Source organism: Lissotriton vulgaris, chromosome 6, assembly GCF_964263255.1.
Source record: "Lissotriton vulgaris chromosome 6, aLisVul1.2, whole genome shotgun sequence".
NCBI lineage: Eukaryota > Metazoa > Chordata > Amphibia > Caudata > Salamandridae > Lissotriton > Lissotriton vulgaris.
In genome coordinates, this window is record NC_141694.1 from 1884258144 (window position 1) to 1884546501 (window position 288358).

The 288358-nt window shown below is 47.0% G+C and overlaps 1 long non-coding RNA gene, 1 other non-coding gene and 1 pseudogene across 2 annotated transcripts; 2 read left to right on the forward strand and 1 right to left on the reverse strand.

Annotated features, from left to right (window-relative positions):
- Positions 1–15849: 15849 nt before the first annotated feature.
- Positions 15850–115116, reverse strand: LOC147709774 (uncharacterized). Its single transcript, XR_015296569.1, has 2 exons — positions 114967–115116; positions 15850–16584 (listed from the first exon to the last, which is right to left on the reverse strand). It is a non-coding gene; the product is annotated as an uncharacterized LOC147709774 (long non-coding RNA).
- A 169645-nt stretch (positions 115117–284761) lies between these two features.
- Positions 284762–284915, forward strand: LOC147709775 (5.8S ribosomal RNA). Its single transcript, XR_015296981.1, has one exon. It is a non-coding gene; the product is annotated as a 5.8S ribosomal RNA (ribosomal RNA).
- Positions 284916–285262: 347 nt separating this feature from the next.
- Positions 285263–288358, forward strand: part of LOC147709776 (28S ribosomal RNA) — an 8755-nt pseudogene continuing 5659 nt past the window's right edge.

Sequence of the window (288358 nt, forward strand, 5' to 3'; positions counted from 1 at the left end):
ACCTAGTAAATCAACCTCGTGTTACAATCAACTCACATCGACTTATAGGTAGTAATAGTTATTGAAAGGCACAAGACAGTTGAGCACTGTAAGTAGTGCAGTGTAGTGCTGGAGCCCTCTCATACATGGAGCAGATCAGTAGACTTACATCTTATAACTAGGAGAAAGACAGACTAAGTGAGGTGAAGCCTTGACACAGGGCTGTCTCAACCCAAATTACAGTTTTCGATCACTGAGACAAAGTTCAGACTATGAAAGACACTGAGAGGCTAGGACTGGTTGTTAAGGCTGGAGTAGCAGACCATCTGAATTCATCTTTCATATCACAGTGTTTAGACATAACTGTATCTATATGACTATATGTAGACAATATATTGTATGTCGCTTGTTTAGTCCCACAGCAGATTATCAACAGGCTATCTGTAGTAGCTGATGGTCATAAGAACTCTAGACACTTATAGCTAGTGATAGTTAATGATAGCTAATGTGGGGCACAAGTCAGTTAAGCACTGCACGTAGTGAAGACCATATTTACAGATTACAGAGTTCAATCAGTGAGGCTAAGTCTCGTCTATTGAAGACAATGAGAGTCTAGGACATGCCATTAAAGGCCGTTAAAGCTGGAGTGGCAGACCGCCTGTATTCACCTTTCATATTTCAACATTTGGACATACCTGTCAATAAGATCATTGAAGACAAGGGCTAGAGATAGTCCTAACTGCCTTTTTCTTGGGCATCTGTTTTTCTTTTATTGGATTTACCCCCAGACGTGTTCATTTCTTGTTGAGGTTTGACGCTTAGCTAGCATGCTAAGTCATGCGGGTTGGTGAATAGATTATTATTATTATTATTTAACGACTTGTAAAGCGCCTGGTGACCCGAGGGCATCCCCGCGCTATAAAGATTTGTTATCCAGATGAGAGGGAGGAAAAGAGGGGGATGACGTTATTTAGGGAATAGAAGTGTTTTCAATTTTTTTTCTGAAAATCAAATAATTGGGTTCCAGTCTAAGGGTACGTGGGAGGGAGTTCCATCCAGTGGAAGCTTTCACGGAGAAGCGTCGGCCTCCAGTGCGTGTCTTTTTAAATTTGGGGATGTTGGCTAGGTGCTCATTCTCGGACCGCAGGGATCTGGGTGCTTTATAAGGAGTAACCAGGTCGCTGAGGATCGAAGGCCCAACTCCATTGATCAGTTTGTATGCCGTGTACATGGCTTTGAATTCCACACTTTGGCGCACAGGGAGCCAGTGCAGGGCCTTGATGGCAGGTTTCGCTGACACTCTGGAGGGAAGGTTCATGAGTAGACGGGCTGCTGCATTCTGTGTTCGTTGCAGTTTCGCCAGGGTGGCCTCAGGGGCTCCCAGGTAGACAATGTTACTGTAGTCCAATCGTGACAGTATGAGCCCTTGGACTAGTAGTTTCCTGGATGCGGGGGGGAGTAAGGGAAGAATCCTGCGGGTGGTACGCATAAGCCCAAAACAGGTTCCTGCAGTGTTGGCCGCTTGCGTTTTCATTGAAAGCTCGGGTTCTAGCCAGACTCCTAGGGTCTTAATTTCATGTTTCGGGGTGGGAATTTCCCCGAACACGTCTGGCCAGACCGCTGGGGGGATGGTCACCCATTGCTTTCTCATGAGCATCACTTTGGTCTTTGACCCGTTTAGTTTTAGTGATGATTCACACTTCCAACCGTGGATTTCCGTAAGGCAGTTTGCCAGGTTGTCTGGGTGGTCGTCTAGTTGGGATAGGGAGACGACCAGCTGTGTGTCATCGGCGTTGCTCACTATTTTTATACCGAATGGTGTCACCACGTCTTCAAGGGGGGCCATGTAAGCATTAAAAAGCGTTGGGCTCAAGGACGATCCCTGAGGGACCCCGCTCGTGAGGGGGAGGATGGACGAGCGGTGATTGCCGTCCCATACCTGGAACGTGCGCCCGGCAAGGAAGGACTCTATCCATCTGAGTGCCGTCCCGGTGAGCCCTGCTGCCGCCAGCCGATGGAGAAGGACACAATAGTTGACTGTGTCGAAGGCTGCACTAAGATCCAGGAGGATCACTGCCACTGATCCTCCTGAATCTAAAATGCGCCTTGCCTCCTCGATGACGGCAAGAAGGGCGGTATCTGTGCCATGGCCCGGGCGGAACCCAGTTTGGGACTGCCGTAAGATGTTATTTGCCTCGAGAAACTGAGACAATTGTCCGTTGACCAATTTCTCGGCTACCTTGCTAATGCCAGGGAGGAGTGAGATTGGCCGGTAGTTTGCCATATCTGCTGGGTCCAGCTGGGGTTTTTTAAGGAGTGCCTTCACCACTGCACTCTTCCAGCTAGCAGGAACAGATCCCTGGGCAAGTGAGCTGTTAATAAGCTCCGTGATCGTGGGAATGATGACGGGGGCTACGGTTTTGAGGAATCTAATGGGTGCAGGGTCCAAAGGTGATCCGCTTTTCATTTTGGCCATGGTTACTTCTAGCTCGTTACAGGTTACTGGCCTAAATGTCGCAAGTTGGGGGCATATGCTGCTTGCAATCTGGCTGGGGGTTGAATCATTGTCCATGTGGCTAGAGGGACAGGGAGGGGCAAGGGATGCTAAGATGCGGGCAATTTTGTCATTGAAATAGGTGGCTAATTCGTTGCTTCGGTCCACAGGGGGGGTGTTGGAGGAAGGAGTGGTTGGTACTTTCAGAAGCTCTTTTACGATTAGGAAAGATTCCCTGGCTGAGTTGGTGGATTCTTTTATCCGAGTATCGTAATGGGAAGCTTTAGAGCGCCTAATGGCAGTTTTGTATAATCTAACTGAGTTTTGGTAGGCTTCCTTGCTGGCGTGCTGCCAGTCTTTCCTCCATAGTCGTTCGGCTCTCTTACAATTTTTGCGTAGTAATCGAAGTTCCGGGGTGTACCACGGGGCGGAACCTGGTTTCCCATTTTTGTCCTCCCGAGATCTAAATGGGAGTACGGAGTCCAGGGAGGTAGTAATCCACTCTCTAAATTTACTATCGGCGATAGCCGGGTCTTCTGCGTAGGCAGGGGTAGTTGACTTTAGGGTCCTGGCCCATTCTTCGGTGGGGAGCTTGGACCAGGCCCTGTCCCTGGTGTAAGTGGGCAGTTTTTGAGGTTTCCTAAAAGTTCCTGGTAGTTGGAAGGAGACTAAAAAGTGGTCCGTCCAGGGGAGGGGAAGGGACTCACTAACTTGCATAGTGGGGGTGCTCGTGAACACAGGGTCCAGCAAGTGACCTTTGTTGTGAGTAGCTCCAGAGTTTAGGAGGCGGATGTCGAGAGCCGCCAGATCGGTGATCAGGTCGGCTGCCCCAGAATCTAAAGGGTCATCGAAATGAATATTCAGGTCTCCTAGTATCATGAAATTGGTGATGGAGTGGGCCTGTGTAGCTACTGTGTCCAGGAGAGTACTAGCAAAAGGACCTGGATGACCGGGGGGGCGGTACACTAGGATCCCTGTGAGTGAGTTAGTCGGGTCTAACTTAATTGTGAACTGCAGGCTTTCAGAGTCGGGAATCTGCGCATCATTGGATTTGCAGGGGAGATAATCCCTGTGGATAATGGCGACACCACCACCCCTACCTGAGGGACGAGGTAGGGACTGAATGAGGAAGCCCGGTGGGGTTGCTAGCACCATATCTGACTCCGAGTGTGGGGAGAGCCACGTTTCCGTCAGGAAGAGGACGTCTATGTCTTGGTCTTCTATGAGGTGTTTAATCAGCATCGCGTGTTTGGGGAGAGAGCGAAAATTCAGCGAAGCGAGTTTAAGGGCTGAGGTCTTGTGGGGTCGAGTAGGGAGTTTGAGCTGGACTGGATGGCAGTAAGTACAGCTGATGAATGGTCCATTCAGATCATGAGCATACTCACAGGAGGAGGCGATGGGGGGTCTGAGACTTAGGAGGTCCCGACGAGAGTAGCTTACCTTAGGGGCAGCTTTATCCAACAGGCGTTCTGGCACGGCCGGGCGCAGACGGGCTTGCCTTAGGCGCTCCCGCTGCGCTCGTCCGCTGCGCTGGTATGGTCGGCACATTTGTAGTAAGTGTTATGGGAGTGGCCTCGCAGTGGGCGTGGCTTCCGCCTTGGGACCGCGCTGGCGGTGTGGGCGTTTCCCCTGTGTCAGTGCTGGAAGTCGCTGTGTCAGGGGTGGTCTGGGAGGGCTGCTTTAGCGCGTGAAAGCCGGCGCTTCAGTGCAGGTATGCTCAGTGCTTTTTTTTAAATCAAAAACAGAGAAAGTGACAATTTTTAAAATCAATTTGTAAGGTGCAGTCCTCTGGCTTCCGCCTCAGAGGATAAACAAAATAATAATGCGACGCGCTTTCTTACAGCGTTTTGTAGTAGTCTTGGTGGGCGTGGCCTCGCAGTGGGCGTGGCTTCCACCTTGGGACCGCGCTGGCGGTGTGGGCGTTTCCCCTGTATCAGCGCTGGAAGTCGCTGTGTCAGGGGTGGTCTGGGAGGGCTGCTTTAGCGCTTGAAAGCCGGCGCTTCAGTGCAGGTATGCTCAGTGCTTTTTTTAAAATCAAAAACAGAGAAAGTGACAATTTTTAAAATCAATTTGTAAGGTGCAGTCCTCCGGCTTCCGCCTCATAGGATAAACAAAATAATAATGCGATGCGCTTTCTTACAGCGTTTTGTAGTAGTCTTGGTGGGCGTGGCCTCGCAGTGGGCGTGGCTTCCGCCTTGGGACCGCGCTGGCGGTGTGGGCGTTTCCCCTGTGTCAGCGCTGGAAGTCGCTGTGTCAGGGGTGGTCTGGGAGGGCTGCTTTAGCGCGTGAAAGCCGGCGCTTCAGTGCAGGTATGCTCAGTGCTTTTTTTAAAATCAAAAACAGAGAAAGTGACAATTTTTAAAATCAATTTGTAAGGTGCAGTCCTCCGGCTTCCGCCTCAGAGGATAAACAAAATAATAATGCGACGCGCTTTCTTACAGCGTTTTGTAGTAGTCTTGGTGGGCGTGGCCTCGCAGTGGGCGTGGCTTCCACCTTGGGACCGCGCTGGCGGTGTGGGCGTTTCCTCTGTGTCAGCGCTGGAAGTCGCTGTGTCAGGGGTGGCCTGGGAGGGCTGCTTTAGCGCGTGAAAGCCGGCGCTTCAGTGCAGGTATGCTCAGTGCTTTTTTTAAAATCAAAAACAGAGAAAGTGACAATTTTTAAAATCATTTTGTAAGGTGCAGTCCTCCGGCTTCCGCCTCAGAGGATAAACAAAATAATAATAATAATAATGCGATGCGCTTTCTTACAGCGTTTTGTAGTAGTCTTGGTGGGCGTGGCCTCGCAGTGGGCGTGGCTTCCGCCTTGGGACCGCGCTGGCGGTGTGGGCGTTTCCCCTGTGTCAGTGCTGGAAGTCGCTGTGTCAGGGGTGGTCTGGGAGGGCTGCTTTAGCGCGTGAAAGCCGGCTCTTCAGTGCAGGTATGCTCAGTGCTTTTTTTAAAATCAAAAACAGAGAAAGTGACAATTTTTAAAATCAATTTGTAAGGTGCAGTCCTTCGGCTTCCGCCTCAGAGGATAAACAAAATAAGGAGAGATGAGAGCGACCGTGGTCTGACATCTTGAAATTCGCCGGGCCTGCAAAAGAGAACTGAATATCTTTCGCCCGTAATTTCTCTCGGAGTGAAAGGAAACCTTTCCGTATTTCCACCTTTCCCTTGAATAATCCTGGGTAAATGTGATTCTGTTACCTTCCCAGCTCATGTTGTGGTTTGTTCTTGCATACCTTAGGATGGCTTCCGCGTGCTGGAACCTCAGTGGTTTGCATATGAGAGGTCGAGGGCCTCTCAATGTGCAATGTGGGAAGATCGGCACTCTGTGGGCTCTGTCCAGCTCCAATCCGTGCTGGAACTGTATCCCCATAACAGAAGGAATCCACGCTTCCAGAAAGGATATGCAAGAGTCAGCGTCCTTTTCTGCATTTTCTGGGACCCTGAAGATTCGCACATTTCCTCTTCTGTTGCGATCTTCCAATTCTGAGGTTTGGCGTCTGAGATCGTTGGTGGTTGTTTGGAGATGCTGCGTAATTTTAGCGCTGTTCGTGGACTTGTCTTCGATGTCGCTAATTCTTTGCTCTGTTTCGTCTTGGCGTAGAGATAAGGAGCAAATAAACATAAGGAGAGTGTCCAATGCTTTGGATTAAGCAAGACCACAAAAAGGAGCAAGCAAATGGCTTCAATTGAGACGTTTTTAGAAATTTTTAGAAAGCCCTCACTCACCACCTAGTGATGACATGCTTCATCATCGGGCCCCACCAAAGAGACCGAATGTCTCTTTGGTGTGCTACAACGCCAGATTTACTGCGGAGCGGGTTGGTGAGTTCAGGCAGTGTTGTGCAAAGGAAAAGTAACTAGTGAGTGGTGAGTGGTTAAAAACAGTCTGTAGTGTATCAAAATAACTTTATTAGGATGATCACTAAGGAATGGTTTAAAATTATGTGTTTGGAAATTATGTCCACAATTATTTGAGTGAAAGTTTCCTAAGTATCAGTCGACATGTTTCAGCCACGAAACGGTGTAATTTTACCTGGCATTCATCAGGACTTATGTGAGCTAAACCCTGGTGGAATGGGCGCGCTAAGGCCCACCCTTACCTAGTGGCGTGAAAGTGAGATGAGTCAGATTTATGTATTCAGCGGCTGGGAGTTCACTTCTGGCAGTTTTGCTTTTCCTAGCCCACAATATTCATGAGATCCTATTTTGTAGTGGGGCACTAGTAACACTGCTTAGTGCCAGGGGGACAGGGACGCTGAGCTGTGGGTCGGGTCGCAGGTGACAGCAAAGACCTTCCTTACCTTTCCGAATCGATGCGTTTGTTGCAGGACACCCCGGAAAATCAGGATAGGCTGGCTGCAGTTGTTATAGTGTGGGCTCAGTGTGCCCTCCTCTCAGTTGCTGGACGGCGTTGACTGGTGTCGCCTGTATCTACTGCTGGGCATTATTAGGGCTGAAGAGCAATTATGGGCTAAGGCTGGCCGTTTTTTATGATGGCTGATCGCTGTTATAATGGTGCTGGAGCGATGCTCCTCTCATTTGTTGGACGGCGTTGACTGGTGTCGCCTGTACCTACTCCTGGGTGTTATTAGGCTGACGAGCAGTTATGGGCTAAAGCTGGCCGTTTTTTATGATGGCTGATCTCTGATAAAATGGTCCTGGAGCGATGCTCCTCTCAGTTGCTGGACGGCTGGCTGCAGTTGGTATAGTGTGGGCTCAGTGTGCCTTCTTCTCAGTTGCTGGACGGTGTACCTACTGCTGGCGATGTTAGGGCTGAAGAGCAGTTATGGGCTAAAGCTGGACGTTTTTTGTGATGGCTGATCGCTGAAGTGATTTGCCCAAAATAAAATCGTCGTCTCAAAAAGTGTGTAGGTCCGCCATCTTGAGGTCAGGAGCGACGTGCTGGGCGATGGTCTGGGAACCCCTTTTAACATGTGTGTTGGGGGATTTTAGAAGGAGCGGGAGACATAATTTAGTATGGGGTTATTTAGACAGTCCCGAGAAGCCCAGCGCAGGATAGCATGGCAAGGAGGCAGGCTGCGCTCGTTGCAGGGTCTGATCAGGACGCCATTTTGTAGTCAGGCAATAGTGGCGCGAGTCAGGTTATTTTGCCTTCCGCTGCTGTGGCATATCATCGGGATCATCCGTGCACCGCCCTGAGTGTGGGTAAATCAAGCGCTCACCTCCGGTGTAGAAACCACACTCTATCTGGGACTTGCAAGCATCGGAGCACCTCCGAGTCAGGAGCGGAGATCGCGATCACAAGATGGCGGCTGGTTATCGGGTCCCCGGACTGTCAGCCTGATCGGCTATAAAACTCCTTTCATCGTCCGTAACGGAGTCGCAAATCACTTTTCCCCACGCACCAAATCAAGCGGTTGCAGATGTCACCGATCTGAGTGACGCTCGGGCTCTGGGCCGCACTGCATCAGGATCTGATTCCGTCCCTGTACGGAGCGGAGACAGATTAGGCTGCCATTCTCACCGCCGTCCAAGCCACGCCCCTATGTGAAATAATTTCTAATTGAGACATTGGTCTTTGTACGCACACTTTACCAGAGTCTCGACTGGTTTAACGGGTATACTCCTATCTCTTTGTTTCTATTTCTATACCACTAGGATCTGGCTTTTATGGACTTTTCAGGAGGCCTTTGATCTTGATCAGAGATCAAACCTGTGGGAGGTGCCTGCAAAACATGGAGCCCCTCTACATTTATTTTATATATTAATCCAATTGCATTCAGAGAATTCTGCTCAAGTTTGGCGGGGTGTACACGGAGAGCTTACAAAGAAAATAAAAATAAAGAAGGGAGTTCACAAGGGCTGCGGCCTGGCTCCAACTCTTTATGAATTGTTGTTTTGATATCTTCTCAAATTGTTCTAATGACTCCACTAGAATCCGGGTCAGAAAGTCCCAGGTTTTCTCTTTGCAGAGGACAATTTATTATTATCCAGGACTCCAATGGGCATTAAAATTTTCTTAGAGAGCTTTTCTAAGTTGTGCGTAAATCATGGACTAGAAATGGATGCCACAAAGTAAAATTTCATGGTACTCAGTCTCCAAAAATCATTTCATAGGTTGAGTGCTACAGAGGTTTTTTCCTTGGATAACGTCCATAGGTTCAAGCATATGGTCGCTCTAGTTAACAGTGATTTAGTTCTCCAATCATCCCAACAGGCTTCCTGTCCATGGGGCTGCATGGGAGGCGGATGTTGAGGTTCTTAGTTATGAGGATTGGAGAGAGGCACTTGAGGCGCCTTGATTGACTGCAGTAGCGGCTCGACTCAGGCTGATCCAGCTTAAGTATCTCCACAAGGTATATTTTACATGCCAATTGACTCTAGTGCATGGGTATGAACGACTCCCCAAACTGTCTTAAGTGTGGCACTGGGGAAGGCACATTTATTCATACAGTGTGGAGGTGCACTTATTTGCAGAAATTCTGCCTGTTTTAGCGGGGTTTTCTCTTGGTTATTTCTCAATGGATGCCAAACGTGCCCAACTACATCTCACTGACGATTTGGGTGGCAATAGGTACTGATTATCTCTCTTGTGTTTGGGTCTCACTTTAGCAAAGCCGACATGGGGTGGGAATGGAAGGCTGCGACTCCCCTGTCCTGGCTGTTTGGAAGATAGCAATGAACCATTCTATGGGTCTGGAAGTGACAGAATTTAAAGCAAGGAGTTGCCCCCAGAAGCAACGCATGATATGGCAGAGGTGGGCGGTTTACCGGGACATAGAGTTGGAACCCGTTCATCTCAAGTATCAATCGATTGATGATGACATCCGGCCATTTATGAGCTGAGGGCGGATGGGGAGGGTGGGTGGATGATACTGATTGTCACATATGGCTTTGTGTTGCATTTTGTCGATGGATATCGGTTGGGGGAGGCATGTGTGTGCAGGCAGTTGAATTTTCCTTTGTAATTTTATTTGTCATTTATCTGGTGTGTTGGTCAGTGTGTTTTCTGTTCAAATTGCAAAAGCAATAAAATGTGATTAAAATTAAAAGAGCAATTGAGTTTTGGATCACAGGATGACCGCGTTACCTACATTTGCCAACTGCTTGTCCACTTTTTCTATATCTCCTGTTCTAGAAATATGTAGGGCTAAGGCTGTCAGAACAGTGCTCTATGGTTTGGACCTCTGGGGCCATCACAGGTTTGAAGTGTTGGATAAAAGAAAGAATAAACATATTAGGCCTTTATTGAAGGTCCTGAGAAGCACTCAGACTCTTCCACTGAGAATTGATTGAGCCTGAAACCCCATTTCCCTTATTTCCAAAGACAAAACCTCTCTTGTGCTGGATATGCTTGTGGACTGTAGACGAGATACAGATAGAGAAGCAGTACTAGATGTCATATCCAGACCAGGCGCCTTAGAGATTATCTGGGCTGCCTATGTGAAATTCACCTTAAAAACCTTCAGCCAGGACTGCTCTGGTTTGAACCCTGGCTGATTCCTAGACACGGTTCAGTAATATTGAGAAATATTGACATGAAAATGCTTGGCATCGCCTGTGAGTTTTTTATAGCTTGTTTTTTACATTCAAATGAGATCTACTAATTGAGGATTTGCTAAATTAGATCACTTCTCAGCAGAAGAAGGCCCTGTCCATCAGATTTAGGCTTGGTACACTTTCACTGCCCACTTTACCTTTAAATAGATATGTAATTGGTCCAGCTCTCATCCTTGGCGTGTAATAGCTCGCCTGAAAATGTCGAACATCTCTTGTTCTTTTGTAGATTTTACCATAACATAAGATCTAAATGGATTGCTCCCTTTGGCCACCCTATGGGAATGTCAAGGCAGATGGAGGCATTGAAGAATATATGAAAAACAGGGGGAGAATTAGCTATCTTTTTGCAATTGTTAGAAATTACCGCATTTCGACACATTTCTAGATGTTATTTCACCAACCATGGCCCAGAGTTTAATGTGTCAAATGGTTTGGAATTCTACCCCAACAGGGTTCTCCAGCAGTTGGTGTGCTGTCCGCTCCTCTAAGTCCTTTGATGTTTGCCCTGGGAGTTCCTCTATGTCTATCTCTACCCACCATGTGTGGCCCATTGAAAGAAGTGGATATTACCCACACACCAGCTGTTAGACGTCACACGGCACACAGAGGCTTTGCAAGTTTAAAATTCACACACCAGATATTTTAGTCTTTGCTGTGGCTCGTTTTGTCCTATTAAACTCGTATGTGAGAATCAAAATGTTATATTTAGTCTAAAGAGTATTAACTGTGTGCCCTATAAAGCCAATGAACTCGCACCAAAGTGTATCTGGATCGTCTGTTACCCCTTCGCTGGCCCCAGTTGCCCCCCCACCCCGCTCTTGGACTCATGGACATTGAGGTTAATTTTGCCCGGTTCTTTGTCAAACTGTACTGGGGCCTGGATTGAGCAGTCGTGTATCGCCCTTGTGGTTTCTTTTAGGAATCTCGGTTTTCCACTTAATTCCCTTATTTGGACAATTTCGGGTGTACATTCCGAACTACATAATGATGAGTGGGTTACTTTTATTAAGGGATACAATGTTGTTTTTCCTCAGGAGACAAGGTCACAAGAGGATGTTGCCCTCAATGGGTATATCGCATATACCATTGCTGCCTCTCCATCTGATGGGGCGCAGTACATGGTGGCTTGGATGCAAGGGTTAAAAATATCCCCATTACGGTTGGGCGATGTGTTTATGCAAGCCTTCGAGTCAAGGTGGGGTTCCAGACACGTTAGCTTTATAATACATTTTTAGGTTGAGCATTCGAGACCTCTTTAATTTAGTATATTCTTATTATATATTTATATGTCTATGTACTTTGTGGGCTCTGGAGATCAGCCCTAGGACTTGTCTGTTTCCGCGTAGGGACTTTTTTCTGTTTAACTGCCTCTATTTAACTGTCTTGATAGAAAACGATCAGCAGAGGTCAGTAAAACACCAGAATTACTTTCTGCTGAGGGATTTTTTAAATTTTTCTGGCAACTACTTCTATTTAACTTTCTTGATAGAAAATGACCAGCAGAGGTCAGTAAAATACCAGAATCACTTTAGCATTCTCTAGATTCCAGTCCATAGAAATTGTCTTCCACAAGTACCCGTAGACCAACATAATTTTTTTTAAATCTTGTATTTTCAGTGATATGACTACAAAGACCCTGATTTTATACTAAAAACAGAGCCATTTCCAGCTGAAAGGCAATCTTTTGCTCCATGTGTTTCCATACCTGGCATGACACGCACTTTGGTGCTTACTTTCCCTCCATGTTAAAGAACAGTAGAAGTTTCAGCAACCAGGCCAATGTGCTGCATGGCTAAATACATATAAAGCCCCAAAGGCGAAACCGATTGCCTTGGACCGGGATGTCCCAGTTCATGTCTCTGCCATTAGTCGCACCTAATTTGGAAGAGGGGGGGTCAGTAATAGATTATATCTTCACCACTCAGAGTCTCCACCCACTGTTAGCTGATGGAAGGGTGATTTCCACACTTTGAATGACCATAACCCCCTAGCCCTCTCTATTGTCATTGGAAACAAGAAGACTAGTGCGAGAGGAGCTAATCAGTTACTTGTCACTAAAGATGCAGGTCGAAGAATAGTTTGGCGCTCTGCTGACATGAATAAAGTGACGGCCCAACTGGTTAGTGACTGTACTTGTCTAATATTGGACTGTCTGTTCGAAGTCCTGGAGCCCTCTATTGTCCTCACCCACTTCAGTGCCCTGGCCACTCATATATGAAGTCCTTGTCTAAGCCACCTCAAAACACCCTTGGGAAGGAGAAATCATGGTTTGATAGGTCTAGTAGGGTTACAAGGGATAAGTTGCACCTTGCAATAAAGTCCATCCCGAGGGACCAGGGATTTATTAGTGCTTGTGGGAAGGACTACAAAGTTGCCCTAAAATCAAGAAAGGCTGATATGCGGGTTGAAAAGTGGGAAACCTTAGAGGTTGCTTTTCATGCTAGAGGAACCCAACTAAATTGGAAGACAGTTAGGGCAGTCTTTACCCCGGGGGCGCCCCCCCTGACTTAGCAACTTCTCATATCAGCCCGATATATGGAACAAGATTTTAGTGACATCTATTTGTCCAATGCCAGCTGTGAGGTAGATGGGCTGGTTGATGTACCCTTGCCATTGAGCATTATCTTGACTAATAAAGAAGTTCTTTAATCTATTCAAAATAGCCATGCCAAAAGACCCCTGGACCAGATGGGGTCCCTATGGACCTATAAGACAAATATTGAATTTTGGTCACCATCACATGCCTATGTCTTTAACTCTGTGTCTAAGGCAGGTATTCCTGATCTTGGCACACATCAGTTATTGTTCCAGTTTTCAAGCAGGGCAGCTTGGTGGACCCTGCATGCTATCAACCCATCACCCGCCTTGATTGAGTCACAAAAATAATTGAGCGCATAGTACTGAATCGCTTGTTAGACTGGACACCATGAAATAACTTAATTTCCCCAGTGCAGTATGGGTTCAGGACAGGCCTTGGAACTACTGTGCACTCCCTTAATCTTCAGCTGCTAGTAGCTAAATATAAGGATGCCATGGGTTCTTCCCTTCAACTGGCCTTCTTGGATTTATCAAGCGCGTTTTTAGTTTGTTAACCAGTCAAAACTGTGGGTCATTTTAACATCTTCATGCCTGGAGGCGGATCTTGTTGCATTTTTATGATATCTCTATTGGGACTTGAAATCATCAGTTAGATATGGCAACAATGGTGAGCGCACACAAACCTTCTCAGGTAATTGTGGGGTCAGGCAGGGGTGTTTGCTTTCCCTGATCCTATACCTGCTCTACATTAATTAGTTTGAATCTATTGTAGTAAATGTGAGGGTTCATGAGAAGTAGTAAGAAGTAAGCCCATGGCGGCTCTCCTTTACGCGGATGGCGCTGTGCTACTGGCCAGGACTGCAAATGGTTTGAAGCAGTTGATTACGTTCCTTGTTGTTTTTTTGGAGAAGCTAGGTCTGAAGACTAATCTGTCAAAGACACACATAATGATATGTGGACCCCATAACATCAAAAAATGTTTGTTTGTCCGAATTCCATCGCTAGAGTGAGCCAGTTCCCTTATTTGGGGGTGATGTTTGTTAAGGTTGTTCATGGTCCCCGTGTGTCTTGAGTAGAGTAAGCCGGCATTCTTGTGCGGTTGGGTCTGTCTTCTCTCTTGTTACTGCCCTGGGGGGCAAACCTATTTTAGACATTTTCAGGATGAAGTGTCTTCCTTCCCTCATGTATGGATCAGGGATATGAGGACACAGGGACATCAAGTGGAAGAGCACAGAGTCTGTTGACGGCACGTGGGGATTCCGCCGTCTACCTCCCATTTTATAGTCCATCAGGAGTTTGGACTAGAATATGTCAAAGATCATATACATCTTGCTCCCTTTTTACTATGGTGCTCCTTTTGGCTATATTAAGAGGCTGACGTTAGCCATCTTTTTATCTCTGACTGCCTCTCTTGTCGCCATGGTCCTAGCATCCCTGGAGCTCAGATGTTAGAGAGACCACCTTTGCTCTAGGCTTCCCCATGTCTTTGACAATCCTAGAAGCATCACCAAGGAGGGTAAAGGGTGGATAGAGAATTGCTTCCTCTCCCCTAGAAAGGCCTGTGTAGAGAGGGAGGAAGTAGTGAAACCATCTGTCCGAGATTTCTGCCATGTCCCAACAGTGGACGCTGTTGCTCCCTTCATTCGTCTTGTACAGAATTCCTTGGAAAAGGGTGCTATTAACGCTCTTTTGAACCTGCTCTATCAGATGATTTCTGTGCTTCTCTCAGGGGCAATTTAACATAACATAACATAACATGTGTATTTGTAAAGCGCGCGTTCACCCAGAGGTCTCTTGGCGGTGAATAGCAGGTGTTCATTGTTACCCACCTCAATGGTACTCATTTTATCGACCTCAGATGGATGAAAGGCTGAGTGGACCCGCCGGGATTTGAACCTGTGACCATGAGGTCGAGCACAGGCCCCTGCAATGGATTTGCATCTGCTGACGTTTTACAATGCCCTCGTGATGAGACCTCACCGTAGTCGCTGTTGCACCTAGTATTGTTTTGTACGTTTTATGGCCCCTTGTTCAAAAGGTGATTCCACTATTATGAAATCCAAACATCAGGAGGTGGAGAGCTGTGCTACTTTTTCTTCAGCAACTCAAATGACAATTGGTATGCAAAGCAGTTGGTTCTTTTTAAAGAACGCTCTACGGTTGCGAAAGTCAATGTTGTTTTAATAATGGTATTTATTTGCTACTCTTATTCATTTTAATATGTTGATGGTACATATACACTTGGTACTTGATGTATTTACTGTTTTATGGGTCTTAGCATTTTTACATTGATATCAGATGCACTTTATTTTATTGCCACAATTGTATATTGTGCCCTTTGATGTCTTTGTTTATGATCCATTTCTATGTGATCAAATGAAGAGATATTGAATTGTGTTACCCAGTTAGTTTTGGACATATCAGCCTTGGAAAGCCGGAACTCATTGTTATCCATCGCCCTATGTATATCTCTTGGCTCCTCGGAGGCTTTTTCAACCCACAGGCCGAATACTCCCCAGATCGAAAACTGAGGTTTAGTAGACTGTGATTTATTTAACAAACCAGAACAGTCAACTTGGTTTCGTTTGCAAGCTGTCTGACTACTGAGGGCCTGATTCAGATTTCAGTGGATGTCGAAATCTAAATGCCATAAGGTATTATGGGATTCATATTTCGGCAGAAGGCATGTCCGTCACCTATGTGATGGAGTATCCCATCTGCCAAGATCCAAATTTACTTTTTCCCACCCTATTTTTGTCATTTCTAATATCCAACTGAGGTTTTAAATGAATCATTTTACGATGTTTTGTCTAGAATTGCATTTTTATTGAGATATTGTTTAATGTTGTTAATATACTTTCATGGTGTGAACTCAGCAAAATAAGGCTGATGTTGATGACATGCAAAACAGATACTAATACTTGCATACTGTTTGCTGTATCCAGCTTTTTGCAGAAGGCATGATGTATAAGCTTACAATTAATCAAGTCCTGGTGTTATATTGAATGCAAAGGGTGTAGATATTTTTATGGAGTTTATTTTTAATGTCGTGAATGATATGATTTCTGTGATTCTAATGTATTTTTTTAGCATTTATGAAGCAAAATAATTTTTTTAGCTGAAGTATATTTTCAAGATTTTATACCTTTAAATTGTGGCATACATTTTGTATTTACTTACATTAATGGGTTAATGAACCAGAGCAAACAATAAAGTAAAGGTTTTTGGCTCCCACAGGGTTTGCCCATTAAAACCTCACTGTTTACTTTAGTGCGATGTACAGTAATAAAAGCTCTGTGCAGTGCAAACAAGAATGACACCCGACTATGGTAAAGCATTAAGATTTTATTGCGTATTTGAAGTTTCAACATTGGTTTAATCAATTACAGAACTACAAGCAAGGCATTCTTCCTTTTCTCTGAAACAGTAACACAGTGTACAAGACAAGGATATAGATGGAAGACAGACAGAAGGGAAAGTAACACAACACCTGGATCAAAATCTACCCATAGCCCCTGCCCTCATCCAAGGGACTGTGTCAAGGGGATCGTCTGCCCTCATCCAAGGGACAGTGTCAAGGGGGTCGCTGGTATTGTTAAAAGTAAATCAGGCTTTGTGTCTGGCTCAACAAATACTCTTATCAGACACTCATGATTTGCATCGGTCTCCGTATGGTCCCTAAACAGCGCCAACCGCTGAGCAAGCTAGATGGTATTGTCAGAGCTGGGCTTTGCAAATCTATCTCCAGAAGACCAGGGGTAGATCTTATCCAGACACGTGTCTGTCTGTCACAAGTAATCTTCAATGTACAGGGAGTTCCTGAATGCTTTGGGTTCACACAGGGCTGTCTAATATTCAGTCTAAAGGGGTATGATCAGCAAGATGCAGAGGTGTCAGCGAAGCGCATCCTTCCCTCATCGAAGGGTCCTTCATGCAGTGGACTCTGGAAAGGATTCTTGATGTCGGTCACAGGAGAGCGAGATCTGTCCGGCGCCTCCAGTGACAAGCGCAGGCGGAGTCGGCGCTTGTCTTTGAGAGGGGGTGGTGGAGGAGCAGATTAACCAACTGAGGAAAAAATGAAGAATAAAATCAATACAATTATGAAGCTGTAAAGATATAGACAAGCTAACAACCCAACCCTCCAGTGCACACCGCCATGGTCTCCGGTCCTGACGAAAGCCTGGCCATTACCATTCAAAGGCTGAAACATGTAAACCTGACCTTCTAAACCTTGGATGCACTTGAACAATTTACTCAATCACAGCATCCACCTTAACCTTTTAACCTGGCCTTACTATCCACCTAATAAAAAATTTCTTGGTCAGCAGTAAGCCCATTTTAATCTCACCTCATGCACCAGCACTTGTCACCCAAAAAACCCTGCTCCGCTGCAATCAGGCATCATAACAAACCGGAGAGGCACTCGGCCTCTCTGCTGGGGGCCCAATGATGAAGTATGTCACCAAGTAGGTTGGTGAGTGAGGGCCCTTTTAACAAACATGAGTGATTCCATTTAATAAGCTCCTCTGTTTTTATAGCTTCACTCTTTCATTATATATGTATATATATATTCACTGAAAAAACCATAGGTTATAGACCATATATAGTTAGGAATTAGCATTTAAAAAACCTTATTTTACTCACACAAAACCATTGAAATTCCATATATAGTTAGTTGCACTAACTATATATCGCGCACCCGCAATCCACTGCTGATGATGTCACATATTACATCATTCATGACATGGTCAGTGACATCACTGATGACATCACTGATGAAATCTCAAATGACATCACTGATGACATCACTGATAACAACATCCAGTGAGTTTTTGTTTCTGTAAAGTTTAAATATGTCTTACATATTGAAGAATGAGTGGATGTATAAGTGTCTGGACGAAGGATTTAGTAGGTGCATGACTGACTGTATGAGTGAGTGATTAAATGTGTCTCACTGAGTGCACGGGTTAGTGACTAAACTGTCTTAATTTGTGCATCATTATGTTTGTTGTTCTGTAAACTGCTGCATGTGTTGATCAGTAGCTATATGAGTAAGTATATGGGTTATTGATTGGTTGCTCAAGTATTTGTATGGGAGACTGAGTGTGTGTGTGGGTGGCTGGGAGGTGTATGACTCTGTGCATAGATGTGTGAGCAGTTGATTCACTAGATGTATGGGTTCAAAAGTGCATGTGGAAACAGCTGTATGGGTGGTTGACTGTGTGCATGAGTGCATTGGTGAGTGAATGGATATCTCAGTGCTACATGTCAAAGTAAGTACATATGTAAAACACAGTACATGTGAGAGTTGGCATATATAAATAACTGTGCATGAGAGCCACTGAATGTGTGAGTAGCTGTATGGATCATTGTGAACTTGTATCAGGGATTGTATAAGAGAGTAAATATGTGTTAGTATATGCTTGAATAAGTAAGGTGTGTATAACTGTATAGTTGAGGAAATGGAGGTGAGATTGTTTCTTTGCATGACTGACTAGGTGTGTGAGTAACTCCATGGATGAGTGACAGTGTGTGAGTTTCTGTATACACTGAGTGTATCTAAGGTTATATTAGAGTCTGAAGAGGTTTATCGTATTAGCACACGAATGATGTCAAATGAGATGTCATCAGTGATGTCATCAGTGATGTCATTTGAGATGTCATCAGTGATGTCATCAGTGATGTCACTGACCATGTCATGAATGATGTAATATGTGACATCATCAGCAGTGGATTGCGGGTGCGCGATATATAGTTAGTGCACCTAACTATATATGGAATTTCAATGGTTTTGTGTGAGTAAAATAAGGTTTTTTAAATGCTAATTCCTAACTATATATGGTCTATAACCTATGGTTTTTTCAGTGAATTTTCAAGGTTTTGTAAATGCTAATTCCTAACTATATATGGTCTATAACCTATGGTTTTTTCAGTGAATTTCAATGGTTTTTTAATAGCAAATATCATAAGCTGTCGAATGTCAAGTACGTGGTAAGTAAAAACATTTTCGTGTTTATGCACACTGATCTGCTTTGAATGCTGCCCCCCACCCCTCATTTCTATTAGGAGTACTCTCTCTTTGCAGATAGTGAAGGGTAGTTAACGCAGCCCTTTGCCCCCTTTGTAATCCGTCGTGCCCGCTTCTCTCTCCATTTGATTGATTGTTCTCTTTGGTTCATTCTCTATTTACAAACAAGCACAGAGTCGCAATACTCTGTTTAGTCTTTGCAGATAGCGAAAAACCGTGTAAAAAAACAAAAGGAATCGAGCAAAATCAGTAGGCCACTAATGGGATCTCTTTTTGACCTCGCTAAAATAGAAACATTAGGAACAACCTGTTGAAAATAGCAATGCGTATGTACATAAGCGGCGTTCATTTGTGTTCACAGTACCCCTTGTTGATTGTTTGAATCGAGCATTGAATTGTTCGAAGTTGGTTCTCTTAAGGATCTTCTCTGCCTGCAAACGAGGAAGAATAGGAATATTCTCTCTCCCTTTGCAGATAGTGAAGGGTAGGTAACGCAAGCCTTTAACACGTCGTACCTATTTCATTCCTCATTGATTGATTGATTGTCCGAACATTGACTGTTTGGGAATTAGTTCTTTTTGAAGGTATTCCCTGTTTGCAAATAAACGTAGGAAAATCTTTGCAAGTAGTGAAAGGGTACGTAATGCGGACCTTTCTCCCCCGTTGTAATCTGTCATGCCTATCTACTCCCCACTGATTGATGCACCTGTTTCACCCGGACCATTTACTAGACATACGTCATCTGGCCCGACCAGAGAGCACCCCTAGTGAAAAGGACATATGCAATAATAACGAAGTGATCACTGTATCCTGTTAACAGAAACTTTAGCATGAAACAACCTGGAAAGAAAAGAATAGGAAAACGAAAATCAGTAGGCCACTGATGAACATGAACTTTTATTAAACAACGAACAAAGAAACGATAACATAACGTAATGATAAAACCTATTAATGTCCTAGAAACAAGAAAACGTTAAAATATGCCATTGGTGAGAGACCAGAAAAACAGTAAGAGAAACCAAATCACCCCTCGCTGTCCCACCGCCTGCCACGCCAAAAAAATCGATAGACTAGGGAAAATGCAAGTCAGTAGAACATCCGCCCCCACTCTGGAAACTTCCAAGGTGGGGCAGGGTTCCGGCTACGCCCAGCCGGGAGCAGCCCATATAAGGCAGGTCCTGCTGCCACGCCTCGGCCAGGAGATCCTAACGTAGGGTGTAGCCGGAGGAGAGGCCGAGACCAGCGGGACCCGGCAAGGGGATTGCCTTTACAACGCTGAACAGTTGCAGGGGGGGGGAATGTCTCCTCGACCCTCCCCTCTCTCTCCCAGTCCGGCCGCGGTGGCCCTTGAGAGTTGCAGGTAGTCCCGCCACATGCTCTTCCGGTCCGGCCACCAACGGTCGGGGGGCCGAGGCCGACGGGATCCGGCTGCAGCCGATAAACCAAGAAACCCGTTCATGGGGCCAGAGCCAGGGGCGTCGGGCCGACATCTACCGGAAGCCCGGCCCGAAGACGGACGGGACACTTCTTCTTTCTTGTATAATTGCTGCAACAACCCTGGGGGGGGATGTCTTGCACATGCCTCCGACCCCCCCCCCTCGTCCTCATCGCCTGGTCCGGCCATAACAAATATCAAGCGAGATGCCGTGGGGTGCACTGGGAGGGAGAGACGGTGCGAACAGGCCTCTCCCGCCTCCCCAGTGGAGGCTTCCCAGCTGCACCCTCAGCGCTCCAGGCGCCCGGAAAAGAGTTCTTCCACTGTGGCCATGCTGCAATGTCTCGCCCGGCAGGGTGGAGCCCGTCCGCTCATTTGACCCCGCGATCGCCAGTAGCTACCGAACTCTCAAAATGGCGGTCGACCTGGCAAGAGCGGGCCCAGCATAAAGAAATGGCCCGGTCACTGGTTGACTCCACCACCGTAGTCCTCCACGACCTTGAAGATTCTAGAGGAGCCGCGGGAGTCTCCGACCCCCGATGGGGAATGACTGCCATGATCACCCGTGGAGTGACGAAACTGTATCCGCGGGACGTCGGCGCCAGCCTCACTTTGAATTACTAGAATCCTGCAGACCTCACTTCCGGTGAAAGCACAGTGTGACCCGGTAGGAAAAATTGTTGCACCCCCTCCCCTTTTTGACTGATAGTTCAAACCACCGATCCTTTCCTTTGCCCTTTTAACGGAACTTTGGACTGCCTCCCCCTCTTTTACATTTTCTAGAGAAAACAAAACATTAACCACTACATTAGCATAGCAGTTGACACCAGAACTGTTTTCAAATTGAAAACCAACAACATCTTCAACAGAATCCTTTTTGTTTCTGCTGTGACCCTGCTACAGCACAGGCATTGTCCCCAGCAGTAATTCTGCAATGCCGGTAAGAATAGCTGTGGTGCCTACTGGACTCACTCACCCCCGCGGCGCCCCACGCCGTTATGTGCTGGGCGGCAACTTGCTAGACATCACTTTTGTGCCATCTAGATTTCAGCGCGTTCTGCTGCCTTGGAACTATTCGCACAACAGACCGCTACTGACAAGAATATTTCATTATTGGTGCTGTCAATTTCAATAAATCTATTGGATAATTCAAAAGAAATTGCCACGGTCTCTTCGTTGTTTAAATCTTTTTACTGTTTTTGTTTTGTTGTATATATTTATATGTTATTAAAGTTTTATATTCCTACTACTTTGTTGGAGTGCTATATATTTTTAATGTGACACATAATTGTAAAATCTTTGATGTACAAAGAGTCATTCCTGGAATCTTCCGCTTCAGGCTCGGTCCCCTCCCCAATCACAATACAGGATAGTTTTCAGATAGTAGGAACACGTGTGGTGTGACGGATCTCATCGGGTGTGGGCCTTGATCTACTATAACTCCTTTGAAGAGGGGTGATTCTTTACAGCTGGGGCCATAAACTACATCTGCAGGGCTAGCTGATACCCTAGGACCAGCCTGGACAATCGGACACAGAGGAAGAGGAGTGTCAGAGGGTGCGGTAGTGAATAGGGCGAAAGGGAGGTGTCGGGCGGGCACAGAGTGTGATTCTCAGGGAAGAGCAGCGCAGATGGGGGAAGGTTTATTGCCCATGCATAAGACAGAGAGCGGGGGTGACCAGTGCCTGGGGAAGATGCTTGCAAGGGTGAGGAGCCATGCTACGAATCGACAGCGTGCAGAGAGTGGGTCTGCTCAAGGCATCTAAAATGGCTGCCGTGCACGACAAAAGTGTGGCATTTCAAAAAAGGCAAGATGGCGCAGACAATGTTTTTCAACACTTCCTCATTTCCTTCGAATCGAACGTTAACAGACGTTGGGGCATATTACCAAAGTTAAGCGATATTTATCGCTAACGATGCTTACCAACGAATTTTTTACCGCTAAGCATCGTCAGAAATTATCGAAGATAAACCTTGCTATTATCAAGGTTTATCACAAATGCGATAATAAACGGCCGCAATGCATGAATATCGCTAAAAACTCAGCGATATTCATACATTACCGAGCTAATGCTCTTAGCCATGTTATCCACCTCCCATTGGATAACATGGCTAAGAACTGCTCAGGGCAGGTGTTACTTTTTGGAGATATTCGCGCTTAGCGCGAATATCTCCAAAAGTTGGTAATAGGAGATAGATATCTTGCATGTTGTAATGCAAGTTATTGTGGTATATGGAACTCATACCATAATCTCTCAGGAAAGCAGAAACTGATCCTTTTGGGACCGCCTAAAAAGGCCTAGGGGGTGAGGAGTACTCTACTTTGCCCCCTTTTCACGTTCCGAACTATTTTATTTTACTCTCTTCTGTAATTACACAAAATACCAGCGATAAGATGCATCGGAGACACACAGTGAGAGAAAGGAGGCCGGAGATGAAGAAGAGATGTCAAATACACATTGGAGATAATATAGTGGCAGAAGGGAAGTAAATATGAGTAAACTTACCATGTAACATAAAAATGTCTCTACTATAAGTCTCATTTTATACTACAATCACTTCGCTACAACCTCATAAATTAAAAATAAAAATGAATAATGTCTCAAACAATTTTTGATTTCTAAATATAAATTTATTCTTCAGAATTTTCTAAATTTGAAAGAACTAGTAACATGTCCTCATCAGCAATGTCCTCATGAAAAGTCTGCAATAATGATTCTTGTAACTCTATGGTCTCCAAACACTCGATAAATTCGCAATCAAGAGATTGATCAAAAAAATCATTCAAGTCATCTCCTCTTTCTGACAATATTTCATTATTGGTGCTGTCAATTTCAATCAATGTAGTGGAATCATTCAAGTCATCTCCTCGTGACAATATTTCATTATTGGTGCTCTCAATTTCAATCAATGTAGTGGAATAATTCAAGTCATCTCCTCCTTGTGACAATATTTCATTATTGGTGCTGTCCATTTCAATCAATCTAATGGAATCATACAAGTCATCTCCTCCTTGTGACAATATTTCATTATTGCTGCTCTCAATTTCAATCAACATAGTGGAATCATTCAAGTCATCTCCTTGTGACAATATTTCATTCTTGGTGCTGTCCATTTCAATCAATCTAATGGAATCATACAAGTCATGTCCTCCTTGTGACAATGTTTCATTATTGGTGCTCTCAATTTCAATCAATGTAGTGGACAATTCAAAAGAAATTGCCACGGTCTCTTCATTGTGAGCCATTTTATTTTGAAATTGCTTGCTGTAAATTGCAGAAAAAAATAATCACTTTCATTTATCGTTTTTAGTAATACATAATATAAAACTAACTTTATCAAGTATTTAGTATAACAGAAGGACTGCAAATAAATAACAGAAAACATTTTTCAAATTATCTTCAAGTGTACAACATAGTTCCCCTTACAAATTAACAACTCACCTTTTTAAAAGTAGGAAAAGTGTTAGTACCTTGTAAATCAAACACCAGAAATTCACCACCAAAAATTCCTCACAAATGTACCTCAGACAGTAGTATCACAAAATGGCTGTGGTTTCCTCTCATTTGACATATATACATAACCAATTAACTTTCATCACACACAAATACAAAACCAAAGTAACATTTTATTTGGTTCTAAATTTCAACACTTTCAAATGTGTTTTCCCCATGCAATTTTCCATAGGACATTTACATACGTCTACAGCCCGAATGGCTGAGCGGAATTACACCAAACTTGGCAAAATGGTACATCAAACCTAAGAGGTCAGGAAGGATCTACTATGCCCCCTTATGGTCATTTCCCCCTTCGCTTTGGCCTCCTCTTGTCTCTCAATCCTACCGAGAGACAAGATGGCGGCCGCTACGGACTGTTTGGAATGTTGACAGACGCCGGAGAACCAATCAGCTTCGCAAAGCTCCGTAACGCGAAAAGTACGCGAAGCGGAGCGCTGTTACAGATATATATCTTTTTTTGAACGTTAATTTCTCAAAATCCACTGGAGCACATATATTGAGACCTAGCAAAGGCACATCGGGCTACCAGTCCCTAATATTTTACCAAGTTTCGTGCAAATCCATTCAGCCGTTCGATTTTTATTATTATTTTTTTTTTTGCCCCGCGGGGCCCTTTTAAAACCTCCACATCAAACCTAGGGGGTCAGCGAGGATCTACTATTCCCCCTTATGGTCATTTGCCCCTTCGCTTTCGCCTCCTCTTGTCTCTCGATCCTACCGAGAGACAAGATGCCGGCCGCTACGGACTGTTTGGAATGTTGACAGACGCCGGAGAACCAATCAGCTTCGCTTCACAAAGCTCCGTTGCGCGAAAAGTACGCGTCCTGGGCCGCTGCCCAGTCCGCTGTTACAGATATATATCTTTTTTTAAACGTTAATTTCTCAAAATCCACTGGAGCACATATATTGAGACCTACAAAAGGCACATCGGGCTACCAGTCCCTACAATTTTGCCAAGTTTCGTGCAAATCCATTCAGCCGTTCGCGCTAAAAGTGAGGCCAACCGCCCTATGGAAATTAACATGGGAAAAACGCGTTTTGGGACCCCCCTTTTTTCTCGGCCCCCCCTTGACGAACCCCCCCAAAATTTTCAGGGGCTGCTCAGAAACAAAATGTGCCATTTTCCTGAAAATTTCAGCCAATTCCGTCCACAAACGCCAAAGTTATTAGACATAGAATTTTCAAAAATCCCATAGGGAAAAAATCCTAACTATATATACCTACTGGCGACCGCCAGTAGGTAATATATATGTATATATATATATATATATATATATATATATATATATATATATATATATATATATATATATATATATATATATATATATATATATATATATATATATATATTCCACGTTATAGTTAGTTGGACTCACTATAACTTGCGCGTGCAATGCACTGCTGATGACGTCACATATTACATCACTCATGACATGGTCAGTGACATCACTCATGACATCACTGATGACACCATCCAGTGAATATGTGTCTTTCTGAAAAATAAATATTAGTGAGTAATGTTTAAATATTTAAATATATATATTATTGTTTCACTTTGTTTATAAGTGGCTACATGTGTTGGTAAGTAGCTACATGCGTATGTATATGGGTTATTAGATGTTTCTCTTAGTATCAGTATGAGTGTCTATATGGTTTGGTGGGGGTATTACTTAGCACATAGATGCATGAGTGACTGACTCGCTGTTTGTATGTGTTTTGAAGACAGCATATGTGCAGGACTGTATGGATGGATGAGTGTGTATATGTGTTTGTTAGTGAGTGAATGACTGTCTCACTAGTGTCTTTATCAGTAACTACATATGTTTTAATCTAGTATATGTGAATATTGATGTATATAAGTGAGTATATGTGAGAGTAAGAGATTGTAAGAGTTCCTGTTTAAATAAGTATGTGTTTCTATAAGTGATTGTTTAAGAGAATAAATATGTGTAATTTTCAATACAAGTAAGGTTGTAGTGTGTGTATAACTCTATATTCAAATAAATGGATGTTCAATAGTTTATTTGCACGTGTGAGTATGTGTGTGAGTAACTTTTGGATGACTGTCGGTGTGTAACAGGATGTATAGGTGTATCACTTCATATGATAAGTGAGTATATGTATGAGTGACTATATAGAACTGTTGGTGAATGACTGGATGTGCATATAGATGGTGGAATTACTGAATTGCTTGTTGTAACTGATATGGGTATCTCCATTTTTTTTTAAATTTCAGTTTCTATTTTTGAATATGTGTTTCAAGGGTTACATTACACTGAAAGGAGGTCTGTCACTATGTCACAAGGATGGTGTCATCAGTGATGTCATGAGTGATGTCACTGACCATGTCATGAGTGATGTAATATGTGACGTCATCAGCAGTGCATTGCACGCGCAAGTTATAGTGAGTCCAACTAACTATAACGTGGAATTTCATTGGTTTTATATCAGTAAAATTTCCTGCTAACTATAACTGGTTTTGTCAGTGAATTTAATAGGTTTTTTAAATGCTAATTCCTAACTATAACTGGTGTGAAACCTATGGTTTTTTCAGTGAATTTCAAAGGTTTTTTAAATGCTAATTCCTAACTATAACTGGTGTGAAACCTGTGGTTTTTTCAGTGAATTTCAAAGGTTTTTTTAATGCTAATTCCTAACTATATAAGACCTGAAAGCCCACCAGGAATCTCCAGTATGCGCCAGGGGACTGCATTGCAGAGAGGTGTAATGAAGCCACAACCCTTTTTACACCTCTCTGCAACGCAGCCCCCGTGCATGTTTGAAGAGGGGAAACTAATTCCCCTTGCATACTGGGGGCCCCTGGGGGCCTATTAGCCCACCTGGAACCTCCAGTATGCGCCTGGGGCTGCATTGCAGAGGTGTAATGAGACTATGCCCCTTGTTACACCTCTCTGCAACGCAGCCCACTGCCGCGTTTGCAGAGGGGGAACTAATTCCCCTTGCATACTGGGGGTCCCTGGGGTCAACTAGTCCACCAGGAGCCTCCAGTATGCACGAGGGAGCTGCATTGCAGAGAAGTGTAATGAGGCCACACCCTTGTTACACCTCTCTGCAATGCAGGCCACTGGCGCCTTTGCAGAGGGGGGACTAATTCCCCTTGCATACTGGGGGTCCCTGGATCATATCTGCCCAAACACCGATATTCCGAACGATTGTAAATGACTTTTCTTGAGAAACATTTGGATTTGGATTATCATGTCCTATACTTTGGAATTTTTGAAAGACTGACTTTGAGGATGCTATAAATTACTCAAGTCTGCCCGAATTGTGTGGGTAAAATTGATACCTAGTCACTTTTAATAAGAATATACTTATGTCTCGTCTAACATTTGGAAGAAATATCTAGTTATATGACAACGGGATACCGACATAACTTGAAGGAAATAAGAACGCCCTGAAGAAGTTCTGTTGTACAGAACGAAACGTTTCGGCTGGCTGTGGTACATAAACTTAAGGAAAATAAAAGCATTTGAATATACACCAAGATTCAGCGCTTCAATAAGTACTCTAAGTGATATGATTTGATTGGACTCATTGTGAAAGTGGTGCTGTGCCAAACTTTGGAATATTCTCCACTACTCTCTACTACTTACTCTCTCCCACTCTCTACTACTCACTCTCTACTGCTCTCTACTACTCACTCTACTACTTACTCTCTACTACTCTCTACTACTCAGTCTCTACTACTCACTCTCTACTACTCTCTACTACCACTCTACTATTCACTCTACTACTCTCTACTACTCACTCTGCTACTCTCTCTACTGCTCTCTACTACTCTCTACTACTCACTCTCTACTCTCTATTACTCACTCTCTACTCTCTACCTCTCTACCTCTCTACCTCTACACCTCTACCTCTCTACCTCTCTCTACACGCACACATATAGACATATATGCATATATATATGTGCATATGCATTTATATATATGTATGTGTATATATAAAAAAAACATTTTTTTTTCTAATCAGCTACTTTTAAAACTGTCATTCTTTTTCCCCATGGTACACTCCCCGGTACGCTTACCGGTGCGCGTACCGGGCGCTCACCCCGCGAAAATCAAAAATTTTTTTTTTTTTGCCCCGTGGGGCCCTTTTATGGCCCCCACATCAAACCTAGGGGGTCAAGGGGGGTCTACTCTGCCCCCTTATGGTCATTTCCCCCTTTGTTTTGGCCACCTCTTGTGTCTCGATCCTACCGAGACACAAGATGGCGGCCGCTCCGGACTGTTTAGAATGTTTACAGACACCCCAGAGCCAATCAGCTTTCTCCGCGCAAGTCGCGTGACGCGCCCGGTGCGCGTACCGGTGCGCTTACCGGAGCGCTGCTATAGATATATATATTTTTTTGAACCTTAATTACTCAAAATCCACTGGAGCACATATCTTGAGACATAGCAAAGGCACATCGGGCTACCAGTCCCTACAATTTTGCCAAGTTTGGTGGAAATCCATTCAGCCGTTCGGGCTAAAAGTGAAATCGACCGCCCTATGGAAATTAACATGGGGAAAACGCGTTTTGGGACCCCCCTTTTATCTCGGCCCCCGCTTGACGAATCCCCCCCAAATTTTCAGGGAAGGACCGGACCGCCATGAGACCATTTTCCTGAAAATTTCAGGCAGATTCGTCAACCGGCGCCAAAGTTATTCAAAATAGAATGTTGAGATTTAACATTGAAAATTATCCTAACTATAACTACCTACTGGCGACCGCCAGTAGGTAATATATATATATATATATATATATATATATATATATATTACCTAATGGCAATAGCCAGTAGGTATATATAGTTAGGATTGGCTACCATAGGAAATCCGCATCATTCCATTGGGAATAACTTTGGCGCTAGTTGAGGAATTTGCATGTAATTTTCCAAAATTTTGGCCAGCTCCGCTGCTCTCCTTCGCTGCTCTCCTTCACGGAAAGTTTCAGGGGGATTCATGAAGTGGGGGCTGAGAAAAAAGTGGGGTCCCAAAACGTGTTTTCCCCATGTTAATTTCCATATGACGTTCTGACATTACCCCAACTATTATCAAGTTATCATTAGTTCATCTTTGAGTCTTCGTTCATTAATTGATGCACAATTGCCCATTTGGGCAAGAAAGGGTTTTGTTCAATGTATATAGTGATCAATTGCCCACTTGGGCACGAAGTAATTACTTTGCACTGGCACAAATATTGATTGTCACAGTACTTGTATAATTTACACGATCAGAACGATACGTTCGATTTCTTAGAATACAATGATCAAATGCCAACAGAAAAGCACACATGTGCATTTATTCGCATTTCCCTTTAACATGCTAGCATCTGTTTAATTTAATTTAGTTATTTCTTTATTTAATACATTTCTTGATTATTACTTTAATCTATTGAATTTAACATTCTGTTGGGTAAAACACGACAGTCTGTCACGAAAGTCTGCTTTCACTTACACTTATGTCACATGTTGTGTATATTATCCAATGAAACGTATGGTCAAACACTCGTGACCAAGGGAGAAAATCCCGAAACGCGTCGAGTGTTTCTCTTGCCAGAGACTATTTTCGGAATAATAAATCCACGATTGCTGCACTCTAAACCGACTGGTGTCCGTGATTGCCGTGCTGAGGTACGTTGTGGTGAAGCACGGCTGTGGTGTATTTACGTAGAGGCTGCCTGCCTCATGACGGACCGCCTTCTCTAAGAGGCTGGGAGAGGCGCTGCAAACATTTTGTTTGCGATTGGGATTTGTTTTACATTATAATCCCAGCCCGCTGGATTCTAATGACGGCAATGACAGCAATGTCGGGAAACTGAATCACGTCTGCAACGCACAGAGGTGTGCATATTTTACTGCATTCGGATTAAAATTTCTCGGCTAGAGCCGAACATCACATGCAATTATCCAGCTGAAGGTTGACCCGCTGAAACTCAGAGGTGGAGTAACGCGGGTTGGAAGAGTGCAAGCTGTCAATAGGATTAATGGGAGTTTAATTTAACTCTGTTTATTGAAGATGGCAACGGCGAGAAAAGAAAAACGCTCTGAAGCGGCAAATAAATTGTTTGATGAGTGTCAGATGGAAGACACCACAATTAAAACAAAAGGAGGGGGCATGAATATAATCCCACCCAACAACAAGAAAATTGTTTTGGACAAATTGTGGAAGGCTTGTAAAAAGGAACAAAACAAATGGTGGGAAGGAACTACTTTAAGTAAATACATCGAGGTTGGAAGAATACCAAGAGGCCTCCGTATTTTTATCACGCCCACATTTGAAGACCCAGACCCTGAATTAGTGGAGCAGTGGATCGACAACAATCACAATTGCTCTATGAATATGCTAAGAATGTTGGTGAAATTTGCCCATAAGGATTGTGATAAATTAAGTGAAATTATAGAAAGCTTATCAGCTGAACTAAAGGAACTGTGCACCGAGGATGAATTTCAAAGTGAAATGGAAAAAATCGACAAAGGGCTTGACAAAATTGAAGGAGAAATAAAAATAAAGAAACAACGCAAGTTCCAGCGTGATTTGGTTGATTACCAAAAGGGCCAAATTCTCACATTTTCAAAAAAATATGATCATCTAAGGAAGAAAACACCAGTGAATCAAACACAGAGTACAACCACGACTGCCAACGCAGAACATCAAAGTAATGATAACGAGTCTGAAGAGAGCGGTACCAGTCGTGCCAGTGGCAGTGGCATCACGAGTGGCAGTGATTTTTCAATCGTACAAGAATTCACTGGAGTAAAAACCAGCATTTTAGCGGAATTCGATCTTGTGGCCAAGAGCAGATATTCAAACAACAGATCGGACGGATTTCCAAAACGAGGAAGAGGAGGCAAAGGAAAAAGAGGAAACAACAAGCCATCCGGAAATGCAAGCAGCCCAGTGGGAAGTCGAACAAGAGGGCGAGCAAAGAAAACATAATGGATGAGAAGACGGTGATCAACCTATCGACAAGGACATTAAGTAAGATTGAAATTGATTTACTTTCTAGAGGCTTGTCATTTTGTCCAACGAACACATTTGACTACACACAAAGTCGAATAGATTTATTCTTTTTCACTCGCAAATTGCGTTTAAAGAAATGGCACGCCACGAAGGTTAAGTCAAGTAACACCATCCCACAGCAGGCTTTAAGTGACTTGCGAATAGCAGACATTGAATTACTTCACACAATGAATGTATTAGCAGACGTCAGCCCAAGCAGTAATGATCCCATCTCTAGTCTTGAGCTTGAAGACATTCCCTTTAACCTTAGTGCAAACAGTGGGTTTAGACCAAAATCAGTGTTTTTACCTCAAATCAGAAATGACGCGATTGAGGTGTTTGAAAAAGGAGTAAATAATGAACTGTGGAAAATATCGAAACGTAAAAAGAATGATGTTTGGAGCAACATTACTAAAGCTCAACGATTAGCTCTGGACAACTTGAGAAAAGACAATACCATTGTGATAAAAAAGTCTGATAAAGGCGGCAATGTTGTTGTTATGTCTAAAACAGATTACACTAGTGAGGGTCTTAGACAGTTAGCTGAGACGGACAAGTACGAGAGAAGCAACAGAATGGAGTACGAACATGCCATCAGACAATTCAACACCAGGTTATTAGAATGGAAGAAACAGGGATTGATCGTAGATAGCGAGTACAAATTTCTAGACTGTAAATTTCCAAAGCTTCCTGCCCTATATCTGCTGCCCAAGATTCATAAAGATCCACTTAGACCACCAGGGAGACCTATTGTGTCATCAAGGGGGAGCTTTTTGGAGAATGTGTCCAGATATGTGGACTTTTTCCTTCAAAGCTTTGTACAAAAACTTCCCTCTTACGTGCAAGATACTAGTGATTTTTTGCGTAAACTAGATAAAACAGAGTGGAAAGAAGAGTACTCACTATTGACCATGGATGTGTCAGGTCTGTACACTTGCATCCCGCAAGACAAAGGAGTGGAGGCGTGTAAACATTACTTGAGTAGCAGGTCGGTTTCGCATATCGCGCATACCGAAATGCTATTAGAGATGATCACCATCTGTCTCAAAAGTAATTACTTCCTTTTCGACAACAAAATTTACCACCAAACCCTAGGTACATCTATGGGGACTTGCTTTGCTCCATCTTTTGCAGGTCTCTATATGGGGTATTGGGAAGAGGAGGTACTTAACGGTTTAACAATGTTCAAAGACAAAGTTCCCATGTACACTAGATACATAGATGATATCTTTTGTATATGGAAGGGGACAGAAGAAGAGGCTAAAGAATTCGTTGATATAGTCAATGACAATAGTTTTAATCTCCATCTTACATTTAATTGGTCTAAAACTATGGTTGAATTTCTTGACCTTAAAGTGTTCATTGATAATCAGCGTATTGAGAGCTGCCTTTACCGTAAGAGTACAGCGGGAAATAGCCTGCTTCATGCTGACAGTTGCCACTCTACTGCACTCATACAGAGTATACCACTTGGTGAGTTCCTTAGAGCGAAGCGCAACTGCAGCACTGAAACCACTTTTGAAGCGGAATGTAATGTCATGACAGAACGTTTTTTGCAACGAGGGTACAACAAAAGAACTGTTAATAAGGCACTGAAAGAGGTCCGTCTACGTTCTAGAGAATCATTGTTGAGCAAGGAGAGCCGGGAGGTGGAAAGATTGAGCAAAGATAACAATCAAACCTTAAGATTTGTCACCACATATAGTAAACAAACACAAGCAGTACGCAAATGTCTTAAAACATTCTGGCCGGTATTGAGCACTGACAAAGACCTGACAGAGTGTATTGGGCCTAGTCCACAGATTACATTTAAACGAGCAAGATCACTTAGGGACACTCTTTGCAAAGCAGTGGAAACCTCTAAAAAGGGAATAGAGGGAATAGAAGGATTCTTTACATGCAGAAGCTGTAAAGCTTGTAAAAACAGCAAAAATAGAAAGAACTGCATTCTATCTGTAGAGAGTAAGCCCTACGTGATAAAGAAGCATACGTCATGTAATACTGAGTATGCCATTTATGCATTATTCTGTCCCTGTGGCCTAGCCTATATAGGCAGTACCATTCATAAAGCCAAAATACGGATTCTTGAGCACTTACGTGCAATCAAAAATCTAGACAAAGCGTACCCCATAGCCCGCCACTTTCATACACATCACGAGCAGAACACAAATTTGTTGAGTTTTGTAGTATTGGATTTTGTGAAGGCAGACATGAGAGGAGGGAACAGATTGAAAGAAATGCGCAGATTGGAATCTAAGCTCATCATCCAGTACAGGACACTTACCCCTTTAGGCCATAACCATGATGAAGAGCTAGCCCTTCATTTGGGGTGAAGCCTGTTCTAATTGCAAGTCCTAAATAAGATGTCCATAACTATGAATTGCCGCTGAGCTGTATGTGATTTTAACTGTTTTTGACTATATTTCATTTTTATCATTTCTTGTAGGTGACACATATTTTGTTTTGTTTATTGTTTTTCAGATGACGCATGACAAATTGAAGAAGGGACATGGTTCAGATTAAGATTGGCACAATGATTTGTATTTGATAAGTCACAAGACTGAGATAGCCCACTTGGGCATTACCCCAACTATTATCAAGTTATCATTAGTTCATCTTTGAGTCTTCGTTCATTAATTGATGCACAATTGCCCATTTGGGCAAGAAAGGGTTTTGTTCAATGTATATAGTGATCAATTGCCCACTTGGGCACAAAGTAATTACTTTGCACTGGCACAAATATTGATTGTCACAGTACTTGTATAATTTACACGATCAGAACGATACGTTCGATTTCTTAGAATACAATGATCAAATGCCAACAGAAAAGCACACATGTGCATTTATTCGCATTTCCCGTTTAACCTGCTAGCATCTGTTTAATTTAATTTAGTTATTTCTTTATTTAATACATTTCTTGATTATTACTTTAATCTATTGAATTTAACATTCTGTTGGGTAAAACACGACAGTCTGTCACGAAAGTCTGCTTTCACTTACACTTATGTCACATGTTGTGTATATTATCCAATGAAACGTATGGTCAAACACTCGTGACCAAGGGAGAAAATCCCGAAACGCGTCGAGTGTTTCTCTTGCCAGAGACTATTTTCGGAATAATAAATCCACGATTGCTGCACTCTAAACCGACTGGTGTCCGTGATTGCCGTTCTGAGGTACGTTGTGGTGAAGCACGGCTGTGGTGTATATATATATATATATATATATATATATATATATATATATATATATATATATATATATATATATATATATTACCTAATGGCAATAGCCAGTAGGTATATATAGTTAGGATTGGCTACCATAGGAAATCCGCATCATTCTATTGGGAATAACTTTGGCGCTAGTTGAGGAATTTGCATGTAATTTTCCAAAATTTTGGCCAGCTCCGCTGCTCTCCTTCACGGAAAGTTTCAGGGGGATTCATGAAGTGGGGGCTGAGAAAAAAGTGGGGTCCCAAAACGTGTTTTCCCCATGTTAATTTCCATATGACGTTCTGACAAGTCTACAGCCCGAACCGCTGAACGGAATTACACCCAACTTGGCAAAATTGTAGGGGCTGTTACACAGAAGTGCCTTTGCCATATTTGGTGAAAATCCCTCCAGTAGTTCCTGAGAAAATCAAAAGAGAAAATATATATATATATCTATAGCAGCTTACGTGTAAGCTTACTGTAAGCTTACCTTTCCGAGCACGAGCTGCATTCTGATTGGCTGCCAATGTCTGTCAACACTCCAAACCAGAAAGTGTTGGCAGCTATCTTGTGCCTCGGTAGACTGAGGCACAGGAAAGCAGAAAAACAAACGTGTAGAACTCAAAAAGGGGGCAGGGTAGAATCACCCTGACCCCCTGGGCCTGCTCAGGGGGTCCCACAAGGACCCCCCAGGCCCAGAAGTGTTGACAGCCATCTTGGGACCAATATACATTATAGCACCTCATTAAAAAGCATTGCAGTTAATAGAAGGTTTTAGGACTTTAGTTACATTATAAATCATTTGTTGATGGTACCATACTCATTTTAGGAATTGTGGTGTGTTCTAAGGTGATTTTACCATGTGAAAAAGCCTTCTGCTGGGATATCATGAATCATGTTTGAAAGAAAACTATTATCTCATGCTTTTCCCACAGTGGTTTTGAAGGGGATCTGTAAGCTAAACTGAAAGCATATTTAATTCTGTAAATTCACATTATCTTTCTCAGTCATGTGAGAATGAAGTCTGACATTCTCAGTAAAACATGTACACCCAACAAGGACAGAGACTGTCAGTTGATTCCTTTGTGTTCTACTGCAGCTTCCCAGAGTGTTCTAATGAAAAACTAGAGTGCTAACAGTCTTACTTATGACAAAAGTATGGCACACCAGAAGCCATCTTGATTGGAATGAAGTGGTAACTCTTAAAATATTTAATTTAAAAAGGAACAATATGAGGATATATTTTGCCATAGAAAGTATGATTAGTGCTGCAGAAAGAAAAATTAGGGCACATTTTGAGTGAGCTCTCAAATCCTATTCTATTTCATTAAAAATTTCGACATGCAGTCTCCCAAGATGGCCACCAGAGACAAAAGAGCCCAAATGTAGCCCAAATATCACCCAGATGTAGCCCAAGTATAGCCCAATGACAGAATGTCCCAGAGTATTCTAAAGAACAACTAGAGCGCTAATAATCTTACTTATGACAAAAGTATGGCACACCAGAAGCCTTCTTGATTGGAATGAAGTGGTAAGTCTGAAAACATTTAATTTAAAAAGGAACAAAATGAGGGGGTTCATTTTGCCATAGAAAGTATGATTAGTGCTTCAGAAAGAAAAATTAGGGCACATTTTGAGTGACTTCTCAAATCCTCTTCGATTTCATTAAAAAAATTCTGACATGCAGACTGAAACATGCACTTTGAATACCAGCAGCAGACTTCCCTGGTGAGCAGTAGCTTTACTACAGTGATATAATGAGCAACTTGAGTGCTAACATTCAGAATTGATGGCAAATGTGTGACACATCTGAATGCCTTCTTGATGGAACCAAAGTAAGCAAGCATTGAAAATGCAATAGATCTCGCCCTCGTTTAAGTTAAAGCCATTCTGTTTGTAATGAGGTGGCTTTTTAGCTTTGCATTTAATAGTGTTTTTCAAACTTTCATGTAAATAACATGCATATGTATGTATATATGTATATGTATGCATGCATTTATATTTATATAGATATGCAGAATATATATGTTTATATATGTATGTATATATATATTCACTGAAAAAACCATGGGTTATAGACCATATATAGTTAGGAATTAGCATTTACAAAACCTTATTTTACTCACACAAAACCATTGAAATTCCATATATAGTTAGTTGCACTAACTATATATCGCGCACCCGCAATCCACTGCTGATGATGTCACATATTACATCATTCATGACATGGTCAGTGACGTCACTGATGACATCACTGATGACATCTCAAATGACATCACTGATGACATCACTGATGACATCATCCAGTGACTGTGTGTTTCTGTAAAGTTTAAATATGTTTTACATATTGAAGAATGAGTAGATGTAGAAGTGTCTGGATGAAGGATTTAGTAGGTGCGTGACTGACTGTATGAGTGAATGATTAAATGTGTCTCACTGAGTGCATGGGTTAGGGACTAAACTGTCTTAATTTGTGCATCATTATGTCTGTTGTTCTGTAAACTGCTGCATGTGTTGATCAGTAGCTATATGAGTAACTATATGGGTTATTGATTGATTGTCCAAGTATTTGTATGGGAGACTGAGTGTGTGTGGCTGGCTGGGAGATGTGTGACTCTGTGCAGATCAATGTGTTCTTGTATCAATTATTGTATAAGAGAGTAAGAATGTGTTAGTATATGTTTGAAAATGTAAGGTACTCTATGTTTAACTGTATAGATTAGAAAATGGAAGTGTGATTGATTCTTTACAAGACTGACTAGGTGTGTGAGTAACTCCATGGATGAGTGGCAGAGTGTGAGTGTCTGTATAGGTGTATGAGTGCATATGATAGTGTTGTAAAGATGAGTGATTGTATGTATGAATGATTGTATGGGTGAATGAGTGAATGTGTGTGTAGACGTAGGAATCAGTGAGTGCGTATGTAGTAACTAGTATTGGTGTGACAAGTGGTTTAAAAAATTATATTCTGTATTTAACACTGGGTGTAACAGAGGTTACATTAAAGTGTGAGGAGATGCATTGTATTGTCACATGAATGATATCATCAGTGATGTGACCATTGATGTCAAATGAGATGTCATCAGTGATGTCATCAGTGATGTCATTTGAGATGTCATCAGTGATGTCATCAGTGATGTCATTTGAGATGTTATCAGTTATGTCATTTGAGATGTCACCAGTGATGTCATCAATGATGTCATTTGAGATGTCATCAGTGATGTCATTTGAGATGTCATCAGTGATGTCACTGACCATGTCATGAATGATGTAATATGTGACATCATCAGCAGTGGATTGCGGGTGCGCGATATATAGTTAGTGCAACTAACTATATATGGAATTTCAATGGTTTTGTGTGAGTAAAATAAGGTTTTGTAAATGCTAATTCCTAACTATATATGGTCTATAACCCATGGTTTTTTCAGTGAATTTTCAAGGTTTTGTAAATGCTAATTCCTAACTATATATGGTCTATAACCTATGGTTTTTTCAGTGAATTTCAATGGTTTTTTATTAGCAAATATCAAAAGCTTTAAAATGTCAAGTACGTGGTAGGTAAAAACATTTTCGTGTTTATGCACGCTGATGTGCTTTGAACGCTGCCCCCCCACCCTCCCCCCCTCTTTTCTTTTAGGAGTATTCTCTCTTTGCAGATAGTGAAGGGTAGGTAACGCAGGCCTTTGCCCCCGTTGTAATCCGTCGTGCCTGCTTCCCTCTCCATTTGATTGATTGTTATCCAAGCATTTACTGTTTTGGAATTGGTTCTCTTTGGTTCATTCTCTATTTACAAACAAGCACAGAGTCGCAATACTCTGTTTAGTCTTTGCAGATAGTGAAAAATTGTTAGAAAAAACAAAAGGAATCAAGCAAAATCAGTAGGCCACTAATGGGATCTCTTTTTGACCTCGCTAAAATAGAAACATTAGGAACAACCCCTCATAAGAAATATGAAACTAGTGAGAGGAACCGAGCTCGACGCCATGATGGCTGCAAGACAGCTCGGCTCCGCCGCCCACCCCGCCCAAAATAACGACAAACCCTATGCAAATATTATAAATATATACAACACACCAGCAAAGTAACAGGGTAAAACGTTTTATTAAATAACTATTTACATGACAGCCTGCTGCAACATCGATCCAAATGCATGCCGCCGTTCCCGGGATTTCTCCCCGACTACTCTGCGGCCTACGAGATGGAGAGGCCGGGGCGTTGACTAGGCGGGGCCTCCGGCCGCAACCACAGCGCCAACGATCGCTGCTGACGGAGGGGAGCTTTGCCGGTGAGACCACTGATCTGAAGAACCGCTGCCTGCGGTGCCTCCCTGAGCCGCTTGACGGAGGGCCCGAGGGGCGGTGTGGTGGCGCGGACTCGGAGGGGGCGCTTGGCTCCTGCCCCCTCCCCAAGTCTTGTTGCCCTGGTGTGGCCTGAGATCGCCCCCGACATAGGCGGCCGGCTCCCGGGGTCAGGCGGAACTTTTTGCCTTTTGGTGACTCTTCCATTCTGGACCTTGTCCCACAATCCGTTTGACCTGAAGACACGTCCTGCGGTGCCCTGGTCCGACCATCACATATACCTGCGCCAGGAGACGGCGTGGGGTGCACTGGAAGGGAGAGGCGGCGCGAACGAGCCTCCCCCACCTCCCCCACCTCCCCAGGTGGAGGTTTCTCAGCTGCACCCCAGCGCTTCACTCGGCCAGCTGAATTGCGCCCGCTCTTGCGGCACAGTGCCTCGCTCGGCCAGCTGAGTTGCGCCTGCTCTTGCTATTACAGCGTCTCACCCGCCATCCGGCTGAATTGCACCCACTCTTGCGGTACAGCGACAGGCGGCTGCCACGGAGCACACGAAATGGCGGTCGGCTCCACAGACTTGGGCCTGGCCTGCAAGGATGGCTCTGGGCAACCCTGTAACTCGGACGCTTGACTGCTAGGGCATGGGCCCCATTCCCAAAAGCGTCCCCTCAGCCTTGAAGATACTACAAGAGTCACCGGGGCCCCCGACTCCCGCAGACTTCCGGTGGGGAGCGACTGCCATGATTGCTCGCGGAATGGCCACGACGTAGCCACGGGGTGCTCTCATGCTGACGCCAGCTTCAGTCTGAAACATCCAGAAACACTGTAGACTACCAATTCGATCAGTTCCGGTGGAGCCCCAACGTGACCCGGTAGAGAAGAACTTGCCCTCCCCTCTTTGACTGATGGTTCTTGTTGCCTGTCCCTTCTGTTGTCATTTAACTGAACTTTTTGGACTGCTGAAAGGGGTTCTGTTCCGACCGCTGGTTGGTGGAGACATTTTGACTATATGTTAATGTTAATGTTAATGTTATGGTGATTTATATAGCGCACGGCTGCCCCAGCCAAGGGGCGTCCCGGCGCTGCGAACAGACAGTTTACAGGGAGATAGAGGCGCAGAAAGAAACAGTTATTGAAAGAGAGGGGTTTTGACAGCCTTTCTGAAGGCTAAAAGGTCCTGTATACCACGGATAGCTTCGGGCAGACTATTCCATAACTTGGCAGCCAGGAAGCTAAAGGATCGGCCGCCTACTCTGGCCAGTCTAGTGCGGGGAATGATCGCAAGATGTTGTCCCTCTGAGCGGAGCGATCTCCTAGGAATAAACTCTGACAGGAGCGGGCGCAGCATTGGGGGAGAGGCGGTTTTAAGGATTTTAAAGGCTAAGCACAGTGCCTTAAACTGGATCCTTCTGCCCACCGGGAGCCAGTGCAGTTTTTTCAAGGCTCCAGATACCGAAGAATGGCGAGGGAGACCTACCAGAGCCCTGGCTGCCGCATTCTGAACTCTCTGCAATCTGGCGGTTTCCGCCAGGTTTGCCCCCAAAAAAAGAGAGCTGGCATCGTCCAGTCTAGAAAGGATGGTCGCCTGGACAATTAGCTGGCGAGTACGGCAGTCAAAGAACTTCAAAATGGGTCTGATGTTACGTAAAATGCCAAAGCACGTGGCAGCTACTTTTTTAGTGTTGTGAGTGAACTTTAGAGCAGAGTCCACCCAGACTCCCAGATTTTTGACGCATTCCTTTGGCATTGGAGGAGGGCCTAAGACATCAGGCCACCAGTTGTCTCCCCAGGACGAGGTGTTTTTCCCCAGGAGCAGTATCTCTGTTTTCCCAGCGTTTAATTGAAGGAAGTTCGCCGTCATCCAGTTGGTGATGTCAGTGAGTGTCTGTTTAAAGTGATGAGCCTCCAGACCACTGTTGTTATTAAGAGCCACCACCAACTGGGTATCATCTGCGTAGGACACCAGTGCAAGTCCGTTTCTTCTAGCCACCTCCGCCAAAGGGCGGACATAAACATTGAACAGGGTGGGGCTTAGGGAAGAGCCCTGCGGCACTCCCTGTCCAATGCTATGCTCCTTAGAGATGTAAAGGGGGGTAGAGACTTTGAAAGACCTGTTGGAAAGAAAGTCTCTAAACCATCCCAAGGCTATCCCTGTAACTCCAATTTCCTCCAATCTCGTCAAGAGGACCTCATGTGACACCGTATCGAAGGCAGCACTGAGGTCCAACAGGACTAGTGCTGCCGTTCCGCCGGTGTCAAGAATGGTACGGAGGTCCTCTGAAACACTGAGCAAGGCTGTCTCGGTGCTGTGACCAGCTCTAAACCCGTGTTGGGAGTCATCCAGAATGTTATTGGTACGGAGGAAATCGGACAGAATGTTGTTAACATATGCCTCGATGATTTTGGCAGGCCAGGGAAGCAAGGAGATGGGCCTGAAGTTCTCAGGAAGCGAAGGGTCTAAGGTGGGTTTTTTTAAGATGGGGGAAACCCAAGCCTGCTTCCATTTGGAGGGAACTCTGGCGGTGGAAAGAGACAGATTGATGATGTCTCGGATGTGTTCTGTGATAAATTCATGGGCTTCACAGAAGGTATCCGGTTTTAGGGGATCTGCCGGGGAGCCAGATTTAATCTTTCTGCAGATTTTAAGGAAGCTCTCTCGCTCAAGTGTAGGAAGGGAGGAGAGAGAGGGCCTAGTAGGGTCAAAGATGGCCGATGACTGCGGGCGTTTTGGGAAGGTGTCATAGATTTTCTTGATCTTATTGGTGAAAAAATTAGCCATATTATTACAGAGGTCAGGAGAAATGGTAGTAGTATTAATGGGTTTTTTTGCAGAGAGGTCTTTCAAAATTTTAAATACAGCTTTCGAAGTATTGGAGCTGTTGCTGATTTCGTTGGCATAATATGCCGCTCTTGTTCTGCAAACCTTACGGTGATAAGTTTTTTGAAGCAGGACATAATCCTGTTTGAGATTAGCATCGAAATTTTTTCTCCAACCCCTCTCCGCCTTTTTACATTCCTTTTTCAGAGTTGCTAGTTCGGAATTATACCAGGGGCTAGCTGTATGGGTACGGGCCTGCCCGGCCCATACATATTCTGGACCTGCCCGGCCTCGCCCAAAATGGCGTCGGTATAAATGAGACTCGCAACTCCTTGATGTGTACTGGTTGCTCAGCCTTGATATCACGAGATATGTATGCAGTTTTGGAGCACATGGCGGGCGGGGACGGGTACTGATTGAACATTTGCACATCCCTATTGATATTAAGTTCTGATGTATTATTCATTACTGTACTATTGAAGGTTCGAATTAACGTTACTCATGGTACTTGCCCGCAAATGTATATCTAGATAATTTCATTGTAACTGGTCCTGTCGTACTTTCATTATAAAATTAACGTCCACCGATTCCGCAACTGTTAGACACCTTAATTCCTGCAACCTAATGGCCCGCCCGTTACGTTTTTCTACAGTGTAAAGGTCCCCTCATCATATACGATTCCAGTTTGCTCCGTGGCCGGCCCACGTGGTTGTAGGCCCGTATTTGTATAGTGACATTTTTGCAAAAAAGAGTTTTCGAAGGAAGTATGGAATCAGCGTCATAACAATCGTCTAGGTTGGTAGGATTTTAGAATAATGGCTGTTATTCCCAAACAATAGAAGACAGATAATGCAGACCCTTTGCCTGAATTTTGGATTGATTGAAATTTGTATCCGTCACACCTGCCCTTTTTCCAGAATTGTTAGAAAATGGTCGACCGTAGCTTAAGGTATCTGCCGAATGTAAGGTGTGGTATTTTGTCCCATACAATAAGACTAATTGAGAAACAAATACACGAAGAGGGAACTCGAATTTAGAGACAAACAAAATGAAACATTTTTTGGCATCATAAGAAGGGGAGGATATGTTACACAGAAAAATAATGCGAAAGGGATAGCCAAGATCTGTTGTATCACACGTTCCTGCAGCTAGTCTGATACATGGTAAGTAGAAGCTTTTTCGTGTTTGCGCGCGCTGACATCCTCTGAATGCTGTATCCCCCCCTTTCTTTTCTCCTCTGTAGGTTACATCGGAGTTCCGACTGAAGAATGGAGTGGACATGGACCGCACCGTGCTCCATGTAGGGAAAGACATAGACAAGCGCTGTGAGATATTGCATGGAGTGCAGACCATCACTGTGAACGTGAAAAATTGTATGGTGTGACTGTGCGTACATGCCTGATTGTATGGTATGAATGTGTATGTATTCCATATGCCCGGCCGATAAACGTTCTGTTTGCGCAACTGCCGCGTTAGAAAACAACATTGTGACGCGTCGCGTAACCGCGACGTATCGCGTTGTTGCGTAATGCGTCATATGACGCGCCGCGTTAGCGCACCCCGAAGTGCTCCGGTGCGCGAGGTGCGAAGCGCAGCTTCCCGGAAGCGATCCGGGGCGCGGAGCGCGTAACGTAAGCATAACAGGTCATGTGACTTGTTAATAAAACTTTTCATTGGTTCATTTCACTTTTGGGTTCCTAATGATGTAAGGCTAGGTCATGTGACCTAAAAATAACACTTTTCATTGGTTTAGAACTATTTTTTGTCCCAAATGATGAAAACCCCTCCTTGTTTCCTCACTCTGACTTTCATCTTTGTGAGAGGAAGACCTTTTTTCATCACTTAGCAATGGCACGTGTTGTAGCTTCAGCTGGTGCATCCCCACCACCACCACCTCCTCCTAGGAAGAGAGTACCACCTCCTCAGGTGGTGGTTGAGCAAGAGGTGCACCCCCCCCACCTTCTTGTTGCCTGATTCGGCCAGCTCAATCGATCGAGCATGAGACTCTGTTGTGATCTGAAGAACCGCTGCCTGCGGTGCCTCCCAGAACCGCTTGACGGAGGCGCCCGAGGGGCGGTGTGGTGGCGCGGACTGGGAGGGGGCGCTTGGCTCCTGCCCCCTCCCCAAGTCTCGCTCGGCCAGCTGAGTTGCGCCCACTCTTGCGGCCTACGACATGGAGAGGCCGGGGCGTTGACTAGGCGGGGCCTCCGGCCGCAACCACAGTGCCAACGATCGCTGCTGACGGAGGGGAGCCTTGCCGGTGAGAGCCACTGATCTGAAGAACCGCTGCCTGCGGTGCCTCCCTGAACCGCTTGACGGAGGCCCCCGAGGGGCGGTGTGGTGGCGCGGACTGGGAGGGGGCGCTTGGCTCCTGCCCCCTCCCCAAGTCTTGCTCGGCCAGCTGAGTTGCACCCACTCTTGCGGCCTACGACATGGAGGGGCCGGGGCGTTGACTAGGCGGGGCCTCCGGCCGCAACCACAGCGCCAACGATCGCTGCTGACGGAGGGGAGCCTTGCCAGTGAGAGCCTATGATCTGAAGAACCGCTGCCTGCGGTGCCTCCCTGAACCGCTTGACGGAGGCCCCCGAGGGGCGGTGTGGTGGCGCGGACTGGGAGGGGGCACTTGGCTCCTGCCCCCTCCCCAAGTCTTGTTGCCCTGGTGTGGCCTGAGATCACCCCCGACATAGGCGGCCCGCTCCCGGGGTCCGGCGGAACTTTTTGCCTTTTGGTGACTCTTCCTGGTTGAGAGTTTGTAGAACGATGGCTTCAGATTTTCAACATACTACTCTTCAACATTCTTCATAAATGTAACAATGTGAGACTCACTAGGAGAACGGCCGTTTATATTTCCTTTCAAAATGCTGCCAACAATATTTTCTGAATGGAAGACACCATCTTGTAGCATAAAGGGCTGCGTCAAGGGTGGTATTGCCCAGAATGTCTTGTTTTCTAGTCCTCGTAATGCCGAAGCCAGAACTGCCGAAAGGGATTCTGGTCCTGCCGCTACTTATTGGAGACATTGAACTATACTCTGGACCTGCCTGGCCTCGACCAAAATGGCGCCAGTATGGGAGCGACTTGCAACTCCTTATGACGTTCTAGTTACTTAGCCTTGACATTATGGGGTATGTATGCGGTCTTTGTGCACATTGCGGGCGGGGAAGGGTACTGACTGGGAATACGGACAACCCTATTGATGTCGATTTTTCATTATTGATTATTGTATTAATAAAGCTTCGAAGTAATGTTACCAATGATACTCGCCCATGGTATGCGTATGGACGATTTTATTGTAACTGATCCTGTTATACTTTCAATTAAAAAATCAACCTTCACTGATCCTGCAACCGTTTGTCACGTTTAGTTTTTTCAATTAAATGGCTCGCTTGTTGCATACTCCTATACCCCTGGCTTTTGAAAGACACCATCTTGTAGAATAAAGGGCTGCGTCAAGGGTGGTATTGCCCAGAATGTCTTGTTTTCTAGTGCTCGTAATGACGAAGCCAGAACTGCCGAAAGGGATTCTGGTCCTGCCGCTACTTATTGGAGACATTGAACTATACTCTGGACCTGCCTGGCCTCGACCAAAATGGCGCCAGTATGGGAGCGACTTGCAACTCCTTATGACGTTCTAGTTACTTAGCCTTGACGTTATGGGGGATGTATGCGGTCTTTGTGCACATGGCGGGCGGGGAAGGGTACTGACTGGGAATACGGACAACCCTATTGATGTCGATTTTTCATTATTGATTATTGTATTAATAAAGCTTCGAAGTAATGTTACCCATGATACTCGCCCATGGTGTGCGTATGGACGATTTTATTGTAACTGATCCTGTTATACTTTCAATTAAAAAATAAACCTTCACTGATCCTGCAACCGTTTGTCACGTTTAGTTTTTTCAATTAAATGGCTCACTTGTTACATACTCCTATACCCCTGGCTTTTGAAAGACACCATCTTGTAGAATAAAGGGCTGCGTCAAGGGTGGTATTTCCCAGAATGTCTTGTTTTCTAGTGCTCGTAATGACGAAGCCAGAACTGCCGAAAGGGATTCTGGTCCTGCCGCTTCTTATTGGAGACATTGAACTATACTCTGGACCTGCCTGGCCTCGACCAAAATGGCGCCAGTATGGGAGCAACTTGCAACTCCTTATGACGTTCTAGTTACTTAGCCTTGACGTTATGGGGGATGTATGCGGTCTTTGTGCACATGGCGGGCGGGGAAGGGTACTGACTAGGAATACGGACAACCCTGTTGATGTCGATTTTTCATTATTGATTATTGTATTAATAAAGCTTCGAAATAATGTTACCCATGATACTCGCCCATGGTGTGCGTATGGACGATTTTATTGTAACAGATCCTGTTATACTTTCAATTATAAAATCAACCTTCACTGATCCAGCAACCGTTTGTCACGTTTAGTTTTTTCAATTAAATGGCTCGCTTGTTACATACTCCTATACCCCTGGCTTTTGACCCTTTCCTACGCGCGGTCTGTACTACCGCCCTCGGGCGATCTATGTAATGAACAGACTACCATTGCCGAAACACAAGGGAATGCATCTCAGAGAGATAAGTCAAGTACGTGGTAGATAAAAACATTTTCGTGTTTATGCACGCTGATGTGCTTTGAACGCTGTCGATCCCCCCCCCCTCATCATTTAGATTACCACCGCCCATTGCACAAAACCGTACCGGGCGCTCCCCACGCGAGGCCCTTTTAAAGCCTCCACATCAAACCTAGGGGGTCAGGGAGGATCTACTATGCCCCCTTATGGTCATTTCCCCCTTTGTTTTGGCCTCCTCTTGTCACTCGATCCTACCGAGAGACAAGATGGTGGCCGCTCCGGACTGTTTAGAATGTTGACAGACACCGGAGAGCCAATCAGCTTCGCTTCGCGAAGTTCCGTTACGCGTCAAGTACGCGAACTGGAGCGCTACCCTGAACGCTGTTACAGATATATATATTTTTTTGAACGTTAATTTATCAAAATCCACTGGAGCACATATATTGAGACCTAGCAAAGGCACATCGGGCTAACAGTCCCTACAATTTTGCCAAGTTTCGTGCAAATCCATTCAGCCGTTCGGGCTAAAAGTGAGGCCAACCGCCCTATGGAAAAATGAATGGGAAAAATGCGTTTTGGGACCCCCCTTTTTTCTCGGCCCCCCCTTGACGAAACCCCCCCAAATTTTCAGGGGCTGCTCAGAAACAAAATGTTCCATTTTCCTGAAAATTTCAGCCAATTCCGTCCACAAACGCCAAAGTTATTAGACATAGAATTTTCAAAAATCCCATAGAGAAAAAATCCTAACTAATCCTGGTCTGTTTTTTTAAAAATTACCCCCCGGGGGGACCAAATCACGGCGGCATAGTGATAAAGAAGTGTGGGGGGTCCACAATCACCCCCACACTGTCCCGGGGGCCGACTCCCCGGGGCAGAGCAACGCAGCCCCTTGGCGCATACTGGAGGCTCCTGGTGGGCTACTTGGCCCCCAGGGACCCCCAGTATACAAGGGGAATTAGTTCTTATTCTGCAAACACGCCAGGGGTTGCGCTGCAGAGAGGTGTAAAAAAGGGTTTGGCCTCATTCGCCTCTCTGCAATGCAGCCCCCTGGCGCATACTGCAGGTTCCAGGTGGGCTAGTTGGCCCCCAGGGACCCGCAGTATGCAAGGGGAATTAGTTCCCCCTCTGCAAACACGCCCGGGGGCTGCGTTGCAGAGAGGTGTAAAAAAGGGTGTGGCCTCATTACACCTCTCTGTAATGCAGCTCCCTGGCTTATACTGGAGGTTCCTGGTGGGCTAGTTGCCCCCCAGGGACCCCCAGTATGCAATGGGAATTGGTTCCTCCTCTGCAAATGCGCCAGGGGTTGCGCTGCAGAACGTTGTAAAAAGGGGGCGTGCCCTCTGAACACCTGCCTGCAAAAATGTAGTAAATCAGTATATAAAAAATAACAATTAATACATTTAAAAATTGTCATTTAAAAAACCTTCGATATTCAATGAAATAACCATACGTTTCAGGCCTTATCTAGTTAGGAATTAGCATTTGAAAAACCTTGCAAATTCACTGAAAAAAACATAGGTTTCAGGCCTTATGTAGTTAGGAATTAGCATTTTAAAAAACCTTGCATATTCACTGAAAAAACCATAGGTTTCAGGCCTTATATAGTTAGGAATTAGCATTTAAAAAACCTTTGAAATTCACTGAAAAAACCATAGGTTTCAGGCCTTATATAGTTAGGAATTAGCTTTTAAAAAACCTTTCAAATTCACTCAAAAAACTGTTTTAGGGGTGTTATAGTTAGCTGGACATTTCACTAATACAAAACCATTGCAATTGCTCCTATATAGTTAGTTGTACTAACTATATTTCGCGCACCCGCAATCCACTGCTGATGATGTCACATATTAGATCATTCATGACATGGTCAGTGACATCACTGATGACATCTCAAATGACATCACTGATGACATCATCCACGTGACAATCACATACACCTTTTCATACACTAATACAATTTTTCATCACTCTTTGTAAAATACAGAGTATCATATTTGAATCCATTGTCACAGCAATACAAGTATCTAAAAATCCACTCAGTGATTCATAGATGTATACACACATCTAATCACTTACCTGTAGATTCACTCATACATGCTGTCAATGAACAATAGAACACTATCAAAAATACTTATACACCTATATCGACATTAAACAACAGCATACATCCTATTCACATATGAAGTCATCCTACTCACTTATGCAAACAATGGATCATACTTACATATTTACTTAGCAAAACACTTATACAAACACCACTTCATCTATTCATTTAGATAGCAAGTCATACTTAGTGAATTATAAAATCATTATTACAAGTATACAGTTATCCATACAGTCACTCACACAATCATTGAGTCTTATGTATACTTATTTATATACAACAACTGACACATTCACTCCCTTTTATTGTTCTAGTTTGTTGGACGTGTACCATTGAGAAATATATTTGCTCATCACCACACCCTTAAAGAGATTCACTCACCCAAACTGTTAGAACATGTAGTTTTAACTTCATATATCTACTGAATCAACTATTCACACATCTTTGGACAGTCACACCCCCCCCCACCAAACCACAAACACTTTCACACTCCCATACAAATACTCAGTTAACTAATCAATAACTAATATAGACTTTCACATAGCTAGTAACCAACTGTAGAATCAGTTTACACAACAACTGACAAAGTGATACAGATATTCACACAGTTTAGTCACTATCCACTATATTTAGTGAGACATTATAAATTGGTCAAGTAAACAGTCAATTACACTGCTACTAAATCCTCCATCCAAATATTTATTTATATATATCCACTCATTCTGCAATGCAAATTGCTACATATATAATGCATATTTAAATAACGAAGCAAACCACATTCACTGGATGATGTCGTCAGTGATGTCATCAGTGATGTCATTTGAGATGTCATCAGTGATGTCACTGACCATGTCATGAATGATCTAATATGTGACATCATCAGCAGTGGATTGCGGGTGCGCGAAATATAGTTAGTACAACTAACTATATAGGAGCAATTTCAATGGTTTTGTAGGAGTGAAATGTCCAGCTAACTAGAACACCCCTAAAACTTAGTTTTTTGAGTGAATTTCAAAGGTTTTTTAAAAGCTAATTCCTAACTATATAAGGCCTGAAACCTATGTTTTTTCAGTGAATATATATATATATATATATATATATATATATATATATATATATATATATATATATATATATATATATATATATTACCTACTGGCTATCGCCAGTAGGTATATATAGTTAGAATTTTTTCCCTATGGGACTTTTGAAAATTCTATGTCTAATAACTTTGGCGTTTGTGGACGGAATCGGCTGAAATTTTCAGGAAAATGGCACATTTTGTTTCTGAGCAGCCCCTGAAAATTTGGTGGGGTTTCGTCAAGGGGGGGCTGAGAAAAAAGGGGGGTCCCAAAACGCGTTTTTCCCATTCATTTTTCCATAGGGCGGTTGGACTCACTTTTAGCTCGAACGGCTGAATGGATTTGCACGAAACTTGGCAAAATTGTAGGGACTGTTAGCCCGATGTGCCTTTGCTAGGTCTCAATATATGTGCTCCAGTAGTTTTTGAGAAATTAACGTTCAAACCAAGATATATATCTGTAACAGCGCTCTGGGCAGCGATCCGGTCCGCTTACTTTTCGCTTATCGGAACTTTGCGCGCAGAAAGCTGATTGGCTCTCCGGTGTCTGTCAACATTCTAAACAGTCCGGAGCGGACGCCATCTTGTCTCTCGGTAGGATCGAGAGAGAAGAAGAGGTGGAAAACGAAGGGGGAATTTAATGAAAGGGGGCAAGGTATCCCCCTCTTGACCCCCTAGGAATGTTGTTGGGGTTATTAAAGGGTCCCGTGGGGAAAATAAAAAAAAAATGATTTTTCACGGTAGAAGCGCGGCCGCGAACTGGTAGCGAAACGGGAATTCGCCATTTTGTGCTTCGTAAATTAAATTACTAGTTATAAGTGGGTGCGGGAGACGTATCCTAATCCCCTATGTTTCCTGAGGGTGGGTGAGGAGGCTGATATATGTTGATACATCTCTTCCAGCGGCTGTGCGTGAGCTTTTTTTTTTTTTTTGCTGCGTGACAGTCCGGAGCGGCCGCCATCTTGTCTCTCGGTAGGATCGAGAGAGAAGAAAAGGTGAAAAACTAAGGGGGAATTTAATGAAAGGGGGCAAGGTATCCCCCTCTTGACCCCCTAGGAATGTTGTTGGGGTTATTAAAGGGTCCCGTGGGGAAAATAAAAAAAAAATGATTTTTCACGGTAGAAGCGCTTCACGGGCCGCGAACTGGGCCGCAAACTGGTAGCGAAACGGGAATTCGCCATTTTGTGCTTCGTTAATTAAAGTACTAGGTATAAGGGGGTGCGGGAGACATATCCTAATCCCCTATGTTTCCTGAGGGTGGCTGAGGAGGCTGATATATGTTGATATATCTCTTCCAGCGGCTGCGCCATCTTGCCTTTTTTCGAATGCCACAATTTTGTCGTGCACGGCAGCCATTTTAGATGCCAGGCTGGTCCCAGGCTATCACCTACCCCTGCGGATGTAGTTTATGGCCCCAGCTGTAGAGAATTCAGACATGCCAATCCTCCTGATTCAGGCGTGTGAGTACTGATTTCAGTGCTAGTCTCCCGCCTCCCGATTTCTGCAAGCAAAAACCCGGGGGCATATTACGAACAACTAGCGATAATTTTTGTCTATAACTTGTTTAGAGACAAAAATTATCGCCGCACATCGGCGATTTTTATCGCAGATAAACCTTGCTATTATCGCAGAAAAGTCAGCGATATTCATGTATTATCGACCTAATGCTCTTAGCCATGTTATCCACCTCCCATTGGATAACATGGCTAAGAACTGCTCAGGGCAGGTGTTAGATTTTGGAGATATTCGCGCTTAGCGCGAATATCTCCAAAAGTTGGTAATAGAAGGTAGCGATGTTAGGGACTGTTTCCAGTCGCTAACATCTTGGCACGCCACTTTGCATGTCATTAGTGATAAGTATCACTGACATGCAAAGCCGGGCCCAAGATGGTCGCTATCTCCTTTTAGGTGTCACTAACTGGTGTTAGCGACAGCTTGATAATAGGGAAATAATTTTATCTCCGCTTTCATGGTTTTTAAAGCCAAAAAAGCGGAGATAAACCCCCTTGATAATATGCCCCACGATTCCTTGGGGGTTTCAGCTGACAGGGCTTGGTATTGTGTTACATGGTAATTTTTCCATGAAACGTCAGAGGGTCGATGTAGGGGTTCTAGAAGAGGTGATAAACCATTTAAGCCTCATGAACAAGCGCATGGTCTTTTAAAGATTTGTGAAGTACTCGGGGCGGCGGTGTGTGTGTGCCCTCTTTCAGGAGCGGGCGGGGGGGCACTGCCAGCAACTTGCCAGGTCAGGTAGTGTTCAACACGTGCATCACCCTTTCTCTGCCTGCTATTGCGCTCCATGCTTCGGAAAGGTAAGAAAAAGAACGTGCATTTGAGTTTGAAATGTCCGATCCTGCAGCAGCACACTTCCAAAGCCCACACATGACAATAACCCGATTCAAGGCCCCATTCACCCGTTTTTCAAAAAATAGATAACACTCCAACAAATTAAGGTTATAAAACTTTATTAACTTTTAACGATAATGAACAGAACAAAAACTAAAAACATTTAAACATTTATTAACACAAAAAGCAACAATGGTTAGAAGCTGTCTTTTGTGCGAATAGTCCCAAGGCAGCACAACGTGCAGAGTTCTGGACGGCACCCAGGTGATGTCGCCTGGGTGCCGCACTGGTTTAGGGATCCTACAATGCTGCTCCGAAAATTGGCGTGGGGCGTCCCGGGTGGGGCGGGGGGAGGCCTCGTCAGTAGCGGTCTGTTGTGCGAATAGTCCCAAGGCAGCACAACGTGCAGAGTTCTGGACGGCACCCAGGTGATGTCGCCTGGGTGCCGCACTGGTTTAGGGATCCTACAATGCAGCACAGAAAAACAGCGTGGGGCGTCCCGGGTGGTGCGGGGGGAGGCCTCGTCAGTAGCGGTCTGTGTCCAGTGTCACATGGCTGACACAACATGTACGACAGGCACCCAGGTGATGTCCAGTAAACTGCCGCACTGGTTTTGGTATCCTACAATGCTGCTCCGAAAATTGGCGTGCGGCGGCCCGGGGGGGAGGGGGGGAGGCGGCGTGAACGGGCCTCCCCAGGTGGCGGCCATCTAGCTGAGTTGCGCTCGCTCTTGCGGCCACAGCGTCTCGCTCACCATGTTGTGGAGTTGCTCCCACTCTTGCAGTGCAGCGATAGGCGGCTGCCACATGGCTGTCAAAATGGCGGACGGCTCTTCGGTTTTGGGCCCGGTCCACTGAAATGGCCCTGGGACACCTTGGAAGTCGGACGCTTGCCTGCTAGGGCTTGGGCTCCATTCTCGAAAAGCGTCCCCTCAGCCGTGAAGATTGTATAAAAGTCTTGGGGGCCCCCGACTCCCGCAGGCTTCCGGTGGGGAGCGGCTGACATGATTGCTCGCGGAATGACCACGACGGAGCCAAGAGATGGTGGTGCTCTCATGCTGACGCCAGCTTCAGTCTGAATGATCCAGAAACAAGGTGGGGCTTTCATCGTTTGGGAAAAAAAAATGTTCTAAACCAATGAAAAGTGTTATTTTTAGGTCATATGACCAAGCCTTCCATCTTTAGGAAACCAAAAGTAAAATGAACCAATGAAAAGTTTTATAAACAAGTCACATGGCCTGTTATGCGACATAGGGCTACAAAAAGCGTAGAAAATCCGTTGGCACGTGAGGCGGCGTCAGTAGCGGACCGATGTGCGAATAGGCCGAAGGCAGCACAACGCGCCGAGATCCGGATGGCACCGAGGTGGTGTCCAGCAAATTGCCGCACTGGTGTGGCCATCCTACAATGCTGCGCCGAAAGACGGCGTGTCCAGCTGAATTGCGGTCACTGTTGCGGTACAGTGACTCGAACGCGCCGAGATCCGGATGGCGCCGAGGTGGTGTCCAGCAAATTGCCGTACTGGTGTGGCCATCCTACAATGCTGCGCCGAAAGACGGCGTGTTCAGCTGAGTTCCGGTCACTCTTCCGGCACAGTGACTCGAACGCGCTGAGATCCGGATGGCACCGAGGTGGTGTCCAGCAAGTGGCTGCACTGGTGTGGCCATCCTACAATGCTGCGCCGGAAGTCGGCGTGGGGTGCCCCGTTGGCTTATGAGGTGATGTCAGTAGTGGACTGATGTGTGAATAGGTCGGAACCAGCACAAGGCGCCAAGATCCGAATGGCAAGTCCTGGATGTTGAGTGCCTCAGTTGAGATTTCTGAGCAGTGCTTGTAGAACTGTCTGAAGCTTATTTGCACCTGCTGCAGCTTCACTAGGTCCGGCGGAACTTGTTGCCTTTTCCTTTCTGCTTCTTTTCCTACAATGCGTTTCTTCTGAAGACACGACCAGGTCCCTGAATGTGTGCAGGGGGACGCTATTGAATGAATGAACGCGCCGAGATCTGGATGGCACCGAGGTGGTGTCCAGCAAATTGCCGCACTGGTGTGGCCATCCTACAATGCTGCGCCGAAAGTCGGCGTGGGGTGCCCCGTTGGTTTATGAGGTGATGTCAGTAGCGGACCGATGTGTGAATAGGTCGGAACCAGCACAAGGCGCCCTGCACTGTTGAGCCTTTTTCAATGTCTGTTTTTTGTTCTTTCCCCTCCATCAAAAACAAAACAAAAATACAAGGCGCCAAGATCCGAATGGCAAGTCCTGGATGTTGAGTGCCTCAGTTGAGAGTTCTGAGCAGTGCTTGTAAGACTGTCTGAAGCTTATTTGCACCTGCTGCAGCTTCACTAGGTCCGGCGGAACTTTTTTCCTTTTCCTTTCTGCTTCTTTTCCTACAATGCGTTTCATCAGAAGACACGACCAGGTCCCTGAATGTGTGCAGGGGGACGCTATTGATTGAATGAAAATGGCGGCTTGACACAAAGCTGACTCAAGCGTTACTGTTGGTGCTATACAGACAAAAATTGGTTTTCAGTTTGTACATTCTTCAGGTTTTTTTTTCCATCCAAGTCTGATTGAGAGTTTGTAGAAAAATGGCTTCAGATTTTCCACATACTACTCTTCAACATTCTTCCTAAATGTAACAATGTGAAACTCACTAGGAGAACGGCTGTTTCTGTTTCCTTTCAAAATGCTGCCACCAATATTTTCTGAATGGAAGACACCATCTTGTAACATAAAGGGCCGAAAGGGGTTCTGGTCTGGCCGATGGTTGGTGGAGACATTTTGACTATATCTTGGACCTGCCCGGCCTCGCCCAAAATGGCGCCGGTATAAATGGGACTCGTAACTCTTTGCCCGCAAATGTATATCTAGAAAATGTTATTGTAAGTGGCCCTGTCGTATTTTAATTACAAAATGTACGTCCACCGATTCCGCAACTGTTAGACACCTTTGTTCTTGTCACCTAATGGCCCGCTCGTTACGTTCTTCTACAGTGTAAATGTCTCCTCATCATATACGATTTGAGTTTGCTCCGTGGCCGGCCCACGTGGTTATAGGCCCGTATTTGTATACTGACATTTTCACAATAAAGGTTTTTAAAACAAAACACGGTAGTAGTATTTTCATTTGTAAAGTTTTTACTTTTAGTGACTGTTTTCGAATCAGTAAAAGGCAAGTGAAATAAAGCAGTCCAATTACATGACGGATAAAAGGTATAATATGTAGGAACGCAGTAAAGATAAATGGTCAAGGGCAGTTGTGTTTTTCATGTCTGCAACATAAAGTGATCGATAAGAATCTGATAATCAGGCGTATCGGCGACTAAGACAGCAGGCCGAATCTCTTTTACTCAACGGCTCCGTCATGGAAGGAAGAAACGCCCTTTTTCTCGAAAAAGGAATATATTTTACTTGCAAGACAGTTGTAAATTTTCCGGGAAAGTACATTAGCCTGGAATATTATAACATATGTTTGAAAAAAAAATATTGTTCGAAAATAATAAAAAGCGTAATTTTTAGGTCATATGACCAAGCTTTTCATCATTAAATTAACAAAAGTAAAATGAACCAATGAAAAGTTTTATTAACAAGTCACATGACCTGTTATGCTTACGTTACGCGCTGCGCGCCGCGCCTCGGATCACTTCCGGGTGCGCTAACGCGGCGTGTCATAAAACGCATTACGCGACAACGTAGGTCAAGAATATAGTCTAAATGTCTCCACCAACCAGCGTTCAGAACACAACCCCTTTCAGCAGTCCAAAAAGTTCTGTTAAATGACAACAGAGGGGACAGGCAACAAGAACCATCAGTCAAAGAGGGGAGGGCAAGTTCTTCTCTTCCGGGTCATGTTGGGGCGCTACCGGAACTGATCGAATTGGTAGTCTACAGTGTTTCTGGATGTTTCAGACTAAAGCTGGCGTCAGCATGAGACCACTACCATCTCGTAGCTCCGTCGTGGCCATTCCACGAGCAATCATGGCAGCCGCTCCCCACCAGAAGCCTGCGGGAGTCGGAGGCCCCCAAGACTTTTGTAGAATCTTCACGGCTGAGGGGACGCTTTTCGAGAATGGGACCCAAGCCCTAGCAGACAAGCGTCCGAGTTCCAAGGTGTCCCAGGGCCATTTTAGTGGACCAGGCCCAAAACCGAAGAGCCGGCCGCCATTTTGAGAGTCCTGTGGCAGCCGCCTATCGCTGCACCGCAAGAGCGGGCGCATCTCAACTACATGGTGAGCGAGACGCTGTAGTCGCAAGAGCGGGCGGAAAACAGCTGAATGGCGGAAGAGGCACAGTGTAGCAAAAGCGGGCGGAATGGCAACTAAAACGATAAAGGGGCGCCTCACTACAGCTTGTCTTCAGGTCAAACGGATTGTGGGACAAGGTCCAGAATTGAAGAGTCATCAAAAGGCAAAAAGTACCGCCGGACCCCGGGAGCCGGCCGCCTATGTCGGGGGCGATCTCAGGCTACACCAGTGCTATAAGACTTGGGGAGGGTGTCGGAGCCAAGCGTCTTCTCCGAGTCCATGGCCATCACAGCGCCCCTCAGGGGCCTCCGTCAAGCTGTTTAGGAAGGTAACATATCACATTGTTTTCTAATGCAGTCAGGTCCACAAACGACACTCACTTACTTTGAGAATAGTGAAGCTGCAGTAGGTGGAAATAAGCTTCAGACAGTGTTACAAGCGCTGCTCAGAACTCTTAACTATGGCACCCAACATCTAGAACTTATGCTATTTGAGAATGGTAGTGACATCGAAGCATCTCAGGGACCAAAACCATTAACGTACTTTCACGTATGAAAATCTTACTTGGGGAGGGGGCAGGAGCGAAGCGCCCCCTCCCAGTCAGCGCCACCACACCGTATGTTGAAAATCTGAAGCCATCGTTCTACAAAGTCAACCAAACTTGGATTGAAAAATCTAGAAAAATGTACAAACTGAAAACCAGTTTTGGTCTGCATAGCATCAGTAACAACGCTTGAGTCAGCTTTGTGTCAAGCCGCCATTTTGATTCAACAAAGCACAGGCATTGAAAAAGGCTGAAATTCAGAACTCTAAACTATGGCACCCAACATCCAGGAGCTTGCTATCCGGATCTTGGAGCCTTGTGCTGTTTTCGATCTATTCACACATCGGTCCACTACTGACATCATCTTATAAACCAACGTTATGTAAATAGTTTTTTAATAAAATGTTTTACCCTGTTTCTTTGCTGGTGTGTTGTCTATATTTTTAATATTTGCATAGGGTTTGTCATTATTTTGTGCGGGATGGGTGATGGAGCCGAGCTGTCTTGCAGCCCTCATGGTGTGGAGCTCAGTTCATCTCACTATTTTCGTATTTCTCAAGAAGGGTTGTTCCTAATATTTCTATTTTAGCGAGGTCAAAAAGAGATCCAATTAGTGGCCTACTGATTTTGCTCGATTACTTTTATTTTTTTACACGATTTTTCACTATCTGCAAAGACTAAACAGAGTATTGCGACTTTGTGCTTGTTTGTAAATAGAGAATGATCCAAAGAGAACCAATTCTAAAACAGTAAATGCTTGGACAACAATCAATCAAATGGAGAGACAAGGAGGTACGACGGATTACAACGGGGGTAAAGGCCTGCGTTAACTACCCTTCTGTATCTGCAAAGAGAGAGTACTACTAAGGCAAAAGAGGGGAGGGGGGGGGCAGCGTTCAAAGCACATCAGCGTGCATAAATACGAAAATGTTTTTATCTATCACGTACTTGACATTTTAAAGCTTTTCATATTTGCTATTAAAAAACCAATGAAATTCACAGAAAAAACCATAGGTTATAGTGGATATATAGTTAGGAATTTGCATTTACAAAACCTTGAAAATTCAATGAAAAAACCATAGGTTATAGGCCATATATAGTTAGGAATTAGCATTTACAAAACCTTATTTTACTCGCATAAAACCATTGAAATTCCATATATAGTTAGCTAACTATAAGCGCTAACTATATATCGCGCACCCGCAATCCACTGCTGATGATGTCACATATTACATCATTCATGACATGGTCAGTGACATCACTGATGACATCACTGATGACATCTCAAATGACATCACTGATGACAACTCAAATGATATCAATGATGACATCTCAAATGACATCACTGATGACATCACTGATGACAACTCAAATGACATCACTGATGACATCTCATTTGTCATCACTGATCACATCACTCATGTGATAATACAATGAACCTCTTCAGACTCTAATATAACCTTACATACACTCAGTATAAACAGACACTCACAGACTGTCACTCATCCATGGAGTTACTCACACACCTAGTCAGTCATGCAAAGAATCAATCACACCTCCATTTCCTCAACTATACAGTTATACACATCTTACTTATTCAAACATATAATAACACATATTTACTCTCTTATATAATCCCTGATACAAGCTCACAGTGATCGATACAGCCACTCACACATTCACTGGGTCTTATGTTCAGTTATTTATATATCTCAACTCTCACATGTATTGTGTTTTACATACGTACTTACTTGCACATGTAGCAATGAGAAATCCATTCACTCACCAACACACCCATGCACAGTCAACCGCCCATATAGCTGTTTCCACATGCACTCTTGAACTCATACTCCTAGTGAATCAACTGCTTACACATCTATGCACAGAGTCACGCACCTCCCAGCCACCCACACACACACTCAGCCTCCCATTCAAATATTTGGGCAACCAATCAATAACCCATATGGCCACTCTTATAGCTACTGATCAACACATGCAGCAGCTTACACAACAACAAACATACTGATGCACGAATTAAGACAGTTTAGTCACTAACCCATGTACTCAGTGAGACACATTTAATCACTCACTCATACAGTCAGTCATGCACCTACTAAATTCTTCATCCAGACACTTATACATCCACTCATTCTTCAATATGTGAAACATATTTAAACTTTACAGACACATACAATCACTGGTTGTTTTGATCAGTGATGTCATCAGTGATGTCACTGACCATGTCATGAATGATGTAATATGTGACATCATCAGCAGTGGATTGCGGGTGCGCGATATATAGTTAGCGCTTATAGTTAGCTAACTATATATGGAATTTCAATGGTTTTATGCGAGTAAAATAAGGTTTTGTAAATGCTAATTCCTAACTATATATGGCCTATAACCTATGGTTTTTTCATTGAATATATATATATATATATATATATATATATATATATATATATATATATATATATATGGAAATAAAGCTCCTCCTCAGCACGCTCTGCGCTCACAGACACCGCTTCCCCGCCAGCAAGTAGAGGGCCGGACCAGCAAAGTCAGCAAGATGTTATTTATTCAACAAAACCCACAGAACCAGCGGCGCGTTTCGGGCAAAGGTGCCCTTGTTCACGCTGCAACATAGTCAAAATGTGAATGCTTTTTTATATACTTTTGTTGAATATCACCACCCCCTGGTGGTGACCTCCAGTGTCATGTGTGCAACAAACAGTGTAAACATACTATCGCTGCTAGTCTTTCTTTAACATTGCATATGAAAAGATTATTACTGGTTAAATCCATGTAATTTAAAAGAAGCCCCGAATTACAATCAATAGTAAAACATGTTCAGAGGCTAATGTTTGCCAGTCATCGATATATATATTTATATATATATATTACCTACTGGCGGTCGCCAGTAGGTATATATAGTTAGGATTTTTTCTCTATGGGTTTTTTGAAAATTCTATGTCTAATAACTTTGGCGTTTGTGGACGGAATTGGCTGAAATTTTCAGGAAAATGGCACATTTTGTTTCTGAGCAGCCCCTGAAAATTTTGGGGGGGTTCGTCAAGGGGGGGCCGAGAAAAAAGGGGGGTCCCAAAACGCGTTTTTCCCATGTTAATTTCCATAGGGCGGTTGGCCTCACTTTTAGCCCGAACGGCTGAATGGATTTGCACGAAACTTGGCAAAATTGTAGGGACTGGTAGCCCGATGTGCCTTTTGTAGGTCTCAATATATGTGCTGCAGTGGATTTTGAGAAATTAACGTTTAAAAAAAGATATATATCTGTAACAGCGGACTGGGCAGCGGCCCAGGACGCGGACTTTTCGCGCAACGGAGCTTTGTGAAGCGAAGCTGATTGGTTCTCCGGCGTCTGTCAACATTCCAAACAGTCCGTAGCGGCCGCCATCTTGTCTCTCGGTAGGATCGAGAGACAAGAGGAGGTCAAAACAAAGGGGGAAATAACTATAAGGGGGCATAGTAGATCCTCGCTGACCCCCTAGGTTTGATGTGGAGGTTTTAAAAGGGCCCCGCGGGGCAAAAAAAAATAATAATAATAATAATCGAACGGCTGAATGGATTTGCACGAAACTTGGCAAAATATTAGGGACTGGTAGCCCGATGTGCCTTTGCTAGGTCTCAATATATGTGCTCCAGTGGATTTTGAGAAATTAACGTTAAAAAAAAGATATATATCTGTAACAGCGCTCCGCTTCGCGTAACGGAGGTTTGCGAAGCTGATTGGTCATTCTGTCACTGGGCTATAGTTGGGCTACATCTGGCTGATATTTGGGCTACATTTGTTTTTTTGTGTGTCTGGCGGCCATCTTTGGGCTACATTGGGCTACATTGGGCTTCATTGGGCTACATTCGGCTAATTAGCAAATAGCTCATCGCAAACTAGGAATGGTAAAGAATCGCTATTTATTCCTTAAAGTTCGCTATTTAGGAAATGCAAAAAACTTTGATGATACATATGGCGGTTCATCTCTAACAAGATAAGAAGCATAGGGATACATTTCTGATGACTGGCGCATCACCAGGGATGTGTTAGTCATTCTGTGCCGCTGTTCCGTCACCTATGGTGTGCTGCATTTACAATGCGGCGCATCATGGGGCAAAAACAGCACAGATGCGTGATGTATCTGTGCCGTAAAGGTGGCGCATTGCTGGAGTTGTATCGCAAGTGTGATGAAGCTCCAGCAAGGGTCGGGGGTGCCCCTGTCGCAGGGTTTCTGTTCTCACACAGAACTGTGGGCAGAGGATTGGAACCTCGGCGAATGCATTGCTGGAGTTGTATCGCAAGTGTGATGAAGCTCCAGCAAGGGTCGGGGGTGCCCCTGTCGCAGGGTTTCTGTTCTCACACAGAACTGTGGACAGAGGATTGGAACCTCGGCGAATTAGGGTGTCCCAAAACTCACGTTAGTAATCAAAAACTCCTTAGCAAGCTAGGTACAGTGTCACATTGGATATAACAAACTCTCAATGTTTAGACAATCCAGAATATGAACTTATAGTACCTCAGGATACGTGGAACTCATGAACAGTCGGTCGTTATAGATTTCTTAGAAACCAGAACATGGAGTTAAGAAGAACAGATGTGTATTTGGAATGTTTATTTACTAATGCCGTCTTCTCAGGCGTAGTACCTTAGATAATAAAAGTACACATATTATCAGTAGCAAAATTACCAGCATAGTTACTAGTACATAAAAAGTGAATGGTGATAGTATGGTAACATGCTGTAAATGAATAAGAGTTAGCAACACTTATAAGCAGCCGCGGGCCGTGGAGGGAGTTACGGTGAGGCAGGGAGGCGGGGAGGGGGAGAAGCAGGGTGGAGAATACAAGTACACATATTATCAGTAGCAAAATTACCAGCATAGTTACTAGTACATAAAAAGCGAATGGTGACAGTATGTTAACATGCTGTAAATGAATAAGAGTTAGCAACACTTATAAGCAGCCGCGGGCCGTGGAGGGAGTTACGGTGGGGCAGGGAGGCGGGGAGGGGGAGGGGCAAGGTAGAGAGGGCTCCACCCTGCTTCTCCCCCTCCCCGCCTCCCTGCCCCATCGTAACTCCCTCCACGGCCCGCGGCTGCTTATATCTCACCCTCCCTAATACACATATTATATTATTTGCTAAGAAGGTCTCTTTGTGTTGGTTTAGGGCGTGCCCATACTTTAGTGTCTTAGATTTGAAGGAATCACATCAGCATACACCAGCTCTCTCTTCATGTGAACCGCATCAACTGTTGTGTATGTGTGTTCGGCAAAGCAATATAAAACCCGCCTCATGCCCAGAATTGGCAGAAGTTGCACTTATGTTATGAGTATGAAGTCGTGGAGATCAGACCTCATAACAATTCTGTATCGTGTTGTTCTTGAAACTTTAGCACTCGCTGTACAGATATAGTTTAACAAGTAAAGCAGATAGTAGACCAATAACATATTATTCTCATGTAAACCACGATGAACTACTAGGTGGAAAGCTAAAGCAACAACTAAGTGTCTTGTGCAGAAGTTGCAAAAAAGGAAAAATGGCGTTTAAACCGGTAATGAGCCCATGCTAACTTAACACGGTGTAAAGATATCCAGGACCTAGATGACACCTCCCCATGATCCGGAAACGAACTGAATAAGATAATAGAAGTGCCATCTCATGAGAGCAGATTGCAAGTTTATATGTGGACGGTCCGCAAGGTAAAGCATTAAAAACTAGGAAAATTTAATGCTAAAGAAAAATAAAACAGCCAAGTACTTTATCGAGTCTTAAGCCAATAGGCAAGGTAAATAATAAAAACTTGACAAATAAGTCAATGAATTGTCAATAAAATGCTAGTACTCAGCATATCAAACATGAAAAAGGTCTATGACATAACTGTGTATGCAAAATAAGCTGCAACAGCCTCCAATAGGAAGTCACCGTCTTCATCCGAAAACAGTTCAGCCATCCAATTTAAAAGCGGAAAAGAACATACGTGCTCTCCCAGCACCGGATCCTCTATCACCATCAGAGGACAGCTCGGTGGGTTTTCAAGAAAGCTCTGTTCCAAGAAAGACTGTGCTGCCGCCAGTAAATTCCAGGGACCAAGTAGTCCATGCATCAATGCCACAGCCATAATCCTTTCGCCAGGACAAACCAACTCGTGAGTAATGATAGGAGTCATCAGCTGATTAAAGTCGACGTCAGGAGAAACCGGTCCGCAGAGACACAAATCAATGGCCCAATCGAAATCACAGGTCAGGCAGTGAAATACAGGCTGGACACAGGTGAAGTAGGAGAATCGAAAAGATAATCCATATGCCGTGCTTAATATCGCCAACGGCATTGTGCCATAATATTCTAGCATGCGATTGCGGAACAGTGTCAGCAGCTGCAGGGTGTGAGGTTGCATAGGAGGGACATCCATATTTAAAAATGTAAAAAAGCACAAGAGCGTCCGCTGGTAATGCAAGTAAAAATGCCAATCCACGAACCAGAGTGGAGAAAATGGAATGAAAGGAAGCAGGGATGACTCCAAAGATTTTCTCAAATGAAGTCACAAGACCACTGGTAACAACTTTAAAAAAGTGCGCCAGGGACTTTGTGGAGGATGCGTTAAAGATAGTCGGAAACATGTTGCTGAAATTGAAAGGCAAATCTTAATTGAAAAGGGTGTGCACCTCTGTACGGGTGTTCGCTATGTGAAGTACGAAAGTTTCACGGGCCGAACTCAAGGCCACCTCTCTCTGAGACAAAAGAGCTCTTATTCTTGCCATGCCGTTGAAACGTGTCCCAAGGTTGGTATTTGTGGCCAGATTGAAAACTCCCTATGTTCATGTGTGGGAGGAAATAGAACATTTCTGCAGCAAATAACCCGTTCACTTACTGTTACGATAAAAGGAATACTTTTAATTAACTCAGAACAATCTTCATTATTGAGCATCAAATAACTACCATTTTCCAACAACTTGACGTGGGGATGATAGCAGGAACTGGCGTGCCTTGCAACACGCAAGCCATATTTGGTCGGTGTTTGTTGCATGAACCGTGTAACTGTATGTGCCTACACATTAGTGAATGATCTGGCGTCTTAGTGCATTCCTCTCTATTCAGATAAACTTCTTGATCATCTTTGAAACATCTGTATGTGTATGGAAGCGACCAGACCTCATGAAGAAAAGCACTACCTAAAGGTTCATAACGACCTATTGGTATATATTTTATACAATTTGAAAACTTATATAAAGCAAAAGGCAGCGTTATTAAACCGTGGATAAGGCATGTTGCCAAAAAACCCGCAATCCTCTGCTGATGATGTCACTGAGCATGTCATGAATGATGTAATATGTGACATCATCAGCAGTGGATTACGGGTAATAGTATCTCTAGTTTACTCCCCTATAGCTGTCTTTCTTTTAACATAAGTGTCTGTTTCCTTCCCTTATACTTACTGTTTTTGGTTCGCTTCCGGTTCGCGTACCGGCGAGCGAACTGGGAAGCGAACTAAGAGAAATAGAGGTTGGCACAGTTCCAAATATTGTACCAATTTTTTAATAACGGGGAGGTAGTTCTGAAAAGAACTTTTTTTTTATTTTTCTGAACATTTTTTTACTGTTTTTGAATTTTTCGGAACAGTTTTATATTTTTTGGGGTTTTTCTTGGAGGGGGCAATGAAAACGATTCATTGTAAAGGGCTCAACAGGAGCAACAAAACAAAAAAAAGAAGTATTTATTATTTTGGGCGTTTCGGACAAACATGAGCATGATTGTCAATAGCTCTGTTGATCAGAGTGATGCTTTTTTCTCCGTAGGAAATGAATCCATCGCAAAATACGCAGATGTGTTTTACATCACCAAATCTCATTTGTATATTTGGCACCATCTCCCTGCCCTCTGGTCCCGTTACTTCCGGTACAACAGATCTTCTGGCCATAATAGGGAGATTATCTAGGTCGTTCCGAAACTGTGCAGCACTGTAGTTGTTAGGATGCCACCTAGTCATATGGCGATGCATTGTGTAGTTTCCGAAACTGTATTTCTTGTCGGTCCCTCTGGACAGTCTATCTTGACATATAAGGCAAGTTACGTATCTTGCATTTACTTTTTTCTGACCTTTGGGAATTTAAAAAAATTGCCAAATGAAGTTTTCTTTCCGGTGAGACGTCCTGGGCTGCTCAGGCAAAAACTGCCTCTCTTCGTGCTCGTCCTCCTGTTCCTCTTCTTCTTCTTCTTGTTGAATTATAACTTGAGCAGGTGGTCCTCTCTTCCTTGGATGTGGTGGAGGTGGTGGGGAAGCACCAGCTGAAGCTACTAAAGAAGCCATTGCTCAGTGATCACAAAGGGTCTTTCTCTCACAATGATGAAAGTCAGAGTGAGGAAAGAAGGAGGGATTTTCATCATTTGGGAAAAACAAGAGTTCTCAACCAATCAAAAGTGTTCATTTTAGATTATATGACCTAGTCTTACATCATTAGGAAACCAAAAGTGAAATGAACCAATGAAAAGTGTTATTACCAAGTCACATGACTTGCTGTGTTTACGTTAAGCGCTTTGCAGGGCCTCCCGGTTTGCTTCCAGAAACCTGCGCTTTGCGACTCGCTTCGCGTACCAGTTCGCTAACGTAGTACGTCATATGACGTATCACGCGACAACGTGAAACGTCATGCGGACGGGAGGCGTCACAATGTTGTTTTGTAACGCGGCACTTGCGGTAAAGAAACGTTTACCGGCTCGCGGTCTATTTCGCGGCATCAAGGTCAGCTAACGGGAAGCTTCCCGATTTGCGAAGCGGGAACGAAGAAAAAAAAATATTTTAAAAAAAAATTATTCATAAACATATAAAATATATTTTGGGATTTAAAGAAGAATACATTTTACAGCTACAGATATTAGCTGTTAAAAAACCAATGAAATTCACAGAAAAAACCATAGGTTATGGACCATATATAGTTAGGAATTAGCATTTACAAAACCTTGAAAATTCACTGAAAAAACCATAGGTTATAGACCATATATAGTTAGGAATTAGCATTTACAAACCTTGAAAATTCACTGAAAAAACCATAGGTTATAGACCATATATAGTTAGGAATTAGCATTTAAAAAACCTTATTTTACTCACACAAAACCATTGAAATTCCATATATAGTTAGTTGCACTAACTATATATCGCGCACCCGCAATCCACTGCTGATCATGTCACATATTACATCATTCATGACATGGTCAGTGACATCACTGATGACATCACTGATGACATCTCAAATGACATCACTGATGACATCACTGATGACGTCATCCAGTGACTGTATAATTCTGTAAAGTTAAAATATGTCTTACATATTGAAGAATGAATGGATGTATAAGTGTCTTGATGAAGGATTTAGTAGGGGCATGGCTGACTGTATGAGTGACTGATTAAATGTGTCTCACTGAGTGCATGGGTTAGTGACTAAACTGTCTTAATTTGTGCATCATTATGTCTGTTGTTCTGTAAACTGCTGCATGTGTTGATCATTAGCTATATGATTAACTGTATGGGTTATTGATTGGTTGCCCAAGCATTTGTATGGGAGACTGAGTGTGTGTGTGGGTGGCTGGGAGGTGTATGACTCTCTGCATAGATGTGTGAGCAGTTGATTGACTGGATGTATGGGTTCAAAAGTGCATGTGGAAACAGCTGTATGGGCGGTTGACTGTGTGCATGAGTGTATTGGTGAGTGAATGGATATCTCAGTGCTACATGTCAAAGTAAGTACATATGTAAAACACAGTACATGTGAGAGTTACCATATATAAATAACTGTGCATAAGAGCCAGTGAATGTGTGAGTGGCTGTATGGATCATTGTGAACTTGTATCCAGGATTGTATAAGTGAGTAAATATGTTTTAGTATATGTTTGAATAAGTAAGGTGTGTATAACTGTATAGTTGAGGAAATGGAGGTGTGATTGATTCTTTGCATGACTGACTAAGTGTCTGAGTAACTCCATGGATGAGTGACAGTCTATGAGTGTCTGTTTACACTGAGTGTATCTAAGGTTATATTAGAGTCTGAAGAGGTTTATCGTATTATCACATGAATGATGTCATCAGTGATGTGATCAGTAATGTCAAATGAGATGTCATCAGTGATGTCATCAGTGATGTCATTTGAGATGTCATCAGTGATGTCATCAGTGATGTCACTGACCATGTCATGAATGATGTAATATGTGACATGATCAGCAGTGGATTGCGGGTGCGCGATATATAGTTAGTGCAACTAACTATATATGGAATTTCAATGGTTTTGTGTGAGTAAAATAAGGTTTTTTAAATGCTAATTCCTAACTATATATGGTCTATAACCTATGGTTTTTTCAGTGAATTTTCAAGGTTTTGTAAATGCTAATTCCTAACTATATATGGTCTATAACCTATGGTTTTTTCAGTGAATATATATATATATATATATATATATATTTATACACACCAAGGTGTATGGAAGAATGAGTGGGTGTATGAGTGTCGGAATGGATGATTTAGTAGGTGCGTGGCTGACTGTATAAGTGATTGATTAAACGTGTTTTACTGAATATATGGTTTAGTGACTAATCTGTGTGAATATCTGTATTAGTCTGTCAGTTGGTGTGTAAGCGGCTGCATGGGTTGGTGAGGAGCTACACGAGTGTCTATATGAGTTATTGATTGGTTGTCTGAGTACCTGTATGGGTGCCTGAGTGTCTGTGTGGGTGGATGGGGTGTGTATGACTCCCTGAATGGATGTGTGAGTGGGTGAGTTACTGGGTTTATGGGTTTAAGAGTGCAACTGCAAGGGGCTATATGGATAGGTGAGTGTGTGTATGGATGTGTTGGTGAGTGAATAGATGTCTCAGTTGTACATATGTGAGTAATTACATATGTGAAACGCAGTATATGTTAGTGTTGGAATACATAAGCTACTATATGTGAGAGTGAGTGATTGTGAGAGTGGCTGTATGGATGAGTGTGTGCTTGTGTCAGTGATTGTATAAGAGAGTAAGGGCCATAAGTATCAAAAACGCGTTTTGCGATTCTCAAATTGCAATTTTTAGGGAATCACAATTAGAGAATTGCAAAATGCAATATACGTAGGATTTGCTAAAAATTTTGCGAATCCAACATATTCCTTATTTGCAAATCACAAATTGAGATTCGTAAATAAGGAATTTCTTCCCATTCATTCCTGTGGGCTAGGAGCCCCATAGGAATGAATGGGAAGACATTCTCAATGTGCGATTCGCAATGAGAGAATCGCAAATTGAGAATGCAATTTCAAGGGTGACAGGCTGTCAAAAGGACACCCTGTTGCACCCCTGAAATATGTGTGTGCGCACATGTGGCGCACATACATACCCTAAGGGCATGTAGGTGTGGCACTTTAAAAAAAACAAATTTCTTATTCCAAATTCGCACAACGTAGGTGCTTTCGCAATTTGTGATTCCTTAAATGTAATTGCAAAATAGAGAATCGCAAATTTTGTGAATCTCTAATTTGCTATGCCCTTTTGGGATCGTACATCCCAAAAGGCCTTTTTCCCGTTCGCAAACGGGCCTAATCTGAGAATCGTCCCGTTTGCGAATGGGAAAAGGGCTTGATACAATAGCCCCTAAGTATGTTTTGGTATCTGTATAAATAAGTGAGGTGGTGTTTGTATAACTGTATAGGTGAGTAAATGGGAGTGTGATTGATTGTTTGCATGCATGCCTAGGTGTGTGAGTAATTCAATGGGTGAGTGGCGGTGTGTGAGTGTCTGTATGGGTGTATGAGTGCATATGATGGTCACATACTTTTGGCATGCCCTAGGTACCACCATTTGAGATCTAGGCAGATAGCTCCTATCTGCAAACAGCTAGGTACCCGCTGTCACAGTGATGTATTGCATGTCTTAAAATCTGACTCCAGCCTGGTAATTCTCTGTGACGTTGCAAAATTTCTAGGTAAAATGTGGACTAGTAGATGACACGCATTGACCATGTAACTGACGTAATCCTTTTGTATTTTAATATTTCTTAAATGATTTTATATAAGTAGCTATCGATTAATTTTGTTTTGTACTAAACATGGAATAGTACTGCATGATGGGTCATGCCGTTAACTCTTACAGCATAGACTTTTGCTGCTACACTTCCTGGTCTTGATTATAAATGTTTTTATTGCTCTTATTATTGTCTTAGATAGTTTGAAACAAACCAGATTTTGGATCTTTGTAATCAGTCTTCAGATCCTTTTGCACTTTAGGGACAGGCACTTTTAAAGTCCTTATTCGTCAATTGGGGGTCAGGCAGACTTTACTAACTCTAGGCTCCTGCTTTTGTATGATGGTTATTAATTCATTATATCGAATGCACATGCACCCAGGAACAATACTAGTCAAGTGATAGTGGGGAAAGGGGGCGATAAAGCGGAAAAGCAGTGGGCAGATGGCTCTGTATTTAGATCACAGCAGGCAGCCTAGCCGATAGAGCATCTTGTGAATGAGTGACGCCACCCAACCTCCAGGATGTGGGCTGAATGGCTGTGTACAATGCATCCGGGATGGGATAAGAGAGCAATGAGTCTGCACAAGGAGATCCCGAAGATAACTAATGTATACTGTATCTGATTCTGATTTTGGAACAGGGGGGTGGTGATGGACAGAGTTTCTGAATGATGCAGAATACTCTTACCAAGTCAAGAGATCATGGTTTTAATCCATCACCGTTTTTTTAGCTCACTGCACCATCCCAGCTCAGAATCTGGCTATATGCAAATTAGTTTGTTCCTGTCCCAGTGCATGATGGGAACAGGGCAAACCAAACTACCAAGCCAATTCTTATACTGGGAAGGAAACAAGCTTCTGGGGACCGGTTTCTGGCATCACAGCCTTCTTCGGCCCGGCTTGCTTGAATCCTGATGGTTGCAATGAGGAAGGGACTCACTGTATCTGATTGTGCAATAAAAAATGTTAAAAAAAAAAAAATCGAATGCACATGCACTTTTGTGGACCCTTTCTCTCCCTCAGAGCTTTAGGAATTCTTCACTCCAAGGAAAATCCACGTTATTACGGACTGTTTTAAAAAAAAAATTGATTGTTTACTATGCCTGTACTGTCAGTCAGCCAGTCAGTGAAATCACTTTATTTGATTAAATAAAATCATAAAAGTACAGTACACGATATACAATATAATAAAATCATATGATCAATAAGATGTATGGGCGATGTTAAAAGAAGAATTAATACAACAGGATCAATTATAAAATACATCAAAACTTTAAAACTCATTTAAGAGAAATTTCATAGAAAAATAAAACACACATTTTCGTGTAATGTTTAGCATTGGATACCTTTTTTTCCTAAGACAAACCGCTACAACTAGAAAACTGGCAATATTAAAAATGTCCATGTATCATTTAGCAGTTGGAGATAAAGTAATGCCAGTCTAACCTGTAAAAAGGCCTTTCCCCTCAATAGAGAAACTACAAATCTCCTGAGAATTTCATTGTAATAGTCACAGAACATTATCAAGTGCAGTGTATCCTGTGATGAGAAATTATCACAGGGACATGGACCTATGTCCTCTGGTTTACACCAGCCCTGCAGATTACCCAGCGAGTCGTGAATTAGATTAAAGTGAAACCTGATTAAAAGCCAGTGATGGAAAGGCTTAGTAACTAATCTCAGGTATGGCTCAATTAGTGGGGTAGTTTTTAACAAGAAAAGAGCCCTGACTGAACTTCCACAGATAAGAGTGAATTCCAGGCCTCCTCTTTGATCACATTTTTCCACATAGGTCTTATACTGTTTCCTTAGCAGGCCTACCTGCTCCTTATCTCGAGGTATATTTTTCAGGGCTTGAGCCAGATTGCGATGGGCCCGTGAGCAGTTGTTGTCAAACCACCTTTCACCCTAAGTTTGTCTGGGTTTGGATGTCATATTCAGATCAGAGGCTCCCTAACCACAAATGCCTTCAAAGGCTCTAAGGACCTCATCCCCTGGAGTGCTATTATCAACAAATATTGCAATGTTATCTTTGGCCTTTTCATAGAGATTCGATAAAAAAAGTTCCAGAGTTTCCTTGGCCCATTTAAGCCTCCTCCCCTGATCGGTTGTTACCACGGAACTAACTCCCACTTTCTCACCCGTTTTTCCCAAAAGTCCACAATCTTTATCTAGCACTAGAATTACTGGATTGTGGTCACTGAAAGGCGACCTCCTGGCATTGTAAAACACTACCAGAGCTAACATGGTGGGGGGAGGGGGGATTAATATGTAGTCAATAACGGTGTCCCTCTCCCTAGCTTTAAAAGTGGGGATCCGATCAATTGAATCATTAAAACTAGGTTAAAAAGATCTGCATCAGCCAGAAGGTCCTCCAAGGCTTCCCCCTGTTGTGTGTGCTCAAAGTGGGGTGTCGCAGAATGAGCTGGCCCTAAATGTTCATCAACATAACAGTTCAATTCACAAATATGAATGTTAAAATTGCCCATAAGTACAATGTGGTAAAAATGTGTTTGCTTCAGCCTATATCCTTCCAGGAAACATTTCACGTAACATAAATGTTGATGTATAAAATTACTTTCCCCAGAGTTATAAAAATTAACAACAGAGTTATAAAAATTAACAAATAATACTTTGGGGGAGTTAAGGGTTAACAGTTCTACTATCAAGCAATTATGGGAACCCGCCTCCAGCCTCCTAAGGGACCCTTTCAGATTTAGCGAAAAAAGCATTAGAAGGACCCCCTTAGCTCTGCCTGCTGGAGCAGAGCATGTGGGGGAACAATACGATTTATACCAATCCAGCCAAATGATCCGCCTAATGCCACATCTCCTGAAGACTGATTATGTTGTGTTGTTTTAAGAAACCCAGCCAGCTTGAATCATCTCTTTTATTTCTAAGGCCCGCTGTATTCCAGCTGATGATCTTGCATTTAGGGGCTGTGTCTACATCTGTAACCTGGCCATTTTAGCTGTCTCCGTGGGAACTCTCATGGGACGCCTCCAGTCAGTCATTCACATCTACCTGGGACAGTGGGAGAAATCTATTTCTTAAAACTAAACCATCTCCTTCATACGCGGTCAGCAAGGATAATGACTATGGTGGGACTGTTACCTATCTCCAGCTCGGCCTATCAGAATGGGTCGCTAGTTCTTCATTTCGAGAAAGACAATCTCCTGATATTACATCATTGGGCATGCCTCACTAAGGGATCTAGAGGTCTACCAAATACTTTTATTCCTCTTATTGGTGGGTAAAAGAAATCCAGGGGCACAGCCCTGATGACCCCCCTCCCCATCACAGAACTGTCCCAAAATAACCGGCCAGCAATATCCTGTTTATCGAAATTAAAAATAATACAATCACCTTCAGCCTGTTTGGGGCAGTTTCCCACCCATCCCACACGTCTAACCATTATAATGTAAGATGAAACCTCGGAATTGCCTTTACACTGTTGGTCAAACCAATATTTAGTTTTCCGTAGCAATTTTTCCGGGTGGATTCATTATCACGGTCTCCAAGTGGAGGTACCGCTACAAGAACAGCTACCAGAGGAGTGGCTTCTGGGGGGAGGTTACGCCTGCAGCTATTCAGTCTAGTGTTCTTCTCTTGTATACCTTGGTTCTGACCGTCCTGATTAGAGCTCCTCTCCCTGCTTGGATCCCCTGGACTGCTCCTTTCCTATTCAAGGGGCTAGGTTTTGTCCTATCCAAAGATTGCAATTGAGATTGAGTACCAGGACGTTCCTCATCCATATGAAACCTAGACTCACTTTGGACCTGGGGTATTGTAGACTCTCTTTGGACCTGGGGTATTGTAGTTAAATTAGGGGTATCTAATGAGATTTTCAAGTCCCTCAAAAAAGAATCAATACGCTAACATTTTTTCACAATACCCACCACACAAGTAGTCAATGAGTCAATTATACCTTTAGCAATGCTTGTAAGTATAGATTCCATCCGCGAGCTGAATATGTCCTCCACCAGTTTCCGTAATGTTAGTTGAGTGTTCTTATCCACGACATCCTCATGTGTAGAATTGCTCTTTTTTGGACCTCTTTAACGTGTATTTACTGTTTTGGTGATCCTCTTTTTCCCCAGAGGCCCCATAATCGCCCCTTTTGTTGCCCTGTTCAAGTTTGTCAAATTTTCTTCGATCACACCATCAGTACCCCTAGACAGAGCAACATCATGTGTTGATTCTCCTCTCGCTACATCCAGACTTTTTATCAGCACGGTTGGCTCCAGGGTTACAGGTATTCTGGGGGAGACCTCATTTAAATATTCCCCTCCCCAGGATCTTGACTCATACCCAGTCCCAGTTCTTTTTCTGCATTAGCTATTTCCCTATTTAAGGCTCCTACCGCCGAAGTTAGATATGAAATAATAGACACAGACTTCCTAGGGAGTTTTGCTTTTAGCCCCACCTGCTCCTGGCTGCAGAGTTGCTTCCGCTTACCCATAGCTGTCGTTGAAAATATTGAAGTTAGCGGGGTGGCCCAGTTCAGCCTCTGCTTGTCTCTGAGGAGAGTCCTGCGAAGCGGGTGCCGCGAGTTGTTTTAAACGCTCCCTGGGTGCACAGCAGCAGCGTCGGCGCCTCCTGGCGCAAAGTCGGGGCCTTCTGGGGGTTGGAGTCCCCTTTCAGTGGCAGCGGTAGAGAGCAATTTGCGGTGAAGCAGCTCTAGCAAAGCGGGTGCTGTGAGTTGTTTTAAACGCCCCCTGGGTGCACAGCAGCAGCGCCGGCGCCTCCTGGTGCGAAGTCAGGGCCTTCTGGGTGTTGGAGTCCCCTTCCAGTGGCAGCGGTAGAGTGCAATTTGCGGCGACTTACTGAGTTCATTCCACATATTTGTAGGTCACTTGGGCATGTTCCAGAACTCACACCTGCTGGTAGCCGTCACGGAATGAAGAAGTATCCAATGCGTGGGTTGTGATCTACGAATTTGGTAGGTCTTGAACGCGTGTGCTAGGTGTTGCCGGGGAATTCTGTTGCTGCTGGGGTATTCTATGCATGTGATACTTTTATAGTCTCAACAACTGAAATAAAGTTATTGACGAGGCAGCATCTGTGAGGAACCTGCACAAATAACATGACTACATTTGTCCTTCACTGGGAACCAAACACCTAATTGTGGCGCCTGACTCTCAGAGAGTAGCGTTGCAGAGTAGTCTGAGGCTTCCTCAAGGGAGGTGGTGTGGGCTAGTAATCGCCATTTGTAGGTGCGCAGAAATAACACTCAATAATTGATTGTCCAGTCCGTACTTTGCTTTATAAAAGTAAGAGTACATTTATTAAACACACACACTACTCAATACTACGCACCAATTTACAAATATACACACGCTATTGGAATTACTTTTTGACATTGCGTAACATCTCCACCCCTCCCACAGGTGGGGTGGGGTCTAGTACCACCACTCCCATGTATGCACATCATCTTGCCCCCAATGCCATTAGTTGATGTTGGACCCGGCCTCGTGGCGTGGTCCGACCCCTCCCGCATGGCGGACCCTGGACGACATCGGCCCTCCACCGACCCGCTGTCGCCCCTCCGGACACTACCCTCAACGAACTCTCGACGAGAGCTGCCCCCTGGCAACCCACGGCTCTCCCCCCTGGAAACCGGCGAACCTTGCTCGCCCCAACTCTGCAGGTCCGACTACCACGCCGGGCCACCATTTCAGGCCTGACTCCATCTTGGGCCCATCACGTCCTGAGCACGTGGCCTCGGCCCGACCCTGGCCGCGGCCCCAGCGAAGCCCCGACATCGTGGCACCAAAATCAACCCAGGTGGTAAAGTGGCCACTTGACGGATCCCGGAGGAGAAGAGTTTCGATGGCCCTCCAGCCGTCCCCGGACGCCTGGTATCGATCGCCCTCCAGCTTCCCTGGGCGGTGGCTCCACCCCCCTGCTGGGTGTCTGGACACCTTCATCCCGGCACCTCTGACCCCCAGGCGTGAGGGTCCGGACATCAAAGGACTCCAGTCCTATATCTGGGCCAGCCCTGGATCAGGAGATCAGTTGTATCTGGGATCGAAGCCCTGCTGACCTCGTCGCGGCTGACCCTGCTAAGAACTCTGGAACTTCGAACCTCTGAGCCCTGCTGACGCTGTCGCGGCTCTACCAAGCTGAACCATCTTCGGAGGCCCTGCTGACGCTGTTGCGGCCAAGACCACGCTGAACCATCCGCGAGCCCTGCTGACGCTGTCGCGGCTCTACCAAGCTGAACCATCTTCGGAGGCCCTGCTGACGCTGTCGCGGCCTGACCACGCTGAACCATCCGCCGAGCCCTGCTGACGCTGTCGCGGCTCTACCAAGCTGAACCATCTTCGAAGGCCCTGCTGACGCTGTCGCGGCCTGACCACGCTGAACCAGCCGCCGAGCCCTGCTGACGCTGTCGCGGCTCTACCAAGCTGAACCATCTTCAGAGGCCCTGCTGACGCTGTCGCGGCCTGACTACGCTGAACCATCCGTCGAGCCCTGCTGACGCTGTCGCGGCTCCCGGCACCCCCCAGCTCGAGGATTGAGAGCTGTGCGCAGGGTTTCCTAGTACCAGCTGGTACCAAGACTGTCCCGCTACCCCCTTCCCCGGACATTGAGACACTGTTGGGATCCCTCGATCCCCCTGTACATATTGCTGCGGAACCTTGCCTTTATTCTTTTATATAAAGACTCTTAAACCTACTCTTGTGTGGTGTCTCTCTGTGGTAGTGTGGTTGCTCGGCTGTTACGATCCTAGGAGAGGAGCCTCGCCAAGGAGGCCTCTCGACGGCGCTCGGCCAATTCCATACGGAAAGGTGGGTTCCGGGGCGGCAGTCAGGTATCTTCTGCCTCCCCTGGGATCGCCTTTCTAACATTGGTGGCAGGCGACGGGATCCGAGCCGACGCATATCGTACAGCGAGCAACTCGCCCACTACTAACAGAGACCACAGCAACCATGAGCGATAAAGAAGCCGGAACAACCGCAGAGTTCCAGAAGGAACTATTGGAGGAGTACACCCATAAAGAACTCAAACAGTTCTGCAGAAACTTAGGTATCGCTACCACCGGACTAAGTACAAAAGAAGATTTTAAAGAAGCGCTGCAAACCTGGGTGGAGGCCCGAGAGACCCCACCCCCGACCGGAGGTGAACCGGTCCCAGACGGGAACCTGGGGTCCTCAGCAGCCCCCGTAGAAGAACGAAACCCCGACAAAGATCCGGGCCTCTCCCACGAAGAGGCCCGAGAACGAGAGAGAAGCCGGCTCCACGAGTTGGAGCTCGCCCGACTCTGGCTAGACGGAGAACTCCAGCTAGCGGAAAAGAAAATCGCCCTTGAGCAACTATGGCTGCAAGGAGACCTGGAGGAAAGACGGAGACAGAGCGAACTAGAAGAAAAGAAACTTACGTTCGAGCACGAGCGTGGCCTCAAAGAGCTGGAGATCAAGGCCAAGAGCGAAGAAGCGGGCGACGTGGTGCTCCGAAACCCCCCGCCTCCTGCCGACACGAAGGTCCACATTCCCAAGGATGTCATCAAAGAGTACTACAAAAATGACGACATCCAGCAGTGGTTTAAGGCCTACGAAGTAGCCATGGCCGCGCACCGCATACCCCGAAAAAATTGGGGTGCCGGCCTATGGGGGAGATTCGTCAGTGAAGGAAGAGACACTCTGGACCTGGCCGACGACGTGATGTCCTCCTATGATCACATGAAGGACGCTCTGCTCACCCGGTATGGACTCACCCCTGAGATGTACCGACAAAGATTCCGAGACTGTAAAAAGATCCCCGGTACCACCTGGGTGGAGTACGTGAACTTTTATAGCAGAGCGCTAGAAGGGTGGATAAAGGGCAGCAAAGTAACCACCTACGAGCAGCTGTTCGACCTCATCGTATGGGAGCACCTCTCCAACAACTGCTTTGTCGAGCGCAGACAGCATCTACTCGACAGCAAGCTGACCGAGCCACGGAAACTCGCCGTCGAGGCCGATCGATAGGTGAGCACCCGGGTCCCACGGACCCCGATAGGAGAATCCGGACGGAACACGCAAGGGCACCCCCGCCAGCGAGGCGGCGGAGGAGGCCAGAACCGGAGCCGAGACTTCCCGCCGGCGCCGCCCCGGAGTCCACCCCGGGGGTCGCCCCAGAACAACACTTCACCGTCCCTGACCCGGAGAGGGCCCCCCTCAGCACGACCAGGGCCCCGCCCGAACATTACCTGCCACAGATGCCAAAGGCCAGGTCACTACGCCAGTGACCCCCAGTGCCCAATGAACCAGCGCACCGGCGTTCCCGGACCTCCGACCCGCCTGATCACTGCCGCAGCCCTGGGGGAAGGAGGCGAGGAAGAAGAAGAGGCCTACAACGAGGACCAGACCGAGTGGGAGCCAGCCGCCATGGCCCTAGCCTGTCTGGGCGAGAGAGACATGATTCCCCGGGCTCCACTCCCGAGCAACACCCAAAAGTACCGTCAGTGGGTCAACATTAATGGCCGACGGAGCGAAGCACTCCGTGACACTGGAGCCAGTGTGAAAGCCGTCCGCTGCCACCTGGTGACCCCCAAACAGGTCCTACCGAATGTATTGTGCCCCGTGCGGGCCGCTGACAATTCCGAAACCCTGTGCCAGATGGCCCGCATCCCCTTCGAGTGGGGAGGGGTGTCGGGCCTGTTAAAGGTAACCGTCTGGGACGACGCCCCCGTGGACTGCCTCCTTGGAAACGATCTCGAGAGTTCTCCCTGGGCCCATGTCGAGCGGAGAGAGCATCTGGGAATGCTGAGACTACCCGAGTGGGTTTGTGTGACAACCCGATCCATGGCAGCTCGGGCCCTGGCACCGGCGGAGGCCGCCCGACTGAAGAACAGGGATGGCCCGCGCCAGCGCCACCCGCCATCGATGAAGAAACCGGCCTTGAGCCCGGGCCACCAGGGCCCAACCGTGAAGACCCCACCAAGCTCAGCGACATCCCTGAACTAAGCCAATGGCGCCAGGAGGGTGGTCCCTCCAGAGAACAATTCCGGCAGGAACAAAAGACCTGTCCCTCCCTCGAGGGGACCCGGCAGCAAGCCGCGACCCAAGCCGCCGGGGACACATCGGGGTCCCACTGGGTCTAGTGGGACCACGACCTCCTATACAGCGAACAGAAAATTGCTGAGCTGGGGGCCAGCCGAGTGTTGGTGGTCCCCCTACGATTCAGAGACTTCCTCTTAAACTTGGCACACGACGTACCCCTCGCCGGGCACCTGGGGCAGGACAAAACTTACAGCCGCCTGGTGACCCACTTTTTCTGGCCCAAGATGCGCAGCGATGTGAGCAACCACTGCAGGACCTGTCCAACCTGTCAAGCTAGCGGGAAGAGCGGGGGAAAAGCCAAGGCCCCGCTCAAACCCTTTCCCTTAGTGACCACCCCCTTCGAGCGAGTGGGGATCGATATCGTGGGGCCCCTGGACCCCCGCACCTCACAAGGACACCGCTTCATCCTCTTCCTGGTGGACCACGCCACCCGCTACCCAGAAGCCATCCCTCTCCGGACCATAACGGCCCCCGTGGTGGGCCGAGCACTAATGGGAATCTTCTCCCGGGTAGGATTCCCCCGAGAGGTTGTGAGTGATCGGGGCACAAACTTTATATCAAAATATATGCGGTCCCTGTGGCAACAATGCGGGGTCACATATAAGTTCACCACCCCGTATCACCCCCAAGGGAATGGACTTGTGGAGAGGTTTAACCGAACACTCAAGGGGATGATCAAGGGCCTAGAAGAACCCCTCCGCCGCAAATGGGACGTCCTACTCCCATGCCTCCTGTTTGCCTATCGGGAGGTACCTCAGAAGTCCCTGGGGTTCAGCCCATTTGAACTATTATACGGACACCCTGTCCGAGGTCCCCTCAGCCTGGTCAAAGAAGGCTGGGAGACTACAGTCCGAGATGCTCCACCAGATGTCTACCGGTACCTCCTGACCCTCCGCAACCAGACTAGAAAGTTCCGGGAACTTGCAGAGGCCAATCTGGAGGCCAGTCAGGAGGAGATGAAACGCTGGTATGACCAGAACGCCTCGTCCATCGAGTTCGAGCTGGGCCAACAAGTCTGGGTCATGTCCCGGTCGAACCCTGTGCCCTCCAGGACAAGTGGATGGGGCCCTTCAAAGTGGTGGAGCGCAAGAGCCCCGTCACCTATCTGGTGGACATGGAGACCCCCAGGAACCCCCTCCGGGTCCTGCACGCCAACCGGCTCAAGCCTCACTTTGCCCGCACGGAGCTGAGCCTGCTGCTAGCTACGGATGATGGGGCCGAAGACGACTCCGAGCCCCTGCCCGACCTCTTGAAGTACTCTGAGAAAGACGGCTCCGTCGAGGGAGTTCCCCTCTCCACCGCCCTGACCCCCGAACAGCGCCAGGATTGCCAAGAGCTGTTGGGGCAGTTTGTGGACCTGTTTTCGCTCACTCCTGGGGTCACCCAGTGGTGTGTCCACGATGTCGACACCAGGGACAGCCCGCCCGTACGACACAGGGCCCACCGAGTGCCCGACCGAGTCCGGGCCTGCATCCAGTCCGAAGTAGCCAAGATGTTAGCCCTGGGAGTGGTCGAGCCTTCAGACAGTCCCTGGGCCAGTCCAGTTGTCCTAGTCCCTAAAACCGCCGCCCCCGGCGCCCCTCCAGAGCTCCGGTTTTGTGTCGACTACCGGGGGCTGAACGCCGTCACCAGGACCGACGCCCATCCCATCCCCCGGGTCGATGAACTGATCGACCGCCTGGGGGCCGCCAGGTACCTCAGCACCTTCGACCTCACGGCCGGATATTGGCAGATCGGCCTCACCCCTGGCGCCCAAGAACGATCTGCCTTCTCGACCCCTGATGGCCACTTCCAGTTTAAGGTGATGCCCTTCGGCATGAAAAACGCCCCCGCTACCTTCCAGAGACTAGTGAACAGAGTGCTGGCGGGGCTAGAAGAGTTCAGTGCCGCATATCTGGACGATATTGCGGTGTACAGCCTCCACTGGAATGAACACTTGAGACACCTCTGGGAGGTCCTGACGGCCCTCCAGCGGGCCGGACTCACAGTGAAAGCAAGCAAGTGCCAGATAGGCCAAGGGTCCGTGACCTATCTGGGGCACCAGGTGGGGAGCGGCCAGGTGGCTCCCCTCCAACCCAAATTGACGCCATCGTGGCCTGGGAGCCGCCGGTCACCCAGACAGCCGTCCGAGCCTTCCTGGGACTCACTGGATATTACCGGTGCTTCATAAAGGACTACGGGAGCATTGTGGGGCCCCTCACGGAACTAACCTCCAAAAAACTCCCACAGAAGGTGCACTGGACACCCGAGCGCCAAGCAGCCTTCGAGACTCTAAAGACGGACATGTGCACCACCCCCGTGCTCCAGGCCCCAGACTACAGCCGAGAGTTTGTGGTTCAAACCGACGCCTCGGAGCACGGCATCAGGGCGGTCCTGTCGCAAGTCAACCCCGAAGGGGGTTGACCAACCTGTGGCCTTCATCAGCCGGCGGCTGCTGGCTCGAGAACAACGATGGAGCACCATAGAAAGAGAAGCCTTCGCCGTCGTGTGGGCCCTAAAGAAACTCCGGCCCTACCTCTTCGGCACCCACTTCCGGGTCCAGACCGACCAACGGCCCCTGCGGTGGCTGATGCAGATGCGTGGCGAGAACCCGAAGCTGCTGCGATGGTCCATCTCCCTGCAAGGGATGGACTTAACTGTGGAACATCGCCCTGGCAACGACCACGCCAACGCTGACGGCCTGTCCCGCTTCTTCCGCCTCGACGAGGAGAATCCCCAAGAAGATGGGTGACTCTCCCCGCCTTCAGCTGGAGGGGACGTGTGTTGGACCCGGCCTCGTGGCGGGGTCCGACCCCTTTCGCATGGCGGACCCTGGACGACATCGGCCCTCCACCGACCCGCTCTCGCCCCTCCGGACACTACCCTCAACGAACTCTCGACGAGAGCTGCCCCCCCCTGGCAACCCACGGCTCTCCCCCCTGGAAACCGGCGAACCTTGCTCGCCCCAACTCTGCAGGTCCGACTACCACGCCGGGCCACCATTTCAGGCCCGACTCCATCTTGGGCCCATCACGTCCCGAGCACGTGGCCTCGGCCCAACCCCGGCCGCGGCCCCAGCGAAGCCCCGACATCGTGGCACCAAGATCAACCCAGGTGGTAAAGTGGCCACTTGACGGATCCCGGAGGAGAAGAGTTTCGATGGCCTTCCAGCCGTCCGCGGACGCCTGGTATCGATCGCCCTCCGGCTTCCCTGGGTGCTGTGTCTGGACACCTTCATCCCGGCCCCTCTGACCCCCAGGCGCGAGGGTCCGGACATCAAAGGACTCCAGTCCTATATCTGGGCCAGCCCTGGATCAGGAGATCAGTTGTATCTGGGATCGAAACCCTGCTGACCTCGTCGCGGCTGACCCTGCTAAGAACTCTGGAACCTGGAACCTCTGAGCCCTGCTGACGCTGTTGCGGCTCTACCAAGCTGAACCATCTTCGGAGGCCCTGCTGACGCTGTCGCGGCCTGACCACGCTGAACCATCCGCCGAGCCCTGCTGACGCTGTCGCGGCTCTACCAAGCTGAACCATCTTCGGAGGCCCTGCTGACGCTGTCGCGGCCTGACCACGCTGAACCATCCGCAGAGCCCTGCTGACGCTGTCGCGGCTCTACCAAGCTGAACCATCTTCGAAGGCCCTGCTGACGCTGTCGCGGCCTGACCACGCTGAACCATCCGCCGAGCCCTGCTGACGCTGTCGCGGCTCTACCAAGCGGAACCATCTTCGGAGGCCCTGCTGACGCTGTCGTGGCCTGACTACGCTGAACCATCCGTCGAGCCCTGCTGACGCTGTCGCGGCTCCCGGCACCCCCCAGCTCGAGGATTGAGAGCTGTGCGCAGGGTTTCCTAGTACCAGCTGGTACCAAGACCGTCCCGCTACCCCCTTCCCCGGACATTGAGACACTGTTGGGATCCCTCGATCCCCCTGTACATATTGCTGCGGAACCTTGCCTTTATTCTTTTATATAAAGACTCTTAAACCTACTCTTGTGTGGTGTCTCTCTGTGGTAGTGTGGTTGCTCGGCTGTTACGATCCTAGGAGAGGAGCCTCGCCAAGGAGGCCTCTCGACGGCGCTCGGCCAATTACATACGGAAAGGTGGGTTCCGGGGCGGCAGTCAGACATCTTCTGCCTCCCCTGGGATCGCCTTTCTAACAGTTGACATAAGCTGGAGCGAGGGCCCTGCACACTGACACCATCCCAGTGGCGACCCACCCCTTTATCTCAACAAGCATTTAAAATAGGTAACCCTGCCTTGGTGACACACAACCCTGACTGAGCATTTCCTACTGACCATGAGGTATGCACCTCTACATCTTAAGGGCAAGCCATCTGGGTTCTTCATCTAAGTGTAGCAGCAGGAATACATGTTTAAGCATCACTTTAGAATGAGGGTACTCATCACATTTGTGTATCATTAGACTACATTGCAATTCCAGCCCCTAAAGGCATCACAGATGAAATCACAGGATTACTTATATACAGCTAGACACCCTAGCAGGAATGTCTGGCAACATAACCCCACTTTGCTTATGACATCACCTTTATCATGTACTTCACATTAGACACTTGAACTTCAGTCCCTCTAAAAGAAATAACATTAGTAAAAGCATTTCTGATGCAATTAAACCTCTTCACCTCTAGGGGATGCCCTTCTGCAGACATCCCCAACTCAGCCCTTCACTCCTTAATGCACTTCTCAATACACCCTCAGCTGTAGAACAAAGGTTCCAGCCTAGAAGGTGTTAAATGTTGGCTGAGCCCTTGAGGGGTTATTCCTTTCAAGTCCCCATGTGACTTAGGGAGGGACTTCTCTTCGTGCTGGGGGGAGACTGCTCTCCTCCAGCAGCTCCCCCAGCACGCTATTCATAATTGAGGGTAACCCCCCTCTTCTGGGGGCCACCACACACCAAAAACGCTGATTTCCCCATTCCTTGCAAGGCATTATCGGGAGCTTATTTATTTATTTATTTATTTTATTTATTTTGCGATTTCTAAAGCGCCTGGTGACCCGTAGGCATCCCCGCGCTGTAAATCTGAAAAGACCAGGAGAGGGGCAGAGGGAGGGAATTATTTGGGAAACAGAAGAGTTTTGAGTTTCTTACGGAACAGAGTGTGCGAGGGTTCCAGACGTAGACTGCGAGGGAGTGAGTTCCAACCTATGGAGGCTTTGACCGCAAAGCGACGACCGCCGGTGCGAGCCTTCCTGAATTTTGGTACAGTAGCCAGATGTTCGGCGTCAGAGCGGAGGGATCTGGGGGCTTTATAAGGGGTGACCATGTGTCTCAGAGTGGCAGGGCCACCTCCATTGATAAGCTTGTGGGTGGTGCACAGGGCTTTGAACTCTACTCTATGGCGGACAGGGAGCCAGTGTAGGGCTTTGAGGGCAGGCTTGGCTGAAACTCTGGGGGGGAGGTTCATAATGAGCCTGGCCGCCGCATTCTTGATACGTTGGAGTTTGGCCAGGGTGTATTCCGGAGCCCCAAGGTAGATGGCGTTACTGTAGTCGAGCCGGGCTAAGACAAGTCCCTGGACCAGTAGTTTCCTGGATAGCGGGGGGAGAAGGGAAAGGATCTTACGCACGGATCGCAGGAGACCAAAGCAGGTACCTGCAGTCTTGGCCGCCTGCGTCTTCATGGTTAAGTTGGGTTCCAGCCATACTCCTAATGTTTTGATCTCCTTTTTTGGGGAGGGGATTTCACCAAAGGTGTCAGGCGAAACAGTTGGTGGGATGGATGTCCATTTGTTGCCCAGGAACATGATCTCGGTCTTTGCACCATTCAGCTTCAAGGCCGAGTCACACATCCAGGAATGGATGTCCTGGAGACAGTTAAGCAGGCTGTCAGGATGGTTATCCAGGTGGGACAGGGAGACGACTAGTTGAGTGTCGTCTGCGTAGTTTATTATTTTTATACCATAGGGGGCCACTACGTCTTCTTGGGGGGCCATATAAACATTAAACAAGGTGGGGCTGAGTGACGACCCCTGGGGAACTCCGTTCTTGAGGGGAAGTGGTTCTGACCGTGAGTTGCAGTCCCACACCTGAAAGGAACGGTTGGAAAGAAAAGATTCAATCCATGCTCGCGCCGTACCCACAATTCCTGCCTTGGCCAGGCGATGTAATAGGACACGGTGATCCACCGTATCAAAGGCGGCACTGAGGTCCAGGAGGATCACTGCCACTGATCCTCCTGAGTCCAGAATGCACCTTGCCTCCTCGATGACAGAGAGGAGGGCAGTGTCCGTGCCATGGCCGGGTCGGAAACCAGTTTGGGATTGGCGCAAGAGATGGTTAGTCTCGAGGAATTGGGACAGTTGCGAGTTGACTAGCTTTTCCGCCATCTTACTGATACAAGGGAGCAGCGAGATAGGTCTGTAGTTAGCCATGTCGTCCGGGTTGAGTAGGGGCTTTTTCAGCAGGGCCTTAACGACTGCATTCTTCCAGTTGGGGGGCACCGTACCTTCCAAGAGGGAGGTGTTGATAAGGTCCTTGATGATAGGGGCTATGTTGTGGGAGACCTTCTTTAGGAATCTAGCCGGGGCTGGGTCAAGGGGAGAACCACTTTTCATTTTCTCCAGCGTGGCAGATACCTCAGTGAGCTTCAGGCTCCTTCTAATGAATATTATAGCAGCGTCTCTCCCGCTGTGTTGAGTAGAGCCGCGATGTGAGCCTCCGGCTGTGGCATCCCTCGTTGCCCTAGGTGAGTGTAACGGCTCGGGGAGCCCAATCCCTGCAGCCTTTTCCAACTTTCGGGGGCCCGGTCCCACCCGGGCCCATTGCTGCACTTCCTTGCTGTATTGGGGGTCCCGGTCCCACCCGGGACCCCCAAATGCCCGTTCAGTGGAGGGCAGCTCAGGGAGCCTACCCCCGGCTGCCCCTGCCGGCTCCCCGCTTGCCTAGCACCCTCGCGTGCTGCCACGGGAGTGTTATTCCTCTTCTGGTCTGCCTGCTCCGGCGGGCAGACGCTTGGGTCTTCACCAGCTCCTCCGGCTTCCTGGGGGAGTGCAATGGCACTCCCCCTCTCGCCAGCCAGCACTCGTGGCCCGGGGATGGGATCCCGGGCCCCCGAACATCTTTGGGGCGGTGCGACGGTGCTTCCCCATCCAGCGTTGGCGGGGGCCAGGGTGGGCTCCAGGCGCTGCACTGGGGGGGCATCTTCACGGGGAGCGCGAAAGCGCTCTCCTACTTTGCTTCGGGGCTCGGGATGGGGTCCCGAGCTCCTCTAGACCTCCTTGCATGGGGCGTGACGGCGCTCCCCACCCCCAGCTCCTCTGCATCTTCCGGGCCCAGGGTTGGGGTCCTGGGCCCCTTGCGCACATTTCCACAGAGGGACACGACGGCGTTCCCTCTCCTCTTCATCTTCGGGGCCTGGTGATGGGGTCCATGGCCCCCTTGCGCACATTTTCGCGTGGGGGCGTGACATGCTCCCCCTCCTCCCACATCATCGGGAGCAAGGGTGGGCTCCTGGCTCCCTTCTTGGGCAACTTCACAGGGGGCGTGATGGCGCCTCCGACTTTGTTTCCTCCTGGGGCAGCCCACGGGACCTGACCCATCCCGTGGGGAATAATTGCGACCGGAGGTGGAGCACCACGTGCTTCGTCGTTGGTCCTAGGCGGGGTCAAAGGTTGCCTACCTTCTGGGGGGCATATCTCAGCCCCCAGGCTGCCAATTTTCTCCATTTTCACATCTTCTTGCTCCTGGTGGCGCCCCCAGCCACTGGGAGCACTCTCCTTCACCCTCGGGCCTCTCAGAGGGGGTGTTCAGCAGGGAGATGCCTCCTCTGGCTCCCTGCACCAGCCTTTCACCTGTCTCTTCCCCACGCCTCTCTTCTACTTGTCAGAGGCCCAGGCTGCTGCTCACTGGTCCTGGACTCTTCTTCTAGCACTATTCTGCCTTCTGGGGCAATCAGGGGGTTCCTCTTTCCAACTGCCCATAGCGCCAGGTTCAAGCACCCTCTGCCACAGCAGCCAACAACCCAGAAAGAGCTACTCTTCCTGTGCAAGCACTTTTTTAAAGTTGAGTAGTGGGCTGGCAGGAAGTATCTTTTTGTACTATCAAACAGCGACACATCACTTCCCTGCCCCTGATCCCTCCTTCTTGTCCAGCCTCTTGGTTTGTTCAAAATTGCGTCGTCCAGGGTCTCTGGCCACATGGTCTCTGAAAAAGCCCCTTCCCCCCTCGCTGCCTTCCCTCCTCGGTGCAGCCTGGTGCCTGGCACCCAGTGATAGCTGCAGATGGATGAGCCTGTAGCCCCACCCATCTTCTCTTCATGGAGAGGAGGAGGCCTTAGCTTGTGGAAGAAAGGTTATCAATCCATCCTGCTGAGGTCAGCCCTCAGCCAGGGTCTGGTTATTGCTAGCTCAGAGAAATATGACCGTTCTGAATGACCCAAAAGCAGTACAAATATGACTTTGGACTCTGCAGAATACTCTTTCTCACATCTGTTACAGTGGACTTTGGTGCGTGTCTGGAATCTGTAGGCCTTATGAAAGTTACTCTAGCCCATTGGCTTCACATCCCCATAGGAGAATAATGAAGTAAAAAACAGTAAAACACACTGACTTTCCCTTGGCATGTTTCTTCCCAGTATATAAAGCCTGATCCATGCCACCAACCCATTCTGCATAAGTCCTGCCACAACAATCTATCTGCACCTGCTCTTTGGCTGCACACGCTAGGAATCTCCCCTGCGCAGCCCCTACACGTGTGCGCACGCATGTACACATGTGTCTGCATGGAACCAGCCCGTTGTCCCTTACTCCAGCTGCTACGCAGTGGCCTGGTCAAGACAGGGGGACACCAGTAAAATCCCCATGGAATCGCCTTCATCCTGAGTTCACTGTGGGTGACTCCCAACTTATGAGGTTCCCTCACAGTAAATGCTCAAAAAACGAAAAATCCGGGCGGCCCATAGTGCCAGAACCACCTTCTAACATTGATTGACTGGCATATGATAGTGGATGTATTGATGAGTGACTCCATGTATGAGTGACTATATGTGTGAGTGAATAGATGTGTGTGTGGCCTAGGAATCCATGAGTGGGTATGAACTAACTGGGTTTGGAGTGTCTATGGTTTAGAGAATAGTAGTCTGAATTTTAGAACGGGTGTATCAAAGGTTATATTAGGGTGTGAGGAGGTGCATCAGATGATCACGTGGATGATGTCATCAGTAATGACATTCTCACTCTGACTCACTCTATCTCACTCATTCTCACTCTGACTCACTCTTTCTCACTCATGCTCACTCTGACTCACTCTATCTCACTCATTCTCACTCTGACTCACTCTATCTCACTCATTCTCACTCTGACTCACTCTATCTCACTCATTCTCTGACTATGACTCATTCAGATAGTGGCTCATCCAGTCCTTCTCTCTCACTCTCATTCATCCTCACTTGTGCTCACTCTTCCTGTCTCTTATTCTCACTCACTCTGACTCACTCCTTCACTGACACTCACACAGTCACACATAGACACACAGACATTTCGCTCATACATGCACTCACTCACAAGAACACACTCTCATGCATACATACAAAGCGTTCAAAGGTTGTTTTGTACTCTCCCTGTTGCCTGCTTGGTTCCTGTTTGGAGTCCTTCTTTCTGCTATCAGGGCAGGAGCATGAACCTTAAACCTCGGACTCGCAGTCACAGATCTGAGGTTTCAGTCATCACTTTCACCCCACCGTTTGCCAACTATGGCCCACATGCATCAAAGCAAAAACCGGTCGCAAAGAGGCAGATTCTCAGAATGTGCCCCTTTGCGACCGGTATTTTAGCATTTGGGATGCATCATCCCAAATGCAAAAATCGCAATTTAAGTAATCTCTAAATTGCGATTATTTCAATAGCCATTGCATTTTAGGAATCGGAAATTGAGTTTCCTTAAATGCAATGCATTAAAGTAAAAAAACTAGCGATTTCGCTAATAAGGGGAGCAAATTACCATGTAGTTGAACTTCATGGTAATTAGCAAAAACTTTGAAAAATGCACTTAAGTGCATTTTTCAAAGTTCCATTTTACCCACACACATGCCCTTAGGGCATGTGTGTGTGGAAGATGTTCTTGTATGCAGATTTCAGGGGTGCAACGCGGTGTCCTTTTGACACCCTGGCACCCTTGAAATTGCATTCTCAATTTGCGATTCTCTAATTGAGAATCGCAAATTGAGAATGTCTTTCCATTCATTCCTATAGGCCTCTAGGCTCATCGGAATGAATGGGGAGGTATTCCTTAATTGCGACTCGCAATTTGCAAGTCGCAATTAAGGAATGTTTAGAAATCGCAAATTTTTAAGCGATTTCTACATGCTTTGCCTTTAGCTATTCCTTATTAGCGAATCTTTATTTTTCGCTAAGAAGGAATCGCAGATGGCATTGTTGATGCATGTGCCAGTATGTGACGAGTTGGGAATGGGTGGGTTGACTGGCTGATTGGTGTGTAGCCATGGTCACTGCAGGGCTTCCGCCTGCAACGCCCATGGCTACATTTAGATATGGCTCTTTAGCACATCAGAGGTGGGGAGGCATTGAGTTGTGCCAGGGTCCTGCCGGCAGGCCTGGGGGTTTCACCAGCCCTGGATAATCGCTCTAATGTCTGTTGCTGGTGCCTTACTCTGCCTGCGCCAGCCGCCAGACACTGTAACTAGCTGCCTCAGTCTGCTGCTTGATGCCATATTTTTGTACACTCAGAGTGAATAATATGCTATTATTCACTCTTCTTATATTAAAAATGGGCCAGAAAACATGAAGGGTGTGACCCTGGAGTTGTAAAGTGAGAGCCACCACGGTGACCCATGACATACCAGTAGAAAAGCATTCTTGTTGGCATCTGCCAGATTGTCTGCAGATGGGACATGCAGTAGCAAGTTTACTAGATAATCAGCACTTGTTACCACCCCTTTATTTTTAGCCTGCCAGTCCCCCCTTGGTGGATCTGCACAAAGTTGAAAATACAAGTGTAATCGCCACATTCTAAGGGCTTAATTACGAGTCTGGCAGTCCATTGACCTCCAGACTCTTTGTAGTACTCAAAATCCGAACTCGTGTAACCATTCGGACTCGAGAATAAAACTTCGTCGTATCACGGCAAATTTAGTATCAAAAGACCGAGAATGGCGAGTACATTATGCACAAGCATTTTCGTAGCATTCGAAGGTTGCTTTCACCTCGATATCGTCATTTGTACCCTGAACCCTTGGCTTCCATTTTGTATACGGCAGCCATTTTGTATGTTGCCCTTCACATAGGCTTAATCCAATATCATAAGGACAAGCACTCCTTGATTGACTTTCTCGTGACCTGGGCCGGTTGAATCCATCGCCCCAGGCCAACCCGTTTGGTCAGTTCCTCTCCCAGTGGCCGGTCAAGATAGCATCTAGGCGCACCCGGCCATAAAACACTTTCATCACACACACCCTGCCGAATCTTGCCCACACCTGGCCCCGCTCCTTTTTTTTCCTACTTGTTTTATGATGAGGACGTGCTCGTTTTATTGGGGAAACACCAATATCTGATTGAAATGCCGGACCTGGCCGAGTAATTTATTATGTATTGGACAAACGAAATGTGAGCCTGTCATCATAACTCTGTTACTTATTTGTGGTCGAAATATGTGAATAGTATCCTAGAAATCTAGGAATGTTTGCCTGAAGCCGAATATTTCGTATAAGAAGAGAAGCCTGACTTTGTGATTTGAAGCAGTCTCCTGAGAACATACTTCCTGTGTGTTGTACTTCTAGGACACTTGTTACCTTGGTTGCAGCCAATAAAACGATCTTTGACTTCACCTAGAAGACTCTGAGTTTCTGTGGTCTGAATCAGGAGAACTCGAGGTCTTTGGGTGTACCCTGGCACCGTTGGGTTACCGGATCAGTACCGGTTCTGAAAAACCCAGTACCTCAGTTGGCGCCCAACGTGGGTGGATTCCAGCGGTACCGGTCCAGCCAGAGGTTCGTGAGGAGCTTTGTGTGAAAATTCCGGAGGACGGCCAGCCACTTCAACGACCCCTGCATGTCGACGTGGTCCGAAGGTCTTTGCTGCGAGGTTCCCCGCTTCTCGACGGCTACGAAGGACTGCTGCCCTGGCTATCGCCCTGATTTGGACCCTTGAAGTTTGGTAGAGCGAAACACTAAGACGAGTCTCCTAGTGACGTCATCGACATTTCAGTTAAGTATAAGTGGAGCGTCTCCCAGTCCTTAGTGGTTCTTAGTTTTGGGCATCCTTTGGGGAAAGTTTTGTGTTGGTACTTGCAAGCACCAAAACCGAGGGACTCGTGTATTCACGAGAAATATCGTAATCGATAAACCTTCGAAGTTTGGAACTAGACCAAAGAGCGAAAATGCCTGTTCTTAGACTTAGAAACTTGTTTTGTCTTGGTTGTAATAATAGGGACTCCCAATTGGAGGACTCGTGTCCGGTTCCTCCGGTTGGGACTCCAACATATGAGTTATATGTCAAACACAGAGTAGGTCCCATCACATATAATGAGGTATGGATTAAATATACCAGAAACGATGGTGTTCTAAAATGGCCCCAATACGGTAGCTTTGACGCCGAGATTCTAGATAATCTCGAGGTCAAGTTTTTCAAAAGGAAAGCCCGGCCGGCAATGTTTGACTCCTTCCGCCTATGGCGTAAAGAGGCCAAACAGAAGGAAATTAAATTAGAGAAGAAAAATAAGAGAGAAGGGAATATTTCAGTAATGCAAGCTGCTATGCGGTTTAAAGACAAAGAAGAGATACAGATGAGTGAGCAGTTGCACAGGCAACGTAAAACGGCAACAGATAAATGCTATCCAGTTTTGCCGTCTCTTCAGCAAGAAACAGGAAAAGAGCGTGAAAAAGATCCATTAATGTCGCATTTACTAAGTTCACCACCCCCCTATGCGAAAAGTGCCAAGGCACCTCCGCAACCTTTAGTTGTGCAACATGTGCCTAATGTTCCTCTACAGCAACACCCAGCTACTCTTCAGCTGGATCCTACTACTATGGTGCAACCTCCTCAAGGTTCACCGAGCATACCTGTTTCGCTTATGCTTTCTACGACTTTGCCTAGCGCCCCTTCTACTTCTCCTAATGATCCCTCTGCTATTGCTTCTGCCCTTGCCTTATCTCACACTGTTTCTCCACCAGCTCTTCCTTCACTTTCACCTTCCGTTTGGCATAAAATGGCCAGCATTGTTACTAACATTCCTTCACCCCTTTTTCGGTCACCTAAAATGACCCCTAATATGGGACGAAGACAGTTGCGAAGTCAACTGCCTGACTATCAGGAGAGAGATTCATTGAATCGTTTAGAGCGTAAATGGGCTATGGATACAGTAAAGTATGATGTGGAATGCGTTATGGAAGTCTTCCGTCAATGGGAAGCACCGACGCAAAGATATGTTTTTGAACAAATGTGTGTTTTCCTTTGTGGGGATTTGGAAGACAACGGTCAGGAATGCAACGCGCAAGACTTATGTCAGGTACGGTTTAAGTTTGGGGAGGGCATGATTGTAGGTCCTGATGTCGAAAAAGCAGTTGAGACATTGTTATCATATCGGAGTAAAGGGAGCAGTTCTGGGTCATCATCTGAGCTTGGTACATCTAGTAGGAAAAAGGCGCGACAATACCCAATGAGAGAAGTTCCCCCGCAGTGGAGGGAGGGTGACACATCTGTTGAACCCCCTATTCCGCCACACTTTCAGCGTGTATGGGTACATGTCCCATGGAAACGAGCTGAAGTTTTAGCACTTAAACAGACATTACCAGATCCGCGTAAAAATCCTGCAGGGTATTATAAAGAACTGCTTTGATCAAGAGGGAGAGAGAGGACTAGATAAGCTAAGCCGAATCCCCTGGATTATATGCATATATCAATAAGGACTAGCTAGATTTAGAAGGATATAGAAGACTCAGGTAGGTACGTCATGTAGCAACAAAGGATAAGGAGAAACGTTGTTTTCCTCATAAAGCCCTCACCCACCGACCTAGTCGGTGGCATGCTTCATCATCGGGCCCACCACAGTGGCACCGAATGTGCCCCGGATGTGCTTCAACGCCAGGAGACTGCGGAGCTGGTATGTTGCTGAGTGTGCGGTGAAAAAGGGTGTGAGAAGTGAAGTTGATTAAAAGCTATGCAGGCGGTCCCAGCACCCGAGGGTTGCTTATCTTTAATGAACTGGGCCTCTGCTAGCGGATAAAAAGGCAAGCAGACGTGTTGGAGTGCTTATTATGACCTCCAGCGTCTAGTGCGGTCTACATGTTTCAGCCAGTGCCTTGTTAGTTTTAAGCTGGCTTTCCTCAAGACCTTTTTGTATGTGAAAAGTGCAAAATAAACTTAATTTTAAGTGGTTATGTGGTCTTTTGGCTATGTGTGGCGCACGCTAAGGCGCTATAGCTGTTGGAGGGGATTCCCTCAAGCTTGACTACATATAACACATAGGACAAAGACAGGACGTACAGGGTAGAGTCATTTCAGTATGGTATAATGTTGTACCACAAGATGCCGGCTTATACGGTGGTGTTCGACCTATAATCGGCTATGGTGAGCTCATGGCACGTGCATAAGGCTGGTGAAAGTTTTAACGAAACCGATAGTGTTTTGGTGGTGGGCTAAAAAAGCGTATTTACAAGGTGAGGTACAGGTAAGTATAATGCTGGGTCCTCACTCTGTTTTGTCTTGTAAAAAGCTTCATGGGTCGCCTGGCAGAGAAAGAGACCCTAGTGGAATAAAAGATGGTTCAACATATCTCCAACCTGTTGGGAAGAAAGGTGGTGGCTAACCCTGTTTGTAGCTGTAGTGGATCAAATTTACTCACGAGTATTTCGGTCTGGTTCCTCCTTGGACCTATTCGTCCTTCCGCGGCGCCCGTTGTGAGGAGAGTGGGGCGTCCGGTTTCGTTTTTGTACTCCCTAGTGGAGGTGAAACTAATCCACTAGGGAGTACAAAAACGAAACCGGACGCCCCACTCTCCTCACAACGAGCGCTGCGGAAGGACGAAAAGGTCCAAGGAGGAACCAGACCGAAATACTCGTGAGTAAATTTGATCCACTACAGCTACAAACAGGGTAAGCCACCACCTTTCTTCACAACAGGTTGGAGATATGTTGAACCATCTTTTATTCCACTAGGGTCTCTTTCTCTGCCAGGCGACCCATGAAGCTTTTTACAAGACAAAACAGAGTGAGGACCCAGCATTATACTTACTTGTACCTCACCTTGTAAATACGCTTTTTTAGCCCACCACCAAAACACTATCGGTTTCGTTAAAACTTTCACCAGCCTTATGCACGTGCCATGAGCTCACCATAGCCGATTATAGGTCGAACACCACCGTATAAGCCGGCATCTTGTGGTACAACATTATACCATACTGAAATGACTCTACCCTGTACGTCCTGTCTTTGTCCTATGTGTTATATGTAGTCAAGCTTTAGGGAATCCCCTCCAACAGCTATAGCGCCTTAGCGTGCGCCACACATAGCCAAAAGACCACATAACCACTTAAAATTAAGTTTATTTTGCACTTTTCACATACAAAAAGGTCCTGAGGAAAGCCAGCTCAAAACTAACAAGGCACTGGCTGAAACATGTAGACCGCACTAGACGCTGGAGGTCATAATAAGCACTCCAACACGTCTGCTTGCCTTTTTATCCGCTAGCAGAGGCCCAGTTCATTAAAGATAAGCAACCCTCGGGTGCTGGGACCGCCTGCATAGCTTTTAATCAACTTCACTTCTCACACCCTTTTTCACCGCACACTCAGCAACATACCAGCTCCGCAGTCTCCTGGCGTTGAAGCACACCCGGGGCACATTCGGTGCCACTGTGGTGGGCCCGATGATGAAGCATGCCACCGACTAGGTCGGTGGGTGAGGGCTTTATGAGGAAAACAACGTTTCTCCTTATCCTTTGTTGCTACATGACGTACCTACCTGAGTCTTCTATATCCTTCTAAATCTAACTAGTCCTTATTGATATATGCATATTATAAAGAACTGTCACAGACTGCTGGGTCATGTATAATGAATTTAGCGGATATCGATATGTTATTTGGGAACGTTGTTCCACAGCCTTTATGGAGTAAGATTCGTCATTCAGATCATGATCAGGAATTAGGTGACTCATGGGCTAATATCGCTGCTGTAGATGCCCGACAAGTTGGTGGTGCTAAACCCGAACCTTTAATAGCCGAACTTCCTGGTAAAATAGTCGATTACATGAAAACGATAATGCCTGCAATACGTGTGAATTGGGATAAGTTATCTGCATGTAAGCAGAAGAAAGATGAGACGGTCTCAGATTTCTTCACCAGGTTTGCAGAAACGTTTGTCGATCACAGTGGTCAAGACATGGCCACAGAAGGTGGCCAGCGATTATTTGTCGATAAATTCGTGCACAATCTGCTTCCAGAATTGTGTAAAAAGTTAAAGGATTCAGACAGCTCTTGGGCTGTTTCCTCTTCAGCACAGATATTGGCTACTGCCCAATACTACGAAAATAGAGACAAAGACGAGAAAGATAGAGCAGACAAGAAAACGAAAGAATTAAAAACGAAGGTTCTATTGCAGCAAGCCTATCCGCCACGTGGTGGTGGTAATGGCCAGAATAACGGTGGTCAGAACAACTATCAGAATCATTTTCAGCAGCCTCAACAATGTCAAAGGAACTCACAAAGAGTTGAGTATAATCAGCCACGTGTCAATGTAGGTCCCAACCAGTGTTCATATTGCAAGGAGGAAGGTCATTTTAAGTGTAGTTGCCCTATCTTGTTACAACGTGCGAATGGCGTTCCGAACGCAAGAGGTAGAGGCGTTCAGCAAGCACCTAGAGGTAGAGGACGTGGAAACGTCCCCCAGAATGCGCAGTCTTTTCCACCACAGAATTCTATGAATAAGTTCGATCAGCAGAATAACGCATCCGGTAGGACAGCTCAGTACTATTCCGATGATTACTATACAGAGGGCGAGCAATGGAACAGTAACGATTGCTAGGACAGCCATGGACAAAGAGAGGGACTTGTTTCAGTTCCAGTAGATCAGAGTGGACCATACGTTGAGGTGATTACATCAGGTGTGTCAGAACCTTTTCTCTTGGATACTGGTGCTACTAAGAGTTCTATCATGCACTCCAAACTCCCTGGCGCACCTTTGTCTGGCGAAACGAATGTTTCTGTAGGTTTTTCTGGCGCCCCGGTTAGGAACCCGATTTCTGACCCTCTGTCTCTTTCTGTTGGTCCTTGCGAATCCGAAGCACCCCTTATTCTGACAACAGGTTGTGGCGAAAACTTGCTAGGATTAGATTTGCTAAAAAGATTGTATGCGACTTTGTACTGTTCTCCTTCGGGAGTACAACTTACTCTGGGTAAGAAAGTGGTTTATCCAATGTATTTATCGAGGGATAAACTTCCAACAGAATTGTCGTTTCTTCCAGATATACTTTGGGCAGCTGGTCCCAATGATGTGGGACTCTTAGAAATTCCACCATATGTTGTAACATTGAAAGCCAATGTTAAAATGCCACGAATTCCCCAATACCGAATTTCCAGTGAGGGTGAAAAAGCTTTGCTAGCGATCGTTTACGAGCTAGTTGCCAAAGATGTGATTGAAGAAACGAGAGGAAATGTTTGCAATAGTCCTGTTCTACCTGTTTTAAAACGAACTGACCCTACTCAGCCACCCGTGTACAGATTCGTGATTGATCTTAGAGACGTTAACAAAATAGTCGTGCCACAATTTCCAGTTGTCCCTGACATTACTACATTACTGACTATGATTCCAGCTTCTGCCACTTGGTTTTCGGTGATTGACCTGAAGAATGCTTTCTTCAGCATCCCGATTGCTGAGGAGAGCAGGGATATTTTTTCCTTCAGTTTAGGAGGCCGCAGTTTCCGCTTTAAACGCGCTCCTCAGGGCTACTGTGAAAGTCCATCAATATATAGTCAAGCTCTAAAAACACAGCTGGATACGATTGTTTTACCTGAAGGTGCCACTCTTGTACAGTACGTTGACGATTTACTCATAGCTGCAGATACTGAGAAAATATGTAAGAATGCCACTTTGTCTTTATTGCGTCATCTGTGTGCTTTGCACCACAAGGTGTCACTTTCCAAACTACAATACTGCCGACAAGAAGTGACCTACTTAGGTCACCTCTTATCGAAGGAGGGTAGGAAACTGACCCCAGAAAGAATTCAGGCAATAGCGAAATTAAGTGTGCCAAAAACGCAGAGAGAAGTGCGTGCTTTCTTGGGCATTACATCGTACTGTAGACAGTGGATCCCAAATTTTTCGTTATTGGCCAAACCTCTGCTGGCATTAACGTGTAAAGGTACACCTAACCCTATTCCTTGGTCGGAAGAGTGTCAGAACTGTTTTTCTGAATTACGCACAGCATTATGTTCGGCTCCTGTGTTGGGTACCCCCAACTACAGTAAGCCCTTTACATTGTATGTCCATGAGAAGGATGGTTGTGCATTGTCAGTCCTGACTCAGTTATTTGGGGACAAACAGCGTCCATGTGCTTACTTTTCCTCGACTTTGGATCCAGTGGCTAGAGCATTGCCTAGTTGTTTAAGAGCCACAGCGGCAGCAGCTGTTTCTATTCGACAGTCTGCTGGCCTAGTCATGAATAATACACTAGTCGTGATGGTCCCACATGCAGTAGACACGTTGTTAAATAGAACCAAGACACAGCACTTAACCAGTGCTCGACTATCAAGTTACGAAATAACGCTCTTGGCAAGTCATGTGCACATCAAAAGGTGCAGTACTTTAAACCTAGCCACATTATTGCCAATCGTAGAAAATTCAGACACTTCGGAACAACATGATTGCTTTCTTAGAACAGAAGAAGAGACTAAAGGAAGAGTCGATCTTTACGACACTCCTCTTGCTGAATGTGATGGTACATTATGGGTAGATGGTTCATGCTTCAGGCTTCCGAATGGTGATACGATTACAGCATATGCTGTCACGACTTTGCAAACCATTGTTGAAACTGCACGTATCCCACATAATTCAGCTCCATCAGCGGAATTATTTGCGCTGACGAGAGCATGTGTGTTGTCAAAAGGAATGAAAGTGACTGTCTACACCGACAGCCAGTATGCGTTCGGTGTGGCTCATAGTTTTGGACGATTGTGGAAAGAACGTGGATTTCTGACTTCGCATGGAGCTAAGATTCAGCATGGTCAGTTGGTGAATGAACTCCTTGAGTCACTGACCCTGCCCCTACAAGTAGCGATTGTGAAATGTAGTGCTCACAAGAAGGTGACTGATGATGTTGGTCGTGGAAATGCATTCGCTGATGAAATCGCTAAAGACACTGCACAGAACGTGATGAGCCGAATGTATGTTGCAGGACCTGCAAGATGGGTTGGTGATGTGGGCATGTGTGAAGACACGATAGAGAGTGTGAAATCTATCCAAGCTGAGGCTACAGAGAAAGAGTTGAGCATATGGAGAGAAAGTACGGGTAGGATGGATGCAGATGGTTGTTGGGTTGAATTGTCTGAACATCAGAGATGGTTGTTACCCGATGCGTACGTGCTTGCAGTGGTTACAATGGCTCATGGTATGGCTCATATCAGCGCAAAAGGGATTTGCAAGTTGTTGGCCCCAGTATGGCAGAATTCAGGGATCCCCAAGTGTGCAGAGACTGTTGTCAAGAATTGCATGGTGTGTCTGCAACACAACCCTGGTAGGGGAACCCCAACTCCAGCTGGTCATTTTGCACGTCCTACGTATCCGTTTGAGGTTTTGCAGCTAGATTTAATTCACATGGAGAGGTGCAACAATTTAAAATATGTGCTCGTTGTTGTTTGTGCCTTCTCGAGATGGATAGAAGCATACCCCCTAAAAGACAATACTGCCTTGTCCACAGCGAAGGCCCTTGTGAAAGAGTACTTCCCTAGATTCGGAATGCCTAGAATGATCTGGTCTGACAACGGGAGTGAATTTATAGGCCGTGTGATGACGAATGTATGTGAAGGGCCAGGCATTCGGCAGAAGTTCCACGCTGCAAATCACCCCCAATCAGCTGGATTAGTAGAATGTTATAACGGCACTCTTAAGTTAAAATTGGCCAAAATCCAAGCGAGCACAGGTCTTAAATGGCCTGACGCTCTACCCTTAGCACTCCTATCCACCAGAATGACTGTGCATTCGCGAGTGAAACTCAGCCCCTATAAAATAATTTTTGGCCGCCCGGCCAACATAGGGGGAGTGCCTAGGCCGAAAAGTTTAGCGAGCTTGAGCACCCTGTTCTACTTGACTATCTGTATGAATTGACGGCTAAATTGCGTGTTTTGCATCAACAGGTCAACGACACCCTGCCTCCGGTCTCTGAGACTCCAGGACACAGCATTGACCCTGGATCCTGGGTGCTGGTGCGGAACTTCCAGAGGACAAAGAACGACCAGCCCAGGTGGACAGGGCCACACCTCGTCCTTCTCTCTACAAGATCGGCAGTGCGAGTGGAAGGGAAAAAGGCCTGGATCCACGGGGTCCATTGTAAGAAGATCCCTTTTCCCTTACCGTATGACCAGTGGGTCCAGGAGGGTGTCGGCGACTCGGAAACGGACACGGTACCTCGGTTCATAACTTTCAGTGATGCACAAGTGAAAGGAACTAACTCTGAACGAGAAAACAAGAACATTCTGCAAGAAGGTGTGCCACCGTCAAAACGATTGAACAATTCAGAGCCCGAACTGTTGTTTCAGGACAACACAGTACCGGGAAGACAAAGATACGATTTGAGACCAAGAAATACGAACTAATAAAGTAATTCTTTTTCCACTTTAAGGCAGAAACCTATGGACCAATAAAATATTTTTTTCCCTCCAAGTACTATTTTTGAAAAGGCAGCTCTTCCATCAGAAGAAAACTTGCTCATTTTTGTTTTTCGAACCGCCATCCGGGTTCCGCTGCTAGGGCCGCGGTAGCCTAAAAAGTCTTTTGGGTGCAGCTGACGACGTTAGGTCGGTATTTCTGGTTGGTCTAAGGGAGTTGCCCTGGACTGACGGAAGCATCCTTTAGCAGAATCAACCTACCACCGCGGGCAGCACTCTAGAGAGGATGGAGTTTTCTGAAATGGAGAGGCCTGCCAAGCAAACGAACTCTAGACACAAAATATGTACAGCAATGACAAGAAAAAGTTTTTTAATAATGTGCGTTCTCATGATATTCAGTGTGACGATATTTTTGGTTGGGTATGTCCTATTCTCTTTTCATGTAACATTTGCACCACCTGCGTCCCCTACACCTCCTCCTACTACTGTTTCCCCTCATTCTTTCCACTCCCTTCCTGGCCATGAATTCAGTAGAAGATTAGAGTTCATTAATAACGCCTTCATTCAGCTCCTACACCAACACCAGCTAGTAATGAACACAACTAACTGTTGGGTTTGTGGACTTATGCCTCACACTACGGATAAAGGCATCCCTTATATAGTTCTGCCTTTCAGTCACAATGGCTCTGTGTGGGCATACCAAACAATGTTCATATATGCACGAGAAGTCCAACCCCTACGTTCTGTAAAAGACAACCTCAAGACTAGCGCCCTAGTAAAAGGCATAGTTGACATGATTAAGGAAGTAGCTTCTCATGAACACACTCCCAATGATGAGATACTTGCATATATAGGTTGGAACCTGACCGGATATGGAGCTACCTTAAGTGAGAAACAGCAAGCGAAGAGGTCTCCCCCGATCTGGATTGTACCCCATCAGGGCAACCTGTGTCTGCAAGGTATTGGCAGGAATCCCAAAGCTCAGTTAGGGAAAAGCGTCTGTACAGAAACATATGTTTTTGGGTCTCAGACTTCCCCTGCGTTTCTAGCAGCTAAGGGTACTTATTTCATCTGTCATGATAGAGCCTATACATGGTTGCCCCCTGACTTCTCGGGCTCATGTTTTGTTTCGTTCCTGTTACCTCCCACCTACACAGCAGCGGCGGATTACCACAGGACAAGGGTAGTTAGAGGTGTCTTGAGTAAAGAAGACACTGCAGGGTAAAGAATTTGGGGACTTTGCAAGAGGTTTTCTGCCGTTCTGGGGACCCATGGTAAACCGCAGGAACATAAGGCAACTGACAAGGGTAGTTGAGTCTACCGTGATCGAAACTGCTGGTGCCCTTAGTAACTTGACTGCTGAGCTCCAGTCGGATCGTCTTATGACCCTTCAGAATAGGGTTGCTTTAGACGTCATACTTGCAGACCGAGGTGGGGTATGCAAATTGATCCAATCTAGCTGCTGCGTTTTCATCCCAGATAACGCTCCAACAGTGTACCAGGCCATCTCCAAACTACACAAGATTTCCAAATCTATTCATGTGGATAAAGGAGATTGGTCATTAATGGGGTGGTTCTGGGAACTGATAACCGGTTGGGGATGGAAAATTCTGATGGTCATTGGGATGGTCTTAGCCATCCTTTTCCTGTTCTGTCTGTGTGTGCAGTGTGCTCCTGCAATATGTGGCCCTTGCGTCACATCATGTGTAAGGAAACCTGTGTCAAGAGACGAGCTAAGTACTAGGATGATGTTACAGCAACATCTCAATGACTTTAGGAATATCGACCTAGACTCAGATTAGCATGAGATTAGGTTAAATTGCCTATGTAAGGGCAAAAGGAGGGTTTGTAGTACTCAAAATCCGAACTCGTGTAACCATTCGGACTCGAGAATAAAACTTCGTCGTATCACGGCAAATTTAGTATCCAAAGACCGAGAATGGCGAGTACATTATGCACAAGCATTTTCGTAGCATTTGAAGGTTGCTTTCACCTCGATATCGTCATTTGTACCCTGAACCCTTGGCGTCCATTTTGTATACGGCAGCCATTTTGTATGTTGCCCTTCACATAGGCTTAATCCAATATCATAAGGACAAGCACTCCTTGATTGACTTTCTCGTGACCTGGGCCGGTTGAAACCATCGCCCCAGGCCAACCCGTTTGGTCAGTTCCTCTCCCAGTGGCCGGTCAAGATAGCATCTAGGCACACCCGGCCATAAAACCCTTTCATCACACACACACCCTGCCGAAACTTGCCCACACCTGGCCCGCTCCTTTTTTTTCCTACTTGTTTTATGATGAGGACGTGCTCGTTTTATTGGGGAAACACCGATATCTTATGGAAATGCCGGACCTTGCCGAGTAATTTATTATGTATTGGACAAACGAAATGTGAGCCTGTCATCATAACTCTGTTACTTATTTGTGGTCGAAATATGTGAATAGTATCCTAGAAATCTAGGAATGTTTGTCTGAAGCCGATTATTTCGTATAAGAAGAGAAGCCTGACTTTGTGATTTGAAGCAGTCTCCTGAGAACATACTTCCTGTGTGTTGTACTTCTAGGACACTTGTTACCTTGGTTGCAGCCAATAAAACGATCTTTGACTTCACCTAGAAGACTCTGAGTTTCTGTGGTCTGAATCAGGAGAACTCGAGGTCTTTGGGTGTACCCTGGCACCGCTGGGTTACCGGATCAGTACCGGTTCTGAAAAACCCAGTACCTCCGTATGGGGCGCAGCGGTGGCGGTCTCCCGACCGCCCTATTACAATAAGGCGGTCAGACCACCATTGCCCCGTAGCTGCCAGGGATCAGCCATTCCCTGGTGGTGGTGTGGCAGTGTAGAGGCGGTAAAATGCTTGGCAGGACCGCCGCAGTGCTGCCAAGCATATTAATAGCTTCTTCTCCACCACGGTTTTCATGGCGGTTCCACCATGAAAACTGTGGCAGAGAGGAAACAAAAGGAGCAATCCAGGGCCTCCGTGTGCATCACACCATGTGGATGCATCACACCCTGTGGATGCATCACACCCTGTGGATGCATCACACCCTGTGGATGCATCACACCCTGCGGATTCATCACACCCTCTGGATGCATCACACCCTGTGGATGCATCACACCCTGTGGATGCATCACACCCTCTGGATGCATCACACCCTCTGGATGCATCACACCATCTGGATGCATCACACCCTGTGGATGCATCACACCCTGCGGATTCATCACACCCTGCGGATTCATCACACCCTCTGGATGCATCACACCCTGTGGATGCATCACACCCTGTGGATGCATCACACCCTCTGGCTGCATCACACCCACTGGATGCATCACACCCTGCGGATGCATCACACCCTGCGGATGCACACACCCTGCGAATGAACACACCCTGAGGATGCATCACACCCTGTGGATGCATCACACCCTGTGGATGCATCACACCCTCTGGATGCATCACACCCTGTGGATGCATCACACCGTGTGGATGCAGCACACCGTGTGGATGCATCACACCCTGCGGATGCACACACCCTGTGGATGCATCACACCCTGCGGATGCACACACCCTGCGGATGCACACACCCTGTCGATGCATCACACCCTGTGGATGCATCGCACCCTGTGGATGCATCGCACCCTGTGGATGCATCACACCCTCTGAATGCATCACACCCTGTGGATTCATCGCACCCTGTGGATGCATCGCACCCTGTGGATGCATCACACCCTGTGGATTCATCGCACCCTGTGGATGCATCGCACCCTGTGGATGCATCACACCCTGTGGATGCACCAGACCCTGTGGATGCACCACACCCTGTGGATGCATCACACCCTGTGGATGCATCGCACCCTGTGGATGCATCACACCCTCTGAATGCATCACACCCTGTGGATGCATCACACCCTGTGGATGCATCACACCCTGTGGATTCATCGCACCCTGTGGATGCATCACACCCTGTGGATGCACCAGACCCTGTGGATGCATCACACCCTGTGGATGCATCACATCCTGTGGATGCACCACACCCTGTGGATGCATCACACCCTGTGGATGCACACACCCTGTGGATGCATCACACCCTGTGGATGCACACACCCTGTGGATGCATCACACCCTGTGGATGCACACACCCTGTGGATGCATCACACCCTGTGGATGCATCACACCCTGTGGATGCATCACACCCTGTGGATGCATCACACCTTGTGGATGCACACACCCTCTGGATGCACACACCCTGTGGATGCATCACACCCTGCGGATGCACACACCCTGCGGATGCACACACCCTGTGGATGCATCACACCCTGTGGATGCATCACACCCTCTGGATGCACACACCCTCTGGATGCATCACACCCTGTGGATGCATCACACCCTGTGGATGCATCACACCCTGTGGAAGCATCACACCCTGAGGATGCATCACACCCTGCGGATGCATCACACCCTGTGGATGCATCACACCCTGTGGATGCATCACACCCTGTGGATGCACACACCCTGTGGATGCACACACCCTGTGGATGCATCACACCCTGTGGATGCATCACACCCTGCGGATGCATCACACCCTGAGGATGCATCACACCCTGTGGATGCATCACACTCTTTGGATGCATCACACCCTGTGGATGCATACATGGGGCACAACATGTGCCCCCCCGTGTGCATGAACACCAGCTCCTGATTGACTTTATGGTCCATGCCATGCAGGAACTGTTTTCAGCGTTCCCATTGCGGTGTCCATTTTCAGGGCAGCGCTGTGGGAACATTAGAAAAAAGCCCGTCATATAGGAGGAGACTGGACGTTTGCATGACGTTTCGCAAACACATAGGGCCTGACCTCGGGTTTGGCGGTGCGGCTGCGGTGCTGACCTTGCATCGCACCGCCAAACTAGTAATCAGGCCCTATGTGTTTGTGAAACGTCATGCATGTCAAACAGAGCCAAAGCAAAAAGCAAATCAATAAATGACTTTTCAACTAACAAGATATAAAGAAGAAAATACTTTGTATGTGTGTCTGTGATGTTTGTCTGCTCTAACTTGATATGAGAGTAGATTTGTCCAGGTGATCTAGTGTCATTTATGGATTTATATCTCTTTGTTTAGTGGGTTTGGGGGATGGGTCAAGTTACTGAAGAATAATGTTATTTTGTACTTAAAATGAATAAAATAACCCCCCAAAAATGTAAAGAAGATATACAAAGTGTTAACCCTTTCAGGCCTATTCTGCACCTTTTTCAAACGCTAATATCTCTAAAGTTATTGAGGGAATTTGGATCGAATCAACGAAAACACACTTTGAGTGAAGTTTGAAATTTCTGCCAAGTTGTTGTAAATATGTTCATTGGGTTTGGCTGTAGGTGAGAGCAAAATTTCCCATAGGAGCTAAAACGGGAATTTGTGTACTGCTTTTTTGACTCTTTTTTTTCTCTCTGTATGGAACTGCATGAATCTTATTTCACTCGTCTAAGAGTAGCAGATTTGGCGCAGATCAATTAAAGCAACAGAACGTTAAAGGTGAATGTTAGAAGGCGACCTCAGGGGAGGGCAGGTCGTGTACCTGAGCACCCTGAGACCCACCTCCCTAGTTACAAAGAAGAGCCCTGGCGGGAGACTTCTCAAGGGGGAGAGTCTCGAATCTAGGATCGTACACACCCCACAAGCACCACACGACAAAGAGACACCACACCGTAGCTTCTTGAGAACGTTTCTTTATCTCGTGTTTCAAAGGATCTTTATGATCGACAAACTCAGGTAGTTACAAATAGAGCAAGGGCTCAAAGAGTCTCGGTCAGGGTAGGGGTAGCGGGACAGTCTTAGGGCATCAGTGTCAATATCGGTGCGTATCCGGCGCACAGCTCTCAATCCTCGAGCCGGGGGATATGATGCGATCTTTGGGTCCAGCCGGACCAGGAGAGTCAGGGAGCCGCGAGTCACTCAGCAGGGCTCAAGCACAATGTTGGAGGTCTTACGATCTTCAGGGGAGCCGCGAGTCACTCAGCAGGGCTCAGGTGTTCCAAAGTTGCAAGGGAGCCGCGAGTCACTCAGCAGGGCTCAAGCACGATGTCGGAGGTCGTACGATCTTCAGGGGAGCCGCGAGTCACTCAGCAGGGCTCAGGTTTTCCAAAGTTGCAAGGGAGGCGCGAGTCACTCAGCAGGGCTCAAGCACGATGTCGGAGGTCGTACGATCTTCAGGGGAGCCCGAGTCACTCAGCAGGGCTCAGGTGTTCCAAAGTTGCAAGGGAGCCGCGAGTCACTCAGCGGGGCTCAGGTGGTTCCAGCAGAAGTCCTTCTCTGCCAAGCGATCTGCGATCACGTCAGCAGGGCTCTCGTCATTCCAGAATCGAATCTCCTGATAGTCATGGAGCATCCCCAGTTATAGGACGACTCCTCTCTGATCTCCGGAGTTCTGGTATCCTGGGGTCTTAGCACCTTAGGGCCGCTTGTTGGGGTTTCCTGCCACGCGGCCCTTTGATCCATTCATGGCAGGTTCGGGAGGGGTCCCAGACACACAGCAGGTGTGGAGCCAGCCCTCAGGGTGGCCGGAGGGCGATTGAAACCCATCTCCCGAGGGGAGGTTGGAGGTGTGAGAGAAACTGCTCCTCCCTCTCTCACTCAAGTAGAGCGTGCTGTCCTCCAGCCAAGGTGGCGCCTCTCGGCCTGGGCCGTGCTGGATCGGGCGGCCGTCTTAGGGGCCGGGAAGTGGGCACAGACGGGGAAGTCCGGGGACGTGTGTGTGTAACATGGAGGGAAGGGTCGGCTAGGCTGGGGGACTCAGGGGTCTGTTGTGGTGTAAAGCTCGGAAGGGTGTTGCTTCAGGTCAGGGAGGACCACACCATGAGGCCGGGTTTAACATGAGTCCCCCCCCAGCTGAAAGTCGGGGAGAACTACCCATCCTCTTGGGGGTTCTCTTCGCTGAGGCGGAAGAACCTGGAGAGGTCGTCAGCGTTGGCGTGGTTGGTACCAGGGCGATGCTCTACAGTGAAATCCATCCCCTGGAGGGAGATCGCCCATCGCAGTAGTTTGGGGTTCTCGCCCCTCATCTGCATCAACCACCGCAATGGTCGATGATCCGTCTGGACTCGGAAATGGGTTCCGAACAAGTAGGGCCGTAATTTCTTTAGGGCCCAGACTACTGCGAACGCTTCTCGTTCGATGGTGCTCCACCTCTGCTCTCTGGAGAGTAGCCTCCGGCTAAGGAAGACTACCGGCTGGTCTAGACCTTTCTCATTCAGTTGGGATAGTACGGCCCCAATGCCGTGTTCCGAAGCATCGGTCTGTACCACAAACTCTTTTGAGTAGTCAGGGGCCCGTAGCACAGGGACAGTACACATGGCTTTCTTGAGGGCGTCCACTGCACCTTTTTGAGCTGCTTTTTGGACGTTAGTTCTGTGAGGGGGACCTACGAGGCTGCCGTAACTCCTGATGAACCTCCTGTAGTAGCTGGTGAGGCCCAGGAAGGCTCGGACCTCTGTTTGGGTGGTTGGTGGTTCCCAGGTAAAGATGGCGTCAATCTTAGGCTGTAAAGGGGCGATTCGCCCGCTTCCTACCTGGTGTCCCAGGTAGACCACCGACCCTAGCCCAATCTGGCATTTGCTAGCTTTCACTGTGAGGCCTGCCTGGCGCAGAGCCATCAGCACCCTCCGGAGGTGCTGGAGGTGCTCACTGCATTACGAACTGAAAACTGCGATATCGTCCAGATATGCGGCACTGAACTCTTCCAACCCGGCCAGGACTCTGTTTACCAGTCTCTGAAAAGTGGCCGGGGCATTTTTCATCCTGAAGGGCATCACGCGAAAGCGATAGTGCCCATCCGGGGTTGGGAAGGCGGACCGCTCCTTGGCTCCCTCTGTGAGCGCAATTTTCCAGTATCCGCAGGTCAAGTCAAAGGTGCTGAGAAAATGAGCAGACCCGAGATGGTCAATGAGCTCATCGGCGCGGGGGATAGGGTGAGCGTCGGCTCGGGTGATGGCAGTCCACGCAGAATCTCAGTTCAGGGGTGACACCAGGGGCAGCGACTTTCGGGACCAGCACCACTGGGCTGGCCCTGGGGCTGTCTGAGGGTTCGACCACTCCCATGGACAACATCTTCGAGACCTCGGCATGGATGCAGGACCGGACTTGATCGGGTACTCGGTAGGATCGGTGGCGCACCGGCTGGCTGTCTCCGGTGTCCACGTCGTGGACACACCAGTCGGTGACCTTGGGGATGAGGGAAAACAGGTCAGAGAACTGCCCCAAGAGCTGGCGGCAGTCTTCGCGTTGCTGGAGAGTGAGGGAGGAGAGTTTCACTCCGTCCACTGAGCCATCTTTCTCTTTGGTGCACAGGAGGTCAGGGAGAGGCTCCGTTTCCTCTTCCGCCCCATCATCTGTGGCCAACAGTAGACTCAGCTCCGTCCGCACGAAGTGAGGCTTGAGGCGGTTCACGTGCAGGACCCGCAGGGGGTTCCGGGGGGACTGGACGTCCATCAAGTACGTGACTTGGCTTTTCCGCTCGATCACCTTGAAGGGCCCCATCTACTTATCTTGGAGGGCGCAAGGTTTTCCTGGGGCCATGACCCATACCTGCTGGCCCGGCTGGAACTTGACCAGAGTGGCATTCTGGTCGTACCAGCGCTTCATTTCTTCGTGGCTCGCCTCCAGGTTGGCCTCGGCCAGCTCCCGGAACTTCCGAGTCTGTTTTCGGAGGGTCAGAATGTACCGGAACACCTCCTGAGGAGGGTCTCGGGGTGCCGTCTCCCAGCCTTCTCTGACAAGGCTGAGAGGCCCCCGGACAGGGTGTCCGTACAGTAATTCAAACGGGCTGAACCCCAAGGATTTCTGTGGGACTTCCCGGTAGGCGAACAAGAGGCTGGGGAGTAGGACGTCCCACTTACGCCGGAGGGGCTCCTCTAGGCCCATGATCATCCCCTTTAGAGTCCGGTTAAACCGCTCTACTAGGCCATTTCCTTGGGGGTGGTACGGAGTGGTGAACCGATAGGACACTCCACATTGCTGCCAAAGGGACGTCATGTACCGGGAGATAAAGTTCGTCCCGCGGTCCCTCACGTACTCTCGGGGAAATCCTACATGGGAAAAGATTCCCATCAGCGCCCGGCCCACCACGGGGGCCATGACGGTGCGTAGGGGGATGGCTTCAGGGTATCGAGTGGCATGGTCCACTAGGACGAGGATGAAGCGGTGACCTGGAGAGGTCTTGGGGTCCAGCGGCTCCAGAATGTCAATTCCAACCCGCTCAAAGGGGGTACTGACGACGGGGAATGGTTGGAGGGGAGCCTTGCGGTTCCTTTGCTTTTTCCACTGGCCTGGCACGTGGGACAGGACTTGCAGTGGGCCTCTACGTTTGCTTTCATTTTGGGCCAATAGAAGTGCGTGACCAGGCGGCTATACGTCTTGTCTTGGCCCAAGTGGCCTGCTAGGTGTACATCGTGGGCCAAGCCCAGGAGGAAGTCTCGGAAGCGTAAGGGTACCACCAGCACCCGGGCTGACCCTAGCTCCGCTGACTTCTGTTCGCGGTAAAGGAGGTCATTCTCCCAGTACAGCCAATGTGTTCCGGATTGGTCGCCCGCGGTCTGGGCTTCGGCCTGTCGCCGGGGTCTGACCAGGGACGGACAGGTAGCTTGCTCCCGGCAGAACTCCTCTCGGGAGGGGCCCCCCTCATGGCGCCACTGCGCCAATTTGGGCAGATCACCCAGCTCGGTGATCTGTGCGGGGTCGGGGTCAATGGGTTCGTTGTCAGCGACATCTTCTCCTCGTGGGGAGAGGTCGGAGGTCTCGGCTGGATCGGCCCTGTCGCCTCCACCGGGGGGAGGCTGGCAGTGTCATCCTCGACTTCCCCGTCGGGGGCAGTCGGGCTGCCATAGATCGGGTGGTGGCGCACACCCACTCGGGAAGACCCATCATCCCGCGGTGGGTTCGGCGCTCGACCTGCTTCCATGGAGAACTTTCCAGGTCATTCCCCAGGAGGCAGTCAACAGGCTGGGAGGTCCGTACTGCTACTTTTATTTTACCTGCTACTCCTTCCCACTCGAATGGTATCAGGGCTACCTTACACAAGCTCTCAGTGTTATCTGCTGAAATTACAGGGCACAGGATATTGGGGAGGATCTGGTCTTCTCGCACTAAATGGCTAAGGACACCTGTGATGCTGGCTCCGGTGTCACGGAGGGCCTCCACTCGGTGGCCATTTACTGTTACTAACTGGCGGTACTTCTTGGTGTTGGTAGACAGGGCTTTCCCGGGGACCATCTCCCTATCTCCCAGGGATACTAGGGTCATGGCAGTAGGTTCCCATTCCTCGGTGTCCTCAAACTCCTCCCCGAGAGCTACATTCGCTATCTTCCTAGCCGGGGGAGTTGTGGTAGGGATACGTGGGGCCATGGGACACTGGGGATCACTGGCGTAGTGCCCGGGCTTTTGACATCTAAAACATGTGATGGTCACTCTGGGCTGTCTACCTGGGGGACCGGCAGTAGCTGGTGGAGGTGCGGGGAAATTCGGTGGTGGGTTTCTCGGGGCTATGCTGGGGACCGGACTGGGCTTCCCTGGGTCCTCCTTGGTTCCCCCCCCCCCTCTCTGGCGGGGTGGTCCTTGACTGGTGCGGGAGTAGTCTCCTACGGGCCCCCGGGAGACCCGGCTGTTCACCCAGCGATCCGCTTCGACGGCCAGCTTCCTCGGATCTGCGAGCTTGCTGTCGAGCAGATGCTGGCGTAGTTCCACAAAACAATTCGCGGACAAATGTTCCCACAGCATGAGGTCAGTTAGTTCTTCCACGGTGGTCACTTTGCTGCCCTTGACCCATCCTTCGAATGCTCTGCTAAAAAAGTTTACATATTCTACCCAGGTGGTGCCAGGAATATTTTTGCAGTCCCGGAACCGCTGGCGGTACATTTCTGGGGTGAGGCCGTATCTCGTCAGGAGGGCCTCCTTCATGTGGCTGTAGGAAGTCTGCACGGAGGTCGGTAGATCGAGCAGAGTGTCTCTCCCCTCGGTCAGGAATCGACCCCACAATCCGGCCCCCCAATCTTTCTGTGGGACTCGGTGGGAGTTCATGGCAACTTCGTAGGCCTTGAACCATTGCTGGATGTCGTCATTTTTGTAATATTCTTTTACCACCTCTTTGGGGATGTGGACTTTCGGCTCTGCCGGGGTCCGATCTCTCGGTTCCCCGGGTGGCGGTTATCTTCGCTCCTCGCCTTGAGTTCAAGCTCCAGCAAGCTTCGCTCGTGCTCCAGCTGAAGTCTCTTCCCTTCCTGGTCCCGCTGGAGTTTCTTCTCTTCTAATTCTCCTTGTACTTTCATTTGTTCGACCGCAAGTTTCTTTTATGCCAATTTTATTTCGCCTTCGATCTTCAGTTTTGCCATCTCGAGCTCGTGGTGGCGACTTCTTTCTCGATCCGCGAGCGTTTCCAGGGATAGGCCCCCGTCTGGTGCGATGCTTAGTACCTGGCTGCTGCTGCTTTCTGTCTGGGGTGTCCCGGTTCGTCTGGCTGTGCTGCCGCTCCTTCTGTGCGGGGGACTCCCGACTCCACCCAAGCTTTCAATGCTTTCTGCATGTCTTCCTTTGTTTTGAGGCCAGTGGTAGCGATTCCCAGTTCTTTGCAGAATTCCTTTAGTTCTTTGTGCGTGTACTCCTCCAGTTGTTCTTTCCAGAATGCCGTACTCGCGTCGACTTCCATGGTACTCATGGTGGTTTCTTCTGTCGTCTTTGCTCGGTAGTGTGTTAGTCTTGTACTGTACGATCTCTAGATTGCGGCTCGTATCCCGTCGCTTGCCACCAATGTTAGAAGGCGACCTCAGGGGAGGGCAGGTCGTGTACCTGAACACCCTGGGACCCACCTCCCTAGTTACAAAGACGAGCCCTGGCGGGAGACTTCTCAAGGGGGAGAGTCTCGAATCTAGGATCGTACACACCCCACAAGCACCACACGACAAAGAGACACCACACCGTAGCTTCTTGAGAACGTTTCTTTATCTCGTGTTTCAAAGGATCTTTATGATCGGCAAAGGCAGGTAGTTACAAATAGAGCGAGGGCTCAAAGAGTCTCGGTCAGGGTAGGGGTAGCGGGACAGTCTTACGGGATCAGTGTCAATATCGGTGCGTATCCGGTGCACAGCTCTCATTCCTCGAGCCGGGGGATATGATGCGATCTTTGGGTCCAGCCGGACCAGGAGAGTCAGGGAGCCGCGAGTCACTCAGCAGGGCTCAAGCACGATGTCGGAGGTCTTACGATCTTCAGGGGAGCCGCGAGTCACTCAGCAAGGCTCCGGTGTTCCAAAGTTGCAAGGGAGCCGCGAGTCACTCAGCAGGGCTCAAGCACGATGTCGGAGGTCGTACGATCTTCAGGGGAGCCGCGAGTCACTCAGCAGGGCTCAGGTGTTCCAAAGTTGCAAAGGAGCCGCGAGTCACTCAGCAGGGCTCAAGCAGGATGTCGGAGGTCATACGATCTTTAGGGGAGCCGGAGTCACTCAGCAGGGCTCAGGTGTACCAAAGTTGCAAGAGAGCCGCAAGTCACTCAGCGGGGCTCAGGTGGTTCCAGCAGAAGTCCTTCTCTGCCAAGTGAGCCGCGACCACGTCAGCAGGGCTCTCGTTGTTCCAGAATCAAATCTCCTGATCGTCCTGGAGCATCCCCAGTTATAGGATGACGCCTCTCTGATCTCCAGAGTTCTGGTATCCTGGGGTCTTAGCACCTGAGGGCCGCTTGTTGGGGTTTCCTGCCACGCGGCCCTTTGATCCATTCATATCAGGTTCGGGAGGGGTCCCAGACACACAGCAGGCGTGGAGCCAGCCCTCAGGGTGGCCGGAGGGCGATTGAAACCCATCTCCCGAGGGGAGGTTGGAGGTGTGAGAGAAACTGCTCCTCCCTCACTCACTCAAGGGGAGCGCGCTGTCCTCCAGCCAAGCCGCGCTGGATCGGGCGGCCATCTTAGGGGCCGGGAAGTGGGCACGGACGGGGAAGTCCAGGGACGTGTGTGTGTAACATGGAGGGAAGGGTCGGCTAGGCTGGGGGACTCAGGGGTCTGTTGTGGTGTAAAGCTCGGAAGGGTGTTGCTACAGGTCAGGGAGGACCACGCCACGAGGCCGGGTCTAACAGTGAAGGAATCAATGCCAAGGGTGACTAAATCATAAATAAAGATTATTGATTGTCACAAAACATCAGAATGGGCATCAGAAAGTTTGCACCGTTTACCCCTGAGGGTGGAATGTGGGTTTGTGTGATGTATGTGCTTTGTGTGTATGTATAATGTGTTGCATTGTGCTGTTTATGTGCAATCCTGCATGAGGTCCATGTGCGGAGGAAGCTTGCAATGCTGCAGCCAGTGCAGCCCCTGTTCTGTGTGTGGCGGAAACTTGCACTGCTGCAGCCAGAGCTACGCCTGTTCTTTGCGTGAAGGAAGCATGCACTGCTGCAGCCAATGCTACACCTGTTCTGTGTGTGAAGGAAGCTTGCACTGCTGCAGCCAGTGCTGCCCCTGTTCTGTGTGTGGAGGAAGCTTGCACTGCTGCAGCCAGTGCTGTACCTGTTCTGTGTGTGTAGGAAGCTTGCACTGCTGCAGCCAGAGCTACGCCTGTTCTGTGCGTGAAGGAAGCTTGCACTGCCGCAGCCTGTGCTGCCCCTGTTCTGTGCATAAAGGAAGCTTGCACTGCTGCAGCCAGTGCTGCCCCTGTTCTATGCGTCAAGGAAGCTTGCACTGCTGCAGCCAGTGCTGCCCCTGTTCTGTGTGTGAAGGAAGCTTGCACTGCTGCAGCCAGTGCTGTCCCTGTTCTGTGCCTGAAGGAAGCTTGCACTGCTGCAGCCAGTGCTGCCCCTGTTCTGTGCCTGAAGGAAGCCTGCACTTCTGCATCCAGTGCTGGCCCTGTTCTGTGAGTGGAGGAAGCTTGCACTGTGGCAGCCAGTGCTGCCCCTGTTCCGTGTGTGGAGGAAGCTTGCACTGCTGCAGCCAGTGCTGCCCCTGTTCTGTGTGTAAAGGAAGCTTGCACTGCTGCAGCCAGTGCTGCCCCTGTTCCATGTGTGATGGATGCTTGCACTGCTGCAGCCAGTGCAGCCCCTGTTCTGTGTGTGGAGGAAGCTTGCACTGCTGCAGCCAGAGCTATGCCTGTTCTTTGCGTGAAGGAAGAACGCACTGCTGCAGCCAATGCTGCCCCTGTTCTGTGCATGAAGGAAGCTTGCATGCTGCAGCCAGTGCTGTACCTGTTCTGTGTGTGAAGGAAGCTTGCACTGCTGCAGCCAGTGCTGCCCCTGTCCTGTGCATGAAGGAAGCTTGCACTGCTGCAGCCAGTGCTGCCCCTGTTCTGTGTGTGATGGAAGCTTGCACTGCTGCAGCCAGTGCTGCCCCTGTTCTGTGCCTGAAGGAAGCTTGCACTGCTGCAGCCAGTGCTGCCCCTGTTCTGTGCCTGAAGGAAGCTTGCACTGCTGCAGCCAGTGCTGCCCCTGTTCCGTGTGTGGAGGAAGCTTGCACTGCTGCAGCCAGTGCTGCCCCGGTTCTGTGTGTGGAGGAAGCTTGCACTGCTGCAGCCAGTGCTGTACCTGTTCTGTGTGTGAAGGAAGCTTGCACTGCTGCAGCCAGAGCTGCGCCTGTTCTGTGCATGAAGGAAGCTTGCACTGCTGCAGCCAGTGCTGCCCCTGTTCTGTGCATGAAGGAAGCTTGCACTGCTGCAGCCAGTGCTGCCCCTGTTCTGTGTGTGATGGAAGCTTGCACTGCTGCAGCCAGTGCTGCCCCTGTTCTGTGCCTGAAGGAAGCTTGCACTGCTGCAGCCAGTGCTGCCCCTGTTCTGTGCCTGAAGGAAGCTTGCACTGCTGCAGCCAGTGCTGCCCCTGTTCCGTGTGTGGAGGAAGCTTGCACTGCTGCAGCCAGTGCTGCCCCTGTTCTGTGCGTAAAGGAAGCTTGCACTGCTGCAGCCAGAGCTACGCCTGTTCTGTATGTGAAGGAAGCTTGCACTGCTGCAGCCAGTGCTGTGCGTGTTCTAAATATGAAGGAAGCTTGCACTGCTGCAGCCAGAGCTACGCCTGTTCTGTGCGTGAAGGAAGCTTGCACTGCTGCAGCCAGCGCTGTGCGTGTTCTGTGTATGAAGGAAGCTTGCACTGCTGCAGCCAGTGCGTCGCCTGTTCTATGCGTGAAGGAAGCTTGCACTGCTTCAGCCAGTGCTGCCCCTGTTCTAAGCGTGAGGGAAGCTTGCACTGCTGCAGCCAGTGCTGCGCGTGTTCTATGCGTGAAGGAAGCTTACACTGCTGCAGCCAGTGCAGACCCTGTTCTAAGCGTGAAGGAAGCTTGCACTGCTGCAGCCAGTGCTGCGTGTGTTTTGTGTATGAAGGAAGCATGCACTGCTGCAGCCAGTGCATCGCCTGTCCTATGCGTGAAGGAAGCTTGCACTGCTGAAGCCAGTGCGTCGCCTGTTCTATGCGTGAAGGAAGCTTGCACTGCTGCAGCCTTTGTGAAGGAAGTTTGCACTGCTGCAGCCAGTGCTGCCCCTGTTCTGTGTGTGGAGGAAGCTTGCACTGCTAAAGCCAGTGCTGCTCCTGTCCGAGTGTGGAGGAAGCTTGCACTGCTGCAGCCAGTGCTGCCCCTGTTTTGTGTGTGAAGGAAGCTTGCACTGCTGCAGCCAGTGCTGCCCCTGTTCTGTGTGTGAAGGAAGCTTGCACTGCTGCAGCCAGTGCTGTACCTGTTCTGTGTGTGAAGGACGTTTGCACTGCTGCAGCCAGTGCTGCCCCTGTTCTGTGTGTGAAGGAAGCTTGCACTGCTGCAGCCAGTGCTACCACTGTTCTGTGTGTGGAGGAAGCTTGCACTGCTGCAGCCAGTGCTGCCCCTGTTCTGTGTGTGAAGGAAGCTTGCACTGCTGCAGCCAGTGCTGGCCCTGTTCTGTGTGTGAAGGAAGCTTGCACTGCTGCAGCCAGTGCTGCCCCTGTTCTGTGTGTGAAGGAAGCTTGCACTGCTGCAGCCAGTGCGTCGCCTGTTCTATGCGTGAAGGAAGCTTGCACTGCTGAAGCCAGTGCGTCGCCTGTTCTATGCGTGAAGGAAGCTTGCACTGCTGCAGCCAGTGCTGCGCGTGTTCTGTGTGTAGAAGAAGCTTGCACTGCTGCAGCCAGTGCTACCCCTGTTCTGTGAGTGGAGGAAGCTTGCACTGCTAAAGCCAGTGCTGCCGCTGTTCTGTGTGTGAAGGAAGCTTGCACTGCTGCAGCCAGTGCGTCGCCTGTTGTATGTGTGGAGGAAGCTTGCACTGCTGCAGCCAGTGCTGCCCCTGTTCTGTGAGAGGAGGAAGCTTGCACTGCTAAAGCCAGTGCTGCCCCTGTTCCGTGTGTGGAGGAAGCTTGCACTGTTGGAGCCAGTGCTGCCCCTGTTCTGTGAGTGAAGGAAGCTTGCACTGCTGCAGCCAGTGCGTCGCCTGTTCTATGCGTGAAGGAAGCTTGTACTGCTGAAGCCAGTACTGCCAATGTTCCGTGTGTGAAGGAAGCTTGCAGTGCTGCAGCCAGTGCTGCCCCATTCTGTGATTGGAGGAAGCTTGCACTGTGGTAGCCAGTGCTGCCCCTGTTCCATGTATGGAGGAAGCTTGCAGTGCTGCAGCCAGTGCTGCCCCTTGTTCCGTGTGTGGAGGAAGCTTGCACTGTTGGAGCCAGTGCTGCCCCTGTTCTGTGAGTGAAGGAAGCTTGCACTGCTGCAGCCAGTGCTGCCCCTGTTCTGTGTGTGAAGGAAGCTTGCACTGCTGCAGCCAGTGCTGCCCCTGTTCTGTGTGTGAAGGAAGCTTGCACTGCTGCAGCCAGTGCGTCGCCTGTTCTATGCGTGAAGGAAGCTTGCACTGCTGCAGCCAGTCTTGCGCGTGTTCCGTGTGTAGAGGAAGCTTGCACTGCTGCTGCCAGTGCTGCCCCTGTTCCGTGTGTGGAGGAAGCTTGCACTGCTGCAGCCAGTGCTGCCCCTGTTCCGTGAGTGGAGGAAGCTTGCACTGCTGCAGCCAGTGCTGCCCCTGTTCCGTGTGTGGAGGAAGCTTGCACTTCTTTTCTGCATCTTAATGAAGTTCGAAGGAACCTTTTTTGGCACCGGGGCCCCTAACCGTGGCTATGCCATGTATTGAGGTTCATTATTATTCTACATATATAGATATTTCTCCCGAACCTTAGCATCAGGGATGACGTCTGTCTGTCAGGTGCGCCTGGGCCTGCTCTGGGCCACCTGTGAAGTGTGAAGTTGTGATGGGTTTATTCTCAGAGAGGCACAGGTTGGACTCTGACAGTGCCATGGAATGTGCCCTCTGCCTGCAGCCCTACCCGTCTGAATGTATGTTCAGTTTACACTTATGGTAAAGGTCAGGCCCCGCCCCCTGCTTCGTGCCAGTTCCTTTGGGCTGCCGGACCCAAAGCAGCCGGTAGTGTGTGAGACCCCTCTCCCCAGGCGTTGCTATGGAGACCCCTGCATTGCCCCTTACCTGATGACATGCAACGCAAGACGCAGCCGTCTTTGAGGCAGCATATCCCCTCATCGCACACTTCATTCACGCCGCAGTCATTGCGGATACCACCTAGTTCCTCGCAGATCTGCCGCATATGCTCTGTCGGAGGACAGCCGTCGCCTCCCTCTGTAATAAACAAAATGAAAGAATGGGTGAGTCTGCGGCCTCTTCATTCGCATCCAGCCCCTGAAGAGTTTCCATGATCATCGGAGCCAGCAGGGGCGCAACTAGATCTTAATTTCGGGGGGGGGGGGCTAACATGGCAAATGAATGGGCGTGGCTAATGTTAATTAATGGGCCGGAGCTAAAATGGCAGATAATCAGGATCGATTAATGCTCAGGTCAAGCTGAGAAACAATGTGGTGAATTCTGCATTTGAAACTGGACAACAATTAGAGCACACATGTTTGTTAATTTGATGCATTTATATGCTATTGTCTTATGAAAAAGGAACAGAATATACTGAATTAAAAGGCCAATTTAATATATTTTTACTACAAAGCACTTTAGGAACACAATATAACCAATTTTCACAATACCATTTCAAGGCGACGACCCTTTTTTGCCAGTTCATTAACAATTGCTTTTATAGGAGGACAATGTGCTCGTAAAATCCATAGACAGGTGTGTGGGAATGCCCTAGCTCCACCCATGGAACGACTTCCCAACGCAAGGTCACTCAAGGCAGCTCAATACTCTGCCTCTCATTACTCTGGAGTTCCTAATCCACGCAAAACCACACAAAGTGGCCTTTGTGTGGGTTAGGTAAATCCCAATTAAATGGGTAAAATGATGGCAGCGTAAAAGAAAATCAGAATGGATGGATACAAGGGTGAAAGTATAGTAAATGTAAATGTGAGAGGATGGGTGCGTTGGTGAAGGGATGGTAGAGTAAATAAATATCTGAAATGATGGCTAAAAGGATGGGTGTAAGGTTGGCAGAGTAAATTGAAATCAGAAAGGATGGATGGTTGGATTGATGGATGAAAGGATAGCAGCTTCAGCATCGCACACATGTATGACATTACAACACATGCCTTCACAACGCATGCCTTTACAACGCGGTTGTAACAACTCAAGTGCTGTTACAACACGTTACCATTACAATGCAAACGTTTACCATGCAAATGCCTTTATAACAAAGGCATACGTGTCGTAAAAGTTTTGTTTTAAAATATAACTATTTTACAGGTAAGTATAAACGCTATATATAATCTGAAATAAGAGCATCCCAATTGGTTTCATGTGGGATACATCACAAATAGTGAAATATTTAAATAAAAAAACCTTAAATAAGAGTACATGAGAAAATGAGAGCTATTTATAGTCAATCAGGACACGCCTCTGGGCGTAAACCAGGCGTTCTATAAATCTCCCTAATAATAATAATAATAATAATGATAATATATACCTGTAACAGGCTTATTTTTTTTAGTAAAGTGTGTATATATATACATACCCACCCTGAACCTTCAAATTAACCCAAAACCCATACCCACACTGAACCCCAAAATTACTCCAGGCACCCAAAAACCCATTACCAGCCTAAACTCTGAAATTAACCCCTTGGCACCCCAAAACCCATATCCGCCCTGAACTCTAAAATCACACCTAGCATCCCAAAACCCATACCTGCACTGATCCCTAAAATTACACCCTTGCCCCCCAAAACCGACTCCCACCCTGAATTTTAAAATGACCCCTGGCACCCCAAAATCTATACCCATGCTGAACCATAAATTCCTCCCGGCATCCCATAACCCATACCCAATCGGAACCATAAATTCCCCCCTGGCACCCCATAACCCATAGCCACCCTGAACACAAATTCCCCCCTGTCACCCCATAACCCACACCTGCCCTGAACCCTAAAATTACCCCTGGCTCACCAAAACACATACCCACATTGAACCTTAAAATTAACCGCCTCACACCCTAAAACCCATACCCGCCCTGAACCCTAAAATTAACCCCATGGCACCCCGAAACCCATTATTTCCCTGAACCCTAAAGTTACCCCCTGTCACCCCAAATCCCATACCCACCCTGAACCCTAAAATTACCCCTGGAACCCCGAAATCCATGCCCTCCTTGAACCCTAAAATTACCACTGGCACCCCAAAATCCATACCCATCCTGATCCCTAAAATTATCCCCCCCTGGCATCCCAAAACTCATACCCACCCCTAACCCTAAAATTACCCCCTGGCATCCCAAAACCCATTACCACCCTGAACCCTAAATTCACCCCCCTGGAGCCCCAAAACCCATACCCGGGCTGATCCCTAAAATTACACCCTTGCCCCCCAAAACCCGTACCCACCCTGAACCTTAAAATTACCCTTGGCACCCCAAAACCCATAACCATGCTCAACCATAAATCCCCCCCTGGCACCCCATAACCCATACCCACCCTGAACCCTAAAATAGCCCCCTGACACTCCAAAACCCACACCTGCCCTGAACCCTAAAATTCCCCCTGGCACACCAAACACATACCCACGCTGAACACTAAAATTAACCCTGTGGCACCCCAAAACCCATACCCATGCTGAACCATAATTTCCCCTCTGGCACCCCATAACCCATACCCACCCTGAACCATAAATTCCCCCTGGCATCCCATAACCCATACCCACCCTGAACCATAAATTCCCCCTGGCATCCCATAACCCATACCCACCCTGAACCCTAAAATTGCCCCCTGACATCCCAAAACCCACACCTGCCCTGAACCCTAAAATTACCCCTGGCACACCAAAACCCATACCCACCCAGAACCCTAAAATTGCCCCCCTGACACCCCAAACCCCACACCCACTCTGAACCCTTAAATGCATTAAAGTTACTGGAACTTACATAAAAAAACTGCTGCCTGCTCTTCTGATGCTATACTGTGGATTCTGGCTGATCAGCAGCACTGCGTCCTGGCATCCAGCCCCTCCCGAAGGTCTCACAGAGTAGATAGGTGTGGGTCTAAAGTTTCCTGGTTTCTCCTTGCCTGGGCCTCCTCTGTTTCTTTGTGGGGGCCCTTGGATGCAAAAATAGAAAGATCCATGGCCCTGTTCACCATTCATCTCGTGAGCAGTGCAGTGGATGTGAATTCCATCCAAGTGCACAGGCAGCAGGAGCAAAGGGATGGCAGTGTAGGTGACGCTTTTCCATTGTAAATTAATTTCTGCTGGTGTCATAGCCCAGGGTTTGCTGTCTGTGCACTTGTATGGAATACACATCTATACAAGTGCACAGACAGCACACCCTGGGCTATGACGCCAGCAGAAATTCCTTTACAAAGGAAAAGTGTCACCTGCACTGGCCAGCCCTTTCCCTTTGCTGTGCACTTCACACCCCATGCTCACAATACATCAAGTGCTTAGGTGAAATCCCTGCCTTCAGGCAAGGATTTCACCTCAGTGCCACTCTAAAGGAAAACAAGGGGTTTCACTCGTTGAAACTGTTCAGAGGCTGTCTGGCTCGGGCTGCTGGGCCTCTCAGCTCAGAACGCATAAAAAAAATCACAATCTCGGATCGGATGCGCAGCGTTAGTGCATCATTTCAGTGCATGTCCTCTTAGCCCGGGCAGAGGAGGCGACGGGGGGGGGCTGAAGCACGGTGAGTACAGTGCAGACGATGGCTGGGCACAGAGACGGGCTTTACAGAGCAGCCCGGGTCTAGCGGGTGGGCAGGTGGGCCAGGCCCACCCAAACAGGAGCCTTGGGCCTCGCAGTGAGGGCTCGAAGGCAGCTGCGCACCGCACAGGTCGTGTGTGTCAGCCCGGGCCGAGATAGCTACCCGGGCGCGCGCGCACACACACGCACGCACGCACACACACATACAGACACACGCGCGCACACGCACACACACACACACACACACAGACAGTTTTAGAAATGATCGCAGCCGCACCGAGTACTTCACACGTCTTTAAATGTTAATGTGGCTTTGTTTATTCTTTCACCCCTTCATTTGACTCATTTATTAGGTAAGAGAATGTGTTATTTTCTTTTTTAAATCTGCACAGGCCCAGCAGGACACATACTTCGTATGTGCTTCATTTAAACAGTTTTTACCATTATCGTGCAGGACAGCAATAAGACAATACAGGATGGCCAGATAACGCTGGTCATTAATGATCCTGCTGGAGAGCAATCATGTGTCTGTTAATAGTTTTTAAATTCAGATGAACTGTATTTTATGTGGCAGCTCAGTGGGTTACTGCCTTTGTCACAGAGATCATTGTGTTACTTGCAGTTCCGAAGTTACAATCCTAACATAGGACAGTGACCAATGAACTGTCACCAAAGAGCTGCATACAAACATGAATGGTATACTTAGAACTTCGCTTTTTTTGGTTTTGTGATATAGTTAGAACTTCCCCAGTCTTTCATTATTCTAATGTTGCTAAAATGAGTGTGTTTGGGCAGATATACATTTTTATCAGTAAAGCTGACCCCCATGGAATACTCTTTGAATTCTAATGTTGTGTTTCCCCAGACCAAACCCTCTTAAAATATACTGCCCACCAGTATGGATGACATGTGATTCCTACACCTTGCAATCCTCATTGGCTTATGTGACATTCCCTGTAGACTGATTTACACACTTGTATGATTCATTGTGTCTGTGTAATATGTGCTTGGTGTAAAGTACTGACACACACTACACTGATATGAGTAGTGCTATACAACAAATGAAATGCATATGAGAGAGGGGCTAGGTACAGATGAGGGGCACTGTTGGAGGGTGGCAGTGAGGGAGCCAGATGACGAGTTCAATAGGGGGGGCTACGGAGAGATGAGGGGCACTGTTGGAGGGTGGTAGTGAGGGAGTCTGAGGAGGAGGTCATGAGGGAGAGGGGCTACGGAGAGATGAGGGGCACTGGTGGAGGGTGGCAGTGAGGGAATCCGAGGAGGAGGTCAATAGGGGGGGCTACAGAGAAATGAGGGGCACTGTTGGAGGGTGGTAGTGGGGGAGTCTGAGGAGGAGGTCTTGAGGGGGCGGGGCTACAGAGAGATGAGGGGCACTGGTGGAGAGTGGTAGTGAGGGAGTCTGAGGAGGAGGTCATGAGGGAGAGGGGCTACGGAGAGATGAGGGGCACTGGTGGAGGGTGGTAGTGGGTGAGTCTGCGTAGGAGGTCATGAGGGGGAGGGGCTACAGAGAGATGAGGGGCACTGGTGGAGGGTTGTAGTGAGGGAATCTGAGGAGGAGGTCATGAGGGGGAGGGGCTACAGAGAGATGAGGGGCACTGGTGGAGGGTGGTAGTGAGGGAGTCTGAGGAGGAGGTCATGAGGGGGAGGGGCTCCAGAGAGATGAGGGGCACTGGTGGAGGGTGGTAGTGAGGGAGTCTGAGGAGGAGGTCATGAGGGGGAGGGGCTACAGAGAGATTAGGGGCACTGGTGGAGGGTGGTAGTGAGGGAGTCTGAGGAGGAGGTCATGGGGGGCTATGAGGAGATGAGGGGCACTTGTGGTGTGTGGCAGTGAGGGAATCCGAGGAAGAGGTCAATAGGGGGGTCATGGAGGGATGAGGGGCACTGGGAGAGGGTGGTAGTGGGGGAGTCTGAGGAGGAGGTCTTGAGGGGGAGGGGCTACAGAGAGATGAGGTGCACTGGTGGAGGGTGGCAGTGAGGGATCCAGATGACGAGTTCAATAGGGGGGGCTACAGAGAGATGAGGGGCACTGGTGGAGGGTGGTAGTGAGGGAGTCTGAGGAGGAGGTCTTGAGGGGGAGGGGCTCCAGAGAGATGAGGGGCACTGGTGGAGGGTGGTAGTGAGGGAGTCTGAGGAGGAGGTCATGAGGGGGAGGGGCTACAGAGAGATTAGGGGCACTGGTGGAGGGTGGTAGTGAGGGAGTCTGAGGAGGAGGTCATGAGGGGGAGGGGCTACGGAGAGATGAGGGGCACTGGTGGAGGGTGGTAGTGAGGGAGTCTGAGGAGGAGGTCATGAGGGGGAGGGGCTACAGAGAGATTAGGGGCACTGGTGGAGGGTGGTAGTGAGGGAGTCTGAGGAGGAGGTCATGGGGGGCTATGAGGAGATGAGGGGCACTTGTGGTGTGTGGCAGTGAGGGAATCCGAGGAAGAGGTCAATAGGGGGGTCATGGAGGGATGAGGGGCACTGGGAGAGGGTGGTAGTGGGGGAGTCTGAGGAGGAGGTCTTGAGGGGGAGGGGCTACAGAGAGATGAGGTGCACTGGTGGAGGGTGGCAGTGAGGGATCCAGATGACGAGTTCAATAGGGGGGGCTACAGAGAGATGAGGGGCACTGGTGGAGGGTGGTAGTGAGGGAGTCTGAGGAGGAGGTCTTGAGGGGGAGGGGCTCCAGAGAGATGAGGGGCACAGGTGGAGGGTGGTAGTGAGGGAGTTTGAGGAGGAGGTCATGAGGGGGAGGGGCTACGGAGAGATGAGGGGCACTGGTGGAGGGTGGCAGTGAGGGAATCCAAGGAAGAGGTCAATAGGGGGGCCATGGAGGGATGAGGGGCACTGGGGGAGGGTGGTAGTGGGGGAGTCTGAGGAGGAGGTCTTGAGGGGGAGGGGCTACAGAGAGATGAGGGGCACTGGTGGAGGGTGGTAGTGAGGGAGTCTGAGGAGGAGGTCATGAGGGGGAGGGGCTACAGAGAGATAAGGGGCACTGGTGGAGGGTGGTAGTGAGGGAGTCTGAGGAGGAGGTCATGAGGGGGAGGGGCTACAGAGAGATGAGGGGCACTGGTGGAGGGTGGTAGTGAGGGAATCCAAGGAAGAGGTCAATAGGGGGGTCATGGAGGGATGAGGGGCACTGGTGGAGGGTGGTAGTGAGGGAGTCTGAGGAGGAGGTCATGAGGGGGAGGGGATACAGAGAGATGAGGGGCACTGGTGGAGGGTGGTAGTGAGGGAATCCGAGGAAGAGGTCAATAGGGGGTCATGGAGGGATGAGGGGCACTGGTGGAGGGTGGTAGTGAGGGAATCCGAGGAAGAGGTCAATAGGGGGGCCATGGAGGGATGAGGGGCACTGGGGGAGGGTGGTAGTAAAGGTATTTGCTGAGAAAGCGGTCATTGGTGGGGCACCAAAAATTACTTTTGCATCAGTGCTAAAGCCGGCCCTGTCATGCCCTTCTGTTTTTGTTTATTTAATTAGCAGTTGGGCCATAAGGGCTACTGTGGAACATACTTTAAAGTGCCTGCTAATTATATTTACTGCTATATTCAATGTTTTAAGTATGAAGGTGATTTTACTAATGTTTTTACTGGGAAAAATGAAAGTGGAGCCCGGTGCTGCCTGATGTGGGGCTGGGGCCCAAGGTCATCTGTGAGGTAAGGTGCACTGGAGAGGAGTAGTGAATAATCAAGCCTGAAAGGGAGCGTGTTGCAGAGCCCGTGGTCAGGTGGAGGTAGTAATGAAGAAGGATTCTCCCTGAAGGTTCGCACAGAGGGAGCCCGAGGAGTGTCACTTGCCTGATACTCCCACCTCAGAAACCTCCTCTTCCCATCAAAGGAACATTACATGGAAAATAACACTTTTTGAGAGTGATAACATTAAAAAGAGATTTGCAAAAGAGTGAGTTTTACTGGGCCTTGTAAGACTTAAAAGAGATAAAGGAGGGCCCTGAAGCAGGCCTGCCTAGACATAAATGCAACAAATCAAGTCCGCAGTGGCCCACCCAAATGCACCCTTGGCCCACCCAAATAAAAATTCCTGGAGCCGGGCCTGCTACAGAGTCCAGCCTTACACAGTGCACCAAAAGCATTAGTGTGCAGACACACCTATCCGTGAGCATGCGTCAGTGTGCAAGACAACCCTGAGGAAGCGTCAACGCGCACACAGCTCCCTCACAAGACAGCTCGCACCCTCTCCCTCATGTTATGTTATGTTATGTTAATAACATTTCTATAGCGCACAGATGCCCCAGCCAAGGGGCGTCCCGGCGCTTATGGTAAGATACTCAAACACAACACAAAAGAACAATGGAGGAGGCACGTAGATGAGGAACCTAAGAGGGATGAGGGAACAAATGCGTTTTGACGGCTTTCCTGAATTTCAGCTGCTCATCAATTTCTCGAATTTGGGAAGGTAGAGAATTCCACAGCTTAGCAGCCAAGACTCAAAAGGAACGTCCTCCCGCTCTACTCAGTCTAAATCGTGGGACCACAGCCAAGTTTTGGCCCAGGGATCTCAAAGGGCGCGAAGGAACATAAAGCTTCAGAAGATTGTCAAGAATCGGAGGGGAGGCCATCCTGAGGATCTTGAATGCCAGACAGAGGGTCTTAAAATATATCCTCTGTGTAACCGGTAGCCAGTGTAGCGAGCGTATGGTACTCTCAGCAGAACAGAACCTCGGGAGCCCCACGAGGGCTCTGGCTGCTGCATTCTGGATACGTTGCATCCGGGCAATTTCAGCCCAGTTGGCCCCCAAGAGTAATGAGCTGGCATAATTAAGCCGTGATAATATAGATGCTTGAATAACCAGTTGCCTGGTTGAGGCATCAAAGAACCTTAAAATGGCCACGAAAGCTGAGGGCAGGGTCAAGCCAAACCCCCAGGTTCTTCACCTCTGTCACTGGAATAGGGGTTACACCCAGCTCAGGGGGCTCCCACTTATCACCCCAAAGATCCGCTCGCTTACCCACTATCATGACCTCCGTTTTTTGGCATTGAGCTGGAGACAGTTGATATTCATCCAGCTGGCCACTGCCAGGAGTCCTTCCCGAAATCATGTGCTGAAGCTGCACACAGCTCCCTCCTAAGGAAGCTCGCACCCTCTCCCTCATCTGCTGCGGCTGCACACAGCTCCCTGCCACTGAAACTCGCACCTTCTCCCTCATGTGCTGCGGCTGCACACAGCTCCCTGCCACTGAAGCTCGCACCCTCTCCCTCATGTGCTGCAGCTGCACACAGCTCCCTGCCACTAAAGCTCGCACCCTCTCCCTCATGTTCTGCGGCTGCACACAGCTCCCTGCCACTGAAGCTCGCACCCTCTCCCTCATGTGCTGCGGCTGCACACAGCTCCCTGCCACTAAAGCTTGCACCCTCTCCCTCATGTGCTGCAGCTGCACACAGCTCCCTGCCACTGAAGCTCGCACCCTCTCACTTATGTGCTGCAGCTGCACACAGCTCCCTGCCACTGAAGCTCGCACCCTCTCCCGCATGTGCTGCAGCTGCACACAGCTCCCTCCCAAGGAAGCTCGCACCCTCTCCCTCATGTGCTGCGGCTGCACACAGCTCCCTTCCAAGGAAGCTCACACCCTCTCCCTCATGTGCTGGAGCTGCACACAGCTCCCTTCCAAGGAAGCTCGCACCCTCTCCCTCATGTGCTGCAGCTGCACACAGCTCCCTGCCACTGAAGCTCACACCCTCTCCCTCATGTGCTGCAGCTGCACACAGTTCCCTGCACCTAAAGCTCGCACCAGCTCCCTCATGTGCTGAAGCTGCACACAGCTCCCTCCCAAGGGAGCTCGCACCCTCTCCCTCATGTGCTGAAGCTGCACACAGCTCCCTCCCAAGGGAGCTTGCACCCTCTCCCTCCTCAGCAGTGGGGACCCTCCTCCATCATAGCAGAGGAGCCGCCCCTGGGCAGTGTGTAGAGAAGCCACACAGAGTCTGTACTCACGAGCTGCGCACATCTGGAGCACGGGGCCCAGCACAAGGGCCAGGGCGAGCAGGTAACAGCCAGCGCTCTTCATCTTGATATCCGAGGGATGCTCTGAACTCCAAGTGGTGGAGCCACCATATTTATAGGCCTCTGCCTGTCTGTTTCGCAATGCTGGCCAATGGGGAGCGGGGGATGGACCTGTTTCTTCCACTGACTCCGCCTCCCATTAAGAGTCACCGCCCCCTGTCCTTGCCTGTCCCGGTGTTTGACGTCCTGGAGCCGGTGCCAGCATTTCCAGCGCACAGCAGAGCGCAGCAGGACGTATCCACGCGGGCGCAGTTCCATCGTAAGACACACACCTCACAGCAAGAGCAAAGCTTGAGAGTCAGGGCTGGTAACACTCCTGCTGGCAGAGACCTTTGACGTGGGCAAAGCGGGAGAGTCAGGGCTGGTAACACTCCTGCTGGCAGAGACCTTTGACGTGGGCAAAGCTTGAGAGTCAGGGCTGGTTACACTCCTGCTGGCAGAGACCTTTGACATGGGCAAAGCTTGAGAGTCAGGGCTGGTAACACTCCTGCTGGCAGAGACCTTTGACATGGGCAAAGCTTGAGAGTCAGGGCTGGTAACACTCCTGCTGGCAGAGACCTTCAACATGGGCACAGCTTGAGAGTCAGGGCTGGTAACATTCCTGCTGGCAGAGACCTTTGACACGGGCAAAGCTTGAGAGTCAGGGCTGGTAACACTCCTGCTGGCAGAGACCTTTGACGTGGGCAAAGCTCGAGAGACAGGGCTGGTAACACTCCTGCTGGCAGAGACCTTTGACATGGGCAAAGCTCGAGAGTCAGGGCTGGTAACACTCCTGCTGGCAGAGACCTTTGACATGGGCGAAGCTCGAGAGTCAGGGCTGGTAACACTCCTGCTGGCAGAGACCTTTGACGTGGGCAAAGCTTGAGAGTCAGGGCTGGTAACACTGCTGCTGGCAGAGACCTTTGACATGGGCAAAGCTCGAGAGTCAGGGCTGGTAACACTCCTGCTGGTAGAGACCTTTGACTTGGGCAAAGCGGGAGAGTCAGGGCTGGTAACACTCCTGCTGGCAGAGACCTTTGACATGGGCAAAGCTTGAGAGTCAGGGCTGGTAACACTCCTGCTGGCAGAGACCTTTGACATGGGCAAAGCTTGAGAGTCAGGGCTGGTAACACTCCTGTTGGCAGAGACCTTTGACATGGGCAAAGCTCGAGAGTCAGGGCTGGTAACACTCCTGCTGGCAGAGACCTTTGACATGGGCAAAGCTCGAGAGCCAGGGCTGGTAACACTCCTGGCAGAGACCTTTGACATGGGCAAAGCTAGAGAGTCAGGGCTGGTAACACTCCTGCTGGCCGAGACCTTTGACGTGGGCAAAGCTCGAGAGTCAGGGCTGGTAACACTCCTGCTGGCCGAGACCTTTGACGTGGGCAAAGCTTGAGAGTCAGGGCTGGTAACACTCCTGCTGGCAGAGACCTTTGACATGGGCAAAGCTTGGGAGTCAGGGCTGGTAACACTCCTGCTGGCAGAGACCTTTGACGTGGGCAAAGCTCAAGAGTCAGGGCTGGTAACACTCCTGCTGGCAGAGACCTTTGACATGGGCAAAGCTTGAGAGTCAGGGCTGGTAACACTCCTGCTGGCAGAGACCTTTGACATGGGCAAAGATTGAGATTCAGGGCTGGTTACACTCCTGCTGGCAGAGACCTTTGACATGGGCAAAGCTCGAGAGTCATGGCTGGTAACACTCCTGCTGGCAGAGACCTTTGACATGGGCAAAGCTCGAGAGTCAGGGCTGGTAACACGCCTGCTGGCAGAGACCTTTGACGTGGGCAAAGCTCGAGAGTCAGGGCTGGTAACACTCCTGCTGGCAGAGACCTTTGACATGGGCAAAGCTCGAGAGTCAGGGCTGGTAACACTTCTGCTGGCAGAGACCTTTGACATGGGCAAAGCTCGAGAGTCAGGGCTGGTAACACGCCTGCTGGCAGAGACCTTTGACGTGGGCAAAGCTCGAGAGTCAGGGCTGGTAACACTCCTGCTGGCAGAGACCTTCGACGTGGGCAAAGCTCGAGAGTCAGGGCTGGTAACACTCCTGATGGCAGAGACCTTTGACATGGGCAAAGCTTGAGAGTCAGGGCTGGTAACACTCCTGGCAGAGACCTTTGACATGGGCAAAGCTTGAGAGTCAGGGCTGGTAACACTCCTGCTGGCAGAGACCCTTGACATGGGCAAAGCTAGAGAGTCAGGGCTGGTAACACTCCTGCTGGCAGAGACCTTTGACATGGGCAAAGCTTGAGAGTCAGGGCTGGTAACACTCCTGCTGGCAGAGACCTTTGACATGGGCAAAGCTCGACAGTCAGGGCTGGAAACACTCCTGCTGGCAGAGACCTTTGACATGGGCAAAGCTCGAGAGTCAGGGCTGGTAACACTCCTGCTGGCAGAGACCTTTGACGTGGGCAAAGCTTGAGAGTCAGGGCTGGTAACACTCCTGCTGGCAGAGACCTTTGACGTGGGCAAAGCTTGAGAGTCAGGGCTGGTAACACTCCTGCTGGCAGAGACCTTTGACGTGGGCAAAGCTTGAGAGTCAGGGCTGGTAACACTCCTGCTGGCAGAGACCTTTGACATGGGCAAAGCTTGAGAGTCAGGGCTGGTAACACTCCTGCTGGCAGAGACCTTTGACAGGGGCAAAGCTCGAGAGTCAGGGCTGGTAACACTCCTGCTGGCAGAGACCTTTGACATGGGCAACGCTTGAGAGTCATGGCTGGTAACACTCCTGCTGGCAGAGACCTTTGACATGGGCAAAGCTCGAGAGTCAGGGCTGGTAACACTCCTGCTGGCAGAGACCTTTGACAGGGGCAAAGCTTGAGAGTCAGGGATGGTAACACTCCTGCTGGCAGAGACCTTTGACATGGGCAAAGCTTGAGAGTCAGGGCTGGTAACACTCCTGCTGGCAGACACCTTTGACAAGGGCAAATCTCGAGAGTCGGGGCTGGTAACACTCCTGGCAGAGACCTTTGACATGGACAAAGCTTGAGAGTCAGGGCTGGTAACACTCCTGCTGGCAGAGACCTTTGACATGGGCAAAGCTTGAGAGTCAGGGCTTGTAACACTCCTGCTAGCAGAGACCTTTGACGTGGGCAAAGCTCGAGAGTCAGGGCTGGTATCACTCCTAATGGCAGAGACCTTTGACGTGAGCAAAGCTCGAGAGTCAGGGCTGGTAACACTCCTGCTGGCAGAGACCTTTGACTGGGGCAAAGCTCGAGAGTCAGGGCTGGTAACACTCCTGCTGGCAGAGACCTTTGACATGGGCAAAGCTTGAGAGTCAGGGCGGGTGACACTCCTGCTGGCGGGAGACCTTTGACATGGGCAAAGCTCGAGAGTCAGGGCTGGTAACACTCCTGCTGGCAGAGACCTTTGACAGGGGCAAAGCTTGAGAGTCAGGGCTGGTAACACTCCTGCTGGCACAGACCTTTGACACGGGCAAAGCTTGAGAGTCAGGGCTGGTAACACTCCTGCTGGCAGAGACCTTTGACACGGGCAAAGCTCGAGAGTGAGGGCTGGTTACACTCCTGCTGGCAGAGACCTTTGACATGAGCAAAGCTTGAGAGTCAGGGCTGGTTACACTCCTGCTGGCAGAGACCTTTGACGTGGGCAAAGCTCGAGAGTCAGGGCTGGTAACATTCCTGCTGGCAGAGACCTTTGACGTGGGCAAAGCGGGAGAGTCAGGGCTGGTAACACTCCTGCTGGCAGAGACCTTTGACGTGGGCAAAGCTCGAGAGTCAGGGCTGGTAACATTCCTGCTGGCAGAGACCTTTGACGTGGGCAAAGCGGGCGAGTCAGGGCTGGTAACACTCCTGCTGGCAGAGACCTTTGACATGGGCAAAGCTTGAGAGTCAGGGCTGGTAACACTCCTGCTGGCAGAGACCTTTGACATGGGCAAAGCTTGACAGTCAGGGCTGGTAACACTCCTGCTGGCAGAGACCTTTGACATGGGCAGAGCTTGAGAGTCAGGGCTGGTAACACTCCTGCTGGCAGAGACCTTTGACATGGGCAAAGCTTGACAGTCAGGGCTGGTAACACTCCTGCTGGCAGAGACCTTTGATGTGGGCAAAGCTTGAGAGTCAGGGCTGGTAACACTCCTGCTGGCAGAGACCCTTGACATGGGCAAAGCTTGAGAGTCAGGGCTGGTAACACTCCTGCTGGCAGAGACCTTTGACATGGGCGAAGCTTGAGAGTCAGGGCTGGTAACACTCCTGCTGGCAGAGACCTTTGACGTGGGCAAAGCTCGAGAGTCAGGGCTGGTAACATTCCTGCTGGCAGAGACCTTTGACGTGAGCAAAACGGGAGAGTCAGGGCTGGTAACACTCCTGCTGGCAGAGATCTTTGACATGGGCGAAGCTTGAGAGTCAGGGCTGGTAACACTCCTGCTGGCAGAGACCAATGACGTGGGCAAAGCTCGAGAGTCAGGGCTGGTAACATTCCTGCTGGCAGAGACCTTTGACGTGGGCAAAGCGGGAGAGTCAGGGCTGGTAACACTCCTGCTGGCAGAGACCTTTGACATGGGCAAAGCTTGAGAGTCAGGGCTGGTAACACTCCTGCTGGCAGAGACCTTTGACGTTGGCAAAGCTTGAGAGTCAGGGCTGGTAACACTCCTGCTGGCAGAGACCTTTGACGTGGGCAAAGCTCGAGAGTCAGGGCTGGTAACACTCCTGGCAGAGACCTTTGACGTGGGCAAAGCTCGAGAGTCAGGGCTGGTTACACTCCTGCTGGCAGAGACCTTTGACATGGGCAGAGCTCGAGAGTCAGGGCTGGTTACACTCCTGCTGGCAGAGACCTTTGACATGGGCAAAGCTCGATAGTCAGGGCTGGTAACACTCCTGCTGGCAGAGACCTTTGACGTGTGCAAAGCTTGAGAGTCAGGGCTGGTAACACTCCTGCTGGCAGAGACCTTTGACGTTGGCAAAGCCTGAGAGTCAGGGCTGGTAACACTCCTGCTGGCAGAGACCTTTGACGTGGGCAAAGCTCGAGAGTCAGGGCTGGTAACACTCCTGCTGGCAGAGACCTTTGACATGGGCGAAGCTTGAGAGTCAGGGCTGGTAACACTCCTGCTGGCAGAGACCTTTGACGTGGGCGAAGCTCGAGAGTCAGGGCTGGTAACATTCCTGCTGGCAGAGACCTTTGACGTGGGCAAAGCGGGAGAGTCAGGGCTGGTAACACTCCTGCTGGCAGAGACCTTTGACATGGGCGAAGCTTGAGAGTCAGGGCTGGTAACACTTCTGCTGGCAGAGACCTTTGACGTGGGCAAAGCTCGAGAGTCAGGGCTGGTAACATTCCTGCTGGCAGAGACCTTTGACGTGGGCAAAGCGGGAGAGTCAGGGCTGGTAACACTCCTGTTGGCAGAGACCTTTGACATGGGCAAAGCTTGAGAGTCAGGGCTCGTAACACTCCTGCTGGCAGAGACCTTTGACATGGGCAGAGCTTGAGAGTCAGGGCTGGTAACACTCCTGCTGGCAGAGACCTTTGACATGGGCAAAGCTTGAGAGTCAGGACTGGTAACACTCCTGCTGGCAGAGACCTTTGACGTTGGCAAAGCTTGAGAGTCAGGGCTGGTAACACTCCTGCTGGCAGAGACCTTTGACGTGGGCAAAGCTCGAGAGTCAGGGCTGGTAACACTCCTGGCAGAGACCTTTGACGTGGGCAAAGCTCGAGAGTCAGGGCTGGTTACACTCCTGCTGGCAGAGACCTTTGACATGAGCAGAGCTCGAGAGTCAGGGCTGGTTACACTCCTGCTGGCAGAGACCTTTGACATGGGCAAAGCTCGATAGTCAGGGCTGGTAACACTCCTGCTGGCAGAGACCTTTGACGTGTGCAAAGCTTGAGAGTCAGGGCTGGTAACACTCCTGCTGGCAGAGACCTTTGACGTTGGCAAAGCCTGAGAGTCAGGGCTGGTAACACTCCTGCTGGCAGAGACCTTTGACGTGGGCAAAGCTCGAGAGTCAGGGCTGGTAACACTCCTGCTGGCAGAGACCTTTGACATGGGCGAAGCTTGAGAGTCATGGCTGGTAACACTCCTGCTGGCAGAGACCTTTGACATGGGAAAAGGGGGAGAGTCAGGGCTGGTAACACTCCTGCTGGCAGAGACCTTTGACATGGGCAAAGCTAGAGAATCAGGGCTGGTAACACTCCTGCTGGCAGAGACCTTTGACATGGGCAAATTAAAGATAGACTATAAAAACGAACTGGCCATATATAAAAATTTGATAATCGCAGAAAAAAGCAAAATCTTTGTACACAAAATAAATGAATCCAAGAACTCGAGTAAAGATCTGTTCGCAGTAGTCAAAAAACTTGCCAAAATTGAAAACAATAATCCAGAGGATATATCATCTGACTTCTGCAATACTTTAGGCCACTTCTTCGTAAATAAAGTGTCTTCAGTATATGAACTATTTAAAAACAATCAGATTGACCATACAACTCAAAACTCCACAAATAACACAAAACTAGACAACCAACCCAGCGGCACCCCATCCTTTCACTGGTCCTTACCTACAGTGGAACAAATTATTAAGGAAATAATGACAACCAACTCAGGCAGTCCCTTAGACCCATGTCCACCGAAGATATTGCAAATATGTTCAGAACAAATAGGACCAGCACTTCAAAAATTGTTTGAAGTAATTCTGAACACCAGCATATTTCCAAATGACTGGAAAACCATTTCAATCAGCCCACTACTGAAAAAACCCCATCTGGACAGTGAAGTCCCTAGCAATTACAGACCCATAGCTAGGATTCCTTTCGCCGCGAAAGTACTGGAGAAACTGCTGAACAAACAGTTCTCACGATACCTACTGGACAACGATTGGCTTGACCACTCTCAATTCGGATTCCGGGAAGGGCACGGAACAGAATCAGCCATCCTCACGGCCACCGAGGAACTTAGAAGTATACTAGACAAGGGAGAAAAGGCCGCCTTGGTGCTATTAGATCTCTCGGCGGCCTTCGACACGGTCAGCCACGAGATACTAATAAAACGCATTAGAGAAGCCGGAGCTAGTGACCACGCATGCAATCTCATCGCATCATACCTCAAGGACAGAAAATTCACAGTTGAATTAGGAGAAGCAAAGTCAGACTCCTTTAAAGTACCATGCGGTGTCCCACAGGGCTCTTCATTAAGCCCAACACTTTTTAATTTATATGTGGCCCCCCTCGCCGAAGTAATAAGAGAAAATGGCTTTACACCAATATCCTACGCCGACGATACACAAATTGTCATTTCCATAGGCAAAGACAATAAAGTAACAGCCAAGAAATTCCAACTATGCATGCTAAAAGTTAATCAATGGATGCAACAAAATTGCCTCAAACTCAACGGAGAAAAGAGTGAGGTAATGATTCTGGGAGGTAATGCTGATATCTGGTCCCCAGAGTGGTGGTCTCCTGAACTGGGAACAAGGCCAGAACCCTCAGAGAAGGCTAAAAACTTGGGATTCATGATAGACACCAAATTAACATACGAAGCCCAAGTAAATAAACTGGCCTCGTCTTTCTGGCTGATATTAAAAATGATACACGCAGAACGGTAGTTACAGCCCTTGCACTGTCTCGATTGGACTACGGTAACGCATTATATGCGGGAGCCAGAGTAAAAATCATGGAAAAAATGCAGTGACTCCAGAATGCAGCGGCACGACTGATACTGGAAATTCCAAAGTTTCAGCCTATTAGTCACAAACTAGAGACACTCCATTGGCTACCTGTGGCCAAAAGAGTCAAGTTCAAATCACTGTGCTTGACCTACAAGGCACTGCAGGGCAAAGGCCCTCACTTCCTGAAAACACACCTGAAACATTACGAACCTTCAAGGCTTCTCAGATCTGGTAAAAAAAAACTGATAGCGATACCCAAGTTCAAACGATCAAGCTGGGGAGGAAGAAGCTTCCTCGTTCACGCAGCACGGACATGGAACTTACTACCACTTGATGTAAAAAACAGCCCAACTCTGGAGATATTTAGAAAGAAAATCAAGACTTGGCTTTTCACCATATAAATTTCACTAAACTCCAGACCTGCACCGGAAACTGGACAATTCATAGCGCCAAGACACCTCCGGGCATTTGTGCGCTTTAGAAATGGACAAATCAAATCAAATCAAATCAAGCAAAGCTGGAGAGTCAGGGCTGGTTACACTCCTGCTGGCAGAGACCTTTGACATGGGCAAAGCTTTAGAGTCAGGGCTGGTAACACTCCTGCTGGCAGAGACCTTTGACATGGGCAACAAGTGCTCTGGCCCGGGGGCCCCAGCCTTCCAGGGGCCCCTGATGGAGCCAGCTCTGTTCTACAGAGTCTTGGCCTGATAACCTTGTTTTAAGTACCATGTTCCTTTCCTTTATCTTTATTTTGGCCGTTGTGTGAGAGTTTATTACAGACATTTTTCAGAGAAATGTGTGTTTATATTTCATGCAACATCCATAAAAAAGTTTCTTTAAGTTCAAAACAGGACCTGACATCAGAGAATAGGAGAGTGTCACAGAGATTATTGTCAGAGTATTACTAAGGGACGCTCTATTACAACATTAAAAACACACGTCACAATTTCTGAATATTAGATGTATTTTGATTTTGAATTTGGACGAGTGCACTGTCAGTGACCTGTCCGAAGAGGGCATGAAAGAGCTGAACTGGATCAAAAGCTCAAAGCTGTACAAACAGGGCCCCCCTAAATATTTAAGATGCCACTGCCTGCTGGTAGAACCCCTATGGATGGGTTCATGCCAGTTTAGGAAAGTATATGATACCAGATCAAGGCCTGGAGGTTCTCACACTGATGGAGTAGCCAGGACAATAACATACTCGCCACTTTGTATGACACTAATTAACAAAGCAAAGTGAGCGACCCTGGCCTTCCTTCTGGACGCCAGTGAGAATTGATCCTCTGGTGGAAATTTGAATTTAATTTTGAATGTTAAAGCATGGAAGAAATTTGTCTAACGTTTCTTTTATTCGTTCTTTCTTTTTAATCTTCTTTTGTCCTTATTTTCTTCTTTTATCTTGTCCTTCTTTCTGCTATATTTTCTATTCTTTCTTCTGTCCAGTTTCATTTTGTTCTTTTTTCCATCTTTCTGTTTGTGTCCTTTCATCTTGTCTCTAATTCTTTCTGTCTGTTCTTCTTTATATTCCTACTTTGTCCCCTTTCCATATTTCCCTATTCCCATCCATTTTCGCTCCTTTCTTCTTTCATCATGCTTTTGCCCTTCCTTCTCCCCTTCATAGAATCCTGCCTTTGTTTTCCTTCCATGTTTTTATTCTCCTCTTCTGTCTTTTCATCTTTCTTTCCTTATTTGCATTCTATTCTCCATCCTTTCTTTGCTTTCTCATTCCATTTGCCTCACACTTCTTTTGTTTTTCCATTCTCCCTCACTATCACCATCCTTGTCTATCTAGGCACCGTTTGACCCCCACCGCACAGCTGTTCATGGTAACTCTTCTTGCTGTGTTGACTGGTTTCTGATTTTGTCTTGTGATGACCTGCGAGTCACAGATCGAAGTCAGAGGAGGCGATGAAAGCCTTTAGTCTGTCCCTGTGGTGCCCATAAAGGTGATGGAGCCGGAGCTTCACTGCGCCCTGATCTCCAGCCGCATCAGAAGATGTTAGAGAAAAGGGAGGCGGGAACCGTGCCACTGATGCAGAGTGCCCTGTGTAACCGTGCCCTGACGAGGACTGGTGCAAGACACGGGACAGCATCAAACGCGAACAGCCAGGATAAAGACAGCCATAGAAACATGCCACTGACGCAGTGTGTCCAGTGTAACCGTTTTGGGCTTACAAGAGACTGCCACGTGGTGGTTCTGTCTGTCTAATTTATAAGGTAGCACAACAACAGTTGTTTATTACTTCAATATACCTTAAGAAGAACTAATACCTGCCTCCCCGGCCATTCTCATAGCATTGGGCTCCTGGAATAGTCTGAATTACCAGACTTGTAGGAATGTGAGGGTTAGTATTGTGTTGGTGCTGTCACTGGCAGCGCCGCCAGGGTCAATGGGCGGTGCAAGCTGCATGACCTCCTGACGAAGGCCCGGACACTTGATTTTAATTTCACAAATCAAGCACTGCCTGTAGGGGAATAGTCTGCCATGCAGTATAGTCTGAACCTTGCACAGACTATTAACGGCGGCTTCAGAAAGGAGAAAACAAAAAGACCTCGGGCCAGGAGAAAAATGAGGCTTGGGTGAGAAATGCAAAAACAACAGTTGATGGACAGAATGTAGAACAATGTCACACATTCACTCCAGTACAGAGATCTGGGCCTAAATCCATCGTTTTTATGCTCACCACACCACCCCAGTTCAGACATGGCCATATGCAAATCAGCCCGTAAGGCTAGTCGTCACAGAGTGGGCCCCGCTGGTGGGTATTCTCTGGTGCTATCGGGTCAGTTTCACCTCCCAGGACTCTCGGTCCTCATGAAAACTTGTGCACCTCAGTGATCCTCAAAACACATTGGCAATCAGGCCCGAGCGCATGAATTCCTGGTAGCACAAAGCACGGTGCTCGGGCAGGGTAGAGCTCTGGTGGGTTTTTGATGATTCGTTTAATTGACAGACTCCAAGTCCAACAGCAATAGCAATGGTGCAAGTCTTTTCTGGCCTGAAACTCTGAGAACAGCGCAAAAGCCAATATTTTGTGGGAGAACACTTAGAGCACAAAGAGGAGCATCACTGGACGAGTCCCTGGACCCCTACGAACTCCCGTGAACTCAGCTGAAGAAGGTCGCCTGCCCACAAAGCATATCCCCACAGGCCCAGAAAAGACCCACGACCAAAATAATCTTCTTGTATACTATATTCTCCCTTCTCTCTTCTATTTTTTTTCTTTTCCCTTTCATCCACTCTTATTCTCCTAGCAAGACAGTGGAAAGGGGAACAGCCAAACATGTATACCACTTACCTGTATCCTTGGCAAAGACAGACAGTTTGGGCTGATACTCTGTAATGGTAAAGAGATAATAAATGTAATTAAAAATGTAATAAAATACTTTGAAATTTAAAAAAAGGACATAATAATTGACATATTCAAAGAAAATCAAATAGGACAGGATTAATAAATGTAAAATCCAATACATAGCAAGAATAATCCTATTGAAATATATGAGTATGGTGAAAAATACATGTTACGCTGCAAAACATGTAAATGTATAAGGTGCATATGGGCAGAGAAAGGTGGGAAGAATAAGAATATATATAACTATGCAATAAAGGTTAAAAAGCTGATAACAATAGAAACTCTAGACATTATGAAAAAGAGAAAAGCAAATATTACTTATACATATTTGTATACTGTATAATAATAAAATATAAAAAAGGCAGATGAGTGAGTTAAAGGGGGCTTTCTTACTTCAGCAGACACAGTAATGGTTTTAATTACAAGTGGACTAGAGAGGAATGAATAAGGAGGAAGTGGAAGCCATAACAGATCTCTCTGTATAGCCAACATAACACGTTCACCCAAAGGTTTCTTGGCGCTGAATAACAGATGCTGATTGTTATCCAACTAAATGGTACTCATTTTATCGACCTCAGATGGATGAAAGGGTGAGTGGACCCACCAGGATTTGAACCTGAGACCATGAGGTCAGACACAGGCCGTTGCAGTGGATGCATTAGTCCACTGAGCCACCTGAAACAGCACAATACAGGTGAGACATAGTTACAGTCTAATCTATGATGAAAACTTATAGCGTTCCACCAAGAACGAAAGCTAACATCATGAGCTTGTTTTCAATTGGATGTTATTAAATGTAAGCAACAGCTAATAATAAATCGATCAGCTTCTAACTTGGAGCTAAGTGAGGCCACTGAGGAGTTCACCTGGAAGCTAATTTGAGGTAACGACGAAGTTAATACCCCATACACTGCACACAGTTATTGTTCTCCCTAGCTAAATGTTCTAGTCTGAAACCATTAGCATCAAGGGATATAAGGCTAGTAGGTGTTACTAAAAGTAAACCAGGAAAGGAGGCTTTAGTTTATTCGCAAATGGTGAAAGATGCATTTGAGAGAGCGGAAGAGGAGGTGTTAAGGGAAGGAATTAAATTGGTCCCCAACAATGAGGGTGACTCGAACAACCCCTTTCTGAAGCACCGGCAGGTTTAGGGAACAGCAAAGTAAGATTGGCTCAAAAAGAGAATCGGCATAGAAGACAGGTAGAGAACAATAAAGAAGGAACATTAAAAGTCCCCGTTTCACCGTACTGGTTCAAAGAAAACTAGAAAGCAAAGGGAGTTGGGATTTGTAATGCGATCTTAGCCTCCCCTCCCTATAATGTGGAGATGTGGCTGAGCAAGCTGTTATATGGCCGTTAGGGTCATTCTCGACATTGCTAAGTTATCCTGAGCCCCGGCGCCATGATGCTGCTTTTCCGTTCGTTACTACATGACTTTATTTTTCAAGACTCTGTTGTGCCTTTCAGATGTGAACGGTCTGCTTTCTGTGCTCTCTGCTTATCCTGGAGTTTATTCTGAACACGATGTGCAAGGTCGATAAACATGCCCCTTGTTATTCTGTTCTGGTCAGTCCCTATTACCTAGACAAAACATGCTACACACAGCTGCACTGCTGGAGAGCTCGTGCTTTGATATTACGGAGTTGCATGTTGTTCACACACACTTGGAGGGAAATCTTTCCTTGGAGAATATAATAAACCTCAACTTACCAAGGGGGGGGGGTGGTTAGGCCTTATAGTTGTTTTTCCACTCTCTGTATATAATGACACCCCCTTCATATTCTATGGTATTGTAACAATGCTAACTGTGTTAGGCTTATGCATTATGCTGCTGGTAGCGGCTCGTATACTGCTTTATAGAGCACAATAGTTAAAATAAACATTTTGAACTATACAGTGACTCTGACAATCCTTATTGTGGAGAAGTACGAGTGAGTGAGCAAAAGGGTATGTCTTGCTACCGCAGTTCCTGAGAGAGTCAGGAGGTTTGTGTTCTGGGTTGTCTAATCATTTGTAGCTTTGTGATTATATAGGAGAATGAGTGAGACACTACAGCTAGTCGGTTTTGGGATTTTGGGCACTAAGGTGGTAGGAAGGTACAAACCCCGATACACCAAGGTCCTATTTTTCTGCGCATAGTTCTGTGTATGTGTAGAATCCCCACAACAGAGCTAGAGTAGGAATGAAGGTTGTCACACAGCCTATGCATCTTATCTTGGAATGTGTCAGGTTTAACAAAAATGCTACGTCGAGCAGTATTTAAAGAAATTACAGAATTATATGTGATAATATGCTTACAACAATCATAGCTGTGTGATGAATCTCCAGGTTAAAGAAAAATGGGGCTTTGGGATGGCCTTCGGGGGAGGCTGATAACTCTGATCTCAAGAAATATTGAAAAACAAAATAATACAAATAAAGGCAAACAGGAATTGATCTGTGATCTGTCAAGTGGAGGTGCATAATAAGAATAAGGGTTATGATGATCTTATCATAATTAATGTATAATTCATGCAGGGAGCTTGGAGGATTTCGGGTCAGAGTTAAGAATTTTCAAGGATGATCTTGAATTGCTTTGCACAAATTATATGTAAGGATATGATCATATTGCCTGGAGAATTTAATCACACTTTGGATCCAAGTAAAAGAGACCCCTTGGTCAAAGTTACCACGAGAGCATATAATATTAGGGCTGCAAGATTCCCAGCGTGTAAAACTACAGCGCGTGAGGCTGCACTTGTAAAACATCTGAGCCAAATAGGAAAGTTCAGTATAAATGGCTGCAATAACCTAGATAGCCCCGCTCGACAGACCTTTAGAAATGGAAAAAGCAATTGTGTCTGATTGATTATATCTTTGTATACTCATGGTATGAAATCATAAGCTTTAAGGTAATGCTGCTGCATGGATCATAGCCCCTGAATCTGGTAATAATTTCAGTGGGGACCAGCTCTAAAAAAGTTAGACCCCTTACAGGTAGAATACCCTAACATTAACCACCAGGATTTCAGAAGATTAGCTGCAATGTCTGGCCAACCTACAACAGAACTGTGAGGTGATGCAGTGGGAAGACATACCTGAGAACTTCATAGCAAGAAATAGTGATATGATTACCCAAGCAATAGAATATTAGAATAAAGGACCAGTGTAGGGATATTAAAGAGAACCTATGGATTGATAGGGAATGTAGAAACCTAAAAAGCCAGATATGAAAATGGGAGAAGAGTTTGAAGATAAAACATGATCACGAGAAATCCTCCCAGCTTCTCAGCGCTAAGCGGAGATATAGAAAATTAATAGTCGATAGGAAAAGGTCTTATAAGGAGAGTTGCTGGATAAACATGCAGAAAGCAATAGAAACTAAAAATACAAGAAAGGTCTTGCAGCTGGTGCAGAAAGGTACAGGAAGGTCATTGAGGTGAGTTGTAGAAGAAGAGGAATGGGTAAAGCACTTAAAAGATATGTCTGGTGCTCGGTGTGAGGAGAAGGCAAAAGTAAGGGAGGAAAGGTCTACTGTAGTGGGGAAAATTAGGACATACTTCTCCTTCCAGATTATTAAAGCCACCATAGGGACACTAAAACTAACCAGGATGGTGGAGCCCGGCAATCTGTGCAGCTGATATAATTAAAACCAAGATAGATTGGAGGGCCACATTCTTCTACATAGCTTTCCAGAAAATATTAGCAACTGTTAAGATTCAAGACAGCTGGAATGGTGCAAAAATAAAGTGGATATAGAAAAAGAGGAGTTTACGGACCCCAAAAACGATAACTTAGTGAACCTCTCGAAGTGGGCGAAAATGTTTTTCTAAAGTAGTGTTGGGAAGGCTCAAAGAATGGGCAGAACAGCATAATACAGTCCCATTAGGACGGGAGAGAGGTTCAGGAGGCCATTCGACTACAGATCACTGTTTTAGCCTATGGGCTCTCACTGTAGGCCGTAGAACAAAGGGATCCATTGGCTACTGCTTTGTTGATTTCCGTGCAGCGTTTGATCCAGTGGATTGTCACTGCCTTTGGGAAAAATGAACAAATCTAGGTATCCCTAGGAGCTTTTGGCTATTTTCAAAGCACTATATTTTCAGAATTGGGCGCAGGTAATAACGGACACTGAAGGAAGACTGTCCTGGAAAATACCAACCACAAACAGACGCGGCAGAGCTGTGTCTTGGTCCTGCTGCTTTTCTCCCTGTCTAAAGCAGATTCGCCATCACTGCTCGCTGCAGCAAGAGGGTTAAGCCCCCATATGAACAGCACACATTTGGCATGCTTATTATATGCGGATGATCTTGTCATTATTGGAACTTTGATGTCTTTATGGAATATTATCACGAGAAGAAAGGTGGTAAATGAAAGGGATGGTGTTAGGGAAAAAAGTAGCCAAATACGAATGGCCCCTAGGTACAAATAAACTAAAGATTTAGGCAAATATGAATACCTAGGAGTATGTTTTGTGAAGAAGCTTTTGTGGAAAGAGCACATCGAAGCATTAAAAACAAGAGAAATGGTCTCAGTAAGTGGTCTAAAGAAATGAAACAAAGATTACAGTGGTATGTATTTAAGACCTGTGCTAAATGCATATGCGGCTAGGGTTCTACCATAATTCCACTATGGAGTTGTGATGTTAAATTTAAGTGGAAAGTGGGATTGGCAGTAGGAAGAGGGTAAATGTTTAAAGAGCCTGTCAATCAATCAGCCAATAAATCAATCAGGGTCTTGTATAGCGTGGCTACTCTCCTATGAGGGTGTCAAGGCGTGAGGGGCTGCTGGTCGGACTGGGTGGAGGAGTATTCAAAGAGACAGATCTTTAGGTCTGCCCTGACTAGGGTCGGCAATGCGCATTGCCTGAGGTGGTGAGGCCAGGTGTTCCAGGTTTTGGCAGCGAGGTAGGAGAATAAACTTCCACCAGTTCTGGCCATGTGGATCCTGGGGACAGAGGCAAGGGCAAGTCGGGCGGATCAGAGTTGTCTGACAGGTACATGGAATGTGAGGCTGTGATTTAGATATGCTAGTCCTTCGTCATGTTGAGCTTTGTAGGCGTGAGTGAGGAGCCTGAAAGTGACTCTCGTGTTGATTGGAAGCCAGTGCAGTTATTGGAGGTGTTGCGTGATGTGGCTGTGGGTCAGTCTGGCTGTGGTGTTTTGGACTTTCTGTAGTTTATTGAGCTGTTTCCGGGTGACTCCGGGCAACCTACAACAGAATTATGAGGCTATGCAGTGGTAGGACATACCATGCGTTGTCGTAGTCAAGTCTGCTAGTGATGGGTGCATGGGTGCCATCTTTCTGGATTCTCTGGGGATCCATCTGAATGTCTTTCATAGCAGGTGGGAGCAGGCTGAGGAAACTGCACTGACTTGGTGGTTCATAGTGAGCGATGAGCCCAGTATGATGCTGAGGTTGCGTGCGTGGTGTGTCGGGGTCAGGGGAATGCCCAGAGCGGCTGACCACCTTGAGTCATCCCAAGCTTAAGTGGTGGGTCCAAGGATGAGTACTTCGGTCTTGTCCAAGTTGATGCAGCTGTCTTTCATCAATAGCAATGGTCTTCATTCCACTGTGGAAGTTGGTTCTGATAGTTGTGGGTTCGTTGGTGAGGGAGAAGATCAGCTGAGTGTTGTTGGTGTAGGAGATGATGTTGAGTCCATGGCTTCTGATGATGGCTGCGAGGTGGGCCATGTAGACGTTGAAGAGGGTGGGGCTCAGGGAGGAATCCTGTGGGACTCCACAGCTGATCTCTATGGGTTCTGAAAGGAACAGTGGTAGTTTGACTCGCTTTGTCTGGCTGGGGAGGAAGGGGTGGATCCAGTTCAGTGCCTTGTTGCAGATGGCGGCGTTGTGGAGTCTTGTGATTAGGGTACGGAGGGAGACGGTTTTGAAGGTGGCCGAGAGGTCTAGTAGGATGAGGGCTGCGGTCTCGCCCCTGTTGAGGAGGGAGTGGGTGTTGTCGGTGGTAGCGAGGAGAGTGGTCTCCAGGCTGTAGTTACTTCTGAAGCCGGATTGGGAGGTGTCCAGGAAGTAGTTCACTTCAATGAACTCGGAGAGTTGCACAATGAGGGCCTTCACGAAGACCTTGGCTGGGAAGGGGGGAGGGAGATGGGCCTGAAGTTCTTGAGTTCTGTTATTACCCGACAGACATTACCCGAGACAACAATGATACAGTCTATTAGGATGGAAACAGGTTTACCCTCCTGGAGCTACTCTGCAGACGCTGAAGTGATGAGATTCTGGCTTTGCCTAACAACAGGTGATTGACAAAAGGTAGCAACACACTGTAAAAATGAGATAACACACAGTGAACTGAAATGGGCCAATGGAGCCAGAGTAAAAACTGGGAGGCTCATGTAGCAGAGTAGTGTTGGCTATACATAGACAAGGTCTGGAAATTAAGACCATGAAGAGGGAGCTTCCCACTTTAACAATAAATGCAAACGTAGAACATGACGTGGGGAATTTAAGGGGTAAGACATCCCCCAATTTGTATATGATTCATGGTAAAATGAGGAATGGTTCCCGGACTTAGAGGCATTCCCCAATCCCAAGCTTAGATATGAGATACACAGATTAAGAACTGACCTAAATCCTTTCTAGAGCAGTAAGGTGAAACTTGCCGTGATAGGAAAACTGCACCTGTGATTTAATAATTCAGTGTGACTGCCTGCATATCCTTTGGAACTGTCTAACGGCGCTGTCCGTATGAAAAAAGTGTTAACGCCACTCTTATTAAAGTACAACATTCGGGATCTCCTGCAAGCAACTGTATGGCATATTCTCAAGGAACTATCACCGCATTATCTGCATTTTATCGCAGCCAAAGTTGCAATAAACCTCCCCATTCACAAACTGGTGATAACAAACCATATCACCAGTTTACTTGCAATAGCAGCTGCAAAAAACATCGCCACAGATGACTCAGGCAACAATCACTAATGAGATGCAGAGTAGGTGTTCCTGTGCCAAAAGCCGCAACAACACCACTCTGCAACATTCTCAACGACCAGCCAGATTGACGATAAGATCTCAAAACAGGCGATAAGGCACGTTAGCAGCAGGAATGTAACACCTGCTCTTACCCGGTGTAAAGCCGGATGACAGACTGCACTAGAAAAGGGAGGCCAGGTCAGAGCCACACCTGAAGAACAACAGATGCCATGGAAACACTGATCATGCAGCCCGGACACCAAAGAGGGCCACTACACCCACCGCCACCACCCACAGGACCCCCCTTACCGGAACCGGATCAACACTGAGGCAGCGCAGACAAAGACAGCGACCCCCTGAAAACGCACCAACCTCACAGTCCCAACACCAGAGAATGTAATTGTCCACCACAGGCTCAAAGGGACAACCATCCTGACGGTACCAACACAGCGGACAATCAACATCCCACCTCAGAAAAGCTGCTGGCCGTGCTGCACGTGTTAGCCTTTGGTACCTTCTAACCAACAACAGCCAGAGTTGGAGGAGTCTCACAGCCAGCCCAATCCAAGTTCCTCACAACGGTTGTGGATGACATCATCCTGCTTGGTACCCCACTATCTTAACTTCCCCCACACTGCGAAGGAACAGCTGGAGACAAAGCAAGGCATCTATGCCATAGCTGGCTTCCCGCACATGTTGGGGGCATTTGACTGCACACGTGTCCTACTTGTGCCCCCTGGAAACACTGCACACAATAACTGCAACAGAAAGCACACATATTCCATCAATGTGCAGGCAATACTAGACCACTGGGGAATCTTCACCAATGACAACCACCCAGGCAGTGTGTATGATTCCTACATCTACCGACAGTCCATCATCACCCAGCGCCACCAGGATGGCACCTAAGGAAATGCACTGCTTGTTGGCAAGTACCAAATGAACACACCACACACCTCAACTCCACAATCATGCAACTCACAACACTGGTAATGCACACGTTACAAACTCACATACAACATGCCAAACAACATGCCCACCCACCAGACACGACAACACAACTTAATGTGGGAACCTGGGCCAGCCATGCACATAATCCATCAATGGCATGGCACCTCAGCCACACGATAGAAGATTGTGGGAAGAAGTGGGAACCAGGCACGTGCGAAGGTGGCAAGTGCCCGATGAATGAGAATGTACACTATGCCAAGTGTGCCATGGATGTGATGGACAGACTTCAGTAGGCAGACCACACACATATCCATTTCGACATACACCGCTGGTGTTTGGAGTGTACACCAGCCAGTGGGGAAGATCGCTGAAATGTAGCTTGTTACGTCCCCTCCTGTAAGCGCGAGCGGAGTGGGCTGGCCCGGCGTATGCCAGGCCAGTGTAGGGGTGTGAATAAAAAGCACTTAGCTCTGGGCGTTGTTGTCTACTGGAATGCCCAACATCTTTGCCAGCACGGCATCCCTCACCCCGCCACAGGCCGATGCCGTCGCCGTGAGGGGTGTTGCCTGCGATCCTGTACACCTACTGCACCCCAGGCTGCTGGTCCCCGAACCAGTCGTGCCCGCCTCTGTGCAGCAAGGCCTCACTGCTCACCTGCTGACACCGGCATGTGTGGAAGAGGGCCCAACATGTGCCGGTGTAAGCTCCAAGCCCGAGGACCGCAACCCTGGCAACCTGCTATGATCATCACGGCCTCCGCGAGCAAGGCCTGCAGTACTCCTTTCTCGTTGACATACTCTAACCGCATAAACAGCGGACTAGTAGGTCAGACATTTGAAACTGAGTCTTCATTACAACGCTGCTCCTGAGGCGGAAAGCCGGGAGAGTGCTTTTCTTAAAATTGTTACTTGTGTTGTGCTTTTAAAACCTTTCACTCACCCCAGTCTTCTGTGTTGACAAGCAGACCCTCCGCTAAGCAGAAACCGGCGTGTAAACGCTACCTAGCGCATCGAACTATCGATAGGCCACGCCCCCCTTGGAGGCCACGCCCACCGCCCACAGCTTAAAAAGGGATGCTGATCACTAGCGTCTCCACCTGTTACCACGCTGCTCCTGAGGCAGAAAGCCGGGAGAGTGCTTTTCTTAAAATTGTTACTTGTGTTGTGCTTTTAAAACTTTCACTCACCCCAGTCTTCTGTGTTGACAAGCGGACCCTCCGCTAAGCAGAAACCGGCGTGTAAACGCTACCTAGCGCATCGAACTATTGATAGGCCACGCCCCCCTTGGAGGCCACGCCCACCGCCCACAGCTTAAAAGGGACGCTGATTACTAGCGTCTCCACCTGTTACCACGCTGTTCCTGAGGCGGAAAGCCGGGAGAGTGCTTTTCTTAAAATTGTTACTTGTGTTGTGCTTTTAAAAACTTTCACTCACCCCAGTCTTCTGTGTTGACAAGCGGACTCTCCGCTAAGCAGAAACCGGCGTGTAAACGCTACCTAGCGCATCGAACTATCAATAGGTCACGCCCCCCTTGGAGGCCACGCCCACCGCCCACAGCTTAAAAGGGACGCTGATCACTAGTGTCTCCACCTGTTACCACACTGCTCCTGAGGCGGAAAGCCGGGAGAGTGCTTTTCTTAAAATTGTTACTTGTGTTGTGCTTTTAAAACTTTCACTCACCCCAGTCTTCTGTGTTGACAAGCGGACCCTCCGCCAAGCAGAAACCGGCATGTAAATGCTACCTAGTGCATCGAACTATTGATAGGCCACGCCCCCCTTGGAGGCCACGCCCACCGCCCACAGCTTAAAAGGGACGCTGATCACTAGCGTCTCCACCTGTTACCACGCTGCTCCTGAGGCGGAAAGCCGGGAGAGTGCTTTTCTTAAAATTGTTACTTGTGTTGTGCTTTTAAAAACTTTCACTCACCCCAGTCTTCTGTGTTGACAAGCGGACCCTCCGCTAAACCGGCGTGTAAACGCTACCTAGCGCATCGAACTATTGATAGGCCACGTCCCCCTTGGAGGCCACGCCCACTGCCCATCCAGCAACTATCCCATAAGAATGTGCCTCCTCAGGAAGCGCAGCGGACGAGCGCAGCGGGCGCGCCTAAGGAAAGCCCGTCTGCGCCCGTCCGCGACCGCCCGAGGCCAGAGGCCATCCATTCTGCCTCTCACAAGCAATATTCCCGGTTGCAACTCATCGATCTGCAAGGCAAGTGGTCTCTACCTGCTACCACCATAGCCCGAATCTCCAATCTTGGATTATTGTCTTCTCATAATCAAGTCCATACCAACACCACGGCCTCGTTTCCGACTAACCACTCCCCAACTGTGTCTCCAGCCGGCCCTTCCCCCACAGTAGTAACAGCAATGTACCTCAATACTAGATCGGCAGTCAAACACCAGCTTGACCTCTTCACGTTACTCGAATCCCAGAAACCCGAGGTATTATTCCTTACCGAGATTTGGTTCTCGGACAGTTCTCTCCCCTCCCTGCTGGCTATACTTCCTCCATCCTACTACGCCATTCGAGCCGACCGCTCCTCCGGCAGGCCAGGGGGAGGGGTCGCTTTGATCGCCCGTAAAGAACTCACGTTCCATCCTTTAGTTTCCCCTTCCATGGGAACATCGGACTGTTTAGTTGTGCGCTCAACTTCTCTTACCCCCCCACTTACGTGCGTTCTTATCTATCGACCTCCATCACCCCCTCAGACATTTCTCCCCAGCTTCCAAGACCTAATGGCGACTCTGGTAGTCAATCATTCCTCCATTATAGTCTTGGGAGACTTTAACTTCTGGCCCTCTGACCCAGCGGAATGTGCTACTTCCAAAGAGTTTTCAGACTCGCTTCAATCGCTCAATTTCACCTCAGTCGTTAAGGCCCCCACGCTTAGGCTGGGACACATCCTTGACCAAATCTGGCACCGTGATTGCTAGGTCACTTCACTATTCATTTCCCCTTGCCTTTGGTCAGATCATTCTCTCATCGCCTTCTCCCTATCCCCCTTGTCACTACCTAAACCCACCCCGGCGAGAAATGTCTGGGCACGATCATGGAACCGTGTTGATATTGAGGCCCTATCTACCACCCTCTCCTCTTCCAGCCCTGACCTTACTGGACTGCCCTCCTCTGGACAAGCAGAAGCTATCAGCAGCTGGCTGAGAGCGGGCAGCGACACCATCGCCCCTTTAAGGCGCATTTCGTCCTAACGTTCCAAAGAAGCTAACCGTTGGTTTTCGGATGATCTGAAGATCCAGAAACTTAATCTCCGCCGAGCGGAACAACAGTGGAGACGGTACTATTGTCCTGTTTCCAAAACCCATTACACCGATCTTCTTGTACAATACACGAAATCCATTCTGGAAACCAAAAAAGCCTATTTCTCATCCAAAATCCAGTTAGCAGAGAACCGGCCAAGAGAAATATTCTCGCTTACTCTGACAGAGCCTCACTCAAACCCTCACACAACCACTATGCGATTCTCTCAACCCCTGCTGCCCACCAGCTACAGCACATCTCGACTCAATTCCGCCCCTCACGACCGATTCACTCTCCTCTATCCTTCCACTGGTTAAATCCGGCTCTCCGCTGGATCCTTGCCCTGCTCATATCTTGAGACAGATCTATTCTCACTGCCCCTCACCACCCCTAACCCTTCTTAATAGTTAGCTGTCCCAGGGTATTGTCACTCCAGCATTAAAGTCGGCAGTGATCGTTCCGATCCTAAAAAAACCAAGGGCGGATCCTTCGGATCCAGCCAATTACCGCCCCATCTCTCTTTTGCCTTTCTTGGCAAAGGTATTGGAACGGCATGTAGTAAAACCCTGATTGAGTTTGTGGAAAGACATGGTGTCTTGGCCCCGAGACTGGCCGGTTTCCGCCCAGCTCACTCAACTGAGTCCGTAATAATATCCGTTCTGGACAACCTGCGACAAGGAATGGACACCAATCAACCTCAGGCTCTGATCCTTTTGGATCTTTCCGCCGCATTCGACACGGTGGACCATACCATCTTACTTTCACGTGTCGAGGCGGTGGGAATCGGAGGGTCAGCCCAGCTATGGCTATCCTCCTTCTTGAGCGGTCGGACTCAGGCAGTTCGTTTAGGAGAGTACTCAGCTGAATTTCGACCCATCCAGTGTGGGGTTCCCCAAGGATCCTCTTTGTTCCCCCTTTTATTTAACCTTTACATTGCCCCCCTCATTTTTGCTTTACAGCAACTGGAGGTCTCTGTGTATAACTACGCAGACGATCTCCAGCTCATTTTTTCCCTCTCTTCTTCCCCCGACTCAATAACCAATTTTCAGTTTATCATGACCTTCATCCAGGACTGGATGAATTTCAACCACCTGAAACTCAATCCCGATAAAACGGAGTTGGTGTTGACAGGTGGTTGCTCCAGTCCCTGGTCCCCTTCCTTTTGGCCCCCTTCCCTAGGCTCCCCACCCACTCCTGTTTCTTCCGTTAAAACTCTTGGGTTCAAAATTAACAACCAACTCTCCCTACACTCTCAAGTCTCCACCGTGGTATCTTCAGCCTTCCTCTCCCTCAGGACAATACGCAGAGTCTCACGATTCTTCTCCTCCGAGGCGCTCAAGCTAATACTTCTGGCCATGGTAACATCTCGCCTAGATTAGGGCAACGCCCTTTATCATGGCATGCCCGATTACCTCATGAGGCGTCTGCAATTGGTCCAAAACCAAGCCGCTCGGCTGGTTTTCAACTTACCAAAATCACATCACGTCACACCTCTCCTCCTTTCCCTGCACTGGCTCCCTGTCCGGCAACGTGCCTTATTCAAGCTGGGCTGTACCATCTTTAAAGCCCGGACAGGCGCTGCCCCTTCCTTCATCAACTCAACCATTCAAAACTACACTCCTTCGAGAGATCTCCGATCCTCTTCCCACCACCTCCTTGTGGTCCCCCGTTTCAAACGGAAGAAGTGGGGGGGTTCCAAGTTCTCGACCACTGGTCCAACCTTATGGAATTCCCTCCCAACCTCCTTGAGAACGTGTACCCAGTACCCTCTGTTCCGTAAAGGCCTCAAGACCTTTCTCTTCACCCAATCCTTCCCATCTTAAAATGGTCAGACTCCCCAACCTTCCTGCCCCCTGAGTAGCAGTAGCCAGGTAGCGCCAAGAAACCGCTGGGTGTATGAGCGCTTTAGAAAACATTTTAAACTCAAACTCAAACTCATTACACTATGGCAGAGAACATTATTTATGGCGGATTTTATGTCACTATACTCCCTTCGATGTGGGCCCACACGTGTGGAATTCAAAAACCTTGGAGTCCTTTAAAAGCAATAAGAGGCTGGCACAGAATTCTGAAATATCAAAGGACAGTTTATTACATGAAGTGAGGCTGCGTCCCCCAAAAGCCATGGCAATTGAATGAGGCAGTCTGAGGAAGTCAGAAGGCTGATGCCTTATATACATTTCAGACTTACACAGTAAGCATACACAAAAGGGGGCAGTCTTAGCTCCTGCAAGCACACAAAGAATACCTAATAAGGACATGGGGAACCAAGTGGGAGGAGCTAACAGTTTCAGAACGTAGTGAACACATTCCTATGTAAAACTTAATCAGTAACAGATGCAGACTCTACCAGGCATTTCTGAGCATGCGTGGAAGTGGAGGAGGCTAAATATATCCTGTTACTAGGCAGACTTCAAGTGCAGTTAAAAGGAAGGTAGGACAATACACAAAGTGAGCACATGGCAGCACATGGTAGCCAAGATGGCCTCCAGAAACTAAAATGGCTTCTAAAAAACGGGTAAGATAACTTCTAAATGCGAAATGGCTTCTGCTAACGCTAACCCATTTATGCTAATTTACGACAGATGGCCCTTTTAGCATTTGCTGAAGACATTCGTATTACTCAGTAGGAACATGGAAAACAGGTGCTCATTAATTTGAACAAAATTTCGTCAATTTTCTAATTCATTGCTAGATAGCCATTTCCATTCTAAACATTTCAGCAAGGGGATGACCAAGAACACTAAAGAACGGGACATTAGGTCATAAGCATACATACAAACAGTAGGAAGAAATAATGACCACTATTACAGAGAAATTAGCATTTTCACAACCCTAAGCAATAGCAAATCCTAAAATCTTTCATAAAACACTATATACTCATGTAAAATGGTGGCAATGCAATCCTTCAGTGCTCTCAAATGGGATAAGAACACTTTTCCACAGAGAATGAACTTCTATTCTACCTGTGCTAAAAAGAATACTACTCTAAAATACTGCAGGCAAAACAATAAAACATTTATTCCACAACACCCAGTGTCTTTACTTTTCAGGAATTACTTCTATAACCACGACTTATGCCCAGAGTCCAATTCCAAGTCTCTCTGGCAGACTTTTTTTTGCTCATCGAATCTCTTCATCCATCGCTGCAAGGGCCTCATCTTTTCAGGCCTTCCATAGAAATGTATCTCAGCATCCGTTGGAGTGCCCTTTTTGGCAAACACTCATCAAAAGTCTCAAGTTCAAAAGGGCAGTGCACCAGTGTCTCTCATCTGCGGCAGACACTACGGCAGACACTACAAATGACGTGCTCTTCGTGATCAAGGGCACAAAGCATCTCGTGCAGATCCAAGCACTGTCAAGAAAACTCCTTCAACAAATCAGCAGCACTTTCAAACTCCAACACTCCTTGTTCGGTGTCAGAGGACGCTCAAGCTGCTCGTTCATGGGCACCATAAGATAGTGCCTCTCGCCAATCTCAAATTCTCCATTTCACTGCTCTTCCGGTAGGCAAAAGGGGAAAAGGGAACGATGTTGCCAAAACTCAGGCAAAGACTCGGAGAAAAGGGCTCAAGGGGCTCAGGCCAAAACTTAGGCCAAGGACTCAGGGGGCTGTACACTGCCAGAGGTTGCCAGTACATAACAGGTACCTTTTTGCTTTTGTTTTCAATTCAAATTCTGTTGCAAAACCAAAGGGACTCCTTTTCTTCTGTCGTGGAACGCTGGGCAGTAGAGTGAACAAAGAACTAGGGTATACCATTGATGGCGTGCAAATTCCTTACTGGGTGCTGGGACTATAAACCAAAACTTCCTGCTTTTATCTATGGCTGTCAAGGATAGGAATTCGAATTCATCTTTGTCATTCGTTCTGCAGGTGTCACTCTCCCTTTGACTCTGGAGAATCCTGCAGAACCTATCAATATAGAAGATATGACACAATTGTTAGTTTCCTTCAATTGTTGTACAAAAAACAATTCAATATTTAACAAGGGGATTGCAATCAGTTACCCTACGATGTTCAAGAGAGGGGTCATACACCATGAGACTATCATAATCTAAAATACACTATCATTCTCATAGAAGGCAAAACAATGACTCTAGCCTCTTCAATTGTGTTTCCATATGAGAGCATGTCTTCTATCATCTAGGGGTAGGCAATTGCATAAACATTTTATCTGAGTGGAAGTCCTTACATATAGGGGCATCATCTAATGGGTAAACATTTTCCTAAATGAGAAAATCTGAGTGTTCCTAAATCCCTCACCTAAAACATTTCAAAAACGAATTTACATAACAGATGATCAGGGGCATTCATACAATGGCTAATTTATCAAAAATGCGAAAACAGAGAAAAACAAGAGTACTAACTCCTAATGTTTCCATTATTAGAACACATGTGGTCCATCAAACATTAAAACAGCAGCTAAAAGAACTGAGAACCTAATTAGAATGGGCATTACATTTTTCCCACATTCAAGAATGAACATACAGTGTCTTCTATTGAGATGAGAAACTTTCCTTATTATATTATTAAATCAGTTAACCAGTCTATCACTAAGCTGACAGTCAGACTGGAAAGCATCAAAAATATAGGCCTAAAGAAAAAGTCTAAAGAGAAAGAAACAGTCTGGTCAGGTCATACTAAGGGGAATTATGCATAATGTTGTTGTTCCTATTACATCTCTGCAGTCTGGACACAATGCAACATCTGGGGAGAAGCGCTACACCATAGACAGTAATCTCAGTTAATTGTCCAGTTCCTCCTTAAAGGGAAAAAATGAGAAATGTAGAAAAAATGAAATAGTTAGGTCACCTTTTAACAAGAGCCACGAATCTATAATTGCATCCTTAGGTCCAATCAAGGATATGTATATAAATCTAGTCCTGCCTGTTCCTTAAGGGAGAAGCGCAGTATCTGTATTGTGGCTTCCTGTATATCTCTTTTATTTTACTTCAATACTATTATGGTCAAATTTTAACATCCACTGGTGAGGCGAATGTATTTTATGATCACAGTATGCAAATATCATATCTGTGGAATTTAGTATAAACAAGAATATTAACCACGTGGTGTAAAGCGACACATACCGTCATACATGTCTCTTCACAACACAGGCAAACTTGTAATAATATCAAAAAGCAGCTAATAAAACAAAACAACATGTCATTACGCTATCATCAAATATACATGCATATATAGTAAGCACAAAAAACATAAACAAAGCACAATAGTACTTGTAATCAAGCAGAAACACGTGCATGCATGCAACCCAAAACCCAGAATCCAGGCCAGCTTAATTTGTCAAAATCAAAAATTACATTAAAATTACGCTTTCATTTTACTCACACCCCGCTTTTTGCCAGGTTATCACCAGTTGCTGGTTATCAAAACTGGCAAATACAACTTACAGTGCTGTTTGTGACCCATAGGATGAGCAAGAACCATTCATAAGGGAAAAATGCAAAATCATGAAAAAAACACACAAACATTTCATTTCAAAGAAGTCATAATAAAACCCATCTCTTTGCAACATACTACTTAACATAGCGCATAACAGAGTAAATCTCAACTGTGAACCAACCATCCTCATTGTAAAACATGCTAACCCGCTTTCATAGTGACTGTAAAACTTTTTCACAGACACACTGCATTCATTGCACCAGCCTTTCCATGTGGCCCCTTCAGACCCCCTGCCCTCAAGGCCCTGAGAGCCTGCGGCCCCTCATGGCCCTGGGAGCCTGCGCCCCTTCACAGCCCTGGGAGCCTGCGAGCCCCACATGGTCCCCCCCTCTCCAAAGCCCCTGAGGGCCTGCTTTTTTCCCTTTCTTTAGGGCTGGTCAAGAATGCACTACTCAAAAACAAAAACCTTCATGTAACCCATCTAATGTGCAAGCTTGAAATTCTGCTAATCAGAGAAGCTTTTTCACCAAGCAGTCCTTGCTCCATCTGTTCACTTACTTACTCCTAAACCCCCTTCTCACTGACCTTAAGGTCAAATTCTGCCAGGCCTACCGTGTGGGCCCTATATCCTATTTCCTCCCTTCAACTTACAAGACCAGAAACCATTCCCCACTCATTCTAAGCTACAAGATCAACCCTGTTGAAAAACACATGTTATATAAATGACTTCTTTCAGGAATAAAATGCATTTAGTAAAACATTTACTGTGAACAATTTGCAGAACATAACAACATAGCATACCAGCATTATCTTAAATGTTTGCTACTAGCCTATACAATTACACTCAGTTATCAGCTCCACAAAGATAAAAGACAGAGTAGGCCCTGCCGAAATTTGAATTATCAATCCTGATATTAAACATAAACCTCTACACCGGGCACAGTAGCTCACTGAGCTATGAAGAACAACCTCAAATAATAACAACCCACACGTTTTGTAATAGATACAAACATGCATTCTCTGAAAGCCAGAAACACTGCAAGGCTGTGGTAAATGACTAGAATGCTTTTTAAAAGGTCCAGTTTAACCTATTTTCGACTTTTGAGTTTGGGGCACTTAAAATTGAAAATCCTACACTTGCATTACATATTAATCATCCTTAGAATGTGCTTTACATGTTGCAAGGAGCAAACATGAGGCATAGGCATGTAATGCCTTAGAAAAATGAGCCTTTACGCCTGCGTCAAGTAAAACCCTAACATGCAAATATCCTAATTAGTCAGTCACACATTAATTTAATCAAGTTTTAATTTTAGGAGATCATAGTATGAGTATTAAGCTTTCTAAATATCTAAAAACGATTTTGAAAAACACATATTTTTTTTCAAATAATTTTTTCATGTTTAATAATTTATTTATTGTTTATTTTTTTTCAAACCCATTCTGAATTACTAAAACCGCATTTAAAAACCAAACTGCATCTTTTGCCTAACAGTGTAGATGTAATCATGTATGAGCCTATGCGCAAAAAGCCTAAGTTAGAACAAGACATATTTTCGCGCCAGAATTTAAAAGAGAACATTTGAGCCACAAACCCAGAAATATACCCCTATTTCTTTTTACTTGTTTTACTCGTTTTAGGAAATGATCAAAAACCCCAATTGAAATGCCTTCCTGTAATACAAAATAATGCAACTTACTTTTGTAACCCTTTAAAACACTTATTCTGAGTTGCTAAATTCAGCCCGTGTTAAACTACCTTCTAATCTCTGGCTGAATCAACATTCCAATGTTTTATGGCCTGTAAAAAAAAACACCATCTGCCGTTCTCAAGGCAGGAAGGCAGGAAATGGCCGGCACGAAGGTGACCCTGGAGCTTTCAGGAAACAGACATTTTTTTTTAGAAAAGTGTGTGACACGAAATACATTTAAACGTAGCAAAAATTCACTGTTAGCTGAAACTTTAACATTTTACATGTATGAAAATGCATGTAAGCAAAGGAGGGCTACAAATTCGTTTTTCCCTACAGAACACACAATTTAATTTGAGGCCTTTTCATGTTCCTAGTGAATGTAAATTTTAACTTTATCTAATTTAAGCATTTCAACAGTTTGCACATATGTGCCTTTGTTTAGTCTATAATTTAAAAAGCAACATATAGCGATTTTTGCAGGTAACATGGCAAATTACTGCATTCTTATTTAATTTTCACCTAATATCAATTAATCCAACATTTTTCTTAACAGACTGAAAAACATCAAGAAATCCACAATCACACATTGAGCTCATTTCACACAGAAACAGAAACATTTTCAAACATGCAGGACACACAATACAGCGCTTAAAGCATGTTTTTTTTCATAAATTCGCGCCAACGCTATTCACAAGCAGAAATTACACTAACAAGAACAGAAACCCCACATTTAAACACACATTGAACCCACAGACCAATACATAGGACTGAAACAAAAAACAAGCCACAAACAAATCGTAAACCAAACCAATTTGTAAATGCTAGTTGTACGTCATATTTACAAGGAATGTTTGGCAATGATGTTTCAATTCACAAGTTTTCTGACTGGCAGAGCACCAAAAATCGCTCTGCATTCCCCCATTTATAAAAGTGCGCAGAACAAAAGATCTGTACATGTATTATGGCCATATTTTAATTCCCTGAAGATACAATATCACCAAGGAAGAAATATGTTTTCACACCTAAACCTATTTAGGTATCCCTTCTAAGGGAAGCCGGCTCATTTACTTCAAATCACATTATGGTACCGTTCACAAAAGCAACACATTTTAACATGTGAGCTTAACCAAGGACAACAGGCATGCCAATAAATAGTGCAGCGTATACACTACTATCAAAGGTGGAGGAAATATCCTCACATTACCTGCCTATATGAGTTGCAACACATACATATCAAATCAAATCACATCATATTCTTCGAAGATCAAACAACCAAAGTAGACAAGTCTATCTCAAATTCAAATATGCCACAGTAAGCGTTACAAGGGCATTCAAAACTTAGAACAGGCGCCGCAAAGTTACTTTTACCAAACATAAGCTGTCCAAATTCTAACTGCCAAGTCTCATCTAACAGTCTATCTTTTTATGTTACATTTTAATACTCACGCCAAAAGTGTTCTCAGTCAGGGGGGGTGACATCCTTAGGAGGACCAAAGATCAGGAGAGGCAGAAAACACACACGAGCTGCAGACACAAGGAATCACCAGAGGCGCGCCGTGCACAGCTACCTTCTTGCAGAACCCAGTCCCATGCTGCTCAGCAGTTTTCTGCCTCCTGGCAAGTTGATCACTCCTCCAGATTGTCACCTCTCTGATGAGTCCCTTCGTGCGTCGCCAATTGTGGAATTCGAAAACCTTGGAGTCCTTTAAAAGCAATAAGAGGCTGGCACAGAATTCTGAAATATCAAAGGACAGTTTATTACATGAAGTGAGGCTGCGTCCCCCAAAAGCCATGGCAATTGAATGAGGCAGTCTGAGGAAGTCAGAAGGCTGATGCCTTATATACATTTCAGACTTACACAGTAAGCATACACAAAAGGGGGCAGTCTTAGCTCCTGCAAGCACACAAAGAATACCTAATAAGGACATGGGGAACCAAGTGGGAGGAGCTAACAGTTTCAGAACGTAGTGAACACATTCCTATGTAAAACTTAATCAGTAACAGATGCAGACTCTACCAGGCATTTCTGAGCATGCGTGGAAGTGGAGGAGGCTAAATATATCCTGTTACTAGGCAGACTTCAAGTGCAGTTAAAAGGAAGGTAGGACAATACACAAAGTGAGCACATGGCAGCACATGGTAGCCAAGATGGCCTCCAGAAACTAAAATGGCTTCTAAAAAACGGGTAAGATAACTTCTAAATGCGAAATGGCTTCTGCTAACGCTAACCCATTTATGCTAATTTACGACACACGGACTACTGCCCTCGGGTCACACTAAGCTCGAGTAGGTCACACATTTGGATCTGAGTCTTGATTTTTCTGTGGCAGAGTACATATCACTGCATGCAAGGAGTGGTGTAAGAGGATGATGCGTTTCAGTCATGAGGAAAAAAAGGATCATCGTTACGAAGGTGATCGAACACTACCGACAACTCCCCTGGTGTCACCAACTCTGTGCATCGCGAGCCAAAGACATGTGGCTGTGGGCCACTGATGACCGATGCCTCCGGCCTACACTGCGGTCGAGTCGGTCACACATTTGGGACTGAGTCTTGATTTTGCAATGGCAGAGTCCATATCATTGTACCGACCTCATCGCAGTCTGCATCACCTTTCAGCCGCGGTGCCACTAAGTCTGTTTCCCGACATTCATGGACACTCTCTGGTTGAACTTTGGTGACATCGGAGTCTTTAGACTGGGGGTTGCCTTCATCCTCATGTAGCTGATGCAGACTTGGTGGTAGTAACAAGGCAGTAGCATTCCAATCCTCAATTTGCCACTTATGGGTGGCTTCTGCCCTCTGCATCATGCCCTGGAGGATACCTTCCAATGTCCCCTGCAGCCCTCTGCCACATTCCCCTTGGACATCGATGAGGACCCACTCAGTACGCGTGGCCCTACCTCAGTGCACCGCAAGTCACTGTCCCGTGGGGGTGTGCCTGTCTTGACCACAGTGCATCTGGGGCCACTGACTCTGTGCAGCTCAGGGACCCTGTCTTCTGAGATATTGGATGGCCTGTGAGATGATGGCCTTGGGTCTTCAACGCCATGTGTCGGTGGCCCTGTGTCGGTGGTCCTGCTCTGTCCGCTGCCTTCGGCCTACACTGCGGTCCACCAGGGCTCACACATCAAATTGAGTCCTGACCGGCCCGGATGCCGCATCACCGCAGGAGGCGCACGCCACCACCGCCAGAACCACCTCCAAACACCAACTGCCGGAGTCAAAACAGCCGTACTGGCAGACTAACGGAGCTGCTCACACCTGTTGTGGATGCCAACATCTGCCCGATACCCTCCTCAGCACTCCAGGTGTCACTGAATCAGTGCATCACGAGTCATCGTCCAGTTCTGTTTTGGTTATGTGCTGTGGAGAGCTCACGTAGCAATGTCCCCTCAGGCAGTGTGGGAGACCTGGGACGATGATAAGGAAGGTGATGCAGGGGTGACACCCCCCACTGCAGCTGCATCAGGAATATCCTGAAGGGACACAATCCTAGACATTTCCTTCACATGAGCGCGCTCAGCTCTAGTGCCCCAACCTCAGTGCACTGCAACTCATGAACACTTCTGTTTGCTCATTTGGTGACCTCTGCACTTGCTCCGGCTACCGCCATGATGCTCCGCTGTTGTCTCTGTAATGCTGGTGTTTCTGTTTCTGTTTTTGATCACTGTTGTGGTTGTTGCCAGCACAAACAACTCTGTGAGGGCTGGCTTACACTCATCCCACACACATCCAGCACAGGCGTCACTGTACATGTGACCCAGCCAATAAAGTTGCCGGGTGCACGTGCCCGTAGCCAGTCCCACCAACTATATAAGTGTGTCAATGTGGTCATAATGTATGCATGAGGGCCCGGGTCCTACAACATTACACTGTGCTATGTAGAGCGGATGCAACCATTCCCCCACTGGCAGCGCGTACGACCTTGGACATGTAGCCTTGTTGTCAGCCACTCAATACGTAAGAGGAGTGTACTGGGCCGTCGTATGGAGGTCCAGCATGGGTGTGTGAATGGTACTTCCGGTGCTCTGGGCATGGTTCAATACAGGAAATGTGCAAATGCTTGTGTCTCTGTCACTGTGTCGGTCTCCTTTGTGGGGTGTAGGTAGTCCATGATAGGGCTTAGGCACCCCGTATGTGATGTAGTTCAGCTTCCCTGAGCTCTGACCCCACCGCACCTGTTCGGCCACCTCCTTTTGGCATTTTGACACCTGGCTTCTGAATTCGATGTGTGCCTCGGTGGAGTGTTGGGAGCCCGCCATGGTGGCGGGTGCTTCCTGCTGTGTGGTCTGTGCAGGGGTGGGGTTCTCGTCTATGTAGTTTGGCTGCCCTGCTCCTGGGGGTGGCTTACCTAAGATGTCCATGAGCTGTTGTAGGGCATCTGTAAACAAGGTGTGGTGGTCGTCTCCAGCATCACTGATGATTTGTCTAGTCTGCTCTTTTTGAGGTGTTGAATGTCCCTCTGCAAAGTGAAGGGAAGATGCATGTTGAAATTGTGTTGACATGTATGTTGGCGTATTGTTCTTGCTGACATGCAGACTGTATGACAATGTACTTTGTGACTGTTAGGGAGGTGCTGGCAATTTGATGCGGGATAGTGGACATTTGGACTACGTGACAGATGTGAGGTTGTACATGTACATTTCAATCTCACAGTTTTCTGCTCTGTTAGATGCGATAGGCCTGTTTCTGCACATGAGCGGACCCAGTTGTGTCCCCTGTTCTTCAGTGTCGGTGTTGTACTTTATACCACATTGTCGTGGGATGTGCTGTGATTGCTATGTGTGTGTGCTGCGGTGTGCCACAGGGATCAGGGACATGATCCTAGATCATTGTGGGTGTACAATATGCAACATGTTGTTGTGAATGTGTGTCGTTACTCACCCTGTTGATGTTGTGTAAGGTCCTATCGAGCTGTGTCCATGCTCCCAACTCCTTGCACCATCTCCACTTTGATGACTGTGGCCTCCATTTCCTCCAGCTCCTCCTGTGGTGGTGGACTCCCACCTCCTGTTGCTGCCTTCCCGTTGGCAGTGGGTTTGTGCTTGGTTTTGCTTTTCACATCATGCCAGCGCCTCTTGGCCTCCTCCATTGTCCTCCTCGATACTTCAACTGCATTCATGTTGATCTACTTGTGGGTCAGTTGATGGTAGTGTACTGTCACCTCTGTGACGCTGATCTAGTTTTGCTGCGGATTGCACCCCGTCTTCCTCTTCCTCTTCTCCTTGGCCTTCCCCGACCCCGAGGTTCCTTTCTGGTGGTCTGTGGGATTCGCGTTGGCCTCTGCACTAAGTCCGGGTGCATCCATGGTGCTACACACTTTGAATTGTTTTTGGTGTGTTCTTTTTGTTGCTTTTATAGTGCATTTTTTCTGCCTTATGCGTGGGATTTGCAGGTCTGTCGCCGGTTTTCACAGCTTTTTATATCGCAATTGGACTCATTGCAACTTTTTTTGAGTTGGTGTTTCGCATTTTTGCAGCGTCTCGTTATCTTTATCGCGGACATTTGACACGTTGTCCTGGGCCTATCGCATTGGACCACTGTGCTGTGAATACGGAGTTAAAGCGACGTTGTTTTCCAGCGATATGAAGAGTTGCGTTAAGCAAATTTTGCGGTAATTATCACACGTTCGTGAGAATATCCGCCTGTGTATTTGAACTGATATGAGATTCCTTGTGCCTTGGGGAGATTTATGGCTGCTGAGAGGAACTTTTACCCCAGTTTTAGGGTGTATAATAAGGTATCCGGGGGTAGTGTTTTTAGGCATACATTGTTGAAATATAATTGATAAGCATGAACATCACCGGCGCCATCTTGCCTAACAAAAAGCCAATGTCCGCACGTAAACGGCATCCATTTTAGGTGCTGCGGCCATCTCGCGCTTTGCAAGTCACCTATGATTCACCCTAACCCTGCAACCATCCCCGGTGCCCTGATTCAGCATGACCAAATGCACTAAGGTCATAAAACCCTGTCAGCCTGACAAAGCCACAGAGCCACTTCGCACCCTAAAACACATTTGTCCTTTCATCTCCTGCACATGAGCGAGGCCTTCTGATAACCCCCAACTGCACCTCGCCACTTGATCCAGTCCCAGGTTGTAAACCAAGCCTTGCGGACGTACTTTATTGCCCCCCACTCAGCAAGACTTGTTACACGAACAGAAATGCTTGATCTTATCACTTGCACAACCTTTAAATCTTACCATTCCCACATACTTTTATGTCCTGTTGGAATGTCCAGCTGCAAGATTGCAATCATCTGTTAGATTTGGGAGGGGGAACAACAGCTGGTGAGTCTGTGTGGAAACTGGCTGGAGGCAGGAATCCGAGGATGTTTGACGACCAATAAAGTCACTGTAAAATGTATAAAAAGAAGAGCAGCAGAGAAATTGTCAGAGCATCTCCTGAAGACATTCTGTGTGTGTCCGAAGCAACGTGCTCTCCTCTGGAGCAAATAAACCTGTTCTTGCTTTCCAGTTTCCAGTGCCTGTCTCTTTATTTTGATAACTATTGATATTGGAAATTAGAGGCGTCTTGCGCCAACAGCCTGGGTATTCGTTAGAGATTGGCTGTTTTTCCACAACATTGTATTGGTGGCACATTCTTACCTACCTTCTAAATGTAGTAACTTTTAACTCAGTCTGAAAGTACTTTAAAATAGGGCTCCCGATATTATGGGATTTATTTTTTGGAAATTTCCGTATGTATTTATCCATATTTATTTTCTGTCAACTTTACCTGTATTTAATACATTTTTCGGTCTCGCCTACGCAGCACCCATGCGCTGTTAGGAAAAAGACCTATAGAAATGGCTTTGGCTTTTCAGCCAAAAACGTGCACACATTGCATTGCTTTCGATGGCAATGCGTGCACGTTTGGCGATTCTCTTGCAAGAGCGAGCTTTGGCAACATATGTTTGCTTGCCCCACAGCTCCCACTTAGCCCAGTACTGTATCACTTTTGAGGCCGCGGGACCGCGTTTGTGTTTCAGCGCTTGTTTTATGTTGTAAAGGTTTCCTGCCTCTTGCAAAGCAAAACTCTTGTGATATTTTTATTTGCTTACCTCTGTGCTTTTTGTGTTCGCCTAGTTCGGTTTAATTTTGATTTTAAAGCCTTTTTCACAGGTGTTTACCTGCTGAAGTGGGACGCGTGAAGTAGTCTAGTTAAATAAAATTGCGGTTGCGTTTCTAACCTTACCAACCCTTCGCGGGGGTGGGGGCAGCTCGGAGGGCACAGGGGCTGCCCATCTTCTATGACTTGTCATGTGCACAGTATGTGTGCATTATAACAGGGTCAAAATAGCTTTCAGGTAGTCCAATGGTGAGAACTTTATTTCTGGCCGACAGGAGCAAAGGGTGAGCTTGTTTTCTCAGGATATAATGCGCACACGCACACCCTCGTGCCCCTACACACACACACACACACACTGGGGACTTGTGTTGAAGCCGGCGTTAGATGTCTCCCCCTTACGTGCCGCCAGCGAAAGTACTTGTAAAACCTCTATCTGGCTACACGAAGGAATACAGAAGCGCAGCAATGAAAAACAGCCCAGTGCAGCTCCTGGTTAAAACAATACATAGATTTTGAACCCACAAACAAAGAGCACTAATTACCATTGATAAGCTGCTATAAGATGAATACCAAGCACGGTAGTTGAGATCTGTGCCTCACTTCCTCTTTTTTTGCGGCATTATAGTGCGCAGCATATTGGCTCCTAGCGCAACTGTGAAAAAAAAAAGGGGTTGTGAGTACGTTAATGTCTGGAGGTTATTATCAGTAAAATTGTTTTTTTGTATATCAGTGCTTGCCCCTCCTCCTCCAAGTGTGATGGGCCTAGCCATCGCAGTGCCTCTGAGGCCTGGCGATGTGTGTCTCTCTGTGTGATCCTGCACACAGACCCCACGGGCATGCCCTCTCGGACAGCAGAGATAAACACTGCATGTTTGGCTCACCGGTTAATGTTTACAACAAGCCCATTTATTTTATGACACAACTGTTAAGAGTCAGCAGCAGGCAGGGGATTGAAAGAGATTATGTTCTGTGTATGCCCTGGATTGTGCCCAGTGTGCCATTCTTAGAGGTCCTGCCAGGGAACCGCCGGGAGCGGCAGAGGGACTGGGTACCAGGCTCTCCTTGGAAGGGGAGGGGCTGGGTATCTCAGGAGACATTTGTAATTGCCAGCAGAACGCTGGGATGGTATCACTGGGCCATGCACGTTTTAATACAAAATGAACGAGTAGGACAACACTCCCGCGCGCACACACTCTCTCGACCAGTTTTAGTAGAAGATTTAGGGAAATGCTGGATGTTAGAAGGTTTGCGGTTCCCTACAGATTCCAGAACTTTTTTCACAGAAATGTGAGGAAAATGTGTTATCAGTCAAAGTTTGAGATTTGCAAGGGACTCTGGATAAAACAACCAACCTGGTGAAAGCCACACAAGTCACCTCACTGTAGGTTTTCCTAGGTGTTTAGTTTTAAAAATTCACAGATTTGCTAGATTTTCCTAAGTGCCAGCTGAGATAGGGCTAAAAATCCACAGCTACCCGCTTAAAAAAAACAGGTAAGTTTTGAGTGAAAAAATTTGATGTATCCATGTTGCGGTTTGGGTCATTTCTTGTCATGGGCACTAGGCCTCCCTGCACAAGTAAGATGCCATTTTCATCAAAAGACATGTGGGAGCATAGAATAGTGGATATTTATTGTTACCAGTTCAATTTTGCTACATTCATTCCATCCAAATGTACACTATTATTTAAGAAAGATTACATTTTGGAAAAATACCCTCCAATTCATATGCTCATATGGGTACCCACAAATCCAGAGATGCACAAAAACCCACTGCTCATAAATTCCATATCTTGGGCCATCTCAGAAATACATAAGTTACCTTGATTCCTATTTTTCACTCTACATATGAATTGGTCTTTACTCAGTACACAATGACAAACCATTGTACGGTACAGTTCAGTTTTTGGCTCAGGGAACCTCAGGCTCTTGGAGAACCTACAAACCCTACATATCCCCACAGCCAAAAGTGTCTAGTGAATGCAATTGTTCATTGCTTTTGTAAATCGGCCATTGTGACAAAAAGTTATAGTTGAAAATATTATCACAAATGGCTGTTTATTTCTACTCATTTTCAATCGTACTTTATTTCAGCAGTTCGTTTTTTGGGGATCTACACATATGACCTATTTCAGAATTCAGAAAAACCAAAGGTGGTGATGGACGGAGCGTTGACAATACAAACACTCACCCCCAGTCAACTGATCTGGGTTTAATCCATCACCGTTCTTTAGCTCACTCCGCCACCCCAGTTCAGACATGGCCATATTTCAGAATTCAGAATGTTGTCTACTTTTCAGAAATATATAGCTTTGCTGGACCAATTGTGGGTTTCACACTGGTTTGCACCACAAACTGAAAGTAGATTGAAAGCACAAAAAATAAAAACAATTGGCTCCCTCTTTGAAAAATGCTAAAATTGTTTTTTTTATTCATCTTGACATGCTGCTGTAAGCATGCAGGCTTTAGCAAATTAAATCGTTTTTTTACCATCTTTATGAAAAAAACTAACACTTTTATCCAAAGCACTTATTTCCTATTGTTCCCCCCAAAAAACGCAAATTTGGCCTGTATAGCTTAATTGGAATAAAAATTTAAGGAGACCTAAGCGCTAACTATCCCACGTAGCTTAGAATGGCTGCCTGGGGGTGGCCTAGCAGCGAAAGGGATCGCCCGCTTTGAAAAACCTATACTTTTCTCAATTCTTTTTAATATTAGATAAATTACCCCAAAAATAGAGCACCAGTTGCTTTTTTGGTGGACCTGGCAGAAGAAGGAACCTGGCATGAAATTACCAATAACACATTCAGCTTCCCAGACACTGGAGCAATCTTGGCACAACCGATGTTTGCGCAGTTATGACAGTGTAGACGCTCAATACAGCCCTGGCATAAGATGACTGCAGATAAACAGAGCCCCAGAAGGGCCCTATGATTCAAAGCATCTCTAGAGGAAGAGCTGACCTGGCACATCAATTGTATAGGACTTGGAACGCCCAAGGCACCGGAGCCTGCCTGTCACATAGAGCAGGGTTAGTACATCAGATGGTAAAGCACATGGAACGCCACAACTATCCAGGCCCTGGCAGGGTCCAGTTGATGAATGACCTCCACATCTGCTGTGGTGTAGGCAGGGGGTGAGGGTTGGAGAAAGGGGCGCAGAGTTGGGGTGTTGATTGAGCTGATGGAAGTTTAGAAGGTGGTTTAAGTAGGCGGGCCTGTAGTTATGTAGGGCCTTGTATGAACATGTCAGGAGTCTAGCCTAGCATCTTTTCTATACAAGGAGCCGGTGGAGTTCCTGAGGGTAGGAGATGATGTGAGTTCATCTAGTGAGAACCAAGACGGGGTCTGGCTACAGCGTTCTGTATGGTCTTTAATTGTCATAGGAAATGATCTGCAATCCCAGCATAGAGAGCTTGCTGTAGTCAAGTCGCTGAAGATGAGGGCCTGGGTGATGCTGTATCTGTAGCTTTGGAGTAGCCATTTGAATATCTTATGAAGCATGAGGAGGATAAAGAAACAGGAGAAGGAGACAGAGTTTACCAAAGTCATCATGGTTAGCTTGTTGTCCAGAATGATGCCTAGGTGCCTAACATGATCAGTGGGGTTAGGAGTAGGTCCAAGTTCTGAGAGCCACCAGGATCTGTCCCATGGGGAGTTTTTGTTTAAAAAATCAGAACATTTGTCTTGTATGTGTTGAGGTTCAGGCAGTTGTCCTTTATTCAGTTGGCGACGTCAGTCATGCAGTTGTGGAAGTTTTGTGTTGGTATTGGTGGTGTCTTAGGAGCAGGAGAAGATGAGTAGTGTGTTGTCAGAATAGGAAATTATGTTGAGTCCATGGGTTTGGTGATGCTGGCAAGAGGTGTTCTATAAGTGTTGAAAAGGGTGGGGCTGAGCAAGGATCCTTGGGAAACCCCTTAGATGATTTTCTTAGGTTCAGAAGTGAAGGGGGACTTTTGGGGTTTCTTCTGTGAGGAAAGGGGCAATACAGCTGAGGGCAGCTCCTTGGATGCCTATGTTGTGCAGCCTTGTGATGGGTGAGAGGTGGGAAACATTATCAAAGGCTGCAGAGAGGTCTAGGTGGATCAGAGCAACAGTCTCTCCTTAGTCGAGCAGTACTCGGATGTCGTCAGAAGCTGTGATGAGGGCTGTCTCTTTGATGTGGTGGCTGCCGAATCGGGAATTGGAGGATTACTATATATATAGATTAATATCATGAGTTTCTACCCATTCTTGCACATCTTGCACCCATAGATTCACATTGAGGCCATTAGTGAAAGCCATGTAAGAGCTATTGTTTGTTTATTTCACTATAATGTTATGCCCCTCCTGTAATATTCTTCTACCTTGGTAGGCTATCATTATAGATGGAATCGCTTTAGGAGTTGAGCTCATTGAGTTAAGGACTCACTACTGATATCGCAGAGTGAGCTGCAGAAAATGATTATGAATACCAGCAGGGCTATCACATCCTTCTTCTTCCAATGTTGTTAAATTCAGTACTAATAAACTGAGCTATTGTAGGTACTAAGTTACGGCAGAAAATTTGTTCCGCTCGCGGAATTTTTGGATTTTCCGTGATGTCGCGATCCGCGATGATGCGATCCACGAATCTCAGGAAATCGCAGAAAATCCACTAATTCGTGAGCGGTACGAATTTTCATGGAAGCACTTACAGGGTTACAGCAATAGGTGCACAAGTTGAAGTTAATTTCTTTGTAACCGTTTACAAAAAGGGTTACAAAGAAATTAACTTCAACTTGGGCACCTGCTGTAACCCTGTAAGTGCTTTCTGAGCGGTGCCTCATTGCCTACTTGCAACTATTCTCTGACCCTACTCTGACCCTCGAAACAGGGTGAGAGACTAGTTATAAGTAGACAACGAGGCTCCTGTCACAAAAATTAAACCTCAACAGGAAGCACTTACAGATACAAATAATTAAAGCAGATGCCTGAGTTGAAGCTCAAATTCAGTAACTCCTTAATCAGCCCAAAAAAAAACTGCGCTTTGTCGAGGATCGGCAGGTGTGCGTTCTCCCCATATATACCATCGAAAATTAGCTATGATGCTTGATGGAGGCCTTTGCATTCTTGACTTTCACGGGCGCAAACCCCGTGACCAGGAGCTTCTTTCTCGTCATCTGCTGCTCTGATCGGTGTCTGACCTTTTATACATACACAAGAGGCATGTGAACTTGCATAGAAGCCCCCCCCCCCCGTTTGGCCCCGCCACTCACACTAGCGGTATGCACCGTCTTCCCGCCCTTTACACACTATGATGAACAGCTCACTCGAGGGACCCCGGCGCCCTTCGGCGCAATGGCAAAGTTAATCAGCCCAAACAAAATGTGCGCTTTGTCGAGGCTGGGCAGGTGTGCGTTCTCCCCATATCTACTGTCGAAAATTAGCTATGATGCTTGATGGAGGCCTTTGCATCCTTGACTTTCACGGGCGCAATCCCATGACCAGGAGCTTCTTTCTCATCATCTGCAGCTCTTATAGGTGTCTGACCTTTTATACACACACAAGAGGCATGTGAACTCGCATAGAAGCCCCCCCCCCCTGTTTGGCCCCACCAATCACACTAGCGGTGTGCACCGTCTTCCCGCCCTTTACACACAATGATGGACAGCTCACTCGAGGGACCCTGGCGCCCTCCGGCGCAATGGCAAAGTTAATCAGCCCAAAAAAAATGTGGCTTTGTCGAGGCTGGGCAGGTGTGCGCGTTCCCCCTATCTACCGTCGAAAATTAGCCTTTGCATTCTTGACTTTCACGGGCGCAAACCCCGTGACCAGGAGCTTCTTTCTAGTCATCTGCTGCTCTGATTGGTGTCTGACCTTTTATACACACACAAGAGGCATGTGAACTCGCATAGAAGCCCCCCCCCCCCCTGTTTGGCCCAGCCACTCACACTAGCGGTGTGCACCGTCTTCCCGCCCTTTACACACTATGATGGACAGCTCACTCGAGGGACCCCGGCCAGCGCGATGGCAAAGTTACACACACATGGTCACTGGAGGCAACTTTTCTGGCCCTTTATGCAGCTGTAGTGTAGCAAAAGCACTATACATTTAACTAACGAGGTAGCAAACCGTAGCACTTACCGATTAGCCAGTAGAAAGTACTCCAGTTAAGTATGGTGCAAATCGCAAAGAAATCCGCGATTTCGCGGGGAATCCGTGAATTCGCTGATTTTTTTGCGATTTCGCGCGAATTCACGAACCGCGAATTCGCAAAAATCACCCATGTTTAGTAGGTACGTTAGTCATAGTGCATTGAAACAGAGAAATGGTAGTGGCGAGTACCAAAGAAAAGCAAATGATTATTAATGTACTAGTCCTTGTAAAGGTAGAAGATTGTAGCTATCTGTTATGCTGGGGATACTTTATATTGAGCTATAGTATTATATCGTAGTGCGATAGTCATGCACTCTAATTTTTGCATTTTTATGCTATTCCTTTATACCACCCCATCAACAGCTATCATAATTCAGTACAAAATACTAAACAGAAGTGATGCTTTTCCTTTCAAACATTATGTCTAGACTCACATGCAAATGTTCAGCATGGATACGCACTATGATAAGTCTCACCATCTATGCCTTTCCGTTTTATTGTCCCAAACTGGGATCCCTACATGGAGTTTTTATGGGGTAGTTGTTTTGTTTAATTCTCTAGTGTATGAGGTGTATGAATTGTGATTTGCGATTCTTGCTAGTGGAAGAGAAGACTATATTTAATGTGTCATGTGTTATCTATTCGGGAGGAATATTCCATATCTTCTGTCAGATGTGATGATTGTCGGTCTTTATATATATTTTCGCTGTTTGCGATTACAACGCCCTGGGTTCCCCCCTCCATAACGCTGCCATTGATGCAATGTTTCATTTTCCTTCATACACGCCTAGTTTTTCTTGCTGCTCACAATGACTGGATCCGGCCAGCTCTCTTTGACAGTTTTATTGCTGACTCTTCCGTGCTCCTCCACGTCATCCCCCATGTATATTGTCTGTAAGAGACCTCACTGTTGGGCAGACCCCTTTGCAGATTTTCAGTATTTCATTGAGTCTGCAGGGCTTCACAATGTTCTTTGTTTTTCCCCCAATTCTCTTCCCAAAAATTAGGGCTCACCCTTCTCTCCAGGAAATCTGGCTTAACAGTGATTGCATCAGAACATGATTACAATGGTTGATGGCTTCTCTCTAGGCTAAATAATGAAGATCAAGATTTATATGTGACGAATATATATGCTCCCAACATGGATGAGCCAATATTCTGGCTTTCTCTTATTAAAAAACTAAATTATATCCCCATGGCTTAATATCGTTATTGATTCTAAGCCAGCCAGATACAGTCGAAAGCCGACTGTGGCGATTGACATTTTTGAAAATGAGACAGATGTCGACGAGCTGAACAAGAAAATGTATCCTTTTTTCAGAGGAAATGATGCTTTGGGCACATTTAAATTTGTCATAGGAGGTCAAATTATTTAACGTATAGCAAAAAAGAACACAGACATCAAGGACTCTTTACAATACTTGGGTGCAGAAATAACAAGCATTTACAATGCAATAGGTCTCGCAGCATTAAAGTTTGAGTTATTGGCATTGTGTATGACAATGCCAATAGTTATAACTTTCGTAAATGTGACACCTATTGCATTTGGACTGCAATATGTGTTGAGAGTGAGTGAGTGAGTGAGTGAGTGAGTGAGTGAGTGAGTGAGTCAGTGAGTGAGTCAGTGAGTGAGTCAGTGAGTGAGAATGAGTGGTGAGTGAGAATGAGTGGGCGAGTGAGAGAGTCAGTTAGTGAGTGAGAGAGAGTGGGTGAGTTGGTCAGTGAGTCTGGACAGTGAGTAAGTGAGTTAGTGAGTGGGAGAGTCAGTCAGTGAGAGTCTGGTAGTGACAGTGAGTGAGAGAGTGGGAGAGTCTGTCAGTGATAGTGAGAGAATCAGTGCGAGTGAGAGTCAGTGTGAGAGTCAGTGTGAGTGAGAGTCAGTGTGAGTGAGTCAGTGTGAGTGAGAGAGTTAGTGTAAGTGAGTCAGTGAGAGTGAGAGTTAGTGTAAGTAAGAGTGTCAGTGAGTGAGTGAGAGTTTGTGAGAGTGTTAGAGGGAGTGTGAGAGAAGGAGAGTCTGTGAGAGTGTGATAGTTAGTCACTACCTAATTGAAGTTCTGGGATGGAAGTGTCCTGCCCTGGCCTGTTTTTTCACAGTTGGATTCCACATGCAGATAGTCATACAAGAAAGAGAACACAAGGAACATAAAATTCAAAGTTTCATTAATCTTACCGCCGAGTCTATCGAACGTCGGGTGTCTGAAAACCTGAAGAATGCATCTGTGCCCTAAAATAAACTGGCCGCCGAAAACATACCCACACTCACCACCTACCTCCCAGCCTTCCTTGTAAAGCAACATAGGATATGTTATGTATTTGTAAAACCCAAGCTTCTGTAGGAATAGAGGAACACTTGGTGAACTAGATAAAAAGTACTTACTAAGCCGCAGATCAAAGTTGGCGCATTGTTATTAGTGCACTCCACGTGACGTTCCTGGGAACAGATCTATCATTTATAATGTAAGTCCGCTGCGTTCTTGGTCATTTTATTAATCAAAATGTACATCTGTATGGCTACAAATAATATGGTCACTATTCTATACACACCCCCGCAGTCACTGCATTACTTTAAACTTATTATGTGACATCCCTCGGTTGAGATTGTGTGTGAAGTAGACACACGGCAATGCACCATTGTTGAAGACACAAGTACACTGCCGGTCGCTTTAAAGCTATATCGGCACCACGCACGTCGGTACACGGAAACGACAGGACACGTAAAAAACAAAAACAGAAGACGGAAAGAATCCACGGACGGAATACACGGAGGACAGAGAAATCAGCAGCAGCATCCTAAATGCCCCCGGAAGTCCGCCGCGGCCGCCCCGGAAGTCAGGCACGGTCGCCTGTGACGGGGGCGGGGCCACATCCACACCGAAGGAGGAGGCAGGCAGAGTCGATGCGTCTCGCGGCTCGGGGCTCCTGTGAGCGGTGTAGAGCCCCGGGGCCGCGCCAGCAGGAGGTTGGGCGCCGCGTGCTCAGAGCAGAGTCCCCGACATTGGCCAGGTAAGTTCCAAAAGGCTGGGGGGGCTTGGTGCACTTGTGTGTGTGTGTATGCTTGTGTGTGTGTGTATGCGAGCGACGATGATGGCGGGGGAGGGGGGGCCTCGGTGCACTTGTGTGTGTGTGTGCGCGCGCGTGTGTGTATGTGTCAGGGGGGGTGTCTCTGTATGTGCGTGCGTGCATGGGCGCTTGTGTGTGTGTATGCGCATGCGTGTGTGGTGCTTCAGCTTCCCAGGAGACAGCGCCTGGCCACAGCGCGTGTTCCAGTTTCAAATCGCCTCCAAGGCCATGCACGCGGCCGGGACTGTCTCCTGGGAAGCACAGTCGCTAACAATAGATCTCTAGCGAGACACAGCGCTAACGCGCTGTGTTTTCGCTACGAGACCTAAAAATGAAAGAGGAAGTTTTTAGGCATACTAATAATAATGCCTACTAGAGGAAATTAAATCTGTAAAATACACATTTAATACAATTGTCAGTAAAAAAGCGAATCTTTTTGTACACGCCCCTAAATCAAAGGAGCTCCCCTTCCGTAATAGGACGGGTAAGGCACTTGCCAATGCACTTAAATCCCAAAACATAGGCAATCATCACAAGTTCATCACAGCTCGAGATGGTTCACAAAAAGTTACAACCAAAGGAATACTGGAGGTTTCTACGGATTTCTGCACAAGTTTATATAAGCCTCAGAACAAACTGAGCAAAAGTGGATTTTAAAATTTTCGGATATAGATAGAGAATGCTCTAATAAACCAGTTATTTTGGATCAGATTACCTAAGTAATAAATTCAATTCGCTCTGGAAAGGTTCCCGAACCTGATGGGTTCACAATTAATTTTTATAAAAAATATGAATTATCTCCCCATATTATTATTAAATATTGAATCAAAAACGTTTTGCTAAAATACCTGCTAAAAGACTGGAACCATCTAACCATACAACTCTCAAACAGGGTTAATCAGGGGCAGGCTTGTTAGAGACAATATGCGCACATTTTGTCACATAATTGAAAAAGGCCACCTCTCTTTGGCACCAACAGCGTTGATTGCTCTTGACGCCAAAAAGGCTTTCGACAAGGTCTCCTGGCCTTTCCTTCGTGCAGTTCTGGAATCTCACAACCATGGTACCCGGCCACCCCCCACGCCGTACGGCTCCTCAGCTGTAAAGCACGTCTCTGACCCGGCGCCGCAGGTTCGCCCCTGGCCTCGGCGTCCCCCTGCCGCTACCGTTGCTGTTGCACACACTTGTGCCTGGACTGTGTTTTTTTCTTTACTTCTGTAGATGTGGTATTTCTCGTATTTTCCGTAGCTGCCCTTGCCGCTACCTTTGCTGTTGCCCACACCTGTATTTGAACTGTGCAATTTTCTTTCCTATTTCTATATTTGTGGTATTTCTCGTTTTTCCCATAACTGTTGTATCCCTCTGGTGTGCCCCCCCGCTACCCGCTTCCTGCCGCTGCTCCCTCGCGGCCCGCCCTGCCCGTCCCTTTTTCTTCTGTGCCCTCTGCCCATTGGCCGCCCGCTCCCGCCTCCCAGCTGCTCCTCCCTCCCACTTGGCCTCATATGGAGGCCGCGCGGCGAAGGTGAGTGTGACCTGACCCCATGCCACCCCCCACGCCGCACGGCTCCTCATCTGTAAAGCGCGTCTCTGACCCAGCGCCGCAGGTTCACCCTTGGCCTTGGAGTCCCCCTGCCGCTACCGTTGCCCACACTTGTGTCTGAACTGTGTTTTTTTCTTTACTTCTGTAGTTGTGGTATTTCTCGTATTTTCCGTAGCTGCCCCTGCCGCTACCTTTGCTGTTGCCTAAACCTGTGTTTGAACTGTGCAATTTTCTTTCTTATTTCTATATCTGTGGTATTTCTCATTTTTCACGTAACTGTTGTATCCCTCTGGTGTGCCCCCCGCTCCCTGCTTCCCGCCGCTGCTCCCTCGCGGCCCCGCCCCACCCTGCCCCTTTTTCTTCTGTGCCCTCCACCCATTGGCCGCCCCGCTCCCGCCTCCCAGCTGCTCCTCCCTCCCACTTCGCCTCATTTGGAGGCCGCACGGCGGACGTGCGCAGCGGGCACGCCGAAGGCGCGCCTAAGGCAAGCCCGTCTGCGCCCGTCCGCGCCTGGTCCGCGCCCAGCGCCAGGACACCTGGCCCTCGTCGAGGCCTGCCCACCCGACAAACGTACGATGCTGCCACCCTCCACGCACTCAACGCCGACCGGAACCCCGCCTGCTACTGAGTCAATCCGAAACGCACCCACAGACCCTTCACTTGCCAAACCTGCAAATTCACCTACCTCCGGCCCAGCCCAGAACCCACCAAGCCCAGCACCAGCAACCATCACCTCAAGTGCATCCTGCTCAACACCCGCTCCATCCACAAGCACGCCATCGAACTCTGGAACCTCATCGACACAACATCACCAGATGCCGCCTTCCTCACAGAAACCTGGATGAACGCCTCCTCAGCCCCCGACATTGCCATAGCCATCCCGGATGGCTACAAGATCACCCGGAGGGACCGCGTCAACCAAACCGGAGGAGGCATTGCCATCGTCCACAGAGACACCATTTGCATCACGACTAACTCCGACGACACCCTCACCGCCGCCGAGCACCTTCACTTCCAGATACACACCGACCCCCAGACCACCCTCAGAGGCACTCTCATCTACAGACCCCCGGGACCACACACACAATTCAGCGAAGCCATTGCAGACTTCGTCAGCCCGCACGCCCTAAACTCTTCAGACTACATCCTCCTAGGGGACCTCAACTTCCACTTGGAGAATAACAACAACAGCAACACCGCCACCCTGCTGGACAACCTCGCAAACCTCGGACTCAAGCAACTGGTGAACACCCCCACCCACTACGCCGGCCACACACTTGACCCCGTCTTCTCCTCCAGCAAGCACATCTCCTTCAGCCACTCCACCGGACTACAATGGACAGATCACAGCTGCGTCCACTTCAACTGCAGGAGAACCACGACCCACCACCACCCGCAACAGGTTCCCCTCAGAAGCTGGAGCAAGATCACCGCCGACCAGCTCACCACCTCCCTTAGCCAGAACCCTCCCACCAACACGACGGACCCCAACGAAGCAGCCCGGAACCTCACACAGTGGCTCACCAACTGCACCGACGACCTCGCACCACTGAAGAACCCTCCCAGCAGACCTGGCAGCAAGAAAGCCTCATGGTTCACCAATGACCTCAAAGACTCCTAGAAAAGCTGCCGCACCCTCGAGAAAGCCTGGCGCCACGACCAGACAACAGAAAACATGACAGCCCTCAAGAACGCCAACCGCAAACACCACCAGCTGTTCCACACCACCAAAAAGACTACATTCAAAGAACGGCTGGACAACAACGCCCACAACAGCAAAGAACTCTTCAGCATCGTTAAAGAGCTCTCCAACCCCAGCGCCTGCAACAACGACATCACACCCTCGCAAGACCTCTGCGACTCACTCGCCTCATTTTTTAACGCAAGATCGCCGACATACACAGCAGCTTTGACGCACAGACCACGCACCCAACCACCGAACCAGCGCCCCCCACCACCACCCTCTGCACCTGGACCTTGGTCAGCACCGAAGACACCACCCGCACGATGAACACCATACACTCCGGCTCCCCAACCGACCCATGCCCACACCACATCTTCAACAAAGCCGACTCCATCATCGCATCCCAACTCCGGGACATCATTAACAGCTCCTTCGCATCCGCCACCTTCCCGGAGAGCCGGAAATATGCCGAGCTCAGCGCCCTCCTGAAGAAACCCACCGCGGACCCCACGGACCTCTAGAACTTCCGCCCCATCTCGCTCCTCCCCTTTCCTGCCAAAGTCATCGAGAAGACCGTCAACAGACAACTCTCCACCTTCCTTGAGACAAACGGATACCTCGACCCCTCGCAGTCCGGTTTCCGAGCAAACCACAGCACCGAGACCGCACTTTTTGCAGCTACCGACGACATCAGGTCCCTGCTTGACAACGGGGAAACAGTTGCCCTCTTCCTCCTGGATCTTTCAGCAGCCTTCGACACCCTATGCCACCGCACCCTGATACAGCGCCTCAGCAACACCGGTATCCAAGGAATGGCCTTGGAGTGGATCATCTCGTTCCTCGCCGGAAGAACCCAGAGAGTTCGCCTTCCCCCGTTCCGATCAGCGGCCACCGAAGTCATCTGCAGTGTCCCGCAAGGATCCTCGCTCAGCCCCAACCTCTTCAACGTCTACATGAGCCCCCTCGCAGCCATCGCACGCCAACACAACCTCAACATCATCTCCTATGCCGACGACACCCAGCTGATCCTCTCCCTTACCAACGACCCCGCCACCGCCAGAACCAGCCTTCAGGAAGGAATAAAAGACGTTGCAGAATGGATGAAGCTCAGTCGTCTGAAACTGAACAAGATGGAAGTCCTCATCCTGGGACCATCCCCCTCTGCCTGGAATGACTTTTGGTGGCCCCCGGCCCTGGGCACCGCCCCCAAGCCAACGGACCATGCACGCAACCTGGGCTTCATCCTGGGCTCCTCCCTCACGATGACCAAGCAAGCCAATGCCGTATCGTCATCCTGCTTCAACACACTGCGCATGCTCCGAAAGATCTTCCGGTGGATCCCCACCGAAACCAGGAAGACGGTCACCCAGGCCCTCGTTATCAGCCGTCTGGACTACGGGAACACCCTCTATGCTGGAACCACAGCCAAACTCCAGAAAAGACTCCAGTGCATACAGAACGCTTCGGCACGACTCATCCTGGACATCCCCTGTCACAGCCACATCTCTGCCCATCTGAAAGACCTGCACTGGCTCCCCGTCAGCAAGAGAATCACGTTCAGACTCCTCACCCACGCACACAAGGCTCTCCACAACATGGGCCTCAAATACCTCAACAGCCGCCTCACATTCTGCACACCCACCCGCCAGCTCTGTTCCGCCAGCCTCGCCCTCGCCTCCATCCCACGAATTCGCAAAGCCACCGCCGGAGGAAGATCCTTCTACCTGGCAGCCAAGACATGGAACTCCCTCCCCACTCACCTACGGCTGACCCAGGACCACCTCTCCTTCAGGAAACAACTCAAAACCTGGCTGTTCGAGCAGTAGCGTCCCCCCCCTCCCAGCGCCTTGTGACCCTAGCAGGTGAGTAGTGCGCTTTACAAATTTATATGATTGATTGATTAATATGGTTATGGCTTCATATGCTAATCCCAAACCTAACATTAGTGTTAACTACATCACTTCTACCTTTTTCAACCTCCATTAAGGTACGAAACAGGGTTGCCCTCTTTCTCCCTTGTTATTCCTAATCACCAGTGACCCTTTACTTGCACTTCTTAATTTGTAAATGTAAATAAATGTAAATGTAATTGAGCTTATATAGCGCACAGCTACCCGCAGTGGGTGTCCCGGCGCTTGCTTAGGGAACCCGTCCTGATATTCCCCTGTGTGATAGCCCCAGCGGGTATCCACAAGGTGAAAGTCAGGCATCCCGCCGCGAGGGGCCGTTGTGGAGATTAAGCAAGCTATTGCCCAGAGTCGCAGAGTGTGAACCCGTGAGTCGAGAAGGCACCGTAGCGAGAATTATCGAGTCCATGGAATTTTTAGCCCAAGACCCGCCAAGGTGGGGAATTGAACCCTGGTCCAGGACCGATCTCGGCTTCCGGGTCTGCCGCCTCTAACCCCTGAGCCACACTTCTCCAATTTGTCAGCAGATATAAAATGTCTCCAATTTTGGTCCTAGACATATAAAACTGCAGCATATGTGGATGATGTTCTTATTTTTAACGACAATATTGAAGATGCGATTTCTAGCATCACCAGCATTATTCAGGGGTTTTCTCATGTTTCCAAGTAGACCCTAAATAAAGATAAGGCTGAAGTCTTTCCTTTGAATCCCTTATGCTTCTCCTCACATTTAGGTAACTTCGGTTTTAAGTGTCACCCAGTCGACTCAAATATCTAGGGATCTGGTTCTGCAAGGACTTGTCTGAAACACTTAGATATAATGAATGCCAGACCATTTTTAAAGTTAAGGATCTACTTTCTTACTGGCCACCTAAATTAATTTCACGGTGGGGTATGCTTCAAGCACTCAAAATTATGATAACGCCCATTGTGAATTTTGTATCCCCTAGGCTCCCATGAAGTTGTCCAACACTTTTATCCAGGATATTGATAAAATAACCTCTACATTTTTATGGAGAGATAAAAAAGCGAGGATCTCATACAAAGTTGTCAGGAAGACCTTTGATTTGGAAGGGTGCAATCTCCCGAAACTTCAGCCTGTTCCAATAAGCCTTTTTTAGCAATGCAAGGTGCCTTATAGTTTACTTCAAACTCTTTGTACTCTCCAAGATGGGTAGAGAGAGAAAGTACTCTTTGTCCTTCTTTTAATCTTTCCACCATCTCTACAATGTCTAAGAGGATAATAACTCCTTTGGCTGCTGTTTGTGTCGAAAAATACAGCCACTATCATTATTCATGGGATACCTCACTGCATCTGCTGCACTAATGGTAGCTCTGCCACTGGACTCATCAGCCAACTCTTAGGAAGTATAACCGCTAGCGTTGCTCTGACTGAAGAACATCTTTAGCCTCTGACAGGTACTGTAGCATGGATTGCCCAGAAAAAACAGCACCTTAAGCACACAAGTAATATGGCACATGGTTCAATTCAACTGACACATTTACAGTCCTGACATGAATGAGGAACAGCACAAATGAGCAACCCTGGCACTAGGCAGACTAAGACAAAACCGAAAGATACTTCAATGAGTTAGGTACTTACTATTCAGTTGGTTTATTTTGTGATCTATTGGTTCGGTGTCCTGGTGTGATTGCACTGGAACTGGCCCTTGCCACAAAGGTTTCCCAGATTTATAACTTATGTTATTTCTCTTGTCTATTGTTTCTACCATACACATTATATTTTGATGGGAACTTACAACCCATTGCTACAGAAATTGCATTTTGAATTGATTGTAAGTCCAACTCATTTGAGGACCACCTCTAAAACCTATTGACTTTTTAGAGATTGCACATCCAAATATCAAGTTTTTATATCAACACATGAAAAGATTAAATCCAGAATATCATGTACCACTCTATAGTCATGGTAAAAGCATGAGCTACCTTTGATCAAACCTAAAAGTAGGCATGGTTTTCATAATGTGAGAGGTGGCTGTGCCTAAAAAGTCCCTCCCAGGTAGTGACATCACTTCCACCCCCATGTGACTAAGAAGTGGCGACAAAACCGAGCTGCTGGTGGTGGGAAAATCCTCCTCCGCATGGTCCCACATGTGGTGGCCAGCGGAACTGGGCAGTCTACCTTGCCCTGTGGCTTCGGTGCAGAATTTGGGCATAACGTTGGATTCCAACCTGTCATACAAACCTCATGTGAACAAAATCACAGCAGATGCTTCAGCATACTGAGGGTTCTTCAGAAGGTCCTTGATCTTCTTCCCTTGGACTCAAGAAAGACAATAGTTCATGCCACAGTCACCCCCATCTGGACTATGGGAACGCCTTGTTATTGGGTCTGAGCAAGAAGAGCACACACCAGCTCCAATGTGCACAAAACGCCTCTGCGCGCCTTGTGCTCAAGTTACTGCGAAGAGCCTCAGGGAAAATGGCCTTGACTAGACTCCATTGGCTCTCCATTAGGGAGCGAATTAAATTCAAGGCCCTTTGCTTTGCCCACCGCATAGCCCATGGAACTGGCCCAGACTATCTGCACAGTCTACTTAAAATACATCGCCCTACCCGGAATCTTAGATCTTCTGGCACGATGATGTTTAAAATTCCTAAAATAACCAGAGCCAAAATGGGCGGCTCCTCGTTCAGATACCTGGCTGCGAAAGGCTGGAACGAACTCCCCATTGAGATGCGGATGGAACCTTCTGAAACAAGATTTCGAGGAAAATTGAAAACTCTCCTCTTCCCCCGAATCTGATCCCCCTTCTCTTCCCTTTGGCCCAGTCCGTTGTCCCCTGTATTCATCCCTCCAGGTTCCTTTGCAGTTTTCAGCGCGGGGACACTCTGTTCTGAGTAACCAGGCGCTTTACAAATGGCTTCTATTCTATTCTATAAGTGCTGTCACCTGTGACTCCTGACCCGGAATTCTTGCCATGAAGTCATCAATGGCGCCTGAGACAAAAATTATGTTGCCCCTGCACTATCCCTGCCCACCATGGTAGTAACATAACTTTCAGTCCATGTGGCCAGGAAGTGATGTCACACCCATGTCACCTAACCCAGAAATCCAACTAACGTCACTCATGGCTCCGTACCCAAAAGTCAACAATTGTGAGAGAGATACCCTTCTAACAAAAAGGAACAGAGTTTTATATACATACAAAATAAAAGGTGTTGCAACTTCCCATCTGGCAATGGCAGCCTCAATCAATTGTAATAATTATCAATAGTATTCACACCACTACCAGAAAAAAAGCTTTTAGAAGCTAGATCTCGTCATAGTGCAGGCTGATCTCACTCGTACAGCCGGATAAATATTACAATTGATTGAGGCTGCCATTGCCAGATGAGGAGTGGCAGCACCCAATATTTAAAGATCCTGGTCATGAGATCAAAGGTTATGAGAAGAGCTCGGTCTGCGGTAATCAACCATAAGGTTGTATGATGTGCGCTGCCTATTTCACCTGTTCAGGTAGACCTAAGCATTGATGCCTCCGATGATGAAAACCCATCTGAAAATAACTTTGATGATGTGGAAATTGTGGAAGAATCTACACATGTTCCTAACTCGTGTATCTAGATGTGGGGTTTATGGATGAACTCCTTTCTGATGCTACTCTCATACAGAGACCACAGACAAACCCTGATGCATGTTATGTATCTATGGAAGCTGTGTTTTTAAAGCCTGACTGTATATCGATGGACTTTCACAGTAGCCTTGAGGAGCGCATTTGAAGCGGAAGCTTCGGCCTCCTAAACTGAAGCCGAAAATATCTCTGCTCTCCTCGGCAATCGGGATGCTGAAGAAAGCATTCTTCAAGTCTATCACCGAGAACCAAGTGGCTGAAGCTGGAATCATAGTCAATAGGGCAGTGATATCAGGGACAACTGGAAACTGTGGCACAACTATTTTATTTACCTCTCTAAGATCAATCGCAAACCTGTAAACAGGTGGCTGGGAAGGGTCAGTACGCTCAAAACAGGCAGGACAGGACTATTACAAACGTTGCATCTTGTTTCTTCAATTACATCTTTTTCAATTAAATCATAAATGATCGCTAACAACGCTTTTTCACCTTCGCTAGAGATCTTGTATTGGGGAATGCGCGGCATTCTAACATTGGCTTTCAATGTCAGAACATATGGCGGTATTTCCAAAAGGCCAACGTCGTTAGGGCCAGTAGCCCAAAGAGCATTCGGAAGAGAAGACAATTCGATCGGAAGTGTATCTTTCGACAAATACATCGGGGAGACCACTATCTTGCCCAGTGAAAGTTGCACTCCCAAAGGAGAGCAATACAACGTCGCATATAGTCTTTTCGACAGATCCATTCCTAAAAGGTTCTCCCCGCAACCTGTCATCAGAATAAGGGGTGCTTCGAATTCACAGGGTCCTACAGAAAGGGACATAGGGCTAGAAATCAGGTTCCTAACTGGGGCGCCAGAAAAACCTACTGAAACATTTATTTCGCCAGACACAGGTGCGCCAGGGAGATTTGAGTGCATAATAGAACTCTTCGTAGCACCAGTATCCAACAGAAAAGGTTCTAACACACCTGATGTAATCACCGCAACATAAGGTCCGCTCTGATCTACTGGAACTGAAACAACTCCCTCTCTTTGTCTATGGCTGTCCTAGCAATCATTACCATCCATTTCCTCATCTTCGACGTAATAATCGTCCGCATAGTATTGTGCTGTCCTACCAGACGCACCATTCTGCTGATCAAAGCTATTCATAGAATTCTGTGGAGGCAAGGAACGCGCATTCTGAGGAAATCTCGCTCTAGGAGCTTGCTGAAAACCTCGACCTCTCACACCAGAAACACCATTCGTACGCTGTAACAGGACAGAACAACTACTCTTAAAATGACCTTCCTCTTTACAATACGCACACTGATTAGGGCCTACAGGAAAATGCTGTTGAGAAGGCTCGAACCTTTGCGAGTTTCTCTGATACTGCTGACATTGCTGATAATCGCGCTGATTATTACGAGGTGGATAGGCTTACTGCAAAAGAACCTTAGTCTTCAATTCTTTAGTCTTTCTGTCCGCTTTCTCCATGTCATCCTTGCGTCTATTTTCATAGTACTGGGCCGTAGCTAAAATCTGCGCTGACGTGGAAACAGCCCAAGCACTCTCAGAGTCTTTCAGCTTATTACATAACTCAGGAAGCAAATTATGTACAAATTTGTCGACGAACAATCTCTGGCCACCCTCAGTAGCCATGTCCTGACCACTATGATCTACAAAGGTCTCTTCAAACCGCGTGAAAAAGTCAGACACAGTTTCGTCTTTCTTCTGCTTACATGCAGACAACTTGTCCCAATTGACACGCACTTCAAGCATCAAGGTCTTCAGGTAAGTAATAATTCTACCAGGCAATTCAGTAATGATATCGTCAGGTTTAGCACCTCCTACGTGTCTATCATTCGCAGCACGAAGATTAACCCATGTCTCACCTAATTCGTGCGCATGATCCTCATGACGAATCTTACCCCAAATAGGCTGTGGAACAACGTTCCCAAACAACATATCTATGTCTGCCAGATTCATGATACATGAGCACACAGTCTGAGTGAACTCTTTGTAATACCCTGTCGGATTTTTGCGTGGATCAGGCAAAGACTGTTTAATAGCTAAAACTTCAACACGCTTCCAAGGAACATGTACCCACACACGCTGAAAGTGTGCAACAACATTTCCATCTTGGGGTCTCCAAACCGGAGGAACCTCACGCATCGGATATTGAAGCACTTTACTCCTAACCGACAAATCAGACTCAAACAATCGCTCAGAAGGAGTGTCACTACGAAACAACAAAATAGTCGCAACTGCTCTCCCAACATCATTCGGACCCACAACGGTCCCTTTCGCAAACTCCGAACGTATACGATACTCCTCATCAGGAGCTTTACCTACTTCCTCAACCCATTGTTCATGGAGGAATCCACACATCGTTTCAAAAACGTACCGTTGCTTTGGCTCTTCCCATTGAAGGAAGACATCCATAACACCCTCAAGATCATACTGAGAAGCGTACGTAATCCACTTACGCACCAAATGATCCAAGACTGTACGTTCATCAGTATCAGGCAACTGACTACGCGATTGTCTACGCTCACTAACTGGAGACATACCCAATTGTCCCCACAAAAGAGAAAGGAAACCTGAAAAAGCAGCAGTCATTTTCCGTCTAACAGAAGGGGAAGGTGAAAGAATAAGAGAAGACCGAACAATAGTAGAAGAATCCAAGGTCGAAACTGAAGGAGTAGTGTAAATAGGCGTAGGAGTAGCAGATGAAGGAGAAGGCAAAGTTGGCGGCCCTTGAGAAGGCTGCGCCAAAGGAGCAGTAGCCAACGGAGGAGGAGCTGGCTGTGGAGGAATTGCAGGTGGCACAACAATCGGAGGTTGCAAAACTACAACTGGCAGTGGCGGTGCCGTAGCATTTTGTGCATAAGGGGGTGGCGAACTTAATAAATGCGACATTAAAGGATCTTTCTCAAGATCTTTCTTTACTTCTTGCTCTTCAGGTGGCAAAAATGGGTAGCACTTGTCTACCGCTAACTTCTTCATCCTAAGCATCTGTTCGCTTTCTTGTTCTTCCTCATTATCCCTAAACGCAACAGCAGCTTGTACCATTGACATACCTCGTTCTCGTTTATTTTTCTTTGCTAATTTCATTTCTTTCTGTTTGGCTTCTTTGCGCCATATGGGAAAAGAGTCAAACATTGCCGGCCGGGCTTTCTTCTTAAAAAGTTTAACTTCGAGATTATCTAAAATCTCTGTTTCAAAACTACCATAACGGGGCCACTGTAGGACGCCGTCTTTCCTGGTATATCTCACCCAGATGTCGTTATAACCAATGGGGCCCACTCCATGCTTCACATATAATTCATAGGTCGGAGTTCCAATCGGAGGAACCGGACACGAGTCCTCCAATCGGGAATCCCTGTTAGAACCACAACAAAATATCTTTCCAAGTCTGCTAAGACCAGGCATCTTCGCTCACTAGTCTAGCTTCAATCTTCAAAGGATTATCGAATACGATAGCCTCGTGAAAACACGAGTCCCTCGGCTTTGGGGCCTGCAGGTACCAAATCAAAGCGATCCCGAAGGATACCAAACTAAGAACCAAACTAAGAACTGGGAGACGCTCCACTTATACTTAACTGAGGTATCGATGACGTCACCAGAAGACTCGTCTATCGTTTCGCTCTATCAATCATCAATGGTCCAAAACAGGGCGATAGTCAGGGCAGCAGTCCTTCGTAGCCGTCGGGAAGCGGGGAACCTCGCAGCAAAGTCTTTCGGACCACGTCGACATGCAGGGGTCGATGAAGTGGCGGCCTTCCTCCAGAATTTTCACACGAAGCTCCTCACGAACCTCTGGCTTGGACCGGTACCGCTGATATCGCCCTACGTTGGGCGCCAACTGAAGTACCGGGTTTTTAGGAACCCAGCGGTGCCAGGGAACACACCGAAGACTTCGAGTCCTTCCTGTTTCAGACTACAGTAACACAGAGTCTTCTTGGTGAAGTCAAATATCGTATTTATTCGCTGCAATTACTAACAGGTATCCTAGTAGTACAACACGGTGTATGTTCTCAGGAGACTGCTCAATCTTACAAAGCCAGCCTTCTCTTTTTATACAAAATATTATGCTTTAGGCAAACATTCCTTATTTTACAGTTGACCATTGAAATATTTTCACTACAAAGAAAAAGCAGAGTCATGATGACAAGCCCATATTTCAGTTTGTCCAGCCCGCAATCAATTACCCGGCAAGGTCCAGTACTTTCATCAGATATCGACGGACCCCCAATAAAAATGGGTACCTCCTCCTCGTAAAGCAAGTCATAAAGAAAGAAACAGGGACAGGTGTGTGTAAGATTAGGCATGGTTTGTGTGTGATGAAAGGTTTATGGTATGTTGTGCCTTGATACTAATCTCACTCGGCCACTGGGAAAGGAACTGGCCGAACAGGTTTGGCTTCAGGCATTGGAGTCAGCTTGCCCAGGTCACAGAGGAGTCAGCACAGGTGTACGTGTCCTTCAGACTTGTTTTTGGCCTTAGTCATTGCCTTATGTGAAGGCAATCACAAAATGGCTGCCGTTCACAAAATGGAACCCGAGGGTTCAGAACGGAAACACTGATTTCAGGGTGATTTCGTCACTCGAATATGACGAAAATGCTTGTGCACGGTATTCTAATCATTCTTGGTCTTCTGATACCAAAATCGTCATGATGCGACAATTTTTATTAACACGGGTCCAGAATTTTCAGTACCACAGGCCAACAAAATAAAAGTGGCCTCTCAATAGGTAATTAAATAGATAATAAACGTCCAATGTTTGTAAATTGGGCAGTTTTGAATACGCTGTATAAGCAGTTTTGCAAGGTATGGAAGACTGCATTGATTTGGACTTGCTGAAGGCAATGTTTGTTCAATACCTGAGAAGTAAACAATAAAAAGTGGTCCACAAACACCCAAAAAACAGCCACACACAATGACCCGTCAGACCCACCCATCAGGCACAGCTTCTTTGCCCAGTGGGCCAGTCTAACCCTAGTACTAAATAAGGGTTCACAAGAGCCAAGACAATTCATACAAACCAAAGACAACAGGTGCTCGGTTCTCACATTTTTCTTGGGAGGTGAAGCTGAGTTGATCCTTCAGATACTGGATAGTGTCTTTAGCAATGGCCAGTGGATCAAACTGATAAGAGATTCTGCAGATGTATTTTTGCAGGGCGCTATCATTTTGGAGGCTTCATTTGTCTCCTCAGTCCTATTACAAGGCAGCCTACTGGAAGAGGTTGAAGTTAAAGTGTCACTTGCCAAAGGCCAATTGCCAAGATCAGCCTCATTTTCCTGTACGTATTATTCCTGCATGCATGACATCACTTTCTCAATAGAGAAACAGGTTAGGACACAAATCTAAAATATTTTCAAATATGAATGCAACAGGAAAAAGCTCCAATTGGCTCAAGGAGATTTCATAGCTTGAGCATCTTCCTCTCTCATCCACTCCTGTAACATATCAATCAAATCTCAATATTAGTAAAACAACCAATCCAATGACAGCTTTACTAATGCACATCCTTTATACATGAGATCAAAAAGGGAAAAGATTCTTACTTGGCAGTTTGAAGACAATCATCCAATGTAAAAACCAAGTGCTCAATAGCATACTTTCCCCTTGTGGGCACTATTATAAAGGACTTTCACCAAATCAGAATCGCCCAGGCTTTGACAGGTGTGGAGGCTTGACCTGTGTGTGGCATAAGGACTTTCAGGGGTTGGAGTCACCACAAACAAATCAATCATGAATGTAACATGGGGGGAGAAGAAGGGCTCTGGTACAATGTCCTCTCTTATCACTTGTTCCACCAGTGCCCGCGCTGAATTCAGCACAGCCATTTTATGTCAAATATATTCACACCCCCCTGAAATAAGGAGTGTAATGGAGGAGTGTGTGGGAAGAGGCTTTTGGTGCTAGAAATTCCTTGAGCAAGCAAAATAAAGATACCATAGAGCAGGTTCTCCAAGCCAACAAGATTTTAGCTATTTTAGCTTAACTTCTTTAGTCTGTTCTATTTTAATTAGTTAGCTTAAACTGCTTTAAAAGAAATCCTAATTTTCTTAACATTTTTAAAAGGTAGTTTTAGAAAAAAATATTCATGAATAAGAGCACCAGTTGCTCATTTAGTGGACTGGTAGAAGAAGGATCTTTGCATGAAATCAGCAATAACATTCAACATCCCTGGCACTAGAGCATTCTTTTCACAAGAGATGTTTGTGCAGTTAGAGCAGTGATGGCACACAATCCAGCCCTGGCATAGGATGACTCCAGGTAAACAGAGCCCCAGAAGGCCAAGGGTCCCTGTGATTCAAAGCATCTCTTGATGAAGAGCAGACCTGGCACATAGAGCAGGGCTAGTAAATCGGATGGTATGGGGCTTGGAATGCCGCTGGCACCAGAGACTGCCTGGCACATAGAGCAGGGTTAGTACATACGATGGTAGAGGTCTTGGAATGCCCCTTTCCCAGAGACTTCCTGGCATATAGAGCAGGGTTGGTACATCAGATGGTATGAAACATAGAACACCCCGGGGACCAGAGACTGTCTGGTCCATGGAGCAGTGTTGGTACATCAGATGGTATAGGAGTTGACATGTTATGTTATGTTAGGAGGATTTATAAAGCACATGGCTGCCCCAACATTGGGGTATCCCAACAGTAGCAGACAAGGGGGTTCAGAGCGAATGAGCTAAGTGGAAGAAAAAGCCAGGGTGTAATTAATTTCCTAAATGCCCAATGATCTTGTGTGCTCTGCGGAGAGGGGCTTCTTTCAATAGGGCGGGGGCCAATGCCTTAAAGGAGCGTCCACCCGCTCTTTGCCTGCCACTCTTGGAGTACTAGCCATGTGCAGATTGGCAGAGCACAGAGCCCGCCCTGGAACGTATTTAGAGCAGAGCCCTTGCAGGATTTGAGGGGCTTGGCCATGTAAGATCCTATGCGTGGTTCAAAGAGTCTCGAACTGGACTCTCTGTTCAATCGGCAGTCAGTGGAGGCGGCGAAGGAGATGGTGAAGCATGAAAGTGCTTCGGTAGGGCGAAAAGGGTATGTGCTGCCGTATTCTGTGCCCGTTGGAGTCTTTTGATGACAGCTTTATTAACTCCAAGTAGGAGCCCATTACAGTAGTCCAGACAGGACAGCACAATTGATTGGACAATTGTTTGGCGGATAAATGCATCAAAGAATCACAGGATGGGTTTCAGACCGCGTAAGAGGCGGACACAAGTAACCTCACTTTTTTCACTTGGTTTTGGAATTAGAGGGTATTGTCCATAAGGACCCCTAAGTTCTTAACTGCCATTTTTGGTTAAGGAGAAGTGCCTATAGCCTTTGGCCATGATTGATTGTCCCATGGATGGATATCCCTACCTACCAGGAGCACCTCAGACTTGGTAGAGTTCAATTGTGGGCAGTTGCCTGCCATCCAATCTGAGATGGCCAGAAGGTCCTCCTGGAATTTTACTTGTTCCTGTTTAACATTGTTAGATAAGGTAAACACCAGCTGGGTATTATCAGCGTATGATACCATCTTGATGTTCCGTGCTTTCGCCAAGAGGGCCAATGTATGGACATCTACGTTAAACAGTGTGGGGCTCAGGGCAGAGCCTTGCGGGACACCACAGCTGAGGGGGCAGACAGTGGATCGATAGAGAGGGGCGTGGATCTGAAAGGTGCGCTCAGTCAGGAAAGATGCAAACCAGGCTAGAGCCTTGCCTTTGACCCCATTCTTCCCCAGCCCTTGAAATCGGCAGTCAGTGGAGGCGGCGAAGGAGATGGTGAAGCATGAAAGTGCTTCGGTAGGGCGAAAAGGGTATGTGCTGCCGTATTCTGTGCCCGTTGGAGTCTTTTGATGACAGCTTTATTAACTCCAAGTAGGAGCCCATTACAGTAGTCCAGACAGGACAGCACAATTGATTGGACAATTGTTTGGCGGATAAATGCATCAAAGAATCACAGGATGGGTTTCAGACCGCGTAAGAGGCGGACACAAGTAACCTCACTTTTTTCACTTGGTTTTGGAATTAGAGGGTATTGTCCATAAGGACTCCTAAGTTCTTAACTGCCATTTTTGGTTAAGGAGAAGTGCCTATAGCCTTTGGCCATGATTAATTGTCCCATGGATGGATATCCCTACCTACCAGGAGCACCTCAGACTTGGTAGAGTTCAATTGTGGGCAGTTGCCTGCCATCCAGTCTGAGATGGCCAGAAGGTCCTCCTGGAATTTTACTTGTTCCTGTTTAACATTGTTAGATAAGGTAAACACCAGCTGGGTATTATCAGCGTATGATACCATCTTGATGTTCCGTGCTTTCGCCAAGAGGGCCAATGTATGGACATCTACGTTAAACAGTGTGGGGCTCAGGGCAGAGCCTTGCGGGACACCACAGCTGAGGGGGCAGACACTGGATCGATAGAGAGGGGCGTGGATCTGAAAGGTGCGCTCAGTCCGGAAAGATGCAAACCAGGCTAGAGCCTTGCCTTTGACCCCATTCTTCCCCAGCCCTTGAAATAAGATCTCATTGGAGACATTTTGAAAGGCTGCACTGAGGTCAAGTAAAACCAATGCAGAGGTGTTACCTTCATCCAGCAGAGCTCGCAACTGCTCTGTTACTGCCAGTAGGGCAGATTCCGTGCTGTGTCTCGACTGGAAGCCATTTTGTGATCCGTCCAGAATCTCATTTGCTTCCAGATAGTGAGTCAGGATGGTGCTTACATGGGACCACAGGCAATGGAGACTGCCTGGCACATAGAGCTGGGTTGGTACATCAGATGGTATGGCACATAGAACACCCCATGCCCTATAACCAGTCTGGCACATAGAGCAGGGTTAGTAAATCATATGGTTTGGCACATAGAATGCCGCAGGGCCAGAGACTGCCTGGCACATGTAGAACGATTAGTATATCAGATGGTGTGGCACACACAATGCCCAATGCCCCAGAGACTGCTTGGCACATAGTCATGGCTTTGTACATCACATGGTGCGGCACGTAGAATGTCCAATGCCCTATAACCTGCCTGGCACATAAAGCAGGGTTAGTACATCAGATGGTGTGGCACGTAGAACGCCCCATGCACCAGAGAATGCCAGGCGCATAGAGCAGGTATGGTACATTAGATGCTATAGCACATTGAATGCCCCTGGCACCAGAGACTCCCTGGAAGATACAGCAACTTTGGTCCTGGAACTAGCAAATCTTGCAGGAGCACAGCTGGAGAAAAGAGCAGCATCTGGTACCTGCAACTCAGCGGAGCCGTGACCAAAAATGGACCAACATCGCCATCATCACCGGGGCATTTCTAAAGCCTTACGGGATACTACCTCTGTTATGTAGAAATATCAATCAGAGAACCCACTGCTTTTTCAAAATCTTTTTCATGATTTTACCTTTTAAACCTTTGCAGTAATGAGCAGAATCCCAACATTACTGCCACAACAGGCAGGCATTGGCATGTTAAAAAGTATAGTCACATGTTAAACAGTCAAGCATGAACTCTAATATATAGATTTACATCAACACTACACTGATTGATTTCACCTACAGCGATCGACTGTTAGGTGAAAACATTAGGATATTGTCCTGCTCAGTTTTATCACCTCTTCTTGCTCTATACAGATTAATATCTTGAGTTTCTCCCCATTCTTGCTCATGTTTTACCACAAATTCAACTTTGAGGCCATTAGTAAAAACCATTTACCAGCTGTACAACTTGTCACTAACAATAGCTCTAGGGACATCAACGTGATATTACCATTCCTAGATTTAGTTTTCAGTCCCTGTAAACATGATCTGAGCTGCCTACCTTGTTCTGTCTTATGCTTTTTGTTTATTCTACTTTAGTTATATAACCCTCCCTTAGTATTCATCTGGCCTATTGTAGGTCTGTTAGTTATAGTGCATTGAAACAGAGAAATAGTAGTGGCGAGCACTAAAGAAAAAAAAATTATTATAAATGCGCTGGTCCTTGTGAAAAGTGGGCCCGTGTGATATTTCAGTTACACTAGTATAATTTTGTTTAATGTCAGTACTTTTGTGTTAAGCTTGCTATATGAATTCCAGAAATGATGTTATTATGCCACACCACTTGATTTCATGCCGTTCTAAGCTAAAATTGTGCAAGCAAACATGTTGTGCCAAATCGCAGATTCTGAATTTCAAGTAAATGCTGTAAACCAAATGACACACACTTTGCATGTGAACAGTGAAAATCTGCCCTGGCCCAATGGAAATTCTGAGGCACAGCAGAGCCCTGACAAATACAGCAGCCCTTGACAAAGGACATTTGTAGCACAAGTCCAGCCATGGTAGAGACAGGAGCCCTTGCAATACAGTATATTGGTTCAAGTGCAGTGCTGGCATGTACAGAAGCCTGGAGCTGGAAGCAATATGATCTAGGTCAGCCATAGCAAAGGTTCACCAAGCACACTAAGCATCCCTTGGACATGCGAAGAACTGCTACACAACACAAACACAAGAGCGTTGTTGCCACAAAAATAGAATTTCAAACGCGTGCAGCCTTGTATTTGTGAACTGCACTCCTCACACGTGCAGTAGCATAGAAAGGATGGCTTGGGCCCAGATGCAGTCATGGATAATATCCCATTTCGCTGTAGTTTGTGTAGAAAAATACAGCAACTAACAGGGTTCATGGGACACCTCACTGCACCTGCTGCACTAATGGTAGCTTTGCCCCTGGACTCAAGAGCCAGCTCTCATGAAGTATCACAACCACAAGCACATCTCTGACCTAAGGACACCTTTGGTAAAGGTGAGATACTGTGTCATGGTCTGCCTAAACAAAACAGCCACCCTAAGCACACAAGTGATATGCCACATGTCTCAATTCTACAGGGACATTGGCTGCTCTGGCATGAATGAGGAACAGCACAGACAAATGAGCAACCCTGGCACTGGGCACACTGAGAAGCAACCAGGAAGATACTTCTGAGATACAACATTCTTACTATCTAGTTGCTTTCTTGTATGATCTTCTGGTAATGTTGTTCTAGTGTGATTTTAATTGGAACTGCTCATTGCCACGAAGGTTAAACATGCAGAATGGATAACCTATGGTATTTCTCTTGTCCAATGTTTCTACCAAACATGTTATGTGTTTATGGGAACTTACAACTTATTTCTGCCAAAAAGGAATTTTGGAATTAGTTGTAAGTCCCTCTCCTTAGAGGACCAACTCTGAAACCTATTGAATTTTGGCGGTTTATATCCAAAACATTGAGCTTTTATATCAACACATGAAAAATATAATCCAGAATATCATGTACCACTATACTGTCATGGTATGAACATAGGAAGAAAAGTGGGATAACTTTATTCAAACTCAAAAACTGGGCATGGCGTGTATAATGTGAGCGGTGCCCCAAAAGTCCCTCCCAGATAATGATGTCATTTCCATTCCATGTGACCAAGAAGTGATGTCACCTGTGACTCCTGACCCAGTATTGCTCCCCTGGAAATTAAGTCATCAATTGTCCCGAAGACAGAAATGATGTTGTCCCTGCCCCATCCCTGCCCATCATGGTAGTAAAGTCACTTTTGGTCCATGTGACTGGGAAATGACGTCTCAATCAATCAATCTACTTGTAAAGCGCGCTACCTACCCGTGAGGGTCTCAAGGCGCTGAGGGGAGAGGGTGCCACTACTGCTCAAAGAGCCAGGTCTTGACGAGTCTTCTAAAGGTGAGTAGGACTTGGGCCTTCTGTAGGTGGGTAGGGAGGGTGTTCCAGGTCTTGGCGGCGAGGTAGGAGAAGGATATGCCACCAGAGGTTGTTCGTTGGATGCGGGGGACGGCAGCGAGGGCGAGGCTGGCGGAGCGGAGCTGGGGATGGGGGTGTAGAAGCTGAGTCTGCTGTTCAGGTAGGCTGGTCCGGCATTGTGAAGTGCTTTGTGTGCGTGGGTGAGGAGCTTGATGGTGATCCTTTTGTCAACGGGGAGCCAGTGTAGATCTCTCAGGTGGGGGGTTATGTGGCAGCGACGGGGGACGTTGACGATCAGTCGGGCGGAGGTGTTTTGGATGCGTTGTAGTCACCGTAGGTGTTTGGCTGGGATTTCTGCATTGAGTGCGTTGCCGTAGTCCAGTCTGCTGCTGACGAGGGCCTGTGTCACCGTTCTTCTTGTTTCAGTCGGGATCCACTTGTAGACCCTGCGTAGCATACGGAGGGTATTGTAGCATGAGGAGGAGACGGCGTTGACCTGTTGAGACATGGAGAGGGAGGAGTCGAGGATGAATCCTAGGTTGCGTGCATGGTCGATGGGTGTCGGTGCTGTTCCCAGTGTGGTAGGCCACTAGAAGTCGCCCCAGGCTGAGGGGGTGGGTCCGAGGATGACTACCTCTGTCTTGTCCAAGTTCAGCTTCAGGTGGCTGTTCTTCATCCAGTCGGTGACCGCCTTCATTCCCTCGTGGAGGTTGGTTTTTGCGGTGTCTGGGTCCTTGGTGAGGGAGAGGATGAGTTGGGAGTCGCCGGTGTAGGAGATGATGTTGAGGTCGTGTTGGCGGGTCACTTGTGCGAGGGGGGCCATGTAGACGTTGAACAGTGTCGGGCTGAGGGATGAGCCTTGGTGGACGCTGCAGATGATGTCGGTGGCTTCGGAATGGAAGGGCGGAGGGCGGACGCTCTGGGTTCTGCCATGAAGGAAGGACGTGGTCCAGTCGAGGGTCTTCTCTTGGATTCTGGCTTCTAGGAGGCGTATTTTAGCATGCGATGGCAGACCGTGTCGAAGGCGGCTGACATGTCCAGGAGGATGAGGGCTGATGTTTTGCCATTGTCTAGTTGGCGTCTGATGTCGTCTGTGGAGGCAATGAGGGCCGTCTCGGTGCTGTGGTTGCGTCTGAATCTGGACTGGAATGGGTCCAGGATGTTGTTGTCTTCGAGGTGGCGGGTCAGTAGCATGTTGACGATTTTCTCGATGACCTTCGCTGGGAACGGGAGCAGGGAGATGGGCCAGATGTTTTTGAGGTCCTTGGGGTCTGCCTTGGGCTTCTTGAGGAGGGCGTTGATTTCAGCGTTCCGGGAATGTTGCTGTTTCGAAGGAGATGTTGATGACCTTCCATAGTTGGGGTGCGATGGCAGCGTCTGCTTTGTTGAATACCCTGTGTGGGCATGGGTCTGACGGAGATCCTGAGTGGATGGAGTTCATGACCTTGCGCGTCTTGTCTTCGTTGACGTTGGTCCAGGAGGTGAGGTGGTTGGCAGCAGTGGTGTTCACAGGGGAGGTGGGGTCTGGCATAGTCGGAGCGATCTTGGTGTTGAAGCTGTCGTGGATGTCGGCGATCTTGCGATGGAAGAATAGGGCTAGTGAGTCGCACAGTTTTTGTGAGGGTGGTATGTTGTTGGTGTTGGCGCTGGGGTTGGAGAGTTCCTTTACGATGCTGAAGAGCTTTTTGCTGTTGTGTGCGTTGTTATACAGGCGGTCTTTGAAGGAGGATCTCTTGGCTAATCTGATGAGGTGGTTATGTCAGCGAGTGGCTTCCTTGTGGTCTGCATGCCTGTCTGGAGTGCGTTCATGGAGCCATATCTTCTCCAGTTTTCAGCCATGTCCCCTGACCCAGAAGTCCAGCTGATGCCGCCCTTGGCTGTGTGCCCCAAAATCCTGTCCGTAAATAACACACCTACTATGTGGCTTGACCCGAAGTAATATTCTTGAAGTGATATCCCTCATGGCCCATTGTGAACAGGAAGTGACATCTTAAAAAGTGAGTTTTTTTAGCTAGAGGTAGATATGAATGGGGGTCTTGAGACAGTCCCATCTAAAGCCTGTCTCTGGCTGTGGGAGGGAGATCCACCTGCACTATGAAGAGATCTAGCTTCTCTGAGATGCTTTTTTCTGGTAGTGGTGTGAATACTATTGATAATTATTGCAATTGATTGATGCTGCCATTGCCAGATGGGGACTGGCAGCACCCGATATTTAAAGATCCTGGTCATGAGGTCAAAGGTTATGAGAAGAGCTCGGTCTGCGGTTATCAACTGTAAGGTTGTGTGATGTGCGCTGCTAATTTCTCCTGTTCAGGTAGACCTAAGCAGTGATGCCTTCGATGAGGAAAAACCAGCAGAAAATAACTTTGAGGATGTGGAAGAATCTACAAATGTTCCTAACTTGTGTATCTAGATATGGACGAACTGATTCCCGAAGCTGCTTTCATACAGAGACCACAGACCAACCCTGGTGCATGTTATGTATCTATATTTAAACATAAATTAATACTCTGTCATTCTTTCTTTTTTAACTGAAGAATGCATCTACAAAAACCGTCAGTGCCGGCAGTTAAATTTTTACTGCTTCTGCTGTTCAAAACAGAATGAAAGTTCTGCTACCTAAAGTAGAGAGATGGGAGGAACTGTGCTTAGTTTCATTATATTTGCAACTTTGAAAAGGAAGCCTTGTGAGTTATTTCAGTAATAAGGGATGGACCAAGAAATGTATGAACTATTGAGTACCACAAGCAGGGGTGCAGCTTGCTCAGTAAGTGGGGGGGGGGGTGCGCTTCAGATTATCCAACAATTACGCAGGGATATAATGTTTAAATACATTATACAACAAGCAGGGTGCCTGAGAGGAGCTGAATGGATATTGGAAAGAGAGAGGGATACAGATTGGTAGGAGTACTAAGAGAGAGAAACACAATATTTTGAGGACCTTCAAAACTGAGAGGGAGAGAGTGTGTGTGTGTTTTTGTCTCTGTGTATCTAAAAAAAATCCTGGCAAATCTGACAGACACCTCACCATACCTGACTAAAAGCACCTGTACCCAACTATTTATCAGAAAATACATTTATTAGGGGGACCTAACACCCCAAACACCCCGCCTTAATCTACGTCCCTCGCTGCGAGTGTATCATGCATACCAGTTATAAGCACGGAGTCAGGGACAGCCTATTTAATGCCATTACTATTATAACCCAAGAAAAAGCAAAAATGGTGACCTAACGCCAATGCATCTATTTAAAGCACGCTGACAAAATCCCATACTGTGCTACTCTGTGTATAAAATGGTAGGCATGGGTGACCGGCAGTTAGCGCAGTAAAATATCCTTTTTGAAAAGGAGCAGAGGTGGATTTATTGCTTATTACTCATATAAGTGGATTAAACGATAACATGCCGTGGAAAGCTATCCCTTTGGGTTGATTGATTCCCTGTTTTTCAGCACTTATATCCCTCCACTGACATGATAGGTATAACGTCCAAAATATTCATGTTGTCGTATCAGGCTTACTCATATCCTGGTCCTTTACACATAAATTCCTCCTACTGACACAACCAAATTGAATGTGATGCACCAGCACGACTAACACTCAGTTTGACACAGTATGCCGGATTCTTTACATTCATAAGTACCCAATTAGCTAAACATAAGGGTCAACTTAACTTCTACCGATTGAGCCAGGCACCAAAAATACCAGGCATGGGAATGCTACGCAGCCACTCACACTACACCTGAGCCATTGCCATTTCCAAGTACTAGAAAGGGTAAAGATGTTTTGACGTCCATCTTCATTGTCCAATCGTGTTTGGCGCTTGAATGCTGTGATGTTACCATGCGGTGGTCAGGACCGCAACATCTCTGGGGTCCCTCACATGTCCTCCTGAGGCTTGAGTGATCACCGAACCGGAATTGTTACCTGCTGTAATTTTTAAACTGCACCTCTTTAAAATAGCTATGTACTTTATTTATTTTTTAAAAGAGATACAACTTGAGTACTTTGCACACCTACCAGATTGCACACTACTCCCGGGGTCCCCATTAGTAGTGCAGAACCGCCATCTTGGGAGATCTCAGGGTAGAGGGCAAGTCTTGTACCCCCTGATTATATTTAAAAAGAGGCTGGCGTGAGCACGCTCATTGAAGCCCTCTTGAGGCTTGAGCCGGAAGTGACCACCGAAACGGTATTTTTACCCACTATAATTTTTAAACTGCACCTTTTTAAAATTGCTCTGTACTTTTTTTTTTTTAAAGAAATACAACTTGCATACTTTGCACACTTATCAGATTGCTCACTACTCCCGGGGTCCGCAATAGTAGTGTGGGACCCCCATCTTGGGAGAACTCAGGGTAGCAGGCTAGTCTTTGCCCCCCTGATTATATTTAATAAGGGGCTGGTGCGAGCGCGGTCATTGAAGTCCTCTTGAGGCTTGAGCCGGGAGTGACCACCAAAATGGTATTGTTACCCACTGTCATTTTTAAATTGCGCCTTTTTTTAAATTGCACCTTTTTAAAATTGCTACTTTTTAAAATTGCTCTGTACTTTCTTTTTTTTTTTAAAAGAAATACAACTTTCGAACTTTGCACACCTACCAGATTGCTCACTACTCCTGGATTCCACATTAGTAGCATGGGACCGCCATCTTGGGAGAACTCAGGGTATCAGGCTAGTCTTTGACCCCTGGATTGTATTTAACAAGAGGCTGGCCCAAGCACCACTCTGCCCATTCTGCTGCTGGTAACCCTATTTTGACGCACTTCTCTAGCAGAATGCATATGTATTCAACTCGGCACCTGGCCTCCACATGCCCGATTCACCTTTCTCGATTGCAACACGGAATTACCGGAACTTCTGTTTCAGCAGGTTGAAGAGACACAAAACACCAGTATTGACTGCGCCTCACTTAATGAGGAAGAGGAAATTAATATCGCATTCATTACCGAATCCTGGACGGAAGACGCTTCCGTTCCAGATTTGGTTCAAGCAACTCCACCTGATTATCTCTGTTACACATTAAATAGGCCTTACAAGACAGGGGGTGGCTTGGCAGTTATCTACCGCAAGCCAGTAACTGTATCTTTTTTCGCTTCGTTGAATGCCGAATGTGAAGGTCTGAATTTTTGTTTCTATCTCTCGGACCATTATACCTATAGAGGCACCCTCATTTATAGGCCACCGGGCCCCAGAAGCATATTTATAGCACAAGTTGGCAATATGCTCGAAAGTGGTCTTAGTGCCAGCTCACATACTATATTAGGAGACTTAAACTTCCATCTGGAGGCCATTGCTGACCCAGATACCACAAACCTGCTGGACCTAATGAGCAATCTTGACTTAAAGCAATTGGTCATTGGCACCACTCACAAGGCAGGATACACATTGTACGGCATTTTTTCTAACAATGCGCAACTGCGGTACACAGGCCTTCTCCCTCTGGTCTGGTCAGACCACAAGGTGGTGCTATTTGAGTCGACCATGCCTGACCGGAACACTAGGAAACCAGCAACTAAACAGCTGCTGAGCAGAGCATGGAATAAGGTAAAAGCTGAGAAATTACAGGAAGTGTTAAACTCCACATCATTCACTCTATCTACAGATTTGGATGAGGCCACACTCCTTAGTACTAATTGCTGGAAGCAGCTGGTAATAAGCTTGAACCCAAGAAACTCTGTCAACCCAATAGGGCACGACCCTCCTATCCCTGGTATACTTAAGAACTTAGAGATCAAAAACTGGCCAGCAAGCACCTTGAAAGAATCTGGAGGAAGGAGTACAATGATAAAGGAAAAAAATGATTACAAAATAGGTCTAGCTCAGTACAAACAGATGCTTCAAGAAACAAAGCAAGAGTTTAAAACAGTAACCACCTTAGCACATCCTGCACCTCCTCCCATTCCGGCTAGCCAGGAAGTTTGTGATAAAATAGCTAAATCTTTCTTTGACAAAGTAGAGGCCATTTTCGCCACATTTATTAGCTCAACAATCAAAACGTCCTCGGACCACACAGCCGATCCTAAGTTAAGAACGAGCTCTGACCACAATTTGATAAATTTGTCCCGGATAAAACATCAGATATTCCCAATCCTCTCATGACGGTGAAATCAGGCTCACCATATGATCCATGCCCAGTTTCTATACTAAGGCTAGCACCCGTATCAGACATTTTAACCTTGACTTCCATCATAAATGCCATGTTCACGGAAGGATATTTTCCCAAAATTTGGAAAAGGGCGTCTATGCTGCCCCTGCTTATTAAAACGAGTCTAGACCCTAAAAGACTCCAATAATTTGATACCTATCTCTAGACTTGCGCTCCCTGCAAAAAACGCAGATAAAATCATGAATGCTCAACTTAGCTCTTTCCTGGAAGTTGCTCAGGTGTTGGATCCCATGCCGTATGGGTTCTGAGGGGGGCACAGCACGGAGACAGCCCTGTTAAATCTACTGAAGAAATCAGGGCGACACTTGACCGGGGAGGCAAAACCACTATGATTATGTTGGACCTCTAAGCAGCCTTTGATACGGTCCATCATGCTTTGTTGATGGACCGGCTGCAAGTGAAATGAAATGAATGAAATGAAATTTGATTTGTAGAGTGCATGGCTGCCCGAAAGCGTTCCAGCGCTTGCTTAGGGAACCCGTCCTGGTATTCCCCTGCGAGATAACCCATTACTGGGCATCCCCAAGGTGAAAGCCAGGCATCCCGCTGCGAGGGGCCGTTGTGGAGATTAAGCAAGCTATTGCCCAGAGTTACAGAGTGGGACTCCATGATTGGAATAGGCACCGAGGCGAGAATTGTCAGGTCTGGGGAAATTTGAGCCCAAGACCCGCCGAGGCAGGGAATTGAACCCTGGTCCGGGGCAGATCTCTTCATCAGGGTCTGCCGCTCCAACCACTTGAGCCACACTTCTCCACAAGTGATTGGAGTACAGGGCTCCAAACCGTTTTCTTTGCCCTGTGGTGTCCCCCAGGGGTCATCCTTGAGTGCAACAATTTGTAACGTTTATGTGTCACTGTTGGCTTCCCTGATCCAATCCTATGGTTTCAGCCTGACCTCATATGCAGACAACACCCAAATTGTGGTGTCGCTGCGGCCAGGTAAGCTGCAGGGCACAGCGTCCCAATTCCATGACTGCATGATTGCTGTGGGTAATTGGATGGCCCAAAATTGCCTCAAAATAAACAACAGCAAAACGGAGGTCGTGTTGTTTGGAAATGATGCCACGCATTGGATATTGAAGCACTTTACTCCTAACCGACAAATCAGACTCAAACAATCGCTCAGAAGGAGTGTCACTACGAAACAACAAAATAGTCGCAACTGCTCTCCCAACATCATTCGGACCCATAACGGTCCCTTTCGCAAACTCCGAACGTATACGATACTCCTCATCAGGAGCTTTACCTACTTCCTCAACCCATTGTTCATGGAGGAATCCACACATCGTTTCAAAAACGTACCGTTGCTTTGGCTCTTCCCATTGAAGGAAGACATCCATAACACCCTCAAGATCATACTGAGAAGCGTACGTAATCCACTTACGCACCAAATGATCCAAGACTGTACGTTCATCAGTATCAGGCAACTGACTACGCGATTGTCTACGCTCACTAACTGGAGACATACCCAATTGTCCCCACAAAAGAGAAAGGAAACCTGAAAAAGCAGCAGTCATTTTCCGTCTAACAGAAGGGGAAGGTGAAAGAATAAGAGAAGACCGAACAATAGTAGAAGAATCCAAGGTCGAAACTGAAGGAGTAGTGTAAATAGGCGTAGGAGTAGCAGATGAAGGAGAAGGCAAAGTTGGCGGCCCTTGAGAAGGCTGCGCCAAAGGAGCAGTAGCCAACGGAGGAGGAGCTGGCTGTGGAGGAATTGCAGGTGGCACAACAATCGGAGGTTGCAAAACTACAACTGGCAGTGGCGGTGCCATAGCATTTTGTGCATAAGGGGGTGGCGAACTTAATAGATGCGACATTAAAGGATCTTTCTCAAGATCTTTCTTTACTTCTTGCTCTTCAGGTGGCAAAAATGGGTAGCACTTGTCTACCGCTAACTTCTTCATCCTAAGCATCTGTTCGCTTTCTTGTTCTTCCTCATTATCCCTAAACGCAACAGCAGCTTGTACCATTGACATACCTCGTTCTCGTTTATTTTTCTTTGCCAATTTCATTTCTTTCTGTTTGGCTTCTTTGCGCCATATGGGAAAAGAGTCAAACATTGCCGGCCGGGCTTTCTTCTTAAAAAGTTTAACTTCGAGATTATCTAAAATCTCTGTTTCAAAACTACCATAACGGGGCCACTGTAGGACGCCGTCTTTCCTGGTATATCTCACCCAGATGTCGTTATAACCAATGGGGCCCACTCCATGCTTCACATATAATTCATAGGTCGGAGTTCCAATCGGAGGAACCGGACACGAGTCCTCCAATCGGGAATCCCTGTTAGAACCACAACAAAATATCTTTCCAAGTCTGCTAAGACCAGGCATCTTCGCTCACTAGTCTAGCTTCAATCTTCAAAGGATTATCGAATACGATAGCCTCGTGAAAACACGAGTCCCTCGGCTTTGGGGCCTGCAGGTACCAAATCAAAGCGATCCCGAAGGATACCAAACTAAGAACCAAACTAAGAACTGGGAGACGCTCCACTTATACTTAACTGAGGTATCGATGACGTCACCAGAAGACTCGTCTATCGTTTCGCTCTATCAATCATCAATGGTCCAAAACAGGGCGATAGTCAGGGCAGCAGTCCTTCGTAGCCGTCGGGAAGCGGGGAACCTCGCAGCAAAGTCTTTCGGACCACGTCGACATGCAGGGGTCGATGAAGTGGCGGCCTTCCTCCAGAATTTTCACACGAAGCTCCTCACGAACCTCTGGCTTGGACCGGTACCGCTGATATCGCCCTACGTTGGGCGCCAACTGAAGTACCGGGTTTTTAGGAACCCAGCGGTGCCAGGGAACACACCCGAAGACTTTGAGTCCTTCCTGTTTCAGACTACAGAAACACAGAGTCTTCTTGGTGAAGTCAAATATCGTATTTATTCGCTGCAATTACTAACAGGTATCCTAGAAGTACAACACGGTGTATGTTCTCAGGAGATTGCTCAATCTTACAAAGCCAGCCTTCTCTTTTTATACAAAATATTATGCTTTAGGCAAACATTCCTTATTTTACAGTTGACCATTGAAATATTTTCACTACAAAGAAAAAGCAGAGTTATGATGACAAGCCCATATTTCAGTTTGTCCAGCCCGCAATCAATTACCCGGCAAGGTCCAGTACTTTCATCAGATATCGACGGACCCCCAATAAAAACGGGTACCTCCTCCTCGTAAAGCAAGTCATAAAGAAAGAAACAGGGACAGGTGTGTGTAAGATTAGGCATGGTTTGTGTGTGATGAAAGGTTTATGGTATGTTGTGCCTTGATACTAATCTCACTCGGCCACTGGGAAAGGAACTGGCCGAACAGGTTTGGCTTCAGGCAGTGGAGTCAGCTTGCCCAGGTCACAGAGGAGTCAGCAAAGGTGTACGTGTCCTTCAGACTCGTTTTTGGCCTTAGTCATTGCCTTATGTGAAGGCAATCACAAAATGGCTGCCGTTCACAAAATGGAACCCGAGGGTTCAGAACGGAAACACTGATTTCAGGGTGATTTTGTCACTCGAATATGACGAAAATGCTTGTGCACGGTATTCTAATCATTCTTGGTCTTCTGATACCAAAATCGTCATGATGCGACAATTTTTATTAACACGGGTCCAGAATTTTCAGTACCACAGGCCAACAAAATAAAAGTGGCCTCTCAATAGGTAATTAAATAGATAATAAACGTCCAATGTTTGTAAATTGGGCAGTTTTGAATACGCTGTATAAGCAGTTTTTGCAAGGTATGGAAGACTGCATTGATTTGGACTTGCTGAAGGCAATGTTTGTTCAATACCTGAGAAGTAAACAATAAAAAGTGGTCCTCAGACACCCAAAAAACAGCCACACACAATGACCTGTCAGACCCACCCATCAGGCACAGCTTCTTTGCCCAGTGGGCCAGTCTAACCCCAGTACTAAATAAGGGTTCACAAGAGCCAAGACAATTCATACAAACCAAAGACAACAGGTGCTCGGTTCTCACATTTTTCTTGGGAGGTGAAGCAGAGTTGATCCTTCAGATACTGGATAGTGTCTTTAGCAATGGCCAGTGGATCAAACTGATAAGAGATTCTGCAGATGTATTTTTGCAGGGCGCTATCATTTTGGAGGCTTCATTTGTCTCCTCAGTCCTATTACAAGGCAGCCTACTGGAAGAGGTTGAAGTTAAAGTGTCACTTGCCAAAGGCCAATTGCCAAGATCAGCCTCATTTTCCTGTACGTATGATTCCTGCATGCATGACATCACTTTCTCAATAGAGAAACAGGTTAGGACACAAATCTAAAATATTTTCAAATATGAATGCAACAGGAAAAAGCTCCAATTGGCTCAAGGAGATTTCATAGTTTGAGCATCTTCCTCTCTCATCCACTCCTGTAACATATCAATCAAATCTCAATATTAGTAAAACAACCAATCCAATGACAGCTTTACTAATGCACATCCTTTATACATGAGATCAAAAAAGGGAAAAGATTCTTACTTGGCAGTTTGAAGACAATCATCCAATGTAAAAACCAAGTGCTCAATAGCATACTTTCCTCTTGTGGGCAATATTATAAAGGAATTTCACCAAATCAGAATCTCCCAGGCTTTGACAGGTGTGGAGGCTTGACTTGTGTGTGGCATAAGGACTTTCAGGGGTTGGAGTCACCACAAACAAATCAATCATGAATGTAACATGGGGGGAGAAGAAGGGCTCTGGTACAATGTCCTCTCTTATCACTTGTTCTACCAGTGCCCGCGCTGAATTCAGCACAGCCATTTTATGTCAAATGTATTCACACCCCCCTGAAATAAGGAGTGTAATGGAGGAGTGTGTGGGAAGAGGCTTTTGGTGCTGGAAATTCCTTAAGCAAGCAAAATAAAGATACCATAGAGCAGGTTCTCCAAGCCAACAAGATTTTAGCTATTTTAGCTTAACTTCTTTAGTCTGTTCTATTTTAATTAGTTAGCTTAAACTGCTTTAAAAGAAATCCTAATTTTCTTAACATTTTTAAAAGGTAGTTTTAGAAAAAATATTCATGAATAAGAGCACCAGTTGCTCATTTAGTGGAATGGTAGAAGAAGGATCTTTGCATGAAATTAGCAATAACATTCATCATCCCTGGCACTAGAGCATTCTTTTCACAAGAGATGTTTGTGCAGTTAGAGCAGTGATGGCACACAATCCAGCCCTGGCATAGGATGACTCCAGGTAGACAGAGCCCCAGAAGGCCAAGGATCCTGTGATTCAAAGCATCTCTTGATGAAGAGCAGACCTGGCACATAGAGCAGGGCTAGTAAATCGGATGGTATGGGGCTTGGAATGCCGCTGGCACCAGAGACTGCCTGGCACATAGAGCAGGGTTAGTACATACGATGGTAGAGGTCTTGGAATGCCCCTTTCCCAGAGACTTCCTGGCATATAGAGCAGGGTTGGTACATCAGATGGTATGAAACATAGAACACCCCGGGCACCAGAGACTGTCTGGTCCATGGAGCAGTGTTGGTACATCAGATGGTATAGGAGTTGACATGTTATGTTATGTTAGGAGGATTTATAAAGCACATGGCTGCCCCAACATTGGGGTATCCCAACAGTAGCAGACAAGGGGGTTCAGAGCGAATGAGCTAAGTGGAAGAAAAAGCCAGGGTGTAATTAATTTCCTAAATGCCCAATGATCTTGTGTGCTCTGCGGAGAGGGGCTTCTTTCCATAGGGCGGGGGCCAATGCCTTAAAGGAGCGTCCACCCGCTCTTTGCCTGCCACTCTTGGAGTACTAGCCATGTGCAGATTGGCAGAGCACAGAGCCCGCCCTGGAACGTATTTAGAGCAGAGCCCTTGCAGGATTTGAGGGGCTTGGCCATGTAAGATCCTATGCGTGGTTCAAAGAGTCTCGAACTGGACTCTCTGTTCAATCGGCAGTCAGTGGAGGCGGCGAAGGAGATGGTGAAGCATGAAAGTGCTTCGGTAGGGCGAAAAGGGTATGTGCTGCCATATTCTGTGCCCGTTGGAGTCTTTTGATGACAGCTTTATTAACTCCAAGTAGGAGCCCATTACAGTAGTCCAGACAGGACAGCACAATTGATTGGACAATTGTTTGGCGGATAAATGCATCAAAGATTCACAGGATGGGTTTCAGACCGCGTAAGAGGCGGACACAAGTAACCTCACTTTTTTCACTTGGTTTTGGAATTAGAGGGTATTGTCCATAAGGACCCCTAAGTTCTTAACTGCCATTTTTGGTTAAGGAGAAGTGCCTATAGCCTTTGGCCATGATTGATTGTCCCATGGATGGATATCCCTACCTACCAGGAGCACCTCAGACTTGGTAGAGTTCAATTGTGGGCAGTTGCCTGCCATCCAGTCTGAGATGGCCAGAAGGTCCTCCTGGAATTTTACTTGTTCCTGTATAACATTGTTAGATAAGGTAAACACCAGCTGGGTATTATCAGCGTATGATACCATCTTGATGTTCCGTGCTTTCGCCAAGAGGGCCAATGTATGGACATCTACGTTAAACAGTGTGGGGCTCAGGGCAGAGCCTTGCAGGACATCACAGCTGAGGGGGCAGACACTGGATCGATAGAGAGGGGCGTGGATCTGAAAGGTGCGCTCAGTCAGGAAAGATGCAAACCAGGCTAGAGCCTTGCCTTTGACCCCATTCTTCCCCAGCCCTTGAAATCGACAGTCAGTGGAGGCGGCGAAGGAGATGGTGAAGCATGAAAGTGCTTCGGTAGGGCGAAAAGGGTATGTGCTGCCGTATTCTGTGCCCGTTGGAGTCTTTTGATGACAGCTTTATTAACTCCAAGTAGGAGCCCATTACAGTAGTCCAGACAGGACAGCACAATTGATTGGACAATTGTTTGGCGGATAAATGCATCAAAGAATCACAGGATGGGTTTCAGACCGCGTAAGAGGCGGACACAAGTAACCTCACTTTATTCACTTGGTTTTGGAATTAGAGGGTATTGTCCATAAGGACCCCTAAGTTCTTAACTGCCATTTTTGGTTAAGGAGAAGTGCCTATAGCCTTTGGCCATGATTGATTGTCCCATGGATGGATATCCCTACCTACCAGGAGCACCTCAGACTTGGTAGAGTTCAATTGTGGGCAGTTGCCTGCCATCCAGTCTGAGATGGCCAGAAGGTCCTCCTGGAATTTTACTTGTTCCTGTTTAACATTGTTAGATAAGGTAAACACCAGCTGGGTATTATCAGCGTATGATACCATCTTGATGTTCCGTGCTTTAGCCAAGAGGGCCAATGTATGGACATCTACGTTAAACAGTGTGGGGCTCAGGGCAGAGCCTTGCGGGACACCACAGCTGAGGGGGCAGACACTGGATCGATAGAGAGGGGCGTGGATCTGAAAGGTGCGCTCAGTCCGGAAAGATGCAAACCAGGCTAGAGCCTTGCCTTTGACCCCATTCTTCCCCAGCCCTTGAAATAAGATCTCATTGGAGACATTTTGAAAGGCTGCACTGAGGTCAAGTAAAACCAATGCAGAGGTGTTACCTTCATCCAGCAGAGCTCGTAACTGCTCTGTTACTGCCAGTAGGGCAGATTCCGTGCTGTGTCTCGACTGGAAGCCATTTTGTGATCCGTCCAGAATCTCATTTGCTTCCAGATAGTGAGTCAGGATGGTGCTTACATGGGACCACAGGTAATGGAGACTGCCTGGCACATAGAGCTGGGTTGGTACATCAGATGGTATGGCACATAGAACACCCCATGCCCTATAACCAGTCTGGCACATAGAGCAGGGTTAGTAAATCATATGGTTTGGCACATAGAATGCCGCAGGGCCAGAGACTGCCTGGCACATGTAGAAGGATTAGTATATCAGATGGTGTGGCACACACAATGCCCAATGCCCCAGAGACTGCTTGGCACATAGTCATGGCTTTGTACATCACATGGTGTGGCACGTAGAATGTCCAATGCCCTATAACCTGCCTGGCACATAAAGCAGGGTTAGTACATCAGATGGTGTGGCACGTAGAATGCCCAATGCACCAGAGAATGCCAGGCGCATAGAGCAGGTATGGTACATGAGATGCTATAGCACATTGAATGCCCCTGGCACCAGAGACTCCCTGGAAGATACAGCAACTTTGGTCCTGGAACTAGCAAATCTTGCAGGAGCACAGCTGGAGAAAAGAGCAGCATCTGGTACCTGCAACTCAGCGGAGCCGTGAACAAAAATGGACCATCATCGCCATCATCACCGGGGCATTTCTAAAGCCTTACGGGATACAACCTCTGTTCATGTAGAAATATCAATCAGAGCACCCACTGCTTTTTCAAAATCTTTTTCATGATTTTACCTTTTAAACCTTTACAGTAACGAGCAGAATCCCAACATTACTGCCACAACAGGCAGGCATTGGCATGTTAAAAAGTATAGTCACATGTTAAACAGTCAAGCATGAACTCTAATATATAGATTTACATCAACACTACACTGATTGATTTCACCTACAGCGATCGACTGTTAGGTGAAAATATTAGGATATTGTCCTGCTCAGTTTTATCACCTCTTCTTGCTCTATACAGATTAATATCTTGAGTTTCTCCCCATTCTTGCTCATGTTTTACCACAAATTCAACTTTGAGGCCATTAGTAAAAACCATTTACCAGCTGTACAACTTGTCACTAACAATAGCTCTAGGGACATCAACGTGATATTACCAGTCCTAGATTTAGTTTTCAGTCCCTGTAAACATGATCTGAGCTGCCTACCTTGTTCTGTCTTATGCTTTTTGTTTATTCTACTTTAGTTATATAACCCTCCATTAGTATTCATCTGGGCTATTGTAGGTCTGTTAGTTATAGTGCATTGAAACAGAGAAATAGTAGTGGCGAGCACTAAAGAAAAAAAAATTATTATAAATGCGCTGGTCCTTGTGAAAAGTGGGCCTGTGTGATATTTCAGTTACACTAGTATAATTTTGTTTAATGTCAGTACTTTTGTGTTAAGCTTGCTATATGAATTCCAGAAATGATGTTATTATGCCACACCACTTGATTTCATGCCGTTCTAAGCTAAAATTGTGCAAGCAAACGTGTGCCAAATCCCAGATTTTGAATTTCAAGTAAATGCTGTAAACCAAATGACACACACTTTGCATGTGAACAGTGAAAATCTGCCCTGGCCCAATGGAAATTCTGAGGCACAGCAGAGCCCTGACAAACGCAGCAGCCCTTGACAAAGGACACTTATTGCACAAGTCCAGCCATGGTAGAGACAGGAGCCCTTGCAATACAGTATATTGGTTCAAGTGCAGTGCTGGCATGTACAGAAGCCTGGAGCTGGAAGCAATATGATCTAGGTCAGCCATAGCAAAGGTTCACCAAGCACACTAAGCATCCCTTGGACATGAGAAGAACTGCAACACAACACAAACACAAGAGCGTTGTTGCCACAAAAATAGAATTTCAAACGCGTGCAGCCTTGTATTTGTGAACTGTACTCCTCACACGTGCAGTAGCATAGAAAGGATGGCTTGGGCCCAGATGCAGTCATGGATAATATCCCATTTCGCTGTAGTTTGTGTAGAAAAATACAGCAGCTAACAGGGTTCATGGGACACCTCACTGCACCTGCCGCACTAATGGTAGCTTTGCCCCTGGACTCAAGAGCCAGCTCTCATGAAGTATCACAACCACAAGCACATCTCTGACCTAAGGACACCTTTGGTAAAGGTGAGATACTGTGTCATGGTCTGCCTAAACGAAACAGCCACCCTAGGCACACAAGTGATATGACACATGTCTCAATTCTACTGGCACATTGGCTGCTCTGGCATGAATGAGGAACAGCACAGACAAATGAGCAACCCTGGCACTGGGCACACTGAGAAGCAACCAAGAAGATACTTCTGGGATACAACGTTCTTACTATCTAGCTGCTTTCTTGTATGATCTTCTGGTAATGTGGTTCTAGTGTGATTTTAATTGGAACTGGTCATTGCCACGAAGGTTGAACATGCAGAATGGATAACCTATGGTATTTCTCTTGTCCAATGTTTCTACCAAACATGTTATGTGTTTATGGGAACTTACAACTTATTTCTGCCAAAAAGGAATTTTGGAATTAGTTGTAAGTCCCTCTCCTTAGAGGACTACCTCTGAAACCTATTGAATTTTGGCGGTTTATATCCAAAACATTGAGCTTTTATATCAACACATGAAAAATATAATTCAGAATATCATGTACCACTATACTGTCATGGTATGAACATAGGAAGAAAAGTGGGATAACTTTATTCAAACTCAAAAACTAGGCATGGCGTGTATAATGTGAGCGGTGCCCCAAAAGTCCCTCCCAGATAATGATGTCATTTCCATTCCATGTGACCAAGAAGTGATGTCACCTGTGACTCCTGACCCAGTATTGCTCCCCTGGAAATTAAGTCATCAATTGTCCCTAAGACAGAAATGATGTTGTCCCTGCCCCATCCCTGCCCATCATGGTAGTAAAGTCACTTTTAGTCCATGTGACTGGGAAATGACGTCTCAACCAATCAATCTACTTGTAAAGCGCGCTACCTACCCGTGAGGGTCTCAAGGCGCTGAGGGGAGAGGGTGCCACTACTGCTCAAAGAGCCAGGTCTTGACGAGTCTTCTAAAGGTGAGTAGGACTTGGGTCTGCTGTAGGTGGGTAGGGAGGGTGTTCCAGGTCTTGGCGGCGAGGTAGGAGAAGGATATGCCACCGGAGGTTGTTCGTTGGATGCGGGCGACGGCAGCGAGGGCGAGGCTGGCGGAGCGGAGCTGGGGATGGGGGTGTAGAAGCTGAGTCTGCTGTTCAGGTAGGCTGGTCCGGCATTGTGAAGTGCTTTGTGTGCGTGGGTGAGGAGCTTGATGGTGATCCTTTTGTCAACGGGGAGCCAGTGTAGATCTCTCAGGTGGGGGGTTATGTGGCAGCGACGGGGGACGTTGACGATCAGTCGGGCGGAGGTGTTTTGGATGCGTTGTAGTCACCGTAGGTGTTTGGTTGGGATTTCTGCATTGAGTGCGTTGCCATAGTCCAGTCTGCTGCTGACGAGGGCTTGTGTCACCGTTCTTCTTGTTTCAGTCGGGATCCACTTGTAGATCCTGCGTAGCATACGGAGGGTATTGTAGCATGAGGAGGAGACGGCGTTGACCTGTTGAGACATGGAGAGGGAGGAGTCGAGGATGAATCCTAGGTTGCGTGCATGGTCGATGGGTGTCGGTGCTGTTCCCAGTGTGGTAGGCCACTAGAAGTCGCCCCAGGCTGAGGGGGTGGGTCCGAGGATGACTACCTCTGTCTTGTCCAAGTTCAGCTTCAGGTGGCTGTTCTTCATCCAGTCGGTGACCGCCTTCATTCCCTCGTGGAGATTGGTTTTTGAGTGTCTGGGTCCTTGGTGAGGGAGAGGATGAGTTGGGAGTCGCCGGTGTAGGAGATGATGATGAGGTCGTGTTGGCGGGTCACTTGTGCGAGGGGGGCCATGTAGACGTTGAACAGTGTCGGGCTGAGGGATGAGCCTTGGTGGACGCTGCAGATGATGTCGGTGGCCTCGGAATGGAAGGGCGGAGGACGGACGCTCTTGGTTCTGCCATGAAGGAAGGACGTGGTCCAGTCGAGGGTCTTCTCTTGGATTCTGGCTTCTAGGAGGCGTATTTTAGCGTGCGATGGCAGACCGTGTCGAAGGCGGCTGACATGTCCAGGAGGATGAGGGCTGATGTTTTGCCATTGTCTAGTTGGCGTCTGATGTCGTCTGTGGCGGCAATGAGGGCCATCTCGGTGCTGTGGTTGCGTCTGAATCTGGACTGGAATGGGTCCAGGATGTTGTTGTCTTCGAGGTGGCGGGTCAGTAGCATGTTGACGATTTTCTCGATGACCTTCGCTGGGAACGGGAGCAGGGAGATGGGCCAGAAGTTTTTGAGGTCCTTGGGGTCTGCCTTGGGCTTCTTGAGGAGGGCGTTGATTTCAGCGTTCCGGGAATGTTGCTGTTTCGAAGGAGATGTTGATGACCTTCCATAGTTGGGGTGCGATGGCAGCGTCTGCTTTGTTGAATACCCTGTGTGGGCATGCGTCTGACGGAGATCCTGAGTGGATGGAGTTCATGACCTTGCGCGTCTCATCTTCGTTGACGTTGGTCCAGGAGGTCAGGTGGTTGGCAGCAGTGGTGTTCACAGGGGAGGTGGGGTCTGGCATAGTCGGAGCGATCTTGGTGTTGAAGCTGTCGTGGATGTCGGCGATCTTGCGATGGAAGAATAGGGCTAGTGAGTCGCACAGTTTTTGTGAGGGTGGTATGTTGTTGGTGTTGGCGCTGGGGTTGGAGTGTTCCTTTACGATGCTGAAGAGCTTTTTGCTGTCGTGTGCGTTGCTATCCAGGCGGTCTTTGAAGGAGGATCTCTTGGCTAATCTGATGAGGTGGTTATGTCAGCGAGTGGCGTCCTTGTGGTCTGCATGCCTGTCTGGAGTGCGTTCATGGCGCCATATCTTCTCCAGTTTTCAGCCATGTCCCCTGACCCAGAAGTCCAGCTGATGCCGCCCTTGGCTGTGTGCCCCAAAATCCTGTCCGTAAATAACACACCTACTATGTGGCTTGACCCGAAGTAATATTCTTGAAGTGATATCCCTCATGGCCCATTGTGAACAGGAAGTGACATCATAAAAAGTGAGTTTTTTTAGCTAGAGGTAGATATGAATGGGGGTCTTGAGACAGTCCCATCTAAAGCCTGTCTCTGGCTGTGGGAGGGAGATCCACCTGCACTATGAAGAGATCTAGCTTCTCTGAGATGCTTTTTTCTGGTAGTGGTGTGAATACTATTGATAATTATTGCAATTGATTGATGCTGCCATTGCCAGATGGGGAGTGGCAGCACCCGATATTTAAAGATCCTGGTCATGAGGTCAAAGGTTATGAGAAGAGCTCGGTCTGCGGTTATCAACTGTAAGGTTGTGTGATGTGCGCTGCTAATTTCTCCTGCTCAGGTAGACCTAAGCAGTGATGCCTTCGATGAGGAAAACCCAGCAGAAAATAACTTTGAGGATGTGGAAGAATCTACAAATGTTCCTAACTTGTGTATCTAGATATGGACGAACTGATTCCCGAAGCTGCTCTCATACAGAGACCACAGACAAACCCTGGTGCATGTTATGTATCTATATTTAAACATAAACTAATACTCTGTCATTCTTTCTTTTTTAACTGAAGAATGCAAAACAAAAACCGACAGTGCCGGCAACTACATTTTTACTGCTTCTGCTGTTCAAAACAGAATAAAAAGTTCCGCTACCCAAAGTAGAGAGATAGGAGGAACTGTGCTTAGTTTCATTATATTTGCAACTTTGAAAAGGAAGCCTTGTGAGTTATTTCAGTAATAAGGGATGGACCAAGAAATGTATGAACTATTGAGTACCACAAGCAGGGGTGTAGCTTGCTCAGTAAGTGGGGGGGTGAGCTTAGATTATCCAACAATTATGCAGGGATATAATGTTTAAATACATTATACGACAAGCAGGGTGCCTAAGAGGAGCTGAATGGATATTGGAAAGAGAGAGGGATACAGATTGGTAGGAGTACTAAGAGAGAGAAACACAATATTTTGAGGACCATCAAAACAAAGAGGGAGAGAGTGTGTGTGTGTTTTTGTCTCCGTGTATCTAAAAAAAATCCTGGCAAATCTGACAGACACCTCACCATACTTGACTAAAAGCACCTGTACCCAACTATTTATCAGAAAATACATTTATTAGGGGGACCTAACACCCCAAACACCCCGCCTTAATCTACGTCCCTCGCTGCAAGTGTATCATGCATACCAGTTATAAGCACGGAGTCAGGGACAGCCTATTTAATGCCATTACTATTATAACCCAAGAAAAAGCAAAAATGGTGACCTAACGCCAATGCATCTATTTAAAGCACGCTGACAAAATCCCATACTGTGCTACTCTGTGTATAAAATGGTAGGCATGGGTGACCGGCAGTTAGCGCAGTAAAATATCCTTTTTGAAAAGGAGCAGAGGTGGATTTATTGCTTATTACTCATATAAGTGGATTAAACGATAACATGCCGTGGAAAGCTATCCCTTTGAGTTGATTGATTCCCTGTTTTTCAGCACTTATATCCCTCCACTGACATGATAGGTATAACGTCCAAAATATTCATGTTGTCGTATCAGGCTTACTCATATCCTGGTCCTTTACACATAAATTCCTCCTACTGACACAACCAAATTGAATGTGATGCACCAGCACGACTAACACTCAGTTTGACACAGTATGCCGGATTCTTTACATTCATAAGTACCCAATTAGCTAAACATAAGGGTCAACTTAACTTCTACCGATTGAGCCAGGCACCAAAAATACCAGGCATGGGAATGCTACGCAGCCACTCACACTACGCCTGAGCCATTGCCATTTCCAAGTACTAGAAAGGGTAAAGATGTTTTGACGTCCATCTTCATTGTCCAATCGTGTTTGGCGCTTGAATGCTGTGATGTTACCATGCGGTGGTCAGGACCGCAACATCTCTGGGGTCCCTCACATGTCCTCCTGAGGCTTGAGTGACCACCGAACCGGAATTGTTACCTGCTGTAATTTTTAAACTGCACCTCTTTAAAATAGCTATGTACTTTATTTTTTTTAAAAGAGATACAACTTGAGTACTTTGCACACCTACCAGATTGCACACTACTCCCGGGGTCCCCATTAGTAGTGCAGAACCGCCATCTTGGGAGATCTCAGGGTAGAGGGCAAGTCTTGTACCCCCTGATTATATTTAAAAAGAGGCTGGCGTGAGCGCGCTCATTGAAGCCCTCTTGAGGCTTGAGCCGGGAGTGACCACCGAAACGATATTTTTACCCACTATAATTTTTAAACTGCACCTTTTTAAAATTGCTCTGTACTTTTTTTTTTTTTTAAAGAAATACAACTTGCATACTTTGCACACTTATCAGATTGCTCACTACTCCCGGGGTCCGCAATAGTAGTGTGGGACCCCCATCTTGGGAGAACTCGGGGTAGCAGGCTAGTCTTTGCCCCCCTATTTATATTTAATAAGGGGCTGGTGCGAGCGCGGTCATTGAAGTCCTCCTGAGGCTTGAGCCGGGAGTGACCACCAAAATGGTATTGTTACCCACTGTCATTTTTAAATTGCGCCTTTTTTTAAATTGCACCTTTTTAAAATTGCTACTTTTTAAAATTGCTCTGTACTTTCTTTTTTTTTTTAAAGAAATACAACTTTCGTACTTTGCACACCTACCAGATTGCTCACTACTCCTGGGTTCCACATTAGTAGCGTGGGACCGCCATCTTGGGAGAACTCAGGGTATCAGGCTAGTCTTTGACCCCTGGATTGTATTTAAAAAGAGGCTGGCCCAAGCACCACTCTGCCCATTCTGCTGCTGGTAACCCTATTTTGACGCACTTCTCTAGCAGAATGCATATGTATTCAACTCGGCACCTGGCCTCCACATGCCCGATTCACCTTTCTCGATTGCAACACGGAATTACCGGAACTTCTGTTTCAGCAGGTTAAAGAGACACAAAACACCAGTATTGACTGCGCCTCACTTAATGAGGAAGAGGAAATTAATATCGCATTCATTACCGAATCCTGGACGGAAGACGCTTCCGTTCCGGATTTGGTTCAAGCAACTCCACCTGATTATCTCTGTTACACATTAAATAGGCCTTACAAGACAGGGGGTGGCTTGGCAGTTATCTACCACAAGCCAGTAACTGTATCTTTTTTCGCTTCGTTGAATGCCGAATGTGAAGCTCTGAATTTTTGTTTCTATCTCTCGGACCATCATACCTACAGAGGCACCCTCATTTATAGGCCACCGGGCCCCAGAAGCATATTTATAGCACAAGTTGGCAATATGCTCGAAAGTGGTCTTAGTGCCAGCTCACATACTATATTAGGAGACTTTAACTTCCATCTGGAGGCCATTGCTGACCCAGATACCACAAACCTGCTGGACCTAATGAGCAATCTTGACTTAAAGCAATTGGTCATTGGCACCACTCACAAGGCAGGATACACATTGTACGGCATTTTTTCTAACAATGCGCAACTGCGGTTCACAGGCCTTCTCCCTCTGGTCTGGTCAGACCACAAGGTGGTGCTATTTGAGTCGACCATGCCTGACCGGGACACTAGGAAACCAGCAACTAAACAGCTGCTGAGCAGAGCATGGAATAAGGTAAAAGCTGAGGAATTACAGGAAGTGTTAAACTCCACATCATTCACTCTATCTACAGATTTGGATGAGGCCACACTCCTTAGTACTAATTGCTGGAAGCAGCTGGTAATAAGCTTGAACCCAAGAAACTCTGTCAACCCAATAGGGCACGACCCTCCTATCCCTGGTATACTTAAGAACTTAGAGATCAAAAACTGGCCAGCAAGCACCTTGAAAGAATCTGGAGGAAGGAGTACAATGATAAAGGAAAAAAATGATTACAAAATAGGTCTAGCTCAGTACAAACAGATGCTTCAAGAAACAAAGCAAGAGTTTAAAACAGTAACCACCTTAGCACATCCTGCACCTCCTCCCATTCCGGCTAGCCAGGAAGTTTGTGATAAAATAGCTAAATCTTTCTTCGACAAAGTAGAGGCCATTTTCGCCACATTTATTAGCTCAACAATCAAAACGTCCTCGGACCACACAGCCGATCCTAAGTTAAGAACGAGCTCTGACCACAATTTGATAAATTTGTCCCGGTTAAAACATCAGATATTCCCAATCCTCTCATGACGGTGAAATCAGGCTCACCATATGATCCATGCCCAGTTTCTATACTAAGGCTAGCACCCGTATCAGACATTTTAACCTTGACTTCCATCATAAATGCCATGTTCACGGAAGGATATTTTCCAAAAATTTGGAAAAGGGCATCTATGCTGCCCCTGCTTAATAAAACGAGTCTAGACCCTAAAAGACTCCAATAATTTGATACCTATCTCTAGACTTGCGCTCCCTGCAAAAAACGCAGATAAAATCATGAATGCTCAACTTAGCTCTTTCCTGGAAGTTGCTCAGGTGTTGGATCCCATGCCGTATGGGTTCTGAGGGGGGCACAGCACGGAGACAGCCCTGTCAAATCTACTGAAGAAATCAGGGGACACTTGACCGGGGAGTCAAAACCACTATGATTATGATGGACCTCTAAGCAGCCTTTGATACGGTCCATCATGCTTTGTTGATGGACCGGCTGCAAGTGAAATGAAATGAATGAAATGAAATTTGATTTGTAGAGCGCATGGCTGCCCGAAAGCGTTCCAGCGCTTGCTTAGGGAACCCGTCCTGGTATTCCCCTGCAAGATAACCCATTACTGGGCATCCCCAAGGTGAAAGCCAGGCATCCTGCTGCGAGGGGCCGTTGTGGAGATTAAGCAAGCTATTGCCCAGAGTTACAGAGTGGGACTCCATGATTGGAATAGGCACCGAGGTGAGAATTGTCAGGTCTGGGGAAATTTGAGCCCAAGACCCGCCGAGGCGGGGAATTGAACCCTGGTCCGTGGCAGATCTCTGCATCAGGGTCTGCCGCTCCAACCACTTGAGCCACACTTCTCCACAAGTGATTGGAGTACAGGGCTCCAAACCATTTTCTTTGCCCTGCGGTGTCCCCCAGGGGTCATCCTTGAGTGCAACAATTTGTAACATTTATGTGTCACTGTTGGCTTCCCTGATCCAATCCTATGGTTTCAGCCTGACCTCATATGCAGACAACACCCAAATTGTGGTGTCGCTGCGGCCAGGTAAGCTGCAGGGCACAGCGTCCCAATTCCATGACTGCATGATTGCTGTGGGTAATTGGATGGCCCAAAATTGCCTCAAAATAAACAACAGCAAAACGGAGGTTGTGTTGTTTGGAAATGATGCCAATTTCTGGCCCCGGCTTGGTGGTCTGATACATTGAGTACCCTTCAGTCCCCTATTAAAAGGTAAAAAATCTAGGAGTCTGGATAGACAACAAACTCAATTGTAGGGACCAAGTGAATTCAGTGGTCTCATCTACTTCGTTTACTCTAAGATATTGCAAGAAAATCATGCCATTCTTAACCAAAGACAGTCAAGAAACAGTTATTAATGCTTTAGCTATTTCCAGACTGGATTATTGCAATAGCCTCAATATTAATATCCAGGAAGGACTTATGAATAAACTGCAACTTCTGCAGAATGCAGCAGCCAGACTGCTCATCCGCATACCAAAATAACCTCAATCTCGGCTGAGATCAGAAGGGCTTCATTGGCTGTCCATTAGAAAACGGGTTCAATTTAAGGCTGTATGCATGAGGTCCGATTCACAGAACTTACTTTAGGTAAAATCCTAAACTTACTACAATTTTGGTATTCGCAGAAGGCACTTACTCATTTTGGTATTCACAGAAGGCACTTACTCATCAATAAGTAAGTGCCTTCTGTGAATACCAAAATGAGTAAGGGCCTTCAGTGAATACCAAGACGAGTAAATGCTAGTAAGTTTAGGATTTTGTCTTATGTTAGCTCTGTGAATTGGGCCTGCCGTTCATAAGGCCCGTCATGGATCCGGGCCCATTACTTTGAATTGCAATTCCATTGGTATGCACCACAAACACTACTGCACTCCTCGGATGCTAAGTTGGTATTGGTGCCCTTTGTGAAAAAAAGCCAAATGGGGTTGTAGAGGTTTTGTGGTGGGAGCAGCCAAGGCTTGGAATGGCCTTCCATCGCATCTTAAGTGCATGACAAACCTACTTGCCTTCAGGAAGGCTTTGAAACCTTGGCTCTTTTCGATCTAATTTCCAACAATTACTTCTCCTGTCTTTAGGCCTCTGTAAGACTTCATTTAGCACCAGGACACCTCCGGGTAACAGTCGCACTATAGAAAAGTCAATAACATTAACATTAACAAGGCCACAATAGGTAACCAAGCGGGTGGAAGGCCTTGATGCATATGGGGGCACGGTTTGGTTTTCCAAGTATACAAAATCTCTCTTTGAGTATGGCCATGGCCAAGCTTTGACCCTGATGTTGACACTCATATAGTTTTTTACCAACAAAGTGTGATAATAGGCACTGCCTCCCGCTTGAATCCATGATGCATAAACCATTGCAACTATAGTAGGTGCAACACATTGTTTTATGTAAAAGAACGGCCATACAAGCCTCTATGAGTACTGGGTTATTGTGACACCACGATTCACGGTTCTTTGCCTGACTGCGAGACTTTGCTGTATGAATGTGTGATTTTATCACGTAAAATGATGCTTGCAGTCACCAGTAATGTCACGTGAGACACACATGAGCACTGATCTTGATTGATCATGATCAAGCCTGATCAATACCATTGAACTGCACTATTTGCTTCCACACACAATTCTGTGTCCGTGAAGGCGAAGATTGCATGTGACTAGAAACTCAGCACAAGTGCGTGGTCGCAATACAGACTTCCAAGAGGTGGTACAAAGTTAATGGTGCACTGAAAACACACGCTGGTTCAAAGTTTGCATCCACCTCAACGATCAATGTTAGTTTAAACTATGATGTATGTCTCTTTTTGATTTTCACACAGATATATTGCTTCGGATGCAAATTGTAAGTTGCAAATCCACAAAACTTACTTACTCTTTAGGGCAGAGGTCTTAAATCTGGGGAGGAAGAACTAGAAGTGGTGTATTCTGCTGCTGATTTATTTATTTTATTTATTTTACAGATTTGTAAAGCGCATGGCTGCCCGTAAGCGTCCCAGCGCTGGCGAACAGTCTGGCGACAACCCAGTCATCTCAGTCGTCACTCCAGCCCCAGCGGGCTTGCAGCAGACACACATTTTTACCCTATCCTGAATTGCGGCTGAGCGGGATATGGGCGGTGTGGCACTGGTACCACCACCAACGCAGTTAACTACAACACCAACACGACCTACAGCTCCCATATTTTCTCATCAGACTAAGTAGGGCCGGTAGGGACCTCCATCCAGCTCGATCTCCATTTCCTCAAGTAGTGGTACTGTAAGTGCACAACAGAGTCAAATTCAGCCACGCCCATCCTCCACTTCATCTGGCATTGAAACTGAAAGTAGCACCTCCAACACCAGCAGACATCTCCAGTCCCCAGTTTGGGACTTCTTTAGTGTTAGCAAAAAGGCGGAAAACATGGTTGTTTGTTCGATTTGTAAAATAGTAGTTAGTCGGGGTAAGCTTGGTACCAACTATGGTACCGGAGGCCAGAGAGGTCATCTCCAAAAACACCACACTATCCAGTGGGAGGCGCACCTAAGGAAGATCCGGGAAGCCAAAAGTAGAACAGATCCAAATGTATCCTTTCACATTGCATCTGATGATGACGAGGGGCTGATCGTGCAGGGGGAAGTCAAGAAAAGACCAACATTTTTTTTGGTACACCCAGTACCCCTGGCAGCAGCACTGCAGTGGTAGTGCCCACACCCTCTACCCCTGCAACATGTATGAGGCACACTAAGAGTCTGGGAGAGACACCAATACGAAAAAGTACATCAATGAGCCTAACTGGGTTGAAGAAGTCTGCATCATCATCATCACGTAAAACGGTCCCGACCACCATTAGAAGCATGTTTTGGTTGAAGGCGCTCTTTTAATGCAACCACTCAACGCAAAGTTGGCTAAAATGTTAGCGCTGGACCTTGTCCCTTTTTTTCTTTCATGGAAGGGGTGGGTTTTCTAGAATTTGTGGCAACAGCCTGCCCTAAATGGAAGGTTCCTAGACGGTCCTATTTTGCCAGAGTTGCGGTTCCAGCACTACATCAAGATGTGCTGGTGGTGATTGGGGCAGCTTTGCAGAAGAGTGCTGTTCACACTATCCACCTGACAACAGACATGAGGACCAGTTGCCAAGCCCTTGATTACATGTGCATCACTGCACACTGGGTCTCTTTTGCAGGGTTTAAAGACAAGATAAATGCAAGTGTTGACCCAGACACAGTTTTTCAAGCTACTCGGAAATATGCAACAGTAGCCATGTTTGCCATGGGGAAAACTCATACTGCAGTAAACATTTTGAAGGAGTTTACCAGTAAGGTCTTTCAATGGCTGCATCCAAGAAAGTACATGATTGGTTATGTTTCCACGGATAATGGCACTAATATAGTTAAGGCCATGCATGACGGTGACTATTTCAGTGCCGTGTTTGGCGCACAGCATTAACATAGTGCAAGATTTCTTGAAAAAAAGAAAAGACAGTCAGCAAGTTACTGACCACCTGCCGAAGAATCTGCACACATTTCAGCCATTCTTTTAAGGCCCAGAAGCGCTGAGGAACATGCAACGTGAACGTAGACTGCCAGTCAGAGGACTCATCCAGGAGGTGGTACACGTTGGAACTCAACCTTCTACATGCTTGAGCGTCTGTCTGAGCAGTGGGTGGTAATCAATCAGTATGTCTATGGACTGGGTTCTTCTATGAAAGACATGTGGCTAGATTTGGAGGAATGGAAGCAAGTTAAAATCCTGACAGACATGCTTCGTCCATTTGAGGACATCACGCGTGAAGACAGCAGGGAGGATTGTACTTTGGGCAAAGCTATCCCATTGTTGCGCATGCTAGAGCACCAACTAAAGGCAGTGTCTTTAACATTCCGAGATGATGCTGAAAAGCAAGACGCATATCAGTTGGCGGAGAGGTTCGCCTAGTTGACAATGAAAGGCTTAAAAAAATACATACAGAACAACATTACATTTGTGCCACTATTCTGGATCCACTGTACAAAAAGTCCGTGGCCAGCAAAGCATTCATTCCTTTTAATGAAGCAGATGTTTCAAAGTACAAACATTGGCTAGCTCTGTCAGCCACTCGGTTCAAAAAAGAGCGGCAGAAAATTGAAGGAACCGGCAGATGTACTACTGAATCAGCAGGCCATCCGATGTCAAGGTCCACTTCTGAATCTGTGGCCGAAGGGAGTCACTTTCCCTCACAGCCGTTAACGACACCAGCAACCGTATAATCATCTTCACCTGCACCAGGCCCAGGCATAATATTGTCGCAAGCAGATTGGCTAACTCATCAAGGGTTTTCTCGTTCCAGTGATGCAAAGGCCACAGGTGGTACGCAAAGTGGAGCAACCCTGGAGAACCTTGAGTCGATGGTGCAGGCCTATCTGGATGACCCAACAGAGGTCTTTGTTAATCAGAACCCATTGCTGTATTGGTATGGGAAAAGGCCTCTATGGCGACTGATCACCAACCTGGCTCTAAATTATTTGTCTTGACCACTCGCAAGCGTGTCTTCTGAAAGTGTTTTCAGTGCTGCTGGTGCCCTTGTAACTTCAAAAAGGACCCGCCTCTCACCCAAAAATGTGGAAAGGTTAACAATGATCAAGATGAATCAGCACTTCCATACCACCAGATTACACAATACGTGAATGCACGCAGGAAGAAGAAGACACCGACTTAGGTGACGGAAGTTCTTCTCTGTTAGCTGACCTACTCCCGTCTCAATTCATAGAGTTTGAGGACAAGCTCTACTTCCCTGACACAGAGGCCTGAAAATGACTTCCTTTTTTTCCGTCCTTATTCACTTTTATACCTGTGTGTCTTTCTTTGTTTTGCAACTTTTACCACAACAAAACTCTAATCACCTAATCACAAGTCCATCAGCAGCACTGTCTTCTTTCCTTATTGAATCGAAGGTGCCGCAGTCTGCATTCCTGAGGTTCATAAGTTTATAACTGAATCATGATCCTCTGTCCTCCTCCTCCAGACTCCCCCTATCCATTTCCATCAAGGCAGATGGCTGGATTACGCAGAATCAAGAAACTTTATCTTCGTAGACGAGTCCCTCAAGTGGTACTGGAATTACTGACTACATGCTGATTGCTGACAGTTACTTCTGAAATTGACTGGAGAGGCTGCCCTGTGGGCCTTCACTTTCAGAAGAAGATGCGGACAAAAAGTGGAACAGGTAATGAATAATGAGAAAATGGCATGCAGTGGACAGCAATGGCTGTCTTGCTCTGATGAAAGCAATTGCTGTTTGTTTGTTGTGCATGAAATGAATCATATATCTTCTGTTATTATTTAATCTTTTACACACTAAATGTAACTCAAGTCTACTCTGCTTTTTTTTACTTTGTTTAATTCAAATTGTACTTCAACTTCAGGGGCCACTACGTTGCATTTTCCAATATGCAAAATGTCCTTGGACTCACTGTTTGCCAATATACCATGATGATTGCTGATGAGTGTTGATGATCAAAGTTAAATAATATATATTTTTTCTTTACAGTCACTCACTGGGATGGATGGATCATCATAGTCGGTTTACGGATGAACTATGGCCAGTTCGTGAGTGGCAAACAGGTAAACCAGTCTACAACATCTACTACAGCAGAACTACATGTCTGTCTAGTCGTGGTATGGAGTGGTCGAGGCAGTGTAGTGTTGTTATGCCAGGCAGAGTACAGACAGCAGTTCATATAAAGTTGGGGCTATGTGGCTTGCTGCATACAATTAGATATGCTTTGTCTGTCTGTGTCAAAGAGCCTAGGTATGCTACATCATGTTGCTTCACTCAGTGGTGCCTACCTTGACCGTCGGCATGGCCCTGCCGCAAGCATGGGCCAAAAATCCGTTCCGCTCGATTTTCGCCGGCAAATGCGCAATCTGCAAATCTCGCGAAACTGCTGAAAAATCGCAAATTTGCGAGCGGGCGGATATTTTTTTTTTAGAGGCCAGCTCAGTGTAGGGTTGAGAGCTAGGTTTGAGGGAATTTTGGTGTTTTTTAGGGTTTAGGGCTGTTTTGGGGTTTCAGTGCGGTTTACTAGACTTTTTGGGTTGAATTTGGTAGGGTTCACGGAGTCTAGGGCTCATTACCATTACTATTCTTGAAAAGGAGACTCAGAGTACGCACTTTCAAAATGATGCTTGTATGTAATACTGTCGCCTCTGTGAAACCGAAAGAGTTATTTTTGCACCACACAGCGTACCTTATATTTTTTTCTCCGTGGTGTTTTAATATAATTTCCTGTTTTTCCATCAACAATTACAGGCCGGCTTTTACCCTGTGCGATTAACTCAGGCTTACCATTAGCGATCCGCAATTCCGCATCCGCCAGGCAGGCAGTGGACAGTGTGTCTGGTCACCAAGATTGATCGGCGGAGCGTCAGATGGAATGGAGGAGTACCGCGAATAAGAGGAATGGCTGGATGTACGCAACTTCCCAAATTCAACAGGACAACTACAACATACAGTTACAGTATCCTCTTCTTCACTTCTCTTTATCTTTTAAATAATGTTATTGTTGTGAGCTTCTATGAGTGTGACTGTGTGCATTTGTTTGCTCTCTGCTTCAAATTCATCCCTCCAGCCATTGTATATGTTTTTCTTTGCTATTTTTAAAAATAATTTCATGGACTAAGTGTTGTTTATTCTCTCTGAGGGCAGATAGACAAGTGAAATTGCGCCCCTGTACTGTCACATTGTTTCTTCATAGTAAGTAAGTTGTAGAAAGTATTATTTAGTTTAAGTAACCTAACCATCCATTTAGCAATCAACTTCATGCATGCAGTAGTGCATGCACTTCCTTTATGTCCCTTAAAAAATGTATGGATATCTTCGTATCCAAAGATTTGTTTATCTTCATTTGTTGTTTGTCCATGCTGTTTTTTTTCCCTTTCTCCACAAAACTTTCCCAAAAAAAAACATTCCCATCCAATTTTCAAACCCTAACCCTCTTCATCCGGGCTGTGTGGTTTTCATTGATGTGTAACTAAATGACAACAATAATTCCACACACTTGCTGGGGAGGACAAGGTCAAAGCAACAGAAAATCAATTTCAAGGCTGGTGAAGGAATTCGAGGATATATTCTTACTCAGCTTGACACAGACCAATGACTATTTACAAATCAAATCTGATTTTCATGGGTGCCATCAACTGGATTGATCATCAAGAACATCCTCCTCCTACACGTGGCAAATGATTACGCTGCTGTTTCCTTCACCTTCAATACTATTTCTTGTAGTAGCCAAACTCCATGCAACTAGTAGTTATATTTTGAATACTTTAGCATTTTAGGCTAAAGTATGGCACTGTTCTTATGTACTGTGCTGTCTATCGTAATGTTCTAATGCTCCGCTCAGGCCACTCATGGTTTCATTTTCTTTTTTTCATATGCTGCTACTGCCACTGTTTACCACCACTACTACCACCCCAACAATGCCATTTCATCCGCCCAGGATTGCCAACCTTAATCGCCATGTGCCATGCCGCCAGCCCTGTGCCTAGCCCTATTCTCAAACACAAATCACAGGTAAGCTAAGCGTTTGGGGGGAGGAAGAATAATGGAGTAGGAGGAGAGAGGAGAGACTGACGGTCAATCAATTAGTTTAGTTTAGTTTTTTCATTTGTATAGCGCTACAGCTACCCAACAAAGGGTTTCCCGGCACTGATGATCCAGTGCATTGAGTGGTTCAGGTTCTAGATGTTAAACAGCCAGGTTTTTAAGGCCTTCCTGAATTTCATATGGTTGATTTCCTGCCTAAGTGTCACCGGAAGAGTATTCCAAAGTGAAGGTCCGAGATATGAAAAGGATTTGCCACCCATTCTCGCCAGTCTGATTTTAGGAATCACAAAGTGGTTGGCTGTGGCTGAACGAAGGGTTCGGGAAGGGCGGTAGGGATGTATTAGATTTTGTAGGTACTTGGATGCCTTGTTGGTTGAGATCCTGTGCATAATACATAAAGACTTGAATTTCACCCGATTTTCGATTTTCAGCCAGTGCAATTCATGGATGTACTTGGTGGTAGATGTGGAGATGGGAATTTTCCACAGTAATCTTGCGGCGGCATTTTGCACTGTCTGTAGTCGTCGGGTTGTGGCCTTATTGGCCCCCAGGTATAGCACGTTGGCTTAGTCAAGCCTGGAAGTTATTGAAGCGTTGATGACTGTTTTTTGGGTGTTTTTGGGCAGCATCCAACAGATTTTTTTTAACCACTTTAAAATCGCGAAGCATGTAGCTGACGTCTTCGCAGCTTGCTGATTGAGATTAAGCGATTCATCTATGATGACTCCAAGGTTGCGGGCTGATTTGACTGGAACCGGGGGGTACCCATCACGTCTGGCCAGTGTTGAGGTCCCCAGAGCTCTTTGTTCTTATCCAGAACAAGTAGCTCTGTTTTCTCGCAATTGAGCTTGAGAAATTTTTTTCTCATCCACTCTGCGATGTTGGTTAGACCGAGTTTTAATGACGAGATGTTGTTGGAGTCAGTGGATGATAGAGAGAAAATAAGCTGAGAATCGTCAGCGTAGGAGAACATGAGTAGTCCAGTCTCTTCTATCATTTTGGCCAGCGGGCTCATGTAAATATTAAAAAGCAGTGGGCTCAGTATGGAGCCCTGAGGTACTCCATGTTTAAGGGTCATAGTGCCTGAGCAGGCGGATTGGGAGAAAACTTGGAAAGTGCGCTGTTCCAGTAGAGATTTAATCCAATTGCATGCAGCGCCCCTGATACCAGTGGCGTGGAGTGTTTGCTCAAGTACAGCATGTGACACAGTATCAAATGCTGCACTGAGATCAAGTAGCAGCAAGGCAACCGTTTCTCCGCGGTCCAACATTAGACGGATGTTCTCAGTTACGCCTAACAAGGTCGTCTCTGTAGAGAAACCTGTGCGGAATCCTGACTGGTGAAGGGGTAATAGATCATGGGTAGTAATGAAATCAGTAAGGACTCTGTGAACGTGTTTTTCTAATATTTTCGCAAAGGTAGGTAACAGGGAGATAGGTCTAAAGTTGGATGGCAAATTGGGATCTGTTCCTGCTTTTTTCAGCAATGGGTGAATCATCGCATGTTTCCACTCACTCGGTACGGTTTCTTCCTGTAAGGATTTATTAAGAAGATTAGTGATTGTTTCCAGGGCCCCGTTATTGAGTTTTTTCAGGCCGAGCATGGTAGTGGATCACTAGGTGAGCCTGATTTGATGGAATTTAATAGTTTGCGAACCAGGTCTAAGTCAAGCAGCGGCCAGTTGTTTAGAATAGCTGTAGGTGTTACAACATAGGGGGATATGCAGGAGGACAAAGCAGTTTTCGCCGGAGTAATGGGGGCTGAAGTATTGGTTTCAAAGCTAATGTCAGTAGAAGGCAGAATCACCTTAGTCTTGGCTATGTCCTTTGTGATTTGTTCTATACCCTGATATATCTTATCCACTTTTTTTACAAAGAAGGCTGCAAGAGAGTCACATTGTGATTTATTTAGGTCTTGGGGAGATTGTAAGGTGAGGGAACCAGCTAGTTCTCTTACAGTTTTAAAAAGTGTTTTGGACTGGCATAGGGCTTCAGTAATTTTTGTGCAGGCATGTTCAGCTTTGGCTTTGGTGCATAGCCGCTGGTAGTTTGAGAGTTTGTTTTTGTAGGCTATTTTGGCATCAGGGCAGTAGGTTTTCCTCCATTGACGTTCTGCAGTTTTGCAGGTGCTTTTTAACTGTTTCAAGGTCTCAGTGAACCAAGGGGCAGGGGGGCGATGGGAGTTTTGTTTTAATTTAGTTTTGGGCAGAGCGGAATCAATAGCTTTTATAAGCCAAGTTTGGACTGATGTTGAGAACTCTTGTATTGTTGATTTTGTACAGGGGAGATGGCCTTCAAGAAAGGAATTGAGGTTATCTATATCAAGCTTTTTCCATTTCCTGACTAGTTGCGTAGGTACCGATGTTTTATCCCTGTTAGAGAATTTAACAAGAAGGGAAAATTTAATCAGGAAATGGTCCGACCAGGGCACTGGAAGGGCAGTGTGTGTAGATATGTCATTTAAGTTGGAAAAGATGGGATCCAACAAATGACCCTATGTGTAGGGCCGGAGTTCTTTAAGGTCAGATTAAGTGATGCTAAATCCGTTTTAAAATCATTAGCTATTGAGCAATCATCTTTCTCCAAGTGTAAATTTATATCCCCTAGAATGGTAAAGCTAGCCATTTTCATAGCTAGAGGTCCAATAAGTTCAACAAGGTTAGGTATCCATTTAGAGGCGGTTCCTGGCGCCCTATAAACAAGTGCTCCCGAGAAAGTAAAGTTTGGTGTAAGGGAAAGTTTAAAAATTGCGCCTTCACAACCCTCACATCAATCATCGTATTTATATAGCGCACTACTTACCCAGAGGGTCTCAAGGAGCTGGGGGGGCGGGGGGAATCTGCTACTGCTCGAACAACCAGGTCTTGAGTTGCTTCCTGAAGGCGAGGTGGTCCTGGGTCAGGCGGAGGTGGGTGGGGAGGGAGTTCCATGTCTTGGCGGCGAGGTAGGAGAAGGACCGTCCCCCTGTGGTGGCTCTGCGGATGCGGGGGACAGCGGCGAGGGCGTGGCTGGCCGAGCGAAGTTGGCGTTTGGGAGCGTAGAAGTTGAGGCGGTTGTTGAGGTATCCTGGTCCCTGGCTGTGTAGGGCTTTGTGTGCGTGGGTGAGGAGACGGAAGGTGATTCTCTTGTTGACCGGGAGCCAATGCAGATCTCTCAGGTGTCCGGGGATGTGGCTGCGACGGGGGATGTCCAGGATGAGTCGTGCTGAGGCGTTCTGGATCCGCTGGAGTCTCTTCTGGAGTTTGGCGGTGGTTCCGGCATAGAGGGTGTTGCCGTAGTCCAGACGGCTGGTGACGAGGGCCTGGGTGACCGTCTTCCTGGTCTCGGTGGGGATCCACCGGAAGATCTTGCGTAGCATGCGCAGGATATTGAAGCATGACGAGGAGACGGCGTTGACTTGTCTCGTCATGGAGAGGGAGGAGTCCAGGATGAAGCCCAGGTTGCGTGCGTGGTCTGTTGGTTTGGGTGCGCTGCCTAGGGCGGGGGGCCACCAGGAGTCGTCCCAGGCGGAGGGTGAGGATCCCAGGATGAGGACTTTCGTCTTGTCCGAGTTCAGTTTCAGGCGGCTGTTCTTCATCCATTCGGCTACCTCTTTCATCCCTTCGTGAAGGTTGGCTCTGGCGGTGGCGGGGTCGTTGGTGAGGGAGAGGATCAGCTGGGTGTCGTCGGCGTAGGAGATGATGTTGAGGTTGTGCTGGCGTGCGATGTCTGCGAGGGGGCTCATGTAGATGTTGAAGAGGGTAGGACTGAGCGAGGAGCCTTGAGGGATGCCGCAGATGACTTCGGTGGCTTCAGATCTGAACGGGGGGAGGCGGACTCTCTGTTTTCTTCCGGCGAGGAAGGAGATGACGGTAGTACTAGTAAAGTAGTAGGACAATTGAATTCACTAACTCTGTGAGTGGAACTTACTTTTGTAAACATTTGGGCGATTACTTAGACAATTTCAATCAAGCAGCCAGTTAAGTTTCAGGAAAACAAATGTACAGTTAACCCCCGCCGCAAAACAGTAAAAACACGTATGCTATATTTAAGTTGAAAGTAAATAATAATTTTTATCCCTAACAAAAATAAACTATCCCGCAAGACCCGCCCCACCCCCCTCCCTAACGCCAAAGAATGTCCGTGAAATGAAAGGTCCCCAAAGTCCAAAAACCCCAACTCCCAATTCCCACCGCCCCAAAAGTCTTTAAAAAAGGGGCAAGGGATAGTCTCACCTCCTCTACTGCTGCCGGCGGTGTCCTTTGGCCAGGTGGTCCCGTTGCTCCCTGCAGAGGTTCTTGAGCAGGGTTTTAACTCTCTCCATCTCCTGCTCAACGTTGGACACCCTGAGGGTTAGGCGGTGGATGCGTGCCTTGCACCTGCTGTGGGGGGCAGCTGATTTTTTGGCTGCTTAGCGGTGGCGGGTGTGCGGTACCACGGCTCCGTACTGCTGGAGGCTTGCGATGACTGGATGACTCAGGGTGCGTTGAGGAGAATGCAGCTGTTATGGTGGATGTTGTGGACTGAGACTGCATGTCCTCCTCCTCCTGGGCCACCAGCCGCCGATATTCGGCGAAAATCGTCTCCAGCTTTTTGCCGGGCCCGTCTAGCCAGCTCCTTCATTGTTGGTTTGGAAGGAGCATTTATATGAAGAAAGAAAATCATACTGTAACCAATGCTCTTTAAGATTAACACAAAATAATTCAGCAGAAAGTTGTGTCACTGTAGCACTAGCAACTTGCAAGCACAGTACATAGCATTTGGGGCCTCTATCTAACCTCCCACTTTGTCGGCCTATGCTCTAACATTAGTGGGAGTTTCAGGAATCAATTCTACTAGCACTATATGGACGCACTACATTAGACCCAGACAGTACACCTGTCTTCTTCTTCTTCTTCTCTCTTGTTTAGTGAAATTGGTATGTAAACTTCTGGAAGCCGGCATAATGCCAGCGCAGTCAACTTGCACCTGAGAAAAATAGACGCAAGCCATGATGACACAGACTTGCGTCACTGAACCACTCTAGTACATGCAGGTGGTGAAGCTCTTACTTTTCTATTACGGGTGTCACTGGCCATACTCGGTTACAAGGGCTACTGCTTCATTAATTTAACTTTCACCCTGCAGTGCCAATGACTACTAGAAAAGGAATATGAAGAAGATAAATACATGTATGATTATCTTTTCCTTCACAGGATATTTGCTTACATATGGGATGACTTTAGGTGCTTTGCTTTTTATTGAGTGAACACTGATAGGCCACACATTAATGACAGAGTTGTAATAAAATTATTAACAGAGGTAGTGAGTGGCCCCCGTAATCCCAGGATATATGCTGTGCTTGCAAACTACTGTAACTAGTCATGGTAGTATTCTGAAAAATTACAACTTCATTTCCTCGCCTTTGCTACACTGGAACGGACGTGCGGGTGCGGTGTTACATGCTCTTCAAAGTAAAGTTAAATAACAAATAGGAAAGAATAGGAAAAAAGTAAATAAAAGTAAAGAGTTTAAAACAGTAGTTTAAAGTAACCAAAAGTAGAAAAAAACACAAAATATAGATGTAGAAAAATAGAGGGATAGATAATCAGTAAATAATATTAATAAAAAGTTCAAAGAAAACAAAGGATTGCAAAGATTAGGGGAGGATTGAAAAAGCATGCCCAGAACCATAACAATGAATGAAAACCAAGATGGCCGCGCCCATTGAGGACCGCGTGGGTAAGTGTGCGCAATATTTTCCCCGCGAGCACGCAAAAACGCACACGACCACGTAATCGCACCCCGCGCACAACTTGTGTGTGTCTTGTGTTGCAAGCATGCAACTAGCACCCGGAAACTGAAATACGCAACACGAACAAGATGGCCGCTGTTGGACTTGGTGGCCCTTCTGGCAGGTTCACCCCTGAACTTTTTGCATTTGAACTCTGAAATAATTATAATGATATCTGGTCTTGGCGGACTTTAGCACTGTGGCGCAGTGTAAAGTGCGTGCGCTCTGAGTGCGTGTGTGAGATTTGCCTGCTCTCCCATAGGAATGCATGGGGAATGTGTGTGCCCCTGGTAGTTCCTGATGCCTGGGGAGTGCAGATGCGAGTTTGGTATGTGTGGACTCGTGTGATTAAATGCTGCGCGATGATGTGTGCAGCATAAATGTGTCTAGTGTGGAAGTGCCACTTCTAGAAGGTGGCGTGCCTGTGCAGTGAATGTGCTGGCTTGTGATTGGCTGGAGCTGGCTGGTGAGCCTGGCTCCAGGAGTCAGGATGGGTCTGCCCCGGTGGTAAATGGGAGATCTGCATGAGTGATGTGAGGGAGAACTGCACCTGGGACCTTAATAGGGCTGGGCTTTCCCCACAAAATGCTGGCTCCGCCCCCTGTGGTGCGTCTAATGACCCTAACCTGTCAAGTGAATAGTGAGAGGGGCTGAGCCTTTCAGGAGTGCTCCCAAACCAGCTGCACCTAGTTTTGCCCCCACCCTGCACCTTTAGACAAAGGTATTTTTGTGTATAAAAATAGGCTGTGACCTCTTATAAAATGTTCTTGTTTCCTGACTTGAATCTACCAGGGGCGTGCTGCTGCTGGGGCCCAGGGGAAGGCTTGCCTCCCTGGGCCCTGCCCAGCCCCTACATTGCTGATGGATTTCTATGGGACCATTCTGCCCTGCCCAGCCCCTGGGTACCTGAGGGACTTTTTACATTGCTGGGAGCTGTTGCCTTCATCCTAAATGCCCCAAGACCTTTAGGTTGGTGCTTTGCTTCACACTGAACAGTGCCAGCTGGTGGAGAGCGCTTTGTTTGCTATGCCTGGAGCCCCTTTGTTTTGAGGAGGGACCTTCTTTGCACTGCCCTTGCGGTGCTGCGCTGCAGAGTGTTCTGGGGGAGTCCTGACATAGGGATACCCCCGATCTTGCCGGCCTCTTGGGTGCCCACCCTGCTTGTCACATTTGTCTCCAGGTGCTGACCTGCATTGTGGCCGTGATTATTTCCTTGCTATTTTTGCTGCGGGTGCCCACCCCGCTCATTAGCATCCTCGCGGGTGCCCATCCCGCACACTAACTTTATTTCTTATCTCGAGAGTACCCATACCTCATTTTTGCATGGCGGCGGCCCGAGTCTCGGGCGGACAGGAAGTCCCGCCCACGCTGCCACCGCCAGGAGAGGAAGAGAAGCTGGCCGATTCATGGCCTCATGCGGCGCAGGGCTCCCGTGAAGTAGGGGAGCCCCGGGGCCGCCAGCGGAAAAGAGCCTAAGTGTTGCGGGGCTCCAGTGTGCTGAAGAGAGCCCCTGTTGAGGAGTCAGCCTTCCAAAGTCCCGGTTCCGAGATGGGGGACCGGGTGAAGCATGGTGCGCGCCCCCAGAGAAGCAGCCGGTAAGGGAAGCTGCCCAGAGGATGGAGGGGGAGAGAGCGCGCCACCATTGCTGCCCGTGTTTTGCCCCACAGTCCTTCCAGAGCCAGAGGGGCCCGTTATTGCCCCCGATGGGGGCCTGTGCATTCAATGAGCTAGAGGGCTCCAGCGAAAGGGGGGTTAGGTGTAATTCTAAAGCCCTGTGTGGCTCCCACGTTTGGGGGCATTTGTTTATTGAGGGCCAGTGAGAGCCCAAGCCGCATTTTAGTTGCCAGAGCCTGAGAGCTCCAACATTGGGGGCCATGTTATTAGTACAGTCTCAGAGCGAGGCCCGCATCTCCATGCCATTTATGCTTATTTTGAAGCTCCACAGTGCTTGGGGCATATTTGTCTTGCTGGGCCACATTTGTTGAATGGACCCAGGGGGTGGGGGGGGTCCGTGATACCCCAGGTTGCGCACAATGATTTCAGGAGCCAAAGTGCTCCAAGGAGGCATATTTATTTCAGAGCCAGGTGGCTCCAGCATTTGGGCGCAGTCTTTGTCACTGAGGGCTAGCGAGAGTCCCTGTTGCAGTGATCCTTCCCAGCTGCCTAGCAAGTAGTGGGCAGCTGCACCTTTTAGGTTTTCGTTCTTAGGGGACATGTACTTTGGACTCAGGAGTGAGTCGCACTCCTTCATCCCTACTTTGGCCCTCCCCAACTGCACAGCACTTAGTGCTAGCTGCAACGTTTAGGCCCCTTGTTCTTGTCCTCAGCCCAGCAAGTAGTGGGCAGCTGCTACGTTTAGGTATTGGCGCAGTGGCGCGACCTGGACTTTGATGTGAGTTATGTGCTGCATGTGATTGCTGCGCTAAATGTGATTTCTCTGATATTATGATTCATGCGCTAATGCTTTCCGTGTTAGGAAATATACTGTGTGTAGTTTGTTTTGCGCACCCTGTGTTCTGACACCGCTGAATGTGTTTTTATGCATTATGTGTCTTACCTACCCCTATGAATGTGTTTTTATGCATCATGTGTAATGCTCCTGACCTATACCCCTAAATGTATTTTTATGCTTAGGTGGTTGTGTTTCCTAGTATAGTTATGCTAGTGAGTTCATGGTTCCCTGCGTAATATTTTCCTAAGGTGGTTAGGGCTGCGTAGGTGGTACTTACCTGTTACTAGTGGTTACTGGTTGAGTGCTACATTTGCTATTTGGTGCTTAAAACTTTCTCCAAGGCCTTGATACTGAGCTTGCCCCCTGACCAGAGTCCCAGGACCAGTGGACTCTATTGTGCCTTCCCTGACAAATTGCTGGACTTGTCTGATCTCCTTGGGCTGCTAGGGCCTCGCCTGAAGTGTGCCTCGCTCACTCCCCTCTGCAGCTCGTGCCTGGCCGCCCCCGTCTAGAGCCGCACCGCCTCTTGTGAAGCCGTGCTCTGCTCCACCTGGGCCGCCCGCATCCTGCACCTCGGCAGCTCTTGCCTGGCTGCCCTAATGCCTCGAGCCGCGCCACTCTCCTCTGAGAAGCGTCCGCTTTGCTGGGCCGCCCGCACCCTGCCCCTCTCCTCCTCTGAACCACACACCTAGGTCGCCCCAGTCAAACGCTTGTAGCACGCCGGCCGCCCGCTCAGACTTACTGAGGAGATCACTTGCATTATCCCTGCCCCTTCCTTCATTAACACAGTCATTCAAGACTACATTCCATCGAGAGAACTTCGTTCTTCTACCCACCACCTCCTTGTGGTCCCCCGCTTCAAACGGAAGAAGTGGGGAGGCTCCAAATTCTCTACCACGGCCCCAGCATTCTGGAATTCTCTCCGACTCAATCTGAGAATCTGCTCCCAGTACCCCCTGTTCCGTAAAGGCCTCAAAACCTTTCTCTTTACCCAGGCCTTCCTCTCTTAAATTGCCACATCCCCAAATCTTCCTGACCCCTGAGTAGCAGTAGTCATACAGCGCCAAGAAACCGCTAGGTGTATGAGCGCTCTACAAAACCCTTAAACTCAAACTCAAACGCAACCAGAACGGAAGGTACGGTCCGTATCCGCCGCCAGTTATTATATGTTCTATGTTCTATAAGTGTTACTTCTACAAAGTGCTAATTCTACCAAAAGCCAGTTCTAAAAGTGCTTATTCCTGACAGTGGCCAGGTGGCCCTGTTCCATGTGTATAATCCCCTGTAAAATCTGCCCGTGCCTCTGGCACATTGTACAGTGTGTGTTTACTATCTAATGTGTTTGGTAATGCAAAGGCTATTTTTACATATACCTTGTGAGGAGTTCCTTTTGTGGAGAGCCTGGGATGTTGTTGCTGGTGGGTACGTGTGCAAATGCTTTACACATCGCCTCTGAGATAAGCCTGACTGCTCATGCCAAGCTACCAAGAGGGTGAGCAAGGGTTATCTTGGCGGGTGACTTCCTTGTCCTGACTTAGAATGGTGGTTTCTGCCTGGCTTTGGCGCAAGCCTTAACCAACCAGAAATACCCATTTCTAACAGCCGCGCCCATGTACGACCGCATGGGTAATTTTGTGGTCGGTGCGCTGCAAGAGGCCCGAGAACACGCAAAGCGCCCGTGAACACGCAAAAAAAAATCTGCAAATTCGCACAAATTCGCGGATTATGCAGACCGCAAATTCGCTTTCACACTAATTTGCGTACCGAGAATTCTCGCATTTCGCCCATACTTAATTTTATCGTAAAACTACTTGCACATTTTGTATGTCTATAATATACTGTGTGCAATGCAAGTATAAAATAATGGCTTACATATTCATGGTGCTTTCTGTCACAGGATGTGACCTCATAGAACTAAAAATACACAAGACACTATTCTCCTCTGCACCAACCAAGTTTTGATTCTGTGGCTTCCTCGTTACACACAGACCTCTGCAGTGTATTGACTAATAGAGGTTTCACAATGTACGACAGTGCATTTCCCACTGAGTAACAATTTTTTAAAATGTATTTTTCATTTAAGCTGCCCATTATTTTATATGAAGCAACCTGATGATGAAGGACCTAAAACATACAGAATATTTTCGGGCTTCTTTGTGAGAGGCCTGCACCCCCAGAGATGCTCCAGCGATGCAGGCGTCTCCACCATCCCTATGAGGCCGCTCACAGTCACCCTGCGTGGCTTTGCAGGGTCTCATAGATATGGAGTGAGACAAAGCAGCGCACGTCACTGCGTTGCCTTACTCTGCATCAAGGAGCCTTTCCATGGGTGCTGAGTGGTGGTTCCCGCGCAACACCCATGGATTTTGATGCTGCCCCAGATTTACAAAATTGTGTAAACCTGGGGCAGCACCAAAGCCTTACGCCTCCCAGTGGAGGCAGAATAAGGAGAAATGTTTTCATTTCTCTGAGCTTTTTCCCCCTTCCATGTGTGCTGCATTCTGCAGCTCACATAGAAGGAGGACATTGCCTCTCCCGATTGGTTTTGTGAAGGAAAGTGCCCCTTCCTGTGCAAAAACAATCCTGCCTATGTTGTTGCTAGGCAGCAATGCAAGGGGAAAGGACAGGAATGCACCGTATTTGATGAATATTGTGCATTTCTACCCTTTCACATTGGCATAGCGCAGCACAACAAGAAGACGTGCGGCACTGCCCGACACCAATTCCTCAAAAAGGAGCCCCTTTGCTTTGAGCTTCACCTTTGACCATGCCCCCAAACTCACTGACCTTTGGTTTGCTAAACACTGTTTGATGTTATTTCCCCACTGTAAAAATGATTCGCTGTGAGAATTGGGGGCATTTATGGTTGTCGATAGTTTCTGATGATGAGGAGTATCAAGTTCTAAAAATGTTTGTCAGGAGGGGTTCTCAGCATCAACAAGTTTGAAGACCTCTGCTTAGGGTGTGTGCATACACCACTTGTTTCGGGTCTCCTCTGGCCCTAACACCACTGGTCCTGAAGAAAGCCACCTTACATAGATTTGATTGGCTAAAAAGTGGACCATTTCTGGATGTGTGAGATCATTTTTTCTCTCTCATTCCCCCCTGTTTTTAATTCTATGCCAAGAAATCAATATTAAATGTATCCTGATCTGAGAGATTTTCCTGGAGGTAGTTTTAAGGTTCACATTCACTAAATGTCACTTTTTCACTAACAGAAGATTCTACTCTGCTGTAATCAGGCATTGCACCACACCGAGGAGGCACTTGGCCCACCAGGTGGGAACCCAATGATGAAGTATGCCATCAACTATTATGGTGGGTGAGGGTTCTTTAAAAAACCTGATGAGTTTTCTTCTTTGAGACCACTCAAAGCTAACAGGATGCTAGTTGTTTCATATGATATTCAGCTACTTCTTTTTGTTTGTTACAAGCAGTTAGCACACTGAAGCATCCTTCCTAGTCTCACTCCAGGAGCAAGTTCTGAAAGGCCACCATCTCGATTCTCAGTCTCCCGCGCGCAAAGAGAATAGGTGACATTTTAGCAATTTATCCCGATCCCCCAGAAGCCGAGCCCCTAGTCCTGCTAGGGCAGGTGGGAGCCCTACCGGGAAGGCTCGGCTGGGGGCAGGCAGACGGGATTCTTTTCGGTCCCCGCCATCTGGTCGCACCTGTCCCCTCGGCCATCTGGTTGCACGCAATGCTTTCCAAAGGGACGACCAGATGGCCGGGCTTCCATGGAAGTCCTGATGAGGCCCATTCACCTCCCCGATCGCAGCCAGGGCTCCAGGAGGTTGGGCTGGTCTGTGCTCTGGGTCCCCTCCATCACTCGGCCCACACAAGTTCCCTGAAAGAGAGGTATCCTTTCTCCGATTACTAGGGCCAAGGTACTCTGGGACCCCTCTTGGCCTAGCAGGCCTCAGCCGGCAGCTGGACAGGCAGGCTGCCCTGGATGGGGTCCGGCGGGCCCAGGGAGCCTCCCCATGTTGGCCTGGGTCCAGGGGCCCCGGGGAGGGCGGCCTCCCTTACCCAGGCTCTGTCCTCAGTTCTGCTGCATGGCAGGGTGCCCGAATGATGTCCTGCTGTCCCAGGGAGGTTTCCCCTGCACTTTTGGGCCTGGGAGCCCAGGCTGGGTCCAGGGGCCCCGATGGGTCCAAGGTAGGGTACTCTGGCCCTGGGCCCTGTCCCCTGGCCTGCCGCTCTGCCAAAGGCTTGGGACAGAGTTCCGTTGTGCCTGGGGAGCCTCCCCTTGCTTTGCTGGGTTCAAGAGCTCCAGGGGCCCCAGGGAGGGTGGCCTTCACACCCTGGTCCCTCTCCTCTGTCCTGCTGCATGGCAGGGTGTCCGGGATGGTGTCTGTCGGGCCCGGGAGGCTTCCCCTGTGCCCCCATGCCTGGGAGCCCCGGCTGGGTCCAGGGGCCCGCCAGGCCCTGGGCGAGTGCTGCAGCCCTGGGCCCCGTCCCCCAGCCCGCCGCACTATCAAAGGCCCAGGATGGGGTTCCGTTGTGCCTGGGGAGCCTCCCCTTGCTCGGATGGGTTCAGGAGCTCCATCCGGGGCCCCTGAGGCCCCCGGGGAGGGTGGCCTCCCCACCCCGAGCTCCTTCCTAGGTCCTGTTGCGTGGCAGGGTATGGCGTCCCCTGCGCCTTTCGGGCTTGGGAGCCCCGGCTGGGTCCAGGGGCCCCGTCGGGCCCCGGGTCGGGTTCTCAGGCCCTGGGCTCCGTCCCCCGGTCTGCTGCTCCACCAAGGGCCCAGGACAGGGTTCCGTCGGTCCCGTGCAGGCCTCCCCTGCTTGTCAAGGTGTCCACGGGCCCCAGGTCGGAGGACCCATCGGATCCCCCTCGCAGCCTCCATGGCTGGGGCCCAGCTGAGGCCCAGGGCCTGCGGTCCCCCATTCAACTTTGGGTGCAGTTGGAGATTACCAGCGCTCTAGAGATATTTCACCTTCTATTTTGATACTCGACCGCAAATACAAACATTAGGTGCTTCAAAGTTCAGGGGAGGAAAACACCCAGCTCCTCACTGTGTAATCCGATGATTAAACACATTCAATTTAACATAAATTGAAGCACTCCAACTTATAATAGCCCAAAATTAGCTTTAGTCCATACAAAAAGACATCCAAAAGTTTCCACAGAGATTTTCTTCCTTTATTTCTTTTTTTGTTCAGATCCAATCCCAACCAACGCGTTTCGCCGAGGTTATTAACTACCTCTCGGCTTCGTCAGGGCTGGCAACAAAACAAAATAATACGCTTTTACCAATATGCACATTTCCATAGATTTGAAAAAAGAGGATAGAGCCCCACATGGCCCATTCAAAAACCTGTGTCCATATTTACAATAGAAGTGAGTGCATGCAACTTCAAAATTCATTCTAACAACTGATTAATCAAAATGAAAACAACTTCCAGTGTATAAAACAACACCTGCCTTCACCCTTCTGGTGAGCACTGTTCATGCACATTGCAAGTGACAAAGACAACGTGTGACATTGCTCCCACATATCCTTATAATTCATGTCAACTTTATATGCCAATGTTTTACCTTATCTTCAAATTGAACCTGCCTAAAAGGGGGAACAGATCCTTACTCTCAAGTTTTGGCAAGAGGACAAACTTAAATCCAATACACTCCTACTCAATGCATTGTACATATAGATATATCATATTGCATACCTTCAGTATTTTCCACGTGGGTGCTTTTATGTGTTATCTGTTGCTATATTAGCTTGGCGGAGGGACTAATATCCTTGTATTCGCAAGTCCTAAAAGAAAATATGTATCCATGTATAAAAGCAACTCTTGGCATCTCTACTGTCTTTCTTGCCTATTAAGTCCTAACATCAATAAAAGCTTACAAAGTTTAAAGCCTCACCTGCACTTGTATCTACAGTATCCAAATCGATTTCACTTCTATAAGTCTCACCTTCTATCTCAATTTCCGTAGTCCACTCTTCCTAAAAGTAAAGAGCCATCATCAGAAAACCACCTCTACCAACCCAGTTACTTTAGCTACAAACCTATTTGTGTCCGTTTATTAGAACTCATACCTGTCATTTTATCTGCTTAACGCTGATATGAAAATCACTTCCGCTCCGCTGCCCTTCATAAAACTGCACCCTTTCTCTGTTTAAGCAAAAAGGCACGTCATTAGTATTTCAAAATTGTAACCACTTGCTCTCCTAGTCCAAATGATTGCCGCTTTATCGCCCTTACCTCTCATCTCCAACTGGCGTCCCGTGTACAGGCAGCGCCATTCTCTCCTCTCACGCCCGTTAAGTGGCGTCCCTGGACAGCAAAGAGGGACTAACCTGCAAAGTCTATGCACCATCTTAGAGTGGGGAAAGATTGTCCTCGGCGTCTCTTTACTGATCGGTTACCAGATACTGTAACCGTTAATGCCCTTTGCTCCCTACTCAAACCGGCATCCCATGTACCGGTAATGTCATCTACTTGACTCTTACTCATTTTGTTCTGGCGTCCCAAAAGATCAAGAAAGGACTACCTCCCTAAACATATCCTAAGCGCCATTTTAGAGTGGGGTAAACTCGACTCAGCATATCTTCTCCGTTATGTTAACAGATCTAAAACTATATTCATGTTATTAAGTGTCTTGAATATGCAATTTATGAATTTGTTTGCAAGTTTATCTACCTCATATTAAGCATCTGCGGCCCAAACATATAAATTGTGATCCAATGCATCTGTCTATCTTCAATGAATATTATCCTTCATACAATCCCACTCTAATTCGGAACACAAATATTTACCACATTTAGAATACCTCAAATACATTCTATGTCATTATAATACTTCAAATACATTATATGGCAAGAATCTAATGTTAGCCACATAGTAATAGTATTATTAACAGCTCTTATTTTTCATAGTTACCATGATATAATGAATTGATTGTACTTAATATCAGCCATCTAGATTCCCAAGGTCTGTTAATCCCCTAAAAAGAATTCCAGCTCCGGATCAAAATTCAAGCCGTCCTCTACGGCCCGCAATTTCATAATCCATCTCGCTTCTTGCCTCCTCAATTTCAGTTCTCTGTTACCTCCTCTGGGGTCCATATTCACATGATCCATACCATAAAACTTGAAGTTTTTACTCTGATCCTGCTTTTTGCCCCGGCGACCGCTCACTCTTTCTTTGGGGCACAGAGTGACCAGATGGCATCCTTTTCGTGCCCGGGTATCTGGTCGCACCGATCCCCTGAGCCATCTGGTCGCACCGATTCCCTCGGCCATCTGGTCGCACCGATCCCCTCGGCCATCTGGTCACACCCAATGCTTTCCTATGGGGTGCCAGATGGCCGAGCTTCCCTGGAATTCCCGATGAGTGTCCATTTGCCTCCCCGATCCCAGCAAGGGCTCCAGGAGGTCGGGTACTTTCATGTGTTGAGTCCCCTCTTTCACCTCGAGTGCACGTATTACAAGAAAGGGGGGTAATTTTCCTCTAGTTTCCTAGGGAGAGGGTCAGGCAGACCTCCGTGAGGTCCGGCGATGCTGAGACAGGGGAAGGCGGCACCCGGGCCTGCCCGCCAGGGCCCCCAGGGGCCCGGGTATGCACCTGCCTCTCGTCCCATTCCTGATTGTCCTTTTTCTCTGAGTTTGCTCAGGCAGACCTCCGTGAGGTCTGGCAATGCTGAGACGGGGGAAGGCAGCTCCCTGGCCCACCCGCCAGGGCCCCCAGGGGCCCGGGTACACACCTGCCTCTCGGCTCCTTCCAGATGGTCCTTTTTCTCTGAGTGTGCTCAGGCAGACCTCCGTGAGGTCCGGCAATGCTGAGACGGGGGAAGGCAGCTCCCTGGCCTGCCCGCCAGGGCCCCCAGGGGCCCGGGTACACACCTGCCTCTCGGCTCCTTCACGATGGTCCTTTTTCTCGGAGTCTGCTTGCCCCGAGAGCAGGCAGGCAGGGGATGCCAAGCCAGCATACCCCCTGGGCAGGGTGGCCTGCCAGGGGATGGCAGGACATCTGATGCACTAAAGTGCACTAAAGTGAATATTGAAAAACTTGTCCATTCAAATATTAAATACACCGCTACTTCTAGCGTTTCCTAAGGACAAGCTTTCCAACATCGTGGCCAAGCTTCACACAAAAAACCAATTCGTGAAACTTTAGGGTAAGAAACAAACCGCTGGCATTCTACAATAAGTACAAAGCACGATATTTAGCCCCTTCTATGAAATAATTATTGAATAGAACAAGAATTACGGTTATTCAATGACAGCTGAAGTAAGCGAGCATATCGCACTACAAATCCCAGGATTCCCGTAACCTCTTGCGTAACTTAACCCCTCCCATTCTCATGACGGAGCCGCTCCGTCATGAGCATCGGCTGAGCTGTGCTCCTGACAGAGCGGTTCCGTCATGGCCCTGCCTCTGCGCCTGCGTGGCGCGTTCTATTGAGCGGGCGGGGCCATGACGGAACCGCTCCGTCATGAGCACAGCGCAACCGCAGCTCGTGACGGAGCGGCTCCGTCACAAGCATGCGAGCACCGCTCGGCCCCCCCCAGCGCTGCGGCGGAATTGCCGCCGCAGCGAAGGGGTTAAAAAACTGGATCCCGATCGGAACCAACATGGCAGTTGGAATAACAAGACTCTGCCGCCGGGAGACTTCGGTTGGAGAGGAAGGTAAGCTTTTTAAACCAATGCGTCCGGACTAAGATACCGCGTAATTCATTAATAATACGAGTGTCAAACGGCTAAGTTTAGGTGAGAAGAATTACTGCATGATAACCGCTTAACATTTCCCAGCTAATTTGTACAATAAATACCCTCGCTCACGCTATGCCTAATTTGAATGATTCATGTGAACTTTATTGGTCCACCAATACTTCACAACACGGCTTTGTAAACTTGGACTTCTGATTAGCTATCAAACGTAGCGTAGCGGCGGGCTTTGCACCACCCTTGGTAACGCCAGCACCATGATTATTTAAGGCTTGTATTTTCGTTCTAATACGATCCGGAATTGCCTAAATCAAAAACCGTTAGCAACCGTATCCAGTGCAGGCAAAAAGAACGCGCTAAACTTGAATTCCATACTTGTTTGCGGTTACAACAGAACATCAATTTGGCCCTAATTAAAATGAATATCGGTTCCACAGTGATACAAATACGAATTTTATACCAGTTGCTGTTCTTTTTTCTCCAGATTCCTAACTTTGTGACATTAAGAGAACAACTAAGGTAAATATTCAACATGTGTTTACCGGAACATAAGGTCTCACATATATGGATATTAAAACATGTTTACAGCTACATTTCCAGCTGGTTCTTCAATCTTTGGAATATAAAACGATAAGAGATATAAGATCTTGACCATCTTCAAAAAGGGAGTACCATGTAATTTTGGCCTCCCCCCTTGTCATATAGATACTGCTTACCTATATACCGTGTTAAGTTAGCATGAGCTTATTAAAGTGTTTAAACGTCGTTTTTCCTTTAGCTGCTTTTGCACATGACACATATTTGTTATTTTAGCTTTCAACCTAGAAGAGCGGTGTGATTTACATGAGAATAATATGTTATTGCTCTGATATCAGCTTTGTTTGGTAAAATATGTCTGCACAGTGAGTGCTGAAGTTTCCCAGGATAACTTGACACAGTGTTGTTGTAAGGTCTGATCTTCGCACCTTTCTAGACATAACATGAATGCAGCTGCTGCTGCCAAGATCTGGCTTTACGCGCGTTTTATATTGCTTTGCTGAGAGCACACGTAACACACTTGATGGTGCTTCGCATGCAGAGAGCTGGTGGAAGATGATTTGATCCTCTGCCACTGAGATTTTGCGGCACGGGCCCGCCCTGCTAAAACCCAATGAGACCTTGATAGATAATAATTTTCTATGCTAGTTAGGGAGGGTGAGAATTAGGTGTTGCTAACTCCTATTCATTTCAGCATATTTAGCATGCTGTCACCTTTCGCATTTTATGGACTATTAACTATGCTGATAACTTTGCTTGTGATAATATGTTTGCTTGTATTATGTAAGATACTTTGTTTGAGAACCTTGTATTAGTAAATAAATATTTCAAATATGTACGTGTCCTCTTTTACTCCACGTTCTGGTTTGAAATGATTGCATAACGAAAGAGTGTTCATGTGTTCCACGATACCTGAGGTATTCTAAGATCATGTTCTGGTCTGTCTAATCATTGGGAAGTCATACTGACCAATGAGACACTGTAGCTAGCTGTAATCTTTCTAAAACGGTTTCCTTGAATTACTACCCAGTTGTGCTACAAAGTTTACTTCGTTTTTCTACGTTCCTGCGCCGTCATGGCTCAACCAGTTGACATTCCGCAACATAGTCGAGTTGCGGTGTGCAATCATTTACAGACTTACCAAGTACCCTTGGAGGGCTTGGCTGTAATAATGGTGGTGAGTGAGGATGATGCTTACCCATACGAACTGTTCTATTCGTGGGTGACGTTTCCGGCTGTGGACGCTAACTCTGGTTTGTTCCACATTTACACTCCCTCACCAGTACCAAATGAATATACACCGTACAGAGCACAGGAAGTTCCTATTGATCATTGGCAGCATCGAGTTTGGTTTGGTGGCGCCCTGCCCCATTCTTTAACCGCTCCGAGGTTAGGTCCTTTGTCCATTCCAGGCGCTGCCTGGCCCATTTTGGGCGGATTTACTCCTCATCCTCAACACAGCAATGTACCCTGGCGGAAGTTGGAGTACCGGGTATTTGAGAACCCGGCGGTGCCAGGGAACACACCTGAAAACTCTGAGTCCTTCCTGTTTCAGACTACAGAAACACAGAGTCTTCTAGGTGACTTCAAAGATCGTATTTATTGGCTGCAGCCGGTAACAGGTATCCTAGAAGTACAACAGCATGTATGTTCTCAGGAGACTGCTCTCCTTTACAAAGCCAGTCTTTCCCTTATATACAAAATAATATGCTTTAGGCAAACATTCCTTATTTTACAGCAGATCATTCGCATATTTTTGCTACAAAGGAAAAGCAGAGTCATGATGACAAGCCCATATTATAGTTCCTCCAGCCCACAATCAATTACCCGGCAAGACCCAGTATTTCCATCAGATAACGACAGACCCCCAATAAAAACGGGCACCTCCTCCTCGTATAGCAGGTCATAAAGCAAAAGACAGGGACAGGTGTGTGTAAGATTAGGCATGGTTTGTGTGTGATGAAAGGTTTATGATATGTTGTGCCTTGATACGAATCTAGCTCGGCCGCTGGGAAAGGACCTGGCCGAACAGGTTTGGCTTCGGGCAGTGGTGTCAGCTTGCCTAGGTCACAGAGGAGTCAACAAGGGTGTACGTGTCCTTTGGACTGCGTTTGGCTTCAGTCATTTGGCTATGTGAGGGCAATCACAAAATGGATGCCGTTCACAAAATGGAACCCGAGGGTTCGGAACGGAAATGCTGATTTCAGGGTGATTTTGTCACTCGATCATGACGGAAATGCTCATGTATAGTGTATGACTCATTACCGGTCTATTGATACCAAAATCGTCATGATGCGACGATGTTTATAACACGGGTCCAGAATTTTCAGCACCACAGACCATCCTTTTGCCCTTACATAGGCAATTTGACCTATACTCACGCTAATCTGAGTCCAGGTCTGTATTCATAAAGTCATTGAGATGTTGCTGTAGCAGTTCAGTTTCAGTATTTAGCGTCTTTATTTCAAAGTTTTTCTTCATAAAAGACAAGCATATAAAATATGTACAAGAAACACACAACAGGTATATACAACCTTATACAAGCAATTTAAGTTATCATAGATCTTGTTTAAAAACACAATTAAATAGCATAGAAAGACGATTTTCCAAAATTAATACAAATGTAAAAAGATAATTCAGAAATGCAATCCAGGAGGCATAGATTTCGGACAACACAAGTTGACATTCAGCTATTAGCTCCTTGTAAACACCTTGCTCTGATAATCCAGGCCCACCCAAGATATTTTGCCACCCCTATGGACAGCCATTCAGCTGTGTTATATCTTAGGATTGACAATGCTTCATTGCTCACCCGGGTGTTTAATCGTTTACATATTGGTTTTAGCCATTTATGGCGTGGTGCACAGTAAGCTGGGCAGGCAAACAGGAAATGCCCTAAGGATTCCTTTTGCTCATAACACCAGGGACAGAACAAGGACGGGTGGTTATGCCACTTATTAGTGAATTCTCTTATAGGCAGCGTCCCTACGCGAAACTGATGATACCGTTTCCTGTCAGTACTTTTAAGGATAGTGTCCCAATAGGTCTCTGTGTGTGGAACCACTTTGTAGGTCAGAAACATACTTGTCAGGTTAGATTTCTGGGAGAGCACAACCTGTTCCTCTTTGACTATGGTCCAGTATAGTAGTTTAAAGTCTTTTTTTGACGGAAAGATGTGATCTCCCGGCTCTGTCCATAACATATGGAGACCCATTCTAAATAGGGTGTTCTTAATAGATTTAAACCAAGGCATATCCCCTGCCCCTTGTATCGATCTCACATCCAGTATCTCTTTGGCAAACATGGATAGTTCCGGAGTGGACCAGATACGTCTCCATAGCGCAACCATCCTATATTGGGCATGGTGTTTAATAGAATAGAAGCCCATATCTAGCATGAGTGGGAGTGATGGTGTCGATGGTGGAAGACTCACTAGGCTACGAAAGAATTTGTTCTGGATTTTATCCAGAGCGGCCAGATCTACATTCCCCCATAGGTCAGCCCCATATAGTATGGTGGTACTAATTTTGGCGCTATAGATTTTGAGCGTCGGTAATACTGTTTTAGTCAGGGAACAACGTTGTTCTTTCACAAGACACCCTGATAATCGTGCAAATTTTAGACTGAGTGCCTCAATTTGTTCCTTCCAACGTAGCCTGTAGTCGATAACAACTCCTAAGTATGTCATTACCTCTACTTGTTCTAGGCTAGTCCCATTCATGGTTACATAACCCCTCTGGGGTTTGTTCTCTGTCAGGACCATAAACTTTGTCTTAGAGACATTAATTTCGAGGTCATTTTGGCTACAGAAGTCCATAAACTTATTTATTGCTAACTGGAGGCCCATCTGCGTTTTTGCCAAGATTAGGGTGTCATCGGCAAAAATTAAAAGGGGAAATTTGGTCCCACCCAAGGTTGGCGCGTCTGTCGAAGTTGCTGAGAGAAACTGGACAACCTGGTTAATAAAGAGTAAGAATAGGGTAGGGGCCAGAACACAGTCCTGCCTCACTCCACGGGTCACAGGGAAAGAGTCGGTCACCTGTCCTTGGCAACCCCACCTTACTCTGGCAAAGTTTTCCTCATGCAGCCTGATTGTAAACTCGAGAAGGTCAGATGGTATGCCCATTCTCCTTAATGCTGCCCACATCTTTCCTCTGGGGACCAGATCGAACGCAGATTTAAGATCCACGAACACTGCGTATATTGTACCTCCTCTTAAAAAGACAGTCTTCCAATAGATCATGACAAATCTGAGCACTTGGTCGACTGTGCTTATATTAGCCCTGAAGCCAGCCTGCGGTGGAGACAGGATGTTTTCTTCTGTCATCCAAAACTGGATTCTTCCCAACAGCATTTTGGCAATTACCTTCTGCAGGGCGTCAATAAGACTGATGGGGCGATAATTTCCCGCATTCGTCTTATCGCCTTTTTTATACACATGTAGGATCTCCGCCCCTTTCCAAGAGTCAGGAATTTTGACACCTCTAGCTATGGCATTGGCCAATAAGGTTATATAGGGGACCCAATTTTCTTGATCATACTTAAAAAGGTCCGCTGGGACACAGTCCATTCCGGGAGCTTTCCCGTTCTGAACTAGTTTTAGAGCATTTGCAGCCTCCGATTCCGTAAAGACTAACTGATCACGAGGTGGAGCTGCGGTCGGAGCCCGGATAGTCTCTCCTGTGTTGCAGGAGCCCAATTCTGTATTACTAAACTGCGTCGAGAAATGCTTAACCCAAGTCTCAGCCGGAACATGGTTGGCTGGGGTTTGCAGGTCCCCTGTCCCTCCCCATTTCACTACTTGCCAAAATTTTTGCTGGTTAGTGGAGAGGCTGGCCTTATATAAATCCAACCAACGTTGTTCGTCCCAATTTATCTTGGCCTGCTTAAGCACCTTCTTATAATTTGCCCTTTCTTTTCTAATGTCTGTTGCTAGTCTAGTTTTAATAGCAGCTATCAAAGAACTATGGGCAAGACGACAAGACTTGTCATACCATTTAGCTCCTATGTGAGACAAACCAGTTTTCCTCCCTCCACCTGGTTTAATAAAAAAAGTTTTAATTTTGTTAAAAAGGGACTCATGGATCACCCCAATTTGTTCCAGTGACCCCACATCATCTAGTAGAGGCGCGATCAGCTTAGTCGCTGCCGATACCTCTGTCGAAACATTATCAATGATGCCATGGTCTTCCAGAAACCTAGCCCAGCGTACCCTTCTGCAATCATTCGTAAGGACAGCCTCAGCTGTAATTAAATTTGTTGCACTATTTCTCAATAAGTCGCCATTTGCTGATAAGTTTATTACTAGGGGATTGTGATCACTTTCTGGCCTTGCGACTATTTCCATGTCCACTAATAGACTCCAGAACTCCATCTTGATTAAAAAGTAATCAATACGGCTCGAGCTATGACAATTGTCAAAAGTAACATTTCCCACCAGGCCAGATTTTGTCCTCCCATTCGCCGCTCGCAGATCCCATTCTAAGCAGAGACCAAGCCACTGCATAACGGCCTCAGTCACTTTTTTAACAGGTGGGATGGCCAAGCTAGGAATATTATATATCTGGTCAGTTTCGCCATAACACCCGTTATCCAGATTGGGGACAGGTTCAAATGTAGAATTAAAATCCCCAGCCACCAATACACATTTGTCTCTACCAATGATGTTCAATAGGGGATCTAGATCTTCAACCGTTTTCAATAACTTCCCTCCTGGTCGCCCCCTGGCATATATATTGATTAAGAAGAGATCTTGGCTGTTTCCACTACTCAGTTTTAACCCTAGGATATCATTACTCAATGTGGGTAGGTCAGAAATCTTATAGCCTAGAGATTGTCTGATCCAAATAACAAGACCCCCAGATGGACGACCTTTTGGACCTTTACAGGCTGGTTTATAGAAGTTCAAATAACCAACCCGATATATGGCATCGACTGACCAGCTTTCTTGAAAAACAATTATATCATGATATTCTACAAAGGACCCCCAGTCTGCTTCTACCAGTTTCCCCTTCAGCCCAGCAATATTCCAAGATAATATCTTAAGGGTAAGTACAGATGACTCTAGTGGTATATCAGCAGAACTACCAATCCCCCCACTTCCCTCGGGTGTAAGAACATAACTTGAAGATTCATCCGTCCCTTTCTTTCCATGGGGGACGTTTCCGAACTCAGACTCTATTGTATCCACAATATTTGCAGTATGATTTATTGTACAGTTTTCTGAAGCCCCAGGCGATCTGAGGGCCGAAGGCCCGTTGTTAAGTCAATCCACTCCATCTAGTCCCATTAATGGGGCAAACCGGTTAGAAAGATGAGGCAGAAACATTGGATAGATTGGTGTTTCAGAATAATATCTATCTCTAGGTCTATACTTTTGAGAATGGGGTTGAAGTGTTTGGTCTCTGATAGAGTTAAGTGTAGGATAGAAATAATGCAGGGGCAAAGTTTGAACATCGCCCAGTCTTCCATATCTAGGTTCCCTGCTGATATAATCAGCCACCCATGGCTCCCTAAAGCTAATTACCACACAATCCCCATCAAGATCTTTTTTACTGTACCCCACCCAGTCCACCCTCCTAACGTTAAGGATTTCTATTTTACGCATTGGAGGGAGAGGACGATTTTTGTTTAACCAAAATGTTACTTTGTTGTATAGGTCTCTGTGTGTTTCCCTCTTACCCTCTCCTAATGGGGCCACTCCAGTTAGGAGGTTCATACATTGGTTCCTAGGTACAGGTTTAGTCCTGGTCCCTGTACTTTGGTCAAGATGGCCAGTAGGTTTAGGTGATTTTCTATGTGGGGGCTGTGGATTAGGAACATTGGCAACCTTTTGCAATGGAGTACTTTCTATCGTCTGTTTATTTTTAACGGGAGCGGGTTTCTGCTGAGAAACATTTGTGGTAGATGGTCCTGTCTTGGCTCTACTTTCCCTGTCCCTGATATTCACTGGGTTTTTCTGGGAAAGTGTCAAATCTGTACCCTTGGGAACTGAAGGTATGTGGATTCTCTTCATTGCAGCTATGTTCTCTTTTACTAGTGAGTCCAAAGAATCCATCTTGGTGTTTAATAGCCTGGTCCATTCAAATAGCGGTAGGAGTAAAGATTTGATCAGTAATTCTATTTTGGCCAAGAGAATGCTTTCTACAATATTTACAGTAACGTTGTTTTCCTACATTCGGTGTAGTTGTCAGTATGGGGGAAACGTTATTAGCTCTCTGCCCCTTATTATGTCCTCCCTTGTCAGTCGAATCTACCCTTTTCCTTTTGCCTGGGTTTTGTGTAGGCGAGCACTGAGAATTAGAAGATATATTTGCTCGCTCCGTGCTTTGGGTGAGGTTAGGAGAATCAGAAAGACCCGTGTCATTATGAGATAAGTCATGGTAAGAGGGACTATTATCTAGTATAATATCTTGAGCAGTATCTATAACAACCCCCTCTATGTCCGAGTTTTGGCTGATAGGTGCAATTTCTCCTACTAAATCAATAATTACATTAGTAGATACATTGGGCAATTGGGTTAATGAAACCGGGGAGACAACCTCATTAATTTTACCTAGTGAAGAACGCTTGCCCGTGACCAAGTCGAGTGACAAGCGTTTTTCAGCTAGAGCTATTTCTTTCTCCAATATACAGGTGGTGCGTTTAAAGAACTGATCAATAGTACCTGTAAAGGTGCCATTGGAGGTAGAAACCTGGACCTGCCTTTCCATACCTGAGCGTAGGGACATTTTAAAGCAGGACACCAAAGTATTCTTTCGCAGCCCACTAAATACAAAGCAATAATAAGCACAACACAAGTTAAATTCAAAATTAAACTAACGATATGGCAGCACCAGTGGCCAGGTGATGCAATAGATAAACAGATACGTGCAAGTAACAGTAATCGGGAAGTTAAATGAAAGGGGGGTGGCCCGACCCGACCCTTACCGGCCTCTGACGGCCACAGACGTTCCCGCCGCTCCCGCGTGCTCCCGCGCAGCGGGACTATTCTGGAATGTTTATAGGTTCAGTGTGGGAAGGGGAGGAGCCTGCAGGGAGAGCGGCCCAGGTGGTTGCGATAGAGGCGAGCAGGCGCTCCTGGGACTGGTAGTCCTGCGCCTAAGCTCGCTCGCAGCCCTGCAGTTACAAACGCCAAAAAGTCACCACCACTGGTGTAGCGTTTAATCCCTCCTAAGCAAACGTTGTAGATGTTGCAGAAGTTGTGAACCCACATGATGCGGGACCCGCGGAGCGGGTTCCGCGAGTTGCGGCTAAAACAAAGGGAAGGAAAGTTCGGCTGCTGCCGTTAGGTCAAGGCACAGAGTATCCCAGCGAGGGCCCAAGTATGCTGCCTTTTCTGGTCTATCAAAAGGGGAGGAGCCTGCAGGGAGAGCGGCCCAGGTGGTTGCGATAGAGGCGAGCAGGCGCTCCTGGGACTGGTAGTCCTGCGCCTATGCTCGCTCGCAGCCCTGCAGTTACAAACGCCAAAAAGTCACCACCACTGGCGTAACGTTTAATCCCTCCTCAGCAAACGTCGTAGATGTTGCGGAAGTTGTGAACCCACACGATGCGGGACCCGCGGAGCGGGTTCTGCGAGTTGCTGGCTAAAACAAAGGGAAGGAAAGTTTGGCTGCTGCCGTTAGGTCAAGGCACAGAGTATCCCAGCGAGGGTCCAAGTATGCTGCCTTTTCTGGTCTATCAAAAGGGGAGGAGCCTGCAGGGAGAGCGGCCCAGGTGGTTGCGATAGAGGCGAGCAGGCGCTCCTGGGACTGGTAGTCCTGCGCCTACGCTCGCTCGCAGCCCTGCAGTTACAAACGCCAAAAAGTCACCACCACTGGCGTAGCGTTTAATCCCTCCTCAGCAAACGTCGTAGATGTTGCAGAAGTTGTGAATCCACACGATGCGGGACCCGCGGAGCGGGATCTGCGAGTTGCTGGCTAAAACAAAGGGAAGGAAAGTTCGGCTGCTGCCGTTAGGTGCTGTAGCATCATCCTATTACTTAGCTCATTTCTTCATACAGGTTTCCTTATACACGATGTAGCACAGAGGCCACATATTGCAGGAGCACACTGTACACACAGACAGAGCAGGAAAAGAATGGCTAAGATCATCCCAATGACTATCAATATCTTCCAACCCCAGGTGGATATCAGTTCCCAGAACCACCCCATCAGTGACCAGTCTCCTTTATCCATGTGAATAGATTCAGATATTTTATGCAGTTTGGAGATGGCCTGGTATACTGTCGGAGCATTATCTTGGATGAAAATGCAGCAACTTGATTTGATCACTTTACATACCTGTTATGGCTGTCTTTTTGCTAGCTCTTTGGAGATGGAGAATGATGGAGAGTGACTCCAGCCTATCACCCCCATAGCATAGGGACTAGGCCGATAGACAAGGACCCTGTCTTACATATATAAAGGCATTTTCGTATAATTTCCCTTAGAGTAAGGCTTATGAATTTAAGTTAGGGGATAGATATAGAAGTACTAGTTATGATTCACTCATTTGCTAACATGCCGATCTGTTTTTCATGGAGCTATGCATATTATGGGCTCCGTAGGCCTTAAACGAGACAGACTCCATTTCGCTTTCTGCCCGGTAGCTCGAGAAGGCTTTCTAGGTGAAGAGTAATGTTTTAGTTTCAAGCTGTTGTTCGCTTGGAGAGAACCGGTTCAGGCTGACCCTTATCGAAGGAATGTATTTTTCTCCACTCCGAAGACACAACTTCAGGCCGGCCGGCTGGGAAAGTGTCCTTGGTACGGGGAGGTACAAGAATTTGGTGGGCGGCAGGTTACTGGCCGTGAATTTCCATGAAGGAACGGGCTTTGATATTAGCGAAGGTGTTAGTTTTTTTTTTTCAGTTAGTCCGTAGGCGGCATCTAGCCGTTAGCATCTCTGCCATTATTCATTTTCCATGGTGGATGAGTCGCCATCTTTGAAGTCGGAGAAAGATTTAAGACCGAAACTCTCTGAGATAGACTGAACGAGAAGTGGCGTGGAGCGCACTGATACAGAGAGAGAGAGAGACGGTAGCAAATAATCAGCAAGGTTCCGAGGTCCTGAGGGGAAGCAGACGAGGTTGAGCCTAGCGGTGCAGACGTGTACTTGTGACGGCTGAGGGTGACTGCAAAGCGAGCCAGGACACAGAGACGAGAAGGGAACCTAGATGACTGCCGAGTCCAAACTTCATATTAACCAGGTGATGACTGTCCATTGCTCGTAGACTGTGCACTCTAATCTTTACCTTTTTCTTGCAAATGTTATGCTGCATAGTAATGTGATTTATATCTATTGTTAATAAATACCCTAATTCTTATGGAATTATTGTGTACCTGGTGTTCATGTTCAATCTAGGTAAACCGCACTTCTAGTTGATAGCTGTTTAGTGAACGGATGAGAAATCCCGATCAGGTAAATGGTGATCGAATAAAGAGGGAGTGAGTGGACCTTTGATGCCAAGAGCAGGGAGTACACTATACAATCTGGAATCATATTCAAAGTTATTATTTTAGTTTTGTCCCGAGTAGATTGCTGAGATATCATCCCAATAATGGTTCATAGGAATGTGGTCGTCGTTGATATGCGGCGTTAATGAGAGCGTCGGGGAGGATACCGACGTGTAAATCCACCAGATTGTGGCTTGAATAAGTGAGAACGTCAGGAAGGACACTGACGCGTAGTTTCGCAGGATCGCGAACAATTTGGAAAAGGGAGCATTGGGTTCTGCAGGCCCGTGTGTAGACGCACCAGATTGTGTGTCAGATCTGCCCTAGGGTAGAACGGTCTGGGTCAGGGTGGCCGCGAGACCAACTGATGTGAATAAGATATTGTAGAAAATCCGTATATGTATATTGTCATTCCCCATCCTTAGGTGCGACCTGTACATTTATCTGTATATATACTCATTGTGAATACGATCTAAGGAGAGAAGGTGAGTACGTTTTGGCTGGGTCACAGGGGCCCCTGGGGGCTGATCCCATCTAAACAGAAAATCCGGCCATTACATCTGGCGTCACGAACTGTTTACGAAGCCTGTGTGCATTGTGTTGTTTTAATCTCGTTGGTTTGCGCTCGGCTTGTACGTATAAAATCTTGTTTATAATTGTGTATATAATTTTTTGTGTGTCATTATGTTTGTGAAAAAATCACCGTCGGTTTTCAAATTACCGATCCAGATTCCCGGCTGGGAGTCTACGCCTTACGAGGCTTTGGCCCGTGAGTGGGCTGATTCTACTGGTTTAAGTGAAAATTGGTCTTCATTCTTGGAGCAGGCGGAGCCTGCTGATGTGATTTCGTGCCTACAGAAAGCGCCAGTAGTGAAAGGTGATGAGCTTCCTATTTTAGGACGCAGAGGGTGGATTGTTCTTAATGCATACAGAATATTGCATGAGAGGTTGGTTCAACTGCGGAAACAGTTTAAAGATTCGGAAGGACAGTGTGTCGAGTTGCAAAATGCGCACACTTTGCTGCGTTGTCAAAATAAATTGCTTGCCGATAAACTTGAAACATATCAGACCATTGCCGAAAGAGCTGCGGTCCGTATTGCACGATACAAATATAAACATCGTCGTGGACGTGTGTCTTCCCGCAAAGTGCGTATGGTTGTAGCAAAAGCTGGAATGGATTGGAACCCCGATGAGTGGGACGGTAATATCTGGGATTCTCATACTTCTGACTCCTCGGCAGAGGAGGGTGATAAGCGCGAGTCTTCTCGCTCCGGACGTGATTGTAAATCCGCTTCATGTACTGATTTGACTCCCGATTGTGACCGTGCTCGTTCTTCCCGCGTGGATGACGTAGCTTGCCCTGATTGTGCTGTTAAATCTAAGATGCGGGCTTCCTCGGAAGCTCTTCCCGCAGTTTCTGTTCACCCGATTTTTCGACGAAAATTACAACAAGCCCCTGGTAATCCGGGTGGTATAGCTCTTGATTGTATTGAAGATTTTACTCAGCAGGAAATTAGTGACATCCTGCAACGATTTAAACAACGGCCTGGTGAAACTTTGCTTACCTGGATGGTGCGTCTTTATGAGCTTGGCGCTTCCGGTATTATGCTCGATGCTGTTGATTGTTTACGATTTTGCTCTTTGAGTTCTGATTCTACTATTCAGGACCATTTTCGGAATTATAATGGTAATGCTCAAACTTCTTTGCTCCAGCTTGCGTCTGATGGCTGTAATCATAAATATCCAACTGAATCTGATTGGCCCACTGATGAAAAGCCTTGGTATACTCTGCGCGATGCGTCGCAACGTTTAAAGGAAGAAGTCATGAAAACGTGTATCTTCCTTAGTACTGCTGACAGGTTATTGGATGGTCTTTTAACATCTTCTGTGCGTAACCGCATTATACGTACTTCTCCTGTTGCTTATAAACAAGTCATGATGACATTATTGATTAATCAAACTGGCAATCCTTTGTCTGCTGTGCTCGAGTCTGTTCGTCAGCTTGGTGAGCTGGGTGAATGGTTTAAACCTGAAAGACAATCCCGACCTGAGGGTCGTACTGGTGGGGACTATAAGTTCTCTAGACGTGACATGTTTCTTGCTCTCATTGCTGATGGTGTCAAAAGGGAAGAAATTGATGGCGAACCTAATAATATCCTATGGGATATGTTTCGTAAGCGTGGTTTGGATCGGAAGGAGGGTGCCCGTCGTGTACGAAAGAATGAGTATGATCGTGGTTCAGATGACAGTGGTGATGAGAGACGACGTGTGAATTCTGATCGCCGTGATGATCGGCGCTATGAACGTGGTGGTTCCCCCCGTCGTAATGATGGGAGGGGGAGAGAGGATGATCGTGAGAGGGGAAGAGATGATCGTGGCTCTAGCAGACGTAGAGATGCAAGGAGTTATTCCCCTGACGTAAGGAGGAGGGAGGATCGTAACAGGCTCTCTGATCGTAATTCGCAACTTTTTGAACCTGACACTAATCCGTTTCGTACTGGAGACGGATATGAACAAGAAATTCTAATACCCAAGAAAACTGAGAACATTTACCCTGATCTGTCTTGGTTGACGGAACGCAGGAAAAATGACTAGGAAATAGGTCAAGCTCCGGTACGCAGGTGGGCCCACAGAGATTACAGACCCTATGTAGATATTGAGATTTTTTGGAAACATCGTAATATCCAAAGGGCCCGAGCGTTAGTTGATACTGGGGCGGAGGCCACTTTAATTCATGGTAAGTCGAGAAAATTTCATGGCCAGTCTTTTACAATCACCGGTCTGGGTGGTAAAGAGACACCCGCAGTTCAAACTGCACTTGAAATTAAAATTGGTAGAATTCCTCGTAGAGAATACTCTGTGTTGGTTGTGCCACTTTTGGAATACATTATTGGAATTGACATTTTGAGAGGTATGACTTTGCATTTGGATGATGGTTACTATCAATTTGGTACTAGACAGTACATTTCGACCAGACCCGTTCGGGTTGGCCGTTTACGCATGCCACCTATTGAGATCCCTATAGCGACGAAAGTGGTTTCTCAGAAACAATATCGCATCCCAGGTGGTCATGAAGAAATTACAGCTACGATTCAGGATTTGGTTGACGCAGGAGTCATTACTCCGGTCACATCTGCTTGGAATAATCCTGTTTGGCCCGTGCGCAAAAGTGACAATTCTTGGCGCATGACTGTTGATTATCGAGAATTGAACAAACATACACCTAAATTGACTGTTGCAGTGCCTGACATTGTTACACTGATTCAGAGAATTCAAAAGCATCCAGGTACATGGTATGCTTCTATTGATATTGCTAATGCATTCTTTTCAATTCCAATTGCCCCCGAATGCCAGGAACAATTCAGTTTTACATGGAATGGACGTCAAATGACGTTCCGGAGTCTTCCTCAAGGCTATGTACATAGTCCTACGATCTGTCACCGGCTGGTGGCGGAACATTTATCTGAAGTGCCCACGATTCCACAAGTTCAGATTTGTCATTATATTGACGACATTTTGATTCAAGGTGAAACGCAAGACCAGGTACAAACCCATTTAGATCAAATCATTGATTGTTTGCGAGCAAAAGGTTGGGAAATTAATCCTGACAAATTACAAACTCCATCCCAAGCTGTAAAATTTCTAGGAATTAATTGGCATGAGGGTCACAGAGAAGTGATTCCACAGGTTAAACGAAAAATACTTGATTTTGCTGTTCCCAGGAACAGGAAAGAGGCGCAATGCTTTATTGGATTGTTTGGATTTTGGCGTCAGCATATTCCCCATTTGAGTCAAATCTTGGCTCCACTGTATCGAGTCACTCGTAAAAAGAATGCGTTTGAATGGGGTGAACCTCAACAGACTGCTTTTACTTTGGCTAAAGAAGCTATTCAGTATGCTTTGGATTTGTGGCCTGTGAGTGACGGTGATGTGGATTTGAATGTGTCCGTGGAAGGCCTGTATGCCAATTGGAGTTTGTGGCAAAAGCAGGGCAGACAAAAAGTGCCATTAGGTTTTTGGACCAAAAAGTTACCCGAGGCTGGTGAGCGTTACTCACCTTTTGAAAAACAGTTGCTTGCTTGTTACTGGGCTCTGGTGGATACCGAGCAATTGACTTTAGGCCATGCTGTGATTTTGAGGCCTGAAATTACCATTATGCAGTGGGTTTTGAGTTCACCGAAGTCCCATCGAATTGGACATGCTCAGGAGGCTAGCGTAATTAAATGGAAATGGTACATTCAGGACAGGGCACGTGTGGGTCCGAAAGGTGTGGCGGTTTTACATGAGCGAGTGGCGCAGGCGCCCTCCAATGAGGCTGAACGTGAGTATTCGGTTCCCGTAGTGCAGGAGTCTCCCGTGAAGTGGGGTAAATCATTTGATGATCTGTCCGCGGAGGATAGAAAACATGTGTGGTTTACGGATGGTTCTGCGAAGTTCATTGGTGACAAAAGACATTGGAAAGCTGTCTCTTATAATCCGATTACACAGAAATTGTTAAGCACGACTGGAGACGGTAAGAGTAGTCAATATGCTGAACTCTATGCGGTTTATCAGGTTTTGAAACAGGAATTACCAGGTACATGTCACATTTTCACTGATTCTTGGTCCACTGCAAATGGACTAGCGGTGTGGCTGCCGACATGGCATTCTCATAATTGGGAATTGCATTCTAAGGAGTTGTGGGGTAAAGAGTTGTGGCAGGATATTTGGGAATTGCTTCCGCAGAGTACTGTAACAATCTTTCACGTGGATGCTCATACTCCAATCGACTCCCTTGACAAATTTTTCCATAACATTGCAGATGAACAGTCTAAAATTTCTGAGGCAGTGGTTGACATGCAGGATTCTGATTTGGCGGGATTGGCGAAGTGGGCCCATCAGAAAGCAGGACATTTTGGAGAGAAAGCCACTAACAGGTGGGCTGCGGATAGAGGAATTCATATTCCCTTTTCTTTAATTAAAGATGTCATTCTACATTGTCCCATTTGCCAGCATTCTAGAAAGAAAGAGGTGCCTCAAATTGTTCGAGGCCACTTACATCGAGGTAAATTGCCCGCCCAAATTTGGCAGATTGATTATATTGGTCCGCTCCCTATGAGCAGAAACTGTCAATACATTTGTACAGTGGTTGATACTTATAGTGGCCTTTTGGTCGCTTTCCCTTGCAAGAATGCTACCCAAGTGAATACAATTAAAACGCTGGAGCTCATTATTTTGTATTATGGTGTCCCATTCCAAATTCAATCAGACAATGCATCCCACTTTCGTGGAAGATTGGTGCAAGAATTCTGTACGGAGAATAACATAGATTGGGTGTTTCATATTCCATATTATCCACAAGCTTCAGGATTGATTGAGAGAATGAATGGCTTGTTGAAAGAACAGTTGCGCAAGTTGACTGATGACCGTTACAGCCAGTGGAGAGATGTCCTACTTCAAGCCTTATTAATTTTGAATAATCGTCCTTTGTTACATGCTGAATCTCCTTTGATGCGTTTGTTTCCTCCACATGTTGATGCAAAACCTAATTCTATTTCGACCACTGTCACATATTGGGAAATTACCCCCGGTGCTTTGGCTCCATGTAGAGCAACCCCAGGTTCCGCAGGCCTTGACCTGCATGCATTAAATGATGCACAATTCCCAGGAAAAGATCGAATCATTGTTGAAACTGGCATTGGTGTCTCTATACCTGCTGGTAGTTTTGGATTAATTGCCCCTAGATCTGGCCTGGCCCTGAAAGGTGTACAAGTACTCGGAGGAGTGATTGACAGTGATTATCAGGGAGAGATTAAGGTTCTCTTGCTTAATAGCAGTGAGACTGACTTATTGATCAAAAAGTCTGACCGTGTTGCTCAGTTACTGATTATGCCTGTCTTCAGTGGTGAGATCAAGAAAGGCTCTGCCCCGACGTTGCTAACTGTGCGAGGACAAAAAGGCTTCGGATCGTCTGATCTTCCTGGAGCTAAAATATGGGTGCAATCGCCTAAAAATCCTCCTGAACAGGCTGATATTATTGCGACCGGTCATGACAACACCGTTTTGGTGATGAAGCCAGGGAAAGATGGCTGGGAAGCTGTCCCAGCTGATAAATGTTACTTACGAGAATGATTAAGGCCTGTGTTTGTATTTTTTCAGATCATTCTTTGGACTGCTGCTGCAGGATGTGTCGGCGTTGGACTCCTTTTGGCTTGCTACGCCGGGTGAGGAGAGGATCCGCCGACGCCGGTTGATGGGATAATAAGAGCCACGCGGTCTGCGTGGCGTTCGTCTTCAAATTTCTGGGTCACACTCGCGAAGCGGGTGACGAACTCTCCGCATTTTTGCCTCACTCCTATGAAGAGTGTTACTGACATTCTAGCGACCTGTTTGGTAGCTGTCCCTGCATCCACTGAGACTCTTCGCCATGTCTTCAATGTATCTAATGCCCGACCTAATGTTATTCTGGGTGATTTCGCGGCCCACGAGTTCTGTCCCTCATGTACTCTTCTTCCAGACCTTGATATCCCTATTAATTCCAGAATTACTACTTTTAATATTACCCCTGGTGACCTTTGCTTCGTGATGACCTGTAATCCTAAGGCTATTACCGAGTGTTTGCGATTGAAACTCCAAGCCGCTACTACTTTTTCATTTCATCAACGTTTGTTATGTTCAAAGAGACTTCCTAATTCATGCCTTTCAGTGAAGAACAATATGACTTGTAAACGTTTAGTAGTAGCAACTAGCCATTATCGTTCAATGTTATTGCCAGCTGGATGGCTCTTTTCCTGCGGGAATTCATCTTGGCCCTATATTCCTGCGAATATTTCTGGTGGCCCATGTACCATCACTAGATTAAGTTTGCTAATGTTTTCTTCACATCCTCCTTCACATTCCCGTATTGTCCGAGACTCAATGTCATTACATGAAGATTGTGATTCCTCTGTTCATCTTTATTCCAGATCGGAATATCTTGGTTTAGCTTTTTCTATTATTGGTGTTCCAGCATTGGCCGTTTATAATGCCAAAACAATCGGAAAAATGGCCTGCTGGATGGTGAAGTCTATAAATCAAACGTCTACTGTTTTATCAGATTTATTATTAGATTCCCAAGGTGAACGTAGAGCTATTTTGCAAAACCGTGCAGCAATCGATTACTTGTTGTTAAAACATGGGCACGAGTGCTCTGATTTTGAAGGTCTATGCTGTTTTAATTTGTCTGACCATTCTAAAGATATCCAATCCCACATTAACAAACTCCACGACTTGACTGCAGAAATCAGAGAACATATAGATCAGGGTTTCTTTGACTGGCTTTTTAATTGGCTCCCTGACATGCATTTTATGCGACAAATTTTAGGGGGGGTTATTGTTGCTGTCTGTATCCTTATAGCAATTTGTTGTTTTATTCAGTGTATCCCTTCCCTGCTACAATTTTTTAGACTTAGTGAGGGTCGTAGATCAGTCAATTTTGTCTCATATTATTCCTCTACTGACGTTAGTTCTATTTAGTTGTGGTTAATAGACTGGAGTCAAGGGGTGTAATGTTATGGCTGTCTTTTTGCTAGCTCTTTGGAGATGGAGAATGATGGAGAGTGACTCCAGCCTATCACCCCCATAGCATAGGGAGTAGGCCGATAGACAAGGACCCTGTCTTACATATATAAAGGCATTTTCGTATAATTTCCCTTAGAGTAAGGCTTATGAATTTAAGTTAGGGGATAGATATAGAAGTACTAGTTATGATTCACTCATTTGCTAACATGCCGATCTGTTTTTCATAGAGCTATGCATATTATGGGCTCCGTAGGCCTTAAACGAGACAGACTCCATTTTGCTTTCTGCCCGGTAGCTCGAGAAGGCTTTCTAGGTGAAGAGTAATGTTTTAGTTTCAAGCTGTTGTTCGCTTGGAGAGAACCGGTTCAGGCTGACCCTTATCGAAGGAATGTATTTTTCTCCACTCCGAAGACACAACTTCAGGCCGGCCGGCTGGGAAAGTGTCCTTGGTACGGGGAGGTACAAGAATTTGGTGGGCGGCAGGTTACTGGCCGTGAATTTCCATGAAGGAACGGGCTTTGATATTAGCGAAGGTGTTAGTTTTTTTTTTTCAGTTAGTCCGTAGGCGGCATCTAGCCGTTAGCATCTCTGCCATTATTCATTTTCCATGGTGGATGAGTCGCCATCTTTGAAGTCGGAGAAAGATTTAAGACCGAAACTCTCTGTGATAGACTGAACGAGAAGTGGCGCGGAGCGCACTGATACAGAGAGAGAGAGAGACGGTAGCAAATAATCAGCAAGGTTCCGAGGTCCTGAGGGGAAGCAGACGAGGTTGAGCCTAGCGGTGCAGACGTGTACTTGTGACGGCTGAGGGTGACTGCAAAGCGAGCCAGGACACAGAGACGAGAAGGGAACCTAGATGACTGCCGAGTCCAAACTTCATATTAACCAGGTGATGACTGTCCATTGCTCGTAGACTGTGCACTCTAATCTTTACCTTTTTCTTGCAAATGTTATGCTGCATAGTAATGTGATTTATATCTATTGTTAATAAATACCCTAATTCTTATGGAATTATTGTGTACCTGGTGTTCATGTTCAATCTAGGTAAACCGCACTTCTAGTTGATAGCTGTTTAGTGAACGGATGAGAAATCCCGATCAGGTAAATGGTGATCGAATAAAGAGGGAGTGAGTGGACCTTTGATGCCAAGAGCAGGGAGTACACTATACAATCTGGAATCATATTCAAAGTTATTATTTTAGTTTTGTCCCGAGTAGATTGCTGAGATATCATCCCAATAATGGTTCATAGGAATGTGGTCGTCGTTGATATGCGGCGTTAATGAGAGCGTCGGGGAGGATACCGACGTGTAAATCCACCAGATTGTGGCTTGAATAAGTGAGAACGTCAGGAAGGACACTGACGCGTAGTTTCGCAGGATCGCGAACAATTTGGAAAAGGGAGCATTGGGTTCTGCAGGCCCGTGTGTAGACGCACCAGATTGTGTGTCAGATCTGCCCTAGGGTAGAACGGTCTGGGTCAGGGTGGCCGCGAGACCAACTGATGTGAATAAGATATTGTAGAAAATCCGTATATGTATATTGTCATTCCCCATTCTTAGGTGCGACCTGTACATTTATCTGTATATATACTCATTGTGAATACGATCTAAGGAGAGAAGGTGAGTATGTTTTGGCTGGGTCACAGGGGCCCCTGGGGGCTGATCCCATCTAAACAGAAAATCCGGCCATTACAATACCCCACCTCGGTCTGCAAGTATGACGTCTAAGGCGACCCTGTTCTGAAGAGTCATAAGGCAGTCTGACTGGAGCTCAGCAGTCAAATTACTAAGGGCACCGGCAGTTTCAACTATGGTAGATTCGACCACCCTCGTCAATTGGCGTATGTTCCTGCTGTTCACCATAGGCCCCCAAAACTGCAGAAAACCCTTTACGAAGTCTCCAAATTCTTGTTCCGCAGTGTCGTCTTTACTCACAACACCTCTAACTGTCCTTGCCTTGTGGTAATCTGCCGCAGTCGTGTAGGTTGGGAGGCAACAGGAACAAAATGAAACATTTGCCCGAGAAGTCAGGCGGCAACCATGCATAAGCACTATCGTGGCAGATGAAGTAGGTACCCTTAGCTGCTAGGAATGAAGGGGAGGTCTGAGACGAAAAAACATACGTTTCAGTGCAGACACTCTTCCCTAACTGAGCTCTGGAGTTCATGCCATTTCCCTGCAGACATAAGTGACCCTGATGGGGTACAACCCAGATTGGGGAGGATCTCTTTGCTTGCTTGTTTTCACTCAAGGTGACTCCATACTCTGTTACGTTCCATCTACTGTAAGCCTGCAACTCATCACGGGGAATCGTTCTATACAATTCAATATCTCTACTCATATTTGTGATTCCCACCACTAATGCCTTGTTGCTCGAATTACTTCTCGTGGAACGTGGGGGGTATGGTTCACTGGCAAATATGAACATCGTCTGAAACGCCCACACAGAACCATAGTAGCTGAATGGCAAGAAAATATGGGATACCTTTATCTGTCGTATGTGGCATAAGACCACACACCCAACAATTAGTTGTGTTCATTACTAATTGGTGTTGGTGTAAAAGCTGAATGAATGAGTTATTTGCAAATTCTGATCTTCTAGCGGTCTCGTGTTCAGGCAGAGGGTGAAAAGAATGCGAGGAAACAGTAGGAGGAGGTATGTGCTGTGTAGTAGGTGCAAATGCCACTTGAAAAGTGAATAAAACATATCCTATTAAAAACATCATCACACTAAGCAACATAAAAATACATAATATCAGAAATCGTGTTCTTATCATTAATGTACACATTCTGGCTTTAAAGTTCATTGGTTTGGCAGGTCTCTCCATCTCGGGAAACTCCATCCTCTATAATTGCTGCCCGCGGCGGTAGGGTGTTCTATGCTAAGGAATGCTTCTGTCAGTCCAAGGCAACTCCCTTATACCAACCAGAACCGTCGACCTAACGTCTTCGGCTGCACTCCAAAGACTTGGGCAACCGCGACCCCAGCAGCGGAACCCAGATGGCGGTTCGAGAAAACAAAAATAAGCAAGTTCCTCAGACGAGAGAGCTGCACTTTCAAAAATAGAAAAAAATAATTTTATTTGTCCATAGTCATAGTTCTCGGCCTCAAATTATAACGTGTTCTTCCAGGTGCCGTCTGGTCTTGGAACAAGAGTTCAGGCTCTGTAGTGTTCAATCGATTTGACGGTGGCATAGCTTCTTGCAAAATATTATCGCTTTCACTTTCAGAGTTTGTTCCTTTTACACGTGCATCGCTAAAGGGCAGGAAACGAGGCACACTCTCAGTCTCAGAATCAGCGATCCCCTCCTGGACCCATCGGTCGTGCGGCAGAGGTAAAGGGACTCTCTTGCAATGGATCCCGTGGACCCAGTGTTTTTTTCCTTCCACTCGAACAGCCGATCTCGTTGAGAGAAGCACTAGATGGGGGCCGGTCCAGCGGGGCTCATCATTCTTTGTCCACTGAAAGTTCTTTATTAACACGTAGGATCCAGGATCGATAGGATGTCCTGGAGCTTCAGTAGCTTGAGGTAGAGCTTCGTGAACCTGTTATTTAAAATACGCAATTTAGCCGTCAATTCGTACAGGTAATCAAACAGTACAGGGTGTTCTATCTCACTGAACTTGGCTGGCCTTGGCACTCCCCATATGTTGGCCGGACGGCCGAACACGATTTCATAGGGGCTAAGTCCCACTCGAGAATGCGCAGTCATTCTCGTTGATAGGAGTGCCAAGGGCAGAGCGTCAGGCCAATTAAGACCAGAACTCGCTTGAATTTTGGACAGTTTTAGTTTTAGTGTACCGTTATAGCACTCTACTAATCCAGCTGATTGGGTGTGATTTGCAGCGTGAAATTTTTGATGAATGCCTAGCCCTTCACACACTTTCTTCATCACTCGACCCACAAATTCACTACCATTATCACTCCAGACCATTCTCGGCATTCCAAATCTGGGGAAGAATTCTTTGATGAGGGCTTTAGCAGTGGACAGGGCAGTATTGTCCTTTAAGGGATATGCTTCTACCAATCTTGAAAAGACACAAACAACAACGAGTACGTATTTCAGGTTGTTGCACCTTTCCATGTGGATGAAATCTAGCTGCAAAACCTCGAACGGATACGTTGGAGGCGCAAAATGACCAGCTGGAGTTGGGGTTCTCCTACCAGGATTGTATTTCAGGCATACCATACAATTCTTGACCACATTCTCTGCACACTTAGGAATTCCCGCATTCTGCCATACTGGAGCCAACAACTTACAAATCCCTTTCACACTGATATGAGCCATTCCATGGGCCATTGTCACCACTGCAAGCACATACGCATCGGGTAACAACCATCGTTGATGTTCTGACAATTCGACCCAACAACCATTCGAGTCCAATTTACCCTTACTTTCTCTCCATTCATTCAACTCTTTCTCTGTAGCTTCAGCTTGGATAGACTTCACACTCTCAATCGTTTCTTCACACATTCCAATGTTACCAACCCATCTTGCAGGGCCTGCAACATGCATTCGACTCATTACATTCCTTGCAGTTTCTTTCGCAACTTCATCCGCAAGCGCATTTCCGCGACCAACATCATCTGTAACCTTTTTGTGTGCACTGCATTTCACAATCGCAACCTGTAACGGCAAGGTCAGTGACTCAAGAAGCTCATTTACCAACTGCCCATGCTGTATCTTAGCACCATGTGAAGTCAGGAACCCACGTTCACGCCACAAACGTCCAAAACTATGAGCAACACCAAAGGCATACTGACTGTCAGTGTACAAATTTACTCGTTTTCCTTTTGCCAACACACACGCTCTTGTCAATGCAATCAACTCTGCTGCTTGCGCTGAGTTATGTGGGATACGTGCAGTACTAACAATCGTATGCAAGGTCGTAACAGCATATGCTGCAGTCGTATCACCATTCGGCAACTTGAAACACGAACCATCAACCCATAAAGTGCCCTCACATTCAGTAAGAGGAGTGTCCCTAAGATCTATCCTCCCTTTCGTTTCTTCCTCAGTTCTAAGGAAACAATCATGTGACTCTTCAACATTCTCTGTCTCGACTGGAATCGGCAACAACGTAGCTGGGTTTAATGTATTACACCTTTTGATGTGCACATGACTCGCTAGGAGTGTCAACTCATAACCTGACAATCGAGCACTAGTTAAGTGCTGTGTCTTGGTTCTGTTTAACAAAGTGTCCACCGCATGTGGAACCATCACGATCAACATGTTATTCATCACTAACCCAGCAGACTGTCGAATAGAAACAGCTGCTGCGGCTGTGGCTCTCAAACAACTTGGCAACGCCTTAGCTACCGGATCCAAAGTCGACGAGAAATACGTGCATGGACGTTGCTTGTCCCCAAAAGACTGTGTCAACACTGACAATGCACAACCTTCTTTCTCATGGACATATAATGTAAAGGGCTTACTGTAGTCGGGGGTACCCAACACAGAGGCCGAACACAATGCATCACGCAATTCGGAAAAACTTTTCTGACACTCTTCAGACCACGGAATGGGATCCGGTGTATCTTTACAAGTTAATGCCACCAAAGGTTTGGCCAATAAGGAAAAATTCGGTATCCATTGCCTACAATATGATGTAATGCCCAAGAAAGCACGCACTTCTCTCTGTGTCCTAGGCACACTCAACTTTGCAATTGCCTGTATTCTTTCTGGGGTCAGTTTCCTTCCCTCCTTCGATAAGAGGTGACCTAGGTAGCTCACTGCTTGTCGACAATATTGCAACTTCGAGAGAGAGACTTTGTGATGCAAATCAGACAAATGACGCAACAACGACAAGGTGGCTTCTTTACAAATCTCCTCAGTGTCTGCGGCAACTAACAAATCATCAACGTACTGAATAAGGGTAGCGCCATCAGGTAAAACAATCGTATCAAGCTGTGTTTTCAAAGCCTGGCTGTATATTGATGGACTTTCGCAGTAGCCTTGAGGAGCGCGTTTGAAGCGGAAACTTCGGCCTCCTAGACTGAAGCCAAAAATATCCCTGCTCTCCTCGGCAATTGGGATGCTGAAGAAAGCATTCTTCAAGTCAATCACTGAGAACCAAGTCGCCGAAGCTTAAATCATTGTCAGTAGGGCAGTAATATTAGGGACAACTGGAAACTGTGGTACAACAATCTTATTCCCCTCTCTAAGATCAATCACAAACCTGTAAACAGGTGGCTGAGAAGGATTAGTGCGCTTCAAAACAGGCAGAACAGGACTATTGCAAACGTTGCCTTTTGTCTCTTCAATTACATCTTTATCAATCAGGTCATAGATGATCGCTAACAATGCCTTCTCACCTTCGCTAGAGATCTTGTATTGGGGAATCCGCTGCATTCTAACATTGGCTTTCAATGTCACAACGTATGGCTGTATTTCCAAAAGACCCACATCATTAGGACCAGTAGCCCAAAGAATATCCGGAAGGGAAGACAATTCTGTTGAGAGTTTATCCTTCGATAAATACATTGGAGAAACCACTCTCTTACCCAGTGTAAGTTGTACTCCCGAAGGAGAACAGTACAAAGTCGCATACAATCTTTTCAACAGGTCCAATCCCAACAAGTTTTCACCACAACCTGTTGTCAGAATGAGGGGTGCTTTCAATTCACAAGGGAGAAAAAATAAGGAGGACCCCACACAGAGCTATAAAGGACCGTGGGGAAAACAGAATTCAAAATTAGCAAAAGTCCCAAGTCGGTGGACAAAGATGATTGTGTCCTATTTTAGTGTTGGTCATATGGGCATGGTAATACAGTGGAAAAATGTTAAGTTTGAAATTAAAAAAAATGTAAAAAAAATGTTTTTATAAAAATGTTTTGGGTCAAATAAAACGTGCGTCAACTCCGCGGGAAAGGCAAATGTACAAAATTGTGTGATTAGTTATCAATTCCATACAGAAATTACGCACTATGGTCTCTAGCATGGACACAGGTAATGACAGATTCTACGCAGTTACTTCAGATATCTTCAGCAAGTATTACAAATATGATTTTTCAGCAAGTATTACAAATTAATGCTTATCAACGCAAGTGTTTGGTAACAATATTTAAATTTTATTGCACTTTATCAATTCACAATTTCTGTTAAAAACAACATTTAAAAACATTTAGCAATAGACATGATCATCACAATGATTTTTGATAGAAAAATATATATATGTGCAAACAAAGAATCAAAAGGTCGACGCGGCGTTTCGGCTTCCTTTAGTACACCTTCATCAGGACTGATTCTTGTTATTCCAGATGGTGTTATTGCCCATGTGCAAGGAAATCGTTAGTTTAACGAAGAGTCCTCTTTGAATACGGACGATTGGTAGGTCGCAAATTGCTAGTAATTATGTGCAAAATTGCGTTGTCTCTTATGCCAGAGGGGTCAAATCAATTTCCTCTAGGTTTTGGTTACCATATTTATATATATCCTAAGGGACTTGTTTTTCACTTTCTGTACCTTTATATAGGCTATACACCTGCCGTGTTCCGCTGCCAGAAGGAGCCACCGTTTTATGTAGGTAGTCGGCAATATTCTCTCATAGGAGCCGGGTGCACGGTTACTGAGATCCAAAACCTCTCTCAATTAGGTCAGCATCTGTCAGAAACACGATCCATATGTTTGGGGATAGTCTCATCAGGTTGTTGTTCCCAATGTTGCTGCTTACGGCCTCCCTGTTCCTTTCTTTCTGGCAGCCTGTCCTATTTCCTCCGCACGGCGTTCAATGGAAAATGGAAATGGAAATTGAACGCCGTGCGGAGGAAATAGGACAGGCTGACAGAAAGAAAGGAGCAGGGAGGCCGTAAGCAGCAACATTGGGAACAACAACCTGATGAGACTATCCCCAAACATATGGATCGTGTTTCTGACAGATGCTGACCTAATTGAGAGAGGTTTTGGATCTCAGTAACCGTGCACCCGGCTCCTATGAGAGAATATTGCCAACTACCTACATAAAACGGTGGCTCCTTCTGGCAGCGGAACACGGCAGGTGTATAGCCTATTTAAAGGTACAGAAAGTGAAACACAAGTCCCTTAGGATATATATAAATATGGTAACCAAAACCTAGAGGAAATTGATTTGACCCCTCTGGCATAAGAGACAACGCAATTTTGCACATAATTACTAGCAATTTGCGACCTACCAATCGTCCGTATTCAAAGAGGACTCTTCGTTAAACCAACGATTTCCTTCCACATGGGCAATAACGCCATCTGGAATAACAAGAATCAGTCCTGAAGAAGGTGTACTAAAGAAAGCCGAAACGCCGCGTCGACCTTTTGATTCTTTGTTTGCACATATATATATTTTTTTATCAAAAATCATTGTGATGATCATGTCTATTGCTAAATGTTTTTAAATGTTGTTTTTAACAGAAATTGTGAATTGATAAAGTGCAATAAAATTTAAATATTGTTACCAAACACTTGCGTTGATAAGCATTAATTTGTAATACTTGCTGAAAAATCGTATTTGTAATACTTGCTGAAGATATCTGAAGTAACTGCGTAGAATCTGTCATTACCTGTGTCCATGCTAGAGACCATAGTGCGTAATTTCTGTATGGAATTGATAACTAATCACACAATTTTGTACATTTGCCTTTCCCGCGGAGATGACGCACGTTTTATTTGACCTAAAACATTTTTATAAAAATATTTTTTTTACATTTTTTTTAATTTCAAACTGAACATTTTTCCGCTGTATTACCATGCCCATATGACCAACACTAAAATAGGACACAATCATCTTTGTCCACCGACTTGGGACTTTTGCTAATTTTGAATTCAATTCACAAGGTCCAACAGAAAGAGACATAGGACTAGAAATCGGGTTCCTAACCGGGGCGCCAGAAAAACATACTGAAACATTCATTTCGCCGGACAAAGGTGCGCCAGGGAGTTTCGAGTGCATAATAGAACTCTTTGTAGCACCAGTATCCAACAGAAAAGGCTCTCACACACATGATGTAATCACCTCAACATAAGGACCGTTCTGATCTACTGGAACTGAAACAACTCCCTCTTTTTGTCCATGGCTGTCCTGGCAAACATTACCTTCCATACTCTCATTTTCTGCATAGTAGTCATCAGCATAGTACTGAGTCGTCCTACCAGACGCGTTATTCTGCTGATCAAAACTATTCATAGAATTCTGTGGCGGAAATGAACGTGTATTTTGTGGGAACGCACCGCGTCCTCTACCTCTAGGCGTTTGTTGAGCACCACGGCCTCTCGCACCAAACCCATTTGTGCGCTGTAATAACACCGGACAACTACTCTTAAAATGGCCTTCTTCTTTGCAATACGCGCACTGATTGGGCCCATATGGAAAACGTTGTTGAGGAGACTCATTTCTTTGCGAGTTTCCCGAATACTGCTGAGGGAATATATGATTATACCACGATTTCAATTACCACGCATGGCTTTACCACGCGAATTTTACATCGCAAGTGGCTTTACCACGCTGGTATTTACAACGTAGGATTTTACTTCGCGTAGAAACGTCTTACCTGCACGTCTTTCTCTACGAGCCCTTACTTCCATCCTCCATTGAAACAAGCGTCAAAACACGTATACCAAAATAAAAAAAGGACTGCTTTTTTGACGTACACGGCACGTCTTTGGGGGAGGCTCTTTCCTTTTTCTTCTAAAATCATGTTCGTTTTTTTTAAAGTATCCTGCTTGTTATTTTTTTGGGGGGAGAGACCCCCCCCAGCCCCCCTCCGAGCCCCCCCCCCTCTGCCCCCCCAAGCCCACGCAGATCGACTTGAAGGAATACCACGTCTCCCCCCCCAGCCCGTGGTAAAGACGTCGTGGAAGGCACCCTCGTTGTAAAGACGTTTGCATGGTAAGTGTCACGTGGTAAACGTTAGTAGTAGTAATGCCTTTGTGGTAAATGATGTTTCCCCTGCTGAGGCTGCTGATAATCACGCTGATTATTAGCGCGGGGTGGATAAGCTTGTTGCATCAGAATTTTAGTTTTTAACTCCTAAGTCTTTTTATCTGCTCTCTCTAACTCATCTTTGCGCCTATTTTCGTAGTACTGGGCTGTAGCTAAAATTTGTGCTGACGTTGAAACAGCCCAAGCACTCTCAGAGTCCTTCAACTTAGCACACAACTCGGGAAGTAAATTATGCACAAATTTGTCGACGAACAATCTCTGGCCACCTTCGGTAGCCATATCCTGACCGCTATGATCTACAAAAGTCTCTTCAAACCGCGTGAAAAAGTCGGACACCGCTTCGTCTTTCTTTTGCTTACATGCAGACAACTTGTCCCAATTGACACGTAATTCAGGCATTAGAGTCTTCATGTAAGTGATGATTCTACCAGGGAGTTCTGCAATTAAACGCTCGGGTTTAGCACCACCAACTTGTCTGTTATCTACAGCAGCAATGTTGACCCATGTATCACCTAACGCCTGATCGTGATCGGCGCGGCGAATCTTCCCTCATAAAGGCTGTGGAACCACATTCCTGAACAACATGTCTATATTGGCTAAGTTCATAATGCATGAGCTTACAGTCTGCGACAATTCCTTATAATACCCTGCAGGATTTTTACGGGGGTCAGGTAACGTCTGTTTGAGAGCCAAAACCTCTGTTCGTTTCCATGGAACGTGTACCCAAACACGCTGAAAGTGAGCCGGTACACCTGGTGGGTTATTACCCGGACCAGCAGCCACTTCTTCCTTCCATACCGGCGGAACCTCTCTCATGGGATACTGTCACGCCTTTTTCCTACCGTCGCGCCCAAGTAGTGACGAGAAGTGCCCTCCTCGTTCCGGTACGACAACAATGTCGCAACCGCCCTCTCAACATCGGGACCTACGATCATGCCCTCTGAAAACTCAAACCGCACACGGCACAGCTTAGGCAGACCGTATTCCAGATCCTTTTCCTTCAAATCCTCACAGAGAAAAGCACACATTTGCTCAAAAACATATCTTTGCTTCGATGCTTCCCATTGACGGAAGGCTTCCACGATAGACTGTACATCATATCTTATAGGATCAACAACCCATTTATGCGCTAAACAATTCAGTAATTCTCTCTCTTGATAGTCAGGCAGTTGACTCCACAACTGTATTCGTTCTGCGTTAGGGGTCGTATTAGGCGACCCAAAGAAAGGTGAGAAAAGACCAGTAACAGTGTTGGCCATTCTCTGTCGAACAGAAGGAGAACCTGACGGAAGGACAGGAGGAAAGACAGGGTGGGGTAAGGCAGAGGCGGAGGCAGTAACAGAGGGAGTATCAGGAGAAGTAGTCGGGACAATAGGCAAAGTCGTAGAGAGCACAGGTGGAGCAGGTGTGCTCGGTGGCCCTTGAGGAGGCTGCACCAGAAGATTAGGAGCCACCGCAAGGGGAGCTGGTGGCTGTGGCAGAACTAGGGACTGTACGGCTGGGTGTTGTATAACAAAAGGTTGCAGAGGCGCTGTAGCACTCCGTGCATAGGGGGGTGGTGAATTTAATACGTGTGACATTAAAGGATTCCTCTCAGATTCTCGTGAATCTAGGTGGAGAGGTGGCAAGACTGGATAACATTTATCGATCGCCATTCTACGTTGCCGGTGCAACTGCTCATTTGCCTGTTCTTCTTCGTTATCTCTAAACTGTGTAGCGGCTTGTATTATCGAGATACCCCTTTCTCTCTTATTTCTCTTGGCTAATTTAATTTCTTTCTGTTTGGCTTCCTTTCGCCATAGGCGGAAAAAGTCAAACATTGCCGGCCGGGCTTTCTTCTTAAAAAGTTTTACCTCTAGATTATCTAAAATCTCTGTGTCAAAACTACCATATTGGGGCCATTTCAAAACACCTTCGTTTCTGGTGTATTGGATCCATGCTTCATTATATGTGATGGGGCCTACGCCGTGTTTCACATAGAGCTCATATGTTGGAGTTCCAATCGGAGGAACCGGACACGAGTCCTCCAATCGGGAATCCTTATTACAACCAAGACAAAACAAATTTCCGAGTCTGCTAAGACCAGGCATCTTCGCTCTCTAGTCTAGCTTCAAACTTCGAAGGATTATCGACTACTATAGTCTTGTGAATACACGAGTCCTTCGGTTTAGGCACTTGCAAGTTCCAAACAAAGTAATCCCGGAGGATACCAAAAACTAAGAACCAAACTAAGGACTGGGAGACGCTCCACTCATACTTAACTGAGGTATCAATGACGTCACCAGAAGACTCGTCTATCGTTTCGCTCTACCAATCATCAAGGGTCCAAAACAGGGCGATAGTCAGGGCAGCAGTCCTTCGTAGCCGTCGGGACGCGGGGAACCTCGCAGCAAAGACTTTCGGACCACGTCGACATGCAAGGGTCGATGAAGTGGTTGGCCGTCCTCCAGAATTTTCACACGAAGCTCCTCACGAACCTCTGGCTTAGACCGGTACCGCTGATACCGCCCCACATTGGGCGCCAATTGGAGTACCGGGTATTTTAGAACCCGGAGGTGCCAGAGAACACACCTGAAAACTCCGAGTCCTTCCTGTTTCAGACTACAGAAACACAGAGTCTTCTAGGTGACTTCAAAGATCGTATTCATTGGCTGCAGCCAGTAACAGGTATCCTAGAAGTGCAACAGCATGTATGTTCTCAGGAGACTGCTCTCCTTTACAAAGCCAGTCTTTCCCTTATATACAAAATAATATGCTTTAGGCAAACATTCCTTATTTTACAGCGGATCATTCGCATATTTTCGCTACAAATGAAAAGCAGAGTCATGATGACAAGCCAATATTTTAGTTCGTCCAGCCCACAATCAATTACCCGGCAAGACCCAGTATTTCCATCAGATATCGACGGACCCCCAATAAAATCGGGCACCTCCTCCACGTAAAGCAGGTCATAAAGCACAAGACAGGGACAGGTGTGTGTAAGATTAGGCATGGTTTGTGTGTGATGAAAGGTTTATGATATGTTGTGCCTTGATACGAATCTAGCTCGGCCGCTGGGAAAAGACCTGACTGAACCGGTTTGGCTTCGGGCAGTGGTGTCAGCTTGCCTAGGTCACAGAGGAGTCAACAAGGATGTACGTGTCCTTTGGACTGCGTTTGGCTTCAGTCATTTGGCTATGTGAGGGCAATCACAAAATGGATGCCGTTCACAAAATGGAACCCGAGGGTTCGGAACGGAAATGCTGATTTCAGGGTGATTTTGTCACTCGATCATTACGGAAATGCTCATGTATAGTGTATGACTCATTACCGGTCTATTGATACCAAAATCGTCATGATGCGATGATGTTTATAACACGGGTCCAGAATTTTCAGTACCACAAAGTTCGTAGACTACATGCTGTCTCTATTTCCGTGATTCGTGCCTTAGTACAATACATAGGTCGACATCTTCTGGGTGGGCCCCCGGGTGGTGCGGCACTTCCGACCGGACAGGGCGGATTGAAGCTCAGTCCCGTAATGGTCAATGCTGTATTTGGTAAGCGTCCCCAGGAAAAGGATGATTTTCCTTTCCGGCTTGCCGAGAAATTTGACCAGCTGGAAGCAGTATTTCCTAATACAACTCCTGGTGACAAGAACAGGATTTTAACAATTACTTTACCGAAGGATTTTGCTCCTGAACTTGCTGACTGTGTGACCTGGGGTAGAACATTTGCAGCAGTCTACGCGAGGTGTTATGGCACTCCGTCTATGGCTGTCCTGCCGACGATCATTAAACGTGTTCAGGATGATCACGGACCGGAGGCAGCAGTTGAATTGGGTATGCGCTTGTGTGGCTCCTTTGAAATAGTTTGCGATCTCATTCTTGCTAATGTCAAGGGGGATGCAGTGAACTTTCAGGTGGCCAATGCTTTGGCGGCGATTCCGATGCCGAGAAACCCCATCAGTTGGCGAGAATTATTGTGGCTGCGTATAAAACCGTGGGTCGCAATAGCAAAGGTCTAAAGCCTTTTTCTGTCAAAGAGAAAAAGCTACCACAAGGGCAGACTTCTGAGACAGAAGTTCAGCCCAAGTCCAAAAAGCAAAATTGGCCTAAAAAACAAAAATAGGGAAAGCAACAGCAACAACAAACACAGGATTCTGGTCCTGCGTCTCAATTGCCTGCGCAAACAGAGCCTGTTTATGACTTGCGCGATCGCGCGACGATTAAATCACCTGATAGATTTCAGGTTTCTGATTAACGCTCTCCTCATTCCTTTCTGGAATCATCTGTCGCTACGACCGGTGGTGGAGGAGGCAGAAGGGGTCGAGGTAGTCAGCAAGGACGTGACCAGCCCCGCCCAAAAGAAGGTGTAGGAAAACAAGACGGCTCAACGCCGCAGAGAACGCAGTTTGCCATAAAGAAGGTTGGGGCTTTAACAGCACATCAATATGCCACAAATAGTGAGAACGCGGCTTCGGAATCTGACTTGGGCTCTGACCTTGCTGGACAGCGCGGCGGAGATTACCATAGTGAGAGAGTCCCTGCGTCCACTACTGAAGATGACAGCGACTGACATTTATGTTGTGATCGAAACAGCTGATACAAGGGTTGCTCTCCCTGATAGACATTATGAAATTGTTCTGTTAATCGAGGGTGACATACAACGTACCATTAAAGGGGTATTTTGGGAAAATCTTTCATCTACGTATGACATTTTACTTTCGGAGGCTGACTGACCCCTGCCTTTTGTTCTCGCAGCACCGCGAGGGGAGGAGGTAATCCTCCCCAGTTTCGCAAACACAGTCTCGAAAGAGCATGCGCTGCATTTTGCAGAAGAGTGGGCTAAAGCTCTAGCGCCGGCTATGTACCGCAACCAATGTGGTTGGGATAAATTGTCCCCGTGCCACGAGATTCCTTTACGGTCTCAGCCGCAGCCTCAACCTCAATATCCTATCCGGCGTGAAGCCAAATCTTCCGTCGCGGCAATCCTTGAACAATTGGAATATCAAGGAGTGATTGAAACATCAATGAATAACCCTCTTTTTACTGTGACCAAGCCCGACGGTTCATATCGTTTGGTATTGGATTACCGGCATTTAAACTCGCATTGCCGTAACTGTGCAGTACAGAATACTCAAGGCTCTGCTTTAGTGAATAGTCTTGTGCGTAAGCGTTTTAAAACCACGCTTGATATTTCTAACGGTTTTTATGCCCACCGATTGGATGGTCTTAGTTCCAGTTGGACCAGCTTTACTTGCGGCGGTGTCCAAAAACGTTTTCGGCTTCTCCCGATGGGCTATAAGAATAATCCTGGGATTTTTACTGCCCGCATAGTCTCTCTTTTGGAGAGAATCGACCCTGATGCATGCTCGTATTTGGATGACATATATCTCACAGACGACGAAATTTGGGAGCATCTGTGTTGAGTAAACAGCATAATTTGTAACTTTGCAGACATGGGTTACAAGTTTAACTTTGCAAAATCGCACATTGGAGAGTACACAGTGTTGTTCGAGTGGCTGAGCTCAAAGAGCAGTTGCCCCTCGTGTTTGTTATTCATACTCTAGGCCATCAGCGTGTGGGGGTACATGCTGTTGGTAACTCGCTTGCTGATGAGACAGCAAAATCAGCGGTATCTACATATCTAGTTGCAGCAGTTACACGGTCCAAAAGTAAGATTGATAATGACATATTGGCGGCAGTAGCTGCCACTGAGAAGGGAAGTAATCATCCTACGGGGTTCCCTTCGAAGTACACATACCACTTAAGTGTCGATAAAGTTCCTTTTGTGAAAATACCTGAAGTTGGAGAACGTTTGATTCCCAACTCTGATCGCAGAGCAAGCTTGATTACAGCGGCGCATGAAGGTGTGGCGTCTGCGCATGCGGGCGTTTCAGCCACTGTAGCTCAACTACAACAACGTTTCTGGTGGCGGGGACTGTACAAACAGACGCGCGACTATGTCCTTCAATGTGACATTTGCCAGCAGATTAAACCTTCTACTGCTGCGCGTCCGCTACAGATACAGTTGTACATATCTAATAAACCACTAGGCTGTGTTTACTTAGATCACTGCGGTCCCTATTCTTCTGATACTGCGTATAAGTACATCTTAGTAGCAGTTGATTCATGCACACGCTTTGTGTCGGTATGGCCCCATCGCAGTGCTGATTCACGGACTGTCATAAGAGATTTGCGTATCTTTGTAGGGATTTTTGCCTGTGGTACCTTCCATTCGGATCAGGGTCCGGCTTTCGCCTCTAAGGCGTATAAGGATGCCATGATTTCGATGGGGGTCCAAGTCAAGTTTTCGTCTCCCTACAGACCTGAGGGTAACAGTGTAGTGGAGCGAATGAACCGTGATTTAAAGCAATCTTTGACAGCACGAGTTATAGGCACTGGCAGAAAGTGGCTGGCCCACCTCAATGGCGTGCAGCGTGCTCTGAATAATCTCCCTAGTAGGTCTCTCGGTGGGCGGACCCCATACGAAATGCTCTTTGGTATCAAGATGTTTGCCCCGGACCTTGACGGTCTAGACGGCGTGTCCCGCGCCACAACCTTTGACGTAGATAAACATTTCAATGTTATACAGGATCTACAAAAGACCAGAGACAGTCTTGCAAAGGAACATTTGCCCTCCACATCGGATGATGCGTTGCAGATCCCGGTAGGAGGCTGGCTACCCCAAGTTGGAGAACTGGTTCTAGAGAAGATTGATAACAAGAAAGAATTTGGTCCTTCCTATCGAGCTCTGGTTCCTGTGCTTGGTGTGAAGGGCACAAGCACTGTCATTTTACCACCACTACCTGGTCGTAAGGAAAACAGGTTTATTTCTATTGACAATGTCAAGATACACAGAGTGGCTGATTCTTCATAGTATGACTCCGGCTGTCTCCTGTCCTTCGATTGCGAGACATTCTGTTTTGGCCACTTCCTCTAATCCTATGCCTGAGGTGGCCCTTGAGATGCCTGCAGTTTCCAGTCCTTTATTAAGTACTTTACCAATTGATCACATTGATGAACTTGATTACACTTACCCAACTGACTTATCGATGCCAGATTTGCAGACACGTTTGGCCACTGAATCTAGATTCTCTTTTGACAGTGTTTCTCAAAATTCAAACAAGCCCTCACGAATTGCAATTTATGCCACGTTATTTAAAAAACATTTTTTGATCCCTCCTTAGACATATATTTGGCTGGTGCTTTTTTCCATATACCTTTTTATGTCAATTGGTTTTGTGTTTTACATTTTTCGACTTGTCAATGGACACTACGTTGAGGAAAGATCATGCATTCGGCATCTTAATGGAACTGTGGCCCCCCTTTCCTCATCACATTCAGCACATCGACTGAAGAGAGACTTGCATTTTGTTAATATCACTGCTTGGCCTGTTCTTGATGGGATTGTGTGGGATGCGGTTAAGTTTCAAATACATGGCCCTACTGAAGTGGTTAATGTACCTAATGTACTAAGGGTTAACATGGGGGATGTGGTGAAGCAAAACATACGTTCTGATGATTGGGATGTTCAGACCGTTGAAACATTATTTTCTGATTTAAAATATTATGCTGCCTTTGATGCTGAAGATTTATACTTAGATTCTGCTAATTATGGGGAATTATTTTGCTTCCAGCATTTTGGCAACCATTATCTGCATAAAGCAAATTCCAGAAGGGAAACTGTAAATTATACAGAAGCCCATGTCCAAGGTTAGAATTACCGATACCAAATTGTTGTATTCGAAGTCCTTTCTAGACGAATTGGCTGTAGAAGGCTACGAGCTATGGAAGGAAACAATTGACCTTAAATCAGTTTGGGGTTCTAAAAGTTGGCAGGTACAAGGCATTGAGGCTTTGCACCGAGCATGTCTCATCCCAAATCATATGTTGTTTTTGAATTCAAGCATTTCACAGCCTACATGCTTTGGATTGGCTACTTCTAAAAAATTAAATACACCTACTGTCCCTAATTTAGAAGAATATTCCGGTTGGAATAATGTTACAAAGTTTTCCATTTCTGAATTACAGACCTTAATGCAAAATGCTTCATTTAACATTTCCAGTTTGGATCCAAATGGTTGGCTGGTGTGGCACAGAAGTTCAGATTCATGCCAACACCGTTTTTTGGGTTTAGCTGAGGGGTTTACACATGTCAGACCTGACCCCCGCTTTGATACTGACCATTCTGTCACCACTTATTCTGTAGGAAAATTATGTCAGACTTGGCTGAAACATTCTACCTTGGCTGCCGTTAAACTCCATCTCTCCAAGCTCACTGAAGATGTGGATTTAAACGATTTTATGAAAGGCCCGGCTAGTGGTAGATCTAAAAGAATGATATATGCAATTTACAATGAAATCTGGAAGACTTCACAAATTGAGGCTGCTACACGCCTTAGAGCACTTGATCAAGCAAATTTAGAAAAAGTACTTGCAGTTGTGGATAACAGTATTAACATGCTATCTTCACGTATTTACACGTTGAATAACATTGTGTCTTCTGTAGTTGATATTGTGCAAGATGAGGTGTCTGTATTATACCATGGTCAGAATCAGTTGCGTTCTATTATGCAATTTGCATGGACCCTGCAAACGCTAAAGGCTGGGCGAGTGCCTTGGTTGTACATGAACGTTTCGTCTCTCTTTGCCCCTTTTAATTTGACTGACAAGCAGCGTATGCTGTCGATGCGAGATGCATCTTTTTCTATGCTGCACATTGAGAGATTAGAGTCTTTACCATTCTCTGTGGCAGAAGCCACTGCTGCGACGTGGCTTATCCACTGGTTAATTACATTGCCTTTTGCTTTGTATAAATTCACAAGCTGTATGCGATATATCGCAATAGGTAGATATGAACCACTGGGAAGTTCATTTCTTCATGAGGCATGGTCTCTTCCGTTCACATACCGTTGCTTAAAGGACGGGAAAGAGGTTTATCTTAAAGGGGAGGAATGCACAGAAACCCCGTATCATTCATTAATTTGTAGACACATCCAGTTGCACGGTTCTTGTAACCAGAACCGGCCCAATTTAGCCTGTGTTTTAAAAGGCACTCCAGTTCCCGCAATCGTTCCTACTTTCACATTACTGGCAAATGGCAGTTTTTACTTTTGAATAACGAAGACTTTTGTGGGTTAATTAAAGGTGTCGCTTATGTGGTCACTGTATCAGAACGTGTGGTGTGTTGCAAAAACGTCCTGTATCCTCTTACACATGGGAATTCGGATGTTTCCATCTGGCCGCGTATCCCAACCTTGAAAACAGAGTTCAATGGTATGAGTAGAATAAGAGCCCTTTGTCTCAGAAAGAAGTGGCCCTGAGTTCGGCTTGTGAAACATTCGTCCTTCACATAGCTAACACGCGCACAGAGGTGGAAGCGCTATTGAATACTGATTTGCCATTGCTTTTCAGCGAGCTGGTACATGAAATCTTTAATGCCTCCTCCACTTCTGGCCTGCCACATTTTTTTAAAATTAGTTAGCAGTGGTCTCGTGACTTCTTTTGAGAAAATTTTTGGGGTCATCCCTGCTTTCTTTCACAGTATCTTTTCAAGCTTGCTTGGAGGGTTTCCAGTTTTGCTTGCGCTGGCTGCAGGCGTTCTGGTGATGTTCTGTTTTATTAAAAATGGATGCCCTTCGTGTGTTAGAAGCCGCTCAGCACCTCCTGGCCCTATTTCGCAACCGGATGCTTGAATACTATGGCACACTGCCGCTTGCGACTTTAAGCACGGCATTTGAATTGTTTTCGATTTTCCTATTTCACATGTGTCCAGCCTGTGTTTCAATGTCTGAGCTGCAAATTCGACTGGGCCCTTGATTTGTGTCTCTGCAGGACGGTATCTCCTGACGTCGATTTTAATCACCTGATGAGTCCCGTAGTTACTCACGAGTTGGTTTGTCCTGGCGAAAGGATTATGGCCTTGGCAGCGAAGCATGGACTAATAGGTCAATGGAACGTACTTGCAGCGGCGCAAGACTTCTTGGTACAGAGCTATATTGAGAACCCACCGAGTTGTCCTCTGATGATGCTAGAGGCTCCGGTGCTGGAGGAGCATGTATGTTCTTTCCCACTAATGAATTGGATGGCTGAACTGTTTTCGGATGATGACAGTGATTTCATGCTGGAGGCTGTTGCTGCATATTTTGCGTATTCAGTCCTCTCCTAAAAAAACATTCAAGACTTTGGATGATAGCCTCTTCATATTTAAAAAAAAAAATTGCCGCACCCAGACCTATTGACTTGAGTAATACTAAACTTTTCTTTTTTTGCAAATTTTTTACAAATTTACCTGACTAGTTATTATTGAACTCTGTTTTCATGAAGTGCCCTATTCTGGTCCTAGAAATTCCAGCGACATGGCTACATTCTTTATTTTGTCCGTGCTTGGATCATTGGAGGGGTGTCATATAGATACTGCTTACCAATATACCGTGTTAAGTTAGCATGAGATTATTAAAGTGTTTAAACGCCATTTTTCCTTTAGCTGCTTTTGCACACAACACATAATTGTTATTTTAGCTTTCAACCTAGAAGAGGGGTGTGATTTACATGAGAATAATATGTTATTGCTCTGATATCAGCTTTGTTTGGTAAAATATGTCTGCACAGTGAGTGCTGAAGTTTCCCAGGATAACTCGACACAGTGTTGTTGTAAGGTCTGATCTCCGCACCTTTCTAGACATAACATGAATGCAGCTTCTGCCAAGATCTGGCTTTACGCGCGTTTTATATTGCTTTGCTGAGAGCACACGTAACACACTTGATGGTGCTTCGCATGCAGAGAGCTGGTGGAAGATGATGTGATCCTCTGCCACTGGTATTTTGAGGTATGGGCCCGCGCTGCTAAAACCCAATGAGACCTTGATAGATAATAATATTCTATGCTAGTTAGGGAGGGTGAGAATTAGGTGTTGCTAACTCCTATTCATTTCAGCATATTATTAGCATGCTGTCACCTTTCGCATTTTATGGACTATTAACTATGCTGATAACTTTGCTTGTGATAATATGTTTGCTTGTATTATCTAAGATACTGCGTTTGAGTACCTTGCATTAGTAAATAAATATTTCAAATATGTACGTGTCCTCTTTTACTCCACGTTCTGGTTTGAAATGATGCATAACGAAAGAGTGTTCATGTGTTCCACGATACCAGAGGTATTCTAAGTTCATGTTCTGGTCTGTCTAATCATTGGGAAGTCATACTGACCAATGAGACACTGTAGCTAGCTGTAATCTTTCTAAAACGGTTTCCTTGAATTACTACCGAGTTGTGCTACAAAGTTTACTTTGTTTTTCTACGTTCCTGCGCCGTCATGGCTCAACCAATTGACATTCCGCAACATAGTCGAGTTGCGGTGTGCAATCATTTACAGACTTACCAAGTACCCTTGGGGGGCTTGGCTGTAATAATGGTGGTGAGTGAGGATGATGCTTACCCATACGAACTGTTCTATTCGTGGGTGACGTTTCCGGCTGTGGACGCTAACTCTGGTTTGTTACACATTTACACTCCCTCACCAGTACCAAATGAATATACACCGTACAGAGCACAGGAAGTTCCTATTGATCATTGGCAGCATCGAGTTTGGTATGGTGGCGCCCTGCCCCATTCTTTAACCGCTCCGAGGTTAGGTCCTTTGTCCATTCCAGGCGCTGCCTGGCCCATTTTGGGTGTATTTACTCCTCATCCTCAACACGGCAATTGTACCCTGGCGGAAGTTGGAGTACCGGGTATTTGAGAACCCGGCGGTGCCAGGGAACACACCTGAAAACTCTAAGTCCTTCCTGTTTCAGACTACAGAAACACAGAGTCTTCTAGGTGACTTCAAAGATCGTATTTATTGGCTGCAGCCGGTAACAGGTATCCTAGAAGTACAACAGCATGTAGCTCGGTAAGGGGATTTTGGGTACTGAGGTGAGTTTTGGGGCACCCTAATTCACTGAGGTTCCGAATATCTATGCACAGTTCTGTAGGAGAACGGAATTCCCGCTACAATAAAATGAATATCGGTTCCACAGTGATAAAAATACGAATTGTATCCCAGTTGCTGTTCTTTTTTCTCCAGATTCCTAACTTTGTGACATTAAGAGAACAACTAAGGTAAATATTCAACATGTGTTTACCGGAACATAAGGTCTCACATATATGGATATTAAAACATGTTTACAGCTACATTTCCAGCTGGTTCTTCAATCTATGGAATATAAAACGATAAGAGATATAAGATCTTGACCATGTTCAAAAAGGGAGTACCATGTAATTTTGGCCTCCCCCCTGTTGACTCAAGATGCCCTGAAAGAGTGCATTTTTTCATTGATTACCTCTTTTCTGTCAAATTTCACAGAACCAACACAGATAACTTGAAGACAGACTGGTAATGTTTGAGTGTTGGGAAAGACGGAATATTAAGTTTAAAGACCGCTTAGTTTGTGCTTGGTAGTAAGAATGGTTATTCTTGTTTTTTCAGATTAATTCCATCTGTGGTCCTGAGGATAATCCCCGCAATTTGGGGGATTTGAAACGCGTCGACCCCTTGTTTGTTTGTTTGTTCTATTAGGCCAATCATACCTTCATGGATGTTTTGTTTAATTTTGAATAAATTATGATGGCTTTTTTTATGTACTAAACAATATTTGTGACTGATTGACTATATAGTAGGTGCCACCACCTGACTCAAAAGATATAAATAACTAGGTAAGGGACACGTACACACACAAACTTCTTTTCTTTTCTTTGTTTCTCCATTGCACTATATATGTTTGGTATGAATGTGACACAGATTGGTAGTGGATGAATCTAAAACGAATGCTTGTGGCGTTCTTTCACCCAAAAATCTTTTTTCTTTTACACCTTTGTCTTGTACATATTTGCATATACAAGTTGTAAATAGGAGCTCCCCTTGTAAATATCATTGTGAGATTATAACTGATTGGTAATCATATTTGAATTCCAAAAAAGTATCCAAAAAAACTTGAATAAATAAATTGGTTTCAAGATTTATTTCAGACTGAACGGCTAGTCTTTGCAGGACAGTGTTGTGTTCATTGTCTTGCAGAAATCATTTGAACTCATTGAGCAGTACTGGCATTTTGTTTTGTTGAAACGCCACCCGCAGACACCACCAACTAATCCGGGCTGCCAAGAAAGCCGCATTCAAAGACCGACTAGATAACAACTCTCACAACAGCAAGGAATTATTCAGCCAACTCCAATGACATCACCCCCTCCCAAGCCCTCTGCGACTCCCTAGCTTCCTTCTTCCACAACAAAATCGCTGACATCCACAACAGCTTGGACAACCGACCCGTAGACCAACCCACCCAACCTGCTGCAGGACCTTCACCCCCCTTGAACATCCTTAACGACTGGAACCCAATCTCCACTGAGGACACCATCCGCCTGATGAACTCCATCCACTCAGGTTCCCCAACTGATCCATGCCCTCACCACATCTTCAACAAAGCAAACTCCATCATAGCACCACACCTCCGAGATGTCATCAATTGCTCCCTCAACTCCGCCACCTTCCCGGAAAGCTGGAAACACGCGGAACTCAGCGCCCTTCTGAAAAAACCCACAGCTGACCCCACCGAACTCAAAAACTACAGCCCCATCTTGCTTCTTCCATTCCCGGCCAAAGTCATCGAGAAAGCCGTCAACAACCAGCTCGCCACCTTCCTCGAAACCAACAAATCCCTCGACTCCTCACAATCCGGCTTCCGAGCCAAACACAGCACTGAGACCGCACTTATCGCAGCAACAGACGACATTCGAACTCTACTAGACAATGGAGACACAGTCGCCCTCATCCTCCTCGACCTCTCCGCTGCCTTCGACAGTCTGTCATAACACCCTTCTACAGCGCCTAAGAAACGTCGGAATCCAAGGAAAAGCATTGCAATGGATCACCTCGTTCCTCACCGGAAGAACCCAGAGAGTCTGCCTCCCACCATTCAAGTCAGAGGCCTCTGAAGTCATCTGCCAAAGAACAAAACAAAGGCCAATACTGGATACCCTTAAAAGGGGATAATTGTGGTCACCTTTATGAACAAAGCATAACGGTCCAGATTACGTCATAAGTCAAAAAAACTTTTTATTATTTTCTTTAATTTAACTTTCTTTTTAGTAAATGATTTCACAAATTAATTGTGCATGTATAAACAGTTCAAACGTTAGACATAACAACACAAAAAATCTTTTTACATATTTACAATTTACAATTTACACACATCCTCTCAAGCATTCATTCTGCATTCATCCAGTTGTACACACAAACAATAGAACACCTTTTGTCACAAAGTGCATTTGAAATGAACAATGAATGATAATCCCTATTTATGTTTAGAAAATGATTTCAATTAAATGTTTGGAACATTAATTCTTTTTAAGGAAAACCAAAACCTTATTCTAAAGAATTTAGTCATATGACAAAAGAGTTCAGTCACTCCTATTGAAGGTCAAAAGGTCGACGCGTTTCAAACCCCCAATTCTGGGGTTCTCATCAGGACCAAACTTTTTCTTATAAAGTCACTTAATGGCCATGCGTGTTTCTGTGGGACATTCGACAGGTACACAATGACGCTTTTTATGGTGGCGCAGAGTCTCCCGGTTAGCGGTGGCTCACGTTACATGTCCGCTTGAATTTGTAATTTCGCTCCGTATACTTGAATCGGTGGATTTATCTCTGGGCCGGGAAGCCGATAGTTTACACTGCTGCACTCAGGAAGCGGCAGTGTAAACTATCGGCTTCCCGGCCCAGAGATAAATGGCCATTAAGTGACTTTATAAGAAAAAGTTTGGTCCTGATGAGACATAGGGATTATCATTCATTGTTCATTTCAATTGCACTTTGTGACAAAAGGTGTTCTATTGTTTGTGTTGTTATGTCTAACGTTTGAACTGTTTATACATGCACAATTAATTTGTGAAATCATTTACTAAAAAGAAAGTTAAATTAAAGAAAATAATAAAAAGTTTTTTGACTTATGACGTAATCTGGACCGTTATGCTTTGCTCATAAAGGTGACCACAATTATCCCCTTTTAAGGGTATCCAGTATTGGCCTTTGTTTTGTTCTTTGGTATCTTTGGCTTAGCCTTGCTGGAAACAGCCAGAACCCTGTGTTGTTTTTTTCTGAAGTCATCTGCGGCGTGCCACAAGGATCGTCACTCAGCCCCACCCTCTTCAACGTTTACATGAGCCCCCTTGCGGCCATCGCTCGCCAACACAATCTCAACATCATCTCTTACGCTGACGACACTCAACTGATCCTTTCACTCACCAAAGACCCTAACACCGCCAAAACCAACTTACACGAAGGAATGAAAGAAGTAGCCGAGTGGATGAAGCACAGCCGTCTGAAACTGAACTCAGACAAAACTGAAGTACTCATCCTAGGCACCTCCCCCTCCGCCTGGGATGACTCTTGGTGGCCAGAGGCCCTTGGAAAAGCACCCATCCCGACAAACCACGCACGAAACCTGGGCGTCATCCTGGACTCCTCACTCTCGATGACCAGACAAGTCAACGCCGTTTCATCATCCTGCTTCAACATTCTTCGCATGCTCAAAAAAACATTTCGCTGGATCCCCACCGAAACTAGAAAAACGGTCACCCACGCACTAGTCACGAGCCGCCTGGACTATGGAAACACCCTATACGCCGGTACCACAGCTAAACTCCAGAAAAAACTCCAACGCATTCAGAGCGCTTCAGCCAGGCTCATACTAGGCATCCCGCGCAAAGAACACATCTCTGGTCACCTGAAAAACCTCCACTGGCTCCCCGTCAATAAGAGGATTACTTTCCGCCTCCTGACCCACGCTCACAAAGCACTTTACGACCTTGGACCCGAATGCCTCAACACACGACTCTCCTTCTACACCCCCCCCCGCCAGATGCGATCTTCCAACCAAGCCCTTGCTATCGTACCTCGCATCAACAAAACCACCATGGGAGGTAGATCCTTCTCCTACCTGGCAGCTAAGACCTGGAACTCACTTCCCACTCACCTTTGTCTCACTCAGAACCACCTAGCATTCAGAAAGCAACTTAAAACTTGGATATTCGACAAGTAGTTCCCCACCCTTCTTCAAGCGCCTGAGACCCTATGGGTATATAGTGCGCTATATAAATATTTTGACATGACTTGACTTGACTCGTTCCAAGGAATGCCGCTGCCGTCAGGCTCCGGCACCCCTACCTCTTCACTCAGGCTGCGCCTTTGCCTGCCTCTCCCTCCCGGGGGAGACAGCTGGGCATGCCGGTGCCCATGCAACCGCACCTCTCCACACCCCTCCAGCGACCCCTCCCGCCCCAGCGATTGGGCACCTTCCCCTGGCAGGCTCCCAAGAGATTGAGGGGTGCGTGAAGGTTGCCGGTCGGAGAGATGGGCATGCGGCTCCCACCCAGTCATCAGGTGCGGCTACCTGGTTGATCCTGCCAGTAGCATATGCTTGTCTCAAAGATTAAGCCATGCATGTGTAAGTACACACGGCAGTACAGTGGAACTGGGAATGGCTCATTAAATCAGTTATATTTCCTTTGATCGCTCTATCTGTTACTTGGATAACTGTGGTAATTCTAGAGCTAATACATGTCGACGAGCGCTGACCTCCTGGGATGCGTGCATTTATCATACCAAGACTAATCCGGGGCCGCCCGGCCGCTTTGGTGACTCTAGATAACCTCTGGCCGATCGCACATCCCTGGGGCGCTGAGGTGAGGACCGGGACTTTGGTCGGGCCTCTTCCCCCCCCAGGGAGGGCCTGACTGACGCGTGGGAGACCGGGGATGGGGGTGGCCCCTGTCCCCTGCCCCTCTCTGTGACGGAAACCAAGTTCACCCGGCACGATCCCCCCCTCAGGTGGGCGGAAACCGAATGGCAGTAAATCCTCGGGCTGGTACCACCCCTCCCTCGAAAGGCCCTGGTGCGGGCTGGGCCCTCCCGCATCCAAGTCCCGGCCTGTCCGGGTTCCAGGTGACCGAGGAGCGGCCCTTCTCATGCGGCGGTGCGGCCTGGAAGAGAAGGGGCGAGTACCTGTGGTGGAAGGCGTGCAGGATGGGGAGCCGCCTGGCTCTTCCCTTTCAGCTCCTCCGACCTGGGCAAAGGGTAGGGTGGGCTGATCGCCAGCCCACCCTACCCTTTGCCCAGGCCACCGGCACAGCTTGGGGCTGCCTGGCGACTGATGGCTGACGTGCAGGTGGAGCAACCCTCCCTCGGTGCCAGGTACCCGGTTCGACCCGGTCTTGTGCGGCCGGGCCGAGGGGTTTGAAGACTCATGTGGTTCTTCCTGTTTACCCTTGAAGGGACCGGCGGCCACGGGGCCGCTTGCTCCAGTCACACTGGGAGCCCCCTACCTTGCCCGTGGGCGGGTGGGGGGACTCCCAAGCTGAACGCCTGGCAATGTTTTTTTTCCCAACGGTGCAGTCCGACTCCCAGAGAGGAAGCCTTGAACGGGGTGCCCGGGCTGTCTTGCCCGCGGATGGACGGGGTTGCCTTCCTCCGGCTTCTCCTGCGCCCGCAGGTGGTTGATCGTTTTCAAAAACTTGCCTGTGACTCTTGGCGGTGGATCACTCGGTCCACGGTTCGACGAAGAACGCAGCTAGCTGCAAGAATTAGTGTGAATTTCAGGACACATTGATCATCGACACTTCGAACGCACCTTGCGGCCCCAGGTTCCTCCCGGGGTTATGCCTGTCTGAGGGTCGCTCGATCCTCAAACGCGACTGGGGCCATGGAGGTAGGCCATGGAGGTATGCCGCCGGCTCGCCTAGTCTCCGAGAAAGGGTTCTGGCGACCGGTCTGTCACAGGCCCATCCCAGGGTGCCTGCCTTCGTGCCGCGGGTGGCTGTCAGTGGTGTCCCACTGACTGCCCACGTGCACGCGCCTCGGGTGCCCAGCTTCGCGGTCGGCTTCTTGAGAAGGGCAAATCCCCTTCCAGATCGGATCCGGGGAAAGAGGGCGGGCGCTGCCGGGACGCCAGGCCCCTGCTCTGGCAGTGGCCTGGCCTGCCCCGGCAACCGCCTTCGACGCTCCAGCGGTATTCTTCCGACTATGACCTCGGATCAGACGTGGCGACCTGCAGAATTTAAGCATATTACTAAGCGGAGGAAAATAAACTAACCAGGATTCCCCCAGTAACGGCGAGTGAAGAGGGAAGAGCCCGGAGTCAGATCCCCACCCGGCGATGGGCGCGGGAAATTGGTCAACAGAAGACGACTCCCCGGCGCCGCTCAGGTGGCCCAAGTGTGATCGAGGCTCACTCTGCGGATGGTGTTAGGCCGGTAGCAGCCCCCGGCCGACATGTGGCCAACAGAAGACGACTCCCCGGTGCCGCTCAGGGGGACCAAGTGTGATCGAGGCTCACTCTGCGGATGGTGTTAGGCCGGTAGCAGCCCCCGGCGCGCCAGTATCGGGTCTTCTCGGAGTCGGGTTGCTTGGGAATACAGACCAAAACTCGATCTAAGGCTAAATACGGGCACGAGACCGATAGCCAAGTACCATGAGGGAAATTTGAAAAGACCTTTAAAGAGAGAGTTCAAGAGGTAAACAAGTGGGGTCCATGCAGTCTGCCCGGAGGATTCAAAATGGCAGGAAGGTCGGTGGCCCGGGAGTTCCAGATTCCCTCCGTGGACCAGCGCCCGGGGCCTACCCGGCCCCGCAGGTTGCATTTCCTCCGTGGTGGTGTGCCGCGACCGGCTCCGGGTCAGCTGGGAAGGCTTCGGGGTGGAAGGTGGCCCTCCGCTCCGGAGGACGGTGTTACAGCCCCCCTGGCAGCAGCTTCGCCATGTCCGTGGGGACGAGGGAGATTTGACTGCCTCCGTGCCCTCTCCTGGGCACCCCTCTGGGCGTGCCGGGGCGGTTGAAGGGGGACGGGCCCTTGCTCCCAGCACGACTGTCGACTGGGGCGGACTGTTCTCAGTGTGCCCCGACCGCATCGTCCATCGGGCGGAGAAGGCCACGCCAGGGGTCTGCGGTGATGTTGGTTACCCACCCGACCCATCTTGAAACACAGACCAAGGAGTCTAACACGTGCGTGAGTCAGAGGGCCGAGCGAAACCCTGTGGCGCAATGAAGGTGAGGGCCGGCGCACGCCGGCTGAGGTGGCATCCCGCCGCGCTTCCAGCGGTGGGCGCACCACCGGCCCGTCTCGCCCACTCCGTCGGCGAGGTGGAGCATGAGCGCGTGTGATAGGACACAAAATATGGTGAACTATGCCTGGGTACGGCAAAGCCAGAGGAAACTCTGGTGGAGGTCTGTAGCGTGGGCGCACCACCGGCACGTCTCGCCCGCTCTGTCAGCGAGGTGGAGCATGAGCGTGTGTGATAGGACACAAAAGATGGTGAACTATGCCTGGGTAGGGCGAAGCCAGAGGAAACTCTGGTGGCGGTCTGTAGCGGTCCTGAGGTGCAAATCGGTCATCCAACCTGGGTATAGGGGCGAAAGACTAATCAAACCATTTAGTAGCTGTTTCCCTCCCAAGTTTCCCTCAGGATAGCTGGCGCTCGGAGCCCCAGTTTTATCTGTTAAAGCGAATGATTAGAGGTCTTGGGGCTGAAACGATCTCAACCTATTCTCAAACTTTAAAAGGGTAAGAAGCCTTGCTCGCTGGTGTGGAGCTGGGCATAGAATGTGAGTGCCTAGTGGGCCACTTTTGGTAAGTAGAACTGGTGCTGCGGGATGAACCGAACGCCTGGTTAAGGCGCCAGATGCCGACGCTCATCAGACCCCAGAAAAGGTGTTGGTTGATATAGACAGCAGGACGGTGGCCATGGAAGTTGGAATCTGCTAAGGAGTGTGTAACAACTCACCAACCGAATCAACTAGCCCTTAAAATGGATGGTGCTGGAGCGTTGGGCCCATAACCGGCCGTCGCCGGTGCTGAGAGCCGCGGGGGCTAAGCCGCGATGAGTAGGAGGGCAGCTGCGGTGAACACGGAAGCCAGGGGTGAGGGCCCGGGTGGAGCCACTGCTGGTGCAGATCTTGGTGGTAGTAGCAAATATTCAAACGAGAACTTTGAAGGCCGAAGTGGAGAAGCGTTCCATGTGAACAGCAGTTGAACATGGGTCAGTCGGTCCTAAGAGATGGGCAAGCGCCGTTCGGAAGGGACGTGTGATGGCCTCTGTTGCCCTCAGCCGTTCAAAAGGAAGTCGGGTTCAGATCCCCAAACCCGGAGTGGCGGAGGCGGGTGCCCTTGCTGCGTGCAGTGCGGTAACGCAAACGATCCCGGAGAAGCCGGTGGGAGCCTCAGGGAGAGTTCTCTTTTCTTTGTGAAGGGCAGGGTGCCCTGGAATGGGTTCGCCCCGAGAGAGGGGCCCGAGCCTTGGAAAGCACTGAGGTTCCGGCGGCGTCCGGTGAGCTCTCGCTGCGCTGGTCCTTGAAAATCCGGGGGAGAAGGTGTAAATCTCGCACCGGGCCGTACCCATATCCGCAGCAGGTCTTCAAGGTGAACAGCCTCTGGCATGTTGGAACAATGTAGGTAAGAGAAGTCGGCAAGTCAGATCCGAAACTTTGGGATAAGGATTGGCTCTCAGGGCTGGCTCAGTCAGGCTAGAGAGTGAAGCGGGACTGGGCGCGCGCCGCGGCTGGACGAGGCGCCTCCCTCTGGGGCGGTGGCGACTCTGGATCGCCCCAGCTGCGGTGGTCGCCTCTCCCCGTGCCCCCTCCCAGGAGGCACGGGTCCGGCATTCTGCCTCGGCTGGCGCCTAGCAGCTGACTTAGAACTTTTGCGACCAGGGGAATATGACTGTTCAATTAAAACAAAGCATCGTGAAGGCCCGAGGCGGGTGTTGACGCAATGTGATTTCTGCCCAGTGCTCTGAAAGTCAAAGTGAAGAAATTCAATGAAGCGCGGGTAAACGGTGGGAGTAACTATGATACTTAGCAAGTAATCCAACCTCAAACTTCTGGATCAGCAAGCATAACAAAATAAAAGAAAACAGTACATAGCTGCGCTGATGTTAAGAGCAAATGTTTGATATACTAGGGAAACCATCAATAGGGGAAGGAACCGTAAATTTGCTACATGTAGGTATTGTAATGATGTTTGTGAAACCATTTCTCATATTTCAGGCGCATGTACTAAAACTAAGGACATTAGGATAAAAAGACATAACAAAATTCTGGAATTGCTCATTGATAGAGCAAAAAG